We start from the raw sequence: 288,358 nt of genomic DNA, 5'->3' as shown, positions 1-288,358 counted from the left end.
TCCTCTCTCTATCGTTCCGTTCCTGCTCCCAGCTGTTCCTCATTCTCCTACTCACTCATTTAGTCTTTCCACACCTGTTCCCTATCTTGCCCTCTGATTAGAGTCCCTATTTCTCCCCTTGTCTTCCGTTTCTGTCCTGTCGGATCCTTGTATATTGTTCGCCGTGCTGTGTCTTTGTCTCGCCCTGTCGTGTCTTGTTTCCCTCAGATGCTGCGTGTGAGCAGGTGTCTGAGTCTGCTACGGTCGGTGCCTTCCCGAGGCAACCTACAGTTTATGGTCGAGTCTCCAGTCTGTCCTCGTCACTACGAGTGGAATTAGTTTTTTATGTTTTGTTTTCTGCTCCGATTTGTCTAGGAGTATTGCCTATTTCCTTTACTGGAATAAAGACTCTGTTTTCGCCAAGTCGCTTTTGGGTCCTCATTCACCTGCATAACAGATGAGGCATTGACCTCACCAAATGGTTACCTGGTAGGCTTTCCTCATGCAGGTTTGTGTCCAAACAAAGGCATGGGTCTGAAAGCCTGCTTACAGAAAACACTGGAGCAGACTATTCCTACGTGCAGAGCGACCTAAATCTACTCCTCTGTTGTTGTTCTCTCCTCAGGGTTTACTAAGGTACCTTTATTATGATGGCTGATAAAGACTTGTTTTTGTCCTGAGAGGCCGGGGAAGAATGTGGGTTGTGCCGTATCATGTGTAATAATACAATCGGAGTACAGGTCACATACAAGCACAAACACAATCACAGTCCGGGGGGGGGGGGGCAGATAGCTGAGCAGTGGTAGATATTCAGCAGCCTAATGGTCTGGGGGTAGAAGTTATTGGATAGTTTTAGCCATGATCCTCCTGCACTGCCCACATCTGAGTGATGGAAGCAGGGAGAACAGGCCATAGTTTGGGTGACTGAGGTCCGTGATGATCTTCTTGGCCTTCCTGCGACACCTGGCGTTGTAGGTGTCTTGAAGGACGGCAGTGAGCCCCCAATGGTGCATTCGGCTGAGTGTACCACCCTCTGTATTGCTTTACGGTCAGAGGCGGTGGAGTTGCCATACCAGGTTGTGATGTAGCCCAACAGTATGCTCTTGATAGTGCTCCTGTAGAACACTACGAGGGCCCTCGGGGACAGGCTTCACTGTTGTGCCTTTTTCACCACGGTGTCCCTGTGGTTTGACCATTTCAGCTCCTCTGAGATGTGTACGCCGAGGAACTTCAAGTTTTTCACCTTCTCCACGGCGACCCCGTTGATGAGGATAGGGGTGTGTCCGGCCTGGTTCCTCCTGAAGTCTATAAACAGCTTCTTTGTTTTGCTGACATTGAGGGAAAGGTTGTTTACCCGGCACCACACCGTCAGAGTGCCTACCTCTCTGTAGGCCGTCTCGCTGTTGTAGGTAATCAGGCCTACTACTGTCATGTCGTCAGCGAACTTGATGATGGAGTTTGATCTGTGTGAGGCCACACAGTCGTAGGTATACAGGGAATACAGGAGGGGACTGAGGATGCACTCTTGGTCCCCAGTGTTGTCATAGTTATGAGGGATGATGAGACATTGACCTCACCAAATGGTTACCTGGTAGGCATTCCTCATGCAGGTTTGTGTCCAAACAAAGGCATGGGTCTGAAAGCCTGCTTACAGAAAACACTGGAGCAGACTATTCCTACGTGCAGAGCGACCTAAACCTACTCCTCTGTTGTTGTTCTCTCCTCAGGGTTTACTAAGGTACCTTTATTATGATGGCTGATAAAGACTTGTTTTTTGTCCTGAGAGGCCGGGGGAAAATGTGGGTTGTGCCGTAGTCTATACATGGCAGGAAACACAAAGACATACACCATGCCTAAGGGTCAGAGGAGAACGAGGGCCAGCCCAATAAACTCAGCACTTCCTCTGGGTTACAGGCAGCAAGAGACTTATAAATACAACCATTTATACACACGCACGCCCACGCACACACACAGACACACACACAGGCAGGTGACTTTATAGAACTGGCCAAGTGCACTCCCAAAATTATTGACACATTTGCTATGCAACCAATAGAACACCTCTCCAGTCTCTAAGAGGCTGACCCACATTCTGCAACATGTATAATGCATACATTAACATTGGCCATACAGTGGAGCAAAAAAGTATTTAGTCAGCCACCAATTGTGCAAGTTCTCCCACTTAAAATGATGACAGACAAAATTAGAAAAAAAATCCAGAAAATCACATTGTAGGATTTTTTATGAATTTATTTGCAAATTATGGTGGAAAATAAGTATTTGGTCAATAACAAAAGTTTACCTCAATACTTTGTTATATACCCTTTGTTGGCAATGACAGAGGTCAAATGTTTTCTGTAAGCCTTCACAAGGTTTTCTCACACATTGTTGCTGGTATTTTGGCCCATTCCTCCATGCAGATCTCCTTTAGCCTTTTTGTTAAAAATCGCGCAACATTTCAAACGTCCTGCTACTCATGCCAGGAATATAGTATATGCATATGATAAGTATGTGTGTATAGACAACACTCTGAAGTCTCTAAAACTGGTTAAATCATGTCTGTGGTTATAACAGAACGTGTTTAGGAGTAAAAATCCCAAGGAAAACTGTTCACCAAAAACACAAACAAATATTCATCCGCCAGTCTATGTATTGTCTATGGCGATAGAAAATATATGAAGTCCCGTTTAAAATGCCTACAGCTTCCACACGATGTCGCCAGTACTGGCATTTCATTGCATGTTTATCCTTGGTGGGATGACGTATAGGCACTTCCTGTCTTGGGGTACACCCCGGGACCACCCATACGTAGAATGTTTGCACACATGACTGTAAGTGAAAAAATGGAGAAAGTGAAAAAATGGAGGATGATTTCAAGACTTGCTGCTATCGAATACAGATCGCCCCGTGATCAATTTTATCGATTATTAACGTTTATTAATACTTAACGTTGGTTTACAAAAGTAGTTTGAAGTGATTTGTAAAAGTTTATAGGCAACTTTTTTAATTTTAATTTTAATTTTTAATTTTAAAAAGTGACGTTGCATCTTGTAAAGGTGAATTTTCCTGGATCAGACGGCCTTCATAAATGGACATTTTGGGTATACAATGACGGATTTAATCGGGAAAAATACCCAATTGTGATGTTTATGGGACATATAGGAGTGCCAACAAAGAAGCTTGCTACCGCTAATTCTTTTTTATTAGGTCTCGTTCAAGTATTTTGGGGGGTGCATGCTTTCAGATAATAGCTTCTCATTATTTCGCCGAGAAGCATTTTACAAATCTGACATGTTGGCTAGATTCACAACGAGTGTAGCTTTAATTGAGTACCTTGCATGTGTGTTTTAATGGAAGTTTGAGTTTTATCGAGTACTACAGTTGGCGCTCTGAAATTTCCGCTGATTTTGGTCCCTGTACAGGGACCAAAATCCAGGACTGTTGCTGGGCAACACAGACTTTCAACTCCCCAAAGATTTTCTATGAGGTTGAGATCTTGAGACGGGCCCACTCCTTCGTTGCCCGGGCGGTGTGTTTGAGATCATTGTCATGCTGAAAGACCCAGCCACGTTTCATCTTCAATGCCCTTGCTGATGGAAGCAGGTTTTCACTCAAAATCTCACGATACATGGCCCCATTCATTCTTTCCTTTACACAGACCAGTCGTCCTGGTCCCTTTGCAGAAAAACAGCCCCAAAGCATGTTGTTTCCACCCCCATGCTTCACAGTAGGTATGGTGTTCTTTGGATGCAACTCAGCATTCTTTGTCCTCCAAACACAACAAGTTGAGTTTTTACCAAAAAGTTATATTTTGGTTTCATCTGACCATATGACATTCTCCCAATCTTTCTTCTGGATCATCCAAATGCTCTCTAGCAAACTTCAGATGGGCCTGGATATGTACTGGCTTAAGCAGGGGGACACGTCTGGCACTGCAGGATTTGAGTCCCTGGCGGCGTAGTGTGTTACTGATGGTAGGATTGTTACTGATTGTTACTTTGGTCCCAGCTTTCTGCAGGTCATTCACTAGGTCCCCCCGTGTGGTTCTGGGATTTTTGCTCACCGTTCTTGTAATCATTTTGACCCTACGGGGTGAGATCTTGCGTGGAGCCCTAGAGGGAGATTATCAGTGGTCTTGTATGTCTTCCATTTCCTAATAATTGCTCCCACAGTTGATTTCTTCAAACCAAGCTGCTTACCTATTGCAGATTCAGTCTTCCCAGCCTGGTGTTTGGAGTTTGGAGTGTGACTGAGGTTGTGGACAGGTGTCTTTTATACTGATAACAAGTTCAAACAGGTGCCATTAATACAGGTAACGAGTGGAGGACAGAGGAGCCTCTTAAATAAGACGTTACAGGTCTGTGAGAGCCAGAAATCTTGCTTGTTTGTAGGTGACCAAATACTTATTTTCCACCATAATTTGCAAATAAATTCATTAAAATCCTACAATGTGATTTTCTGGATTTTCTTTCAAATTTTGTCTGTCATAGTTGAAGTGTACCTATGATGAAAATTACAGGCCTCTCTCATCTTTTTTAAGTGGGAGAACATGCACAATTGGTGGCTGACTAAATACTTTTTTGCCTCACTGTATATGCAGCACATGCATGGGAGTGAAAGTTGAGAGCAGACAAAGAATGTACAACTACATCTACTGACACACAGTTGGTAAACATAACCCATGCCTTAGCAAGAAAACAGATGTTAGGAACACCCAGACCCCTAGTGTGTTTACACACACGAGCATGCACACAGCTCCAGCTCTTTCAGATCAGCCTTACCACTACCACCTCCATCACCACAACCACCACTAGGCCAACTGGTCAGCCTGAGGCCTGACCTGAACCGTTTTAAGTAGGGTGTCTGTGTGTAATTCTCTGGACCTGCATGGGAGTGCGTATGGGAGGAAGGATTCATATAAACGTGAAAGGAATGTCACATAAGTCAAATATACAATACAACACAATACATACAGTGCATTCGGAAAGAATTCAGAACCCTTGACTTTTTCTACATTTTTTTACGTTACAGCCTTATTCTAAAATGGATTCAATTGTTTTTCCCCTCGGCAATCTATAAACGATAACCCATAATGTCAAATCAAAAACAGTTTTTACTTAATGTTTGCACATTTCTATATAAAAAAACCCAGAAATATCACATTTACATAAGTATTCAGACCCTTTACTCAGTACTTGTTGAAGCATCTTTGGCAGTGATTACATCCTCGAGTCTCCTTGGTATGAAGCTACAAGCTTGACACGCCTGTATTTGGGGAGTTTCTCACATTCTTCTTTGCAGATCCTCTCAAGCTCTGTCAGGTTGGATGGGGAGCGTCACTGCACAGCTATTTTCATGTCTCTCTAGAGATGTTAGATCGGGTTCAAGTCCGGGCTCTGACTGGGCCACTCAAGGACCATGTTGTCTTGGCTGTGGGCTTATCATCGTTGTCCTGTTGGAAGGTGAACCTTTGTCCTTCAAAGATCCTCTGTACTTTGCGCAGTTCATCTTTCCTTCAACCCTGATCACTCTACCATAAAGGCCTGATTGGTGGAGTGCTGCAGAGATGGAAGGTACTCCAATCTTCATAGAGGAACTCTGGAGATCTGTCAGAGTGACCATCGGGTTCTTGGTCACCTCCCTGACCAAGGCCCTTCTCCGTGGATTGTTCAGTTATGCCCGGTGGCCAGCTTTTGGTGGTTACAAACGTCTTCCATTTAAGAATGATGGAGGCCACTGTATTCTTGGGGACCTTGAATGCTGCAGACATTTTTCAGTACCCTTCCCCAGATCTGTGCCTCAACACAATCCTGTCTCTGAGCTCTACAGACAATTCCTTTAACCTCATTGCTTGATTTTCGCTCTGACATGCACTGTCAACTGTGGGATGTTATATAGACAGGTGTGTGCCTATCCAAATCATGTCCAATCAATTGAATTTACCACAAGTGGACTCCAATCAAGTTGTAGAAACATCTCAAGGATTATCAATGGAAACAGGATGCATCTGAGCACAATTTCGAGTCTCATATCAAAGGGTCTGAATAATTATGTAAATACGTTTTTTTCAAAAACAAATATATATAATTTTGCAAAAATTAATAAAAACCTGTTTTTGCTTTGTTATTATGGGGTATTGGATGTATATTGATGAGGAAAAACATGTTTTTATACTTAAAATGAGGCTGTAACACAACAAAATGTGGAAAAAGTCAAGGGTCTGAATACTTTCTGAATACACTAAGTGTTTGAAATATGAAAGAAATATGCCATTTAGCGGACGCTTTTATCCAAAGCGACTTACAGTCATGTGTGCATACATTCTACGTATGGGTGGTCCCGGGAATCGAACCCACTACCCTGGCGTTACAAGCGCCATGCTCTACCAACTGAGCTACAGAAGGACCATGTTTGCCATTGAGTGTGTGTTGGTCACACACAAACTCAATGTGTGTATTGGTTGTATGCGTGACTCACAAACGCTCACGTGTTTATATAGTAGTAGTAGTATTTGTATGTGTGACTCACCAACGCTCACGTGTTTATATAGTAGTAGTAGTATTTGTATGTGTGACTCACCAACGCTCACGTGTTTATATTGTAGTAGTGGTATTTGTATGCGTGACTCAGAAACGCTCACTTGTTTATATTGTAGAGTAGTGGTATATGTATGTGTGACTCACAATCACTCATGTGTTTATATTGTAGTAGTGGTACTGTAACGGCGTTCGTCTGTTGAAAGAAGAGAGTCGGACCGAAATGCAGCGTGTAGGTTACTCATGACTTTAATGAAAGAACGCGGTACATGAAATAACTGATACTAAATACAAAAACAACAGAACGGAACGTGAAACTAATTACAGCCTATCTGGTGACTACAACACAAAGACAGGAACAAACACCCACGAAATACAAAGTGAACTCAGGCTGCCTAAATACGGTTCCCAATCAGAAACAACGATAAGCACCTGACTCTAATTGAGAATCGCCTCAGGCAGCCAAGCCTATACCACACCCCTAATCAGCCGCGATCCCAAATAATACAAACCCCAATACGAAACACAACATATAAACCCATGTCACACCCTGGCCTACCCAAACATATAACAAAAACACAAAATACAATGACCAAGGCGTGACAGGTATGTGACAGGTATGTGACAGGTATGTGTGACTCAGAAACGCTCACGTGTTTATATTGTAGTAGTGGTATATGTATGTGTGACTCACAAACGCTCACATGTTTATATTGTAGTAGTAGTATTTGTAGATGCTGCCACCACCATGCTTCACTGTGGGGATGATATTCTCAGGGTGATGAGAGGTGTTGGGTTTGTGCTAATCTGACCAGAGTACCTTCTTCCATATGTTTGGGGAGTCTCCCACATGCCTTTTGGCGAACATCAAATGTGTTTGCTTATTTATTTTCTTTAAGCAATGGCTTTTTTTCTGGCCACTATTCCGTAAAGCTCAGCTCTGGAGTGTACGGCTTAAAGTGGTCCTATGGACAGATACTCCAATCTTTGCTGTGGAGCTTTGCAGCTCCTTCAGGGTTATCTTTGGTCTCTTTGTTGCCTCTTTGATTAATGCCCTCCTTGCTTGGTATTGGTGGGCGGCCCTCTCTTGGCAGGTTTGCAGTGGTGCCATATTCTTTCCATTTTTCTAATCATGGATTTAATGGTGATCTGTGTGATGTTCAAAGTTTCGGATATTTTTTTATAACCCAACCCTGATCTGTACTTCCCCACAACTTTGTCCCTGACCTGTTTGGAGAGCTCCTTGGTCTTCATAGTGCCACTTGCTTGGTGGTGCCCCTTGCTTAGTGGTGTTGCAGACTCTGGGACCTTTCAGAACAGGTGTATATATACTGAGATCATGTGAATGATCATGTGACAGATCATGTGACAGATCATTGCACACAAGTGGACTTTATTCAGCTAATTATGTGACTTCTGAAGGTAATTCATTTCACCAGATCTTATTTAGGGGCTCCATAGCAAAGGGGATGAATACATATGCACGCACCACTTTTCCGTTTGAATTTGTTTTTAAACAAGTTATTTTTTTTCATTTAACTTCACCAATTTGGACTATTTTGTGTATGTCCATTACATGAAATCCAGATAAAAATCAATTTAATCACAAGTTGCAATGCAACAACATAAGAAAAATGCCAAGGGGGTGAATAGTTTTGCAAGGTACTGTATGTCATAATTGAAATAATTCATTAGGTACGTCTTTCAAATATGCATTATTATGCATTACAAGCTCAAAAAAATGTTTAACAAAAATGACAATTATGATAACTGTGTCCATTTGTATGACAATCCATTGTTACCCAAAATTCCATAATCGTCACAGCCCTAGTTCGGAGTTACATTTTCTAGCTAATAGGCTATGTTAGTTTACACCACACAGTTGGACTGGGTAGAAACTGTGTGGGGTGAGAGCCGCAGACATGCCTCCCAGCCTACACACAGTCCAACTAGCGCTCAACACCTCCACTACTTAGCCTTCTCACACACACAGATGCAGACAGACACACAGATGCACAGAAAGTGTTGCGAACAATAAAAAACAGACACATTCTCTACACAAACAGGTAAAGACAGATGGAATTCTAATAAGGTACTACACTCAGAGTTCACAGACAGACAGACAGACAGACAGACAGACAGACAGACAGACAGACAGACAGACAGACAGACAGACAGACAGACAGACAGACAGACAGACAGACAGACAGACAGACAGACAGACAGTCAGACAGACAGACAGACAGAGATGGATCCAAAGCGTGTCTCCTCGCTCATTGCTATGCAGACCCATTGGTGGACCTAGTTGTAAATGAACTGGACATTCTGTTCCCTCACTCATACTGGGCCCAGTCGGAACCACGCAGTCTTTCTCTCCTCTTTCATTCTGCAAGTAAGGACAGAACACTCAACACATTGAGTTAGGGGTGGTGTGACGTGCATTGTTGTACCCTGTCAATCAACCGATTTACTTTCTAAATTACATTATTGTAATGGAGACACAGGAGTCAGGAAGCAGCTGCAGTCATAGTAATATTAATAACAACAAACATGGAGTGATGCAAAAGTGCCTGGACATGAAAACATAACCAATAATGGCTGATGAGGGAGACTACAGAGTGCTAAATAAAGGGGAAGTAACCAAGGTGGTGATGAAGTCCAGGTGTGTATGATAATGGGGCACAGGTGTGCGTAATGATGGTTGCCCGGACAGGTGGTTAGTAAACTGGCGACGTCGAGCACCGGAGCAGGAGAGCGGGAGAAGACGTGACAGTACACAGGGCCAATGAAATGGGAGGAAGGAATAGTGGGCTGGAGGGCACTCTCAACATACTGGAACCACAAGATAAGGGAAAGCAGGTCTTCCGACATCCGGGTGCCCATGCAGTGATTTTCATCCTCGACCAGGAGATGGTGGGGTCATGACATTGGAGCCACGGGAGGCCAAGGATGACTTTGTGTACAGGAGCCCAGGTGATGAGGAAGGGACAACACCTGAGGGACAGCCAACCAGTGAAATGGAAACCAGGAAGGGTTTGACGGAAAACGATGATGAAGGGAATACTCATGCCTACCCTGGGAGACAGAGGATCACGGGGCAGACCCTCTACTCCAGTGGACTTTGGGTTGGGATGCACCGGACACCGCTGAAGCCGGTGCCCCGCCTGGCCGCGATAGAGACACAATTATTTATTGTCAGGATTTGGCCAGGGTTGTTCCGGTTTTTGGTCACTAGATGCCCCCATTGTGCCTTTTGACCTTTTGTTTTCCCTTGATCCCCATTATTATTTGCACCTGTGCCTCGTTTCCCCTGATTGTATTTAAACCCTTTGTTTTACTCAGTTCTTTGCTCTGTGTTTGTATGTTAGCACCCAGCCCTAGTACTCTGTGAACTCTTGTTGATCCCGGTGGACTCTCTTGTGGAATTCTGTTTTTTGTTCTTGTTTGTTTGTTTTTGAGTATCTTTTGAGGCTTTTTGTGCTTTACCTTCCACCTTGTGGATTTACCTTTTTTGTCTTGGAGGATTACCTTTGTTCTTGTAGATTCCTTTTGAGGTTGTGGAGTTACATGTTTTCCTGAAGAACTTCACTTTTTACTTCATTAAATACACCGTCTCAAGTACTGCTGTGTCTGCCTCATCTTCTGGGTTCTGCCGACTATTCGTGGCTCAGTTGGTTAAGTGACTGTTTCTCACTCCGGAGACCCGGGTTTGTAACCGGGTCCTGACAATTTATATTGTGGTTGTTGTTGTGGATTTAATGAACAGTAATGAGAAGAATGCACCAAAATGTCTTCCCACAGCACAACACTCTTTCTTTTCACTTTTAATTCTAAGCAATGCAACAGTCACCCCGCTCCTCCGCTCTCTCCACTGGCTTCCAGTTGAAGCTCGCATCCGCTACAAGACCATGGTGCTTGCCTACGGAGCTGTGAGGGGAACGGCACCTCAGTACCTCCAGGCTCTGATCAGGCCCTACACCCAAACAAGGGCACTGCGTTCATCCACCTCTGGCCTGCTCGCCTCCCTACCACTGAGAAGTACAGTTCCCGCTCAGCCCAGTCAAAACTGTTCGCTGCTCTGGCCCCCCAATGGTGGAACAAACCCCCTCACGACGCCAGGACAGCGGAGTCAATCACCACCTTCCGGAGACACCTGAAACCCCACCTCTTTAAGGAATACCTAGGATAGGATAAAGTAATCCTTCTCACCCCCCCCCTTAAAATATTTAGATGCACTATTGTAAAGTGGCTGTTCCACTGGATGTCATAAGGTGAATGCACCAATTTGTAAGTCGCTCTGGATAAGAGCGTCTGCTAAATGACTTAAATGTAAATGTAAATGAGTTGGACAATGGATAAAGATACTCCAAACTTTTCAAATTTTTATTATCCATCAGCTTTTGACTGAATTATAGCACATAAAACATTTCAAGGATTTTTGTAGTAATTCAGATATTGAATTTGTCAAATTTTACTTTGTCTTTTCCTTAGAACGCACTCATATATACATTTTCTTATTGTAGCAGGTATTTTTGTTAAAATAAAGAACATGATACATGCCTGATTAGCTTAAATACACTGGGTGAATTTGCATATCCAGTATGCAGGTCTAGCCGCTATATTTGTATATATCGTAGCTCACAGTAGCAGCCCCACTAATAACCTCCATATGACCCAGTGCGCCAGAGAGAGAGTTATGAAAACAATACAGTTCCTACACGGCACGTGTATTACAGAATGTCACATGGAGGTCATAAATTTTTGGCTACTACTGCCAAAAACCAAAGACCCTACAGTATTAGAAAACATTCAAACTTGAATACATACAGTAACACACACACACACACACACACACACACACACACACACACACACACACACACACACACACACACACACACACACACACACACACACACACACACACACACACACACACACACACACACACACACTTGACCCAGAGGCACACAAAACCCGCAGAACCGGTCCAAAGAAAACAAGGGGGAGATAGAGAAACACTAGACAGAGAAATGAGGGAGTTCTATGATCCAGAGGCAAGTCAGTTCACACGGAAATACTCAACTGCAGTACTCTTAGGCTGAGGCTTAATCCATTAACACACACAGCCAGATCCAGGACATATATAGTCAGCATCACAGCCCTAGGAACCTCCTGACCCTATAAAATGTTCACATTAGCATGATGTGTATATGTGACTACCATACACTGTTTGATGTGTTATATTTCTTTACTGGATTCCCTGGAAATGGGGATTGCGAGCTAGGCTGAAAAGATGGGCTATACTGCCTCTTCCTAGAATCCTAATGCCTATTGCCCAATCGCAGATTGTGAACTCAGAGCAAAGCTTCAATCACAGAGGGACATCAGGGAATGCTGTGTCTGTGTTTTCAGGACATGGCTTACAGACAATTCCCTCGACTGCTATTCAACCAGACAGCTTTTCCATTTTCCGTATGTATCGAACAGTGGCTTCCGGGAAAGAGTATGTGGAAGGTGCATATTTCTTCATCTTCAATTCCTAATGTACCAAAGTTGAAAACATCTTGAGCTTCTGTTCACCAGAGTGGAGTTGCTGATGCTAAAAGGCAGACCCCACTATATGCCTAGGGAATTCATACGAGCTCTACAAATCCATTCAGATGTAAAAAATACAATAAAAACTCAAACTTCAATCGATGTTCGACAACTCAGACTCGCCACGCATGTGGCAAGGACTACAGGCTATCACAGACTACAAAGGCAAATCCAGCTGTGTGGTGCCCACGAAGCCTCCCTTCCAGATGAGCTTAACATATCCTATGGTCGCTTCAAGGCAGACAATGCCGAGCCAACAAGGAAGGCTCTCGCTACTCCAGACGACCAGATATGGTCGCTCTCCAAGGCTGATGTGAGGAAAACTCTCAAAAGAGTGAATAATCACAAAGCCGCTGGCCCAGATGGCATCCCTGGGCGTGTCGTCAGAGTGTGCGTTGACCAGCTGGCGGGCGTCTTCTCTGACATCTTCAACCTGTCCCAAGCTGCAGTCTCCAAGGTTCAAGGAGACCACCATCATCGTGGTGCCTAAGAAAGCCAAGGTGACATGCCCAAATTAGAAGTATGTGGATACCTGTCACGTAGATTAGGCCAGAAGGCTAAACTGGAAAACCTAACCCCTATCAAAATAAAAAGATGGTGGAGCCGCAAAAGTACTTCTGTGCTTCAGGGTGTTTATATACAAAGTGAATCCGGAAGGAAAACAACAGTACTGCCATCCAAAGTATACATTATGGGGACAGCTTAAGAACAATGCTGCCCCATCAACAGCCCAATCCAAAATGGTCCCCCCCCCCCCTGAACTGAAAGAGAGGCTCCTTTTGTAGGGTAAGCCCCTCCCAGCAGAACATACACAGCACTAATTAATTAAGCAATTATCTTCATCAAAGCCTACATTTTCCACTCAGCTTAACATAATGAATTATATACATTGCAACACGTTTCTCATGATACAATATACCATTAGAACTCATTTACAAAATCCCATCCCTACTGACATGGAGTCTCCCAATATGCCCATTCACATGAACGAGCCATTCAGGACAGGCACTACAAAGCCAGCCCGATTACCATAGCTCTGATCCTTATCCCAGCATACCCGGAAGCTATAGAGATGGAGAGAGAGGAACAGAATCAAACAAACAGCGTGCTCATCCATAACATTGATAAGTACAATAAATGTTGCTTAAATTAAACATGAACGCTTGTCTGTATATTCTTTATACCATAAACTGTTACTGACGGGAGGTAAGAATAAAGTGTGAAATGTATGTACTAAGATAGAGAAATTAACTTGTGTGTCGACCCACATTGTTAACGTAGCTGTTAACGGAGCAGAGAGGCGTGATGAATGTGTGTGTGTTAGTGTACCAAATACTGCCTGCGGCCAGTGATGGACTTCTCCGTCACAACACCCCTTCAAATTAGTGGATTTGGCTATTCCAGCCATACCCGTTGCTGACAGGTGAACAACATCAAGCACACAGCCATGCAATCTCCATAGACAAACATTGGCAGTAGAATGGCCTGAACTGAAGAGCTCAGTGACTTTCAATGTGGCACCGTCATAGGATGCCACCTTTCCAACAAATTACTGCCCTGCTAGAGCTGCCCCTGTCAACTGTAAGTGCTGTTATTGTGAAGTGAAACATCTAGGAACACCAACAGCTCAGCCGAAAAGTGGTAGGCCATACAAGCTCACAAAATGAGACCGCCAAATGCGTAAAAATTGTCTGTCCTCAGTTGCAAGACTCACTGACGAGTTCCAAACTGCCTCTGGAATCAATGTCAGCACAATAACTGTTCGTCTAGAGCTTCATGAAATGAGTTTCCATGGCCAAACATCCTCACACAAGCCTAAGATCACCATACGCAATGCCAAGTGATGGCTGGAGTGGTGTTAAGCTCGTTGCCATTGGACTCTGGAGCAGTGGAAACGCATTCTCTGGAGTGATGAATCACGCTTCACCATCTAGCAGTCCAACGGACAAATCTGGGTTTGGTGGATGCCAGGAGAAGACTACCAGCCTGAATGTATAAAGTTTGGTGGAGGAGGAATAATGGACTGGGGCTGTTTTTCATCATTCGTGCTTGGTCCCTCAGTTCCAGTGAAGCTAAATCTTAATGCTACAGCGTGCAATGACATTCTAGACGATTCTGTGCTTCCAACTTTGTGGCAACAGTTTGGGGAAGGCCCTTTATTGTTTCAGCATGACAATGCCCCCGTGCACAAAGCGAGGTCCATACAGAAATGGTTTGTTGAGATTGATGTGGAAGAACTTGGCAGGCCTGCGAAGAGCCCTGACCTCAACCCCATCGAACACCTTTGTGATGAATTAGAACGCTGACTGCGAGCGAGGCTTAGTCACCCAACATACAGTGTATTCAGACCCCTTGATATTTCCACATTTTGTTACGTTACAGCCTTGTTTTAAAATGGATTAAATAAATAAAAAATCCTCATCAATCTACACACAATACCGCATAATGAAAACGTGAGAACAGGTTTTTAGATATTTTGCAAATGTATTAAAAATTAAAAACAGAAATACCTTATTTACATAACTATTCAAACCCTTTGCTATGAGACTCGAAATTGAGCTCAGGTGCCTCCTGTTTCCATGATGATCCTTGAGATGTTTCTACAACTTGATCAAGGCTAGCATGACAGAGACACTGGACCCACTCAAATTTGCCTTCCAATAGATCCATGCCATTTCCATCGCTATTCACACGACCCTAACACATCTGGACAAGAGGAACACCATATGTGAGAATGCTGTTCATTGACTACAAATCAGCATTCAGCACTATTGTTCCCTCCAAGCTTGCTACCAAGCTCAGAGCCCTGGGTCTGGACTTTACCCTAAGCATCTGGATCCTGGACTTCCTGACAGGCAGACCACATGCTGTGAGGATTGGCAACAACACTTCCTCCACACTGACTCTTAACATAGGGGCTCCCCAGGGGTGTTTCCTCAACCCTCTGCTGTACTCTCTTAGGGCCCCCCCAGGGGTCTCAGCCCTCTGCTGTACTCCCTGTTCAGCCACGATTGCGTGGCTTTGCACGACACCAACTCCATCATCAAGTTTGCTGACAACCCCACGGTTGTACGCTTGATAACTAACAATGACGAGTCAGCCTATAGGGAGAAGTTAAGTGAACTGGCATTGTGGTGCGAGGACAACAACCTCTCCCTCAACATCAGCAAAATAAATTACTTGATTGACTTCAGGAAGCAAAGGAGGGAACACGGCCCAATCCACATCAAGAGGACTGCAGTAGAGTGTGTCAGCAGTGTCCACAGACGACTTGACATGGCCCAAAAACACCACTCTTGTCAAGATGGCTCAACAGCGCCTCTACTTCCTGATGCGGCTGATAAAATTCAGCATGCCATCCTGGGACCTCTCCAAATGCTACTGCTACACCATCGAGAGCGTCCTGACCGGTTGCATCAAGCCTGGTACAGGAAAAGGTCCATCCACAACCGCAAGGCCCTCCAGCGGGTGGTGAAGATGGCCCAGTACATCACTGGGGCTATGTTCCCACCCATCCAGGACATCTATTTGAAACAGTGCCCGAGGAAGTCCCGCTGCATCATCAAGGACCACACACACTCCAGCCACGAGCTGTTCACTCCCTTGCATGAGGTCTGACACCAACAGGCTCAGAGAGAATTTCTATCTACAAGCCATCATACTGCTGAACACTTGAACTTGACAGACCACCTGTACTGGATCGCCACACCTTAGCTCACACACACACACACACACACACACACACACACACACACACACACACACACACACACACACACACACACACACACACACACACACACACACACACACACACACACACACACACACACACACACACACACACACACACACACACACACACACACACACACACACACCCCTACCCTATCCATAACCTTAACCTTATCCCAAAAACCTAACCTTAACCCTAAACCTAACCCTAGCTCCTAACCTTGAAACTAACCCTAGCTCCTAACTCTAACCCTAAACCTAATTCTAACCTTAACTCTACACTCCCTAGAAGTAGCATTTGACCTTGTGGGTACCAACAAAATGTCCCCAGTTGGTCAAATGTAGTTTGTTTACTATTCTTGTGGGGACTTCATGCTACACACTGCTGCATACCAGATTCTGATTTACTATTGCTAAATTTGCACAATTTAAACACTTGCAGTAGAGTCCCCCTTTCCTCAAAACACGTGTAAATATTGGACTATATATTGTGCCTTTCTGTATTGTACTTTAATAAAATGTTTATTCTATTCTACTGAGCCATCTACTTTATGTTCGTAATCTTATCTTTTATTATTGTTGTTGCATTGCCAAGAATGAACCTGCAAGTAATAATTTTGTTGGATGGTGTATGTCATATGTATCCTGTGCATGTTACTCATAAAAATGTCAACTTTGTCACTGGTGAAGAGTGCAAGTCAGTTTCAGTTTGGGTGCAAAGGTCAAGAGCACAGAATGTCCTGATTCTGTATTCTGAGCTTTCGATTCCACAGTCATTCTTTGACTTTCTCTTCCTCTTACAACCACACACTCTTCTGTTCTGCCTCCAGGAAAATGGAGTAAACATGTGTCAGAGTCACAGTCAATGCTAGAGCTCCTCCCTGTAGTTGGCTGGAGAGAAGCATATGGAGCATGCTGTTGTGTTTAGCTGTTCTTCGAGTTCCCTCGCATATTAGTGTGTATGTGTGTGTGCTCCTGAATTATGCAATATTCCAATGAAGCCAATCGTCCCCTGAACCCCATGACATTGAGTGAGTTAGTCGGTTCACATAAAGTAAACTTAAACCAGAGAAAGCATGCAGCGACACACGCACACACCTATATAGTCTACAGCTGCTTGCATTGCCACCAAAACACACTATATATCTTGTGATACACATGCAAATTCACAGCGCCAACCCGTCCAAGTAGGAGAGGAAAGGCTGCCAGATTTGATCAAATGTTGATAATTTATTGTTCAGAATATATCTAATTCTTTCTAAGTGTACAGTGTTTGCCAATTCGCTGAGCCATAATTTGGTAGAGGGCGCTTTTCCAAAACAACAAGATTAATTTTTTTGACGAAATGAGACCGTAAGAGATTAGTTGTTTTTGGGGGTTGGTTAATCCGTTTAGGGACTCAGACACTAGGATTATCAGAAGCGGGTCTGGGTCTATTGAAGTCTGCAAAACGTCAGAGAGGATCTCAAAAATTCCACACCAATAACCATGCAAGCTAGAGCATAGGGCAAAGCAGAGGAGTAGTGTAACCTGCACAGCCTGACATTTATCACACATAGGGGATGTATCAGGAAATATCCTATGTAGTTTGGTTTTGGAATAGTGTAATCTGTGTAATACCTTGAATTGTATGAGACGATGTCTGGAATTAATGGAGCATGTGTGGATATACTCCAAGCTCTCTTCCCAGTCTGCCACCGAGATGTCAGTCCCTAGTTCTTCCTCCCATTTTGCCTTAATGGCATCTGTAGAAGGTGTGCTAACAGATTGAAAAGCATCATATAGACACGATATCAGTTTGTCTGAGGTGGGGCATATTTTTATGCATCCGTCAGACATGGAAGGTTTAGCATTCCCAAATTTTGGGATGCCTTCTTTTTTTGCCGTGGTATCGTTTTATTATTGTTTTGTTATCGTGATGATATTGAGTATTGTGATACTAAACCTGGTATCGAAGTTAAAATGCTGGTATTGTGATAACACTAATTCTATTCCCCTACACCTCCAAACCAATTAGCTAATTCTTTAATAAATCCTGTTGTAGCGAGGATTCCCTCAGGGAACGCCACTTCCCCCCGTTCAGCTGGAACGGTGGCGCATGGAATGCAAAAATATTCTTAGAAATATTTAACCTCCACACATTAACAAGTCCAATAGCTCAAATGAAAGATAAACACCTTGTTCATCGAGCCAGCGTATCAGATTTCTAAAATGTTTTACAGGGAAAACATAGCACATATTTATGTCAAACCACCACCAAAGACACAGCCGATATACAGCCATTTTGTCGAACAAAAGATGCAATCACAAACGCAGGATTAAAATGGAAATAATTCACTAACCTTTTGAAAATCTTCATCAGATGACAGTAATCGGACATGTTACACAGTACATTTATGTTTTTTTTTCAATAATATGCCATTTATATCCATAAATCTCGGTTTACATTGACGCCATGTTCAGAAAATGCTAAAAAATGTCCGGAGAAATTATAGATAACTCAGCCAGATAACGGCAGATACAGCAATACACATCATAAACTTTGACTAAATATACATGTTCTACATATAGTTAGAAAGATACACTGCTTCTTAATGCAATTGCTTTGTCACATTTCTTTTTAACGTTACAGAAATCGTTCATTTTTCAATAATCTGAGACGGCGCTCAGACATAAGCAATATTTCTCCGCTATGTTGGAGTGGTCTTCGATCAGAATGTAGTGGAAGTAGTCATACTTACCCAATACATCGTTTGGTTTCAAGTCGTGTGTCTTTGAATTAGCATATGCTACAAGTTCCAGCTGAAATGCTTCCAAAATTACTTCTGGCCCCGAACAGTTGCGCATCAAAACTTCAAAATGACATATTATATGCCGACTAAACTGGTCAAACTAAGTGCAGAATCAAGCTTTAGGATGTTCTAAACGTACAAAACCATTATCTAATCTCTCGGACGAACGTGTCTCTTCGCAGGCGATCTGGAACAAAGGGACGTCTCTTCAAAAAGCGCGCTCTCGTAACCTTGTATTTTCTTGCGACACTCAGTCTTTTGCCTATTTAAGGGTCAAAACTTGCGGGATTTGCACAATTAAACGCTGTACTGAATGAGGACATCTAGTGGAAGACATAGAAAGTGTCTCCAGATTCATAGCTGGTTGGGAAGGGTGGGGGCGATGATGTCAAAGTTGCCCCAACTTTCAGTACTCCAAAAATAGTTTGGGAGATTGCCTGCCCTGTGAGTTCTGCTATACTTACGGTTTTAGAAGCTTTAGAGTGTTTTCTATCCAATAATTATTATTATATGCATATATTAGCAATTTTGGACATTTTTTTTTCAGTTTACTATGGGCACGCAATTCCTCCAAAGCGGGCAGTATTCTGCTGAGCCCTAACACGTTTTAACATGTCATCCCTATAGGATCCTTGTTACATGGCTTGTTCCACTAATTCATTCTCTCACACTCAGTCACACACACAACGCTCTGGGCTTCTCACAAGAGGCCTTATTACCATCCTCCACTCTCCAGGCATGAAACAGTAACTATTGTGACCTGGCCAGAACATAAGAGGATGGATCATGAAAAATATCAGCTATGGTCAACTGTGGTTGCTACATACTGTAAGTCAAATCCTGCTCAGATAGCAATGTGTAATGTTATTCACCTCTAGTCCTTGGGCGCGTTCGAGTGCACACACTACTTGTAGGCACATGTCAGCACAACCTTTCAAAGTGTGTCGCATTATGGGATAAAAAATGTCTGACTTGTACCTACAAGTGACTGCATTAACCTTACAAAAATCATGTGATCTAACGTCATGAAGTGTTGACTGCAGTCGACTGCCAGTTTCTGCAGTTGCTCCTCACCAACTTCATCCTGCAGCCATCATCTGCATTGTGGGAGGCACTATTGTCAACCAATCACAAGGCTTTATTTGTTTGACTCACGCAAACGTGACCAAAGACATGACTGAAACAGGAACCAACTTTGCTGTGATTCATGTATACAGTGGATGATATATACAAATTCATGTAATGATTGAGGCTCTCTCTCACTAATTGTTGTACAATGTTTGTGAGTGTGTGATATGGGGGTTGGAGACATTATAAAGAAAATATTTTATAAACAATGGCAACACTGCTATGTTGATATGCGCCTTGTTGATGGAAAAACAAATTAGTGTCCGACTTTCAGCTGTTTCAGATGCACCTTTTTCTGGTGGTCTGCCCCGTTGACATTGGCTCTGCATTGTGATTTTTTCAATCTTTGGTGACCCAGGCAGATAAGGCCCATGTGTAGCTTGGCCTAGCCCTGGCCTGAACTCAATCCCGTCCCACTATGGGTCAACCAGAGTGCATCTGCTTTCTCTAATGTTTCACACTCACTCCAACCCGCATTGGAATTTTGCGTCACAAAAGTAAATCCATATGCAGAGTGTGAAAAGCACAAAATAGGACAACATTGAGTTTAGTGTCCAGCCAATATGGATACCAGAGTGGACACTCACTGGATCCTCACTTATAGACCTGGACGGTATACCGTATTTGACTGTATACCAGTTTGGGTTTTTACGTTACCTTCTATAACGGTATTTCAAAGTTTGGTTTGTGAAATGTGATACGTTTTTATAGTTTACTCCGTTTGCTACTTGCAAGTCTCTCTCTCTCCCCATCCTCCTGCATGCCCCTTCCCACACCAGGCCAAGCCCCATGTCACTCAAGAGAGCATGCTTTTGCTCAACCAAGGAGACAAGAGTACTTCACTTGTCGTTCACTCTACAGTCTGCCTGGTCAGATGCAACAAGATGTTGATGACACTGATGCGTATTTCATAGCATTCTATAATTACACTATTAGTTTGTGTAGCTATCTTAATGTTAGTTTGTAGTTTCTTAGCAAGTGTGGCTAAAATAACATTGTGTTAGCTAGCTAGCTAAATTCAATCAGAGTCAAAGCAAATGTAGCTAGCTTACAGCCTGATACCAGTGCTAGTAGGCCTAGATCAGCATGTTGTTTGTGCAACAGTATTTTCTAAATCAGAGAGGAATACATTTACATTTACATTTAAGTCATTTAGCAGACGCTCTTATCCAGAGCGACTTACAAATTGGTGCATTCACCTTATGACATCCAGTGGAACAGCCACTTTACAATAGTGCATCTAAATATTTTAAGGGGGGAGGGGGTGAGAAGGATTACTTTATCCTATCCTAGGTATTCCTTAAAGAGGTGGGGTTTCAGGTGTCTCCGGAAGGTGGTGATTGACTCCGCTGTCCTGGCGTCGTGAGGGAGTTTGTTCCACCATTGGGGAGCCAGAGCAGCGAACAGTTTTGACTGGGCTGAGCGGGAACTGTACTTCCTCAGTGGTAGGGAGGCGAGCAGGCCAGAGGTGGATGAACGCAGTGCCCTTATTTGGGTGTAGGGCCTGATCAGAGCCTGGAGGTACTGAGGTGCCGTTCCCCTCACAGCTCCGTAGGCAAGCACCATGGTCTTGTAGCGGATGCGAGCTTCAACTGGAAGCCAGTGGAGAGAGCGGAGGAGCGGGGTGACGTGAGAGAACTTGGGAAGGTTGAACACTAGACGGGCTGCGGCGTTCTGGATGAGTTGTAGGGGTTTAATGGCAAAGCTATAGGCAAAGCATGAATATGTTAGCTAGAGAGTTAGCTAGCTAGCCTACTACCCCATACTGAAAAATAATATATATATAAACAAATTGAATTATATTAAAATATATTGGGAAAATGTATTTTTAAAATATATAAATAAGTAGAAAATATATACAGTACCAGTCAAGTTTGGACACACCTTCTCATTCAATGGTTTTCCTTTATTTTACGATTTTCTACATTGTAGAATAATAGTGAAGACATCAACACTATGAAATAACACACATGGAATCTTGTAGTAATCAAAAAAGTGTTAAACAAATCAAAATATATTTGAGATTTGAGATTCTTCAAGTAGCCACCCTTTGCCTTGATGACAGCTTTGCACACTCTTGGACTTCTACAAACCAGCTTCACGAGGTAGTCACCTGGAATGTATTTCAATTAACAGGTGTGCCTTGTTAAAAGTTAAATAGGGGAATTTCTTTCCTTCTTAATGCATTTGAGCCGATCAGTTGGTTTGTGACAAGGTATGGGTGGGATACAGAAGATAGTCCTATTTAGTAGAAGACCAAGTCCATTTTATGGTAAAAACAGCTAAAATATGCAGAGAAATGACAGTCCATCATTACTTTAAGACATGAAGGCCAGTCAATGCAGAAACTTTCAAGAATTTTGAAAGTTTCTTCAAGTGCAGTCGCAAAACTATCAAAACTATCAACATACAGCTGGCTGGTTATCAAATCAAATCAAAGTATTTATATAGCCCTTCGTACATCAGCTGATATCTCAAAGTGCTGTACAGAAACCCAGCCTAAAACCCCAAACAGCAAGCAATGCAGGTGTAGAAGCACGGTGGCTAGGAAAAACTCCCTAGAAAGGCCAAAACCTAGGAAGAAACCTAGAGAGCAACCAGGCTATGTGGGGTGGCCAGTCCTCTTCTGGCTGTGCCGAGTGGAGATTATAACAGAACATGGCCAAGATGTTCAAATGTTCATAAATGACCAGCATGGTCCAATAATAATAAGGCAGAACAGTTGAAACTGGAGCAGCAACATGGCCAGGTGGACTGGGGACAGCAAGGAGTCATCATGTCAGGTAGTCCTGAGGCATGGCTCAGGTCCTCCAAGAGAGAGATAGAAAGAGAGAATTAGAGAGAGCACACTTAAATTCACACAGGACACCGAATAGGACAGGAGAAGTACTCCAGATATAACAAACTGACCCTAGCCCCCCGACACATAAACTACTGCAGCATAAATACTGGAGGCTGAGACAGGAGGGGTCAGGAGACACTGTGGCTCCATCCGAGTACACCCCCAGACAGGGCCAAACAGGAAGGATATAACTCCACCCACTTTGCCAAAGCACAGCCCCCACACCACTAGAGGGATATCTTCAACCACCAACTTACCATCCTGAGACAAGGCTGAGTATAGCCCACAAGATCTCCGCCACGGCATAACTCAAGGGGGGGGGGGGTGCCAACCCAGACAGGATGATCACATCAGTGACTCAACCCACTCAGGTGACGCACCCCTCCCAGGGATGGTATGAGAGAGCCCCAGTAAGCCAGTGACTCAGCCCCTGTAATAGGGTTAGAGGCAGAGAATCCCAGTGGAAAGAGGGGAACCGGTCAGGCAGAGACAGCAAGGGCGGTTCGTTGCTCCAGAGGCTTTCCGTTCACCTTCCCACTCTGGGCCAGACTACACTCAATCATATGACCCACTGAAGAGATGAGTCTTCAGTAAAGACTTAAAGGTTGAGACCGAGTTTGCGTCTCTGACATGGGTAGGCAGACCGTTTCATAAAAATGGAGCTCTATAGGAGAAAGCCCTGCCTCAGCTGTTTGCTTAGAAATTCTAGGGACAATTAGGAGGTCTGCGTCTTGTGAACGTAGCGTACGTGTAGGTATGTATGGCAGGACCAAATCAGAGAGATAGGTAGGTTCATGCTCTACAACATCCGCAGAGTACGACCCTGCCTCACACAGGAAGCGGCGCAGGTCCTAATCCAGGCACTTGTCATCTCCCGTCTGGATTACTGCAACTCGCTGTTGGCTGGGCTCCCTGCCTGTGCCATTAAACCCCTTCAACTCATCCAGAACGCCGCAGCCCGTCTGGTGTTCAACCTTCCCAAGTTCTCTCACGTCACCCCGCTCCTCCGTTCTTTCCACTGGCTTCCAGTTGAAGCTCGCATCCGCTACAAGACCATGGTGCTTGCCTACGGAGCTGTGAGGGGAACGGCACCTCAGTACCTCCAGGCTCTGATCAGGCCCTACACCCAAACAAGGGCACTGCGTTCATCCACCTCTGCCTGCTCGCCTCCCTACCACTGAGGAAGTACAGCTCCCGCTCAGCCCAGTCAAAACTGTTCGCTGCTCTGGCTCCCCAATGGTGGAACAAACTCCCTCACAACGCCAGGACAGCGGAGTCAATCACCACCTTCCGGAGACACCTGAAACCCCACCTCTTTAAGGAATACCTAGGATAGGATAAGTATACCCTCTCACCCCCCCCCCCTTTAAGATTTAGATGCACTATTGTAAAGTGACTGTTCCACTGGATGTCATAAGGTGAATGCACCAATTTGTAAGTCGCTCTGGATAAGAGCGTCTACTAAATGACTTAAATGTAATGTAAATGTAGGTAGGAGCAAGCCCATGTAATGCTTTGTAGGTTAGCAGTAAAACCTTGAAATCAGCCCTTGCTGTTATGCAGGTGAATGAGGACCCAAAAGCGACTTAACAGAAACAGAGTTTATTCCAGTCTTTAACAAAAACGATAATCCTGGATACTCTCACAGGTAAAGTCAAAACAGGAAAACTGAAACCCTCTAGTCAGTAGAGGGGAACAACTGGAGATGCGACCACAGACTGCAGGTCGCTTCGGGAAGGCGCAGGCCGTAGCTGATATAGACACCTGCTCACACGCAGCATCTGAAGAAGGCAAAAACACGACAGGACGGAACAAGGACACAGAACAGCAAACAAGGATCCGACAAGGACAGAAGCGAAAACAGAGAGAGAAATAGGGACTTAATCAGAGGGCAAAATAGGGAACAGGTGTGAAAGAGTAAATGAGGTAGTTAGGAGAATGAGGAACAGCTGGGAGCAGGAACGGAACGATAGAGAGAGAGAGAGAGAGAGAGAGAGAGAGAGAGAGAGGGAGGGGGAGAGAGAGGGATAGAAAGAGGGAAAGAACCTAATAAGACCAGCAGGGGGGAAACGAATAGAAGAGGAAGCACAAGGACAAGACATGACAATCTATGACAAAACATGACACTTGCTTTGACAGGAAGCCAGTCTAGGGAGGCTAGCACTGGAGTAATATGATCACATTTTTTGGTTCTAGTCAGGATTATAGCAGCCGTATTTAGCACTAACTGAAGTTTATTTAGTGCTTTATCCAGGGAGACGGAAAGTAGAGCATTGCAGTAGTCTAACCTAGAAGTGACAAAAACATGGATACATTTTTTCTGCATCATTTTTGGACAGAAAGTTTCTGATTTTTGCAATGTTATGTAGATGGAAAAAAGCTGTCCTTGAAATGGTCTTGATAAGTTCTTCAAAAGAGAGATCAGGGTCCAGAGTAACGCCGAGGTCCTTCACAGTTTTATTTGAGACGACTGTACAACCATTAAGATTAATTGTCAGATTCAACAGAAGCATCTCTGTTTTGTCCGAGTTTAAAAGTAGAAAGTTTGCAGCCATCCACTTTCTTATGTCTGAAACACCTGCTTCTAGCGAGGGCAATTTTGGGGCTTCACCATGTTTCATTGAAATGTACAGCTGTGTGTCATCCACATAGCAGTAAAAGTTAACATTATGTTTTCAAATGACATCCCCAAGAGGTAAAATATATAGTGAAAACAATAGTGGTCCTATAACAGAACCTTGAGGAACACCGACATTTACAGTTGATCAACCCCAGGGGGGGATGCCCAGGGGGGGATGCCAACCCAGACAGGAAGTTCACATCAGTGACTCAACCCACTCAAGTGACGCACCCCTCCTAGGGACGGTATGAAAGAGCCCTAGTAAGCCAGTGACTCAGCCCCTGTAATAGGGTTAGAGGCAGAGAATCCCAATTATACGCTGCACCGGCAGGATAGAACAGCAGCGTCTGGTAAGACAAGGGGCGGCGGACTATGTATTTTTGTAAATAACAGCTGGTGCACGATATCAAACAAAGGCTCGAGCTATTGCTCACCTGAGGTAGAGTATCTCATGATAAACTGTAGACCACATTACCTACCTAGAAAGTTTTCATCTGTATTTTTTGTAGCTGTTTACATACAACCACAGTCAGAGGCTGGCACTAAGACCGTATTGAATTAGCTATTTTCCGCCATAAGCAAACAAGAAAACCTTCCCCCAAAGGCGGCGCTCTTAGTAGCCGGGGACTTTACTACAGAGAAACGTAAATCTGTTTTACCAAATTTCTATCAGCATGTTAAATGTGCAACCAGAGGAAAATAAATTCTGGACCAACTTTACAAACAGAGAAGCATACAAAGTTCTCCCTCGCCCTCCATTTGTCAAATCTGACCATGATTCCATCCTCCTGATTCCTGCTTACAAGCACAAATTAAAGCAGGAAGCACCAGTGACTAGATCAATAAAAAAGTGGTCAGATGAAGCAGATGCTAAGCTACAGAACTGTTTTGCTAGCACAGACTGGAATATGTTCCGCGATTCCTCCGATCGCTTTGAGGAGTACACCATATCAGTCATTGGCTTCATCAATAAGTGCATCAATGACGTCGTCCCCACAGTGACTGTACGTACATACCCAAAGCAGAAGCCATGGATTACAGGCAACATCCGCACTGTGCTAAAGGCTAGAGCTGCCGCTTTCAAGGAGCGAGACCCTAACACAGAAGCTTATAAGAAATTCCGATATGCCCTCCGACGAATCATCAAACAGGCAAGGCGTCAATACAGGACTAATATCGAATCATACTATACTGGCTCTGACGCTTGTCGGATGTGGCAGTGCTTGCAAACCATTACAGACTACAAAGGGAAGCACAGCCAAGAGCTGCCCAGTGACACGAGCCTACCAGACAAGCTAAACTACTCCTATGCTCACTTTGAGGCAAATAACACTGAAACATGCATGAGAGCACCAGCTGTTTTAGAAGACTGTGTGCTCACGCTCTCCGCAGCTAATGTAAGTAAGACCTTAAAACAGGTCAACATTCAGACAGATTCAGACAGATTACCATTACGTGTACTGCGAGCATGTTCTGACCAACTGGCAAGTGTCTTCACTGACATATTTAACCTCACCCTGTCTGATTCTGTAATACTAACAAGTTTTAAGCAGACCACCATAGTGCCTGTGCCCATGAACACTAAGGTAACCTGCCTAAATGATTATCGACCCGTAGCACTCATGTCTATAGCCATGAAGTGCTTCGAAAGGCTGGTCATGGCTCACATCAACATCATGATCCCAGAAACACTAGACCCATTCCAATTTGCATACCGCCCCAACAGATCCACAGATGATGCAATCTCTATTGCACTCCATTTCCCACCTGGAAAAAAGGAACACCTATGTGAGAATGCTATTTATTGACTACAACTCAGTGTTCAACACCATAGTGCCCTCAAAGCTCATCAATAAGCTAAGGACTCTGGGACTAAACACCTCCCTCTGCAACTGGGTCCTGGACTTCCTGACGGGCAGCCCCCAGGTGTTAAGGGTAGGTAACAACACTTCCACCATGCTGATCCGCAACACAGGGACCCCTCAGGGGTGTGTGCTCAGTCCCCTCTTGTACTCCCTGTTCACTCATGACTGCACGGCCAGGCACGACTCCAACGCCATCATTAAGTTTGCCGATGACACAACAGTGGTAGGCCTGATAACCGACAATGACGAGACAGCCTATAGGGAGGAGGTCAAAGACCTGGCCGTGTGGTGCCAGGACAACAACCTCTCCCTCAACGTGATCAAGACAAACGAGATGATTGTGTGGACTATAGGAAAAAGAGGACCAAGCACACCCCCATTCTCATTTATAGGGCTGCAGTGGAGCAGGTTGAGAGTTTCAAGTTCCTTGGTGTCCACATCACCAACAAACTAACATGGTCCAAGCACACCAAGCCAGTCGTGAATAGGGCACGACAAAACTTATTCCCCCTCAGGAGACTGAAAAGATTTGGCATAGATCCTCAGATCCTCAAAATGTTCTAGAGCTGCACCATCGAGAGCATCCTGACTGGTGTGGCAACTGCTCAGCCTCTGACCACATGGCACTACAGAGGGTAGTGCGAACGGCCCAGTACATCATTGGGGCCAGGCTTCCTGACATCCAGGACCTCTATACAAGGCAGTGTCAGAAGAAGAAAATTGCAAAATACTCCAGCCACCTTGGTCATAGACCGCACAGCACGTGGTATCGGAGCGCCAAGTCTAGGTCCAAGAGGCTTCTGAACAACTCCAAGCCAAAAGACTCCTGAACACCTAATCAAATGGTTACCCAGACTATTTGCAATGCCAGCCCCCCCCCCCCTTTTACACCACTGCTACTCTCTGTTGTTATCATCTATGCATAGTTACTTTAATAACTCTACCTACATGTACATAGTACCTCAACTAACTGGTGCCCCCGCACATTGACTCTATATTCTTGCTATTTTATTTCTGCTCTTTCGTTACTTGTTACTTTTATTTCTTATTCTTATCCAGATTCTTTTTAACTGCCTTTTTGGATTGTTCGTTAGGGGCTCGTAAGTAAGCATTTCACCGTAAGGTTGTATGTGCCTAATAAAATTTGATTTGAATTGAAAAACCATCAAGCGATGTGATGAAACTGCCTCTCATGAGGACCACCACAGGAAAGGAAGACCCAGAGCTGCAGAGGATAAGTTCGTTAGAGTTACCAGCCTCAGAAATTGCAGCCCAAATAAATGCTTCACAGAGTTCAAGTAACACATCTCAACATCAACTGTTTAGAGGAGACTGCATGAATCAGGCCATTGTGGTCAAATTGCTGCAAAGAAACCACTACTAAAGGACACCAATAATAAGAAGAGACTTGCTTGAGCCAAGAAATACGAGCAATGAATGAGTCAAAATTTCAGATTTTTGGTTCCAAACACTGTGTTTTTGTGAAACGCAGAGTAGGTGAAGGGATGTTCTCGGTATGTGTGGTTCCCACCCTGAAGCATGGAGGAGGAGGTGTGATGGTGTGGGTGTGCTTTTCTGGTGACACTGTCATTGATTTATTTAGAATTCAAGGCACACTTAACCAGCATGGCTACCACAGCATTGTGCAGCGATACGCCATCCCATCTGGTCTATGCTTAGTGGGACTATCATTTGTTTTTCAAAGGGACAATGACCGAACACACCTCCAGGCGGTGTAAGGGCTATTTGACCAAGAAGGAGAGTGATGGAATGCTGCATCAGATGACCTGATGACATAAAAATAAATTAGGTGTTTATTTTGAAAAAGACACTTGAATGTAGAACATATCTTTAAATATATAAAATAATATATATAAAAATATATTTTTACAGAGCTGTCAATCACAATTTTAAATGTTCACAAGCGCTGACCCCAACCCTGCCTCCAAATGACAGAGCAGTCGTTACAATTTAAGGTAAGAATTGTTATGAAAATTAAAGTTGAGTAGAGTTCAGTTGAGTTTATGTTATGTATGTATTAGATATAATTGTATTTCCAAACCTATTGTAAAATGTTCTTGGCTAGCCAAGCAATGTGTTGCTTGCTTGCTAATGATTACTGCGAGTTGGGTGTCTCTGATAGAACTGGCTAGCTAGCTAGCTAGATAATTTATAGCAAATGTATTTAAATGTATTGTATTTTTCCCTCCTGATGCTCCTTCTGGTCTGGAGCCTCAGCTGCCTATAGACAGACCCCAGTCAATAGAAGTAGTATTTTGTAATATTTAGCTAGCTAGCTCCCAATTACATTTAAATGTGTCATGAACGTTAACCCCTTATTTATTCTTAATCTTGTGTGGAATTGTTTCACTATCTCTCTTTCTCTACATTATCCGCAGGGTAACTGTCAAATTGTGAGTCTGAAAATGGACACTGGGAGGTGATGAAATCTGCATCAATTTGATGTTCAAAGACATTATTTTCAAATACAGATGTTAAGTGCACAGAGGTAATTTGTACATTAGATTTTGTGTTTCAGTTGTAAATATCCTTCCAGTGACTCCCCTGCCACAAAGCTATCTGAGCAAAAATAACACTCTTTAAGTTCAGTCATGAGTCATTCCTTCAAACTTCTCAAAGTATACCATAGCATGCTATTGTGATTTAGAGCTGAACTTTGTGTTTGTGTGAGAGAGAGAGAGAGAGAGAGAGAGAGAGAGGAGTCCTATGCAGGGAAGCCAGTAAACAACATCAATAATATTGCTTTATTTTATTTGGCAAACAAAGTGAGTGAATTCTCTATCCAATCAATGACTCCAGTTGACTGATAAAGTGGTGAGCATGTGTAGTGAAAGTTTATATCAGCAGACAGACACTGCAGTCAATACAGAGTGAGATAAGTGAAGCACCATGCCTCCCAGGGTATGGAAGGAGAGGGGAAGCAGGGGGAAGACAAGGGATTTGTGAGACTTCTCAAGAAGTTTTTGTCAGCTTTTCTCAGACCTCCCAACTTGTTCCTCAGACCAATGTCACAATCCTGACATTCCCCTGCTCTGAATAATGTCATCGCCAAGGCAAACCTTTGGCGGACAGGAAGGCATGCAAGTATATGAGTAAACAGGAGGGTAAAAATATCTGTGCAACTAAATATAGCTAGCTGGCCCTTTACGCAGCACTTGACATAAATCTGAATGGAAGAGAGCACTGAAGTGCTGGTGTGTGGCAATGTGTGCTACAGGCCAAGGCTAGGTCAACAAGACAACGTTCAGTAACTTCTGCCCTAACAACCTGAGCAAGACAAGTCTGCAATTCACATGTTAGATTCTCTCCTCCAAAAGAGAGAGATTGTGTGTGTGTGTGTGTGTGTGTGTGTGTGTGTGTGTGTGTGTGTGTGTGTGTGTGTGTGTGTGTGTGTGTGTGTGTGTGTGTGTGTGTGTGTGTGTGTGTGTGTGTGTGTGTGTGTGTGTGTGTGTGTGTGTGTGTGTGTGTGTGTGTGTGTAATCGCTCGTGTATGGCCTGCAGATGAATGTCATTGCAATGTGCATCTCTGTCCCACTTGTCCGGAGTGTATCGATGTGACTGGTGATGAGTTTAGTCTGTATGCTGGTGTCCACCCCTCACTGATAGGGTACTTGTGTGAGTGGTTGATTGTTATAGGGGCAATTGATTTGGTGTAATATTGCTTTATTGTGTTTGTATTACTGTCTACTAATGTCAGTGACACGTGTTGTGCACAGTGGGCATATGCAGAGGGTGGTAGTTTGTATGTGTCAGTGTTGTTCTGTCTATAGGTGAGTCTACCTGCTTAGATACTCACCTGCTGAGGTCTCAGATACATGAGATTTCAACGACATAACACAGTGTTTGTATGTGTTTATGGGTGTTTTCGAAGAATGTGTGTCTGTGTTTGTGTGTGTCAGTGAACCACTTTGTAAATATGCATGATGGTGCTTTGTGAGTGGGTGCAGGGATGTGTGGTGTGGTCCCATGCAGTGGTAGTGGGGTACTGCAGTGTTTCGCTGGCCCGCTGGCCCTGCACAGGAAGAGGTGTGCACGTGTTTCTGCAGAGATCAGTGAGAGAAAACAGCACCCTGCCTGCAGCCCCAAAACTACGCTCCTCCCTTTCTCTCTTTCTTTCTATCCCTCCCCGGTTCTCTATCAAACATCCACTCTTTTTCTCCCTCTGCTTGCTCTTCCTCCTTGTATCCATCTGATTCTCTCTCATTCTCACACAGACTTCATGTCTCATCTGTCATCCATCCAGATCCAGCAGTCATTCTCTCCTCTTCTCCATCCATCCTTTTCTCTTTATAGTATTATGTGACACATTCAGCTGCTCATCTTCTATATTACTATTCCTTTTGTTTTCTTTATTTGTTGAGTTTCTTTTTAGTTTCCCCTTACACACACACGCACACACACGCACACACACACACACACACACACACACACACACACACACACACACACACACACACACACACACACACACACACACACACACACACACACACACACACACACACACACACACACACACACACACACACACACACACACACACACACACACACACACACACACACACCTTGCACTCACACACACCAAACCCCATCAGCATTCAATATATCATTGCTCTGCGTCACTAAAGGTCAATATGTTCCTCTCAAAGTGGTGACTAAGTCAAGCCTCATCACTTACTTCTTTCACACATACATTCTCTCATCCCTTCTCTTCCCTCCCCTGCTCTCTTTCTCTCCAACACTCTCTCCATCATCACAAGCACCCTCCTCCTCTCTGACTCTCTCTGCTGCAGTGTGGAAATTTCCAAGCAGAGCGCTGCAGTGTCTGGGCAGGGAACAAGGGAGGGAGGGAGGGAGGGAGAGGAGGAGAGTGAGAGAGAGAGAGAGAGAGAGAGAGAGTGGGTGAAGGATGAGGCTGCTACCTGACACAGAGCATGGCTAACCTATGCTTCTCTAGTGAAGGACGTAGTCACGCAGCCAATGTCTCAGCTTCTCTAGCACAACAGTGGAAAAATACAGACACAGAGAGAAAGAGAAAGGGTACAGAAAGTCACCCTGTAGTAAACACACACACACACACACCAGATATGTCCTCAGAACTCGATAACCACCATTTCTATAAACAGACATAAACAGATATAGCATGCGCACACAGTGAAATGATACAATCTGAATTTACAACCAGAAATTAAAATGGTAGCCTGAACTGAGCCACTAGAACAGGGGGATCTCAATCATGTAAATACCAAGGTCATGTATTCTAGGCTATCGTTCCCATTCACATCCTTTACATTCTCTGACCCCTTATAATGCTTTGATAAGCCTGTGTAATAAAAGCTTTTCCCTATACAGATGTAGGATCTTAATTTGAGCCAATTTGCTACAACATGGAAATAATCCTGCAAGAACATTAAATGTAAATTATTATGTGGATTATATATAATTAGACACTTTTGAAGGGGTTGATAGAGTTTTTGTTAGGGCAAATTAAGTCTGCCTTTTCAAAGTGAAAATTACAAACTTTAGAAGCCTTTTTACAACTAAAATATACTACAAGTTTGCTGTGCAGGAAAATTCTCAGCAACAAAAGAGTGATTAAATGAAAATCCTACATCTGTATTGACACACCGAGTGAGGGACTCGTCTCTAGAAATTCCTGGGAGCCAGAATAGAATGGAGAAGAATTTCTGCCCACATAACAGGGCTCTCCTCCCAACCCACAGCCCCAGCCTCAGTCCCAAGCTCAGCCCCATGCCTAGCCTTACCCTCAGCCCCAGCCTTCAGATCAATAACATTACAACATAGGAGGGTGACTGGCTAGTTTTGCTGCACCCCGTAAGGACAGAGCAGTAGTTGTATAAGGACGTATAAGGAAGTGTGTGTGAGGGAGAGAGCTGTGGTTCGATGGCCTGAGACAGTAGTGGAGTAGGACACTGCAGAGGCTCCTGTGGCGCAGGATGAGTCTGACACACACTCCCTCCGCTAGATACGTCACACACTCATCATGCACACTCACGCACACACACACGCATGCGCACACACAAGCCGTTTGATGACACTCAAACTTTCATACAGTTGCCCACACACAGTTTGACATTAGAATATAATCTACAGATTTAGAATCTTAAAACGATCACTCTTTTGCTGCTGAGAGTTTTCCTGCACAGCAGGAAATGCAAACTTGTAGTGTATTCAATGTTTAAAAAGGCTTCTAAAGTTTGTAATTTCCACTTAAAAAATGTCAACTCCTACAAAACAAATGTCCATTCATTATAGTCCACATAGCAAACGGACTTATATTAAGATCATACAGTACAATCCCATATGCATTCCCTGGTCTCTTGTTAGGTCTTGGTTAGGTCCCTGGTCTTGTACAAAAACGGTTGAACAACACGTGCAAACACCATTGTGTGTGTGTGTGTGTGTGTGTGTGTGTGTGTGTGTGTGTGTGTGTGTGTGTGTGTGTGTGTGTGTGTGTGTGTGTGTGTGTGTGTGTGTGTGTGTGTGTGTGTGTGTGTGTGTGTGTGTGTGTGTGTGTGTGTGTGTGTGTGTGTGTGTGTGTGTGTGTGTGTGTGTGTGTGTGTGTGTGGAGCGAGGGAGAAGGAGCGAGGGAGAGAGAATGAGTGTTAGAGAGAAGGAGTGAGACAGAGATAGGGTAAGACAGGGGTAAACACTCGTCCTTGACCACACCTGATCGATATTGTGTACCCGTCACTATCAACACATTTCTATTTCCTGCAGCAATCTGGGTGTGTTTGTATGTGTGTGTATCTGGGCTCTCTTTCTCCTTGACCTGGGCTAACACACTCACGTTCCCCTCTCTCTCTCTCTGTATTTTTGTGTGTGTGTGACTGTCTGTCTTCCTCTGCCCACCAATGTCTGTTATGTAAGGGTGACCATTGAGTCCCCACCAGACCATAAAGGCTGAGAACTAGTCAAACACAAGGCCTATTTGAATAAACTATTCCGTATCTGCATACCCTCTATAGCTTTAGCCTGTCTGACTCTAAATGGCTGTTGGATTATGGCCAGGTTACATAACTGTGACCTCTTAGGCTTTGCCCGCCACCACCACTACCATCACAGCTTAATCCCTCAGATTAAGAGAGGGAGCAAACAAAAGGAGGACAGAGAGAAAAATAGAGATAGATGTGTAGGGAGAGGTTGTTTGGCTGCCAAGGAGTAGCAGGCATTTGGCCCAGTCACTCTCTCAGAGAACACAGACTGGCTGAGAACAAAAGAGGACAGCAGACTGGGGGCATGCCATCCACAGAGGAGAGAGAAGGGTTTAGCTTCTTAACACATGCACACCTTTCTCAATGAGTGTTAAACTACAGAGTTTGGCTCAGACAGTGCAACTGTGCAATGCCATAACGGTGGTGATGAGTCAAGTATTCAACTAACAAGTAGCTTTTGCAACAAAGTGAGATAAAACGCTCTGCCATCCTCCACACTGGGCCTCTCCACATCCCCATACGTACACTCTGGAGGGTCCTAGACAGCACAAGAACTGGAACAGCCCTCTACAGACACAGGGGAAAGGAACTGAGGATTAATGAGAATAGAAAGGAGCAACCCTGAAACTTTGAGAGACATGAGAGCCAGAGGGAAGGAGAGAGGGAAGGAAGGAAGGAGGGGGGGGGACTGTAACCTTCAGTTGGAGTGCTAAAAGTAGCTTGAGTGTTTAATAGGAGAGAAAGAGAGGTAAATTAGAGGCAGTGCTAGATAATGAGAGGACATGCTGACTTGGAGAGGGTGGCTGAAATATAGCCATGGCACTACCTTCACAGAGGGAGAGAGAGAGGGAGCGGGAAAGGAGAGCACAGACTTACTGCTGAAAGAGTAAATATCATTATTTTAGTGTCTGTATGTCATCCTCTGAACATCATCAGTGACAACCGCTCCTCCTTTCCAGTTACCACTCTCCAACAACAACATCTTCTGGCCAGCCAACTTTCCCCTCCATCTCTCTCTGTATATATGTAAAATCAAATCAAATGTATTTATTTAAAGACATCAGCTGATATATCAAAGTGCTGTACAGAAACCCAGCCTAAAACCCCAAACAGCAAGCAATGCAGGTGTAGAAGCATGGTGGCTAGGAAAAAAAACCTAGAAAGGCAATAACCTAAGAAGAAACCTAGAGATGAACCAGGCTATGAGGGGTGGCCAGTCTTCTTCTGGCTGTGCCGGGTGGAGATTATAACAGAACATGGCCAAGATGTTCAAATGTTCATAAATGACCTGCATGGTCAAATAATAGTAATCACAGTGAACAGGTCAGGGTTCCTTAGCCGCTGGCAGAACAGTTGAAACTGGAGCAGCAGCACGGCCAGGTGGACTGGGACAACAAGGAGTCATCATGCCAGGTAGTCCTGAGGCATGGTCCTAGGACTCAGGTCCTCCGAGAGAGAAAGAAAGAGAGAATTAGAGAGAGCATACATACATTTACATAGGACACCAGATAAGACAGGAGAAATACTCCAGATATAACAGACTGATCCTAGGAGGCTGAGACAGGAGGGGTCGGGAGACACTGTGGCCCCATCCGACGATACCCCCGGACAGGGCCAAACAGGCAGGATATAACCCCACCCACTTTGCCAAAGTACAGCCCCAACACCACTAGAGGGATATCTTCAACCACCAACTTACCATCTTAAGACAAGGCCTATAATAGCCCACAAAGATCTCTGCCACGGCACAACCCAAGGGGGAAGGGCGCCAACCCAGACAGGAAGACCACGTCAGTGACTCAACCCACTCAAGTGACGCACCCCTCCAAGGGATGGCATGGAAGAGCACCAGTAAGCCAGTGACTCAGCCCCTGTAATAGCTCTATAGGAGAAAGCCCTGCCTCCAGCTGTTTGCTTAGAAAATCTAGGGACAATTAGGAGGCCTGCGTCTTGTGACCGTGGTGTATGTGTAGGTATGTATGGCAGTACCAAATTGGAAAAGATAGGTAGGAGAAAGCCCATGTAATGCTTTGTAGGTTAGCAGTAAAACCTTAATCAGCCCTTGCCTTAACAGGAAGCCAGTGTAGGGAGGCTAACACTGGAGTAATATGATCAAATGTTTTGGTTCTAGTCAGGATTCTAGCAGCCGTATTTAGCACTAACTGAAGTTTATTTAGTGCTTTAGCCGGAAAGTAGAGCATTGCAGTAGTCTAACCTAGAAGTAACAAAAGCATGGATTAATTTCTCTGCATCATTTTTGGACAGAAAATTTCTGATTTTTGCAATGTTACGTAAATGGAAAAAAGCTGTCCTTGAAACAGATTTGATATGTTCGTCAAAAGAGAGAACAAGGTCCAGAGTAACGCCGAGGTCCTTCACAGTTTTATTTGAGACAACTGTACAGCCATCAAGATTAATTGTCAGATTCAACAGAAGATCTCGTTGTTTCTTGGGACCTAGAACAAGCATCCCTGTTTTGTCCGAGTTTAAAATTTAAAAGTAGAAAGTTTGCAGCCATCCACTTCCTTATGTCTGAAACACAGGCTTCCAGCGAGGGCAATTTTGGGGCTTCACCCTGTTTCATTGAAATGTACAGCTGTGTGTCATCCGCATAGCAGTGAAAGCTAACATTATGTTTTCGAATTACATTCCCCAAATATTTTGTGAAAACAATAGTGGTCCTAATGCGGAACCTTGAGGAACACCAAAATTTACAGTTGATTTGTCAGACGAAACAGACAAAACATTTACAGGGACAAACTGATATCTTTCCGACAGATAAGATCTAAACCAGGCCATAACTTTTCCGTGTAGACCAATTTGGGTTTCCAATCTCTCCAAAAGAATGTGGTGATCGATGGTATCAAAAGCAGCACTAAGGTCTAGGAGCACGAGGACAGATGCCTGACAGTCTCAGTGCTATGATGGGGTCTAAAAAAAAGACTGAAGCATTTTGTATACATTGTTTGTCTTCAGGAAGGCAGTGAGTAGCTGCGCAACAGCCTTTTCTAACATTTTTGAGAGGAATGTGAGATTCGATACAGGCTGATAGTTTTTTATATTTTCTGGGTCAAGGTTTGTCTTTTTCAAGACATGCTTTATTTCTGCCAATTTTTATGAGTTTGGTACACTATACGGTGGATAGAGAGATGTTTATTATGTTCAACATAGGAGGGCGAAGCACAGGAAGCAACTCTTTCAGTAGTTTAGTTGGAATAGGGTCCAGTATGCAGCTTGAAGGTTTAGAGGCCATGATTATTTTCATAATTGTGTCAAGAGATATAGTACTAAAACACTTGCGTGTCACCCTTGATCCTACGTCCTGGCAGAGTTGTGCAGACTCCGGACAACTGAGCTTTGGAGGAATACACAGATTTAAAGAGGAGCCATCCTCTCTTGCTTTTTAGTTAGCTTTGCGACAGTATCAAAAATACATTTCGGATTGTTCTTATTTTCCTCAATTAAGTTGGAAAAATAGGATGATCGAGCAGCAGTGAGAGCTCTTCGATACTGCACGGTACTGTCTTTCCAAGATAGTCGGAAGACTTCCAGTTTGGTGTGGCGCCATTTCCGTTCCAATTTTCTGGAAGCTTGCTTCAGAGCTCAGGTATTTTCTGTATACCAGGAAGCTAGTTTCTTATGACAAATGTTTTTAGTTTTTAGGGGTGCAACTGCATCTAGGGTATTGCGCAGGTTAAATTGAGTTCCTCAGTTAGGTGGTTAGGAATTTGTCTGAGAATTTATAGCTCCTTGGTTGGGGTCTGAGCAGATTATTTGTTGCGATTGCAAACGTAATAAAATGGTGGTTCGATAGTCCAGGATTATGAGGAAAAACATTAAGATCCACAACATTTATTCCATGGGACAAAACTAGATCCAGAGTATGACTGTGGCAGTGAGTAGGTCCGGAGTCATGTTGGACAAAACCCACTGAGTCGATAATGGCTCCAAAAGCCTTTTGGAGTGGGTCTGTTGACTTTTCCATGTCAATATTAAAGTCACCAAAAATGTGAATATTATCTGCTATGACTACAACGTCCGATAGGAATTCAGGGAACTCAGTGAGGAACGCTGTATATGGCCCAGGAGGTCTGTAAACAGTAGCTATAAAAGTGATTGAGTAGGCTGCATAGATTTCATGACTAGAAGCTCAAAAGATGAAAACGTTTTAGTTTTTTTTGTAAATTGAAATTTGCTATCGTAAATGTTAGCAACACCTCCGCCTTTGCGGGATGTGCGGGGGATATGGTCACTAGTGTAACCATGTGGTGAGGCCTCATTTAACACAGTTAATTCATCAGGCTTAAGCCATGTTTCAGTCAGGCCAATCACATCAAGATTATGATCAGTGATTAGTTCATTGACTATAACTGCCTTGGAAGTGAGGGATCTAACATTAAGTAGCCCTATTTTGAGATGTGAGGTATCACGATCTCTTTCAATAATGGCAGGAATGGAGGAAGTCTTTATTCTAGTGAGATTGCTAAGGCGTACACCGCCATGTTTAGTTTTGCCTAACCTAGGTCGAGGCACAGACACGGTCTCAATGGGGATAGCTTAGCTGACTAGACTGACTGTGCTAGTGGCAGACTCCACTAAGCTGGCAGGCTGGCTAACAGCTTGCTGCCTGGCCTGCACCCTATTTCATTGTGGAGCTAGGGGAGCTAGAGCCCTGTCTATGTTCGTAGATAAGATGAGAGCACCCCTCCAGCGAGGATGGAGTCCGTCACTCCTCAACAGGCCATGGTCTTGTTTGTGAGTGAGTCCCAGAAAGAGGGCCAATTATCTACAAATTCTATATTTTGGGAGGGTCAGAAAACAGTTTTCAACCAGCGATTGAGTTGTGAGACTCTGCTGTAGAGCTCATCACTCCCCCTAACTGGGAGGGGGAGTGATTTACATGCTGAAGCTATGTTGCGCTTGGTGACCTCTGACTGTTTCATCCTAACATCGTTGGTGCCGACGTGGATAACAATATCTCTATACTCTCTACACTCGCCAGTTTTAGCTTTACCCAGCACCATCTTCAGATTAGCCTTAACGTCGGTAGCCCTGCCCCCTGGTAAACAGTGTATGATCACTGGATGATTCGTTGTAAGTCTAATACTGCAGGTAATGGAGTCGCCAATGACTAGGGCTTTCAATTTGTCAGAGCTAATGTTGGGAGGCTTCGGCGTCTCAGACCCGGTAACGCGAGGAGTAAAGACCAGAGAAGGCTCGGCCTCTGACTCTGACTCGCTGCTTAATGGGGAGAACCGGTTGAAAGTTTCTGTCTGCTGAATGAGCCACGCCGTTTGAACATTCCTACAGCATTTCCCTCCAGAAGCCATGAGAAAGTTGTCCGGCTGCAGGGGACCATGCGAGGGGATTTATACTAACGTTACTATTTGTACTTATTGGTGGCACAGATGCTGTTTCATCCTTTCCTACACTGAAATTACCCTTGCCTAAAGATTGCGTCCGCAGCACAGCTGCAGCACAGCTATCCTCGCCGTAAGGTGATCATTCTCCTGTATATTATGAGTACAGCGACTGCAATTAGAAGGCATCATGTTAATGTTACTACTTAGCTTTGGCTGTTGGAGGTCCTGACGAACCATGTCCGGAGTGAAAAAGTTGAATGAAAAAAAGTTGAGTGAGGGAAAAACTAAAAATGTAAACGGTAATTAAAAATTTAAAAACGTAAATTTGTCAGGTAGCAAAGTAAGGTTAGCAACAAAACGCACAGCAGCACGTAAACACGTCTGCAAGTTCTCCCCCTCTTCTCTCAACTAATAATAGTCTGGACAGCATAAATGAGTCATGGCAGTGAGATTTCTCTAATCCTCTCTTCTTTCCCCTATGCTGCTCATCTAGTTCCCTCTCAGTTCCCGCTCCCTCTATCACCCTACAGCCTATGTACAGTTGTGGTGGCACCACGAGGAAAGTGTGTGTTTGTGTGTGTTTGTGTGTGTCTATGTCTGTTCACAGGACGAAGGTAAATATAGGATTGACAGCCAAGTGAGGTCTCCTGACACAGTATCGAATAGAGATGAAGAGGAATCAACAAGCCGTGGGCTGGATCACTGAAAAGCTCAGATCTGATGTAACTGGCAGGACTCATGACTCTCTCCCCTTCTCCCCCCTCTTTCCCTCGTTCTCGTGCTCTCTAATGGCCATGCTTGGAGCTCCTGAGGCTCTGGTTGCTAAATTCCCTTAACCCTCTCTTGCATAAAATGGAAGCGAGACTCAAGTGAGACATCTCACGTTCTGTCATCACCCCCGAGATTCGTTAACACACATCGATGAACACATCACACTCAGGAATTGATACTTTAACTACACACAAACAATGATATAAACAGCTGTAGGTAAACATGCGCACATTGGATGGGTGTGGGTGTAGAGTGAATGTGTGCAGTATGTGTCTCTGTGTCTATGTGTGTGTAGTGTGTGTATCAGAGTGTTTGTGTGATGGACATTAGTCTCCCTCTCTGGGCCGGTGTGTCAGCGGATCAGGTGGGTGACCCGGGACCCTGTGGAGTCTTGGGCAGGGCCCCAAATGACACCTTATTCCCTATGTAGTGCACTACTTTTGATCAGGGCCCAAAGGCCTCTGGTCAGCCCTGGTCAAAATGAGAGCACTATAAATGGAATAGCGGGACATTTGGGACACAGCCTCATCACGGTGAGGAGCAAACATCAGCATAACTCCTCTCACTCAGGGTCACAGTACTATGGTTCCCTCTTCCCATGTATAGTAATAGTAGATAGTGGCCTGACTGGCCCAGCCTATCATAAGAGCCAGGGGAAAGATATCTGTTTGAGCTATACTGAGCAAAAATATAAACGGAACATGTTGGTCCCGTGTTTCATGAGCTGAAATAAAAGATCACACAAATGTTCCATATACACAAAAAGCTTATTTCTCTCAAACTGTGAGCCAAATTTGTTTACATCCCTATTAGTGAACATTTCTCCTTTACCATTATAATCCATCCACACCAGCCCAGGACCTCCACATCTGGATTCTTAACCTGCGGGATGGTCTGAGATGAGCCACCCGGACAGCAGATGAAACTGTGGGTGTCTGCACAACCGAAAAAGGTTCTTTACCTGACTGAAGTTTGGCATCATAACCGACTTCACTGGGAAAATGCTCACCTTCAATGGCCACTGGCATGCTGGAGAAGTGTGCTCTTCACTGTATCAACTGTACTGGGGAGATGGCAGACAGCATGTATTCCGTCATGTGGGTCAGCTGTTTTCTGATGACAACGTTGTGAAAAGAGTGCCCCATGGTGGCGGTGGGGTTATGGTATGGGCAGGCATAAGCTACGGACAACAAACACAATTGCATTTTAAGGATGGCAATTTGAATGTACAGAGATACCGTGGCGAGATTGCCATTCACCTGCTGCCATCACCTCATTTTTCAGCATGATAATGCACGGCCCCATGTCGCAAGGGTCTGTACACAATTCCTGGAAGCTGAAAATGTTCTTCCATGGCCTGCATACTCACCAGACATGTCACCCATTGAGCATGTTTGGAATGCTCTGGATCGACATGTACGGCAGGGTGTTCCAGTTCCAGCCAATATCCAGCAACTTCCCACAGCCATTGAAGAGGAATCGAACAACATTCCACAGGCCACAATCAACAGCCTGATCAACTCTATGTGAAGGAGACGTGTCATGCTGCATGAGGCAAATGGTGATCACACCAGATACTGACTGGTTTTATGATCAACTCCTCTACTTTTTTTAGATCCATTCCTCCATACCATGCATGGTTATTATGGATAGGGCCAGGAGGTGTTCCTGACCAGTGAGCTCTAGCTATATTCTAGCCTAGACCTCACATAGACTAGCCGATACCTCCTATAGACTAGCCGATACCTCCCATAGCTAACCTAAACTCTTAGAAAAAAAGTCCCAAATGGGTTCTTCAGCTGTCCACATAGGGGAACCCCTTTTGGTTACAGGTAGAACCCATTTGAGTTCCATGTAGAACACTCTGTGGAAGGTTATTCTCCTATGGTGACAGCCAAAGAACCCTTTAATGTTCTAGATAACACCTTTTTTTCTGAGCGTATGTGAGGGATGCCATGGAATGGTATAAGTGATTGTATGTGCTCTATTCATTCTATCTTCTACATGCAGTTACAGATACAGCCTTACCATTATTTGATACAGTAGCAGCCAATCCAATGGAAAAAACAGTTACTTTCCACATAGCATAGTTAAAACTATATTTATCCCAGGTCCGCAACACAGACTAGCAATAACTGATAGCAGAAAACTGAGAGGGTCGACCCAACCTTAACATGAGGCACAGAGAGGGGGGTCTGAATCCCTCTGTCCCCTCTCAGGGTGACACTGTCTGTCTACGCCACAGCTGAGTGTGTCAGAGCTCTCCCTATCCCCTTCCTTTCCCTATCCTACACACCATCCATGGCATGGGTCATTGGTATCAAGATACTGCCTTATGGTCACTCTATACCTACTGGTGAATCTAGACTCTCAGCAGAGTCAATGTCCATTAGTGTCATATATATATATATACAGTGGGGCAAAAAGGTATTTAGTCAGCCACCAATTGTGCAAGTTCTCCCACTTAAAAAGATGAGAAAGGCCTGTAATTTTCATCATAGGTACACTTCAACTATGACAGACAAAATGAGAAGAAAAAAAATCCAGAAAATCACATTGTAGGATTTTTTATGAATTTATTTGCAAATTATGGTGGAAAATAAGTATTTGGTCACTTACAAACAAGCAAGATCTCTGGCTCTCACAGACTTGTAAACTTCTTCTTTAAGAGTCTCCTCTGTCCTCCACTCGTTACCTGTATTAATGGCACCTGTTTGAACTTGTTATCAGTATAAAAGACACCTGTCCACAACCTCAAACTGTCACACTCCAAACTCCACTATGGCCAAAACCAAAGAGCTGTCAAAGGACACCAGAAACAAAATTGCAGACCCGCACCAGGCTGGGAAGACTGAATCTGCAATAGGTAAGCAGCTTGGTTTGAAGAAATCAACCCCATAGAAAATCTTTGGAGGGAGTTGAAAGTCTGTGTTGCCCAGCAACAGCCCCCAAAAAATCACTGCTCTAGAGGAGATCTGCATGGAGGAATGGGCAGAGGTCAAAACGTTTGACCTCTGTCATTGCCAACAAAGGGTATATAACAAAGTATTGAGATACACTTTTGTTATTGACCAAATACTTATTTTCCACCATAATTTGCAAATAAATTCATAAAAATCCTACAATGTGATTTTCTGGATTTTTTTTCCCCCTCATTTTGTCTGTCATAGTTGAAGTGTACCTATGATGAAAATTACAGGCCTCTCTCATCTTTTTAAGTGGGAGAACTTGCACAATTGGTGGCTGACTAAATACTTTTTTGCCCCACTGTATGTGAGTATTATTAGCAACAGTTGAACTTCAAATGTGAACTTTTTCTAAAATCCATCTACAGAGGAAAGTCTAAAGTTTTATCCAAAACTATCTAGTGCGTTGAGTTGGCTAATTTGGGCAAGACAGCAGCACAAACTTTGGCCTTTGTATGGGAAATGCGGTGGTTAAATTGTAACAGTAATTCATTTACAAATATTACATTAGACAGATTGCTACATTTGATACAGATAATGTTACGATTCACATACCACTTTTTATGCCGAACATCTCCCATGTGTGTGTCATGGGGAGTAACAAATTTATATATCAGTGGCGGTTTTTCATAAGCATGGCCTTGTTTCTATTACAGCATATTAGATCACTGTCATTCATATTCCATTCATCCAGTTCAATGTAACAGAGATACGTTTAGGCCACTACATGATAGTCGGATTTTCCATATACCTGTAATGAGGTTGCTACAAGCCTATGAATTACATTACCAATGTAGGTGCACACAGTTCGAGAGACACATTTGAGGTGACAGACAGTGACACATGGACAGACTGTGACATTCAATACTGCCTTGCACACTCTTGCCTGCATCTAGCTGATATAGGTTGTAAAATGAGTTGCAAACAAAAGTTTCTATTGGACAAATTCAAGTATGTTTATCCCCGTTTTGTTCCGTTTGCTTCCGTTAAGAAATGTTTTTCAACAGACTCAGGGGAATGAATAGTCCCCTGATCACGCGTAAACACAGTTCACTTTCATAGCAGCCACGTTGTATTCCTTCTCGCATCTATTCACTCTCCTCTTTTCACCTCTTCCCTACGCTTGTGGACTTCAGTGCACAACACGTCAGCTGTATGTGACCAGGTGAAAAAACCTTTCCAAGTGAAACCACTACACACAGCCTACATCGTTATCACCATATTAGCTAAAGTAACATAGCTAAAATAACTAAGGCATTAGTAAACCTGCTACAATCATTCAGTAACGTTACAGTGTACAGTCAGTAAGCAGTTACACCGACAGGCCCCGGTGACAATAAATGAATAAAACCAAAAGCTTACCTTGACTTGGAAGACTTCCAGTGTTCTGTTGGATAGTCATAGCCAGCTTGCTAACCTAGCATCCCTCTGTTTGAACAGGGTATTTCAGTAGGCTAAACTAGGTAGCAGCATTTGCTAGTTAAATCAGTGAAGCTGAAAGTAAAACAAAAATGACACTCTCTCTATTTCTCTCTTGCTTTTCCTTGATTTGGATTTGTTCAAAATTGTAAACTAGTCAACTACTCACTATATTTCATGCACTGCAGTGCTAGTAAGATGTAGATTATGCTTTCAGTACTAGATTAATTATCTGATCCTTTGATTGGGTGTACAACATGTCAGTTCATGCTGGTAGGTTGGAGGACATCCTCTGGAATTTATCATAATTACTGCGTAGGTCTATGGAAGGGAGTGAGAACCATGAGCCTCAGGTTTTGTATTGAAGTCAATGTACCCCGAGGAAGACGGAAGCTAGCTGTCCTCTGGTTATACCATGGTGCTACCCTACAGAGTGCTGTTGAGGCTACTGTTGGCCTTCTTTGAAAAATAGTGTGTTTTAATCAGTTATTTGGTGACATGTGATTATATTTATTATAGTGTTACGTTAAAAAAGGATAACTTTTTAAATGTAAACAAAAAAAATTGAATGAAATTTACTGGGGGCATGGTTCTCCCCTACCTCCTCTGAGGAGCCTGCACTGTTATATATGCATATATGGGAGTAACCAATGGCCTTCCCAGTCGAAACAGTTTGCGCATATGTTAAGACATTTTTTTGACATTTTTGTTTGTTATGGTGTTCGTGCACAAAAAATGTTTTCTTTAGGCAGGTCGAAGTTCGGTAGCAGAAGCCTATGCCCCTTCGTTGGTGATTGGTCAAAAGTACAACGCCGAGTAGGACTGGAAACTATGGGTGGGATTCTTCAATTAAATGTTTGTTGTCATTCAACGAGAGCCTATTCGTTTTCATGTACATTTTTCCACTTCAGAAAAACTGCACCAAACATACTAGATAGTTGTGAAATTGCATGACTAAGACACCCTTGGCAAATCAGCTGTGTTATGACAAGGCAGGGGTGGTATGCAGAAGATAGGCCTATTTGGTAAAAGACCAAGTCCAAATTATGGCAAGAACAGCTAAAATAAGCAAAGAGAAACGACAGTCCATTACTTTAAGACAAGAAGGTCAGACAATACGGAAAATTTCAAGAACTTCGAAAGTTTCTTCAAGTCAGTTGCAAAAACCATCAGGCGCTATGATGAAACTGGCTCGAATGAGGACCGCCACAGGAAAGGAAGACCCAGAGTTGCCTCTGCTGCAGAGCATAAGTTTATTAGTGTTACCAGCCTCAGAAATCGAGAATGTAACAATGGATCCTGATAATTAGGACAGCAGCACTGGTAATTAGTGCCTTTAGCAGAGGACTCATCTGTCCGAGGGCTATCATCGTGGTCCAATGCCACCAGCACGACACACATGGATCCACAAACCACCCACACAGCACACAGTCTCACACGCCCTCTCTCCCTCTCCCTTTCTTTTTCCCTGTTCATATTTCTGTTTCTCCTTCCCTGTCTCCTGTGTGTTCCTGGCGGAAGGAGCTGCTGTCTCTGTGTAAACACAGCCCTGAGCCACTGAGTACACAGCATTAGGCCTACATAAACATCCCATGGGACCAGGACAATGAGCAGGTCTCACCAGTCCTGGTTGCCTAGCTCACCTCAACTGCTATTTACCAAACCTCTCATCTGTAGCCGATAGACGCATTATCACACACGCACTAAATGTCACCTCACAAAGTCACTGTGACACATTCACACGCTCTAATCCTTCCGGCCTTCTCAAAAATGGCACCTCATCCTTGTGTCTGTGAGGTGTGGTGTGGTTGACGGTGGGATAGTTGTTTAAAGATGGTCTAGCTGCCGTATTCTCTATATTCTCTACCTCACTTACTGTCTGGCCTTGGCATACCAGTTATTATCTGTCATCAGAGGACTTACTGGAGTAGTCACTATGGTCATATGTCCTCCTCACAGACCTTTAGGGGGAAGGGGGGGGGGGTAATAAGAGTTAGGGTTTCTGCTGATGTACACATACATACACACACACACACACACATGCACACGCACGCGCACACACAAACACATACACACACACTCATGTATGAATGAACATACTTCACACACTTCCCTCTCCACGCCCTGTTCTGTGCCGTCTTCATTTCCCAGCCGACCAGGACACAGCTGCAGGAGGAATGATATAAACCAGAGGTCACAGCAACATTAACAACAGACAACATCCAGGAATAGCCTCTTGTGCCTGTGCACACTGAAGATGTTAGAAAAACATGCAGGTTCCAACACAAGAGCCAATGGACAGACATACCACATTCTTGGCCTGACCCTTAGTATTGGGAGTCCCTCTGAAGGAAAATTACAACCACCAAGTCATGCCACATAGCATCTCACATTACACCTCCCTACATCAACAGCGCAAAGCCCTTATAACATTAAAGGAAGGGTGATAAAGCAATCAGTGTCATATTTATTTGAGAAAAAAGGCCAATCAAAATAACCCTGCTTGGGTAGCTAAAACAGATGTGTGATAGAGGGTTTGGCATTTTCCTAAATATCTCTAAAACCATATAAATTGCCACATCAAAATATTATCAAATCAGACTATGCTGTGGTGATGGGGTAATTTAGGAATCCTTTGAACCTTTCAATATGTATACCCTCTCCCCTGTTTTGGAACAAAACAATGATAAGAGCGACTTTCTCTGAACATTGCACTAACTTCCAACCATTGCAATGAGCAGGTCCTCCTATAGCTCCTCCCAGCAGCCTCTTCTGGTCCATTGTTTCAAATATGTGCCAGATGGGTTTGGGCACTTCAATGCTGATTTAATGCAGAATACAAAACTGTATGGAAAACAGGATTGAAATGAGTTGCACATCACTGATACGCCACTGATGATGAGTGGATGGATTACAAAATGAAACAATGCACCTCTGTTGCCCGCTGGGAGTGTGTGGGAGTGTGTGTGGGTCAGATATGTTTCTCACGGAGCAGATCCATTACACAATGGGATGATTTTTCTCAGTTGAAGAGAGATAAGACATAACTCGCATTCTGTTCTTTCTGCTGGTGGAAGGTTGTCTTGCTGCAGTGTGTGGAGGGAGAAAGCACATGGATCCCCAAGGCACTGTCTAAAGGTACAGATTAACACACTGATTAACTGAAGAAAGGTTGACTCCAAGTTCAATGCACTGACTGATACACAGCAAACAGCACAAAACAGAATATGCCGTCACTCTACGTTGGGCTAGTAACCGAAAGGTTTCTGGTTCGAATCCCAAAAATCTGTCAATGTGCCCTTGAGCGAGAAACTTCACCTTAATAACTCCTGCATGTTGCTATGGATAAAGTGTCTGTTAAAATGTAAGTGAAATGATGATGATGGAGGTGATCTCAGATTTACATGTAGTGGTGAACTGAATTAACACTCCTTGTGCCACAGGCTTGCCCAGAGACACTGAATTAATGAAACCAACAAGCAACAATTCTCTACTTATCTTTAAGATCATACTGTTTCAGTGCTAAAGCTGAATTCACTATTGAATACACATTTGGTCTACAGATGTAGGATCTTAATTTGATCACCCATTTTTTACTGAAAATGTTCCTGGACAGCAGGAAATGCTAACTTGTTGTGTATTCAAGGTTTAAATAGGCTTCAAAAGTAAATAATTTACACTTTAAAATGTCAGACTTCATTTGTCCTAACGGAAAATGTATCAACCCCATTTTTCCCCAAATAATTATAATAATTGACATTTCCTGTTGCTGCAGGAGTATTTTCCTGCTGTAGTAAACTGTCTCAAATTAAGATGTTACATCTGTATGTTGCATTACAAAGTCAATTTCCATTGAGCGTGAAGTCTCAAAGATGTCAGTGTTGGAATATTTGGCTTGGTACCATTCTACCCTCCAACCCCCCCTCTCTTTATCTCTCTCCCTCAACCCACCCCTGCCAAAACAACATATGGAGAGAACTTCCAGGAATCTATTATTTTGGTCGCTCTGTAAAAGAACATGTTGTACATCTGGCGTGTGATTGGCTAGGGACAGTTCAACTTTCACAGAGTTCACAGTCAGTGCACATACCTGTGTTTGGGTGAGGGGAATTTCTGTTGTGGCTAGAAAACTTAACCCAATCATTGCTTGATGTAAACTAAGTTAATTTTTTACTGACTAGCTTTGCAGCATGTTGACATAAACCTCCATTAGATTTTGTTGTTGTGTGTGTTTGTGTATTATGTGTTTTGTTATGGTACCAGAAAATGTCACCTCTGTAGTTCCTGGAAGCAAAGTCAGTCTGTTGTGGTGTGGGTGTCTAGACCTGGTTCTGAGCAGCAGTCCTGATGTCACCAGGGAGCCTTTGTGTGTTTGTCATCAGGGAGTCAGTGAACAAACTGTTTATAGGCTGCTGAGTGCTCTTGCTGCCAGTTCAGGGAAAAAAAAAACATTTGTGGTGTGTTTGCATGTTAGCATGCACTTTTGTATGTCTGTGCATGTGAGTGGGTGTGTGCGCATATGTGAGTGTGTTTTTATGTGTGGGCTGTTGTATGAGAGTATTACCCCCTGGGCACGCCACGTAATTTCAACATGGAAAATTGGGTAAAATTTGGTTGAGACATTGAGCAATGAGAATACAACCTATATTCACCCACTTAAAATGACATACAAAAGTTTGTAGAATTCCCAACATGTTATCACTATGCTTTCAACCATGCAAAAACCCCACAACATTTCAGCGGAAAAACATTGCTTGATTTTTGGTTTAGTTCTCACCTAAATGTGTTATCATGGCTAAATGTGCTTATTTATACAACTTTATTATTATTTTTAATATTTTTTATTGAATATCCAAAACATACAATATACTTGAAGTGAAGCCGCTTAACAACTACATCATACCAGTCATCACACCAGTCATCACACCAGTCATCATACCAGTCATCATACCAGTCATCATACCAGTCATCCAACAGATTCCCATTCAGAGTGACACACAGAAGCATCCAGGGTCAATGCCCTGCTCAAGGGCACGCTGACAGATCTACCACCAGGCTAAAAATGTGAACCCGAACCCTCCAATATCCCCCCCCCCCACAGTTCCCCAATAGCTGTCTCTCAACCATTTGAGACTCCTCCCACAGCCCCCCAAGAGGAAAAATGAAAATAAAAAATACAATTCATTCCATTCCCCACCCCCCAAGAACCTCTCCAATGCACCAACAACCAAGAGAATGAACCAAAGAGAAAAAAGAGAAAGACAGAAGAAAACAGCAAACAATGCTAAAAAATATATTAAAAAACAATGCTAAAAAATATATTAAAAAATAATTCAAAAAAAATGTATAGAATGTATTTATAAATAAAAACCAAAGGACTGTGATATATGCACAATTAAAATCATAACAGCAATGCCAGCTGTATATGTTTGTGTGCATGTCTGGCACTTACATGTATGTGTGTGTTTTTGTATGCGTTTACTTGAATGAGAGTGTGTGTATATGCATGTGTACAAACACCTGCACGGCATCAGCCTCAGGCAAACCGGCATTAGTTGTAAAAACACTGCCCCTCAGTGTCATTCAAACATTCTAATTTTTATGTAGCCTTTGACCATCATTTATGTAGCCTTTGACCATCAGTCTATCTACCGCACAACAACTCCACTCACACTTGTCTCCAATTCCACATGATGTGATGTTTAACACAATTTTTATCTATCTAATCGAATAGTTTCCACAGATTGCGAGATGAATATAAATACTTTTACTAAGAGTACTAGTATATTAGTAATTGACTGACCCGGTCTCTCCAGATATCCTAACAGTACTATTTCTAGGGTCAATTTTAGATCAATGCTGAGTCCAGAAACAGGCTACCTGGGGGCAATACCAAAATAAATGGTATATTGATTCTGTATCCTCACAACAAAATCTGCAGAGCTTCGATGATTTTTTATGCCCCAAATATTCAACATTTTGTTGGTGGCAAGAATTCTATATAATAATTTTAGCTGAAAAGCACAAAGTCTTGAATCTTGCGTTGTTTTATATATCAACTCAGACACCCTGTACCATGGAATCGGTACATCAAAAATCTCTTCCCAACTATTTTACAATCTGTATGGCACAGTTGTCAACATCCTGGTCCTCAAATGAAACTGGTATACTTTCCTATTTTTATTTCATAGGCAGTTTTAATCCTTTATATTGGGCAGACAGACCAGTTTCCTACCTCCTCCCACTGCCTCCTCCAGACTACCAATTCTATAGGAGTAGTTAAAATAATCTAACAATGGAGCTTTTAGAATGTAAAAAAAGGCTTGATATACAGATGAAGTCGGAAGTTTACATACACTTAGGTTGGAGTCATTAAAACTCATTTTTCACAAATTTCTTGTTAACAAACTATAGTTTTGGCAAGTCAGTTAAGACATCTACTTTGTGCATGACACAATACAGTTTTCCAACAATTGTTTACAGACAGATTATTTCACTGTATCACAATTCCAGTGGGTCAGAAGTGTACATACACTAAGTTGACTGTGCCTTTAACTTCTTTGGGGTAGGGGGCAGTATTTTCACGTCTGGATGAAAAGCGTGCCCAGAGTAAACTGCCAGCTACTCAGGCCCAGATCCTAGGATATGCATATTATTAGTAGATTTGGATAGTTTCTATATCTGAAGTTTCTAAAACTGTTGAATGATGTCTGTGAGTATAACAGAACTCATATGGCAGGCAAAAACCTGAGAAAAAAAATCAGGAAATCTGAGGTTTGTAGGTTTTCAACTCTTATCCTTGCTTATCCAAGATACAGTGGAAATGAGGTCATGTTGCACATCCTAAGGCTTCCACTAGATGTCAACAGTATTTAGAACCTTGTTTCAGAAGTCTGCCAGCAGCCACGAGCTAAGTTTCGCACGTTCACGTGAAAGTTACCTCGCGTTCCAGTGCTTTTCTACAGACAAAGGAATTCTCCGGTTAGAACATTATTGAAGATTTATGTTAAAAACATCCTAAAGATTGATTCTATACACTGTTTGACATGTTTCTACGGACTGTAACGGAACTTTTTGGACTTTTCGTCCGTACTTTACGCTGGACTTGAGTTTAGATTGTGTACTGAACGTGCGAACAACAAAGAGGAATTTCAACATAAATGATGGACATTATTGAACAAAACAAACATTTATTGTGGAACTGGGATTCCTGGTAGTGCATTCTGATGAAGATCATCAAAGGTAAGTGAATATTTGTAATGCTTTTTTGACTTCTGTTGACTCCAACATGGCGGATATCTCTTTGGGTTGATTTGTTGTCTGAGCGCCGTACTTAGATTATTGCATGGTTTGCTTTTTCCGTGAAGTTATTTTGAAATCTGACACAGGGGTTGCATTAAGGAGAAGTGGACCTAAAAATCCATGTATAACACTTGTATTTTCATCAACATTTAGTATTTATGGAAATTGATGTGGCTCTCTGCAAAATCACCGGGTGATTTGGAACTACTGAACATAACGCGCCAATGTAAACTCAGATTTTTGGATATAAATATGAACTTTACCGAACAAAACATAGGGGTACCTGTATTGTGAAACACATCCTATGAGTGTCATCTTATGAAGATCATCAACGGTTAGTGATTAATTCCATCTCTATTTCTGCTTTTTGTGACTCCTCTATTTGGCTGGAAAAAAATGGCTGTGTTTTTCTGTGACTTGGCTCTGACCTAACATAATTGTTTGGTTTGCTTTCGTCACAAAGCCTTTTTGAAACAGACACTGTGGCTCGATTTACAAGTGTATCTTTAAAATGGTGTAAAATACATGTATGTTTGAGGAATTTTAATTATGGGATTTCTGTTGTTTTGAATTTGGCGCCCTGCAGTTTCACTGGCTGTTGACGAGGTGAGACGCTACCGTCCCACATACCCTAGAGAGGTTAAACAGCTTGGAAAATTCCAGAAAATTATGTCATGGCTTTAGAAGCTTCTGATAGGCTAATTGACATAATTTGAGTCAATTGGAGGTGTACCTGTGGATGTATTTCAAGGCCTACCTTCAAACTCAGTGCCTCTTTGCTTGACATCATGGGAAAATCAAAGGAAATCAGCCAAGACCTCAGAAAATAAATTGTAGACCTCCACAAGTCCTGTTCCTTCTTGGGAACAATTTCCAAACACCTGAAGGTACCACATTAATCTCTTTAAGCAATAGTACGCAAGTATAAACACTATTGGACAACGCAGCCGTCATACAAGTCAGGAAGGAGACGCAGTCTGTCTCCTAGAGGTGAACGTACTTTGGTGTGAAAAGTGAAAATCAATCCCAGAACAACAACAAAGGGCCTTGTGAAGATGCTGGAGGAAACAGGTACAAAAGTATCTATATCCACAGTAAAACAAGTCCTATATCGACATAACCTGAAAGGCCGCTCAGCAAGGATGAAGACACTGCTCCAAAACCGCCATAAAAAAGCCAGACTACGGTTTGCAACTGCACATGGGGACAAAGATCGTACTTTTTGGAGAAATGTCCTCTGGTCTGATGAAACAAAAATAGAACTGTTTGGCCATAATGACCGTCGTTATGTTTGGAGGAAAAAGGGGGAGGCTTGCAAGCCGAAGAACACCATCCCAACCGTGAAGCACAGGGGTGGCAGCACCATGTTGTGGGGCTGCTTTGCTACAGGAGAGACTGGTGCACTTCACAAAATAGATGGCATCATAAGGAAATAAAAGTATGTGGATATAATGAAGCAACATCTCAAGACATCAGCTTAAAGCTTGGTCGCAAATGAGTCTTCCACATGGACAATTACCCCAAGCATACTTTCAAAGTTGTTAGAAAAAGGTTTAAGGACAACAAAGTCAAGGTATTGGAGTGGCCATCACAAAGTCCTGACCTCAAGCTTACAGAAAATTTGTGGGCAGAACTGAAAAAGCGTGTGTGAGCAAGGAGGCCTACAAACCTGAGTCAGTTACACCAGCTCTGTCAGGAGGAATGGGCCAAAATTTACGCAACAACTGTGGGAAGCTTGTGGAAGGCTACCAGAAACATTTGACCCAAGCTAAACAATTTAAGGCAATGCTACCAAATACTAATTCAGTTAAACTTCTGATCCACTGGGAATGTGATGAAAGAAATAAAAGCTGAAATAAATCATTCTCTCTACTATTATTCGGACATTTCACATTCATAAAATAAAGTGGTGAACTTAACTGACCTAAGACAGGTAATCTTCCCAACTGTCCCGATATCTGTTATATCTGTCCCGTTATCTTGTTTTATGCCGTGGAATTGTTGATGACTTTTTGCAAATCCAGTGTATTTTACACATAGATTCCACGTTACAATACCTTGGCAAATTGCATTGAAAACGTTAATTCAACCAGTTTGTGCCCTGTGGGTAAGGCTCTAGTTTGAAAGTAAAGAGGTGGAATGTCTAGAGTACAGGATAGGAGACACATCACAGAGGTTTCGTGTGCATGGCTGTGTGTGCCTATCTCTTCCTCTCTCTCCTGTCTAGGAACCATTTGACCTCCAGAAACCACTCCAACAGCGAACCATTAGTTGCCTCAAACCCTTTTAGGCGACAGCCATCCTGTTTCCTCTCCTACTCAAGTACAAGGGTGATTTACAGCACGTGGCTTGTTTAGCCTCGCTAGTAGAATAGGGTCTACGCAAGTTCATTTGACCAGATCTATGATAGAGGAAGTGTATTAAGATATAGCAGGGGTTTATGAGGAAGTGGGCCTATTTGGGGCTTCTCCTGAAGGAAATGAGAGGTTCATCCGGTCCCCCTACTCGCTTTGCTGGCTCAGCCACTCAGACCATTGTGTGACATTTAAATCTACTAGACTAGACATCTCCAGACTGACATTTAACAAGTGGCTCTGTGGGCATACAAATACAGGGAGATTCTGAGAGTACATGATTCAACAGAAGACAATATCTCTGATCAATCCACCACGGAGCAATACAAAGGGCAGGCCAGGCCAGCTGTGTGTGAGCTATTATCCTTGCTCACCAGGCTTATTATAAGACCCACAGGACAGGCTAGAAAAGCCATTCCTACTGTTAGTGCTAAGTGACTGTGGATAAGTGTAAATGTAAGTTTTTATATCCAAAAACCTCCATTTGGTTGGCGCATTTTGTTCAGAAATCCTAAGGCTTGCGCAGGTCATGATGGGCAGACAAAAATTCCAAATAGTATCCATAAAGTTCGTAGAAACATGTCAAATATTTTTATAATCAATAATCAGGTTGTTTTTACAATAAGTAATCGATAATATTTCAACCGGACCGTAGCCTTTTCAATAGGAGATAGAGGGAAAATGTCTGCTCCAAGCTGTTGCGCATGCAAAACTGGGACACACAGCCATCCACTGACGCGATGTGTTCGTTCTCGCTATTTTTTCAGAATAAAAGGCTGAAACAATGTCTAAAGACTGTTCACACCGTGTGGAAGCCATAGGGAAAGGAATCTGGTTGATATTCTTTAAATGGAGGGAAGGCATGCAATGGAACAGGGAGCTTTCAAAATAAGAGGCAGTTCCTGGTTGGATTTTCCTCAGGTTTTCGCCTGCAATATCAGTTTTGTTATACTCACAGACAATATTTTGACCGTTTTGGAAACTTTAGAGTGTTTTCTATCCTAATCTGACAATTTATGCATATTCTAGCTTCTGGGCCTGAGAAATAGACCGTTTCATTTGGGTAGGTTTTTCATCCAAACATCAAAATACTGCCCCCTACACTCAACAAGTTAAACACTGGAGTTGTACAGTACAGTCTAGCCACTGTAAACACCACCTCTATAGGAGGAGTGATTGGCCAAACAAATGTTACATAAAGTGCTTTGGGAATCAAAACAACTGTAGATGAAGGACCCCCAGCTGAGTTATCATGCTACTGTACCTCTCCTAGAGGTCTTCACATCATCAACTGGGTCCTTCAATAGTACAGTATAATACATAGGGCATGTACACTAGCAATAAATTCAAGAGAAAGTCTGTGCGTGAGAAACAGAAGACCAGTACTTTATCCTTCCAGCACAAACAAACCCTACCCAAATCAAATTGTATTAGTCACATACACATGGTTATGTGTAAGTGCCCAAACCCTACCCTGCAATAAAGATTAAACGGACAGATATGACTGGTCAGTGTTTGTGTTTGTGCCTTGGGAAATCACTCAATAACCAGGAGGGATGCAGGATCTGGTCTTAAATGCCCAGTGCAGTCAACATTATGTTTTACCTGTGTTTTATTTCATATTGTTGTTTCTATGTCAAACAGTTGTATTATATTTCAGTCTTCTGTGATGTATATAAAGTGTAATATTGGGATGAAATATAAAAATGTAATATATCTGACATGGTACAGGTGTCTTCTTTTTTTAAAGCCCATAACCATGTGTGTGAGATTGTTCAAAGTAGATTTGTTTCAACGTAGATTTGTTTAAGACTACCGATAATCACTCTGTGTGACCCTGATTTAGCCCACTGCAGTAAAAGGTTCAAACATGTGATCAGTGTTATTTCCTGATAGCGCACACTATGAGAAACAGCCAACCTACAATCGTAAATTATTCATAAGTTAACCTGTTGTAAGTAGACGTAATATGAGTATCTTTAAACGTGTGCATAATATAAAGTCGGTTTGCTGTATTTGATGGGGTGCATATGGTACACTCAGAGTTGAATCTCAGAGGAGAGGTCTGTGGAAGATATTGCAACTGGGCTGGGTTGTCCATTCATAACCTATTATAAATATTTTTGGGGAATATTCCTGCCCATGTTACAATGGTGCTTCAAATAGCCATGCAAATAAAACCCATATTAAACTGTCATCATCTGGGTTTAGTAATAAGAACCCAAGAGAAAAGGGGTCAAGCTACTTTACTTTGTTCTGTTTCTTCCAAGCTGCTTTAATCTGTTTAACTCCAACCTCCTTGGATCTATTTTGTCGAATTAAAACAATATTTTACTGTATTTGTGAGTACCGTCCGCTCTGTTTTATTGTAAAGCATGAATATCCGACAGCTGTATTACACAGGCCACAGTCAAAGAGCAGCCTGAGTGGAAACGAAGAGTACAGTAAATTAATAGGTCAACATCGCCCCCTGCTGAAATTCTGTAACATCATTATTGAGGCTGCTTTATTGACAGTAGCCTACAGAAATTACAAGCGTATTTTTGCTGGATTACAATACATCATAGAACGGCAACGTTATTACATCATGGATTCAGGTACTAGGGTTGATCGAAAGTCCTACTGTCGCCGTTTCCGAGTAATAAGGACATTTAAGAAAGCAAGGCAAAAAAGGGCACTCCCACCAGCTGCCGAAACCCGGGATCGAACCAGGGACATTTAGATCTTCAGTCTAACGCTCTCCCAACTGAGCTATTTCGGCGCTTAGAGTTTGTAGTTCATTGTATATATTTGACTATACAATATGTTTAACGAAGAATGCCGTAGGATAGCCATTGGGTGTTGCTTAAACTCCAACAAAAACATGGTTGTTCAGGGCAAAGAAGGACACTAGTATATAATACAACTGCTATTGGCCTGGAAACGGTGAATCTAGAACAATTCTGCCGTGCGCTAACAAGACGCTACCAAGATTTGCCATTTCCAGCCAACCAGAGACGGCACTGGAAGCAAGCAACGACCACCAAGAAGTGTCCAATGACAGCAGAGCTGTGGAATTGGCCAATGGAGATAGAGCAAAGGCGGGACCTAGAAGAGGAGTATCTTTAAGATAATTCGTCACTCATCTCTCTCACCCATGAAAAATAATGAATCAGGAAAGTTTTAAAACGAAAGTATTTTTTAGCACACTGTTGTAGGTATCTTGCAGGTCGTTGCACTCATGTTTGTAGTGTAAAGAGGAGAGAAACAAATCAACACGATAAAATCCTGCAGAATGATCTACATTTACATTTTAGTCAGACACTTATCCAGAACACCTTACAGTTAGTGCATTTATCTTAAGATAGCTAGGTGGGATATCCACATATCACAGTCATAGTAAGTACATTTTTTTCCTCAATAAAGTTGCTATCCGCAAAGTCAGAGCTAGTAAGGGAGTAAATATATTTTATAATGGAAGAAATAATCTGCAGATGCTCACAGCTCCACACATCCATGTGTGTGTGATGTCAGTCGAGATGAAGTGCAGGCCCAACCAGAGCCATGTATTTAGAGAGTTGGGCCAACACGGTTTCTGCATTATGATGCAGTTAAATGACACTTCAAAATTCTATGGCTGCACTGTTCGCTCCCCATTAACATTACATGGGGAATATAAAAACAATATTATAAAACTGAATCTTTACAGTGAGCGTTATGATGCATTTACATGACACTACGTAAGGGATAATCAACGAGGTGCTATGCATTCTATGGAAAATAATGAACAACATGGAGGGTTCCATGACACGCTAGAGGAGTGGAACTGACCTTCCATGGAGTTGCATTATTTTCCAGAGAACACGCAGAGCCCTACGTTGATGATCCTTTTATACCATGGCCATAATTGAACACATTTGCCACTAGAAATGTGTTCATTTTTTTGGTAGAAATGTGTTCAACATCCACTGAAGTAGCTAGCAAGTTTACTAGATAGTAGTTGCCTTGGTAATCAAACAAACAGACTTGCTAGTTTAGCTAACCATTTACATTTACATTTAAGTCATTTAGCAGACGCTCTTATCCAGAGCGACTTACAGGTGTCTCCGGAAGGTGGTGATTGACTCCGCTGTCCTGGCGTCGTGAGGGAGTTTGTTCCACCATTGGGGGGCCAGAGCAGCGAACAGTTTTGACTGGGCTGAGCGGGAGCTGTACTTCCTCAGTGGTAGGGAGGCGAGCAGGCCAGAGGTCGATGAACGCAGTGCCCTTGTTTGGGTGTAGGGCCCGATCAGAGCCTGGAGGTACTGAGGTGCCGTTCCCCTCACAGCTCCATAGGCAAGCACCATGGTCTTGTAGCGGATGTATTATTTGTATTATAAAATGAATTATAAACCTGCTCTCCACGTCAGCATCTGACGGGAAAACAGAGTCGAAGTGCGAGCTTCAACTGGAAGCCAGTGGAGAGAACGGAGGAGCGGGGTGATCTTCAGTCCTAGTTTTCAATACTGTTTTCAATTGGACTTTTGCGTTCAAAAGTAGCTCAAACAAAACATGCAAAAATTCTACCATGCAAATATTCCATGCATTATAGGGTAATAATGCACGCTCTAGAATGTATTATTTGTATTATAAAATGAATTATAAACTGGGTGATTCGAGCCCTGAATGCTGGCTGGCTGACAGCCATGGTATATCAGACTGTATACCATGGGTATGACAAAGCATGTATTTTTACTGCTCTAATTAAGTTGGTAACCAGTTTATAATACCAATAAGACACTTCAGGGGTTTGTGATGTATGGTCACATACACGTGTTTAGCAGATGTTATTGCGGGTGTAGCGAAATGCTTCTACCTCCGACAGTGCAGTAATATCTAACAAGTAATATCTAGCAATTTCACAACGTATACCCAATACATACAAATCTAAGTAGGAATGGAATTAAGAATATATACATACTGTATATGGACGAGCGATGTCAGAGCAGCATGGACTAAGATATAGTAGAATAATATGGAATCAAGTATATACATATGAGATGAGTAATGCAAGATGTGTAAACATGATTAAAGTGACTAATGTGACAATACAGAGGCGGATGCAAGATGCAAGCAACGATGGTTTAATGAATACAATTTATATCAGCAACAGGACAGACAGACTGTACTCAGACGGAATCCGACCCAGGGACTAGGGCGCATCTTCCGGTGATAGCGTGCTGAGAAATCCAGGGGAGTGTGTCCGGATGGGAAGGAAGGAGCACAGCAGATAATCCACACAAGGGCGGCGAGAGATGAGCACTGACACACGACACAACCTCAGGGAAGTAACAACACAACCTCAGGGAAGTAACAACGATCTGACAACAAGAAACACTGGTTACAGAACATATAAAGGGAAGATAAGTGGTTCCAGCTGGCACAGACAATCAGGCCGAGATTGGGAACCACGCCCACACAAACACGGGAGAGAGAGAGAGAGAGAGGGAGGCAGTGGATTCATGAACCGTGACAATACCCCCCCCCCCCTAGGAACGCCTCTTGGCGTTCCCAGGCGAATTTACCTGTCGATTGAAATCATCGATAAGGGAGTGATCCAGAATGTCGCTAGCAGGTACCCAACTTCTCTCCTCCGGGCCGTAACCCTCCCAGTCCACCAGGTACTGGAATCCGCGTCCCCTCCTTCTAGAGTCCAAAATACGATTGACAGAAAAGGTGGGTTCCCCATCAACAAGTCGTGGCGGCGGGGGAACCGGGACCGGCGGGTTAATGCGTGCCTGAAACACAGGTTTTATTTTAGACACATGAAAGGTAGGATGAATTCTCCTATATGCCGGAGGAAGCTTGAGCCGGACCGCCACCGGACTAATGATCCTGGTGACTCTGAACGGGCTGATAAATTTGGGGGCAAGCTTGTTCGAAATGGATCGGAGTGGAATGTTCTTAGTAGAAAGCCACACTCTTTGGCCAGCGACGTATACCGGAGGCTTCGACCGGTGGCGATCGGCCTTAGCCTTGGTGCGCGCCCCCACCCGGAGAAGAGTCTCACGGGCTCTGCTCCATGCGTGACGGCACCTCTGGATGAAAGCGTGAGCGGAGGGAACCCTGAAGACAGGCTGACACTCGCTCCCAGTAACCTACAAAACTCTTGCCAAAACTTGGACACAAATTGGGGCCCCCTGTCAGAAACTACGTCCATCGGCAGGCCATGTAAGCGAAAGACGTGATCCACGACAGTTACCGCTGTCTCCTTGGCAGATGGTAATTTAGGCAAGGGAATAAAATGAGCCGCCTTCGAGAACCGGTCCACCACGGTCAAAACAACTGTCTTGCCCTGGGAGGGTGGAAGGCCGGTAACAAAATCTAGCGCGATGTGGGACCAGGGTCTCGAAGGGACCGACAGCGGTTGGAGTAACCCATCTGGGGGTCGATTAGAAGTCTTCCCAGTGGCACAAACCGAGCAAGCCAAGACGAAACTGAATGTCACGAGCCATCAGTGGCCACCAAAAGCGTTGCTTAACCAAAAAGCTAGTGCGGCTGACTCCTGGATGACACGCTACGTTGGAGCAATGCCCCCACCGAATAACATCGGGCCGACACCCCTCCGACACAAACAACCGATTAGGCGGGCAACCGGGCGGAGGCGTTACCCCTTCTAAGGCCGTTTTGACCCTCGATTCAACCTCCCATGTGAGTGTGGAGACCACTAGGGTCCCGGGTAGGATGCACTCGGGAGTGGATGGGCGTTCGGAATGGTCAAAAATGCGAGAAAGGGAATCGGGTTTGACATTCTTGGAACCCGGGCGATACGAGAGAGAGAAGTCAAAACGTCCGAAAAAGAGTGCCCACCGCGCCTGCCTGGAGTTGAGTCGCTTGGCGGTTCTGATATATTCCAAATTCTTGTGATCGGTCCAAACTATAAAAGGTACCCCCGACCCCTCTAACCAATGGCGCCACTCCTCCAGTGCTAACTTCACTGCCAACAACTCTCTGTTGCCAATGTCGTAGTTGCGTTCCGCAGGTGATAACTGATGGGAAAGGAACGCGCAAGGGTGCATCTTGTCGTCAGAAGAGGAACGTTGGGAAAGTACCGCACCTACCCCCACCTCTGAAGCGTCCACCTCCACCACGAACTGACGCGAGGGATCGGGAGCTATGAGGATGGGAGCCGAAACAAAGCGGCTCTTGAGTTTGGCGAATGCAGCCTCGGCTGTATCGGACCACCTGAACGTCACTCTGGGAGGTTAAGGCGGTAAGAGGAGCGACTATCTGACTAAAGTTGCGAACGAAACGCAGGTAGAAATTGGCGAATCCCAGAAACCTCTGTAGGGCCTTACGGGAATCTGGGCTAGGCCAATCCACTACAGCCTTAACCTTGTCAGGATCCATGCGAATACCTTCAGTCGAGACGATGTAACCTAGGAATGGAACGGATTGTGCATGAAAAATGCATTTCTCCGCCTTGACAAAAAGTCCATTCTCCAACAACCTCTGAAGCACTCGTCTGACATGCTGAACGTGTTCCTGGAGAGAAGAAGAAAAAAATCAGTATGTCATCCAGGTAAACATATATGAACTGATCAATCACATCTCTCAGCACGTCATTGACGAGTGCCTGGAAAACCGCTGGGGAGTTGGATAGCCCAAAAGGCATGACCAAATATTCGAAGTGCCCTCTGGGGGTGTTAAACGCGGTCTTCCATTCGTCCCCCCCCCTTATGCGAACCAAATGATATGCATTACGTAAATCCAACTTAGTGAATACGGATGCTCCCTGTAACCTTTCAAAGGCTGAGGACATCAACGGTAAGGGATAGGTATTCTTCACTGTGATGTTATTCAACCCACGGTAATCAACGCAAGGACGCAGAGATCCGTCCTTCTTCCCCACAAAGAAGAACCCCGCCCCCGCTGGAGAAGAGGAAGGACGAATGAATCCAGATGCCAGAGAATCAGAGATGTATCTCTCCATAGCCTCCCTCTCCGGAACAGAGAGTGAATATAACTTGCCTTTAGGCGGAGACTCACCTGGCAATAATTCTATTGCACAGTCATAGGGACGATGCGGAGGAAGAGAAGCAGCACGGGACTCACTGAACACCTCCTTCAGGTCAAGGTATTCAACGGGCACGTTAGATAACTCCACTGCCTCCTCTAGAAACACAGAATCAGACACAGACGAACAAGCAGACACTAAACAGGACTCCAGACACTTGTTACTCCACATGGATATAGATTTATGAACCCAGTCAACTCTGGGGTTGTGTTGGGTGAGCCAAGGGTGGCCGAGAACTAATGGTGCAAGGGGTGAGTCCATGAGTAGAAATGATAGTGTCTCAGTGTGATTGCCAGAAGTGATGATTGTGATAGGTTCAGTGGTGTGAGAAATGTTGGGGAGTTCTTGACCATTGAGAGTGTTGACGGATATCTTGTGCGTGAGTGAGTTGATAGGAATCTGGAGTTTGTGAGCGAGCTTGGTGTCCATGAAATTACCCTCTGCTCCTGAGTCCAGTAAGGCTTGGGTGTCGTGCGTGTGGGTGGCCCATCTTAGTCTTACCGGGAGGAGAGTAGATGATGAGGTCTTCTCTGTGGTGACACCACCCGATAGTAGCCTCATGCTTACTACCGGGCCTGATCTTTTACCGGGCAGGAGTGGATAAAATGGCCCGCTCTACCACAGTAGAGACAGAGTCCTTGGGATCTCCGCCTCTCCCTCTCTTCCCGAGAGAGGCGAGCTCTCCCCAGCTGCATGGGTTCGTGAGCGGAGGCTGAACTGGCCGTGTTCCCGCCGCTGGCATGCCAGCCCTCCGTGTCGTTATACGGTCTGTTAGGGCATGCTCGGCGGCCAATACGACTCAGACGAGCGTCGACCCTCAAGGCTAGTTCCACTAGTCCATTTAAACTCCTGGGAAGGTCCAGAACATAAATCTCCTTCTGGATCCGGTCCTCCAGCCCATGCAGGAACATGTCCCACTGCGCCTCCTCGTTCCACTGACACTCTGCGGCCAGAGTGCGGAATTGGATGGAGTATTCCGATACGGAACGGTCTCCTTGGCGAAGGTCAGCGAGTAGTCTGGCCGCCTCTCTACCCGCCACGGCCCGATCGAAAACCCTTCTCATCTCCTCGGAGAGTGTCTGGAAAGAGGTGCAGCATGGGTCCTGGTTCGCCCACACCGCCGTTCCCCAAAGAGCCGCTTTGCCTGATAGCAGTGTGAGTACGAATGCTACCTTAGACTGTTCACGGTTGAAGGTCCGTGGCTGCAACGAGAAATGCATGGAACATCTCGTAAGAAAAGCTCTGCAATAGTCAGGATCACCCGAATAACCCTCTGGTGTCGGTAGCCGTGGCTCTAGCTGGGAATCCGGCTCTGGCGGGGCGGGTTGAACTGCCGGTGTAGGTGGCGCAGCGGAACCCCTCAGATGTTGTAATTGTTGGGTCAGCTGGGATACCTGCGTCGCAATGGCTTGTACTGCCCGACCTGTGCTGGAGACGTTCTCCTCTTGTTGATCCATTCTCGTGATACTGCGGGAAATGAATTTGGTCAGACTTGTTGAACTCGCTGCATCCATGGTCTGGTCAGATCGTTCTGTGACAATACAGAGGCGGATGCAAGATGCAAGCAACGATGGTTTAATGAATACAATTTATATCAGCAACAGGACAGACAGACTGTACTCAGACGGAATCCGACCCAGGGACTAGGGCGCATCTTCCGGTGATAGCGTGCTGAGAAATCCAGGGGAGTGTGTCCGGATGGGAAGGAAGGAGCACAGCAGATAATCCACACAAGGGCGGCAAGAGATGAGCACTGACACACGACAACCTCAGGGAAGTAACACGACAACCTCAGGGAAGTAACAACACAACCTCAGGGAAGTAACAACGATCTGACAACAAGAAACACTGGTTACAGAACATATAAAGGGAAGATAAGTGGTTCCAGCTGGCGCAGACAATCAGGCCGAGATTGGGAACCACGCCCACACAAACACGGGAGAGAGAGAGAGAGAGAGAGAGAGAGAGAGAGAGAGAGAGAGAGAGAGAGAGAGAGAGAGAGAGAGAGAGAGAGAAAGAGAGAGGGAGGCAGTGGATTCATGAACCGTGACAACTAAGATACAGTAGAATAGTATAGAAAACAGTATATACATACAGTTGATATTGGAAGTTTACATACACCTTAGCCAAATACATTTAAACTAAGTTTTTCACAATTCCTGACATTTAGTCCAAGTAAAAATTCCCTGTCTTAGGTCTGTTTCCCTGTCTTAGGTCTGTTTCACTTTCTTAAAATAAAGTGGTGATCCTAACAGACCTACTGTTAGGATCACTACTTTATTTTAAGAAAGTGAAATGTCAGAATAATAGTAGAGAGAATGTTTTATTTCAGCTTTTATTTCTTTCATCACATTCCCAGTGGGTCAGAAGTTTACCTACACTCAATTAATATTTGGTAATATTGCCTTTAAATTGTTTAACTTTGGTCAAATGTTTCGGGTAGCCTTCCACAAGCTTCCCACAATAAGTTGGGTGAATTTTGGCTCATTCCTCCTGACAGAGCTGGTGTAACTGAGTCAGGTTTGTAGGCCTCCTTGCTCGCACACACTTTTTTAGTTCTGCCCACATATTTTCTATTGGTTTGAGGTCAGGGCTTTGTGATGGTCACTCCAATACCTTGACTTTGTTGGCCTTTTTGTAACAACTTTGGAGGTATGCTTGGTGTCATTGTCCATTTGGAAGACCCATTTGCGACCAAGCTTGAACTTTCTGACTGATGTCTTGAGATGTCGCTTCAAAATATCCACATACTTTTCTTTCATCATGATATCATCTATTTTGTGAAGTACACCAGTCCCTCCTGCAGCAAAGCAGCCCTGCAACATGATGCTGACATCCGTTGTGCTTCACGGTTGGGATGGTGTTCTTCGGCTTGCAAACCTCCCCCTTTTCCCTCCAAACTTAACGATGGTCATTATGGCCAAACAGTTCTATTTTTGTTTCATCAGACCAGAGGACATTTTTCCAAAAAGTACGATCTTTGTCCCCATGTGCAGTTGCAAACCGTTGTCTTGCTTTTTTATGTGTCACGCCCTGGTTAGGTCAGGGTGTGATTTGGGGTGGGCATTCCATGTTGTCTATTTCTTTGTTTTGGCTGAGTTTGGTTCCCAATCAGAGGCAGCTGTCTATCGTTGTCTCCCACCTGTGTTTTGTTGGGTAGTTATTTTCTGTTTTGATCTTTGTTTACTGACAGAACTGTTCGCTTTTGTTTCGTTACTTTGTTTGAGTGTGTTTTGATAATAAAATAATCATGAACACTTTTCATGCTGCGCTTTGGTCCACTCCTGACGACAGGCGTTACATTACGGCAGTTTTTGAGCAGTGGCTTCTTTCTTGCTGAGCGGCCTTTCAGGTTATGTCGATATAGGACTCGTTTTACTGTGGATATTGGTACTTCTGTACCTTTTTCCTCCAGCATCTTCACAAGGTCCTTTGCTGTTGTTCTGGGATTGATTTTCACTTTTCGCACCAAAGTATGTTCATCTCTAGGAGACAGAACGCGTCTCCTTCCTGAGCGGTATGACGGCTGCGTGGTCCCATGGTGTTAATACTTGCGTACTACTGTTTGTACAGATGAACGTGGTACCTTCAGGTGTTTGGAAATTTCTTCCAAGGATGAACCAGACTTGTGGAGGTCCACAATTATTTTTTCTGAGGTCTTGGCTGATTTCTTTTGATTTTCCCCATGATGTCAAGCAAAGAGGCACTGAGTTTGAAGGTAGGCCTTGAAATACATCCACAGGTACACCTCCAATTGACTCAAATGATGTCAATTAGCCTATCAGAAGCTTCTAAAGCTATGACATAATTTTCTGGAATTTTGTAAACTTCTGACCCACTGGATTTGTGATGCAGTGAATTTTAAGTGCAATAATCTTTCTGTAAACAATTGTTGGAAAAATTACTTGTCATGCACAAAGTAGATGTCCTAACCAACTTGCCAAAACTATAGTTTGTTAACAAGAATTTTGTGGAGTGGTTGAACAAGATTTAATTACTCCAACCTAAGTGTATGTTAACTTCCGACTTCAACTGTATGAGATGAGTAATGTAAGATATATAAACATTATCAAAGTGACTAATGTTCCATTGCCTAAGGTGGCCAGTGATTTCTAGTCTATGTCTATAGAAAGCAGCCTCTAATCTGCTAGTGATGGCTTTTTAACAGTCTAATTGCGCACAATGTGTTTATTGTGGATAGTCTTATTAATGTAATAGTTTGTTTAAAACCTTTTCATGCTTTGCAAGAAAAGTGATTTCTCTAATAATCCTGTTTACATGGATACATCAGAAATCAGACTACCCGATGACGCTGATAAATGCGCAGCGTGATATGAATACATGTTCCTTTAATGACGAAGAAACACAAACAAACTACAAAAACAACAAAACGAACGTGAAGCTAAATATATATATATATATTTTTTAAATAATTTATTACATTCAATACCATTCATACTTTACAAAATCATAATTCTCATTCATTCTTATATCATGCCATTTTTAAATTCCAAAATAAACCACCAAACAAAAACAAACCTCAGGGGAGCATCGTCCCTCCCCGTCATACCTAACCAATACCTTTCCCTATCTCCCGTCCCTAATCTATCCCCTTATAAATCTAAATATATCACTCCCAGCCCTAATCCCCCCCTTCCACCTCTCCCGTGCCGTACGCTGCCCCAACTTCCTCTCCTCCCTCTTCATCCTCCCACTTAAATCTCCTTCCACCCTCCTCACTATCGCTTCCACCCCCCCAATCTCTCCCTGTCTTGACCAATTTCTGCCTGGCCTCCCACAGCCCCCGTTTAAAGAGACTCATGAGAAGCCAGAGCAGAAACCTATCCCTATCCGTTCCCCTCGCTCTCCCTACACCTCTCTCTAACCTAGCCCACGTCAACACAAAAGCACCTCTTACCAAACCTAACAACACCCGTGCCCTAGCCCATACTACACCGGGAAAGGCACAGTCCCAAAAGGCATGGCGCACAGTCTCCTCCCTGCCACAAGCAGATCTTGGACAGGTGGGGGATCGCGCCAAACTATGCCGGTACAAGCACTTGTGGAGGCTCAACCAATTCAGATCCTTGAGCCTGTTGTCCAGGCCCCGCGCCTACACTCCCTCCCATACCACTGCCAAGATGCCCACTACAGGCGCCGGACTCCCTGCCTGTCTGACCTCCTCGTACAGGTGCCTGTGGTCTAAACCTACTCGGGCAACTTCAACCTCGGGGTACGCACGCAGCCACTTGGCCGCATGGCCAAAGTGCCACGGCAGCTGAACAAGCCTTCCACCCCTGTGTCTGCCCTAATATCAGCCCCCAGAGGCTCCATGTACAGAACGAAGAGAAGAGCCGAAAGTGGGCATCCCTGCCTGACCCCAGACGAGAGGTAAAAAATGTCACCTAAGTGACTATTTACACTAACTCGGCACCCCGCTCCGACATATAATGTACGGATCCATCCTATGAACTTCTCCCCAAATCCTAATCTACCTAACACCCCGAATAGAAAAGATCTATTCACGCGATCAAAGGCTTTCGCCTGATCTAGCGCTGCTACCATTAAAGGCAGCCCTCTATCTTCAACCCAAGCGATGGAGTCCCTGATCAACTGTAGGTTCCATCTAATAGAGCGGCCCTCTACCCCGCATGTCTGATCCTCGTGGACGACGTAGGGAAGGGCTGTGCGCAACCGGTCTGCTAAAACCTTTGCAAGTATCTTGTAATCTACGCACAGCATGGTCAACGGCCGCCAATTGCCAAGGTCAGTTGCTACCCCCTTCTTATAAAGAAGTGACAGAACACAAACAGCCATTGATCCCCCCGGGACACCCGTTTCAAGGATGGCCTTCAAGACTTCGAGGACCACTGGTCCAAGTATACCCCAAAACTTGAGGTAAAACTCAACCGGCAGCCCATCCATCCCAGGCACCTTCCCTTTTCCCATCCTCCTTAGAGCGCTCTCAACCTCTTCTAGTGAGATCTGGGCCTCCATCATGTCTCTAATGTTCTCCGGCAACCGCCGGGACACATTTCCCTGCTCTACATCTATTTCCCTTTCCTTAAATAAACCTCTGAAATTATCAGTTGTCACCCTGACCATTTCCTCTGGTTTTCTAACTATACTACCATCTTCTTCTCTAACGCCATGCATTACCTTCCTACTCTTCAACATTCTATGACAGCCATGCTACTGTAGCTCCCATTAACATTACATGGGGATTATTTAAACAATACGGTAAAACTGAATATCTATGAGCATTGTGATGCATTTACATAACACTGCAACATTTTATGGTAGCCATGTTATGTCCCTATTAACATTAAATGGGGATTATTTCAACAATGCTATGTAAAAAAAAAAAAATGTTACGTAACTGAACGTCTATACGTTCAAAAAGTTGTCCTAACTCTCTATGGCTTTGATGTTGTTCAGTGCTGTGTCATAATCAGTGTAATTACCAGATACATTCTATTCCATAAAAGGAAAATCCTGTAACCTGGTGATGTCATAAGTGGTCTACAAAACAATTTGAAGCTATGGCAATTTGAACTATGCAGTTATGTATTTATTGTTTCTTTAAAGGTAAGACTAGGGGAAATCTATGAATTGATAGTACAGATTTTTGTTTATATAATTATGGCTAGAATCAATGCAATGTCCATCATGATTTCTTAGAAGTAGTTTATGCACTGTTAAAATGGTATTTATACACATCGTTGAAGGCAGCTCTGTCAGGAGCCTACTGTATATGAGCCATGCTGAAGATCTGAGACTGGGGGCTGGAGGTCGGGCGAGGAAAGAATCACCACATCTGTCATTGTGATGGTTTTTTGCTTTAAAAAATATATTTTACTGTCTAATGCACCCCTCGCAAAAAATTATATTCACTCCACTCTCTTTACCTGCACTCTATCACGCCTGCATCCCTACCACTGGCCCTTTTAACTGGATTAGAGCAAGGGGACAATGTTGGGCCTGCCCCCCTCAGCCAGCCATGGCACCTCTGACGCCTCTCACATCAGCATAGATCGGGCATGGGCTGTGGCAGAGGTGGGAGCTGTGGCCAGAGGGGCTGAAGAGTCAGTGGTTGTCGAGGCCCAACGGACACACACTGCTCTGGAGCAGCTGCAGCAGAAGATCTTGAAGATCACTGAGCAGATTCGCATAGAACAGGAGGCACGAGATGACAACGTGGCTGAGTACTTCAAACTGGCCCACAATGCCAATAGGCATCAGGCTTTCCGTATCAGACAGGTGTTTGAAAAGAAGAACCAGAAGTCTGCACAGACCATCACCCACCTGCACAAGAAGCTAGAGCATTATCACAAGAAGCTGAAGGAGCTACAGCAGGTGTGTGTGTGTGTGTGTGTGTGTGTGTGTGTGTGTGTGTGTGTGTGTGTGTGTGTGTGTGTGTGTGTGTGTGTGTGTGTGTGTGTGTGTGTGTGTGTGTGTGTGTGTGTGTGTGTGTGTGTGTGTGTGTGTGTGTGTGTGTGTGTGTGTGTGTGTGTGTGTGTGTGTGTGTGTGTGTGTGTGTGTGTGTGTGTGTGTGTGTGTGTGATGGGTCCTCCATGTCTCAGTGGTCTTCTTTTGAGTTGACACTGTTTCCCTCTTTCACCTTACCTCCTTCTCCTTATAGCATGGTCTAGGCCAGCAGCATAACGATGTGCTGGTGGACATGCAGCAGGGGCTGAAGGATGTAGGGGCCAACATACGAGCAGGGATCAGTGGCTTTGGTGGAGGTGTGGTGGAGGGGGTCAAAGGAGGGGTGTCTGAACTCACCCATACTGCTGTGGTATCTAAACCAACAGAGTTTACCAGCTTGATCTGCAACAAATTTGACAGCACAGACACCATAGAGGACGCTGTAGAGGGGCATTCAGACGACGCACCCCTGAGTGGCAGCTTCACCTTGGCCTCCAGCCCCAAGTACGGCAGTAATGACGAGTGCTCCAGTGACGGTAGTGATGACGAGTGCTCCGGGGCTGGGGGACAAGAGGGGATGTTAGGGCTGGGGCCAGCCAGGCTGGATGGGCACCACCGTCACAGTTCCTGGGACGCCCAGCTGGTAGACCTGCAGGAGATCAAAGCCAGCCAGGCCCACATGGAGGACGCCATCGAGGACATGAAGAGTCAGCTGCAGAGTGACTACTCCTACATGAACCAGTGCCTGCAGGAGGAGAGATACAGGTATGAGCGACTGGAAGAGCAGCTGAATGACCTGACAGAGCTGCACCAGAAGGAGATGTCCAACCTGAAACATGAGCTGGCCAGCATGGAGGAGAAAGTGGCCTACCAGTCTGATGAGATAACCCGAGACTCTCAGGTAAAGAGGCAGACACGGTGTATAAGCAGCTGTGTAGTGGAGGGTAAATGCATTTTATTCAGCGTTTTTATTTGGAATATTTACCCACCTTTTACATAAAAATGCAATGAAAGTTTAGGGAGCATTACTTTACTCACTGCGAACTACCAACCAATTTATTTTTACCACTACAGCACTGTGTATAAGATGTACTGAAACACACTGACGTACCACACACCCCCGCAGCTCCCGCAAGGAAATATTTTGGAGATTGGGCCCCTCCTGTCCAGATAGCAAATGAACATGTCATCCATTTTTAGAATGACAGGAAATTAGATATAAAACTGCAAAATGTTCTCTCAGCCTCGTGGCAAAATATGTAGAATAGCAGGAAATTAGCTTTTAAAATTCTAAATTTTCAGCCTTATTGCAAAATATGTAGAATAGCGTGAGATTAGCTATAAAACTGCTCATCTTTCTCACAGCCTCATGGCAAAATGGGCTCCTCAAGTATGAGTGCAGAAACAGAGCCTATACTGTAGTACCCCTGAAGCTGTTGGAACTTTATGTTTGCTGTGTTTGTATTTGTACATAATGTACACATGTTATATGTGTGTGTTTGTACAGGAAGCATTGGAGTCGTGCCTGACCCGCATCACTAAGTTGGAGCTCCAGCAGCAGCAGCAGCAGGTGGTGCAGTTGGAGGGCGTGGAGAACGCCAACGCCAACGCCCGCGCCCTGCTGGGCAAATTCATCAATATCATCCTGGCACTCATGGCCGTAGTGCTGGTGTTCATCTCCACCCCAGCCAACTTCATCACTCCGCTCATAAAGACCCAAGATCGGGGGGCCGCCACCATCCTACTGGCCTTTTTTCTGTTCGTCCTTTGGAAGCACTGGGACTTCCTAGTGCTCTGGCTACTGCCAGGCTGAACCCTCCACAGGCCAACACCTACACACATTGTTTAAACTTGACCTACCACCTATAAGATATAAATAAATCTTGATACACATGTGGCTGAGAAGATAAGCTTTAAAAAAATACATATTTTTCAACACAAATTGTACCTGCAATTAATCCAAATATTTTTAAACAATATACAGAATATAAAATGTTTTTTTTCATCTCATTAAATTGGGAAAATTACCTCCCCAGTAACAAATGTAGGCCAAGGAAAGCCTACACTGCTGCCTGCAACATTGAATCATTCCAGAATGCCTGACTTATTATTCTGATTTTGAAGGCAGCTAATAATTTTTTGTAATCAATTTAATTCAGCACTTAATCAGATCCACGAGGAGCCTTATGAATAATTCAGTGTCGTCCTCTGAGAACCTCCTGGGGTCAGAGATGAACGCTTTTCTGACAGGCAGCTAGCGAGCTGCGTCACACAACCAGCACACTGCTGCACACCTCGGCAAGAATAGAATCTGAACTTAATAGTTGCCTGCCCTACAATAGCTTGCTTGAATTTGGAAACTGAGCAACTAGACTATAGGCCAGGGGTGTCAAACTCATTTCGCATCGTGGGCCACATACGGCCTAGGGAGATGTCAAGTGGGCCGGACCATTAAAATTATACCATACTCTGCTATAAATAACCAAAATATCATGTCTTTCCTTTGTTTTGGTGTAAAGAAGCACAAGAGCATTAGGAAAATATTGAAATTTAATGAACTATCCTTTTACAAAACATTTCATGAAACACCTCATATTTCCTTAGACAAATGTGCAATTTACTTTTATCATTCACAAATATGCATTGCAACTGATCCCACTGATTGTACAAAGGCACAAAACTTTAATTGGTACTGAAAAATATAGTAATGCACTTTAAGATTAAATGAGACTTTTAAAGAAAGGAATTTTTAAACCACTTACACATACGCATATAAAATCTAAATGTAATCCCTGCGTACACCTTACAAACTAAGGAGAGTGATTTTAAATGTGTAATGCATCGTTTAACAAAGTCACCGTCGGAATACGGCTTTGATGCTAATGCTATTTCGCTAGCAATTAGGTAGCTGGCTTTTACAGCTGCTTCACTGACTTCTCGGCTCTGGATGAAAGTTGACTGCTGTTTCCTCAGACCCGCCAGCAATTCGTTAATCTTATCTCTTCTCAGTTGTCCTTGCAAGCCGTCATATTTTTCGCTGTGATGAGTCTCGTAGTGGCGTTGAATATTATATTCCTTCAATACCGAAACTTGTTGCAAACACACCAAGCACAAAGGTTTTCCGTGCATCTCTGTAAATAAATAGGACGTGGTCCATTTTTCTTTGAAAATTCTACACTCCTTATCTACTTTTCTCCGTTTGGATAACGACATTTTGGCTAATGAGGGTGTAGCGGAGAGGTAGAGACCAAGGTATTAACAACGTCGTAACAAGCAGCAGATGGCGCATTGATACCGTCTGCTGTTTTCAGTCTGTCTCAGTGATGCGGCTTGTCTTCTACTCTGATGGAAAGAGTGCGCCCCTTAGCGGATAATCCATGAATTGCAGCGAATTAAAAATATTAATTCCATGTCTTTTATGCATTTTTTCCACTTTCAAATTATCCTGCGGGCCTGATCGAACCTCCTTGGGGGCCGGTTCCGGCCCGCGGGCCGTATGTTTGACACCCCTGCTATAGGCTGCCACAGTGCAATATACTGTATATGATATCTAGAGGTGGTTGTGGTTTCAACACTATGGTCTAGTGTGGAACACAGTTGTGTAAATATGTTCTTTGATTGTGGGTGTAAGTTGAGTGTAAATAAAACATCAATAGGTGTCATACCCTGGTCTTAGTATTCTGTGTTTTCTTTATTATTTTGGTCAGGCCAGGGTGTGACATGGGTTTATTTATGTGGTGTGTTTTGTCTTTGGGTTTTCGTAGGTATTGGGATTGTGGCTTAGTGGGGTGTTCTAGCATAGTCTATGGCTGTCTGGAGTGGTTCTCAATCAGAGGCAGGTGTTTATCGTTGTCTCTGATTGGGAACCATATTTAGGCAGCCATATTCTTTGAGTGTTTCGTGGGTGATTGTTCTTGTCTCTGTGTTAGTTTGCACCAGTATAGGCTGTTTCGGGTTTCATGTTACGTTTTTGTATTGTTCGTTATTAAACGTATCAAAATTACGACGCTGCATTTTGGTCTGACTCTCCTTCACCGCAAGAAAACCGTAACAATAGGTCTACAAAGCAAGCCTAGGTGGAATTGCCCTGTCTGACCTACATTTCTAGGCTACATGCTCTCCACAGGCAAATTCTGATGAAAATGGCCTTTTCTGACAGTCTACCTTTCTAGTTTTTCCCACAGCCTGTGATTGGTGCGTGCGTAGGAGCATTGCCATGGCTAGGCTATACGCTGTTACAGGCGAGAGCTGCGGTAGTTGTGGGGGTGGTGGTTTAGCTCACAGATGCATCACTATGCATCTACAGTCTCATCTAGTGTTGACTCTAACCATAAGTGTTTATTCTATCTCTAAATTCATTAAAGGCCCAGTGCACTCAACATGATTTTTCTGTGTTTTATATACACCGATGTTGAGTTGCACTCTACAAGGTGTGGAAAGCGTTCCACAGGAATGCTGGCCTACGTTGACTCCAAATGCTTCCCACAGTTGTGTCAAATTGCCTGGACGTCCTTTGAGTGGCGGAACATTCTTAATACACACAGGAAACTGTTGAGCGTGAAAACCCCAGCAGCGGTGCACTTCTTAACACAAACCGCCTGGCACCTACTACCATACCCCGTTTAAAGGCACTTACATTTTTTGTCTGGCTCATTCACACTCTGAAAGGCACACATATGCAATCCATGTCTCAATTGTCTCAAGGCTTAAAAATCCTTTAACCTGTCTCCCCTCTTCATCTACACTGATTGAAATGGAATTAACAAGTGACATCAATAAGGGATCATTGCTTCCGCCTGGATTCACCTGGTCAGTCTATGTCATGGAAAGAGTGTTCTTAATGTTTTGTATACTTAGTGTGTTTCGACAGTATGAGTTTGGAATAATACTGTGAAATTGTGAACATTATGATAATGCCCTTTTGGTATAAGAGCGGTCTGAAAATACATTTCAATCTGTTTAGGTTGGATGGAGTTTTGGCCTGCCTGCTGACATAATCAAGTAGTAAATTAGTTAATAGACCAATAAGAAAGATAGTTCCAGACCTCTGCCAATAACAGCTAGTTTTTCACTTTTCCACTCCCCACTCAGACCACTCCCAGACAGTCCTAGCAAAAATCTTGCTTGAGAAATTGCTCTTTGCTAAGATGCGATTTTTGTATATTTTTGACCATTTTAATTGAAAACATTCACAGTAAGGTACTTAATTGTTACCCAGAAATTATTTGATATTGAGATGAAAATGTCTGCATTAGACCTTTAAATCAGAGACTTGCTTTTCTATTGGAGGGGGCTATGCAGTGCTTTCTCTCTGTTACTCACTGTGTCCTGTTCCTCTCTCTCCCTCTATCCTCCTCTCTTCCTTCCTTTCCCACTAATCCCACTTTCCCCTCCTATTTTCTCTTTCTTTGCATCCGTGCTCCCCAGTCCCCCCCCCCTCTCTCATACTCTCTCCTGCTTCTATTCTTGCCAGTCTTCCTTTTTCTTTCTCTCTCTCACTCTAACACACACTCTGCTGTTTTTCTCCCTCTCTTTCTACCTCTCCCATTTCTCTCTCCCCCAAGGTGACTTTCATTCCTATACAGGCACTGCAGAGGTTTTCCCTTTGTTCTGGAAGGCATAAGAGATGAGAGAGATGAGGAACAAAGACTAGGGGGGTGGAGAAGGAAAGGGATGAGATGAAGGACATAGTTAGGTGTAGAGAAGGGAACTAATAGGATTAACAGAGGGGTAAAAATCTGTATTGTTATTTGTCGGCGTAACCATATCAGTATGGTGCACACACATGCACACCCACACACATACAAAACAACAACATACTGGACGTTAACAATCTGGCTTAATAAGGTAAGGAGAGTGTTAAAGAGGTGAGGTGAGTTAGAGTGTATCGTAGTGGAAGGTGTCAGTAAGAGGACAAGTTTACCTGAACACACCAGCATTCATTTGCATTAGTTTCCTATTGTCACAGCATTGTAGAGAGGGAGGAAGGGATAACATATTTTTATTAAAGAAGAGCAGTGGCTGCAGTCAGCAGTAAATACTGTAAGAATCTGGGACAGAGATGCTAAATTTAGGGATCAGAGAAAGAAGAGGGAGTGGTGTAGCCGGGGGTGAAGAATGGAGTAGGGGTTTTGTAGGATAACCTTTATGCCATCTATATGGATGTATGATCTCTGTGGTAACTTGTTTCTGCACAAAGTGAACTTTAAATTACTCTATGGAAAGGAATTGAATTGTCCTCTCAGGAATTCTGTCTTATTTACATTGGTCTCATCCCCCACACCAGCCATTAGATGCTGTCACACCCTGTGGAGATTGGGCCTGGGTGGTTTTTAAGGGAATTTTAATCAATAATGACTAACTATGTATACATTTCAATCAGGACTGACTAATCAGAATACTATTATGTTACTGTATATGTACTAATCAGAATACTATTATGTTACTGTATATGTACTAATCAGAATACTATTATGTTACTGTATATGTACTAATCAGAATACTATTATGTCACTGTATATGTATGAATTTTCTTTTTAATCCTAGTACTGAATATAATGTGTGTAAAATATAATCAAGAATTAGAACAATGACTGTCTGTTCCTTGGTAGAAATGAATGAACTATATCGCCAGTCTGGCTAGAAGGCTTATCTACACAAGCATGACCTTGGCTCGGTCATATATTATCTTAAATAGGGAGAGACATGTGAGAACCATACAGCCACTGTACTACAGCGGAGATGACATGAGCTGGTACAGAAACTAATGACGTCATTTTAAGTTTATAACCTGTGGTAAAATGTGTAAGGAGCAGTACTCTCGTGAATAAAGGCTGCTGTTTGACTTTAAGACTGGGCTCTGTCCATTTTTATACTAATAAGGGTCATACATATCCCTATGAATTGACAGAGAGTTTCATTTTAATTGGGTATTAAAACAGAGGAATTTAATTCCTGCAACAATTGATCCTTCGAACCGGGATCTAAAATATCCGTCCCTGCCATCTGAAGGACGTATGCCGAAAAATCGTGCACGAGCGGGTCTGTCCCGTTATTTAAGACCTGGCCTCTGAATTGAGGGTGAAAAGACTAGGCCGGTGTACAACCCAGACAGACAGGGACGGTGACTAGATCCAACGAACAATGCTTTTCCCAGTCGGCGGCAAGGTTATTAGCCTATATTCCCGATTCTGGGGGGAATTGAGTTCTTTGATTGATGTTCTAAAAAAAATTGAATTCATCAATAATGGGAGCTTTGCTATTCCCACAGGGTTTTGTATGACCAACATACACTGGGTTTTGTATAACCGATATACACTGGCAGGTTTGAAAATAACCTGTGGTAATGTGCACTACTGCAAATATACTCAACTTAATCATGATAGGTATATTCGCCCGAGATTAAGATGGGATATTAAATAGGTGCTGGGGGATAGGACGGTGATCTTGTACAAATACTAGGCGTGGGGAGACAGTAAGGAATGCTATGCGGACAAGATAACTGGAATGGTCATTTGAATTGTGGGAGTATTGATCATCGTTCCGATTCAACAAATAATACTGAAATATCCAAATGAGGAGGAGAGGGAAAACCAAAATCTAGAGAAATGGGATAAAAGCCAAATCTATAGACAAGAGGTTCCATGCGAGAGGGAAGCCTAAGAAATAGTGGCGTGAGATAACGATTATTAGCGTTCTTTAAAAGCCCTCTGACACAACCGGAAAATAAGATATTAACTAGGGATTTACGACCCCTGGGCTTATAGTTGTATAGGTAAGACCTAATATCTGATTCAACAGTCAAAGCTATTAATAATGTTTCCATAAAACACTGAAAATATTTTTTCCCCAAAATTGCTAATATATGCATATAATAATTATTATTGAATAGAAAACACTCTAAAGTTTCTAAACCCGTTTAAATTATGTCTGTATGTAAAGCAGAACTCTCAGGGCAGCCTTTCTCCCAAACTCTCTCTTGTCAAGAGAAAAGTTGGGTCAACTTTGACGTCATCGCCCCCACTCTTCCCAGGCAGCTACCGATCTGGGAACAGTATGTATTTGTTCAGCGCGATGTCTGCTTTCAAATGGCGCGTTCATTGTGAGAATCTCGCAAGCCCTCGTCGTTTGGTGGGCTAAAATGTTCGGGTCACTCTCAAATACATGCACTCTATTGCGCGCGGCCGATTTGGGGCACATTCTTTTCCAAGAAACACCAATTGAAGGCGGTTTGTCTGTTCGCGCTGATCATTGTTTTACATGTTAAAAACATCATAAAGCTCTATTCTGCACATAGTTTGACCAGATTAGTCGACATATAATATGTAATTTTGAAGTTTTGATGCGCAAGAGTGCGGGACCAGAAGTCATTTTGGATGCATTTCAGCTGAAGCTGTTAGCATATGCTAATACAGAGACACACAACGTGAAACCAAACGATGTATTGGGTAAGTATGACTCCTTCCACGTCTTCTGATCGAAGAACATCAAAGGTAAGGGAATATTTATGTGGTTATTTTGGGTTTCTGTGGACTCCAAACGTAGAGGAGACATACTGCTAATATCTGAGCGCCGACTCATAGTATAGCCTAGTGAACGAATTCTGTAACGTTAAAAATAAATGTAATACAGCGGTTGCATTTAGAAGAAGTGTATCTTTGTAACTATTTGTAGAACATGTATATTTAGTCATGTTTATTGCTTGTTATCTGACGTTATCTGTCGGAGCTATCATCATTTCTCCGGACATTTGAGTAGCATTTTTTGAAAATGTCATCATTGTAAACAGAGATTTATGGATATAAATGGCATATTATTGAAAAAAATGTATTGTGTAACATGTACTATTACTGTCATCTGATGAAGATTTTCAAAAGGTTAGTGAATGATTTATTTTTTAATCCTGCTTTTATAATTTTATATTTTCTGGGACAAAATGGCTGCCTCTCGTCTTTTGTTTCGGTGGTGGTCTAATATAAATATGTGCTATGTTTTCGCCGTAAAACATTTTAGAAATCTGACTTGCTGGGTAGATGAACAAGGTGTTTATATTTCATTTGAGCTATTGGACTTGTTAATGTGTGGAGGTTAAATATTTCTAAGAATATTTTTTTGCATTTTTGCGTTATGGTAATGAGCTTGAGCCGTAGTCACGATCCCGGATCCGGGATGGGTCGCCGCAAGAAGTTAAATAATACTTGCTTTGATATTCACTTCCTTGATATTAGTCAGCCATACCCATAATACATGATTGAACATGGTTTTACTAAGTCAAACTCTCCAAAAGGAGGGGATAAACCAACGTGTTGACCATTGTACAAGGTTGATTTTGAAGCTAGACAGCAGGACTCCCTCATCACGAGACTGTGAACCTGACTCACGTCTGCTACGTTAGCCTGCACAAAACATTGGTGAAAAACCTAGCAAAACTTGGGGCCTTAATCTGACACATCATTTATACTTTCACAGCACAATCTGATTTGACTAAATGTTATGCTGTTTGTTCTCAAATGAAACAAAATACCTTGCTCTTGTTAAAGCTTTTAGAATGGATTTGTTTGTTTGTGCATGTAGAGTGGCGTTACATTGGTAATCAATTACGTTTTTCTTTGTGTGTCAAACTCATTGCAATATTAATAGAAATTGCATGTCAAAAAGTTCATGATTATTTTTTTGCCCCATGTCGTCAAATTGGAAGAACCACTTTTCACAGAGTGCTGTCATAAATTTTAATCAACTAGATGAAAATTGTAACTGAGATTGGTCTTAAAGGAAATAACATCAACAGTCAATTAAATATTTTCAAACTGACTGCCTTTAGGGCCTATAAGAGCTTCACACTAACCATCAAACAACACCAATCCTGAACGCTCAGAGCCCCAGTCGACACTAACTGGGATTCATTTAAGATACTCTTTGAAGAGGTAGGATTTCAGACATTTTCAGAAGATGGGCAGGGACTCTGCTGTCCTAGCTTCAGGGGAAGCTGGTTCCACAATTGGGGTGCCAGGACACAGAAGAGCTTTGACTGGGCTGAGCGGGTTGACACCCCGTAGGGGTGAGATGGCCAAGAGACCAGAAGTGGTCTCGGGTTGAAATGTAGAGTTTGAGCATAGCTTGAAGGTAGGAAGGGGCAGTTCCTCTTGCTGTTCCGTAGATAACCACCAGTGGGTGCGAGCCTCGACTGGAAGCCAGTGGTGTGCGTATGAGTGTGGTGACATGGGAGGACTTGGGAAGGTTGAACACCAGGTGGGCTGTGGCATTCTGGATAGGTTGCAGGGGTTTGATGGTAGTCTCGACAGGAGATTACAATTGCTGTGCAGAGTTGATTGACAGGAAGACAGGTGCATGATTGGACTGGATGTGCTCTTTCACACACACACACTCAAGCTCCTCCCTCTATCTCTCTGTAAGCTACTCACTATGTCAATGAGAAAGCATGCGTGCATGTTGGCATGTGCACGTGGCAGCTCATGAGCAGTGATGAGTGAGAGTGTGTGCTACAGGGACAACCTAATAACTCTTTATCAACCCTTTTTTCTAATAGTGTGCGGTTAAAAATATCAACTGTTCTATCGGATAGGAGACAGTTGTTGAGAGTGTGTGAACATAGTCCAATGTGTATATTTGTAAGGAATATATTCAGGGAATTTAAGTTAGAAGAATTGACTCTTAAACACTTACATGGTCCCTTCAAACAAATGATTGGCACAAAAGCATACAGTAAATAGTCAATTTCTTTAATACAGACTTTGTTCTTTTCTAATAAGAAATACAATACAATAACACAATATAAATTATATACAATACTATCATATCTCTATATACATGACCATGTACAGTACACATATACAGAAACACAATACATTTAGATGTTTGATCTCTTCCACGTGTCTTCTCGCCCTCTCACTTGCCACAGCTGATATTATGGCCAACAGATGACTGCTGCAACCCAAAACACTCCAACCACTCAAACCCCTAAGAGCTAGATATTAGAGTATTTACATCCCTGATCATGTACATATATATATAAATACACAGGAATCAATTCCTTCCGTCTGGCTCCAAAGTGAAGAAAGAGGGGAGAGAAAAATGACCTATATTATAGTACCCAACAAACAAGCCTGAAAAAACTCCTTCACATTTGAGAGCCATACATAGTCTACCCAAACTGTTGATCATATGTAGCCTACCCGCATGGCAAGAACTAAGCTAATACCTATCAGAATAAGTGAATGAGGGCTGGTGCAAGGGTGTAACTGATGTTCAACATGCTTCAGAGGGAGATTGATATAAATCCCTGAGGAGGAGGGAGACACAGAGAGAAAACAACCCTCAAGAGCTGCTCCAGGACCGGTTTATCTTTGGGGCCTGGGGTGGTTCACAGCGGTGTTCCACTCTGTTGACTTGTCCCATTGATAAACAGTTGTGAGGGTTACCAAATATTGCCCTTTGATTCCTAAAAGTCCTCTATAAAATTGATGTTTCACTAGTAAATGAACACCATGTTCTAATCACATGGTTACAGTTCTACATGGTTTGGAGGTTATCTTCGCAGGTATCATGTCAGGTGCTCCACCCATATCGCCATGGCAACAGGGTATTGCAGTCAATCAACAGATGAAGTCCTTCCCTCTTCTGTAGTCTAGCCCATGAGAACAAGCATGAGAACAATCCCACAATGCTTTGTTCACATCCTCAGGGAGGTCGAAGATGATCTATTATATTGATAAGATAGTCGAGTAACTGCTCTCACGTGTCAAGATGCCACGTGCGTCCACTTATATCAGTGAATTCTTAACAACCTAACCACTACGAAACTTTAATACGATCAAATAAGCCTCATGTAGCAAATTAGCAAAAAAAAAATTTGTTGACCAAATTTGACACTCATTGCCCTCAATACAAAAATTCCTCACTTCGTAGTCTTATTTTCGTGAACAGATTTTTCTCGCTTTGCCTTTTCCTCTCTGGGGAGGCTCAGCCACTGTTGAAGCTTTATTGCACATGATCACACACACACACACACACACACACACACACACACACACACACACACACACACACACACACACACACACACACACACACACACACACACACACACACACACACACACACACACACACACACACACACACACACACACACACACACACACACACACACACACACACACACACACACACACCATTCTTGTAAACACAATACACATACAGTAAAACATTCAGAACCATGGGAATCAATTAGGAACTGAATTAAGGCATGACTAATCAAATTATAAAATGTCACTAGATATTGACTCTCACTGAGTTCTGTGTGCAGGCAGATATTGTGTGCTTACTTGCTCCATGAACGACTACAGGTTGATCAATGTGCCTGCATGTGTGGATTGTTGCTGTTTACCTGTACTGGAATGTATCTAAAGTAACTAAGGTTGTGGCGGAGCAGGTGATGTCACATATTGCTTGGTAGCTTGGTGTTGCCATGGAGACGGAGCAGGCATCTTGCCTGGGGGACTAATGAGGAGCTGTGTATATCACAGAGCAGTTCTGACATTAATTAGAACTCTGGGCTCACCTGCCATCATCACACCTGGATGGAGGGAGGAGCAAATGATGTCTCCTGACCTTTGTCAACTATCACATGTACGCATACACACACACAGACACACACACAAACAGACACACACACAAACACAGACAAACACACACACATACACATAGACACACACCCTATCATTCTCTCACAGCCACTGTCAGACAGTTACTGGTGGCATCACTGCCCTCCAGTCGAGGCTTGCGTCCCTTCCTCTGTCCTCCCCCCTCCACCCAGGAGTTGTGAATAACAGTTCCCCCGCTGGGTGCTGGGTCCACCTGCAGCAGGGACACCACCCTCTTCTTGACACGGGTCTTCAGCGCTTTACGCAGCTTCTGTCTGGTGAAGGCATAGAGCAGTGGGTGGAAGATAGTGGTGCCATATGCCATGGCCAGGAAGCAGAGCCTCACACGTACCAGGCTGTCACTGGGGCCCATGCACAGGATCAACACGTTGACCATGGACAGAGGAGCCCAGCAGCCCAGGAAGGTGGAGATTATGATAAGGGACATCTTGAAGACTCTCCTCTGGCGTTCCCGCCGGTCTCGGTGACGCCTCACGGCCCGCCTCAAGGCGATGATGGCTGACACAGAGGCCTGGACACCTGGGCGGTCTGCTGCCACCGGAGGGGGGGAGGTGGCGTCAGCGGAGGTTGGGGCCTGGGGGGCAGGGGTCGCTGGTGTGGTGGCAATGGGGGTGGTGGCGGCGGTGTTGGTGACCCCCATGGCCCCACTGTCAGAGATGACCAGGGGCATAGAGGAGAAGGGTGGGGGGGAGGTCGGGGTGGGGGTGGGAGATGGAATGAGGGGCGGGTGGGTGAGGTGCTGGTTCTGGCTGGAGGAACCTCCCCCCTCTGTGGCCAGACTCAGCCCCTTCCTCCTTCGTCTCCGCCTGCGGATCCTACAGCCTGAGTCCTTATTGGAGGCCCGTGGGCCCCTCTTGATGTGGGTGCCGATGCGGATGTTGAGGGCCTGCAGGATGCGGTAGTATGTGAACAGCATGACAATGACCGCGATGAAGAAGCAGGGCACTTGCAGCAGAAGGTGGTAGTACATGGCCAGCCCCGTGTGGTAGCCCTGCCCCCCTACACACAGCAGTGTCCGGTTCTGCCACACTGGCGGCAGGTGGTGAGTATAGTAGGGAGTAGAGGGGGAGGAGGGGGTGAGGGTCAGCCCAGTATGGTTTAGCCGAGTGGGGCTCAGCCCAGTAGGGGTCTCAGGGTCAGATTCTGGGCCAGAGATTAGATCCCCCATGTCCATCTCCCCCCCTCCTCTTCCTCCCTCGCTGTCTTCCACCTCCACCCCTGAGAAGAAGAAATCCCCCTCCAGGAAGGGCAGGAAGAAGACGGCCAATGACATGGCCCAGACAGCGGCCAGGAGGAGTGCAGCTCGCCGCGGGGTCAACAGCCGTGTGGCTGGCCGGACGGAGATGTCGTAGCGGTCCAGGCTGATGACCAGCACATTAATGGCCGTGGCGACACTGGTGAAGGTGACGCAGGCCTCATGGAAGCAGCACAGTGTAGCCAGGCTGCCCCCGCCACTACCGTCTGCTGGGAGCAGGATGACTGCCACAGTCAGCGGCAGACACAGCAAACACACCAGGATGTCCAGCACGTGCAGGCTGACCGTGACCATGTTGCTGACCGAGTCGACCAGGTTGGACTGGGCGCAGTAGAGCACCAGCACGGTCAGGTTGCTGCTGAATCCCAGCACCAACTCCAGCATCAGCACACTGGTGAGGGACACCTGAAAGCCCAGGGGTAAGGGGGGGCTCCAACCCTCCTCATCCCCCGGCGAGTCTCCACCCTCCAGAAGCCCCGTCCCCTGCCCATCGCTAGTCTCCAGAAGGTTGCTGTAGCCCTTGGTCTCCATGGACACCACGGCACTCGCTCACGCATAGCAATGGCCACGCCAGCCCATTTCCCGCCCTCTTCCTTTCTCTTGGCTGTGACGGGACCCCGGTGAGGGTGATTGAGTGGTGTGCAGTTCACGAAGATTCTGTGGCGAGAGAGAGAGAGGGAATAGCTCAGTTTAGCTTGTATCACCACATTCAAATATAGCAAATATAACAAATGTGTGACAAACATGTTATTTTTCATGAAATAGGGTGCAGTTATGAGAAGAAACAACAGTAACAGTGTGATCAGTTTTCTTGGCAGCTGACTGTATAGACGAGGCTAGAGGTATGATGTATGTTGAGAGCTAAGACAACAACATGTGTCATGAAGGCAGTGGAAATAGTTCTGGGGGTGGGAGTACTTTCCTCTCTCCGAGGGTGGCACGGAGTTAATAGGTGTGTGTGTGTGTGTGTGTGTGTGTGTGTGTGTGTGTGTGTGTGTGTGTGTGTGTGTGTGTGTGTGTGTGTGTGTGTGTGTGTGTGTGTGTGTGTGTGTGTGTGTGTGTGTGTGTGTGTGTGTGTGTGTGTGTGTGTGTGTGTGTGTGTGTGTGCTGTGTGCTGTGCAATGAGAGGTGAACAGATGGAGGTAAAACAAACAGCCCACAGCTTTTAAACAAGCCATCAGGGAGATATTGGCCTAAAGAACTCCCTACCTTCTGTATTGTTCTGCCTGGCTGTATCCCTGCACCAGTAAGGAGGCATATCTCACTGCTCACACTCTGAGTGAGTGGGTGGGCGGTTCATCCCTACACAACGTACATCCTCCATTAACTAGGTCAGATAACATACATACATTATGAAAAAGCCTGCTTTTAGCAAAGAAATACTCACAAATATATGTCCAGAAACAAGACAAGCACTTTTCCAATGATATCGGTGATGATTACAGTCTTTCTCTGCCCACAGATGATTGTGATGCACACCCATGAGAAAGTGAAACGCAATTTAAAACTGTGGATAGCTAACGAGAGGAGAGGTTTGCCATGACAATGAGCAGGTTTCAGTGTTCCTCGTTGCGTGGGATAGCTCGCGGAGCTTGTCCACCTAGCCCAGGCCCAACCGAGTGTGGCAGTCAATAGTTTTCAGAGAGACACGTAATGAAGACGAATGATCCACAGACAGTGGCACATAAACAAGGCTAACAGGGATGGAGGACCCAACAGCAGCACTCGCCCATCTCTTCCCTCCATCTCCTTTCGCTCTTCTGTCTTCTTTCTTCGGGAGCCTTGCCCTGCCTCCCTCCATCTTATGTTGTCCTAGTTGGCACATATTGACTTTCAAGTTAGATTCACTCACTGACATACGGTTCTGCATTATGCTCAGAACCTTATGCAACCCAGTTGAATTGGTTAAACTAACTCCTTAGCTTGAAATATCCCCACCCACACACACCATCCAATTGCTAGCTTTTAAGTGGCTGCTGTAGCTTGCTAAAGGTGTTTCAAAAAGGCTGTCACATGTTTACGAGACAAAGGACCAGAGATCTAGGGCTCTATTTTCGTCTGGCGCTAAGGAGTCGCAAGAATCAAAGCAGTTTAGTTTGCAATTTCGGCATGTAAAAACGGGCACACTGGGATTTCCCACCCCTTACGCCAGGTTCTGCAATTTATCTGTCTAACATCAGCTCGCTTGAGCTGAGGTGGGAAGGGTTGAAATACACTATATATACAAACTTTTGTGGACACCCCTTCAAACTAGTGGATTCGGCTATTTCAGCCACACCCGTTGCTGACAGCCATGCAATAACAATAGACAAATATTGGCAGTAGAATGGCCTTACTGAAGAGCTCAGTGACTTTCAACGCGGCACCATCATAGGATGCCGTCTTTCCAACAAGTCAGTTCGTAAAATGTCTGCCCTACTAGAGCTGCCCCGGTCAACTGTAAGTGCTGTTATTGTGAAGTGGAAACGTCTCCTCTCCTCTCCTCTCTCCTCTGCTCTCCACTCTCCTTTCCGCTCTCTTCTCCTCTCCTCTCCTCTCTGCTCTCCTCTCCTCTCTGCTCTGCTCTCCGCTCTCCTCTCCGCTCTCTTCTGCTATCCTCTACTTGCCTCTCCTCTGCTCTCTGCTCTGCTCTCTGCTCTGCTCTCCTCTCCTCTCCTCTCCTCTCCTCTCCTCTCCGCTCTCCTCTGCTCTGCTCTCTGCTCTCTGCTCTGCTCTCTGCTCTGCTCTCCGCTCTCCTCTCCGCTCTCTTCTGCTATCCTCTACTTGCCTCTGCTCTGCCCTGCTCTGCTCTGCTCTGCTCTGCTCTGCTCACCTCTCCTCTCCTCTCTCCTCTCCTCTACTCTGCTCTCTCCTCTCCTCTCCTCTCCGCTCTCTTCTCCTCTCCTCTCCTCTCTCCTCTCCTCTCCTCTCTGCTCTGCTCTCCGCTCTCTTCTGCTATCCTCTACTTGCCTCTCCTCTGCTCTCTGCTCTGCTCTGCTCCTCTCCTCTCCTCTCCGCTCTCTTTCTGCTATCCTCTCCGCTCTGCTCCGCTCCGCTCCGCTCCGCTCCGCTCTGCTCTCCGCTCTGCTCTCCGCTCTCCTCTCCTCTCTCCTCTCCTCTCTCCTCTCCTCTCTCCTCTCCTCTCTCCTCTCCTCTCCTCTCCTCTCCTCTCCTCTCCTCTCCTCTCCTCTCCTCTCCTCTCTCTCCTCTCCGCTCTCTTCTGCTATCCTCTACTTGCCTCTCCTCTGCTCTCTTCTCCCATCATGTCTCCAGTTTAAAGCCGCAGCCAGACAAAGTACAAAAAGTCATTATGTTGAACCTTGTTCCTCGTAATCCAGTAATGGGATCCGTGGTGTTTGAGGTGTGGCTGGAACATCAATATAAGGCATCATCGATCTGCCAATTTAACGGGCCTGAGACAAGAGAGAACACACACACTCACTCCCCAGAACACCTGGAATGAAGTCGCACTGTTGTGATACATCCTGTCACTGTGTAAGTTGTTGTAACCTTTAAAAGTTGCCTGCAACTTGGGCTTAGTATTTATGTAGACACATTCTCTTTGAAGAGTTGTGACCATGGAACAAGGGAAGGGAGATGTAATGAAAAAGAAGATAAGTTTTGTATGGATGGTAAGATGATGAAAATGTATGATGTTTGAAAAGGACTTTGACATTCATAATAGACACATACTGTATATTCTGAGTCCTAAATGGCACCCTATTCCCAATATGGGCTCTGGTCAAAAGTAGTGCACTACACTCTTAGAAAAAAGGGTTCCAAAAGGGTTCTTCGTTTGTCCCCTTTTTGGTTCCAAGTTGAACTCTTTTTGGTTCCATCTCCCTGGAACCTAAAAATATTTTTCAAAATATTTTTTGTTCTAGATAGCAAAAGAATGCCTAAGAGTGTATGTAGGTAATATGGTGCCATTTGGGACGCACACAAAGGCTGTAACAGTATAGTATGCTAACGATGATGACACATATTGCTGTAACATTTTTAAAGGTTGGCCTATAGTACAGTGCTGAATGGATGGCCAGTGTTTCCCAACTCCAGGTCTTGATTATCCCCAACAGCACACATTTCTGTTGGAGCCCTGACAAACTCACCTGATTCAACTCATTGAGGGCTTGATGATAATATATATAATATCTATTTGAATCAGGTGTGCTTGTTGGGGCACTCGAGGACTAGAGTTGGGAAACACTGGGTTAGACCACTATGTGAGCGGATGAGATATTGATTTGGTCGCAGAGGGACAATAAAAACATGACAAGAACAATTGTTTTCACACCCTATCACAGAGACAAAGATATCTCAACGGTGGTTAAACACAACAACATTTACCATGAAGTCCTTCAAACTTCAATATCAATACTCACCTCGAAGAATAACCGAAAACTACATTGGTCAATTATCTCAGAAACTATTTTCTTCAGAGATAGTTAAGGTGATATGGAAAAATACATTTTGTTGATAAACAAAATCCAATGACAAAAATAGATGTCATTTGTGATACTAAAGAAATAGCCTAAAATATATTTTAATCCTTATCCTTTCAAGTGACATTTAAATTACTTTTAACAATCCTCACATTAAGCTAATCAATACACAAATCTGTCTGACGCATAACGTTACGGACAAAGGTCAAGAACGGAATGTTCCATGATCCAAGGGGAGGTATAAAGGGTCAAGGGTCATGTGTGAAATATCATAAAGGTTGTAGATATATAAAACGGCCTCCATTGGAAACTTAGATACGATATAGATGCATTGAAGGCAATCAACAAATCATTAAATCGTTAATATAATCTGTGTGATCAATCGTTAAATTAGGCTGGGGATGGACATAAGCATGTTGATCAATAATTGAAAGATTGATCACACAGAAATGGATTATACATACAAGAAGCACACTTTTTACTATGCCATTTATTGAACAGGCTTCTTGCGAAAGCTCTGTAGTGAGAGACACACTAAGTATTAGAGTTTTTTCCAATGTTCTTCAATCCTGGTCCTTGGGAACCACAGTGTGTGCAGGCTTTTGTTCCAGCCATGTACTAACACACCTGATTCAACTATTCAAAGGCTTGATGATTAGTAAATTTGTTGAATCATGTGTTAGCAGTAGTAGTAGTACTGGGCTAGAACAAAATGTCCCCAGGACCAGGAATGAACAATGCTGTTTTTGACTATCTAATGTAAACAATGAAGGCAGAAAGACACTGTATGTTTAGGAATAGAATGAGTGTGTCATGCTGACATGTATTAACTGCAGTTACTACACTACAACAAAGCTAATAGCCTGAGGGGAGCATACACGAGTGAACTGACAGCAAGGTCAAACATTCTAATTGAAACAATTGAGTGCATCGACAGGCTAATGTTCAGACAAAGTGATGAGTCAATGATTGTTGATCAGAATCACCTTTATTCACCGAGTACATTTACGCATAGTCAGAATTTTACTTGGTGATATGGTGCTGCTTGTGACAGACAACATTTAGAGACAGAATACAGACAAAGTTTAAACATAGTTTACATACATTATTTACAGCTAGGTAGAGTTAGCATAAAGTTATAAGGGAATGAGCAGATATACAAATATACAGTGGGTTTACGGTTTATATACAGTGGATTTCCACATTTACAGTATCAGTATGAATATATCTAAATGCAGAGAGACAAACAGAGTGTAAATGCTGTATAGTGCAGTTATTTTGTGTGTAGTTCAGAGATGGCTTGATACGGTGTGCAGCATAGAGTGCATAATTCTTTAGTCTCTATGGGCCAGATGGCAGGTTGATGAGGACCACAGCATAATTCTTTAGTCTCTATGGGCCAGATGGATGGTTGATGAGGACCACAGCATAGTCATTTAGTCTCTATGGGCCAGATGGCAGGTTGATGAGGGCCACAGCATAGTCATTTAGTCTCTATGGGCCAGATGGCTGGTTAATGAGGGCCACAGCATAATTATTTAGTCTCTATGGGCCAGATGGCTGGTTGATGAGGACCACAGCATAGTCCTTTAGTCTCTATGGGCCAGATGACAGGTTGATGAGGGCCACAGCATAATTATTTATTCTCTATGGGCCAGATGGCTGGTTGATGAGGACCACAGCATAGTCATTTAGTCTCTATGGGCCAGATGGCAGGTTGATGAGGGCCACAGCATAGTCATTTAGTCTCTATGGGCCAGATGGCTGGTTGATGAGGGCCACAGCATAGTCCTTTAGTCTCTATGGACCAGATGGCTGGTTGATGAGGACCACAGCATAGTCCTTTAGTCTCTATGGGCCAGATGACAGGTTGATGAGGACCACAGCATAGTCCTTTAGTCTCTATGGGTCAGATGGCTGGTTGATGAGGACCACAGCATAGTCCTTTAGTCTCTATGGGCCAGATGACAGGTTGATGAGGACCACAGCATAGACCTTTAGTCTCTATGGGTCAGATGGCTGGTTGATGAGGACCACAGCATAGTCCTTTAGTCTCTATGGGCCAGATGACTGGTTGATGAGGACCACAGCATAATTCTTTAGTCTCTATGGGCCAGATGGCTGGTTGATGAGGACCACAGCATAGTCCTTTAGTTTCTATGGGCCAGATGGCTGGTTGATGAGGGCCACAGCCCGGGGGAAGAAACTTTTCAGGTGGTGGGAGGTTTTGGCCATAAGTGACCTGAACCGCCTGGCAGAAGGGAATTTTTGGAGGTGGTGGTGACCGGGGTTGGAGGGATCGACGATGACCTTTCCTGCAGGCGCAGACCCAAACCAGGTGGTGATGGACTCAACAATTGATTCATAAAACTGAACCAGGATTGACTCTGAGATTTTTTTTTCAGCTGCAGGAATTAGTACATACACTGGTGTACTTTCTTGGTGACCACTGTGATATTGTCCTCCCACTTGAGGTTGTGGGCGATGATGGTCCCAAGGAATTTGAAAGAGTTTTCTGAAGCCAACCAACATCTCCTTGTTTTTTTCTGTGTTGAATTCCAGGTTTATTGTGACTGCACCAGGCCACCTGCCAGTCGACCTCTCTATGGTACATGGACTTGCTGTCGATGATGAGACCAACCAGTCTGACTCAAGAGACTCGAGTCTGACTCAAGTCACAAATTTGATGACTTGCGACTCGGTTTGGTAGATAATAAAATAACTTGAGACTTGACTTGGACTTGGATCCTCAAGACTCAACTTTGACTTGAGACTGATGACCTGAAATTATCTGGCCAGGTTTTGTAATGTTTTGTCGCTCATTTTGAGACAGTCTCCAAGGATTACTCTTCACGCATTCAGTAGCCGCAGCATCGACCTTGCAACAACAAAAACTGCAACAGATTAGCTAGTGAAATGCACACTCAACCCTTTAATTGGATCAGCAAACTGTCAATCAACACTGGTCAGCAGTTTGCTGATTTACTGTACAGTTATAGGATCAGGTGCAGCGCAAATGTCAAATTGTAGGGAGAGAGAATTGACATAATAAATAAATATGCAGCTCCAAAAATTGTTTGGCAAATCAAGAATATTAAGTGTTTAGTTTGCAAGCTTACGAGCAATTGGGCATCAATCAACAATTGCTAGCATAGGCCTACTAGCATGTCATAATCCTTCCCAGTACTGTTTATTGCAACACTTGTTTAATGTGTGATAAGATACATTTGAATTTAGCCTACTATTTCTTACCCTCTGAGTGGGCGCAATGTTTATTGTGCACTTCGATGCTTGCAAGACTCATGGAGGTAGAAGTTCTGTTTATTAAATTCAATGTATGGTATCCTTTGTTCATATTTTCAGGGCTATGTCAGAGCTCTGTGTGTTTGTGTCCTATGTCTCAGTCATTCTGTTTGTACAGTGGTTTGTGAAAGTATTCACCCCCTTGGCATTTTTCCTATTTTGTTGCCTTACAACCTGGAATTAAAATAGATTTTGGTGGGGTTTGTATCATTTGATTTACACAACATGCCTACTACTTTGAAGATACAAAATATTGTTTTATTGTGAAACAAACAAGAAATAACACAAAACAACTGAACATTTTGCATGTATAACTATTCACTCCCCAAAGTCAATACTTTGTAGAGCCACCTTTTGCAAGGCTATTGGGGTATGTCTCTATAAGCTTGGCACATCTAGCCACTGGGATTTTTAGCCATTCTTCTTAGCCATTCTTCAACTGCTCCAGCTCCTTCAAGTCGGATGTGTTCCGGTGGTGTACAGCAATCCTTAAGTCATACCACAGATTCTCAATTGGATTGAGGTCTGGGCTTTGACTAGGCCAATTCCAAGACATTAAAATGTTTCCCCTGAAACCACTCGGGTGTTGCTTTAGCAGTATGCTTAGGGTCATTGTCCTGCTGGAAGGTGAACCTCAGTCCTTGTCTCCATTCTCTGAAAGACAAACAGGTTTCCCTCAAGAATTTCCCTGTATTTAGCGGCATCCATCATTGCTTCAATTCTGACCAGTTTCCCAGTCCCTGCCAATGAAAAACATCCCCAGGGTGACGAGAGGTGTTGGGTTTGTGCCACACATAGCGTTTTCCTCGATGTCCAAAAAACTCAATTTTAGTCTCATCTGACCAGAGTACCTTCTTCCATATGTTTGGGGAGTCTCCCTCATGCCTTTTGGCGAACATCAAATGTGTTTGCTTATTTGTTTCTTTAAGCAATGTCCTTTAACTGGCCACTCTTCCGTAAAGCCCATCTCTGTGGAGTGTATGGGTTAAAGTGGTCCTGTGGACAGATACTCCAATCTCCGCTGTGGATTTGCAGTTCCTTCAGGGTTATCTTTGGTCTCTTTGTTGCCTCTCTGATTAATGCCCTCCTTGCCTGGTCCGTGAGTATTGGTGGGCAGAATCTCTTGGCAGGTTTGTTCTTGTGCCATATTGTTTCCATTTTTTAATAATGGATGTAATGCTGCTCAGAGGGATGCTCAAAGTTTCTGCTATTTTTTTATAACCCAACCCTGATCTGTATTTCTCCACAAATTTGTCCCTGACCTGTTTGGAGAGCTCCATGGTCTTCATGGTGCCACTTACTTGGTGGTGCCACTTGTTTAGTGGTGTTGCAGACTCTGGGGACTTTCAGAACAGGTGTATATACATTTACATTTACATTTAAGTCATTTAGCAGACGCTCTTATCCAGAGCGACTTACAAATTGGTGCATTCACCTTATGACATCCAGTGGGACAGTCACTTAACAATAGTGCATCTAAAACTTAGGGGGGGTGGGGTGAGAGGGATTACTTATCCTATCCTAGGTATTCCTTAAAGAGGTGGGGTTTCAGGTGTCTCCGGAAGGTGGTGATTGACTCCGCTGTCCTGGCGTCGTGAGGGAGTTTGTTCCACCATTGGGGGGCCAGGGCAGCGAACAGTTTTGACTGGGCTGAGCGGGAGCTGTACTTCCTCAGTGGTAGGGAGGCGAGCAGGCCAGAGGTGGATGAACGCAGTGCCCTTGTTTGGGTGTAGGGCCTGATCAGAGCCTGGAGGTACTGAGGTGCCGTTCCCCTCACAGCTCCGTAGGCAAGCACCATGGTCTTGTAGCGGATGCGAGCTTCAACTGGAAGCCAGTGGAGAGAACGGAGGAGCGGGGTGACGTGAGAGAACTTGGGAAGGTTGAACACCAGACGGGCTGCGGCGTTCTGGATGAGTTGAAGGGGGTTTAATGGCACAGGCAGGGAGCCCAGCCAACAGCGAGTTGCAGTAATCCAGATGGGAGATGACAAGTGCCTGGATTAGGACCTGCGCCGCTTCCTGTGTGAGGCAGGGTCGTACTCTGCGGATGTTGTAGAGCATGAACCTACAGGAACGGGCCACCGCCTTGATGTTGGTTGAGAACGACAGGGTGTTGTCCAGGATCACGCCAAGGTTCATGGCGCTCTGGGAGGAGGACACAATGGAGTTGTCAACCGTGATGGCGAGATCATGGAACGGGCAGTCTTTCCCCGTTGGGAAGAGCAGCTCCGTCTTGCCGAGGTTCAGCTTGAGGTGGTGATCCGTCATCGACACTGATATGTCTGCCAGACATGCAGAGATGCGATTCGCCACCTGGTCATCAGAAGGGGGAAAGGAGAAGATTAATTGTGTGTCATCTGCATAGCAATGATAAGAGAGACCATGTGAGGTTATGACAGAGCCAAGTGACTTGGTGTATAGCGAGAATAGGAGAGGGCCAAGAACAGAGCCCTGGGGGACACCAGTGGTGAGAGCGCGTGGTGAGGAGACAGATTCTCGCCACGCCACCTGGTAGGAGCGACCTGTCAGGTAGGACGCAATCCAAGCGTGGGCCGCGCCGGAGATGCCCAACTCGGAGAGGGTGGAGAGGAGGATCTGATGGTTCACAGTATCGAAGGCAGCCGATAGATCTAGAAGGATGAGAGCAGAGGAGAGAGAGTTAGCTTTAGCAGTGCGGAGCGCCTCCGTGATACAGAGGAGAGCAGTCTCAGTTGAATGACTAGTCTTGAAACCTGACTGATTTGGATCAAGAAGGTCATTCAGAGAGAGATAGCGGGAGAGCTGGCCAAGGACGGCACGTTCAAGAGTTTTGGAGAGAAAAGAAAGAAGGGATACTGGTCTGTAATTGTTGACATCGGAGGGATCGAGTGTAGGTTTTTTCAGAAGGGGTGCAACTCTCGCTCTCTTGAAGACGGAAGGGACGTAGCCAGCGGTCAGGGATGAGTTGATGAGCGAGGTGAGGTAAGGGAGAAGGTCTCCGGAAATGGTCTGGAGAAGAGAGGAGGGGATAGGGTCAAGCGGGCAGGTTGTTGGGCGGCCGGCCGTCACAAGACGCGAGATTTCATCTGGAGAGAGAGGGGAGAAAGAGGTCAGAGCACAGGGTAGGGCAGTGTGAGCAGAACCAGCGGTGTCGTTTGACTTAGCAAACGAGGATCGGATGTCGTCGACCTTCTTTTCAAGATGGTTGACGAAGTCATCTGCAGAGAGGGAGGAGGGGGGGGGGGGGCGGAGGATTCAGGAGGGAGGAGAAGGTGGCAAAGAGCTTCCTAGGGTTAGAGGCAGATGCTTGGAATTTAGCGTGGTAGAAAGTGGCTTTAGCAGCAGAGACAGAGGAGGAAAATGTAGAGAGGAGGGAGTGAAAGGATGCCAGGTCCGCAGGGAGGCGAGTTTTCCTCCATTTCCGCTCGGCTGCGATCATGTGACACTTAAATAAATTCCACCTGTGTGCAATGTAACTAATTATGTGACTTCTGAAGATAATTGGTTGCACCAGATCTTATTTAGGAGCTTCATAGCAAAGGGGGTAGATACATTTGCACGCACCACTTTTCCGCATTTTGTTTTTTTCATTTCACATCACCAATTTGGACTATTTTGTGTATGTCCATCACATGAAATCCAAATAAAAAGCTATTTAAATTACAGGTTGTAATGCAACAAAATAGGAAAAACGCCAAGGGGGGGGTGAATACTTTTGCAAGGCACTGTATGCAATAGGAGGGCGCACCCCAGTGCTCAAGCTACGTAGCCTGCGCGCCACGCAGGAGTCAGTACGTTGAATAAGAGAAATGTATTGCCTAAATATTATTAAGTCTGATTAAGACGTATATACCAATGTAACAATGGTTGTGAAAATTGCCTTTCTTTCATTGTAGAACCAGTTTATTGTTTAATTGCCAATTGGTTAATTGTATGGTCCTGGGAGGGGCCAAGTACTTTTATTTTGGCTAGTACATTATGATTATGTATTTGTAAAATATGGATTTATAGCAGTCATAAGGGCATGACATCAGCAGAAGGTCGAGGCAGGTTGAAGTGCTCATTTATTTACAGGTCTTGGTGATCCAATTTTGAATGTGCCATGTATTACAAAATACACAAGTAGATTTACAAAATATACACATGCAATACTCGTTGTCAATTGACTCAAATTATGTAAATTAGCCTATCAGAACCTTCTAAAGCCATAACATAATTTTCAGGAATTTTCCAAGCTGTCTAAAGGCACATTCAACTTAGTGTATGCAAACTTCTGACCCACTGGAATTGTGATACAGTGAATTAAAAGTGAAATAATCTTTCTGTAAACAATTGTTAGAAAAATTACTTGTCATGCACAAAGTAGATGTCCTAACCGACTTGCCAAAACTATAGTTTGTTAACAAGGAATTTGTGGAGTGGTTGAAAAACAAGTTTTAATGACTCCAACCTAAGTGTATGTAAACTTCCGACTTCAACTGTATATACAGTGGGGAGAACAAGTATTTGATACACTGACGATTTTGCAGGTTCTCCCACTTACAAAGCATGTAGAGGTCTGTAATTTTTTCTCATATGTACACTTCAACTGTGAGAGACGAAATCTAAAAATAAAATCCAGAAAATCACACTGTATGATTTTTAAGCAATTAATTTTTATTGTATTGCATGACATACAGTAAGTATTTGATCACCTACCAACCAGTAAGAATTATGGCTCTCACAGACCTGTTTGTTTTTCTTTAAGAAGCCCCCCTGTTCTCCACTCATTACCTGTATTAACTGCACCCGTTTGAACTCGTTACCTGTATAAAAAGACACCTGTCCACACACTCAATCAAACAGACTCCAATCTCTCCGCAATGGCCAAGACCAGAGAGCTGTGTAAGGACATCAGGGATAAAATTGTAGACCTGCACAAGGCTGGGATGGGCTACAGGACAATAGGCAAGTAGCTTGGTGAGAAGGCAACAACTGTTGGTGCAATTATTAGAAAATGGAAGAAGTTCAAGATGACGGTCAACCACCCTCGGTCTGGGGTTCCATGCAAGATCTCTCCTCGTGGGGCATCAATGATCATGAGGAAGGTGAGGGATCAGCCCAGAACTACATGGCAGGATCTGGTCAATGACCTGAAGAGAGCTGGGACCACAGTCTCAAAGAAAACCATTAGTAAAGCACTACGCCGTCATGGATTACAATCATGCAGCGCACGCAATGTCCCCCTGCTCAAGCCAGCGCATGTCCAGGCCCGTCTGAAGTTTGCCAATGACCATCTGGATGATCCAGAGGAGGAATGGGAGAATGTCATGACAAAAATAGAGCTTTATGCTCTAAAGTCCACTTGCCGTGTTTGGAGGAAGAAGAAGGATGAGTACAACCTCAAGAACACCATCCCAAACGTGTGGCATGGAGGTGGAAACATCATTCTTTGGGGATGCTTTTCTGCAAAGGGGACAGGACGACTGCACCGTATTGAGGGGATGATGGGTGAGGTCATGTATCGCGAGATCTTGGCCAACAACCTCCTTCCCTCAGTAAGAGCATTGAAGATGGGTCGTGGCTGGGTCTTCCAGCACGACAACGACCCGGAACACATAGCCAGGGCAACTAAGGAGTGGCTCCGTAAGAAGCATCTCAAGGTCCTGGAGTGGCCTAGCCATTCTCCAAACCTGAACCCAATAGAAAATCTTTGGAGGGAGCTGAAAGTCCGTATTGCCCAGCGACAGCCCCGAAACCTGAAGGATATGGAGAAGGTCTGTATGGAGGAGTGGGCCAAAATCCCTGCCGCAGTGTGTGTAAACCTGGTCAAGAACTACAGGAAACGTATGATCTCTGTAATTGCAAACAAAGGTTTCTGTACCAAATATTAACTTCTGCTTTTCTGATGTATCAAATACTTATGTCATGCAATAAAATGCAAATTAATTACTTAAAAATCATACAATGTGATTTTCTGGATTTTTGTTTTAGATTCCATATCTCACAGTTGAAGTGTACCTATGATAAAAAAAAAATACAGATGTCTACATGCTTTGTAAGTAGGAAAACCCGCAGTGTATCAAATACTTGTTCTCCCCACTGTATATGTATTTTGTACTTGACTTGACAAAAACCTGACTTTACTTGTTCTTAGAATGCATGACATGGACGTGACTGGAGACTCGACCTGTTCTGCTTGTGACTCGACTTGAGACTTGGTCCTTGTGACTTGCGACTTGGACCATGTGACTTGAGACTTGTTTGAGACTCGAAAAAAGTGTTATTTGGTCCCACCTCTGGTGGTGTCATCTGCAAACTTGGGTAGTTTGACTGATGCATTATTGGAGGTGCAATCATTAGTGTAGTCTAGAGTAGAGGTGAGAGCAAGCATCCATGCGGTGCTCTGTGCTGAGGGATAAAAGGTCGAAAGGTGATTTCCCAGCTTGGTCAGGAAGTCAGTGATCCACTGACAGGTGGAGCTGGACACATTCACCTGGGAGAGTTTGTTTTGCAGAAATTCTGGGATGATGGTATTGAATGCAGAGCTAAAGTCCACACACATTATCCTTGCATATGTCTTTGGGTTATCGAGGTGTTTGAGGATGTCTTGTAGGCCCATGTTGACAGCGTCGTCCACAGACCTGTTAGCGCTGTAGGCAAACTGCAGTGGGTCGAGGGAGGCGTCAGTGATGGATTTTAGATTGGGCAGTACCAGGCACGAAAGGTTTTCATGATGACTGACTGAGGTGAGCACTACAGGTCTGTAGTCGTGAATATTTAATTGAAAACAGGGGAGAGCTGGTCAGCGCAGTGCTTAAAGCTGCAATATGTAACTTTTTGGGCAACCTGACCAAATTCACATAGAAATGTGAGTTATAGATCTGTCAATCTTCATCGAAAGCACGTCTAAGAAGTGGAAGATCTGTTCTATGTGACCTATTTCTATGCTTGCCATTCTTAAGTTTTGTAATTGGGCTCCTGAGTGGCGCAGCGGTCTAAGACACTGCTTCTCAGTGCTTGAGGCGTCACTACAGACACCCTGGTTTGATTATAGGCTGTGATTGGGAGTCCCATAGGGTGGCACACAATTGGCCCAGTGTTGTCCAGGTTTGGCCGTTGTAGGCCGTCATTGTAAATAAGAATTTGTTCTTAACGAACTTGCCTAGTTAAAAAAAATATTAATAATTTAAAGTTGGTTTTGTACACCAGCTTCAAACAGCTGAAAATACAATATTTTTGGTCATTGAAAATATAGCGGTTTAGATAAAGCGGTTTTTCACAGTGGGTTAGATAAACTGAAATTGGGCAAACTATTAGCATTTTAGCAACAGGAAATGGCAGAGCGATTTCTGCATATTGCACCTTTAAGTGTGGCTGGCAGCATTCCTGCTGTTCTGTTTCCTAAAGAGTCTGTTGATCTCATGCTGTGTGATGACCAATGGTGGGGGAAGAGGAGGGCAGCCTGGGACAGGATGGCGGGGACCTGGGATGGCAGAGGGGTAGAGTAGAGAGGAGCCTGAAGAGGTATGGGGAAGGGAGGGGTGGGATTGAGTAGATGGGTAGATGGGTGAGAGGCGGAAGTGGCAAGGAGGGGGAGGTGGGGGTGGGGGGGTATTGTCCTGGTGATTGATGATCAATTAGCCTTTTAAATGATCAACTTGGATTATTGGAATTGGAACACAGGACTGATGATTGCTGATAATGGGCCTCTCTGTACACCTATGGAGATATTCCATTAAAATCAGCCGTTTCCAGCTACCATTGTCATTTACAACATTAACAACATCTACACTGTATTTCTGATCAATTGATGTTATTTTAATTAACAAAAAAAATGGTATTTTCTTTCAAAAACAAGGACATTTCTAAGTGACCCCAAACCTTTGAGTGTATGTAGCCTGAGAAACAAGGTTCATGAAATTGACATCTTACTAACATCAGAAAACATTCATATTCTGACCATCTCTGAAACACACATAAATAATTTCTTTGATGATGCAGTAGCAGCTATACATGGTTATAGCATATACAGAAAAGATAGGAATGCAAATGGAGGAGGTGTATATGCTATACATGTTCAGAGTAATATTCCTGTTAGGCTGAGAGACGATCTCATGTCAGATGATGTGGAAGTAATATAGCTACAGGTTCATCTGCCTTACCTAAAGCCTATTCTCATAGGAAGTTAGTATAGACCACCGAGTGCTAAAAGTGTCACACCCTGATCTTTTTCACATGTATTTGTGATTGTCTCCACCCCCATCCAGGTGTCAACAATCTTGCCCATTATTCCCAGTGTATTTATTCCTGTGTTCTCTGTTTGTCTGTTGCCAGTTCGTCTTGTCTTGTCAAGCGTACCAGTGTTTTTCCGAGCTCCTGGTTTTTCCTAGTCTCCGTTTTACTAGTCCTCCCGTTTCTGACCTCTTGCCTACCCTAACACTAAGCCCGCCTGTCTGACCACTCAGCCTGCCCTGATCTCGAGCCTGCCTGCCACCTTGTACCGTTTGAACTCTGGTTTATTAACTTTTGCCTGTCCTCGACCTGCCTCTTGCCTGCCCCTTGTTGTTAAATATATTTCAGAGACTCGAACCATCTGCATCCTGTGTCTGCATCTGGGTCTCACCCTGTGCCGTTATAAAAGTCATAATTTGGACTATACAGTATGTGTTAAATGCTCAATAATGTATGTGATATCACCAGAGAGATGTATTATATTTGTTGTGTTTTGTTTCCTTTTTAGACCACAGAAAGAGTAGCCGCTGCCTTGGCAGCAGCTGATTGGGGATCCTAATAAAATACTAATACACTCGCCTGTGTGTGTTATTTGGCCAGCCAAGTATGCAGTAAACAGTGAACAGTATAGCTGGAAGCAAGGTGACACACCACAGACACAAAGCCTAGCAGGCATGTGATTGACAGGCCAGACAGAGATGGGGGGGATGGGGGAAGAGATGAAGACAACCAGCCTCATGTTCTATTTAACAACAACCCAAATAGAGGAGAAACGAGGGGAAAATGCTAGTCCCTGAGGTCATTAAAGTTTGATGGCAGATCCAGCACATCTCCCCAACCAGGAGCAAAAACTCCTAACAAAAAACAAGCAATCAATCAACTGATTTGGCCAAAGTCAAAGGAACCAATAAGATCCCAGGCCTCTCATTACCCATTCAGAAGCTTCATTTGGACTCAGGGGGTGACATGAGAGCCTTGTGTGTTCCTCTGTGCCCTCTTCATTAGTTTGACTCTGTTCAGATTGATTTGTGACTGGAACAAACTTTGCACCAGTCCCACATCATTGTTCTCAGAAAGACAGCAAGTTCTACCACCTCACCTAGCAGGCAACCAATAGACCTTGCTTATGGCTATCAAGCTCATTCAATTTGATCTAACTACTAGCCTCAACCAGCAGATAGAAACATTGTTTTAGAACCTATAATATAATTAAGTGCACACTGTCTTGTTGACAGATTTAACAAATAAACACAAAACACAGTATTTATTAGTCCTAAGTAGAGTTGTGTCACTCTAACCAGAACTCTGCTCCATCTACTACAGTTATGGGGCTCTGTTGCTATGGTATAGGTGAGAGTTGACTGACAGCTAGTCAAGCTCCTATAGTTCCACTGTCACAGGAGGCACATCTATAAACAGATCCGGCTGTCAATGTGACAGGTTCTCATTAAGACACACACACACACACACACACACACACACACACACACACACACACACACACACACACACACACACACACACACACACACACACACACACACACACACACACACACACACACACACACACACACACACACACACACACACACACACACACACACACACACACACAGAGCAATGGCCTTGGGAGACAAAATGGTGTGACATCTGCAAAAGGACAGAGACCACCACTAAATCGAGAGTGAAAATATAGTGATAAAGTGTATTGATAGATGGGTACTGACAGACAGAGGGAGCAAGGGGGAGGGACAGAGAAAGAGAGAGGGGGGTTGGAGAAAGAGAGAGAGTGATAGCGAGAGAGAGAGAAAGAGAATAGCAGGGCTAGAGAGAGAGAGATGGGAAGAGAGTGAAGAGACTGCTGACTCATGGCTGTCTTAGGTGTTTCTAATGTCCGCAGTGAGACAATCGATCAAAGGCTTAATTTTCCCACTCAATTCATCCCGCAGTGCTAACCGCTAGCAGCCACCAGCTGGGCCAGCAGCCTCCCTGGAAGCCAACCAACACCTAGCAGAAAAAGCAGCCTGTCCAAGCCCAACACAGAGCATGCTACTGCCAGCTCAATGCAAAGAAGCCAAATGAGAAAAGAAATGTAGCTGCCTAGTTCACTCTATTTTCTCTGGACAGTCATCAATAGTAAATAGAAATATTCATACTACAGCTAGCGCTACTGGGATATGCTATTTAAATCTGACAGTAAAATAATAGAATACGCTCCACCTGTCATTTTCACTTCTGCTCAGTTTGCTTAATGCAGACCCCCACCACCCAACCATACACTGATATACACACTCACATGTACACACACTGCCTACTGCGTCCCGCCTCAGAGATGGCTACGTCACACACGAGCACACACACGCCATATTGTGCCACCAATACACACAGGCTATCCCACCATCCACTGCTTCAAACCCCCACACAGGAACGTATCCTCTATCCCACATCACCACCAACAAACCACACAAACCTACTCCCCTTTGAATATTTATAACCATCTGTGGTAACTTACATCTTGTGTGTTTAAAAGACTGCTGGATCCCATCCACCTGTTTGAGAGTGAGAGTGAGACAGAAAGAGAGAAAAAGAAAGGGGGGATGTAGGGAAAGAGTGATGAATGGGAGGGAGTTATAGAGTTGCAGATGGATGTTGAGTCGTGTAATCGCTCGAGGGGAATGTTTGAGCCCTATTCACTCCCTCTTTCCAGCTCTCATTTGACCACTCCCAAACCCTCCTCCTCTTCTCTCCTCTTTCCCATCCATCATGCCTCCACCTTCTCTTGCTCGTTTTCTCTCTCCATATTTTCAGTATCTCATCAATGTATTGAGATCTTTAAAGCTCTTTCTGTATCAGCTATAATATCAATTAAAAACAGATTTCCAATGGAAATCTCTGTAATCACAATTCTACTAATTTCTATCACCAACATGTTGTATTTCCTTATAAACACTAATACTTGCTCTTTAAAAGAGCCTTTGATTCCCACTATCTCTCTCTGCCTTACTCACACAAAAGGACACAGATGGCCTAACACCTACACAAAACAGCCCACCCAGCAACACATTCACATGCCTGAGGTGAACCCAAATCCTGTCCAAAATGGCCCTGGTACAGTAAGGCAGAGGAACCCCTAAGGATAGCTATAGATGAAGAGGACCTTGATCTCTAGGTAAGCCTTGGGTCCTGGGGAAGTGTCATCATTATCATGTGTCGGCTTATCAGATTGTTGTCAATGGAAGTTGCTTTAGCATCCGTTATAAAACCTTCTCACATCACATAACTATCCCCAGCCCGAGAGACCAAGTCTGTCATTTAGCCATTACAAGTACCAGCCCATCAATAAGGCCAATCAAGACCGCAATGCAATCAAGCCTCTTTAAAAAGGAGAATGAATCCAAATCAGGCGCCACTGAGTCACTGTATAATCAAGCTATGACGGAGAGGGTTTAAGCATAGCAGGCCGCATGGAGAGAAATTATGATGCTGGTAGGTTGTGTATTCTAGCACAATGTGATATGTAGTGCTGTTGAACAATAACTTAGTGGATTATAATTACATTCATTAGGATACATTTTTTTCTCCCATAATTACTCCCACATTACTTGAGGGGTTTCAAGTGCTAAGCGGTGCTAAGCAACGGTGGTGTCACAAACCTTTCTGTCATGAGGCGTGAATGAGTTCCGTCTGGGGCACAAATGGCCATTTTAGGTGAAAAGAACATGACAATCTCATAAATTTTGAGGACCAGCTTCACAGAAATTGCACTGTTTACCAAGAAAAGCATTCAAATCCTGTGTATTTTTCTGACCTGGCCTGGGTTTCAAATACTTAAAAAATGTATTCAAATACATTGAGCTTGGCTTGAGTCTACCTGGCGTGCCAGATGGGGCAGGTTTGCAATTTTAGTAGGCTACTCTTTCCTGTTGGTTTATTAAACCAGACAGGCTCAAACAAGTATTTGAATCAAATTCACATGTATTTGAAACTCAGGTGTGGTATTTTCCCCATCCCCCCCCCCCCCCCCCCCGACATGAAAACTAAAGTTTTCGCAGACAGTATGCCACTTTTAGGAAGTGTTTATGTATGAATTCGTCCCAGATAAGCAGGCTGCTGGTGTTGGGACGGAGGTGTAGTTTTGTTTTTGTTTCACCATACGCCAGAGTCCCATTGTAACATTACAGTTCAACATCTGCCTGAACAAGCCAAGGGAGAGAGAGAGGGGGGGAGAGGGAGAAGGAGAGAAAAACAGGAACAGAGAGATGGGTAGATCAAGAGAGGTTACATTTTTAGAGCAAAGGGAAAGAAAGAGAAAAGGACAGAGGATAGACACAGTAGCAGAAAGGCAAGACAGACAGACAGACATGACAGATATGAGAGGCCTAAGTAGGGTTAAAGTGATGAAGTTAAATCTCTCCAGAAGGCAATTAGAGCTCAATGAATCCCATCTATCTCCTGCAGACAGGGCGTCATTTGGGCAGGAGGGGAGGGCCACTACTGTCATCTCCCTCACTCCCTCCGCTAGGCTATCACACTGCAGTGACAGACCTCAACAACAGAAGGAAAGGGAAACCAGCACCATACCGTCCTGCATGTGGCCTTGTCATACTACACATGTACACACACATACAGACACACACACACTCTCACACCCATGAACGGATGCACACGGGCACACATAACACGGACACACCCACATGCACACGTTCACACACACGTGGACACACACAGCAAGCACACACACGAATGCACTCACACAGACACATGAATGGATAAAAAAGCACACACATTTGTGTTTTATCTCCCCACTTTCACAGCGATCTCCCCCTCCTTGATGGCATATCTCTCCTTAGTGCCTCCCTCAACCTCACTGGCGATTTATCTTTCCATCTTTCCATTTTGTCTGCTTTTCATGTGTCCCTCCCTCCCACCCCCTCTCCTTACTTTTATCCTATCTAGCTTTGGATCACACACATCTCTCTCACTTTCTCGATGTATTTATTGTGTGGTGGAGAAATCTCTTCTCGTCACTCATTATCTTGGATCAGTGAATTAATTGCAATGTGCTTCTAATTTCACATAGCCACCTCACTGCTTTACACAGGGGAAAAGTCTGCACAGTAGAACTGTGTAAAACTGAACCCTCTTCATATTCATTTGCATTCATCCAACCCTGTTCAAACCTTCTGAGTCAGAGAGAGAAAAGATTAGAGATGGTTTTGGATGACTTTAAATATCCGGCCATGAAGAATAAGCCGAGGCTGCGGATCCGTACGTAACCGTCCTGCCCCCCTGGATCTTTTTTTCCCCAGAGCTGAAGGTCCGATTCAAGTTCTGCACATGTTATTTTACGTATCTGCTGCTCTACCTCCCCTTCACGTTTCTCTCTTTATTCACCTTCTTCTGAACCCTCAACCAATTTGATCGACATGATGATGTAGCCTGTCTCGGCCTTGTATTACTAAGGGTAATTTTGGACGAAGGCTGCCACTTTCTCCGTCTGTTGTAACTAAGGATATTGCAGCAGCATAAGCAGGGCGCAGACTACACCTTGCATTTGGGGAAAAACAATCTGATTTTTAAACAGACACATACATTTGCGATGATGTAATCTTTATAGTTATGCTGCCATATTGTATCCTGAAAAAGAACACTTATACTTTGACTGCTTTTCTGCTCCCTACCATGCCAATGTTGCAATGATGATGAAAAAATGTAATTAAATCATTATTTAGACTGCATGTCTGTGTCTTGCTTGTGTTTGATATGCTGCCTAAATAGCTGCATGTACTCCCTTCTGAAAAAAGAACATGACATTGCTAATTAGACTGCCTGTTTGTGTCATGCTTATGTTTGCAATAGCCTAGCCTACTGTTCCAACAGTCAAAGAAGTTTGTTAAACAACATATGGATCATGTGCAACATGTCGAAGTTGGTAGACTACAACAGGACAAGACGTCCGATCATTAAAGCGGCAGCAGAGTGAGCAGCAGCTATGCAAAAATATATATATACGTACTGTAGAGACCTCTCGGATGTTTAGTTGGCAGGAAGAAAGGTCCAGGAAAAGTTGGATCTGCAACCACTCTGTTAAGAATAATAGTCTCCAGCAGTCTTAGAAAATAGCTGGAACCAGTGAGTCTGTGTACTGTAGGCCCTCAGATTCACAACACAAAAGCCCATCAGATATATCAACACAGATGAAAACATACTGTATGAACACATTCAAAACCACAAATGACTTAACCGTAGACAACTGCCTTAAACAACAACCTTTCTTAGCCTTTCTTATTTCTGATGTCCCTAGACTTCCAGGCAAATTGTGACTCTCATGATGTTATGAACATCAGAACATTCAGTGCATTACAGAACAACTGTAGGAGAGAGCAAATATTTTACTCATTGTACAGGAATCAAATATGACAGCTTCACTCAATTACTGCAGCAGCTAGCTGTAGAGTGACACATTTGTAAAAATATATTCCCCCACCACATCCACCATCAAATCCTCTATGAATACACACACGTGCACCACATCATGCACAGAAAGACAAACACCAAACAAACACTCTAGTGTGCAAAATTGTAAATAGTATGCACACACACGTTCTTTCTCTCGCTCGCACTCTCTCTCTCTCTCACACACACACACACACACACACACACACACACACACACACACACACACACACACACACACACACACACACACACACACACACACACACACACACACACACACACACACACACACACACACACACACACACACACACACACACACACACACACACACACACACACACACACACACACAGGGCCGGCTCCAGGCATAAGAGTCATAAGTGTTTTTTAAATGTATTTTTATAGTCAGCGGGGGTCTCAACTTACTTTTGAGAGTTAGAATAGTAGAAGTATAGTAGAATAGTAGAATAGAATAGTAGAAGACTCAAGGTGCAAGTTCGAAATTTGGGTGTGCATCAGTAGTTCTCTTGTTTTGTCAGTAACTGACAGTCACTCAATTAGCCATGTCAGCTAACAATTTTTACATTGGTAAGTTAGTCTAGATAGTTATCTAAACTTTTAGTAATCATGGCTGAATACCAACCAGGCACACTGGGCGTGTGCCCAGGGGCCCTGACCTCCAGGGGGCCCCCATTGATTTTGCTAGTCACTCCCACTCAGATATCATTCCATGACATAAGTCATGACAAAATGTGTAGAATAGCGGGAAATTAGCTTTAAAACATTATCGCTGCCCCATGAAAACATGTGTAGAACTGCAGAAAACCTGCAACATATTCTCTATGCCTGCCCCATGGCTAAATGTGTAGAATTGCAGAAAATTAACATTAAAACTCACGTTTTTCTCTCTGACGTCAAGAGGGGGGAGCCACAAAAGGAATGTGAGTGGAATGGGAATAGTTTTTTTGAGACAATCCCTTTGGGTTTCACAACAGGGACTCCCCAAGCAACAATACAAATGAGGAGAAAAGCAGCTCCTATAACACACAACTGATTGCATACAAATACACAGGCAATGTAAAATACTGTGTGACTACACAGCCTCTTTGATAACAGTAGGCCTATCGGTTATAGAGATACTTTAAATTAGTAATCCATAGGCTAGTTCTGAAACAAAACACTCAGATGCTAAAGAAGTTTATATAGTAGCTTAGGCCTATATAAACACATACATACAGTGCTAGTCCAAAGTTTGGACACACCTACTCCTTCAAGAGGTTTTCTTTATTTTGAATATTTTCTACATTGCAGCTTAATAGTGACGACATCAAAAACTATGAAATAACACATATGGAATCATGTAGTAACCAAAAAGGTATTAAACAAATCCAAATATATTTTAGATTTTAAAAGTATGCACCCTTTGCTTTGAGGACAGCTTTGCACACTCCCATCATTCTCTCAATCAGCTTCGCCTGGAATGCTTTTCCAACAGTTGAAATAGTTCCCACATATGCTGAGCACTTGTTGGATGCTTGTCCTTCACTCTGCCGGCCAACTTATCCCAAACAATCTCAATTGGATTGAGGTTGGGTGATTGTGGAAGCCCAGTCATCTGATGCAGCAGTCCATCACCCTCCTTGGTCAAATAGCGTGTAATTTTTCTGTTGAAAAACAAATCATAGTCCCACTAAGCGCAAACCAAATGGGATGGCTAGCCATGCTGGTTAATTGTGCCTTGAATTCTAAATAAATCACAGACAGTGTCACCAGCAAAGCACCCCCACACCATCACACCTCCTCCTCCTCCATGCTTCACAGTGGGAACCACACATGCTGAGATCATCCGTTCACCTACTCTGCGTCTCACAAAGACATGGCAGTTGGAACCAAAAATCTCAGATTTGGACTCACCAGATCAAAGTACATATTTCCACGGTCCAGTCCATTGCTCGTGTTTTTTGGCCCAAGCAAGTCTCTTCTTCTTATTGGTGTATTTAAAAGCGGTTTCTTTGCAGCAATTAGACCATGAAGGACTTATTCACGCAGTCCCCTCTGAACAGTTGATGTTGAGATATGTCTGCTATTTGAACTCTGTGAAGCATTTATTTGGGCTGCATTCTGAGGTGCAGTTAATGAACTTATCCTCTGCAACAGAGGTAACTCTGGGTCTTCCTTTCCTGTGGAGGTCCTCATGAGAGCCAGTTTCATCATAGCGCTTGATGGCTTTTGCGACTGCACTTGAAGAAACTTTCAAAGTTCTTGACATTTTCCAGATTGACTGACCTTCATGTCTTAAAGTAATGATGGACTGTCATTTCTCTTTGCTTATTTGAGCTGTTCTTGCCATAATATGGACTTGGTCTTTTACCAAATAGGGCTATCTTCTGTATAACACCCTTAACTTGTCACAACACAACCGATTGGCTCAAACGCATTAAGAAGGAAAGAAATTCAATAAATTAACTTTGAACAAGGCACAACTGTTAACTTCTTGGCGCACCCATCCCGTTAGCGGGATCATTTTCGTCAACATCCTCTGAATTGCAGAGCGCCAAATTCAAATTAAACTACTAAAAATATTTAATTTTCATGAAATCAGAAGTGCAATATAGCAAAACACAGCTTAGCTTGTTGTTAATCCACCTCGTGTGTCAGATTTCAAAAAAGCTTTACAGCAAAAGCTATCCAAGCGTTTATGTTAGGACATCGCTCTCAGCAGACAAAACATCACAAACAGCTAGCAGCAAAGTAGATTGGTCACGAAAGTCAGAAAGGCAATAAAATTAATCACTTACCTTTGATGATCTTCGGATGTTTGCACTCACAAGACTCCCAGTTACAAAATAAATGTTCCTTTTGTTTCATAAAGACTATTTTTATATCCAAAATACCTCCATTTGGTTGGCGCATTTTGTTCAGAAATCCACAGGCTCGAGCGGTCACGACGTGGCAGACGAAAATTCCAAATAGTATCCATAAAGTTCGTAGAAACATGTCAAACGTTTTTTATAATCAATCCTCACGTTGTTTTTACATTAAATAATCAATAATATTTCAACCGGACCGTAGCTTTTTCATTAGGAGAGAGAGAGAAATTGTCTGCTCCAAGCTGTTGCACATGCAAAACTCTGCTGGCACCCAGCAATCCACTGACGTAATGTGACCGTTCTCGCTCATTTTTCAGAATAAAAGCCTGAAACTATGTCTAAAGAAAGTTCACACCATATGGAAGCCATAGAGAAAGGAATCTAGTTGATATCCCTTTAAATGGGGGGAAGGCATGCAATGGAACAGGGAGATTTGTTTCTCTTAGGCATTTCCTTGTTGGATTTCCCTCAGGTTATTGCCTGCAATATCAGTTCTGTTATACTCACAGACAATATTTTGACAGTTTTGGAAAGTTTAGTGTGTTTTCTATCCTCATCTGACAATTTTATGCATATTCTACATTCTGGGCCTGAGAAATAGGCAGTTTCATCTGGGTACGTTTTTCATTCAAACATCAAAATAACGGCCCCTACACTCAACAGATTAATTGAAATGCATGAAGCTGGTTGAGAGAATGCCAAGAGTGTGCAAAGCTGTCATCATGCAAAGGGTGGCTACTTTGAAGACTTTCAAATATAAAATATATATAAAATATATTTTGATTTGTTTAACACTTTCTGTTTTCCACATGATTCCATGTGTTATGTGTTTTGTATTCACTATTATTCAATAATTTAGAAAAAAAGAAAAATACCCCCCCCCACCCCAAAAAAAACTAACCTTGGATTGTGTAGGTGTGTCTAAACTTTTGATTAGGGCTGTATAGTAGGCAGCCTATAGGGCAGGGATATAATATGGACGTGTGATTGTCTGATAGTACTCTATACATTTAGGTGATAAATGGATGCAGAATGCATGAAAACAAAGCTGTTTTACAACAGTAGCGCAACTGACTACCTAAAGGACTCTTTAGACTGAGTGCTACTAGTCCATCTAGTCTATGCTGTAACATGGCTCTTCTCTCATCTTCCTTAATTTTGCCTTTGTGGGACAAACTTAAACAAAATGCATTCATGGAATGAATTACGATTTTCTTTTTTAAATACCCCTGCTATGTGACAATCAGTGGTGTTTGCAATGACAATATGCCTCTATAGTAGTCTAACATTTAGCCTACTTGCCACAATGAAGCATACAAAAAAAACTAGACCATGTACTATTACAGCATACACAGTAACAACTATGCACTTGGCGACTTATGTTTATTTGTCGTTCCAAAGCATCCATAAAAACAACCATTCGACAGAGACACTCCTCGGCAGGACAGGCTTTGGTAAGCATCCCATTACTGCCATGGCTACGTTAGGTTACTGAGCTGGTAATGACGCTCTATGGACGTCTCTTCCCGACCCTCTGGGCTGATCGCACACTTCTACCGACTCTGCGTCCTTGCCATGTGGCCTGAACTGCAACATGTGTGTTAATGTTGCATAATTCAACATTTTTCAATTCAACAATTTCTTCCAACTTCTCTTGTATCAATGTCTAAAACAAACAAATTATCCTTCAATAGATAAATGAACTCTCAAGATGCAGTATATATATATATATGTAGAGGATAACATGGCGGAAGGCTAACGGCAACCTATAACCTATATAGAATTATAAACATAATGTAAATGGTTTAGCACTTTTTTTTACTTACCTCCTTTCGCCGGTTTAGGAGGGGAATTCCCGCTACATTCTACTGCAGGTGTCCGCGCGCTGCGCTATCTCTCGCGTGCACAGAGCACCAAAGCTCCAGGACAGCCCGCTTTCAGCGCGCGACGTGACCGGAATAATTTCGCGCCTTTAGCGCGGGATTGGTACGAAATCCTCCACGGGACAAGAAAGAGAGGTTAGTACCGACCTTTTTCTGCTCATAAATCAATTAATTTCTCAACCTTTTAGCGTTTTCCCTCTCTAGACGAAATCAGCTCATTGTCTCTACACAGTATGAAGCATCCCACACATGGATCAATCAACGAAACGCATAGATTACACATGCACTGCAGCTGGTTGCCGCTCATAGAAGCGCAGCCAATCCAACCCTTCTCCAATATGGTCACTATCTGCAGGCATAAAGGAAGGCATGTAGGAAGGGGAGGCGGGTGGAGAAGGGGGGATTGAGCGCTATAGTTGGAGGGGGAATGGAATATGAGGGAGGGGGTGTGATGGGTATTGTTACAAGGACAACCTGAGATTCCTCAAGGGTGAATGCTCCCCAATAGTGATTCCTGAAACATTTCTGCTCCCTCTCACACACAATACAACACTATATTACACCACCTCCACCTTCTCTATCTCTCAGGGTGGGTATGTGAGGACAAGATGAAAGAATGGCAGGTCCGCTTGAGAAAAAATGGCCACGGTTTTCCTCTCTATTCAACAGATATTGTATTCAGACAATGTTCCGTTTCATTTGGTTATTTTCCTCTATTTCCCCCTGTATTTTCTAGAGGTGAGAGCTCCCCACAAGCAATCACACTGCCTTGAATATGAACGGGTGTCAGTGACGAGTGCAAAACTGAATTACTTTACACATTGTCTGATGTCAGACCCTGGCACAAAAATGTCAGTCATTGTCTATCCATATCAGACGTCTCAATCTCAATCTGTGAGAGGGTGAGAAGTTAAACCAAATAAATGATAAGATGACTCTGTCAACATGTCAGAGGGATGAATAGGATGAAGAATAAAATAGGTGGCATATAAAAGGGAGAAAGCTGGAGGTTTTTATGTAAACCTGTCAAAAATATGAATTTATGTCCAGTAAATTGTCACACTGACTTCATGATGAGATGCCATATAAATGAAGCTCAATGTTTATACATTTACATTTACAATTCAAACACTTCTTCCCTGTAAAACAAGGTAGTGTTTAGTGGATAATATCCAGTGGCGACCCATCATTCAGGGCAGATGGGGCAGAGCCCACATTTTTTGATTTTTTGGGGGGAGGGGCCTGCCTGTTTTGCATGTTATTTTGGCATTAATATGTGTCGCATATCAGTTTAGCAAACAATGTAAAAAAATATATAGATATATCATTGAGTTAAAAAAGTTGCATACAAACATGGTCTCGTCTTTGTTTTCTTGGGTAAGGCAACTCCAAAATGCAGGTGTTTCAGCCTAGCTCAGTACTTTCCGTGGTGGTGGGGCAAGCCAGTAGAAAATACGGAGCATTGAGCGGTGTTCTGTCATTCATGGGGATACTACTTCACCACCAAGTCTAAGGATAGAGCTCTAAAATTCCTGCCCCTTGTGTGCTGCTATAGAGTTACATTAGTAGTGCCCATCCAAGAAGGCTCAAGGTGATTGGCCCCAGATAAAATGACATCTAATCACGTTATATCTACAGTAGCTTTGATTGGACAACATCATACTTCCATACTTTTTAGCTAGCAGTCATCATGATGAATCAATCTGACAATCTACTGGCAAATCCTTTTTAATCCTTGTCATATGAAGAGAATTAATGAAGAGAAATTATAGATCAAACGTATCTGTGCACATCGGCCATTGGACATAAACATTACATAGCAAGTTGGAAATCACAAATTCAACAATGAGTGGTTTGGAAGGAATCAGTGGCTAACGGCAAACATTACAAAGCAATCATTAGCCTGTTATTCAGTGGAGTGGCTGTGTGGTCCCAAGTCTAAGATTAAGGGTCTCTTTTCCTAGTTTAAAATTATAAACATCAAAACAACTGTTAATTCAGAACTGCAAAATATGACTTTAGTGAGTTCAAGACAACTGGCAACTCTGGAGAAACGAGCTACGACTGAGAAAATACGTTTTAAACTTTCATCCAACTTGTAATTGTAAATTTGGACCTCGGGCATCTTTCTAAAGCTACGACCTGAAAATCACTGACGTCATCATGATTCAACCCTTTTTTCCAGAGTTCCCAGTTGTCTTGAAAGCACCATAAATCCAGAGAATGCCAGACTTTGATGACAAAGTCTGATGACAAAATTTGCCCATGAAAGGACCGCCGTGCCACCTTCCTGTTCAAGTGAGCACAGCACAACAAGGTGAGACTAAAAATGTCTTGTATGCTGCTGCATAAATTATGTAATATGCCAGGGAGATGTATACTGCAGCTAAGAAAGTAATAGTAAGTGTATGTTGTGTAGTAAGCTGTTAGTAGCCCATGTGCCTCACCCTAATTATTTGGTCTATTTTCACCTCTTAATTTAGCCTACTTTTCTGACTTGGTGGTGCACATGTAGCCTATAACCTGTTTTTGAGAAATGTAATCATTGAATATTGTAAGAGATTTCATTGTCTGCTTAAATGTGTCACGCATCCTCCTGCTCTCTCTCTCTCTCTCTCTCTCTCTCTCTCTCTCTCTCTCTCTCTCTCTCTCTCTCTCTCTCTCTCTCTCTCTCTCTCTCTCTCTCTCTCTCTAGCCAGGCTGCTCATCATTACACACACCTGTCACCATCATTGGGCGCAGCTGCGCAATATTGGACTCACCTGGACTCCATTATTTTGTTGATTACCCCCCTATATCTGTCTGCTCCCTGTGTCAGCATTGATGTGGTTATTTTTCCCGACGCTGTTCCTGTTCTATTTCATGCCCGTTGTTTATTAAATGTACTTGCTTCTCGTCTCCAACGTCGATCCTCACAGAAGGCTGACACCACGAAAGGAAGAATCAGAGAGTTTTTTTTGTTTTGGTTGGTGTTGGGTCCGGGTGCCGTCGAAACGGGGGTGCCTCAGGTCGCTCATCGGTCTTCCATGCTTTAGCTGGCTCAAGAGGTCTTCTTGCCTCGGGTGGCTCGGCAGGCGCCCACCTCACGTCATGTTTCAGCCGGCCCGTCAGGCTCCCATGACTGAGTGGGATCGTCAGGCTCTCACACCTCAGTGGGATCGTCAGGCTCTCACGCCTCAGCTGGATCGTCAGGCTCCCACGTCTCAGCCGGCTCGTCAGGTGTCTACGCCTCAGCCAGCTTGTCCAGTGCCCATGCCTCAGCAGTCCCACTTCCCCTCTCTGGCGCTCGATGGTGCCAGGCTTCCCTTCATTACGCACACCTATCACCATCATTACGTGTTACCTGTCACTATCATTTCCCCCTTTATTTTTCCCTACGGTTCTGACTTGAACACTGTAAAAATGGCCCATGTTCTGAATTCTCTTGCTGTACATTTCAAAAGAACTGATCAAATAGTTATGTTGTGTACGTCTGTCCTAGCTCGCTCATTAATGTCTTAATCAAAATTACGGATTGCCTCTTATCCGCTTGTCGTCCCCATATGCCATAGTTTGTACATCTCAATTGTCAGTAGAAACCACATTTGTTTAAGCAAGTCAGCAATATCAGCCATGTTTTTATAAAAGGCAGTAAATGAGGCTGAATGATCTGTTTCGCTGCCAGACAAGGCTCCGCTGATAGCCATTTGTAGTATAGTGCAAATAATGTGTTGTTTAGTGTTGTGTCTTTGCTGGCATGCATCCCACATTTACATTTTTTTGCCCCACCAAGATTTACATGCTACAACTGATAATATCACAGGGAGAAATTAAATATCAATGTGGATAGGGGGCCATGTCTACCAGAGATAGTCTGTGTCCTATGGTGTACTTTTACATTCTCTCTCTCTCTCTCTCTCTCTCTCTCTCTCTCTCTCTCTCTCTCTCTCTCTCTCTCTCTCTCTCTCTCTCTCTCTCTCTCTCTCTCTCTCTCTCTCTCTCTCTCTCTCTCTCTCTCATGGACACACACACACACATGTTTACGTTTTAGTATTCAAAGACGTTCTCTACCAAATCAAAATCAAATCAAATCAAATCAAATCAAATTTTATTTGTCACATACACATGGTTAGCAGATGTTAATGCGAGTGTAGCGAAATGCTTGTGCTTCTAGTTCCGACAATGCAGTGATAACCAACAAGTAATCTAACTAGCAATTCCAAAACTACTGTCTTATACACAGTGTAAGGGGATAAGGAACATGTACATAAGGATATATGAATGAGTGATGGTACAGAGCAGCATACAGTAGATGGTATCGAGTACAGATGGTATCGAGTACAGATGTCTATCGATCAAGTACCGATCGAGTACCTGTCTAACGATCAAACCCATGCCATTGCCAAACGTGCACTAAACCTCACACAGCAAGGGAAAATACAGCAGTGTATTCAGGGAACAGCGGGAAATACAGACCAAGGGAAATGAGGGCAGATAAACAGAGGCCGGAGGGTGCTGCTAGGGAAAATTATGGAGTGAGTTCGGAGGCTCATGTTAGATTAGAACACAGTGATTTGACTGACATCTCTCTCTCTCTCTTTCTGCCTCTTTCTAAAACACACAATCTGGCCTTGTTAACCATCAGTATTGCTGATGACCTCAGTTGTATTAAAATGCAGAATGAGCCAGCGATCATAAGGGCCAGTCAAACGCCCATATACCAGACGCTACACTTGTGTCCTTGAAACAGGGTGCAAAGACACACATGTATACATGCATACACACACGCGCGTGCACGCACACACACACTTGTATAATTGTATCAACCACTTACCTGACCAGGTAAAACTCTGAGCCCTTGCTCTGGGCTAGGGGCATCTTTTAGAGCACAGTTTTTCCTGGTCAGATTACACTGTCAGGAAAACTCTTGACCCTGTATATAGTGTCACATCATAAAGACCTACTAGTGTCCTGTCTGACAGCAGGCCTGACTGCGCCCACATACTAGGTTCAACATGTGGGCGGTGTGCCTTGCATACCCCCTTAAAATATATTTAGTTGAAAAACGAGAAAAAAGCATCAATATTACTGTTTGTCCCTTTTGAGACACCATAGCAACAACATAGACATCCAATTTGTAAGTCGCTCTGGATAAGAGCGTCTGCTAAATGACTTAAATGTAAATGTAAATATACACTTCCTCAAAATAGTCGCAATTAATCGAAGATAAACCAAGATATTTTGTAATACATTTTGACGTTTTTGCAGATGAGGTCTTAGTTGCCAAAGTTGAAAAAAATCTAACTTAGATGTTTGCAAAAAATGTGGCATCTAACAACAATTTGCATGAAAACTACATAATGTTCCAAAATGCATACTTGTGTTCTATCTAGAGCATATTATAGCGAGTATGTACCGGAAGTTCTATAAGCATACTTGGCAGGTCTGGAAAACAAAGCGCACATGGGTGCATACTTTTCCATTCTCTTCACCGGGGAGGGTATCCCATAACAAATTGCAACACAGAGAAAATTCCCACTTCAGAGAAAATGTTCCAGGGGATTAAGGAATAACTTTGTCAAATGTAAGTATTATGTTTATTTATTCACCAAATGATGTTAAAATGTTCAACTCATTTCTTTCATATGAATTCAAATGTTGAGTCATTGCTCTTTACCCGGACAGTTCCTTAATCCTGAATTGGTAAACTTGCTCGCCAGCTAATGATGATTGTAGCAAATCTTTTTTTTCTATTTGTTTTCAGGGGCAGATGGCAACTGATGCCTTCATTTCACTCTATGGCATTGGCCTGGCAGGACAAAATAGTCATTCCTGACTGGTTTAGAGGTAAGTCATTTTAACAACATCTGATTAAAAATGTAGAAAAGGCAGCTAGCTGTGTTCTGTTTAATCTAGGTGCGCTAGCAAACCAAGTTACTTGTGTATTCTTACATGATCAGTCAATAAATGCATGCATTGTCTATTTACCTAATGTTAGCTAACATCTGTCACTTCCCCTCCCCTCGTGTTTCACCATTACATATAAAGAAAACATTTTGAATAATGAAATGATCAATTAAATGTAAATCGGTGACAACTTGATCAAGCCTATGAATATGCAAAGCTGTTTACAAAACCATTGCACATGAACAAAAACATATTTTTTTGCAGTGAAGTAAATGTCTCCTCCCATGGTGTTAGGTTTCTTCTCTGTTCTCCTCAGGTTTAAGCACATCCTACCCCATCACCTAGACAGAATTTTGGATCCTCCCGCCCACAAGGTAAATCACCCTATCCCAGGAGTTTATTCAGCAGTGTGCAACATCACTATGTTAGAAGTAGATCCACACATTATTCTTTATTATGCAGAATTGTCAGCTCATTGTAAGATATGAAGCTCATTCTAAAATACAGATGTGGGCATTTTCTGCCCCAGGGAACTGCACTCTGCATGTTTTTATTCCTGCTCAGCAAAGACCACAATTAGTTGAATGAGGCGTTAGTGAAAGACTGGAAAAAAAAACTGCAAACTCCTGTGTAGAAACAACCCATGGCCTTCGTGACAAAATTTGCCCTCGTATTGAACGTTAATCTCCTCGATGTTGCTCACTTGGGGATGCTCAAAGGTGTATTCTACAGAGCCATTTACTTTATGTTCGTATTCTTATCTTCTATTATTTCTTATTTTTGTTGCATTGTCGAGAAGGAACCTGCAAGTAAGCATTTGGTTGGACCATGTGTATCCGGTACATACAACCAATAAAACTTGAAACTTGACTTGTTTTGTACAAGGGGCTGTGTTCTAAGGATTCATCCATAGATACAGGAAAGCAAATAAAAGGGTTAATACTTATCAAAAATGACAAGTGTTGATGTCTCGGCACTGTTCTGGTTTTGAGGCTCGGGCATCTGGGGGCTGCAGTTACATTTACATTACATTTAAGTCATTTAGCAGACGCTCTTATCCAGAGCGACTTACAAATTGGTGCATTCACCTTATGACATCCAGTGGAACAGTCAGTTCATCTGTCTAATCCCCTGTAAGGAGAGAAAGGCATTAATACTATTACAATGGTGTATTAATTTAATGTAATATATATTCCCGTTTGAAATGCATGCATATCATTAAATTGGACATGTTCTCCTCCATGTTCTCCTATAATGTGCCAGTGTTTGTTTTGTATCCAGTGCATTTATCTTACGTTAGGATGAAGTAGTCTAGGTCTTCTAATCTAATTGTATTGCATCATATCACTTATCAATTAGCTATCAATGCGTAACGTGAATATAAAACCAAACTATCTTGAACATCAGTGTCATTTAATAATATGCATGGATGTAATACATTATATATACAAAAGTATGTGGACACCCCTTCAAATTAGTGGATTCGGCTATTTCAGCCACACCCGTTGCTGACTGGTGTGTAAAATCGAGCACACAGCAATCTCCAATGAAGAGCTCACACAAGCTCACAGAATGGGACTGCCGAGTGCTGAAGCACATAGCTTTTTTGATGCTGACTACGTGATGATGCAGGCTACGTGATGATGCAGTTTCCTGTTCATGTTAGAGGTCATGTCAAAGTATTTAGGTGCTCTGCGGTCTCCCATACTAGACGGTTTTCTCTCTCAGGAGTTCTTGGAAGATCGCCCTTGAAGAACGGGAGAACGCAAGTGCGGATTTTGGAACACAGCTTTCTCAAATCAAATCAAAGTTTATTTGTCACGTGCGCAGAATACAACAGGTGTAGACCTTACAGTGAAATGCTTACATGCTCTAACCAATAGTGCAAAAAAGGTATTAGGTGAACAATAGGTAGGTAAAGAAATAAAACAACAGTAAAAAGACTGGCGATATACAGTAGCGAGGTTCTCTAATTGAATGATAACACTTCATTGAAGAATCCCGTCCATAGTTCCCAGTCCTACTAGGAGTAGTACTGTTGACCAATCACAGATGAAGGGGCGTAGACTTTGGCTACTGAACTTCGACTTGCCTCAAGAAAAAAATGTGTTTGCATGAACAGCCAGAAAAAAACCTGCCGAACACCAAGACGAACGAAAGCGTAAACAAATGGCATCATAATATGTGTGGCAACCTTTTCAACTGGGAAGCATGCAAAAGGCTTTAGGAGATGTGGGCCTCCACCTGCCCAAGCAGCGGAGCATCAAAGAGCCCCAGCACCCCCACTTGTGACCCTGGCACAGTATCAACACAGGAACCCTCACATGGCTCGAGCTCTGGCAACACCTCAGTCAAGAGGACAAGCCTAGCCAGCACCACAGTCACTAGTGGGCGCGCACACACACATGCACGCACGCACGCACGCACGCACGCACGCACGCACGCACGCACGCACACACACACACACACACACACACACACACACACACACACACACACACACACACAGAAACACATAGGCCTATATAAACAGGGATGTACAGACAAGCACGTACATATCCACGCATACACCTACTCGCTCAAACACACAAACATACGCAAGCATGCACAAAAACACACTTGTGTAACACCCCCATGCACGTTCTAGACAGGCTCTTGATCTATGAAACAGCTGTGACCAAAGACCTCAGAAGCTGAGCATCTGTTAGGGACGTGCTGGAATGCACACACACACACTTGACTTGACAAATAAAAGGAGCTAAATGAGTTATCCCACAAAGACAATAGCAAATCATTATTGTCATGATACTTTTAAAACAATCTACTCAAATAAATGACATTCAGGAGGAGTAGTAGTGTTTTTGAAGACAACTGATCTTTCTTTACTTTATTGACTTTTTCACAAAGAACTTAAAGATGAATCCCAGGCACCTGGTCAATAATGGATTTGAGAATTAAATTAGGATGTGCTTTAAGCTGATTTACATTCAGACACAGCTTGCATCGCCTTTGAAGGCCGAGACGCAGTGACAGGAACCTCACGGCTGACCTTATTAGAGCCTCTGAGTGAAGACCAGCTGGAGTGGATAACGAAACTGAGACTGTGCAGTTTAAAATGTCACAACGCTGGTACAGGTGTCAGATCTTAACTTGATGATTATTTTTTTCACAAATCATTTTCCTGCTGTATTAGGAAACTGAAATGAGCTCCGAGATTCTTAGAAAATGAGCAGTTCTCTTTCTCTCCATGCGGGTGCAGTCGAGTCATTGAGATCAGGCCTGCTATCAAAATAATTATTTTCTCTCTTGTTTGCTCATAACGCTAGGCCAAGGTCCTATTACTGCAACATTCAAATGTACAAAAATGTATCTGAAATATAGGCATACACATCAACAACCGTCGTTTTATATACACTGATCAAAAATATAAATGTAAAGTGTTGGTCACATATTTCATGAGCGTGTATGGCGAGTGGTTTGCTGATGTCAGTGTTGTGAACAGAGTGCCCCATGGTGGGGTTGGGTTATGGTGTGGGAAGGCATAAGCTACAGACATCGAACACAATTGCATTTTTATCGATGGCAATTTGAATGCACAGAGATACCGTGATGAGATATTGAGGCATATTGTCGTGCCATTCATCCGCTGCCATCACCTCATGTTTCAGCATGACAATTCACAGCCCCATGTCGTAAGGATCTGTACACAATTCCTGGAAGATGAAAATGTCCCAGTTCTTCCATGGCTTGAATACTCAGCAGACATGTCACCCATTGAGCATGTATGGGATGCTCTGGATCGAATTGTACGACAGCATCAGTGGTGGTCAGTGCTGTTTAAGATGAGGGAGGACGATTCATTTTTTATGAGCATGGCCTTATTTCTATTACAGCATATTGGATGACACTCATTCATATTCCATTAACCCAGGACAATGTAACAGCATTAGGTTTAGGCTACTACATGTTGCTAAAGTTTTTTTGTGTCCTAAAAAACTCTCCAGTCCCTAATGATTACAAGCATAACCACTATGCTTGAAAATATAAAAAGTGGTACTCAGTAATGTGTTGTATTGGATTTGCCCAAAACATAACAGTTTTTATTCAGGGAAAAAAGTTAATTGCTTGCCACATTTAATTGCAGCATTATTTTGTTGCATTCAGGATGCATGTTTTGGAATAATTGTATTCTGTACAGGCTTCCTTCTTTTCACTCTGTCAATTAAGTTAGTATTTTGGAGTAACTACAATGTTGTTGATCCATCCTCAGTTTTGTCCTATCACAGGCATTAAAATGCAATGCTCAACTGAGGGATCTTACAAATAACTGTATGTGTGGCATACAGAGATGAGCTAGTCATTCAAAAATCATGTTAAACACTATTATTGCACACAGAGGAAGTCCATGAAACTTATTATGTGACTTGTTAAGCACATTTTTACTCCAGAACGTATTTAGGCTTGCCATGGTAAAGGGGTTGAATACTTATTGACTCAAGACATTTCAACTATAATGTTGTATTAATTTGTAAACAATTTCGAAAATCATAATTACATTTGACATTATGGGGTATTGTGTGAAAGCCAGTGACAAAACATCTCAGTTTAACCTGGTGTCCTAGTTTCAGGCTGTAACTGTCACAGTTATGAGTGAAGAGGTGTGGAGTCAGGCGCAGAGAGCAAAGATGTGGGAAAAACAACACGCTTTAATGTCCCGAAACACAACATGTACAAAGTGAAAACACAAAATGAACAGAAATATAACCGGACAGCGTGTAACCCAAAATACAACAAAATACAACAAAATACACTCAACCAACAAAACAGACGAACAAGCCCGCACGAAACAGAAGCGGGCTAAACAGACTATATATACCCTATCCTAACAATCAAACTAGAAACAGGTGCTACCAATTAGACAAAACTAAACGAACACAGAACAACGGATCGGCGATAGCTAGTAGACCGGCGACGACGACCGCCGAGCGCCACCCGAACAAGAAGGGGAGTCACCTTCGGTAATATTCGTGACAGTACCCCCCTCCTGACGCGCAGCTCCCGCAGCGCGCCGACGTCGGCCTCGGGGACGTCCCGGAGGCCGAGGCGCTGGGCGATCCGGGCGGAGGCGATGAAATTCACTCAACATGGATGGGTCTAGAATATCCCTCGCCGGAACCCAGCACCTCTCCTCCGGACCGTACCCCTCCCAGTCGACGAGGTACTGCAAGCCTCTCACCCGGCGTCTCGAGTCCAGAATAGCTCGTATCTTGTACGCCGGGGACCCCTCGATGTCCAGAGGGGGTGGAGGAACCTCCGGTACCTCATTCTCCTGCATGGGACCAGCTACCACCGGCCTGAGAAGAGACACATGAAATGAGGGGTTAATACGATAATACGAAGGAAGTGATAATCGATAACAAACCTCATTTATTGTCCTCAGGACTTTAAATGGCCCTATACACTGCGGACCCAGCTTCCGGCAGGGCAAGTGGAGAGGCAGGTTACGGGTCGAGAGCCAGACCCTGTCCCCTGGTGCAAACACGGGGGCCTCACTGCGGTGACGGTCAGCGCTCTTCTTCTGCCTTATACTAGCTTGGCGTAATGACTCCTGGACTGCCCTCCAGGTCTCCTTAGAGCGCTGTACCCACTCCTCCACCGCAGGAGCCTCAGTCTGGCTCTGATGCCACGGTGCCAAGACCGGCTGGTACCCCAACACGCACTCAAATGGTGACATGTTGGTAGAAGAGTGGCTTAGTGAATTCTGGGCTATTTCTGCCCAGGGAATATATCTTGCCCACTCGCCTGGCCGGTCCTGGCAATACGACCGCAGAAACCTACCCACCTCCTGGTTGACTCTCTCCACCTGACCATTACTCTCCGGGTGATACCCTGAGGTAAGGCTGACCGAGACCCCCAGACGTTCCATAAATGCTCTCCAAACACGGGAGATAAATTGGGGGCCCCGATCAGAAACTATATCCTCGGGCACCCCGTAGTGCCGGAAGACATGGGTGAAAAGAGCTTCCGCAGTCTGTAGGGCCGTAGGGAGACCGGGCAATGGGATAAGACGGCAGGACTTAGAGAACCGATCCACAACGACCAGGATAGTAGTGTTACCCTGAGAGGGGGGAAGGTCAGTAAGAAAATCCACCGAAAGATGGGTCCACGGCCGTTGTGGAATGGGAAGAGGTTGTAATTTACCTCTTGGCAGGTGTCTAGGAGCCTTACTCTGGGCGCACACCGAACAGGAGGAAACATAGAATCGCACATCCCTCCTCAAAGTGGGCCACCAGTACTTCCTCTCAAGACCTCTCACGGTCCTATAAACACCTGGGTGACCCGACGAGGGTAGACAATGAGCCCATCGAATCAATTGATCACGAACAGCCAGCGGCACGTACCTACGACCCTCCGGACACTGTGGAGGCGTAGGTTCCCCCTTAGTGCCCGCTCGATGTCCGCGTCCACATCCCATACTACCGGTGCCACCAGCTTAGCTGCCGGAATGATGGGAGTAGGATCGATGGACCTGTCCTCAGTGTCGTAAAGTCTTGACAGCGCGTCAGCCTTAGTGTTGAGGGAACCTGGTCTATATGAGACAGTGAAATTAAATCTGGTGAAAAACATGACCCACCTTGCCTGACGAGGATTCATTCTCCTAGCTGATCGGATATACTCCAGGTTACGATGGTCAGTCCAGATAAGGAAAGGGTGCTTAGCCCCCTCAAGCCAGTGTCTCCACACCTTCAGGGCCTTAACCATAGCCAACAACTCCCTATCCCCCACATCATAATTCCGCTCCGCTGGCCCGAGTTTCTTAGAAAAAAAAAGCACAGGGGCGGAGCTTCGGTGGCACACCCGAACGCTGTGAGAGCACAGCTCCAACCCCAGCCTCGGATGCGTCCACCTCTACTATAAACGCCAAAGAAGGGTCCGGATGTGCCAACACCGGCGCTTTAGTAAACATCGCCTTCAACTTATGAAAAGCTCCGTTCGCTTCTGCTGACCACTGTAAACGCACCGGTCCCCCCTTCAGCAGTGAGGTAATAGGGGCAGCTATCTGACCAAAACCCCGGATAAACCTCCGGTAGTAATTGGCAAATCCCAAGAACCGCTGCACCTCCTTTACCGTGGTCGGAGTCGGCCAATTACGCACGGCCTTAACGTGATCACCCTCCATTACCAAACCAGAGCTAGAAATACGATAACCCAGGAAGGAAACTGATTGTTTGAAAAACTCACATTTCTCCGCCTTCACATACAGGTCATGCTCCAGCAGTCGTCTAAGAACTTTACGCACAAGAGATACATGCGCAGTGCGTGTAGCGGAGTAGATCAAAATATCGTCAATATAAACCACTACACCCTGTCCGTGCAGGTCTCTGAGTATTTCATCCACGAAGGATTGAAATATAGCTGGAGCATTCTTTAAACCGTATGGCATGACGCGATACTCATAATGGCCCGACGTAGTACTAAATGCAGTTTTCCACTCATCTCCCTTCCGAATACGCACCAAATTATAAGCACTCCTGAGATCCAGTTTAGTGAAGAACTGCGCTCCGTGAAATGATTCCACTACCGTAGCAATGAGAGATAGTGGGTAACTAAAACCCACTGTGATGGAATTTAGACCTCTATAATCAATACACGGACGCAAACCACCATCTTTTTTTCTTCACAAAAAAGAAACTCGAAGAGACAGGTGACATGGAGGGCCGAATGTACCCCTGTCCCAGAGCCTCGGTGATATAATTTTCCATAGCCACCTTCTCCTCCTGAGACAAAGGATACACATGACTCCTGGGAAGTGCAGCGTTAACCTGGAGATTTATCACGCAATCCCCCTGCCTATGGGGTGGTAATTGGGTCGCTTTCTTTTTTACTGAAAACGATAGCCAAATCCTCATACTCAGCTGGAATGCGCACGGTGGAAACCTGGTCTGGACTCTCCACCGTTGTAGCACCGATGGAAACCCCTACACACCTGCCTGAACACTCATCAGACCACCCCTGTAGAGTTCCCTGTTTCCACGAAATCGTAGGATTATGAATAGCCAACCAGGGAATCCCCAGAATAACTGGAAACGCAGGTGAATCGATAAGGAACAAACTAATTCGCTCCTTGTGATTCCCCTGCGTAATCATCTCCAATGAAATTGTGGCTTTCTTCACCAGCCCTGACCCTAATGGTCGACTATCTAAAGAGTGCACGGGAAAAGGGGGGTTTACTTTAACTAACGGAATCCTCAACCTCTGAGCGAGTCCGCGATCTATAAAGTTTCCAGCTGCGCCTGAATCTACCAATGCCTTATGCTGGAGAGAAGGAGAATAATTTAGGAAACAAATTAATAGAAACATGTGACCAACAGGAAACTCTGGGAGAGTGTGGTGCTTACTCACCTGGGGTGACCGATGAGTATTCTGCCTGCCCTCATGATTCCCAGATGAATTCCTCCAGCACCGACCAGACGTGTGCCCTCTCCGGCCACAACTGGTACAGGAGGAGCTTCCTCCTCCGATCTCCCTTGATGCGGTACCTCCTAACTCCATCGGAATAGGGGCAGGAGGATCAGGAGGTAGAACTGACAAGACCCTTTCAGAACGTCCACGAGCAGCTAGCAGATGGTCCAACCGGATCGACAGGTCTATCAGTCCATCCAGGCCAAGTGTAATATCCCGACAGGCCAGCTCGCTACGGACGTCCTCTCTCAGGCTACACCTGTAATGGTCTATCAGGGCCCTGTCGTTCCACCCTGCTCCCGCAGCCAAGGTCCGGAACTCCAGCGCGAAGTCCTGCGCGCTCCTCTTCCCCTGTCTCAGATGGAACAATCTCTCACCTGCCGCACGACCCTCTGGAGGGTGATCGAACACGGCCCTGAAACGGCGGATGAACTCTGAGTAGTTGTCTCTTGCCGAGTCGGGCCCGTTCCAGACCGCATTAGCCCACTCGAGGGCTCTACCAGACAGGCAGGTGATGAGGACCCCTACTCTCTCCTCCTCTGAGGGGGCCGGTCGAACGGTGGACAGGTAGAGGTCTAATTGCAGCAGGAATCCCTGGCACCCTGTCGCTGTTCCATCGTATTTCCTCGGAGGCGTCATGAGCAGAGCGCTGGAACCGGATCCAGATGGGGCAGATGGTAGAGTTGCTGGTGGGAGGGTCGGTGGAGTAGTAGGGAAACCATTCCTCTCCCAACGATCCATCCTCTCCATCATCCGTTCCATCGCTGATCCTAGGCGATGGAGGATGGATGTGTGATGTTGGACTCTCTCCTCCATAGTGGGAAGAGGAGTGGTCGCTGCTCCTGCTGACTCCATATCGTGGTGCGGGCTTCTGTCACAGTTATGAGTGAAGAGGTGTGGAGTCAGGTGCAGAGAGCAAAGATGTGGGAAAAACAACACGCTTTAATGTCCCGAAACACAACATGTACAAAGTGAAAACACAAAATGAACAGAAATATAACCGGACAGCGTGTAACCCAAAATACAACAAAATACAACAAAATACACTCAACCAACAAAACAGACGAACAAGCCCGCACGAAACAGAAGCGGGCTAAACAGACTATATATACCCTATCCTAACAATCAAACTAGAAACAGGTGCTACCAATTAGACAAAACTAAACGAACACAGAACAACGGATCGGCGATAGCTAGTAGACCGGCGACGACGACCGCCGAGCGCCACCCGAACAAGAAGGGGAGTCACCTTCGGTAATATTCGTGACAGTAACACAACAAAATATGGATATGAATACTGTAATTTTCTCTTGTCACTCTCCCTTCCCCTATTGTGTTTCACCATTGGGTTTGGTGTTACTAGTTCAAATTAGTGGCTAAATTATTCTACTCTTACTGTAAACAACTGGACCAATACAAAAAAATATGCAAAACAGTTAACAAAATGATTGCACATTAATAAAGGTAGCTAGCTTATTCTAAAATACAGATGTGATTTCTGTACCAGGGGATTGTATTGTGTGCAAGCCTTCAATGTAGACCACAATTTGTTGAATGAGGTGTTAGTGAATGGCTGGAACAAAAACCTTAAAACAGGTCTATAAAAAGAACTATGGCTGTCATGACTAAATTTGCCCTCATGTACTGAACAAGCTTATGAATGTTGGAGGTTAATCTCCTTGATGTTCCTCACTTCGGAGTGACTTTTTTTGTACAATGGGCTGTGTTTTAAGGACCCATGCACAGACACAAGAAAATCAATAAATGTTAACGTTTATTCAAAACGACAACTGTTGATGTCTCCACATGTTTCTGGTTTTGAGGCTTGGGCATCTGGTGACCCCTGCAAGGAGAGAGAATGGCATCAATAATATTACAATGCTTTATTAAGGCTCCCGAGTGGCGCAGTGGTCTAAGGCAATGCATCTCAGTGCAAGAGACGTCACTGCAGTCCCTGGTTTGAATCCAGGCTGCATCACATCTGGCTGTGATTGGGAGTCCTATAGGGCGGCGCACAATTGGCCCAGTTAAAAAAGAACATGAGTGAAAATACACAGGAATCGCCCCATCAACATTTGTGACCCTGAAGAGAGATAGAGATTAAGATAAAAGAGAGAGACATTTGAGTGAACAGAAGAGGAGAATGAAACGTGTGACATTGAGCCTATGAGCCCTTTGAGCCATTGTGGCTCTGACCTTGAGTTACTGTCTGGGGTTAGTCAACAAAAGGACCACGACAGACAGCGAGGATTATGCAACAGTTGGTGGAGTGGATAAGACGGACAATAAAAGAGAGGAAGAGTTAGAGAGCAAGAGAGAGAGAGAGGGGATGTGTGATGGAAGGGAAGGAGTGAAGCAGCTGTTTGATCAGAGCTAATTAGGACATTGAATCATTGATGAGACCTACATTTACCTTACGAACATTAAAAGGATAGAAAATTAGGGACAGAGAGGAAGCTCTTTAAATACCACCCCTGAAGTGTGTTTATAACATACTTTTCATCATCTTATTACCAAACCCAGCTAGCAAATTTGGTTCCTTAGAAGTTGTGGGAACTAATGTTTTTGGTTTCACATTGGTTGTGGGAATGAAGCTTCCTAAGTTTCCTGACCAATAAAACAGAAATGCAAATTTCACCTGTTCTGGGAATTTCAGGTTGCAGGGAGGTTCTGAGAATATTTTACTCTGTTTCATTTAAACTTTTCCTGGTAGGTTTTATTAACGCTCCGAGGAAGTAAATTCTAGATTATTTATAGTTTTTTTATAACTTTGGGTAAACTTTTTTATTAAACTCCAAGCACAGATAGGACAAGTGACAATTCATTTCCTTAGCCATTAATCATGCATACTCATGTCTTTTTTCTTGTGACACGGCATCAGTGCAATTCAAACCTATTATTTTGTGTTCTCTATCCATGGAATTAGTCCATTGTGTCACCATGACTGAGGGAGAATGCCATGTTTTTTACACATACAAAGCTGTTCATTTTAGTTTATTGAAACAGACCTAATTTCAAAGGAAACAAGCATTCATTAAGATGAGGTGTGACCAATTAGCGAGCACGGCCAACACACATGAACAGGTAGAGGATAGAGAGAGAGTTTCGTTGATACTGAGAACAGAATTTGTTGGTCCCATGTTTTCTGAGCTGAAATAAAAGATCCCAGAAATGTTACATACACACAAAAAGCTTAATTCTCTCAATTATTGTGCACAAATTTGTTTACATCCTTGTTAGTGAGAATTTCTCCTTTACCAAGATAATCTATCCACCTGACATGTGGCATATCAAGAAGCAAAACTTTAGAAACAGGAAACGCTGGAACAACCTGACAAGACAAGACGAACTGGCACAGACAAACAGAAAACGCAGGTATAAATATAGAGGTGATAATGGTGACAAATTGGAGACACCTGGTGGGGGTTGGAGACACGCACAAGACAGGTGAATCATATCAGGGTGTGACAGTCCCACCCCCCTTCCCCCCCTAGGGGCACCACCTGGCGTCCTACACAGTACATACCCGGCGGCAGAACATAGCGCTGAGGGCTGGGTCCAGGATGTTTCTAGCAGGGACCCAGCACCTCTCTTCCGGGCCATAACCCTCCCAGTCAACCAGGTACTAGAATCCTCTGCCCTGAGGTTGAACATTCAGGATTCAGGAGATGTCTCACCGTGTACGCCAGATGGCCGTCGATAAGATGGAAGAGAGGAGTGGACCTTGAAACAGAAGACAAAGGTCTATGAGACAGAGGTTTAATCCTAGACACATGAAAAGTGGGATGTATACGGAGGGTGCGGGGAAACAGAAGACGAACAGAAGAGGGGCTAAAGATTTTAGAGATGGGGAAAGGGCTGATAAAATGGGGGGGAAGCTTATGGGACTCCACCCAGAGGGGCAGATCCCGAGTGGAAAGCCATACACTCTGTCCAAGACATAGCGTGGACCAGGGGTCCGGTGGAGGTTCACCTGTCGCCGATATCTGGAGGTGGTCTTGAGAAGAGCGGACCGGGCTCTCTTCCAGTCACGACAACAGCAGCGGACGAACATCTGGGCAGAGGGTATGCTGACTTCTTCCTCTTGCTCAGGGAAGAGCTGATATGCCAAGGAACACTCAAAGGGCGAGAGACCAGTGGCCGAGCAGGGAAGGGTGTTGCAGGCGTATTCCACCCACACGAGTTGCTGGCTCCAGGTGGTGGGATTGGCAGAGACGAGGAAACGAAGAGCCGTCTCGAGGTCCTGATTGGTTCGCTCCGACTGTCCATTAGACTGGGGATGAAACCCAGAGGACAGGCTGGCCGACGGCCCAATTAGGGTGCAGAACGCTTTCCAGAACCGGGATGAAAACTGAGGACCGCAATCGGAGACCATGTCGACTAGAAGTCCATGGATCAGGAAGACGTGCTGCATCATGAGCTGGGCTGTCTCCTCGGCTGAGGGCAACTTGGGAAGGGGGATAAAATGGGCGGCTTTGGAAAACCTATCCACCACCGTTAGACATCTGGTGGGGGGTGGAGACAAGCATCAGACAGGTGAAACAGATCAGGGTGTGACAGGGGGAGTGGGACAACATTCCACATGCTACAATCAATAGCCTGATCAACTCTATGAGGCAAATGGTGGTCACACCAGATACGGACTGGTTTTCTGATCCCCTCCCCTACTTTTTCTTAAGGTGTCTGTGACCAACAGATGCATATTTGTATTCCCAGTCATGTGAAATCCATAGATTAGGGCCTAATTAATGTATATATGTATATGAACTCAGTAAAATCTTTTAAATTGTTACATGTTGCGTTTATATTTTTGTTCATTATACACACCTACTCATTCATTAGTTTTTAATTTTTGTATTTTCTATATTGTAGAATAATAGTGAAGACATCAAAGCTATGAAATAACACACATGGAATCATGTAGTAACCAAAAAAGTGTTAAACAAATCTAAATATGTTTTATATTTGAGATTCTTCAAAGTAGCCACCCTTTGTCTTGACGACAGCTTTGCACACTCTGAACAATTTGAGAACATGATTTTAAATAGAACCACGAAACACTTTGATGAAGTACTGAATTTCTGACAGAAGAACAATGTTTCTTAATGTTCTCAGAACTATTGAGAACATTCCCAATGTCAAACAATTTGTAGAACTTTCCTATGGCGCAATTTTATTTAGATTTTTATTTACGGATAGTCATGGTCACACTCCAGCACTCAGATTTAATTGAAAAACAAAGTGTTTGTCTTTAGTGAGTCTGCCAGATCAGAGGCAGTAGGAATGACCAGGGATGTTTTCTTAATAAGTGTGTGAATTGGACCATTTTCTGTCCTGCTAAGCATTCAAAATATAACGAGTACTTTTGGGTGTCTGGGAAAATGTATGGAGTAAAAAGTACATCGTTTCATTAAAGAATGTAGTTAAGTAAATGTAAAAGTTGCCAGAAATATAAATAGTAAAGTACAGATACCCCCAAAAAACGACTTCAGTATTTTTACTTTAGTACTTTACACCACTGATGGGAAGTCACACTCTGAAGACTTCGGTTGAAGGATCTACAATCAAGCCTGACAGGCAAATGAAATTCTAGCCTCACTGGAATCCCAATTTCCACAGGTGATAAGTGTGAGGCTCGGATTCATTCCTTCAATTATTCCGCTCTTCAACTTGGTGTGAACAGGAACGATTCATACTACTAAAACAAATCATTGGAACACGAGAACATGTCTTACCGTGCCGCATGCGGTCAGAGGCTAGCTAGCATAGTTTAGGCTAAAGAGCCTCCTGGCTAAGGTCGGCTAGCATGCATATCTTCCGGTGAATGAAGCTTACTAGCATTCCCCCGGCACTATGGCAACCCCATTCCTATTTTAAATTCCTGGAGATTGGATGGAGTAAGGAGAGTGGGCCTTGCACTCTCCTCCAATGAGGAAGTAGTCCTGAGCAGCTGCGCCACTCCGTAAAAAAAAATGGCTATGATGCCAGTGCTCCTACATTTTGTTACGGTAAACAGGGACCTACGTCAGCCATTGCTGGAGCCCTCTGTGACCATAAGGGGGCCGGGCTTTATGCAGGCTATACAATCTCACGGAAGCACAACGTGTGTTGAAAGCTTGTCCAAGTTGAATCCCCTCTGGTACCTTGCGTTACATGGTGTTAACAGGGTTCAAGGGGTATATTAATCTCCCCAGGGCAGGGAGTAATAAATTGGGTGATTCACTCTCTGTCCGCAAATTTCTGCCTGTAGCTCACTAGTCCCTATGAGGTGTCATGTGATACAGGTTATGGGCCCTGTAGGTGATTGGTGGTTGGTAGCGGAGTCGAGGGAACAAGCAAGGTTGGACACGACCAAGCTATTATCTCACACAGTCTCTGTGGTTCATATGTATGCCGAAATGAACTGTCTTACTCCAGCTCAGCACTTTTCATTCCTGGGAAATAGATTTGATTACCAATCGCCCCTGTCTGTTACCACAGAAGGCGCCAGTTTTTCAGAGCTGTCTGTCCCAGCTGGGTTACAAGGCGCTTTGTCGCCAGTAACTATAGCTGGTTGGTAGGTTAACCTCCATGATAAAGTGTTTGTGTGCGGTGCAGATATATGTTTTATTGTCAGATACACCAGATTGGTGCAGTAAAATGTGTTGTTTTACAGGGTCAGCCATGGGAGAAAATTAGGGTTAAGTGCCTTGTTCAAGGACACCTGTCGCCAGATGGCACTGCCAATCGTGGTACGTCACGGATTGCAGGATACTTTTATGCAAAACTTGGGACATAAAATATTTTTTCAACCTCAAATGCCACAGTGTTCACAGGTGCCAAAAGTGTTGTTTCCCGCATGTTAGTTAGATGAAAAGCGTCCCTTCTCCAGTGGTGGAAAAAGGACCCAATTGTCATACTTGAGTAAAAGTAAAGATACCTTAATAGAAAATGGCTCAAGTAAAAATATAAGTAGGTATAAAAAGTAAATGTAATTCCAAAAATATACTTAAGGATCTTAAGGATCAATCAGGGGTCTGGCAGCGTTTTAGGCGTTGTTTAAACTGTTGACTGTAGGAGATATTTGTGCTGCAGCGATTTGGCCATCACCACACACTTTTGTGAGGTTTTATCACTTGGATGTCACTGTTCCCAGTGTAGCCCACAGGGTGCTTATGGCTGGGACAGGGGAAATCACTAGGCAGCACGCCGTGTGCACAATACCTAGACTGACACATCTGGCAGGGTCAGGTCTGGGTGGTTTGCCATGGGCCGTTTTCATTTAGTATCCGTTGGAGTCGGCTTGGGGCGTGATTATATTTCCCCATATTATGTTGTACCAAAGTTGACTGACTGAAATGTAACGTAACATTATGACTATAACTAATATTCCCCGAAGGAGGGAAAAGAGGTCCAACATGAGGTACAGCCTGTTACTGGGCTGGGTGAAGAGCGTAATTAAATTGAAGGAATTAATCTGAGCCTCACGCTTATCACCTGTGGAAGGTGGGGCTTCCAGCGCGGCGCGGATTTCATTGGTCTTGTCAGGTGTGATTGTAGATCCTTCAACCAAAGTTGCGAGAGTGCAACTCCCCAAAGTACCTTGTATCTTGTATTGCTCCTTCAGGGAACAGTAGTTAATAGGCATAGCGTTACATTTTCACATTTCACGGATGAGACATTTGAAATTAGTCTCATCTGTGAAGACAGTGATGCTTAGAAACCAACTCTGGGTCTAAGGCAGCCCAGACCAAATGATGGAAGCATCAACTGAAAGATATAACCACTGGCCAAACCATTTCACAGAGGTATGATAATCTATTCCATTATTGTTGGCCTAACTACAGAATCGGTACAAATGTATGTGTCAGTGTATATAAGCGTCTACACAATGGTGCCTAAATGTACACATTGTGTACATGTGCCTGTGTGTGTGTACATGTCTGTGTGTGTGTGTATAAGGGAGGCTTCCTGTCCAGTCTAGAAATATTTCAATCCACAGCATCCAGTGACAGATAGAGGATGAGAAGCGCATTTCTGTACAGCACTTTGTGACATCAGCTGATGTAAGAAGGGCTTTATAAATACATTTGATTGATTGATTGACCTGTCACTGCAACCCCGAACACCCTTTCTCCTCATTCCCCTTTTCCTCCACCTCCACTCTCTCCAGTCTGTTCTCCCAGGATGCCAGTGACCCATGTACCTATCCGTCAGCTCACCCCCTCTCCCCCTCACCACCTTCTGTCAACCCCTCCTACCCTCTCCTCTCCCTCATTCCCTGCCATCTGTTCTCTCAATAACCTCAGCATCCCATCTTTAATAAATCTTCACCATATTCCACCTGTATGGCTGATGGCGTCACAACGGTTCACAATGGCATAAGCCTCCACTCTAGAGAGCATCCTTCACCTTCACAAGATGACCAGTGAAGACTGGCTCCAATTGGGACCCCAGCTAAAGCTCTCTGAGACGAGAGCAGAGGAGAGCTGTGTCCAATGAAAGAGAAGCAAGTCTGGAGTCCAGTAATCTAAGATGACACATCATTATAGAGTGCAGCTCCACTCGTGATGCAGAACGCCAATAACAATACAGACAAATCTTTCTGCATTGAATGACCCCAGTCAATGGCAGATCTAATACCTAACCTGCTAATATATCCATCTCTTCCTCTGGAGAGCTGACAGCTGTGTGTGTGTATGTGTGTACTCAAGGTAAAGCTTGTTAAGTGTTTTCAAAAGAAAACTTTTAACGCACTGAATCAATAATTAATTACCTAAAGGAGTCATTTGACTGGCCCAGATGTAGTTAACAATTGCACAGGAAAACAGAGGAGCTAATCCCAGTAATGATCCCATGGTTCAGGAGTCTAGACAGAGTGGTTCATGGAGATCATTGTGGAATTGACTGTTGGTTGACTGGTGCAACTGGGTGGTCCACGCTGACCATTTTGTGCCAAAAAACTCTAACTCTAGCTAGACTATCAGTTATCACTGAGAAATTAAGAATCATTTAAGACACATTTGTCAAACCAGAGAGGAAATGGAAGAGATAGGCCCAACTCAGCTAAAAATCTGTCTCCATCCAGCAGGTGGTGTTTTTTTTGTCGTTTCCCTACCAAGCAAGGATTCTTTGAATGGAGGTCAATGAGAGTGTCGAATTATGTAAAAACATGTTTTATTTGCTATGTGAGATTTATTTGAGATTTATTTGATCTAATAAAAGTTTTGTAATGCTTAAGTTCTCTCGAGATGGCTGTATATATTCATGGAATGAGGCTAGTAGCATAGCATCTCTCTCCATTAAATACAGGCGGTTGACATGAACAACCCTCATTGAATATTCAAAAAAGGATTAGAATAATGAGATGTATCCACCAATCCAAAGAAAGGATAGTCTTCAGTTAGACAACCCGCTGTGCAGCTTTGTGGACAAGGACTCCCATTGTTAATGCGGAGAGAGACATGTATCGTGTCAGTATACCCATAATCATTGGTCAAACTCATTCCACAGAGGGCCGAGTGTCTGCGGGTTGTTAGCGCCTCTGTCACGACTTCTACCGAAGTCGTTGCCTCTCCTTGTTCGGGCGGTGCTCGGCGGTCGACGTCACTGGTCTTCTCGCCATCATTGATCCATTTTTCATTGGTTTTGTTTTCGTCTTCGTACACACCTTGTTTTAATCCCATTCATTACCTGTTGTGTATTTAACCCTCTGTTTCCCCTCATGTCTTTGTCAGAGATTGTTTATTGTTTTGTTTTGTTTGTATTGGTGTGCGATCAGGTCCTCGTACCAATTTTGTTGTGTTATTATTCATAGTTTTGGAGTTCTGTTTTATTTACAATCATTAAACAACTCCATTTCATTCAGTTTGATTCTCCTGCGCCTGACTTCCCTGCCACCTATACACACACGACTCTGACAGCCTCCCTTGTACTTGATTGATTAATTAAGGTAACTGATTAGTAAGGAACGCCCCTCACCTGATTGTCTAGGTCTTACTTGAAAGGAAAAAACTAAAACCAGTAGATAATAGGCCATCCATGGAATGAGTTTGACACAACTGGCTTAGGTGATTAAAATGAGCATCACCTGATTCAACTACTCAAGGGCTTGATGAGTTGATGAATCAAGTGTGTTAGTGTAGGCATGGAAGAAGAATGGAAGAAGAAAAAAAATGTGTCCGCTGAGGAGGCCCCAGGACTGGAATAGAACCCCCCCTGGATTAAATCCCCAAAAGATCAAGAGGGTCAATTAACTTGATAGAAAAGGCAGGGTGACATTGTCCAGGGGTGGGGGTGGAGGTAAAAGCAGGGCAGGGGGAACTCATCTGGTCTCAAGTGGCCAGATAGTTCGTTCTCTCTCTCTCAATGATGGCTCATTTCCACCACTTTCCACTTCCTGCTCAGCTGCACAATTATCCTAATTTCAGCCGAGAGATAAAGATAGGAGAGAGGGAGGAGGAAGAGATGCTCTTACAGATTCTCTCATGTTGCTAAAGCCAAAGTATACTTGAGAACAGTCCAGCACTGCACTGGTCAGGGGAGAAGGTAAGTTGAGCCACCTCTCAAAGTCAATGGCTGTTCTCTGTCCTGATAGAGTTGAGAGGGAGCCAGACGTAGAGAGAGAGAGAGAGAGAGAGAGAGAGAGAGGGGAGAGAGTGTGTGTGTATGTGCATTGTTGTATGTGCACATGTGTGTGTGTGTGAGGAGTGGGGGAGAGCAATGCAACAAAACAACCTAATAAAGACTGGGGGCATCAATAGTTTTAGCATAAATTGGAATGGGGAATGAAATAGTGAATGACAGCTGGCGGGAATGAGGAATGGCGTATGTTAATGGGGGTTTATGAGCCTGAGACGGCCCCAGAGACTTTTAATAACGCTCAGCTAGTCTGGCACAGCCATTCAGGTGGCCCATAATCTGCACTGTCATAATGAAGAAAATATGCTAATGTGAAACCCATCAAACGAAACAACTTGTTTGTGCGTGTTCATGTGTGAGAGAGAGAGAGAGAGAGAGAGAGAGAGAGAGAGAGAGGGAAAAGGGGATAGAAAAGGAGAAAGGTTATTGCTTTTCATACTGTGACTCTGCACACACTGTCACTCTAGAACACATATGTCAGAGTCAAGGCCCGCGGGCCACATCCGGCCCGCGAGAAGGTTTTTTACGGCTCCTGGGATGATCTTGATTTATTATTAGAACCGGCCCGCAAGCCGGCAGCCCGCAGATCTTTTACACGCACCAATACTACATTTCCCACAATGCAACGGTGACGCACCGAGCAGTAGGCTGCTTCATTTCAATATTTATTGGCACAGCAGTTGTCAGCATCACAGTAAAATTAACTTTCAGATACCCATCAAAAATGGCAAAACGGAAGGTGGACACTGAGAACCGGGGGTTTCAAACAAGGTGGGAGTCGGAGTATTTGTTCACGGAGGTAGCTGGAAAACCTGTGTGTCTTCTGTGTGGAGAAAGTGTGGCGGTACTGAAAGAGTATAATCTGAGACGACATTATGAAACGAAACAGGCGGACAACAACAAGAATATGGACATGGAACAAAGGCTACAAAAGGCAGAGGAATTAAAACGAGGCCTCAAATCTCGACAGGCTCTGTTCAAAAAAGCCAAATCACAAGGCCAGGCTGCTGTCAAGGCCAGTTTTATTTTGGCAGAAGAGATCGCTAAATCAGCCCGGCCATTTACGGAGGGGGATTTCATCAAAAACTGCATGATTAAAGTTTGTGACGAAGTTTGCCCAGAAAAAAGGCAACTCTTTTTAAATGTGAGTCTGAGCAGAAACACCATTGCCGAGAGAGTAGACCAGTTGTCCATCAATCTAAAAGAGCAGCTTGTGAAAAAGGGAAAAGATTTCATTGCATATTCCTTGGCTGTGGATGAGAGCACCGACATTTCTGACATTGCCCAGTTGTCAATTTTCATCCGCGGAGTGGACTCCAGCCTAAGCGTGACAGAGGAGTTTTTGGCTTTACGTCCTATGCATGGCACAACTACGGGGCATGATTTGTATGAAGAGGTGTCAAGATGTGTAAATGAGATGGAGCTGCCTTGGGAAAAACTCGTGGGTTTGACAACCGACGGAGCACCTGCGATGTGTGGACACAGGAGCGGACTGGTGGCGAAGATACGGGAAAAGATGCAAGAGGAAAACGCGACAGGTGAGCTGACAGCTTATCATTGTATCATACACCAGGAAGCGTTGTGCGGTAAAGCCTTGAAAATGGAGCATGTAATGAGCATCATCACGCGCACAGTTAACTTTATCAGAGCCAAAGGTTTGAATCACCGCCAGTTCAAGGCATTTCTGACGGAGTTAGAAACGGAGCATGGTGATTTGCCTTATCACACAGAGGTGCGATGGCTAAGCCAGGGAAAGGTGCTTCAAAGATGTTTCGAGCTTCGTGAGGAGATTTGTCTGTTCTTGGACAGCAAAGGGAAAGACACAACACAACTCCGAGACGAAATGTTTCTGTGTGAAATGGCTTTTCTGTGTGACATTACGAGTCATCTGAATGCAATGAACTTGCAGCTGCAGGGTCGGGATCGTGTCATCTCTGATATGTACAGTACAGTGAAGGCATTTAAAACCAAACTGACTCTGTGGGAGACGCAGATGCGGAAAGAAAATTTGAGCCACTTTCCCAGCTGCCAGACCATGAAAGAGAAGCTCTCTACCAGTGCGTTCCCGAGCGCACAGTTGGCTGATAAAATAGGTATGCTTGCCTCTGACTTTCGACGCCGATTTGCTGACTTTGAAGCACAAAAAAGCAGGTTGGAACTGCTCGGTAACCCATTTGCTGTTGACGTGGAAAGCTCACCACCAAACCTCCAAATGGAGTTGATTGACCTCCAATGCAATGATGCACTGAGGGCAAAATATGCGGCAGTGGGTGCTGCGGAGTTCGCCCGTTTCCTCCCCGACACAATGCCCCAGCTGCGCATCCAGGCTGCTCAAACGTTGTCTATGTTTGGCAGCACATACCTGTGTGAACAACTGTTTTCTTTGATGAACTTGAACAAAACATCACACAGAAGTCGACTTACTGCTGAACACCTCCACTCAATTCTGAGGATTTCCTCAGCTCAGAGCCTTACCCCGAACATTGATGAACTTGTGGAAAAGATGGGACACCACCAAGTATCACCCTCAACCTCAAACAAGTGAACATTACTGTGCAATCACATATTTAGAGTTTTTACTCAGTTCAAGTTTAAAAGTTAAAGTTTAATATTTGTTTTCACTGCATGTTACTTCTCCTTAAACAAAGTGTTGTTTTTGATTAATAGATTTTTGCACTTTATTTTATTGTATTTCAATCCAATTATATTTTTAAAATATTTCAGTTGAGTGGATGATAGAAAATTGCTATTATTGTTTTTTTCTTTGAAGTAAATTTAGCCCACTTTTGCTAAAATAGAAAATATAGGCTACTGATGGTGCCTTGAATACCGGTTTCTTTCATTTAATGTTCATGTTATGGGGATTTTTATATAAAGGAAATTTGTCTTTTGTGTCTGTTGAAAATTAAAGATTACTGACAGAGCCATAAGAAAATATTGCTTTATTTATCTGATCATATTGGAATATATTTGTTAGGTTTTCAGTAGGTTCAATTAGGTTCACTAGACTATATGCGTCATTTAAAAAATTTTCAATGAACATTCGAACAGTCCGGCCCTCGGCTTGTAGCTAAATTTTTTATTTGGCCCTCCGTCCATTTGACTTTGACACCCCTGCTCTAGAACTTCTCAACTATGTCATGAATATTGCAAGTATGATGTTCTCAATTTTGCACTTTTCTCTTCAATTTGTGCTTCTTAAATACCTTCATAAGCATTTAATCATATCCCTGAATATACAGTACCAGTCAGTTTTTACACACCTAGTCATTCAAGGGTTTTTCTTTTTGTACTATTTTCTAAATGGTAGAATAATAGGTAAGACATCAAAACTATGAAATAACACATGGAATCATGTAGTAACCAAAACAAATGTTATATTTTAGATTCTTCAAAGTAACCACCCTTTGCACAATCTCTCAACCAGCTTCACCTGGAATGCTTTCCAACTGTCTTGAAGGAGTTCTCACATATGCTGAGCACTTGTCCACTTGCTTGTCCTTCACTCTGCGGTCCAACTCATCCCAAACCATCTCAATATGGTTGAGGTCGGGTGATTGTGGAGGCCAGGTCATCTGATGCAGCACCCAATCACTCTCCTATGTCAAATGGCCCTTACATAGTCTGGAAGTGTGTTTTGGGTCATTGTCCTGTTGAAAAACAGATGATAGTCCCACTAAGCGCAAACCAGATGGGATAGCGTATCACTGCAGATGCTGTGGTAGCCATGCTGGTTAAGTGTGCCTTGAATTCTATATAAATCACAGACAGTATCAGCAGCATCTCCTCCTCCTTGCTTCACGGTGGGAACCACACATGCAGAGATCATCCATTCATTCACCAAATCTGCGTATCATAAAGACACATTGGTTGGAACCAAAAATCTCAAATTTGGACTCATCAGATCGAATGACAGATTTCCACCGGTCTAATGTCCATTGCTCGTGCAAGTATCTTCTTATTGGTGTCCTTTAGTAGTAGTTTCTTTGCAGCAATTAGACTATGAAGGTCTGATTCACACAGTCTCCTCTGAACAGCTGATGTTTAGATGTATCTGTTACTTGAACTCTGTGAAGCATTTATTTGCGCTGCAATTTCTGAGGCTGGTAACTCTAATGAACTTATCCTCTGCAGCAGAGGTGACTCTGGGTCTTCCTTTCCTGTGGCGGTCCTCAGAGCCAGTTTCATCATAGCGCTTGATGGTTTTTGCAATTGCACTTTAAGAAACTTTTAAAATACTTAATGTTCCAGATTGACTGACCTTCATGTTTTAAAGTAATGGACTGTCATTTCTCTTTGCCTATTTGAGCTGTTCTTGCCATAATATGGACTTGGTCTTTTACCAAATAGGGATATCTTCTGTATACCACCCCTACCATGTCACAACACAACGGATTGTCTCAAACAAATTAACTTTAAGGCAGACTTGTTTACTGAAATGCTTTCCAGGTGACTACCTCATGAAGCTGGTTGAGAGAATGCCAAGAGTGTGCAAAGCTGTCATCAAGGCAAAAGGTGGCTACTTTGAAGAATGTCAAATGTATTTTGATTTGTTTAACACTTTTTTTTGGTTACTACATGATTCCATGTTTGTTATTTCATAGTGTTGATGTCTTCACTATTATTCTACAACGTAGAAAATAGTAAAAATAAAGAAACCCTGGAATGAGTAGGTGTGTCCAAACTTTTGACTGGTACTGTATATCTGCCATGCATTATAGTCCTTCCGCTAATAGTTATTGAGAGGGGTAGATAGGGAATGTATAAAGAGGCAGATAATATATATCATATCAATTTGTAATTCTAATTCGTTTCCAGTAAAACTGCTTACTGGCAAAAGAGAGAGCAGCCAAAAGTCCTGCAGGGCGCCACCAAGGTCCGGATCAATAGGCCAAATAAATGCTTACAGTGTCACTACTCTGATTTAAAGTCTTACAGAACAGGGAACTTTGAATGCCCTCACTATCACGCTCCTTGGATGATAGATAAGACCCGAGGTCAAAGCCTGAATGAAGCTGATGGGTAAAGGGGACACACACACACACAGATGCAAACACACACACAGCGCATGGTTCGTCATCACCACACAGATGTACTGTATGTGCTTAAGATAAGATATACCATTGTTACCTGAGGGTTGCACAATAGTGTCAAAGTTATAAGGTAAACGGCAATGGAAGCAAAACATACATGGCAGTAGATTTTTATTTCTGTGACAACAGCCCTCGGAGTACTTGGACAGGGAATATGTCAGGAGACAGTGTGATAGGGAAAGAGGGAGGGAGTGAGGGGAGGAGAGAATGAGAGAGGGAGAAAGGGTGACTTCTTGGCATGTGCCATCCATCCTCTTAGCTTATTCCTACTACTCTAGCACTGCCAACCACAGACCCTGCAGACAAGGTCACTCGACTTCAGAACGTGCCTCTGCATCCTTCTAACTGAAAGGTGTTAGATGGATGATAACTACTTTATTGAGGTAAAATGTACTTGCTATGACTGTGATGTTTTTTTTTCAACTTGGATATCTTAAGGTGAATGCACAAACTGTGAGTCGCTCTGGATAAGAACGTCTGCTAAATGACAAACCTAAACCTGGTCCTTCTGTTCAGTTGGTAGAGCATGGCGCTTGTAACGCCAGGGTAGTGGGTTCGATCCCCGGGACCACCCATACGTAGAATGTATGCACACATGACTGTAAGTCGCTTTGGATAAAAGCGTCTGCTAAATGGCATATATTATTATTATTATTATTATTATTATTATTAAAAAATAAAAAAGTTAGGGCAGTACTCACACAGAGACAGACTGAGCCCCCTCTGCACTGATACACAGGGCTGTGATTCAAGATTCACTGGGGTATTGAAGTGACCTTGAAGGGATCACTCACCACAATCACCCATGAAAAGCTCCAGGTATATCATCTTATATGTGTATGCCATAAACAAGGATCAGCAGGTTAGAGTGGTAAACAGGTTAGAGTGGCACTCAAATTAAATAATGTAAATACAATGCAAACATTGTACATGTGCACAAACAATCCTTAGCCCATGAAGGGCAAACCACATGCAACATAATTACTAACATTCATGGAAAATGGGAAAAACACAGAGTACAAATGTGCTCCAATACGCACGCACTCGCACGCACACACACACACACACACACACACACACACACACACACACACACACACACACACACACACACACACACACACACACACACACACACACACACACACACACACACACACACACACACACACACACACACACACACACACACACACACACACACAGGGGTCTGGTATGAACCACCTGGGGTGTCTGAATCTCAATTAAGTTAGTGGATTAAATCAGAAATGTGATCAAACTCAGAGGTACCACCCCCCCCCCCGCCCCTCAGAGGTACCACAGCCTCCCTCTCATCTCTCAGAGGTACCACAGCCCCCTCTCCTCTGAGGTGTCACAGCCCCCTCTCCGAGGTACCACAGCCCCCAGCCCCTCACTCCTCTGTCAGTAGGTACAGTACCAAAGAGGAAAGCAGGAAAGAAGTCTCCCAGGCAGAGGCTCATGGGAAGGATAACCCCCCCCCTCCTCTCGTGTCCCTCTCTAGAGCTATGGTTTTGATCGGTGACATGTTGCTTTATGTACCACTGACTGGTAAAAGTTGTATGACTCAATGACAGATGTTCTTGATCAGATATAAGGAGGGGAAAATATATTACTCTACCATACACACACACACACAAATCCTGACTGACAGTAATAGACAGAGGGACTGAGTAGATTGAGAGCCAGGCTGGGTGCAGAGAAGTGTGACGAATGCTAAAACACATCCAGGTCTTAAGCCTCCTATTCTGGGGCTCAACCAACCCCCCTCACCCACACAAGCACAACTTTCATGAACATGATCACACCTGTAATAACCATGTAATGGTGTGTATGCCCAAGGTGTGTATTCCCAGGGGATATATATATACGTACATACACATACCTACAAATATATATATATATATATATATATATATATACACAGTACTCGTCAAAGGTTTGGACACACTCATTCAAGGGTATTTCTTTATTTTTTAAAACTATTTTCTACATTGTAGAATAATAGTGAAGAAGTCAACACTATGAAATTACACACATGGAATCATGTAGTATCCAAAAAAGTGTTAAACAAATCTAAATATTTTAGATTGTTCAAAGTAGCCACCCTTTGCCTTGTTGACAGCTTTGCACACTCTTGGCATTCTCTCAACCAGTTTCACCTGGAATGCTACACTCTTGAAGGAGTTCCCATATGCTGAGCACTTGTTGGCTACTTGTCCCTCACTTGTCCCTCACTTTGCGGTCCAACTCATCCCAAACCATCTCAATTGGGAGGTTGGGTGATTGTGGAGGCCAGGTCATCTGATGCAGCACTCCATCACACTCCTTCTTGGTCGAGCCCTTACACAAGCTGGAGGTGTGTTGGGTCATTTTCCTGTTGAAGAACAAATTATAGTGGGAATAAGCGCAAAACAGATGGGATGGCATATGGCTGCAGAATGCTGTGGTAGCCATGCTGGTTAAGTGTGCCTTGAATTCTAAATAAATCACAGACAGTGTCACCAGCAAAGCACCCCAACACACCATCACACCATCTCCTACATGCTTCATGGTGGGAACCACACATGCAGAGATCATCCATTCACCTACTCGGCATCTCACAAACACACAGTGGTTGGAACCCAAAATCTCAAACCTTAGACCGGATTTCCACCGGTCTAATGTCCATTGCTTGTGTTTCTTGGCCCAAGCAAGTCTCTTCTTATTATTGGTGTCCTTTAGTAGGTGAATGCACCAATTTGTAAGTCGCTCTGGATAAGAGCGTCTGCTAAATGACTTAAATGTAAATGTAAATGTTAGTAGTGGTTTCTTTGCAGCAATTCGACCATGAAGGCCTGGAACACACAGTCTTCTCTGAATTCACGTCTGTTTTTTGAACTCTGTGAAGCATTTATTTGGGCTGCAACTTCTGAGGCTGGTAACTCTAATGAACTTATCCTGCAGCAGAGGTAATTCTGGGTCTTCCTTTCCTGAGGTGGTCCTCATGAGAACCAGTTTCGTCATAGAGCTTGATGGTTTTTGCGACTACACTTTGTGGCAATTTACCAGATTGACTGACCTTCATGTTTTAACGTAATGATGGACTGTCATTTATTTTTGCCTATTTAAGCTATTCTTGCCATAATATGGACTTAGCCCTATTTTGTAAAAGACCATATTCTGTATACCACCCCTAACTTGTCAAAACACACATGATTGTCTCAAACGCATTAAGGAAAGAAATTCCACAAATTAACTTCTAACAAGGCACACCCGTTAATTGAAATGCATTCCAGATGACTACCTCATGAAGCTGGTTGAGAGAATGCCAAGAGTGTGCAAAGCTGTCATCAAGGCAAAGGGTGGCTACTTTGAAGAATCTCAAATATAACTTGCATTTTTATTTGTTTAGCACTTTTTTGGTTACTACATAATTCCATGTGTTTTCTTCATAGTTTTGATGTCTTCACTATTATTCTACAATGTTGAAAATAGTAAAAATAAATAAAAACCCTGGAATGAGTAGGTGTCCAAACATTTGACTGGTACTACAGTACATACATACATACATAAATAACAAAACTATTTGTAAAAAACATTTTTTTTTTTACTGATATACAGTTCATAAAAGGAAATCCATCAATTTAATTAAATTAATTAGGCCCGAATCTATGAATTTCACAAAGTAGGGATGTGGATCAGAAAACCAGTCAGTATCTGATGTGACCACCATTTTCCTCATGCTGCTATGACACACCTCCTTCGCATAGAGTTGATCAGGCTGTTAATAGTGGCCTGTGGAATGTTGTCCCACACCTATTCAATAGCTGTGTGAGGTTGCTGGATATGAATGGGAACTGAAACACGCTGTTGTACATGTCGATCCAGAGCTTCTCAAACATGCTCAATTGTTGACATGTCTGGTGAGTATTCTGGCCATGGAGGAACTGTGACATTTTCAGTTTCCAGGAATTTGTACAGATACTTGTGACATGGTGCCGTTCATTAACATGCTGAAACATGAGGTGATGGCGGCGGATGAATGGCACAACAATTGGCCACAGGATCTTGTCATGGTATTTCTGTGCATTCATATTGCCATCAATAAAATGCAATTGTGTTCGTTGTCTGTAGCTTATGCCTGCCCATACACCATAACCCCACCGCTACCATGGGACCCTCTGTTCACAACGTTGACATCAGCAAACCGCTCTCCCACACAACGCAATACACGTGGCCTTCAGTTGTGAGGCTGGTTGGACATACTGCTAAATTGTCAAAAACAATGTTAGAGGCAGCTTATGGTAGAGAAATTAAAATTAAATGATCTGGCAACAGATCAGTCAATTGCACGCTCTCTCAAAACTTGAGACATCTGTGGCATTGTGTTGGGTGACAAAAGTGCACATTTTAGAGTGGCCTTTTATTGTCTCCAGCACAAGGTGCACCTTTGTAATGATCATGCTGTTTAATAAGCTTCTTGATATGCCACACCTGTCAGGTGGATGGATTTTCTTGACAATGGAGAAATGCTCACTAACAGGGATGTTAAGCTTTTTGTGCCTATAGAGCATTTCTGGGATAATTTATTTCAGCTCATGAAACCAGCAGTTGACATGTTGCATTTATATTTTTGTTCAGTATATATATATGAAAGGGGGGGGGACCAGGGGAGGATGAGTCATACCCAACAGGCAGAGCATCCTCTCATTAATAAAACATTGTACAGCTGAATTAGAACATTCACCAATATGAACACACACGCAGGAGTCGTGAAGCAAGGGAGTGTAAACTGATCAAAGTATCACCCTCAACCGTGTGACTTGACCAGTAAACACCCATGGCCCTACTACAGTGGCTTGCGAAAGTATTCACATCCTTGGCATTTTTTCTATTTCTTTGCCTTACAACCTGGAATTAAAATAGGTTTTTTGTGGGGGTTATATCATTTGATTTACACAACATGCCTACCAGTTTGAAGTTGCAAAATATTTTATTGTGAAACAAACAAGACAAGAAAAACGGAACTTAAGCGTGCATAACTATTCCCCCCCCAAAGTCAATACTTTGTAGGGCCACCTTTTTCAGCAACTACAGCCGCAAGTCTCTTGGGGTATGTCTCTATAAGCTTGGCACATCTAGCCACTGGGATTTTTGCCCATTCTTCAAGGAAAAACTGCTCCAGCTCCTGGATGGTGTTCTCAGGGTGATGAGAGGTGTTGTGTTTGTGCCAGACATTTTATTTTATTTTACCTTTATTTAACCAGGCAAGTCAGTTAAGAACATATTCTTATTTTCAATGACAGCCTGGGAACAGTGGGTTAACTGCCTGTTCAGGGGCAGAACGACAGATTTGTACCTTGTCAGCTCGGGGGTTTGAACTCGCAACCTTCCGGTTACTAGTCCAACGCTCTAACCACTAGGCTACGCTGCTGCCCCACATTGCGTTTTCCTTGATGACCAAACATTTCAATCATCTGACCAGAGTACCTTCTTGCATATGTTTGGGGAGTCTCCCACATGTCGTTTGGGGAACACCAAACATGTTTGCTTATTTGTTCTTATTTTTGTCTGGCCACTCTTCTGTAAAGCCCAACTCTGTTAAAGTGGTCCTGTGGACAGATACTCCAATCTCCGCTGTGGATTTGCAGCTCCTTCAGGGTTATCTTTGGTCTCTTTGTTGCCTCTCTGATTAATGCCCTCCTTGCCTGGTCCGTGAGTTTTGGTGGGCGGCCCTCTCTTGTCAGGTTTGTTGTGGGGCTCTATTCTTTCTTAATAATAGATTTAATGGTGCTCCATGGATGTTCAAAGATTCTGATATTTTTTATAGCCCAACCCTGATCTGTACTTCTCCACAACTGTGTCCCTGACCTGTTTGGAGAGCTCCTTGGTCTTCATAGTACTGCTTGCTTAGTGGTGTTGCAGACTCTGGCCTTGCAGAACAGGTGTATATACACACAGATCATGTGACACTTAGATTACACACAGGTGGACTTTATTTGACTTATTATGTGACTTCTGAAGGTAATTGGTTGCACCAGATCTTATTTATGGGCTTCACCACTTTTCCGTTTCTATTTTTTTATAATTTTTTGAAACAAGTTATTTTTTTCATTTCACTTAAGCAATTTGGACTATTTTGTTTATGTCCATTACATGAAATCCAAATAAAAATCCATTTAAATTACAGGTTGTAATGCAACAAAATAGGAAAAACGCCAAGGTGGTTGAATACTTTTGCACGGCACTGTATACACCTCTAAAATTGTTTTATATATATAACAAAAATGTTGTAGAAATGCTATTATTCATTCTCTGGTTTATTCACATATTTCATAAAACAATGAGTAATGTTTCCGAGCCATCATGAATGAGTGTGCTTTTTGCAATTTGAACATCAAACATGGCGAAAATACAAACAATTTTTTCTTTGAAAACAACAAATGAAATGTGCAATATAAAAATATATTTTAAAATAGCACCTTTTCTCTGTCAGGTTAAAACATGCAGAGTTTAACATGAATCATTAGGACACACAAAACATTATTTCCCAGGTAATACAAATATACCATTATATGTACATTACATTGGCAAAATATGATAACATGTATTGTGAGTGCCTCTTTATACATACAGAACAGCTATTTAGTGGACAGATTTGGAACTCATTACCTGTACATCCACCAAAGACAGATTCTGCATTCTGTGGTATGGTTGCATCAATGTTTGGACAACATTGTCTTCCTGTAATACGGTGCTGCTGTAATCGCTAGTCGTAATTCCGAGGGGGATTTAAAAGTTTGGCTGCAGAGTTAACGTAATATAAATGTACTTGAAATAAATAATAAAATCATCAACCATGAGAAAAGATCCATCAATGGTGTATGTACTGTATACTCAAAACCTTGCCAATGTTTATAGCTTTAAATATGAATGAAACAACCATTTGTTGCCATTTGTTCTTTAGGGTGGAGAGGAGGTAGTCATGACATGCCCTTCATCATCGCCCCTTTTTCAAAGGAACAGCATCTGCAACAAAACAAGAATCCGTTTTGGGGATACATTTTCTTGTGTGTACATGTGTGTATGTGCAGCATGAATGTGTGTGTATTCAGCATGATATACACTACCGTTCCAAAGTTTGGGGTCACTTAGAAATGTCATTTTTTAAAGGAACACATTTTTTGGCCATTAAAACATCAAATTGATCAGAAATACAGTGTAGACATCGTTAATGTTGTAAATTACTATTGTAGCTGGAAATGGCTGATTTTAATGGAATATCTACATAGGCGTACAGAGGCCCATTATCAGCAACTACCACTCCTGTGTTCCAATGGCACGTTGTGTTAGCTAATCCAAATGTCTCATTTTAAAAGGCTAATTGATCATTAGAAAACCCTTTTGCAATTATGTTAGCACAGCTGAAAACTGTTGCTCTGATTAAAGCAATAAAACTGACCATCTTTATGACTGGTTGAGTATCTGGAACATCAGCATTTGTGGGCTTGATTACAGGCTCAAAATATCCAGAAACAAATAACTTTCTTCTGAAACTGGTCAGTCTATTCTTGTTCTGAGAAATGAAGAATATTCCATGCGAGAAATTGCCAAGAAACTGAAGATCTCGTACAACGCTGTGTACAACTCCCTTCACAGAGCAGCACAATCTGGCTCTAAACAGAATAGAAAGAGGAGTGGGAGGCCCCGGTGCACAACTGAGCAAGAAGACAAGTACATTAGACTGTCTAGTTTGAGAAACAGACGCATCACAAGTCCTCAACTGGCAGCTTCATTAAATTGTACCCGCAAACCACCAGTCTCAGCAGCAAACAGACCCAGTTTGCGCTGTGAAACACAGGAGTGATGGTTGCTGATAGGGCCTCTGTACTCCTAGATATTAGATATTCCATAAAAGATCTGCCGTTTCCAGCTACAATAGTCATTTACAACATTAACAATGTCTACACTGTATTTCTGATCAATTTGATGGTATTTTTACTGGACAAAAAATATGCTTTTATTTCAAAAATATGCTTTTATTTCAAAAACAAGGACATTTCTAAGTGTCAATGTTTTAAGCCTCCTATTGTGGGTCTCAGCCAACACCCACACAGAGACACACAGAGAACTTTAATAAACATGATTAAACCTGTAATAACCATGTAATGAGACACAAGGTGTCTCCCCAGGGGAAATCAAGATTAGACTACTGCAATACTATGCTCTCGGGCTACCCGGATAAAGCACTAAGTACATTTCAGCTAGTTAAATACAGCCGCTAGAATCTTGACTAGATCCAAAAAATGTGATCATGTTACACCAGTGCTACCGGCGTCCTGTTAAGGCTAAGGTGGGTGTCAAGGTTTTACTACCAACCTACAAAACCTATCTCGCTGATTTGATCCTGCCGTACATACCTACACGTATGCTACGGTCACTAGACACAGGCCTCCTTATTGTTCCTAGAATTTCTAAGCAAACAGCTGGAGGATTCCTCCTATAGAGTTTCATTTTTATGGAATGATCTGGCGATCCATGTGAAACACACAGACTCGGTCTCAACCTTTAAGTCCTTACTGAAGACTCATCTCTTCAGTAGGTCCTATGATTGAGTGTAGTCTGGCCCAGGGGTGTGAAGGTGAACGGCAAGGCACTGGAGTGACAAACCACCCTTGCAGTCTTTGTCTGGCCAGCTATCCTCTCTCCACTGGGATTCTCTGACGCTGACCCTATGAGTCACCGGCTTGCTCGCACTCTCCCATGCCGTCCCTAAGAGGGGTGTATCACATCTTGACAGGCTTGTTTCGCTATACTTGACTTGAGTGGGTTGAGTCACTGGCATGATCTTCCTGCCTGGTTTTGTGCCCCCTCGGAGCTTGGTTCTTCTCTAAGTTTATTCATTGGTTCCTGCCTTTCTTTTCCTAGCCACCATGCTTCTACATCTGCATTGCTTGCTCTTTGGGGTTTTAGGCTGGGTTTTATAAATATATTTGATTGATTGATATGCATGTGTGCACAGTAAGCTACTATGTGTGCTTGCTTGTGTGTGTGTGTGTACCTGTGTCCTCCGGGAGGCAGCGCTCCTCACAGGTCTCCTGATGGAGGAAGCGGTTGGCGTTGCCCTCACAGCCGCTGTAGATGAAGGGTCTACAGGCCTGCACCTGGCTGTTAAAGTACCAGCGCAGAGTAAACCTCCCACAGCTGCCCTCCTCCAGGGGCAACACACAAAGGTCCACTGGAGCTTGAATACATCACACATACACACAGTGAGGAAAATCACAGTGAGAGAGACAGAGAGCTCCAACAGTAAGCTAGGTGAATGTGATGTTAGTATTAATGTTAATGAACAGTAACTTAACATTCTGTGATGAACATTAAGTGACCATACAATTAACACAGTCTTTAAGGGATAGAAAATCTAAATTATGTCTGGGATTAAAGCTGAAGATGGCTTGTAAGGTCAAATCCATTCAGGTTTTATTAAAAAAAAAATGTTTCAGTATAATTCTTCGTATATCATCTATAGTAACTTTTTTCAATTTGCCACACAAAAACAATTCAGTGCCCAAATTCAGATATGCTTGGGTGTTTTGATTAGTTAACAACAGCAATCCAAGAAAATAAAACCATCATGCTAGAGAGGCCAGAGGCATGCAGAGATGGAGGCGGAGTTAACCGTTAACACCCCAGCAGTGGAGGAGAAAGTGGGAGGGGTTTACCTTCCCCTTTGACCTCTCTCCTGGACCTTTTTGCTTTCAGAGGGTCAACAGTGACTGTCTCACCTGTCGACATGCAATCATTCAACAAACATCAACATCTATCAACAGACAGCCTGTAATAAGCAAACTAACACGAAACAGACACACTGAATCGACAACACAATAAAACGCACAAATACAGTCCTAACTTGATAAACATGCACATAATTTAACGTTTCACGTAAATCCCATATTGTTGGAAATTAGAGATTTGCAAGACTGCTATATACACCCATATATCTTAAGTTAAGAACAGACCACTGTAAAACAACACATACAAAAACACTATGAACACAATAAAGACACACAGAAAGCTGTTGATGTTGATGGCAGTGTGTGAAGGGGATCCAGGGTTGGTTTGTGTGTTAGCCTGGGTTCAGTGTGTGGGGATGGATTAAGGGTTGGTTTGTGTGTTAGCCTAGGTTCAGTGTGTGAGGATGGATTAAGGGTTAAATGGATACGTCAGGATTTTGGTAATGAAAACTTTTATCTACTTCCTCAGAGTCAGATGAACTCGTGGATGCCATTTTTAAGTTTCTAACTAGTGTTAAACTAGCACAATGACTGGAAGTCTATGGGAGCCGTTCCTGTAGACTTTCATTCAGTGGGCTAATGCTGATTTGCGTTGGCTCGAAAACTACCTCTAACCTCCTACATACTGGATGCAGAGACATAGAAATGGTATCCACTAATTTATCTGACTCTGGGGAAGTGTATTGCTATCCCTTTAAGGGTGTGCGTTGGTGTGTGAGTAGTACCGTCGTTATGATTCGCAGCAGGGGTTAGGTGGATGCTCTGCTCCATAGCCATGGAATCATCGTAACTCTCTATAGAGTAGATATCTTCGTAGTTAGGGTCATTGGTGTTCACCACCACACGCAGCTCACGCCCTGCAACACAGCACAGGGCAGGGGGCACCACAGCGGTCACAACCCTAACCCCGACCACCCCACGGCCAGAGGGGAGACACCCCCCAACTCCTACAGCACAACACTGGACTTTCACCAAGGGCTCAGTCCACCCGTGAATGGGCCTTTATTCAGCTGGAATACCCCACTTACAAACCCTCTAACTTTAAAAAGCAGACAAAACAGAGTTAGAGAGAGTAAAACTGATGGACAGACAGAGATATCCTTTATAATGTTCAGAGAATACTGATGAGAAAACAGGGCCCATTGTTTAGAACCAGACACAGCATCACTCTGGGCTGTTTGTTAAGACATACTGATGGACAGACAGACAGGTAGTGATGAAGGACAGTTGGACAGACACACTCACCATCCTTACCATCCTTGCCCTGCCGGGCCAGCTGTTGCTCTGGAACAGGACGCGCCCTGGGGCGGGACATGGTTTCTGTCACAACAACACCTGAGAGCAGACCAAGATGTGGGGGACAGGGGAAGGAAGAGGGGCCAGGAACATAAAAACAACCAGGATGGGGGACAGGGGGGAAGGAAGAGGGGCCAGGAACATAAAAACAACCAGGATGGGGGACAGGGGGAAGGAAGAGGGGCCAGGAACATAAAAACAACCAGGATGGGGGACAGGGGGAAGGAAGAGGGGCCAGGAACATAAAAACAACCAGGATGGGGGACAGGGGGAAGGAAGAGGGGCCAGGAACATAAAAACAACCAGGATGGGGGACAGGGGGAAGGAAGAGGGGCCAGGAACATAAAAACAACCAGGATGGGGGACAGGGGGAAGGAAGAGGGGCCAGGCACATAAAAACAACCAGGATGGGGGACAGGGGGAAGGAAGAGGGGCCAGGAACATAAAAACAACCAGGATGGGGGACAGGGGGAAGGAAGAGGGGCCAGGAACATAAAAACAACCAGGATGGGGGACAGGGGGAAGGAAGAGGGGCCAGGCACATAAAAACAACCAGGATGGGGGACAGGGGGAAGGAAGAGGGGCCAGGAACATAAAAACAACCAGGATGGGGGACAGGGGGAAGGAAGAGGGGCCAGGAACATAAAAACAACCAGGATGGGGGACAGGGGGAAGGAAGAGGGGCCAGGAACATAAAAACAACCAGGATGGGGGACAGGGGGGAAGGAAGAGGGGCCAGGAACATAAAAACAACCAGGATGGGGGACAGGGGGGAAGGAAGAGGGGCCAGGAACATAAAAACAACAACAGGACATCCACACTGGTCAGTAACACACATAGACATCGCCACCAGACACCACCGAAACCCAACATATACACCCATGAGAACATACAGTAGAAACAGTGGTTGAAGTGGACTGAAATAGATACCAGTACTCATTTTGGGTGCCGGTAGTATTTATATTTAGTTGCCAGTACTCATCATATTTTAGAGCCAATATTCTAAGCAGGTCAGCACTGGCCCTCTTTAAGCACTGAGTAGAACAGATAACCACCTACATGGACCACCACATAACAGAACCAAAACTACATAGTACAGACACATGTCAGAACCAAAAACACAGTGACTACATAAACTAATAATAAAGCTAAAAAGTTAATGCCAAAGCTAGCTACTGCCCTCATACCATCGGGTCCACGTGTCAGACTGATACCCACTCACCTCCACAAGCTGAAAGACAAAGAGAAAAGGGAGGAGAGGAAAAGAGAATGTTACTTTCTCTTTCATTACAGGGAAAGTCAATAGCAGTGAGAAGTTCTACATGGACAGAGGGTCTGAATCAGACTCTGTGGAGCATTACGTTCAATACAGATGTGTTAGCACCATTACTTGTTTCACTTGATGATGAGGAAGTGAAGTTTAACTGAGGACACCAGCATGTTGGATTGGGACATTGGGGTTTTGGCAGGTGACTAAGACTTACCACAGTGTTGGCTCATTTCTGTGCGGACGTATGTCCGAATCTCATCCTCCTTCACAGAGAGCCAGAGGGGAAGAGGAGGAGTGTAAGAGACAGGCAGAGAGACGTGACAGCATTATAATAAGTGTGTGTGTGTGGTTGCATGTGTGTGTATGTGTAGGCAGGTTGGTGGTAGAGTCAGCAGATTTGGGCCCTGAGGCCCAGGTGAAGCACTGACCGTCAAGCCTGGTTCTCCTCTGTCTCCCTTGGCTCCATCTGGACCCAACTCCCCCTGCAGCAGAGACAGGTATTAGAACACACAGCTGACAAATAAACTGTTCTCAGAGTAGTTGAACAAACTAATAGCTCTATGATCCCAAGGTCAGATGTACTAAGTACATATCCACCACGAAGAATCAGAAATATAAACTGGAAAGGAACAACACCTGTGTTTTCAGTAATTAAATGTATTATGTCTGTTCAAAACCCTTTTATTTGACCCTTTTCTACATTTTCTGTTTAAGTCTCCAAACTTTCCATACAGTGCATACGGTTTAGAAAAAGGTCCCCAGCTTCACTGCTGTGTCTGTGCTGTGGCCAGTATGAGGGAGTTATTGGGGGACAGTTGCAGTTAGATACTTTATGAGCAGACATACTGCACAGTAGAGAGGAGACACTCACCTCCTTGCCCCTGTCTCCTGGTTTACCTGGGATACCGCGTGGACCTATCATGGCAGGACCAAGAGGCCCCCGCTCCCCCTGACAATGACAACAACCATGTTGAACCATGTTTAATTTACCCCACAACTAGATGGCATAAACAACCAAAGCAAGTGAATACCTTCTGTCCTTGGAGGCCTTCGGGGCCCTTAGCTCCAGTTGGTCCCTGAGACCCTGTCAGTCCAGAGGACCCGTCTACTCCTCTGGGGCCTGGGGGGCCGGGGATACCTGAGGGGCCCTGTAGAGAGGAAGAGGGAGATACCACAGACAGATACCATTTACAAAAAACCTCTTCCTCTTCTTCCCTGCCTATTAAAGTTGTGTCAGGCACTGGCATCATTGAGAAAAATTAGATAAGTGATGATTTTAATCAGCATTTTATCTCGGCAGGCTTTTTATTTTAAATAAATGGTAGATGAATTGATCCTGGTCTGTCATTCGACTGCTCTTCCCTCTCCCAGCCTCCAGTTGGCTCGATGGAAGATCAGTCGACTTCTAGTGAATATCTTTTTCATTTCAACAACTTTCTACTTGTGATGTGCTAGACACCTCGATTAAGATGAATGTAAAAATCAACTGGGGCTGATTTACATGATCCTTTCTTGCTGCAGCTTTCTGCTACCAATATGTTTTATCAGACGATTATCTTGGGTGCTATCCCCAGGGTTTGGAAGGTGGCCTATGTGCTCCCTCTCCACAAAGGTGATGACCCCTCCAACCTAAATAATTATCGCAATCTCGAAATTGTCTTGCCTAGATTAAAAATAAATAGAACCAATAATAAACAGTCATCTTAGAACCTTCCTAGCTACAAGTGTTCACTGGTCTGGTTTCAGGCCAGGTTATAGCACCATCTCTGCTGCAACCTTGGTGTTAAATGATGTTGTAAAGTGTATGGATCGGAGGAAGCACTGTGCTGCTCTCTTTATTGAATTATTGACAGCTTTCGATAGTGTGGACCACTCTTTATTGATTCAAAGATGGTCTGAAATCGATATGGATCAGGAGTCATGTAATTGGTTCAGGACACTCCAGCGCAGCCGGAGTCTCCAGTCTGCCCAGCGCCGCCTGAGCTGGCCGTCTGCCAAGCTGCCCCTCAGTCCCGAGCTGGCCCTCAGTCCAGTGGGGCCATTTAGCAGGGTCGCCGTGTTTAGGAGGCTACGGAGGCGGACAATGAGGCGGAGAAAGACTGTGGTGATGTGGGGTACACGTCCCGCGCCAGAGCCGCCACCCAGACCCTCCCCTATAGGTTAAGGTTTTGCGGCCGGAGTCCGCACCTTTGGGGGGGGGATACTGTCACGTTCTGACCTTTATTTCTGTTTTGTCATTATTTAGTATGGTCAGGGCGTGAGTTGGGGTGGGAAGTCTGTTTGTTTTTCTATGATTTTGGGATTTCTATGTTTCGGCCTAGTATGGTTCTCAATCAGAGGCAGGTGTCATCAGTTGTCTCTGATTGAGAATCATACTTAGGTAGCTTGGGTTTCACTGTTTGTTTGTGGGTGATTATCCATGTTAGTTGCTTGTGTCAGTTCAGTTCTTATGACAGCTTCACGGACGTTATTTGTTTATTGTTTTTGGTCATCTATTAAATGATGCATTCACACCACGCTGCGCTTTGGTCCGCTTCTTACGACGATCGTGACACTAGCACCAGGGTCAGCACACTCTCAAATGTTGTTGTAAGCCTGTAAGCCTGCCACACACACTATACGATACATTTATTAAACATAAGAATGAGTGTGAGTTTGTGTCACAACCCGGCTTGTGGGAAGTGACAAAGAGCTCTTATAGGACCAGGGCACAAATAATAATCAATCATTTTGCTCTTTATTTAGTCATCTTACATATAAATCCTTATTTGTTCATCAAAAATTGTGAATAATTCACCACAGGTTAATGAGAAGGGGGTGCTTAAAAGGATGCACATTCCTCTGCAATGTTGGGTTGTATTGGAGAGAGTCTGTCTTACATCATTTCACACACAGTCGGTGCCTGTATTTAGTTTTCATGCTAGTGAGGGCCGAGAATCCATTCTCACATAGGTACGTGATTGCAAAAGAGCATCAGTGTCTTAACAGCGCGATTTTCAAAGGCAAACTCTGAGCGCAGCCCTATCCAGAAATCTAGCAGTGGCTTCTGATTAAATTCCATTTTCACAGAACCACTTGTTGCAATTTCAATGAGGCTCTCTTGTTCAGATATTGGTAAGTGGACTGGAGGCAGGGAATGAACGGGATAACGAATCCAGTTGTTTGTGTCATCCAATTTGCTAAAGTACCTGCGTAATTGCGCACCCAGCTCACCGAGGATGCTTCGCTTTATCACATTTGATTTGGTCTGTAAGCTTGAGTTCATTAGCACACAAAAAATCATACAACGATGGAAAGACCTGAGTGTGGTCCTTGTTAATACAGACAGAAAAGAGCTCCAAATTCTTAATCATAGCCTCAATTTTGTCCCACACATTGAATATAGTTGCGGAGAGTCCCTGTAATCCTAGATTCAGACCATTCAGGCGAGAAAAAACATCACTCAGATAAGCCAGTCGTGTGAGAAACTCGTCATCATGCAAGCGGTCAGACAAGTGAATATTATGGTCAGTAAAGAAAACTTTAAGCTCGTCTCTCAATTAATTGTTTTTTTGTCAATACTTTGCCCCTTGATAACCAGCGCACTTCTGTATGTTGTAAAAGCATTACATGGTCGCTGCCCATATCATTGCATAATGCAGAAAATACACGTTCAGGGGCCTTGCTTTAACAAAGTTAACCATTTTCACTGCAGTGTCCAAAACGTTTTCAAGCTGTCAGGCATTCCCTTGGCAGCAAGAGCCTCTCGGTGGACGCTGCAGTGTACCCACATGGCGTTGGGAGCAACTGCTTGCACGAGCGTTACCATTCCGCTATGTCTCCCTGTCATGGCTTTTTCGCCATCAGTACAGATACGAACACATCTTGACCACAAGTCCATTTACAGTTACATTTACATTTAAGTCTTTTAGCAGACGCTCTTATCCAGAGCGACATACAAATTGGTGCATTCACCTTATGACATCCAGTGGAACAGCCACTTTACAATAGTGCATCTAAATCTTTTAAGGGGGGGGGTGAGAAGGATTACTTTATCCTATCCTAGGTATTCCTTAAAGAGGTGGGGTTTCAGGTGTCTCCGGAAGGTGGTGATTGACTCCGCTGTCCTGGCGTCGTGAGGGAGTTTGTTCCACCATTGGGGGGCCAGAGTAGCGAACAGTTTTGACTGGGCTGAGCGGGAACTGTACTTCCTCAGTGGTAGGGAGGCGAGCAGGCCAGAGATGGATGAACGCAGTGCCCTTGTTTGGGTGTAGGGCCTGATCAGAGCCTGGAGGTACTGAGGTGCCGTTCCCCTCACAGCTCCGTAGGCAAGCACCATGGTCTTGTAGCGGATGCGAGCTTCAACTGGAAGCCAGTGGAGAGAGCGGAGGAGCGGGGTGACGTGAGAGAACTTGGGAAGGTTGAACACCAGACGGGCTGCGGCGTTCTGGATGAGTTGTAGGGGTTTAATGGCACAGGCAGGGAGCCCAGCCAACAGTGAGTTGCAGTAATCCAGACGGGATATGACAAGTGCCTGGATTAGGACCTGCGCCGCTTCCTGTTTGAGGCAGGGTCGTACTCTGCGGATGTTGTAGAGCATGAACCTACAGGAACGGGCCACCGCCTTGATGTTAGTTGAGAACGACAGGGTGTTGTCCAGGATCACGCCAAGGTTCTTAGCGCTCTGGGAGGAGGACACAATGGAGTTGTCAACCGTGATGGTGAGATCATGGAACGGGCAGTCCTTCCCCGGGAGGAAGAGCAGCTCCGTCTTGCCGAGGTTCAGCTTGAGGTGGTGATCCGTCATCCACACTGATATGTCTGCCAGACATGCAGAGATGCGATTCGCCACCTGGTCATCAGAAGGGGGAAAGGAGAAGATTAATTGTGTGTCGTCTGCATAGCAATGATAGGAGAGACCATGTGAGGTTATGACAGAGCAAAGTGACTTGGTGAATAGCGAGAATAGGAGAGGGCCTAGAACAGAGCCCTGGGGGACACCAGTGGTGAGAGCGCGTGGTGAGGAGACAGATTCTCGCCACACCACCTGGTAGGAGCGACCTGTCAGGTAGGACGCAATCCAAGCGTGGGCCGCGCCGGAGATGCCCAACTCAGAGAGGGTGGAGAGGAGGATCTGATGGTTCACAGTATCGAAGGCAGCCGATAGGTCTAGAAGGATAGCTTTAGCAGTGCGGAGCGCCTCCGTGATACAGAGAAGAGCAGTCTCAGTTGAATGACTAGTCTTGAAACCTAACTGATTTGGATCAAGAAGGTCATTCTGAGAGAGATAGCGGGAGAGCTGGCCAAGGACGGCACGTTCAAGAGTTTTGGAGAGAAAAGAAAGAAGGGATACTGGTCTGTAGTTGTTGACATCGGAGGGATCGAGTGTAGGTTTTTTCAGAAGGGGTGCAACTCTCGCTCATTTGATGTGACAAAGCTGTCCAGTACTTAACAAATATCCTCTCATGTTGTCCAGGTTTCCAGTGGTTTATAGAAGAGGATGCCTTCCTTAATTGACACCCATAAACGTAACGGACATATACTAGGAGCTGTGCCAGGATCGCCATGTCTGTTGACTCATCCAGCTGAAACGCATATAATTCACTGGCTTGTATGCGAAGCAGTAATTGTTTCAATCTCCTGCCATGTCAATGATGCGTAGTGCAACAGTATTGTTTGATTAAGGCATTGTTGGTATAGTTGTTCTGGGCTTTTCTCCCAGCATTGTCCCTGCCATATAAGCGGCAGCAGGAAGAATTAAGTCCTCCACAATAGTATGGGGTTAGCCTGTCCTAGCCACTCGGTAGCTCACCATATAAGATGCTTCTAGCCCCTTCTTATTAATGGTATCTGTTGCTTTAATACATGTCTTACTACTCAAAAGTCATCTTTATTCTCACTCAAAAATCTCCCATGGCTTATTTTTCAAATTGTCATGTTTCGTTTCTAAATGTCTGCTCAAGAGTGAAGGTTAATGTGATTAGATGTTAATTATTTGACTAGGCTAACTTTATTTGACATTTTGTTATTATTACGCTGAACACTAGATGGTTTAATTTTATTTTGGGCAGTGAAACGAGGCTACTTAGGCGAGAGAAAAACCTCACCCAAATGTATAGCCCAGTTGGGAAATATAAATGTACTTTTTGAAAATGTGAATCACATTTTTATTTGGTGTACCCCCGACAGCATTGCCGTACCCCAGTTTGGGAATACCTGTAATAACCAATTGGGTAATTGTATGGTCCTGGGAGAGGCAAAGTGCTAATGTACAATGCACTTGGAAAGTATTCAGACCCCTTGACTGTTTCCACATTTGATTACATTAAAACCAAATTGAATCTGTCTAACAAGGTGCTCAAACAAAATGGGTTAAATTGTTTTGAATACTTTTAGAATGCACTGTATCTGTTTGAGCTCCTGTTAGATTCAATTTGGTTTCTCAATGGGAGGCTCCAACTATGGGTTACTGCATACTTGGAAATGGGCATTGCAAAATAAGTTAGTGAATCAACAGTGATGAGTGCAACATCAGTGGGTAGCTCAACAGTGATGGGTGTAACATCAGCGCGTGGATCAACAGCGATTGGTGCAACATCAACGCGTGGATCAACAGCGATTGGTGCAACATCAGTGGGTAGCTCAACAGTGATGGGTGTAACATCAGCGCGTGGATCAACAGCGATTGGTGCAACATCAGCGCGTGGATCAACAGCGATTGGTGCAACATCAGTGGGTAGCTCAACAGTGATGGGTGTAACATCAGCGCGTGGATCAACAGCGATTGGTGTAACATCAGTGAGTAGCTCAACAGCGATGGGTGTAACATCAGTGGGTAGCTCAACAGTGATGGGTGTAACATCAGCGCGTGGATCAACAGCGATTGGTGTAACATCAGTAGGTAGCTCAACAGTGATGGGTGTAACATCAGTGGGTAGCTCAACAGTGATGGGTGTAACATCAGTGGGTAGCTCAACAGCGATGGGTGTAACATCAGTGGGTAGCTCAACAGCGATGGGTGTAACATCAGCTGGTGGATCAACAGCAATGGGCTTAACATCAGCTGGTGGATCAACAGCAATGGTTGTAACATCAGCTGGGGGATCAACAGCAATGGGCTTAACATCAGCTGGTGCATCAACAGCAATGGGTGTAACATCAGCTGGTGGATCAACAGCAATGGGCTTAACATCAGCTGGTGGATAAACAGCAATGGGTGTAACATCAGCTGGTGGATAAACAGCAATGGGTGTAACATCAGGTGGTAGATCAACAGCAATGGGTGTAGCATCAGCTGGTAGATAAACAGCAATGGGTGTAACATCAGCTGGTAGATCAACAGCAATGGGTGGAGCATCAGCTGGTAGATCAACAGCAATGGGTGTAGCATCAGCTGGTAGATCAACAGCAATGGATGTAACATCAGCTAGTGGATCAACAGCGATGGGCTTAACATCAGCTGGTGGATCAACAGCAATGGGCTTAACATCAGCTGGTGGATCAACAGCGATGGGCTTAACATCAGCTGGTGGATCAACAGCGATGGGAGTAACATCAGCTGGTAGATTAACAACAATGGGTTTAACATCAGCGGGTAGATTAACAACAATGGGGGTAACATCAGCTGGTAGATTAACAACAATGGGTGTAACATCAGCTGGTAGATCAACAGTGATGGGGGTAACATCAGATGGGGGATCAACAGCGATGGGCTTAACATCAGCTGGTGGATCAACAGCGATGGGCTTAACATCAGCTGGTGGATAAACAGCAATGGGTGTAACATCAGCTGGTGGATAAACAGCAATGGGTGTAACATCAGCTGGTAGATCAACAGCAATGGGTGGAGCATCAGCTGGTAGATCAACAGCAATGGGTGTAGCATCAGCTGGTAGATCAACAGCAATGGATGTAACATCAGCTAGTGGATCAACAGCGATGGGCTTAACATCAGCTGGTGGATCAACAGCAATGGGCTTAACATCAGCTGGTGGATAAACAGCAATGGGTGTAACATCAGCTGGTGGATAAACAGCAATGGGTGTAACATCAGCTGGTAGATCAACAGCAATGGGTGGAGCATCAGCTGGTAGATCAACAGCAATGGGTGTAGCATCAGCTGGTAGATCAACAGCAATGGATGTAACATCAGCTAGTGGATCAACAGCGATGGGCTTAACATCAGCTGGTGGATCAACAGCAATGGGCTTAACATCAGCTGGTGGATTAACAGCGATGGGTTTAACATCAGCTGGTGGACAAACAGCGATGGGTGTAACATCAGCTGGTGGATCAACAGCGATGGGAGTAACATCAGCTGGTGGATCAACAGCGATGGGGGTAACATCAGCTGGTAGATTAACAACAATGGGTTTAACATCAGGGGTAGATTAACAACAATGGGGGTAACATCAGCTGGTAGATTAACAACAATGGGTTTAACATCAGCGGGTAGATTAACAACAATGGGGGTAACATCAGCTGGTAGATTAACAACAATGGGTGTAACATCAGCGGGTAGATCAACAGCAATGGGTGGCTGGTAGATCAACAGTGATGGGTGTAACATCAGTGGGTAGCTCAACAGTGATGGGTGTAACATCAGTGGGTAGCTCAACAGTGATGGGTGTAACATCAGCGCGTGGATCAACAGCGATGGGTGCAACATCAATCAACAGCGATCAACAGTGATGGGTGTAACATCAGCGGGATCAACAGCGATTGGTGTAACATCAGTGAGTAGCTCAACAGCGATGGGTGTAACATCAGTGGGTAGCTCAACAGTGATGGGTGTAACATCAGCGCGTGGATCAACAGCGATTGGTGTAACATCAGTAGGTAGCTCAACAGTGATGGGTGTAACATCAGTGGGTAGCTCAACAGTGATGGGTGTAACATCAGTGGGTAGCTCAACAGCGATGGGTGTAACATCAGTGGGTGGTAGCTTAACAGCGATGGGTGTAACAGCGATGGGTGTAACATCAGCTGGTGGATCAACAGCAATGGGCTTAACATCAGCTGGTGGATCAACAGCAATGGTTGTAACATCAGCTGGGGGATCAACAGCAATGGGCTTAACATCAGCTGGTGCATCAACAGCAATGGGTGTAACATCAGCTGGTGGATCAACAGCAATGGGCTTAACATCAGCTGGTGGATAAACAGCAATGGGTGTAACATCAGCTGGTGGATAAACAGCAATGGGTGTAACATCAGGTGGTAGATCAACAGCAATGGGTGTAGCATCAGCTGGTAGATAAACAGCAATGGGTGTAACATCAGCTGGTAGATCAACAGCAATGGGTGGAGCGTCAGCTGGTAGATCAACAGCAATGGGTGTAGCATCAGCTGGTAGATCAACAGCAATGGATGTAACATCAGCTAGTGGATCAACAGCGATGGGCTTAACATCAGCTGGTGGATCAACAGCAATGGGCTTAACATCAGCTGGTGGATCAACAGCGATGGGCTTAACATCAGCTGGTGGATCAACAGCGATGGGAGTAACATCAGCTGGTAGATTAACAACAATGGGTTTAACATCAGCGGGTAGATTAACAACAATGGGGGTAACATCAGCTGGTAGATTAACAACAATGGGTGTAACATCAGCTGGTAGATCAACAGTGATGGGGGTAACATCAGATGGGGGATCAACAGCGATGGGCTTAACATCAGCTGGTGGATCAACAGCGATGGGCTTAACATCAGCTGGTGGATAAACAGCAATGGGTGTAACATCAGCTGGTGGATAAACAGCAATGGGTGTAACATCAGCTGGTAGATCAACAGCAATGGGTGGAGCATCAGCTGGTAGATCAACAGCAATGGGTGTAGCATCAGCTGGTAGATCAACAGCAATGGATGTAACATCAGCTAGTGGATCAACAGCGATGGGCTTAACATCAGCTGGTGGATCAACAGCAATGGGCTTAACATCAGCTGGTGGATAAACAGCAATGGGTGTAACATCAGCTGGTGGATAAACAGCAATGGGTGTAACATCAGCTGGTAGATCAACAGCAATGGGTGGAGCATCAGCTGGTAGATCAACAGCAATGGGTGTAGCATCAGCTGGTAGATCAACAGCAATGGATGTAACATCAGCTAGTGGATCAACAGCGATGGGCTTAACATCAGCTGGTGGATCAACAGCAATGGGCTTAACATCAGCTGGTGGATTAACAGCGATGGGTTTAACATCAGCTGGTGGACAAACAGCGATGGGTGTAACATCAGCTGGTGGATCAACAGCGATGGGAGTAACATCAGCTGGTGGATCAACAGCGATGGGGGTAACATCAGCTGGTAGATTAACAACAATGGGTTTAACATCAGCGGGTAGATTAACAACAATGGGGGTAACATCAGCTGGTAGATTAACAACAATGGGTTTAACATCAGCGGGTAGATTAACAACAATGGGGGTAACATCAGCTGGTAGATTAACAACAATGGGTGTAACATCAGCGGGTAGATCAACAGCAATGGGTGTAACACCAGCTGGTAGATCAACAGTGATGGGTGTAACATCAGTGGGTAGCTCAACAGTGATGGGTGTAACATCAGTGGGTAGCTCAACAGCGATGGGTGTAACATCAGTGGGTAGCTCAACAGCAATGGGTGTAACATCAGCTGGTGGATCAACAGCAATGGGCTTAACATCAGCTGGTGGATCAACAGCAATGGTTGTAACATCAGCTGGGGGATCAACAGCAATGGGCTTAACATCAGCTGGTGCATCAACAGCAATGGGTGTAACATCAGCTGGTGGATCAACAGCAATGGGCTTAACATCAGCTGGTGGATAAACAGCAATGGGTGTAACATCAGCTGGTGGATAAACAGCAATGGGTGTAACATCAGGTGGTAGATCAACAGCAATGGGTGTAGCATCAGCTGGTAGATAAACAGCAATGGGTGTAGCATCAGCTGGTAGATCAACAGCAATGGGTGGAGCGTCAGCTGGTAGATCAACAGCAATGGATGTAACATCAGCTAGTGGATCAACAGCGATGGGCTTAACATCAGCTGGTGGATCAACAGCAATGGGCTTAACATCAGCTGGTGGATCAACAGCGATGGGCTTAACATCAGCTGGTGGATCAACAGCGATGGGAGTAACATCAGCTGGTAGATTAACAACAATGGGTTTAACATCAGCGGGTAGATTAACAACAATGGGGGTAACATCAGCTGGTAGATTAACAACAATGGGTGTAACATCAGCTGGTAGATCAACAGTGATGGGGGTAACATCAGATGGGGGATCAACAGCGATGGGTTTAACATCAGCTGGTGGATCAACAGCGATGGGCATAACATCAGCTGGTGGATAAACAGCAATGGGTGTAACATCAGCTGGTGGATAAACAGCAATGGGTGTAACATCAGCTGGTAGATCAACAGCAATGGGTGGAGCATCAGCTGGTAGATCAACAGCAATGGGTGTAGCATCAGCTGGTAGATCAACAGCAATGGATGTAACATCAGCTAGTGGATCAACAGCGATGGGCTTAACATCAGCTGGTGGATCAACAGCAATGGGCTTAACATCAGCTGGTGGATAAACAGCAATGGGTGTAACATCAGCTGGTGGATAAACAGCAATGGGTGTAACATCAGCTGGTAGATCAACAGCAATGGGTGGAGCATCAGCTGGTAGATCAACAGCAATGGGTGTAGCATCAGCTGGTAGATCAACAGCAATGGATGTAACATCAGCTAGTGGATCAACAGCGATGGGCTTAACATCAACTGGTGGATCAACAGCAATGGGCTTAACATCAGCTGGTGGATTAACAGCGATGGGCTTAACATCAGCAGGTGGACAAACAGCGATGGGTGTAACATCAGCTGGTGGATCAACAGCGATGGGAGTAACATCAGCTGGTGGATCAACAGCGATGGGGGTAACATCAGCTGGTAGATTAACAACAATGGGTTTAACATCAGCGGGTAGATTAACAACAATGGGGGTAACATCAGCTGGTAGATTAACAACAATGGGTGTAACATCAGCGGGTAGATCAACAGCAATGGGTGTAACATCAGCGGGTAGATCAACAGCAATGGGTGTAACATCAGCTGGTAGATTAACAACAATGGGTGTAACATCAGCTGGTGGACAAACAGCGATGGGTGTAACATCAGCTGGTTGATCAACAGCGATGGGGGTAACATCAGATGGTAGATTAACAACAATGGGTTTAACATCAGCGGGTAGATCAACAGCAATGGGTGTAACATCAGCGGGTAGATCAACAGCAATGGGGGTAACATCAGCTGGTAGATCAACAGCAATGGGTGTAACATCAGCCGGTGGATCAACAGCAATGGGCTTAACATCAGCTGGTGGATCAACAGCAATGGGTGTAACATCAGCTGGTGGATCAACAGCAATGGTTGTAACATCAGCTGGGGGATCAACAGCAATGGGCTTAACATCAGCTGGTGCATCAACAGCAATGGGTGTAACATCAGCTGGTGGATCAACAGCAATGGGCTTAACATCAGCTGGTGGATAAACAGCAATGGGTGTAACATCAGCTGGTGGATAAACAGCAATGGGTGTAACATCAGGTGGTAGATCAACAGCAATGGGTGTAGCATCAGCTGGTAGATAAACAGCAATGGGTGTAACATCAGCTGGTAGATCAACAGCAATGGGTGGAGCGTCAGCTGGTAGATCAACAGCAATGGGTGTAGCATCAGCTGGTAGATCAACAGCAATGGATGTAACATCAGCTAGTGGATCAACAGCGATGGGCTTAACATCAGCTGGTGGATCAACAGCAATGGGCTTAACATCAGCTGGTGGATCAACAGCGATGGGCTTAACATCAGCTGGTGGATCAACAGCGATGGGAGTAACATCAGCTGGTAGATTAACAACAATGGGTTTAACATCAGCGGGTAGATTAACAACAATGGGGGTAACATCAGCTGGTAGATTAACAACAATGGGTGTAACATCAGCTGGTAGATCAACAGTGATGGGGGTAACATCAGATGGGGGATCAACAGCGATGGGCTTAACATCAGCTGGTGGATCAACAGCGATGGGCTTAACATCAGCTGGTGGATAAACAGCAATGGGTGTAACATCAGCTGGTGGATAAACAGCAATGGGTGTAACATCAGCTGGTAGATCAACAGCAATGGGTGGAGCATCAGCTGGTAGATCAACAGCAATGGGTGTAGCATCAGCTGGTAGATCAACAGCAATGGATGTAACATCAGCTAGTGGATCAACAGCGATGGGCTTAACATCAGCTGGTGGATCAACAGCAATGGGCTTAACATCAGCTGGTGGATAAACAGCAATGGGTGTAACATCAGCTGGTGGATAAACAGCAATGGGTGTAACATCAGCTGGTAGATCAACAGCAATGGGTGGAGCATCAGCTGGTAGATCAACAGCAATGGGTGTAGCATCAGCTGGTAGATCAACAGCAATGGATGTAACATCAGCTAGTGGATCAACAGCGATGGGCTTAACATCAGCTGGTGGATCAACAGCAATGGGCTTAACATCAGCTGGTGGATTAACAGCGATGGGTTTAACATCAGCTGGTGGACAAACAGCGATGGGTGTAACATCAGCTGGTGGATCAACAGCGATGGGAGTAACATCAGCTGGTGGATCAACAGCGATGGGGGTAACATCAGCTGGTAGATTAACAACAATGGGTTTAACATCAGCTAGATTAACAACAATGGGGGTAACATCAGCTGGTAGATTAACAACAATGGGTTTAACATCAGCGGGTAGATTAACAACAATGGGGGTAACATCAGCTGGTAGATTAACAACAATGGGTGTAACATCAGCTGGTAGATCAACAGCAATGGGTGTAACACCAGCTGGTAGATCAACAGTGATGGGTGTAACATCAGTGGGTAGCTCAACAGTGATGGGTGTAACATCAGTGGGTAGCTCAACAGCGATGGGTGTAACATCAGTGGGTAGCTCAACAGCAATGGGTGTAACATCAGCTGGTGGATCAACAGCAATGGGCTTAACATCAGCTGGTGGATCAACAGCAATGGTTGTAACATCAGCTGGGGGATCAACAGCAATGGGCTTAACATCAGCTGGTGCATCAACAGCAATGGGTGTAACATCAGCTGGTGGATCAACAGCAATGGGCTTAACATCAGCTGGTGGATAAACAGCAATGGGTGTAACATCAGCTGGTGGATAAACAGCAATGGGTGTAACATCAGGTGGTAGATCAACAGCAATGGGTGTAGCATCAGCTGGTAGATAAACAGCAATGGGTGTAGCATCAGCTGGTAGATCAACAGCAATGGGTGGAGCGTCAGCTGGTAGATCAACAGCAATGGATGTAACATCAGCTGGTGGATCAACAGCGATGGGCTTAACATCAGCTGGTGGATCAACAGCAATGGGCTTAACATCAGCTGGTGGATCAACAGCGATGGGCTTAACATCAGCTGGTGGATCAACATCGATGGGAGTAACATCAGCTGGTAGATTAACAACAATGGGTTTAACATCAGCGGGTAGATTAACAACAATGGGGGTAACATCAGCTGGTAGATTAACAACAATGGGTGTAACATCAGCTGGTAGATCAACAGTGATGGGGGTAACATCAGATGGGGGATCAACAGCGATGGGTTTAACATCAGCTGGTGGATCAACAGATGGGCATAACATCAGCTGGTGGATAAACAGCAATGGGTGTAACATCAGCTGGTGGATAAACAGCAATGGGTGTAACATCAGCTGGTAGATCAACAGCAATGGGTGGAGCATCAGCTGGTAGATCAACAGCAATGGGTGTAGCATCAGCTGGTAGATCAACAGCAATGGATGTAACATCAGCTAGTGGATCAACAGCGATGGGCTTAACATCAGCTGGTGGATCAACAGCAATGGGCTTAACATCAGCTGGTGGATAAACAGCAATGGGTGTAACATCAGCTGGTGGATAAACAGCAATGGGTGTAACATCAGCTGGTAGATCAACAGCAATGGGTGGAGCATCAGCTGGTAGATCAACAGCAATGGGTGTAGCATCAGCTGGTAGATCAACAGCAATGGATGTAACATCAGCTAGTGGATCAACAGCGATGGGCTTAACATCAGCTGGTGGATCAACAGCAATGGGCTTAACATCAGCTGGTGGATTAACAGCGATGGGCTTAACATCAGCAGGTGGACAAACAGCGATGGGTGTAACATCAGCTGGTGGATCAACAGCGATGGGAGTAACATCAGCTGGTGGATCAACAGCGATGGGGGTAACATCAGCTGGTAGATTAACAACAATGGGTTTAACATCAGCGGGTAGATTAACAACAATGGGGGTAACATCAGCTGGTAGATTAACAACAATGGGTGTAACATCAGCGGGTAGATCAACAGCAATGGGTGTAACATCAGCTGGTAGATCAACAGCAATGGGTGTAACATCAGCTGGTAGATTAACAACAATGGGTGTAACATCAGCTGGTGGACAAACAGCGATGGGTGTAACATCAGCTGGTTGATCAACAGCGATGGGGGTAACATCAGATGGTAGATTAACAACAATGGGTTTAACATCAGCGGGTAGATCAACAGCAATGGGTGTAACATCAGCGGGTAGATCAACAGCAATGGGGGTAACATCAGCTGGTAGATCAACAGCAATGGGTGTAACATCAGCCGGTGGATCAACAGCAATGGGCTTAACATCAGCTGGTGGATCAACAGCAATGGGTGTAACATCAGCTGGTGGATCAACAGCGATGGGGGTAACATCAGCTGGTAGATCAACAGCGATGGGGGTACCATCAGCTGGTAGATCAACAGCGATGGGTGTAACATCAGCTGGTAGATCAACAGCGATGGGGGTAACATCAGCTGGTAGATCAACAGCGATGGGGGTAACATCAGCTGGTGGATCAACAGCGATGGGGGTAACATCAGCTGGTGGGCAAACAGCGATGGGTGTAACATCAGCTGGTGGATCAACAGCGATGGGGGTAACATCAGCTGGTAGATGAACAACAATGGGTTTAACATCAGCGGGTAGATATTTACATTTACATTTAAGTCATTTAGCAGACGCTCTTATCCAGAGCGACTTACATCAACAGCAATGGGGGTAACATCAGCTGGTAGATCAACAGCAATGGGTGTAACATCAGCTGGTGGATCAACAGCAATGGGCTTAACATCAGCTGGTAGATCAACAGCGATTGGTGTAACATCAGCTGGTAGATCAACAGCGATTGGTGTAACATCAGCTGGTAGATCAACAGCGATGGGCTTAACATCAGCTGGTGGATCAACAGCAATGGGCTTAACATCAGCTGGTGGATCAACAGCGATGGGCTTAACATCAGCTGGTAGATCAACAGCAATGGGTGTAACATCAGCTGGTGGATCAACAGCAATGGGTGTAACATCAGCTGGTGGATCAACAGCGATGGGGGTAACATCAGCTGGTAGATCAACAGCGATGGGGGTAACATCAGCTGGTAGATCAACAGCGATGGGGGTAACATCAGCTGGTAGATCAACAGCGATGGGGGTAACATCAGCTGGTGGATCAACAGCGATGGGGGTAACATCAGCTGGTGGACAAACAGCGATGGGTGTAACATCAGCTGGTGGATCAACAGCGATGGGGGTAACATCAGCTGGTAGATTAACAACAATGGGTTTAACATCAGCGGGTAGATCAACAGCAATGGGGGTAACATCAGCTGGTAGATCAACAGCAATGGGTGTAACATCAGCTGGTGTATCAACAGCAATGGGCTTACCATCAGCTGGTGGATCAACAGCAATGGGTGTAACATCAGCTGGTGGATCAACAGCGATGGGGGTAACATCAGCTGGTAGATCAACAGCGATGGGGGTAACATCAGCTGGTAGATCAACAGCGATGGGTGTAACATCAGCTGGTAGATCAACAGCGATGGGGGTAACACCAGCTGGTAGATCAACAGCGATGGGGGTAACATCAGCTGGTGGATCAACAGCGATGGGGGTAACATCAGCTGGTAGATCAACAGCAATGGGGGTAACATCAGCTGGTAGATCAACAGCGATGGGGGTAACATCAGCTGGTAGATCAACAGCAATGGGGGTAACATCAGCTGGTAGATCAACAGCGATGGGGGTAACATCAGCTGGTGGATCAACAGCAATGGGGGTAACATCAGCTGGTAGATCAACAGTGATTGGTGTAACATCAGCTGGTAGATCAACAGCGATTGGTGTAACATCAGCTGGTAGATCAACAGCGATTGGTGTAACATCAGCTGGTAGATCAACAGCAATGGGTGTAACATCAGCTGGTGGATCAACAGCAATGGGCTTAACATCAGCTGGTGGATCAACAGCGATGGGCTTAACATCAGCTGGTGGATCAACAGCAATGGGCTTAACATCAGCTGGTGGATCAACAGCGATGGGGGTAACATCAGCTGGTAGATCAACAGCGATGGGGGTAACATCAGCTGGTAGATCAACAGCAATGGGTGTAACATCAGCTGGTAGATCAACAGCGATGGGGGTAACATCAGCTGGTAGATCAACAGCGATGGGGGTAACATCAGCTGGTAGATCAACAGCGATGGGGGTAACATCAGCTGGTGGATCAACAGCGATGGGGGTAACATCAGCTGGTAGATCAACAGCGATTGGTGTAACATCAGCTGGTAGATCAACAGCGATTGGTGTAACATCAGCTGGTAGATCAACAGCAATGGGTGTAACATCAGCTGGTGGATGAACAGCAATGGGCTTAACAGCGATGGGCTTAACATCAGCTGGTGGATCAACAGCAATGGGCTTAACATCAGCTGGTGGATCAACAGCGATGGGCTTAACATCAGCTGGTAGATCAACAGCAATGGGTGTAGCATCAGCTGGTAGATCAACAGCAATGGGTGTAGCATCAGCTGGTAGATCAACAGCAATGGATGTAACATCAGCTGGTGGATCAACAGCGATGGGCTTAACATCAGCTGGTGGATCAACAGCAATGGGTGTAACATCAGCTGGTGGATCAACAGCAATGGGGGTAACATCAGCTGGTGGACAAACAGCGATGGGTGTAACATCAGCTGGTAGATCAACAGCGATTGGTGTAACACCAGCTGGTAGATCAACAGCGATTGGTGTAACATCAGCTGGTAGATCAACAGCAATGGGTGTAACATCAGCTGGTGGATCAACAGCGATGGGCTTAACATCAGCGTGTGGATCAACAGCAATGGGCTTAACATCAGCTGGTGGATCAACAGCGATGGGCTTAACATCAGCTGGTAGATCAACAGCAATGGGTGTAACATCAGCTGGTGGATCAACAGCAATGGGCATAACATCAGCTGGTGGATCAACAGCAATGGGTGTAACATCAGCTGGTGGATCAACAGCGATGGGGGTAACATCAGCTGGTAGATCAACAGCGATGGGGGTAACATCAGCTGGTAGATCAACAGCAATGGGTGTAACATCAGCTGGTAGATCAACAGCGATGGGGGTAACATCAGCTGGTAGATCAACAGCGATGGGGGTAACATCAGCTGGTAGATCAACAGCGATGGGGGTAACATCAGCTGGTGGATCAACAGCGATGGGGGTAACATCAGCTGGTAGATCAACAGCAATGGGGGTAACATCAGCTGGTAGATCAACAGCGATGGGGGTAACATCAGCTGGTGGATCAACAGCAATGTGGGTAACATCAGCTGGTAGATCAACAGCGATTGATGTAACATCAGCTGGTAGATCAACAGCGATTGGTGTAACATCAGCTGGTAGATCAACAGCGATTGGTGTAACATCAGCTGGTAGATCAACAGCAATGGGTGTAACATCAGCTGGTGGATGAACAGCAATGGGCTTAACATCAGCTGGTGGATCAACAGCGATGGGCTTAACATCAGCTGGTGGATCAACAGCAATGGGCTTAACATCAGCTGGTGGATCAACAGCGATGGGCTTAACATCAGCTGGTAGATCAACAGCAATGGGTGTAGCATCAGCTGGTAGATCAACAGCAATGGATGTAACATCAGCTGGTGGATCAACAGCGATGGGCTTAACATCAGCTGGTGGATCAACAGCAATGGGTGTAACATCAGCTGGTGGATCAACAGCGATGGGGGTAACATCAGCTGGTGGACAAACAGCGATGGGTGTAACATCAGCTGGTGGACAAGCAGCGATGGGTGTAACATCAGCTGGTGGATCAACAGCGATGGGGGTAACATCAGCTGGTAGATTAACAACAATGGGCTTAACATCAGCGGGTAGATTAACAACAATGGGGGTAACATCAGATGGTAGATTAACAACAATGGGTGTAACATCAGCGGGTAGATCAACAGCAATGGGTGTAACATCAGCGGGTACTTTTGGTAAATGTATGTGAATATTGATGTGTATAGTGTGTATCGATGTGTATAAAAGGGCTCATCTGAGCACAGCGGAGGCTGCTAAGGGGACAGCTCATAATAGCTGAAAAGGAGCTAATGGAATGGCATCAAACACATGGAACCCATGCGTTTGATGTATTTGATACCATTCCACTGATTCCACTCCAGCCATTACCACGAGCCTGTCCTCCCCAATTAAGGTGCCACCAACCTCCTGTGTCTCAGCATGACTCCCTGTCAAAATGAAGGTTAAATAAAACAAAATCAGTTTTCATCAGACCTTATATACAGTACAGCTACAGTCAGTGGTCAGCTAGCGGTTTTGCTGTGGTCACATTCATAGTATTAGAGGTGCACTTTGAGTGGATTCAGTTGTGGTTAAAGACTCACTCTTTCACCCTTCTCTCCCTGAGTTCCTTTGGGCCCCAAGACTCCATCCAAGCCTCGGTCACCCTACAAAACACACAGGCATGTAGTTACACACCGACACACAGTACCCCTGATACATTTGGAAAGATATATATCACACATAATCAAGTGCGCACACGCGCACACACACAAACCATACATAGACTAATACCTTGGGTCCGATCAATCCCTCCTTGCCTGCGGTTCCAGTGGCCCCTGGAGAACCCAATTCTCCCTGAAACACAGATACAACAACACCTGATAACATGTCCACACTTGGCTGATACAGTTTTAATACTAAATTCCAGATATTAGTCTCAATGGTGCACTGTTCAGAGCCCTCTAAACTTGTACTTCATGGGATGTTTCTTACCTGCTCACCTTTCCTTCCAGGCAACCCTGACCGCCCATGGATCCCTGAATCTCCCTGATTACAGAAAGAGAAAGAAAGGGTAAAAACATTCAACAACATTAAAAAGTCCAATAGTATTCTGTTCTGTATGTAGTCCACGTCCACTATAGCCAGGTCATTAGAAAGACACACCATGGTGCATCCACACTGTTTTCCCCCTACTGTTAATCTTATACAATTTCCTTATTAACATGTAAAGGGAAAGAGGTCATAGTTACAGTGGCTATGAAACGCTTTCATCACAAAACTCACCATGCAACTCCCATAAAGACCCCTCAGGGATAAATAAAGTGAATTAAATTGAACTTCCTGTCATACATTTCTTCCCCTCATCTCTCTCTCTCTCTCTCTCTCTCTCTCTCTCTCTCTCTCTCTCTCTCTCTCTCTCTCTCTCTCTCTCTCTCTCTCTCTCTCTCTCTCTCTCTCTCTCTCTCTCTCTCTCTCTCTCTCTCTCTCTCTCTCTCTCTCTCTCTCTCTCTCTCTCTCTCTCTCTCTCTCTCTCTCTCTCTCTCTCTCTCTCTCTCTCTCTCTCTCTCTCTCTCTCTCTCTCTCTCTCTCTCTCTCCCTCCCTCCCTCCCTCCTCCCTCCCTCTCCCTCCCTCCCATTGTACCTTTTCTCCTTTCGGGCCGTCCGATCCACACGCCCCCTTTGATCCTCGGTCGCCCTGGAAATGATCAGTTAGTTAGTCAGTTAGAGAGGCAGATGAGGGGCCCTGTCAGTCACAGTGGGACAAACTACTCCAAACTGCCAATTCAGACAGAGAGTTTATACTGTACACACATTGACAGTCCTTTCAAACCAAGCCTAACGAAAATAACCCCTCATTTACAAGGTGACTCATCAACAACTGTCACTTACTTCAACGGTTGCCAATACCAACCAGCTAGTGTAAGTCGCTCTGGATAAGAGCGTCTGCTAAATGACTTAAATGTAAATGTAAAACCGGTGTGTGTTGTGTGAAGGTCAGAATTTTTTTTTAGGGGGTAGATCAGCTTTAATATTGAGCATAGATTGTAGCTTCCATCAAGGTACTTGTATGCATAATCTCCAATCCCCCAGACATTTGAGGTTAATTTTTACTTTATTTTTTAAATGAAATATACACACACACACACACACACACACACACACACACACACACACACACACACACACACACACACACACACACACACACACACACACACACACACACACACACACACACACACACACACACACACACACACACACACACACACACACACACACGTTCCAAAGTTTGGGGTCATTTAGAAATGTCCTTGTTTTTGAAAGAAAATACAATTTTTTTGTCCATTAAAATAACATCAGATTAACAATGTCTACACTGTATTTCTGATCAATGTTGTAAATGACTATTGTAATGGAAATGGCTGATTTGTTTTATGGAATATCTACATAGGCATACAGAGGCCCATTATCAGCAACCATCACTCCTGTGTTCCTATGGCACGTTGTGTTAGCTAATCCAAGTTTATCGTTTTAAAAGGCTAATTGATCATTAGGCTAATTGATCATTAGCAATTATATTAGCACAGCTGAAAACTGTTGTTCTGATAAAATAATAAATAAAACTGGCTTTCTTTAGACTAGTTGAGTATCTGGAGCATCAACATTTGTGGGTTCGATTACAGGCTCAAAATGGCCAGAAACAAAGAACTTTCTTCTGAAACTCGTCAGTCTATTCTTGTTCTGAGAAATGAAGGCTATTCCATGCGAGAAATTGCCAAGAAACTGAAGATCTCGTACAACGCGGTGTACTACTCCCTTCCCAGAGCAGCGCAAACTGGCTCTAACCATAATAGAAACAGAAGCGGGAGGCCTAGAAGGCCAGCATCCTGGAGTCGCCTCATGGGGTCACTTAGAAATGTCTTTGTTTTTGAAAGAAAAGCACAAAGAAAGACAAATCACACACAGAACGAGCTGTTTCTCAAACTGGGGCCTCCCACTCCTCTTTCTATTCTGGTGAGAGCTGTGAGATGTTACCACTCTTCCACCAAGGCACCTGCAAGTTCCCAGACATTTCTGGGGCGAATGGCCCTAGCCCTCACCCTCCGATACAACAGGTCCCAGATGTGCTCAATGTTATTGAGATCCGGACTCTTCGCTGGCCATGGCAGAACACTGACATTGCTGTCTTGCAGGAAATCACGCACAGAACGTGCAGTATGTCTGGTGGCATTGTCATGCTGGAGGGTCATGTCAGGATGAGCCTGCAGGAAGGGTACCACATGAGGGAGGAGGATGTCTTCCCCTGTAACGCACAGCGTTGAGATTGCCTGCAATGACAACAAGCTCAGTCCGATGATGCTGTGACACACCGCCCCAGACCATGACGGACCCTCCACCTCCGAATCCCACTCCAGAGTACATGCCTCGGTGTGATGCTCATTCCTTCGACGATAAACGCAAATCACCCCTGGTGAGACAAAACCGCGACTCGTCAGTGAAGAGCACTTTTTGCCAGTCCCGTCTGGTCCAGCGACGGTGTTTTTTTTTGCCCATAGCCAATGTTGTTGCCGGTGATGTCTGGTGAGGACCTGCCTTACAACAGGCCTACAAGCCCTCAGTCCAGCCTCTCTCAGCCTATTGCATACAGTCTGAGCACTGATGGAGGGATTGGTGCATTCCTGGTGTAACTCGGACAGTTGTTGTTGCCATCCTGTACCTGTCCCCCCCTTGATGAAGACCTGCGCAGGACCTCAGACTGGGGGCGAAGGTTCACCTTCCAACAGGACAATGACTCTAAGCACACACCCAATACAATGCAGGAGTGGCTTTGGGACAAGTCTGTGACTGTCCTTGATTGGCCCAGCCAGAGCCCGGACTTGAACTCGATCGAACATCTCTGGAGAGACCTGAATGTAGCTGTGCAGCAACATGCAGCCGTGATTGGGAGTCCCATAGGGCACCGCACAATTGCTCCAGCGCCATTCCGGGTTTGGCTGGGGTAGGCAGTCATTGTAAATAAGAATTTGTTCTTAACTGACTTGCCGAGTTAAATAAAGTTTTTATTTATTTTTTATTTAAAACGCTCCCCATCCAACCTAACAGAGCTTGAGAGGATCTGCAGAGAAGAATGGGAGAAACTCCCCAAATACAGGTATGCCAAGCTTGTAGCGTCGTACTGTAATCGCTGCCAAAGGTTCTTTAACAAAGTACTGAGTAAAGGGTCTGAATATTTATGTAAATGTGATACTTCAGTATTTAACTTTTTTATAAATGTGCAAAATTTCCCCAAATCAATTTTAGAATAAGGTTGTAACATAACAACATGTGGAAAAAGTCAAGGGGTCAGAATACTTTCACGAATGCACTGTAAAGGATGAGTAACTGGGTGATTTGTTGAGCATAATTGCTAGTGACAGATAAGGGGAAGTTGAAGGGGTTCTGATAGTATTGTGAGACTGAATGAGCTGTCTGATATTGTGCCGTCTGGATTAGTAATTTCTAAACCCAGATTATCATGCTGTGATTGTACTGCCGTTAGAGTGGCAAGGTCATGTGAAGGAAACACTGAACACATCTCAAAGTGTCCCTCAGACACACTTTGTTGTTACTTTAGAAGAGGACAGCGATTCACACAGTATACAGTAAGAAGGTTAGGGGTACTGAAAGCCTATTAGTCTGGCAGAATGCCACAAACACACAAATTATACTTCTAACCGTCATTAAAGGTATTTATAGACCATATGAGAATGAACGCATACTCTATCCTGGGCTATATCCAGCTGAATTTATACTAATCCTCCATTACGTAATGTCAATTTGGAGCCATTGAAGAGTTATGGCTGGCGGCATGATCTGGGAGGCTGGCACTGGAGCTTAGAGGACGTATCAAGTTTGGCACCAAACTTCTTCCAGTGGGGATGAACTCAAAGACTGTTCAAATACAATGACAGACACAAGTACCAGACACGTACACATACAGATGCATCACGCTGCACACACACAGACGTACAAACCTTAATTCCACGCATTCCAGTTATTCCCATGTCTCCCTTCTCTCCTCTAAAGCCTGGCATTCCATCTTTTCCTGGTGTACCCTGGGAGAAAAACACAATCAACCAGTCTTTTATCGATCAATAGGAGAGTGAATGGGGAGTTAGTCATAGGACCTGGAGTTTTTCCTGACCATGTGACCTGACCAGGAAGAACTTTAGATCCTAGTGATAGGCTATAATTAGGGCCCAGAGTTTTTCATGTCAGTTCATGTGGTCAAGAAAAAGTATATATTGTTTTCATAACTGAGGGTGACATGGGAGACTCACAGATTCTCCAGGTACACCAGGCAGGCCCGCCTCTCCCTACAGACACAAAGACAAACCCATTAGAACACTGCATCTGTACAACAGTCCCCTACAGCATCCAGTCTGAGCAATACAGTGTTCCTTTTCACAGAACATATTGTTGGGTGATGATCCATTATCACATGACGGGTGGGAGAATTGTGCAATGCAACCATTATACACACAAGGACATTCTGATAGTGATTTTGATATTGACTGACTATCGATGATATTGGTTCTGACATATATGACACAGTGATGATGAAAGCTTTGATAAAGATCAGGTGATGTCGTCACCTTCTGTCCTCCTGGACCTCTGGCCCCCTGGAACCCTGTAGAGCCCCTGTCTCCTGGCTCACCTCTCAGACCCTGTGGAGACACACAGTTATACTCCTGTTATTAATAGCCTCCTCCCAGAGCTGTTTGTGTTTTTGCCAACTCCAAGAATTGTTCATTGTCAAGCCCAACCTCACCTGCTCCCCAGCTGGGCCGTCACTGCCTTTCAAGCCTTTCTCCCCCTGCCCCCCTTTTGGCCCTCTGTCACCCTGATAAAGAAGAGAACAACAGTTGTAAATTACCACTACCCACACACACACAGATTAGCAGTGTGATAGTCAATACTTGGTGCTCTGAAGTATTTTTGTGATCAATTGTTTTATTAGATCAATAAATCGGTGCTGTGAGGTTGAGGGTTGAGAGGGTCACACACCGTCTCTCCTTTGTTACCCTTCTCTCCCGTAGGTCCTCCCACCAGGAGAGTATCGCCCTGCAAGGGAACAACATCATGGTCAGATAACTAGGTTTAAAAAAATTGTTTTAGAACTTTTATATTTTCACATTTTTATTTTCGTTGTCTCCCCTTTGCTCTTTTTCTGCACTTCTCTGTATTATTATACCACGTACACACACAATATTACTACTCATTCATTACAATTCATACCTTTTCTCCTTTGTCACCTTGAGGCCCCAATTCACCCTGAAATATATTGAGAGTAGGACTCACTAGGTAGGCATGTTAATTTGATTGACTATTTTACATGAGCAGAATGCTCAGGGGACAGAGAATGTTGGAAAATAAAGCTGTGGGGAATAATAGTCACAATATTCACCTTCTCTCCACTGCCTCCTTTGCCACCCGGAGAGCCCTAGTGAACACACACACACACACACACACACACACACACACACACACACACACACACACACACACACACACACACACACACACACACACACACACACACACACACACACACACACACACACACACACACACACACACACACACACACACACACACACACACACACACACACACACACTTAATCAAACAGAACACACAAAGGAAGAAAAACAATTATACTCCCACATGCACATCCTCACCAGCAATTGTCACCATTATGGTGTAAATCATCCAAAACTACAACCAATAGCTCTCTATACCCACCACAACTAGCATTCTCCTCTTGTATGAGAAATGAGTGTACTGAAATAGGTGAGTTCCTGTCTGTGTGTATGTCTCACCTGAGTTTAAAGTGCAATGCCATGGACACTCTACAGTACCAGGCCCCCTTCTGGAAGTTACCAGGCAACTAATGTGAGTCTGTCAGTATGGCCTTGATGAGAGCTAAGGTGAACAGGTTTAGTGGCCCTTGCCTTGGAGAACAGCCCTACTCTCAGTAACACTAATGCACAGGTAGCGACAGAGGACCAGGGGCCTGCTGGCAGCTTTTAAAGGAGCTATAGTCAATACAGAGACCTATCATTAGATCAAAGTGGAGGGTAGAACACACTTTAGGGAGCAATCTACTGCACTACTGTGCTCAGAGAAACAGGATATGTATACTCTATGCATGGTGGGATAATGAGCTTGACAGTAATGGATAAAGGTATAGTCGTGATGGAAACGATTTAAAGGTTTATGCATCATGCTGATGAAGATGATGAAGTCTTTTGCTTTCAGAACTTTTTCTTTCGTTTGGGCCCTTTCTATTTACTGAAGTACACTGCCCAAGCCACACAAACGTTTGAGCTCTATCTATGTTCACTTCAGCCTTCCCCCTTCTGTCATTTTCTCTCTCACTCTATTACGATGCATCAATATTGAGGGTTGGGGTAATCAATGACATCAGTAATAAACAGACAGAAACAAACATCATAGAACTCTGAGGCAATTATCAAGCACAAGACAGGTGGTAGAGTCACCCAATTAAGGTGCCACCAGCCTCCTGTGGTAGAGATACATGAGAGACAGACAGTGATGAAAGAAGAGAAGACAGACGTACCACTAGTCCTCTCTCCCCGTCCAAACCAGCTCGACCCTCCTCCCCCTGCAAACATCAGGCACACAAATCTGTAAATCCCCCAACACACACAACTCTACAATACAACACTGTCAAATATAGATACAATTCAAACTCAAATGGTGATGTGGTTTTACCCGGGGCCCTGGGTCTCCTCTCTCGCCTCTCAATCCAGGTACTCCTGCTCCAATCGCTCCCTAAAGAGGAAGATTAATGAGCAATCTCATCCTATTTGATAAGATATTATACAGTATGGAAGACATGTTTATCTCTTTGTTAACTCACCTTGTCCCCTTTGCCTCCAGCAGTTCCCGGTGTACCCTGGTAAGGAAAAACAGGTATCTGTTAGTGTTCATGTTCAGTATAACACAAACACACAAAGTCTTGCTCTCTCCTTGGTCCTCTGTAGCTCAGTTGGAAGAGCATGGCTCATGCAACACCAGGATAGTGGGTTCGATTCCCTGGGCCACCTATACAGAATAAGTATATGCATGCATGACTATAAGTCACTTTGGATAACAGCATCTGCTAAATCAAATGTCAAACATGGGGGCTTTACATTTGTCCTGCTTCAAACATGTACTGTACAAGTGTGTAACCTGTACTGGTGTGAAAAGGAAATGTGTTTTTGACCCTGGAGCAATTAGGGTTAAATGCCTTGCTAAGGGGCAGATCGACAGATTTCACCTAGCGGGCTCAGAGATTCAAACTAGCAACCTTGCGGTTACTGGCACAATGCTCTAACCGCTAGGCTACCTATAAGAAACTATCAGACCGTATACCATGGGTATGACAGAACATGTATTTCTACTGCTCTAATTACATTGGTAACAGTTTATAATAGCAATAAGGAACCTCGGGGGTTTGTGGTATATGGCCAATATACCACAGCTAAGGGCTGTATCCAGGAACTCTGCGTTGTGTCATGCTTAAGAACAGCCCTTAACCGTGATATATTGGCCATATACCACACCCCATCGGGCTTTATTGCTTAAATATATTATATATTTATTTGTCTTTCTCGCTCACACACACTCAATTAAGTCATCATGATGCAATGTAAAGGATACTTACAACTAGGCCGGTGGGTCCAGGGGGCCCAGGACCTCCAGGGGTCCCTGCCTGACCAGGAAAGCCTTGGAGACCCTGGAGATGAGACAACATAATCATACAACACAGAGTAGGGCTAACAAGACAAGACCACACCAGTCACCCAACAACCGTGGCGGTATAGGCCCTCTCACCCTGGGTCCTAGAGGTCCTGGGGGTCCTGGGGTTCCGTTCTCTCCTCTCAGGCCAGCCAGACCAGGGGTCCCTGCTATGCCACGGGCTCCTGGAGGACCTGCTGGGCCCGGGAGTCCTGTGTCTCCCTAAAACACAAACACACAGGGGTTCACATTCACTGTAGAAGAGCAGAAACGGATAAGTTTGCATATGTCCTCGACTAACCGGTGCCCCCGCACATCGACTCTGTACCGGTACCCCCTGTATATAGCCTCACTACTGTTATTTTACTGCTGCTCTTTAATTATTTGTTACTTATCTATTTTTTACTTAACACTTATTTTTTCTCTTAAAACTGCATTGTTGGTAAAGGGCCTATAAGTAAGCGTTTCACTGTAAGGTGTTGTATTCAGCTCATGTGATAAATAACATTTGATTTGATGAACATAGCTACATATGTGATTTGTGTTTATGAGAACGTTCAGTATGATAGTAACCTTTAACCCTTGAGGTCCCAGCTGACCAGGAGGCCCTGCCAGTCCGATGCCTCTCTCTCCCTGCAACACAAATCCTGTTAGTACTGTCACATGGTTAGCAGCCAGGGAAACACAGACACAAGGAATCAGCTGGTGATTTGCATTACCTTGTCTCCTTTAGGCCCTGCATGTCCTCTGCCCCCCTAAAAGAGACAACGTGGATAGAGAAGTAAGTAAGACTGACATCTGTTAGACATTAAATATTTGATATTACAAAATGTCAAAAGGTGACTCACATCTTCTCCAGGCTCGCCATTTTCACCAGCAGGGCCCTATTTCAACAAGACACAGAAACAGACAGACACACACACAATAATTTCCCTTATCACTGTCATAATGTAGTGTCTGTGAATGTCGACTAATGTTGTATTATGTGACATTACTCACCCTGTCCCCTTTGATGCCTCCAGGACCCTTGTCCCCCCTCTCACCCTAAAGGACAAACATTTTAGAAAAATACAACTTTAGAAACACGTGGTAACCCAGAAATCCCTAAACATTCGTATTCATGTTTGGTAATCTGTATAGTAAATGCCTGAATAATAGCTGATGTAAATAACTGGTTCAACCAAGCAGACCTACCCGTAGCCCTGGCAGCCCTCTCTCTCCCATTGTCCCAGATAAGGTCACACCAGCAGGTCCCTGAACCAATCACAACCAACAGACAGCCCATTACATTAAACTCTGTTCCATCCTATTCCATTGCACCTAGTTCCTCACGAATCACAGCCTACTTAGAGGGAGACAGGAAAGATGAGAGACAGTGTGCCGGATTTGAACCCACGCCAACATGGCATATGTGATTGTGCTCAGCGGCCCTAACCGCTAAACCACCCCGTACCATTCTGCTCTAGTCAAAGCCGTCTACAATATCGTCTGTTTGTTGGCCTATGATTCAGTATGGTGATTTACTGGTTCTGAGTTGTGTCTATTGTGCCTTCATACACTGGTTCAACAGGGCGAGGTTGTAGTCAACACTAACTGGATGTTACCACGACCGAATAGTAACCATGACAACCACTCACCTGTGCTCCTTTCACACCAGGGGGTCCTGCTACAGCCTGTAAAGGGGATGGATGGAGGGAGAAGTTGACGTGAAACTCAAACATCTGGATAAGGTTGTTTGAAAATTCACTGAAGATGGACAGCAATAGTAAAAAATTGAGAACTCCCACCCACTATGCTCTCAAAATAAATAAAAAATATTATGCTACTGTTTTGGCCTTTTGACCTTCATTAGAGCATCCCATGAACGGGAGTGTCATTTGGTTAGTACAGTACATCTCGTCCTTTCAAAAGCTCATATTTCTCCTGAACCGGCGAATGATGTGAATGCGTGTGTGTGGGTTTGTATTACTATCCTCATGGGTACCGGAAACCCCCAAAAGTCCATGCAAGGATTGTAAAACAAAGAACATTCCCCTTGTGAGGACATTTCCCAGGTCCCCATAAGGATAAAGCCTATTTTAGGCTTAGGGGTTATGTTTGGGTTTATGGGTCAGGTTTAGGAGTTGGGGTTAGATTTAGGGTTAGGTAAACAGGATATTGAATGGAAATAAATGTTTGGTTTCAACAAGGATACTAAACATATGCTGTGTGTGTGCGTGCATGCATGCATGTGTAGCACATGGGGATGTGTGAAACTTACTCCCTCAGCCTGAAATGTCGCCACTTTCGCAGCAGAATTGCTAGCTTTTCGCATGGCACTGACTGATAAGACACTTGAGGGGGAGGTCACTTGTGCTAGCAAAGTAAAGGTCCTGGATTTGATCCTTGGTAAGAGCAGCGTGACATCCTTTACAAGTGCACATACAGAATATGCTTGAGCATTGGTGTGTCATTGTATGCGTATGTTTACATGTGTCTCCGCCCTCCTATTCATGCCAATGATTACCTCTTCTTTGATTTGGAGAGACATTGTAAAAAGAGGATATGAGTCATGGCCATTTACAGTAAAGAAAAGAGGGATAAATGTGCAGCTGGAGCTTCTGAATGTATTACTTATCAGAGTCCACAATATGTACAGTCCACACAGCAGTGTTGTAGAATACTGGACCATTGGTTTTCATACTTTTAGATTTCTCAGGACAGGTAAAACAATTTCTCCAACCATCACCATATTCAAATGAATAGGGCTCCCCAGTGGCGCAGCGGTCTAAGGTAGAGGTCGACCAATTAAACGCCATGGTTGATTAATTAGGGCCGATTTAAAGATTTCATAACAAATCGGTAATCAGCCTTTTTGGATGCCGGTTATGGCCGATTACATTGCAATCCCTGAGGAAACTGCGTGGCAGGCTGACCACCTGTTATGCGGCTGCAAGGAGCCAAGGTAAGTTGCTAGATAGCATTAAACTTATCTTGTAAAAAACAATCAATCTTCACAATCACTAGTTAACTACACATGGTTGATGATATTACTAGGTTAATTAGCTTATCCTGCGTTGCATATAATCAATGCGGTGCCTGCTAATTTATCATCAAATCACAGCGTAATCAAACTTCGCCAAATGGATGATGATTTAACAAAAACGCATTCCCTACACAAATGTACCTAACCATAAACATCATTTAAAAAAAACAAATCTGCATATTTAGTTAAAATAAATCAATGTTAGCAGGCAATATTAACTAGGGAAATAGTGTCACTTCTCTTGCGCTCTGTGCAAGCAGAGTCAGGGTATATACAACAGTTTGGGCCGCCTGGCTCGTTGCGAACTGTATGACCATAATTCATTTGCCAGATTTGTACATAATTATGACATAACATTGAAAGTTGTGCAATGTAACAGCAATATTTAGACATAGGGTTGCCACCCATTTGATAAAATACGGAACGGTTCTGTATTTCACTGAAAGAATAAACATTTTGTTTTCTAAATTATAGTTTACGGATTTGACCATATTAATGACCAAAGGCTCGTATTTCTGTGTTGATTATATTATAATTAAGTCCATGATTTGATATTTGATAGAGCAGTCTGACTGAGCGGTGGTAGGCAGCAGCAGGCTCGTAAGCATTCATTCAAACAGCACTTTACTGCGTTTGCCAGCAGCTCTTAGCAATGCTTCAAGCATTGAGCTGTTTATGACTTCAAGCCTATCAACTCCCGAGATTAGGCTGGCAATACTAAAGTGCCTATAAGAACATCCAATAGTCAAAGGTATATGGTATAGAGAGAAATAGTTGACGCGTCATAATTTCTTTAATAATATCTACAACCTAAAACTACTTAACTGGGAATATTGAAGAACTGGGAATATTGAACCACCAGCTTTCATATGTTCTCATGTTCTGAGCAAGGAACTTAAACGTTAGCTTTTTTACATGGCACATATTGCACTTTTACTTTCTTCTCCAACACTGTGTTTTTGCATTATTTAAACCAAATTGAACATGTTTCATTATTTATTTGAGACTAAATAGATGTTATTTATGTATTATATTAAGTTAAGTCATTATTTATTCAGTATTATTGTAATTGTCATTATTACAAATATATATATAAAATATCGGCCGATTAATCTGTATTTTCTTTTTTTTGGTTCTCCAATAATCAGTATCGGCGTTGAAAAATCATAACAGGTCGACCTCTAGTCTAAGGCACTGCATCTCAGTGCTAGAGGCATCACTACAGACCCTGGTTCGAGTCCAGGCTGTATCACAACCGGCCGTGATTGGGATTCCCATAGGGTGGCACACAATTGGCCCAGCGTCGTCCGGGTTAGGCCGTCATTGCAAATAAGAATTTGTTTTGAACTGACTTGCCTAATTAAATAAAGGGTCAAAAATAAAATGAAAATAGGAACTGGAGCTGCGTTGGTTGGGAATTTTGGGGGAGGTGCGCGGTCGGGCTGTGTGTCCCAGTGGACGGTGGTCTCACAATGGACAATTGCGGCTCTGCGGCTGTGGACTCTGAATTAGCCTGAAGGAGAACTCAATCCAAACTCACATCCCCTACCTGATCCTCTCACTCACCTTTCCTGGGGGGCCACTGTCCCCCTGCTCCCCTTTCAACCCTGTGGAGCCCATTGGTCCAGCGATACCCTGAAGGCGGGAAGAGGGGAGGACGTTTGATAAAGAACAAAAGCAGCAGTCTGAAAATCATCATCAAAGACAAATCCACACTGAAGCTGATGCCATCATAAGACATACTATAAACATGAAGAGAGTCAGATACCATACAGTAGATACCTGTTTGCCTGGCAACCCTGGTATTCCCTCTTTTCCAGGTATTCCATCTCTTCCTGGGACCCCTGGCTTGCCCCCCTCGCCCTATGGAGAGACACACACTGCATGTCACCACCAGAACTGATGTGCGTAAATTGATTGGTGTGTGTTAACTATGGTGGTGATGGAGGTGTGTGTGTGTTTGCTCTACAGTATGTGAGCTGTGAATCCCATGGAGCTGCTGTACTCACCGTCTGCCCCGGCAGACCTGGAGGTCCTGACGGACCCTGGGAAGAAAGAGTATCATTACAATACATCATAAAATATTAAACACACATTACTGTGTCAATGGCCTGTTGAATTACAGTAGGCCTAAATGGCAAGTGTGAGCATACAAGGGATCCCCAGTCCAATGGGAATATACTAGAGCAGCAGTTTAGCCTGCAAAAATCTCCAGTATGAGAGTTGGTTTATAGATGTTTTGACGTACCACAGCTCCGGGAGTCCCTGCAGGTCCCGGCAATCCCATGCTGCCTTGGGGACCAGACAGTCCCTATGGAACAGGAGATTCAATTCAAGTAGATTATTATAAAGCTCTGTGTCTTTGACTGTGACTGGGTGAGTAGTGGCCTAAACACTGAGGCAATAAACAACAGGAATATATACAACTCATAAAACGTAGTAGAAGACAAAATATATAATATAACACATAAAACAAGTTTCACCTGAACGCCAACCCCAGGCACTCCTTGATTACCCTGTCAGAGATAAAAACACACTCTCAGAAGAAAAAGGTACAGTATACACTTAAAATGATCATATCATTCCAGTGGAGTAATACTAAGCTACAATAGCCTAAGCCATATCTACACTAAACAATATATCAGAGCTGGCACAGAGAATAAATAGGTAGGTATTCATTATGGAAGACAGGATACAAAATACTTTATTGTCCATTTACATGGAAATGACATGGAAGATGAACTTACCTTGACCCCTGGTGGACCTGGAGGCCCGTTGGTACCGATCGGACCCTATAATTACAAACCGATAGTATCAGTATACTTAGAGCGCTGTGTGTGTGTGTGTGTGTGTGTGTGTGTGTGTGTGTGTGTGTGTGTGTGTGTGTGTGTGTGTGTGTGTGTGTGTGTCAGAGAGGAGAGTATCATACTTACAGTTGATCCTCTAATTCCAGGTTCTCCAGGGTTCCCCTGCAAACAAGAGCATGCTGGATTCACATGACCAAGACATAGCACACACACATACACACATAAACAAGTGCATACACAGTACATACATGCACAACCCCCAAAAAATGTTTACAAACACAAACAAATACACAACTGCATACACACACAACTCACAACTGCATAGACACATTCCACAACTCCAAACTACATAGACACAATACACAACCGCATACACACTTACAATACAAAGAAACACACATGTTATACAATGTGCAAACAGTGCTTTGGGAGAGCTGAGAAGCAGACAACAGAGCAGGTGAAGCCACATGCACAAAAAGCCAGCAGACTTAAGCCTCTCAAATGCAAAATACATCTGTTAAATATCTGACGAGCATTTATTATTTTTCAGTATTCACTATATACCCAATTATGTCCATTTGATCTTTGCTATGGTATACTAGTGTTTGTCATCTATTCTCTTATCTCAGGTAAAGATGTGTGGTTTTTAATACAGAAACAGTGGCGATGCGCAGAGTCCCACCTGTTTTGAGCCACACATTTCTTTGTAACAAAAAAAAGGGGGGGGGGGTTTGCCTGTTTTCAACAAAGAATTATATTATTTCTAATACACTTGAATAAATTATAATAGTTTCGTAACAAAGATTTACATAACTGTAAATGTTTTCTCCTTTCTCACTTTTGAAGAAAGTGGGTTTAAATTGTAATTTCTATTCATCATTAATACGTGTCACATATCAGTTTGCAGAATAAAAAATATGAGTTGGCGCTGACTAATGGCAAATAAACTATTAACTATCAAAATAAAGTTGCACACTTCATATATAAACTCCCAGAAATGTATTGGGTATGTATCAACGTTTTGGCATCACTGTGCCTTCTTCAGGGTGATATCAGTTTGCTTAAGGCAGCTCCAAAACGCAGGTGTTTCAGCCTAGCTCAGTGTCACACCCTGATCTGTTTCACCTGTCTTTGTGCTTGTCTCCACCCCCCTCCAGGTGCCACCAATCTTCCCCGGTGCATTTATACATGCGTTGTCTGTTGCCAGTTTGTCTTGTCAGGTCTTACCAGCGTGCATTCCAGTCTTCCTGTTTCTCAAGTTCTGTTTCCTAGTTTCCCCGGTTCTGACTATTCTGCATGCCCTGACCCCGAGCCTGCCTGCCGTCCTGTACCTGCCTGACTCTGACCTGATTACGAACCTCTGCCTTCCCTGACTCTTAGCCTGCCTGCCATCCTGTACCTGCCTGACTCTGACCTGATCATAAACCCCGGCCTGTCCTCGGCCTGTCCTCGACCTGCCCTTTGCCTGCCCCATGTTTACAATAAATAATCTGAGAACTGTACTATCCGCCTCCTGTATCTCCATGGGGGTCATATCCTGAGTCGTGATACAGTGTTTTCTGTGGTGGAAAATAGAGAGTGTAGGGGTTGGTAATGTTCTCTAGTTGCGCTGTTATTGGCTCCGTGTTCTGTCACTCATGGGGACACTCCGACACTGCCAAATCTATGGGTAGAGCTCGAAAATTCAGGCCCTTGAGTGCTGCTATAGAGTCAAAAGTGCCTATCCAATAAGGCTCAAGGTCATTGGCCACAGATAAAATGACATCAAATGACTTTATATCTACAGTTGCTTTGATTAGAATTGATCATGTCAACATCATCCTTTTAAAATCTTAGCTAGCAGTCATTATCATGAATTAAGTTGACAATCTACTGGGATAATCATTTTTAATCCTTGTCATATGAAAATAAATAATGAAGCGAAATTATAGACAAAAAAGTATCGGTGCTCATTGGCCATTGGACATAAACATTACACAATAAGTGGTTGGAAGCAATTTGTGGCTAACTGCAAGCATTGGTCTCAGTTCTAGGTGTACGGGTCTCTTTTCCAAGCTTAAAATTATAAACATTCAACATTGGCCATGCTGTCGATCCAGCATGATTTCTGCCGCGCTTAGAACATCTATTCACTCGGAACTGTTCAAGACAACCGGGAACTCTGGAAAAAACTAGCTCTGACTGGGAAAATACGTTTTGAACGGTCACCCAACTCGGAATTGTAAGTCGGGAACTCGGGCCTCTTTGTAGAGCTACGACCTGAAGATCATTGACATCACCATGATTTGACCTAGTTTTTTTCCCCAAGATCCCAGTTGTCTTGAAAGCACCATGAATCCAGAGAATGCCAGACTTTGATGACAAAGGACCGCCGCACCACCTTCCTGTTCATGTGAGCACAGCACAACAAGGTGAGTCCAAAAATATATTGTATGCTACTGAGAAAACGATGGAATATGCCAGGGAGATATGTATACCGTAGCTAAGAAAGTAATACTAAGTATATGTTGTGTCGTAAGCTGTTAGTAGCCCATGTGCTTCACCTGAATAATTTAGTCTATTTCCACCTCTACTGTTCTGACTTGGTGGTGCACATGTAGCCTATAACCTGTTTTAGAGAAATGTAATCATTGAATATTGTAAGAGCTTTCATTGTCTGCTTATATGCCCCCTTTATTTGTCCTACGGTTCTGACTTGGTGTACAGGGAGAACACTGTAAGAACAGACCATGTTCTGAATTCTGTCGCTGTACATTTCAAAAGTGCTGGACAAATAGTTATATTGACAACGTCCGTCCTAGCTTGCTCATTAATGTCTTAATCAAAATTATGGATTGCTGCTTGTCGTCCCCTTATGCCATAGTTTGTACATCTCAATTGTCACCGTTGTAGTGCAATTCATGTTCATGTTGTGTTGTGTCGTGGCTTTGCTGGTATGCATCCCCCAAGTGTTCATTTTTTGCCCCATCAAAGATTTACATGTTGAAATCGCCACTGTACATAAAACATTCCAGACATCTTGGGTATGACAGGGGTGCTCTGAGAACAAGTGGTCCAGATTAATATGTCACAAGTCTCCTATCAAGACCCAACTCTCGTTTCAGTCCCCTGGGAAATGGGTCACAAGCATGCCAGCCAGCAGCACAGAAAAAAGAAAAAACCTACCGGTCTGCCCAGCACTCCAGGGAACCCAGGCAGGCCCTAGAGTCAGAGAGGGAGGAGAGGAAGAAGGATGGGGAGAGGAAGAAGGGTAATAGTAGGTAGTTTGAAGTGTTGAAAAGAGAGGGAGGTACAGAAAGGGAGTAACATAGATCAAAAGGAGACATATTGAAAGGGGGAGGTAAAAAGAAAGAGGGAGGGGTAGTTAGAAGCCGAGCTGCAAAAGGTTACTGTCTAAAGGTTATATGTAGCCTCAGCCCAAAGAAAACAGATACAGTAGCTCCATCAGCTTCATCGGCAGCCTAGCGCTCGCAGCCTTTCATATGCAGGACCAGCCCAAAAGGAGAATGCCTGGCTGGGTTATTGTTACTCACTGAGCGGCCTTGAGGACCAACTGGCCCTTGTGGACCCTGCTCCGAAACATTATGGGATGAAATAAGAAGCGTGAGTTATCTTCTCTCTAACTCTCCACACCTTCAGTTCTCTTTCTCCTTCTACCCATCTTTCTCCTCTTCCTGCACATGTTATGACTACTAGGGCCCTGAGTTCTTCCAGACCAGGGACACTCTGGGCCCTAGTTAGTCATGGCTGATTACACATCATCATTGATTGTTATACTCACCTACTGTATGGTTGGACATTTTATGATCACTGTGTCTGAAACACAACATTATCGGCTTAACTACAGTACAACCAAGCTATTGAAGAACTAACAACGGTGTTTTCTTATGATGTCTGGGATCGGTCTCCTGGAAGCTGTCTCTTAAAACACAGATTAGTCTACAGTATGCACCCCCCCCCCCCTCTCACCGGCTTCCCATCCTGTCCCGGTTTTCCAGGTTCTCCCGCTGTCCCCTGAAATGACGAAAAAACAACCTGGTTACTACTAGCTACCACTACAACAATGTCTTGACAACCTTATGCAGAACCATAATCACACAATGAAGAGGGTAATACAACCTGGCATCAGGGAGTGCCAACACTTTGGTCAGGGCAGCACAAACTCACCTGAAAGCCATTGCGTCCCTGCTCTCCAGATGGACCTCGGTCGCCTTTATCTCCACGGGGACCTGCAATACCCTGTTACACACACACACACACAGCAGGTTAAACACAGCAACACTATGAAGCCTGCCTGATGAAGTACTATAATATATTGAGTTAGGTGTTCTCACCCCGTCTCCTTTGGATCCCTGTGGTCCTAAAGCACCAGGCTCTCCTTTCGGTCCTGTGACCCCAGGGGGCCCCCTTGCTCCGGGGAGTCCAGCCTGACCCTCTTCTGCAGAAGCACCCTAAAACACACACACGCACACACCCCACTAAACACACTCCAAACAGTAGCCTCTGGATAAACAATGATATGTCTACTGTCATGATGACTAGAAATTAGTAGTGTCTTCAAGTCAGGGACATACCTTTGGTCCAGGTGGGCCCACTAATCCAGCTAGCCCGTTTTTCCCCTGATGAGAACAGTCAAGCGCATGTCAACATTCATATATACAGTACATTGAATGATGATTATCACGGTGACGAATATACTCACATCCTCTCCTTTGTCACCTTTCTCTCCTCTCTCCCCCTGAATTCAAAGTGGAATCACATGAAACATCTCTCATTCACATGCTCTTCCTCTTCTTTTTTTATTTTCATATTCCTCCTCTCTTCTCCCTCTCCTTGAACCCCACCTTCCTCCCTTCCTTCTCTTTCTCACCTTATCTCCAGGTCGTCCAGCCTCTCCCAGTTCTCCGGCTCTCCCTGGTACTCCAGGTATTCCAGGTTTTCCTGGCTCTCCAGCCTGTCCCGGGGGCCCCATTGGGCCCTTCTCTCCGATGGCTCTCCCTATGGGTCCTGTGGCCCCTACAGGCCCCTGTTCCCCCTGCCCTCCCTTCACACCTCTCTCCCCAGCTAGCCCGCGAGCACCCTGAGATGCAAACAAGTAAAGACATTAATTACACATACTCTCCACATATGTTCTTGATATGAGCTCTATTCAACACAACGGCCCCAAATAGCTCCACTCACGTCTATCCCTGCTGGTCCTCTCTGTCCGGCCTCTCCCTTGTCTCCTCTCTGGCCCTTCTCAGCTTGCTCCACCACAGGCTTGACCAGAACATTCCTCCTCTCCACAACCAACTTCAAGTCCTGCACCTACAGACAGGCAGTACAGGGACAGAAATGTCAAGGTTTTATTCAACAGGCATCAAACTGAAGAAAACGGATTGAAACAGAGGGGTCTACCTGGACGTGTCCAATGAGAACTGATTGTTTTCATTTCCAGTTGTAACCATTTTTAAAACACTTTGCTACGGCTAATGAATACGACCTAGGCTTGGTCAAGATGAGGGGAACTCATCTACACAACACAGCTATGACTTAATGTCACATCACATTACAAAGATTTAGTATTCACTTACCTCAATCCCAAGGTTAGAGAGGGCCTTCTGCACATCCTGATAGGAGAGTAGCACAAACAGCGTCAAGGAGGAGAGACTATAGCACACAGTCATACTTGTTGGGCTTATACCTATTACTGAACATGATTTGGCTAACACTTGTGTAACGGAAGCTAATCTGCATGCCAAAACAGCTGTAAATCGTAGCATCCTTAGCATAATGTAAAAGCTCCGGAACACACGTGGTGTGTCTGTGGCTCTTCTTGTACAGTATGTCAGTCAGACGGGCCTCTGGGTTGTGCAGGTCAGGTTGTCTTACCACTGCTGTTCCAGGCCTGCCCGGTTTCCCGTCCTCTCCAGGGTCACCCTGTCAATAACATCTCAGTATTATCGACCCACATCCCACCTAAACCTTGATCGAAGATTCACAAACCCATACACACAGATCATCAGAAAAGAGCATGTATGCTCATTAATATGCAAGATGTAATCATACACACACACACACACACACACACACACACACACACACACACACACACACACACACACACACACACACACACACACACACACACACACACACACACACACACACACACACACACACACACACAAAAACTTACACTTTCACCTTTACCACCCACTGCTCCTTTCTCCCCCTGAAATACAAGAGTGAGAGGGTGAGTGTGAGGTCAGAGATCAGACTAAAGGACAGATGGATGGATGGATGGAGAGACCTGGACCATGTATATGAATAAAGATTTAGACGATGACAAACTTACTCTGGCTCCTACAGCCCCTGGGATTCCAGGCTCACCCTGAGAGACACAGATATATGGGAATCACTATCAGTGATTCAGGGTGCAAGAGTAACATACTAGAGACAAGTACTGCTACACCGGGCTATGCTATGATGCACAGCTCATATTCAACATAGTAACTCACTGGGGTTCCTGTATGCCCCTGAGGGCCAGGAATAGATGGTGCTGGCGCTCCCTTCACATAGACCATCTGAGAGGGAGAAGAGAGGGGAGAGAGATTACTGTATAACCAGAGCACCATAGACAAGTGACACAAACACATATTTGAAGAAGCAGAACCATATGGCTGTACTGTACCTGTCCTGGAGGTCCGATGGTGCCAGGAACCCCTGGGGGCCCAGATAGACCAGTTGGCCCTGTAGGCCCTGCAAGGCCCCGGTCTCCCTTCAGCCCGTCACGGCCCTGGAACAAATGCACAAGCACACAAATGCATACACACACACTTCAGACCAGCACGGACATTACTCCATTCCTAAGGGGCCTGAACTAGAAAGGAGGAAATCAAAGCAGGTGAGCCATATCCCCTTATCCACCTCATCATCTTCTCTGATTTCCTAGAGATGATTAATATCAATTTGCACATGAAACTACAGCCTTGGCATTTTGTGCCCCTGTGGATCCCCTCTCAGAAATGGCTGGTGCTCAAAGGCAGGGCTTGATCATCAGACAATGTTGCATTTATAAGGCTGACGCTTAGAGTGCTATTGATTCCACCGAGAAGGCATGTTGTGATGGTAATATCAATGTCAGAGTAAAGTACGCTAAATAGACAAAAACTCTGACTGGAATTGAAGACAAGAAAATAATAGAAGAGGGATAATGAGAGACACTAAGGAGCCAATGAGAGCAGGATTGATGAAGACGGAAGGAAATATGGATGGAGAGGAAGAGAGAGACAACAAGGGAGGAATTAAGGATATTTTTCAGACAGAGAGAGCGAGAGTGGAGAGATTAAGATACAAGGTAACAAGTTACTAACGTCTCTTCCAGCAGCCCCAGCCTCTCCTTTGTCACCCTGTAAGGTAGAGAAACATCATTCATATCACACTCACATTAACTACAACTAGTAACTATTTATTTCACCTTTATTTAACCAAGTAAGCTAGTTGAGAACAAGTTCTCATTTGCAACTGAGACCTGGCCAAGATAAAGCAAAGCAGTTTGACACATACAACAACACAGAGTTACACATGGAATGAACAAAAGATACAGTCAATAATACTGTTGGAAAAAAAAGAGTTTACAGAAAAGTCCTGAGTGCCGTGACCAACACTGACCTTCCTGCCATCTTCCCCCGGTTCGCCATCCTCACCCTGCAAAACACAACACAATAACAAACTTACCATACTAACAACGCTGACATGCGCATTTATCAAAGCTCAGCATGCTGTTGTATCAAGCAGAGCCTCTCAGTCAGATAGATAATGTATTGCCGGTGCTTTGTCTGGTCATCCCATTACCTCTTCGCTTAACACTAAAAAACAGACAGACATCCCAAATGGCTCCCTATTCCCTACATAGTGCACTACTTTTGACCAGAGCCCTATGGGACACAATCATAATCATTATGCAGCACAGCCACTCAGGTGGAATAAAAGCCTCACATTCCTATCTGATCAGTGCACTTTCACCAGAGGATGTGATAAACACGTCTAATGGTAATTACACACAGATAGACAGAGACACATAGGACTCACTGGTGATAAAGCTCATAATGAATAGCACTGAATAGCATCCAATTTCATTTGTAATTAAACAAACAGAGGTATGATTGCCTGTAGTGTGTGTGTAGTATAAAAATGCCCTGCTATGTTAGAGGTCTGACTGATCCCTTACCATTTTCCCAGCAGTCCCTGGTTTTCCATCTTCTCCTGCTTTGCCCTAAAACACACCAATTAGGGTGATGAGACAAGTGCTTAGCTGTTTTTGTGTGTGTGTGTGTGTGTGTGTGTGTGTGTGTGTGTGTGTGTGTGTGTGTGTGTGTGTGTGTGTGTGTGTGTGTGTGTGTGTGTGTGTGTGTGTGTGTGTGTGTGTGTGTGTGTGTGTGTGTGTGTGTGTGTGTGGTTGAGAGTTTTTGCAAACTCACAGGTGTGCCTGGATTTCCTGCAGGCCCAATAGGGCCTGGGAGGCCCTGTACACCTCTCAGTCCTGGCAGCCCCTGGTGACAGAGAGACAGAGAGACAGAGAGACAGAGAGACAGACAGACAGAGAGACAGACAGACAGACAGACAGACAGACAGACAGACAGACAGACAGACAGACAGACAGACAGACAGACAGACAGACAGACAGACAGACAGACAGACAGACAGACAGACAGACAGACAGACAGACAGACAGACAGACAGATAGACAGAGTGGAGGGGTGAGGGCTGAAACCACACAGCATCCTCTAGTCTTCAAACACACTAAGTGCACAGAGATAGATAGATATCAAATCTAAATCATAGCAAATCAAATGTTATTTGTCACATGCTTAGTAAACAACAGGTGTAGACTAACAGTGGAATGCTTACTTACGGCCCTTCCCAACAATGCAGAGAGAAAGAAAAGAAAAGAAATAATAGAAAACACGTAATAATAAAAGTAATAATAGATACAGAATGAGTAACAATAACTTGGCTATATACAAGGGGTACCAGTACCGAGTCCATGTGCAGGGGTGAAGGTAATTGAGGCTCCAGCGATGTACTAGGCTGTCCACATTACCCTCTGTAGCACCTTGCGGTCGGATGCCAAGCAGTTGCCATACCAAACGGTGATGCAGCCAGTCAAGATGCTCTCAAGGGTGCAGCTGTAGAACGTTGAGGATCTGAGGGCCCATGCCAAATCTTTTCAGCCAAGGGGGAAAAGGCATTGTTGTGCCCTCTTCATGACTGTGTTGGTATATTTGGACTATGATAGATCCTAAGTGATGTGGACACCGAGGAAATTGAAGCTCTCGACCCGCTCCACTAAAGCATGTGAATGGGAGAATGTTTGACCCTCTTTTTCCTGTAGTCCACAATCAGCTCCTTTGTCTTGCTGACGTTAAGGGAGAGGTTGATGTCCTGGCACCACACTGTCAGGTCTCTGACCTCCTCCTTATAGGATGCCTCATCGTTGTCGGTGATCAGGCCACTGTTGTGTCTTCTGCAAACTTAATGATGGTGTTGGAGTCTTGTGATGCCACGCAGTCGTGAGTGAACAGGGAGTACAGGAGGGGACTAAGCATGCACCTATGACGGGCCCTGTGTCAGGGGTCAGCGTGGTGGATGTTGTTGCTTACCCTCACCACCTGGGGCATCCAGTCAGGATGTTCAGGATCCAGTTGCAGAGGAAAGTGTTCAGTCCCAGGGTCCTTAGCTTATTGATGAGCTTGGAGGGCACTATGGTGTTGAACGCTGAGCTGAAGTCAATGAACAGCATTCTCACGTAGGGGTTCCTTTTGTCCAAGTGGGAGATGGCAGTGTGGATAGTTATAGAGATAGTGTCATCTGTGGATCTGTTGGGGCTGTGGGTCCAGGGTGTCTGGGATGATGGTGCTGATGTGAGCCAAGACAAGTCATTCAAAGCATGGCTACAGATGTGAGTGGTACAGGGCGATAGTCATTTAGACAGGTTACCTTGGCGTTCTTGGGCACAGGGACTATGTTGGTCTGCTTGAAACATGTAGGTATTACAGACTGGATCAGGGAGAGGTTGAAAATGCCAGTGAAGACACTGTCCAGCTGGTCAGTGCATGCTCTGAGTATGCATCCTGGTAATTAATCTGTCTGGCCCTGTGACCTGGTGAATGTTAACCTGTTTAAAGGTCTTACTCACATCGGCTACAGAAAGTGTGATCACGCAGTCGTCCGGAACAGCTGGTGCTCTCACGCATGGTTCAGTGTTGCCTTATCCATGTTCAGTCAAGTTTGCGAGAAACATAGGATACTACAGCTCTTCAGGTTTTGTTGATAGGATAGTCTCAAACCGAGCCTGTCCAGTTTGTTCTCCAGTGATTGTACATTCGCCAATAGAAGAGAGGGAGGGCAGAGGTGGTTTATTTACTCGCAGCCGTAGTTTCATCAGGATGCCTGCACGTCTCTTTCTCTTCTGAGTGTCGGGGATTAGGGCCTGGCCTGGGGTGAGCAGTATGTCCTGTGTCGCCGACTCATTCATCCAAATCGAGGTAAGTGATCGCTGTTCTGATGTCCAGAAGCTATTTTCGGTCATAGGAAATGATGGCGGAAACATTATGTACAAAAAAAGTTAAGATCAGGGCAAAAATAGCAGAATTGGTCAGGAGCCCGTAAAACAGCCGCTATACATTCCAGCGCCATTCTCCAGACAGATAGAGAAAACTCCACTAGCCTGAAGTCCTTTCTCACTTCTTAATGGGACCTCTCCAAGGATCAGATTCGGCAAATGGTAACATTCTCAACTTGCTCCACTCATTGACTTTAACAGACTAATGAAAGTGCCAGAGAAACACACAAACCATCAAGAGTGCAGCCCTCTGGGACTGGGGTTGTGCACCCCGAGGGATGAATGGTACTCACATCTCTTCCTGGATCCCCTAGTTTCCCTGCATCTCCCTGTAACATCAAAGGGAAATTATTGAGAGACATCTAGACACAGTAATGCTTATGTAATGCTCAGAGTATTTTACAGCTGAAGTAATGACAGAGACAGAGGTACTGACCCTCAGGCCGGCTGGTCCTGGTGCACCTGGTTTTCCATCCAAACCGTTGCGTCCATCCAGTCCAGACGCACCTCTCTCACCCTACAGAGAGGAACGCACATGATGTATACAGTATGATCAGAATAAGAGCAGCACTGGGTTTGTATTGGACTTGAATACTATTTACAAAGGATACTAGTCTACTGTACTGTGTCAGACTTTCAGTGCTCCAGCATCATTACTCAGAGTTAGTTCATTGTTTGGAAATTCTGATGGTAAGGTATTCTTTAGGATGTACAGTATGCGTGTATACAGCAGTATGTTGTGTCTTTCATTCAGTGCTTCTGTAGGCTGTGATGATGCTGTGAGCTGGCCCCACTGCGCTTCATCCCACTGGGAATCTGCAGACTGGGAAACAGGATCCGGTGGAATGAAGGACAGTGTAACCTGCCAATCACCAGCCAGTTTTGAGTCCCATATCCTATCATGATGGGTCCAATTGAAAATCAGCCTGTGTGAGAAGTCACTGTAGTGTGTTGTTCAAACCTTCTCTCCTGGGCCTCCTCTCTCTCCTGTGTCACCCTGGAGAAATAGAAAGAAAGTGCAATGAGTGAGATAGAGGGGGAGAGAGAGGGAAAGAGTGATTAGACAGAAACAGGCAGACAGACTGTGACTTACCCTTGCCCCTGAAGGTCCACGTTGTCCCTCAAGACCCTACACACACAAACAACAGATCAGGTGAGACAGAGAGAAGACACAAGGTAAGAATTACACACACCACAGCACACAAACAGACCGACATCGCGGGTCAGTATACTAGCCAGGAAGCTCAAGCTTCTCAACGATACTAGATTTGGAAGCATGGTCTTACTCACACGCAGCCCAGTGGCCCCTGAGGGTCCTGTCTCGCCCTTCTGACCTTTGCTTCCGTGCTCTCCCGGATCGCCAGCATCCCCCTAGGCACAGGAAGTGACGTCAGACACTGGGCGGTTAGGTGGACTGGGAGAGAGAGCTGTGCTGTATATACAGTGGGGCCTAAAAGTATTTAGTCAGCCACCAATTGTGCAAGTTCTCCCACATAAAAATATGATTTTCATCATAGGTACACTTCAACTATGACAGACAAAATGAGAAGAAAAAAATCCAGAAAATCACATTGTAGGATTCTTTATGAATTTATTTGCAAATTATGGTGAAAAATAAGTATTTGGTCAATAACAAAAATGTATCTCAATACTTTGTTATATACCCTTTGTTGGCAATGACAAAGGTCAAACGTTTTCTGTAAGTCTTCACAAGGTTTTCACACACTGTTGCTGGTAATTTGGCCTATTCCTCCATGCAGAGCTCCTCTAGAGCAGTGATGTTTTGGGGCTGTTGCTGGGCAACACAGACTTTCAACTCCCTCCAAAGATTTTCTATGGGGTTGAGATCTGGAGACTGGCTAGGCCACTCCAGGACCTTGAAATGCTTCTTACGAAGCCACTCCTTCATTGCCCGGGCGGTGTGTTTGGGATCATTGACATGCTGAAAGACCCAGCCACATTTCATCTTCAATGCCCTTGCTGATGGTAGGCTTTGTTACTTTGGTCCCAGCTCTCTGCAGGTCATTCACTAGGTCCCCCCGTGTGGTTCTGGGATTTTTGCTCACCGTTCTTGTGATCATTTTGACCCCACGGGAAGAGATCTTGCGTGGAGCCCCAGATTGAGGGAGATTATCAGTGGTCTTGTATGTCTTCCATTTCCTAATAATTGCTCACACAGTTGATTTCTTCAAACCAAGCTGCTTACCTATTGCAGATTCAGTCTTCCCAGCCTGGTGCAGGTCTACAATTTTGTTTCTGGTGTCCTTTGACAGCTCTTTGGTCTTGGCCATGGTGGAGTTTGGAGTGTGACTGTTTGAGGTCGTGGACAGGTATCTTTTATACTGATAACAAGTTCAAACAGGTTCCATTAATACAGGTAACGAGTGGAGGACAGAGGAGCCTCTTAAGGAAGAAGTTACAGGTCTGTGAGCCAGAAATCTTGCTTGTTTGTAGGTGACCAAATACTTATTTTCCACCATAATTTGCAAATAAATTCATTAAAAATCCTACAATGTTTTTTATTTTATTTTTTTTCTTCTCATTTTGTCTATCATAGTTGAAGTATAACTATGATAAAAATTGCAGGCCTCTCTCATCTGTTTAAGTGGGAGAACTTGCACAATTGGTGGCTGACTAAATACTTTTTTGCTCCACTGTATACAAAAATGTGTTTTTACAGTGTTACATACCTTTTCTCCTCTTTCTCCTTTAAGCTTTTGCTCTATATCGCGCTGTAGAAGTTAGAGATAGACAAACAGAGAGATAGAGCGGGTGTTAGATAACCAACTAGCTACGGTATGTGGTTCTGATGGCTTATTCAGTTGGAGTTTGGTGCTCGTAACACCATTTGTTTGGTATGATTCCCACAGAGGCTATATGTGTTGACTGAGTGTCGCATTTAGCCTCTGATAAATTACCATATTATTATTATTTTTTTAAAGTTAGAATCTTATCAGGACTCACCATGTTCCCTGGAGGTCCTGGGAGGCCTTGAGCTCCCTATTGTGCCAACAAACAAGTGTTGTTAATCGGTGTAGATTGGAACTATTATGTCAGATGAGATAAGACAACAAACAGATTAACCTCTGACCTCAACTCCTTTCTCTCCTCTTGGTCCAATAGATCCTGGGCTGCCCTGTGGGAGACACACACCACACACACAGGATCACATAGACACCAACTGACTCACTGCTACTGTATTACACACAGAAACTAGCACAAATACTGACACAGACAGTATCAGATCAATCTGGCAGAAGAGTATCATGTGAATTACTGACAAACAGGTGTCACAAACATGCATCCCACATGTCATACTCTCTCTCTCGATAACTATTACACAGGAGACACAGACAGTATATCAGATCAAACTGTCAGAGGGGTGTCACGTTGTCACATAAACATGCGTCTCACGTTGCGTCCGTGCGCTCCAGAGTCTCCCAGGTCTCCCTTCTCCCCTGCTCGCCCAGGCTGACCCGACAGACCCTAAGGATGGGGGGAAAGAAACACACAGATTATGTGCTTAGTTACTATGGCAGTCCTCAAAACATCTTAGAAAATAAACAATTAAAAGCTGCACACCCATGCAAATGGATTTAACCAACGTTTCGACAGCTAAGCTGTCTTCGCCAGGGTTTCATCTGTCCTCAAAACATTCACTTCAGATCACATAAGAAAGGTTTCCTGTGGTTCATCATGTCCTACATTAGTGACCAATCACCATATACAGTACATCGAGACCATTCTGAAAAGAGGGCATAAAAGGGAATATTTTTATGTTTCAATAGTTCTATGTGACACATTCGTGACTACTCACCCGTACTCCTCTCTCCCCTGCCTTCCCTGGTAGACCAGACTCCCCCTGGTGGAAGGAGAGAGAACAGAGAAGATGAGAGAGACCAATTGGGGAGAGGAAGAGGGAGAAGGAGGAGGGAGGAAAACATAGAAACAGACAAATGCGATGCACCTGCTCTTGTCTCTAGTCTCCATAAATCCCCTGTCAGATGAAAAGAGGGGCTGAAGCGTGACTAAATCATATGACGATACACATCTCTCACTCACCAATTCAGTTAATGCATGCTTCATCTAATACAGAGAATGGGAGCCAGAGAGGGAGAAGTGGCATTCAAACATGAAAAACTTTGAATGAAACTAGATAAGAGTGAGAGCGAGAGCGAGAGCGAGAGCGAGAGCGAGAGAGAGAGAGAGAGAGAGAGAGAGAGAGAGAGAGAGAGAGAGAGAGAGAGAGATAGATAGATAGATAGATAGATAGATAGATAGATAGATAGATAGATAGATAGATAGATAGAGAGAGAGAGATGTAGAGAGATGGATGGAGAGATTGTGACTTACGGGAGTGCCTTCGTCGCCTTTGTCTCCTTTGGCTCCCTGTAAAACACAGTCATCCATAATTCAGGCCCATGACAGGGGGAGAAGACAACGCTGACCACAATGACACAGTCAAAACACAAACCTTTAAACAAGAACCCCACAACATCACATAGGGCACTGGTAAAAGTAGTGCTATATATACAGACGTGAAGTAGACTTAGTTGGTAGTAGTAGTAGTATTGTTTTAGTATTAGTGCAAAAAGTAGTTGCAGTAAGTCATTAGTGGTGTACCTCTAGTGGCATCAGGGTATGAGGGGCGGGGGTGAGAGATAGAAAGGACTGGTTAGGTCATCGTAAAAACACTTACACAACAAAGAGGTCAGAATAGACCAACTGTATTAGTACAGTAATTAGTTGCACTGGAATGGCAATATTACATCCATTCCATTCAGTGGTACAGTATTGTATAACATACTGAACGTTGACTGAACTGTAGAAATAACACGGTAATGGCCCAGTAGTGAAGAGAAAATCCAATAGCTATAAGATAATAGTTGCAGAGTTATAACAGAGTAGCAGTAATAGTGATAACAGGACGTTGTGCAGTGAGTGACCAGTATTGAAACAGGTCACAGCAGTTATTGTAGTGGGTGAGTGTTTGTATAACATGCAGGGGTTTGGCAGAGGTGAAAAGCTAGTGTCTCCGGGGTAGTGTCTCAGACCTCTTTCCCTGGGAGGCCATTCTTTCCTGCTGGTCCAGCTCGTCCTGTCTCCCCTCTCTCTCCTGGGTCACCTGGGTCTCCCTACAACACCAAGAGGAACACATTGAGATCAGCTAGAATCACATGACACAAGACCTTTACTGTTACAAGTAAAGTACTTACAATATACTTCATGAAACAACAACACTGTTGCAACATAAACACTACATAGAAGTTAAAATAAAGGAACAAAAGCCAATCAAGGCACGTGTCTCACCTTGGTCCCCAGTCTTCCAGCTAAGCCAGGGACTCCCTAGAGGGAAAAGGACATGTCAGTGTGTAGGACATGGCCTACATGCTGAGCATCTGTAATTATCTACACAGAGAAGCTCATTGAATAAAACATATATACTTTACAATATATACTGTACCTCTGAGGCTTTCTGCACATCTATCAAAGAGATTTGGTTTGTAGCTTAGATAAAAAGATTGATACATGATCACAGCTTCATCTGAACTCACCCGATCCCCCTGCTCTCCTTTAGGTCCAGCCTGGCCAGGAGTGCCAGCACCTGGGGGACCCTGGAAGAATGCAAGAAAGAGAGAAATAAGAGAATGAGAAACAGTGAGGAGCATAAAGAGAGATGAACAGCAGAAAACATCTATACCCACTTGCATAGAGAGCATCATTAAATTACCTGTACACACACACCACCCAATGGCAAGCAGTGCCAGTTTCATGCAGCTCTCTATCATGTAACCTGTGGGTACCTACTCACTTTTTCACCTTTCTGGGCTGGCTCGCCTTTCTGGCCCCTAGGCCCCTCCAGACCTGGCAGACCCGGCTCACCCTGAGGGAGAAGAGGAGGAAGAGAGAATGAGTCTATGGAGAAAGCATTGTTACTGTGTACAGTACATCAACATATCAATCATTGCAGTATGAGGAAGTCAAAGTGGGCAACTTGCCTGTTCACCTTTCTTCCCAACTAAGCCTGGCCCCTGGATGTGTTGAATGATACAGAGGATGAGATATCATTACATTAACCAATACTGACCAATCTTGATCTCTTCCTTCCAAAATGTATAGTGAATTGCTTCCATCAAAATCCATGTAATATAAATCATATCGGTCTATCTAACCATGAGACATCAAAATAAATCATGTAGCTATGAGGTATCTCACACTCCGGCCAGGTTCTCCCTTAGCGCCCTCGTTGCCCTGGAAACAGAGAAGTTAGGATGTTTTTATCTAATGTTCATCTATGTTAAGTTGATGTCGTTGTTGTGATTACATTACACTGTTCAGTCATGTTAATTTTGTGGAGATTCACTTCGATTGATCAAAGAGTCAGTCAGACTACGTTAGCCTCACCTTCTCCCCTGGTAATCCACTGGTGCCAGGCAAACCCTGAAAGCAAATCAACACAGACTCACATGTACACACATGACTCGCACATGCTGATAAAATATCACAATTCTCTAAAGCTGTAGCTTGTATAATCAAATCCTATAACTAAATGACATGAATCAATAGTGTGAAGATGACCCAAATATGTCATGAAGAGAGAGACCAATAGAAGTACAGTAAGATATAGTTACTCACCCTCAGGCCTGGAGCCCCTGTAGAGCCTGGCTGTCCACTTTCCCCCTGAAACACACAGCGCCAGTGTGGTCAGGACAACACACTGCATGACACGGCTCTCAGCAGGCTTTTCCAATACCTGTGACCTTCATGCTAATACTAATGGATTTGGTTCAGTGTAGGAGTAGAAGTGAGTGAGTGAGGATGAATACTAGTGAACACATGAACATGTAAAACACATGTGATATTCCTACAATGTAGCTGTACAATATCAAGTTTAATGGTCATGAACAAGGTCACAGTGAAAAGAGGCATAACCAAATGCATGGAACTATACTCACCCTCTCCCCTAGCAAGCCAGCTAGTCCTCTTTCCCCCTGGAAAGACAACACAGTCAGTTACAACCCACAGCAGACACACCAGTTTAACAGCAGGAGTCAAAATGAGTTAAAGGGTCTCTATCCTTACTCACCCTGTCACCTTGTGATCCAGGCTCACCTGGCTGGCCACGGTCCCCCTGAGAAGACAGAGAGAGAGCAGGGTCATCCATCCACCCAAATATCAATTGTTTCATCAATTCTAGACCCAAATATGGAGATTGTATCTTATGTTTTGTATTGTCTTACCTTGACTCCAAGGCCTCCAGCAGGCCCACGGAGACCCTAAATCACACAAATACTACACTGTTGGAATATACTGCACATGATATGTAACAGATATGTATGCATGTGAATGTGTGTCCTACCCGATCACCAGGCTCTCCTGTCTTCCCAGACGGTCCTGGCAACCCCTCTGCACTCTCTCCCTGAAACATCAAAAACACTCAGTACACACTTTCACACAATCTCTCTTTCACACACACACACACACACACACACACACACACACACACACACACACACACACACACACACACACACACACACACACACACACACACACACACACACACACACACACACACACACACACACACACACACACACACACACACACACACACACACACACACACACACAACCTTGTCTCCTTTGGCTCCCTGTTGTCCTGTAAGTCCTCTGGGACCTTGAGCTCCAGGGTATCCATCAGAACCCTGAAACCAACAAGATACATCAATTATGGTAACACACACATCAAACCATAGACATGAATAGGGCTGTGGCGGTCATGGGATGTCAGCAATGCAGTAATGCAAATAACTGCCGTTCTCACAGTAATTGACCGTTAATTAACGTCAACGTTTAGCATCTCGGGGCCTCCACGCAGAAACTACAAGCTGCTGATGCGGACCTTTGGAATTTTAAAAAGTCTAATACATGGATTTAATATAGCCTACACCATCACAATAAATCCACTATTTACTTTAGGCAGGTCTTAAGAAACATGTAGCCTATTTCAGAAGAACAGATGAGTATGAGTTGTCCTTATGTTAGGTCCTGATCTGGCTATGTCATTTAGCTGTGAGCTACACTAGTTCATTTAGCCGGACAAGATTTGCTTACAAGTCCAGTAGCATTATTTTATAGTAAGAGGAAGACAATTGAACATAGCTGAATAAAATAGAAAAGCCTCAATTTGTCGGGGCATGGACTGTACAAGGTGTCGAAAGCATTCCACAGGGATGCTGGCCCATGTTGAAAACAGTGCTTAGTTGTGTCAAGTTGGCTGGATGTCGTTTGGGTGGTGGACCATTCTTGATACACACAGGAAACTGTTGAACGTGAAAAACCCAGCAGCATTGCAGTTCTTGATACACAAACCGGAGTGCCTGGCACCTACTACCATACCCAGTTCAAAGGCACTTAAATCTTTTGTCTTGCCCATTCACTCTGAATGGCACACATACACAATCCATGTCTCAATTGTCTTAAGGCTTAAAATCCTTCTTTAACCTGTCTCCTCGCCTTCAACTACACTGATTGAAGTGGATTTAACAAGTGACATCTATAAGGGATCATAGCTTTCACCTGCATTCACCTGGTCAGTCAATCTCATGGAAAGAGCAGGTGTTCTTAATGTTTGGTACACTCAGTGTGTGTGGAATTATTTTTTATTTAGAATGGCCCACCAAAAAAACAAACATGTCATCTGTAGCCTGCACTCGAATAGCGAATGGAGGAAGTGCAGCACATTTCAATATGCCAGGTGGGCTACACCGATTTTAAAGTGGAATAATGTGCTTAAATTTAAGCAAGAAATATAGCAGCACGAAAAAGCTGGGATCCTCTTTGAAATAGTGGCCAGTCAAAACTGTTTTCACAAGTGATGACTGGGCTTAAAAGAACACGTTTCACTAGGCTCTGTAGGCTATGGGCTCTCCAACCTGGTTCCAGGGGCCCTAGGCCTATAGCAGGGTTCCCCAACTGGCGACCTGCAGGCCAAAGAATTGCAAAAGCTGTCATCAAGGCAAAGGGTGGCTACTTTGAAGAATCTGAAATATAAAATAGATTTAGACTTGTTTAACACTTGTTTTGGTTACTACATGTTTCCATGTGTTATTTCATAGTGTTGATGTCTTCACTATTCTACAATGTAGAAAATAGTACAAATAAAGAAAAATCCTGGAATGAGTTGGTGTGTCCAAACTTTTGACTGGTACTGTATGTGTGAAATGAGTTTAGAATGGGCCATTATCATGCACCTGTTGGAACAGGGGCAGGGAGAAAAAAGACATGTCATCCGTATGCACTTGAATAGCAAATTGAGGTCGCTTTTCCCACAGTTCACTTTCCAGCCAGCCAGGTAGGCTACTAGGGTTGTGTGGCAAAGTAAAGCAATGTGCTTAATATTAGAAAAGTTGAAGAATAAATATAGTAGGCCTAGCCTATAGAAAGCTGATGAGATCCTCCTTTTTTAAAGTAAACTATTTTCTCTTGCAATTTCATTGTCTATATACATTTTGCACAACATGGGCTTCTAGGAACAATTATTTCATTCCATGCATCAACCAGCTTATGAGGAGTTGGCTCTCGCTGTGCAACAGGTGAAGTGTTCGATGTGATTTTCAATTGCATTTGCGTTGATGTCAGAGTGGTTAGACTAGAGGGACAGGAGAGCGCTGAGTTCCAGGCCATTAGCAACTGGCCGTCAGCAAGGCTTCTACCAACCATCAGCGGCATCAGAGCACCGTTTTGGAGAAGCCTAGTTAATATGACAACTGTCATGTCACATGGAATTTGACTACGATCATGACCCGTGACTGCCGGTGTTGCGGTAATACGGTCACCGTAGCAGCCCTAGACAGTATAATTAACACCTCAAGAGATCTGCACGATGCAAATGCAGACACATACACAAAGACACATGTCCAGTGATTGACAAATCTTACCGGTGATCCCTTCTCCCCCTTTACAGCCGAGCCACTGCCCACTCCTGGAGGTCCCTGTAAGCAAGACAAACACACAGACAGACACAGACAGAGAGAAATAAAATAGATGTGACAATCATTATCCTCTTGTCATTCCAGGAGAGATATGTGCAATGAATCTACAAGACAAGCTGGGGACAGCACTGGATGACTCACCCTCTCTCCTGTGCTGCCCTTATCTCCCTAAAAGGAGAGAGAGGGTGGGGGGTGGAGAGAGAGAGAGAGAGAGAGAGAGAAAGAATGGAATGATTAGTGATAGAGTTTTGTTGTTCCGCAGACGCTATATCATACTTCCCAGTATAGGAATACATTGGACTCCCAGACATGCACACAATCACACTGCCCGTCTACTGTACTATGACGAAACATCAACGCCTTTAAGTCTGAAGAGTATCTTGTTGTCAAGGAAACTGATGGAAGGGTACGATCAGGTGGAAAATTACAAGATACAGAGGACGACAGAGATATTAAAAGAGAGAGAAAGGTTCCTAAGGTCACTCTTATACATCTCAACAGAACCAACCATTTTTAAATGACACATGAAAAGAACCTAGAAATCTAATCATGTTTTTGTTTTCCATACTATCATATCACAGCCAGACTGTTGGGGGTTATTCTCAAGGTTAGGATACATTTTCCAGTGCCTCACAGCACTTCCATCACCCGAAGTTTGAACCATCTAAGCACTTTTGAAAAGGGACATGTTTTTGGGAGCAACTTCAATTGAACCTGAACTGATAAGGTCTGCGCTCATTAGACTCCGCCGAATTCTATTACTTGTGTTATTGCCTTCCCTATATCTGTCTGTTCCCTAGCTCTGTTCCCTGCTTCGGATTGATGTTTGTCATATGTCCTTGTTTACCCATGTGCTGACGCTGTTTCTGTCGTGTTCTATGTCCGTTCCCTATTAAATGTTTGACTCCCTGTACCTGCTTCTCCTGTCCAGCGTCGGGCCTTACACATACAGGTTACAGGCTACTTCAATGAGTGTCTTTCTTCCCCATGTGGCCACTTGATATCCACAGTATACATACGCCTGCATTGCTTGCTGTTTGGGGTTTTAGGCTGGGTTTCTGTACAGAACTTTGTGACATCAGCTGACGTAAGAAGGGCTTTATAAATACATTTGATTGATTGCTTTAAGGAATACCTAGGATAGGATAAGTAATCCCTCTCACCCCACCCCCCCTAAGTTTTAGATGCACTATTGTTAAGTGACTGTCCCACTGGATGTCATAAGGTGAATGCACCAATTTGTAAGTCGCTCTGGATAAGAGCGTCTGCTAAATGACTTAAATGTAAATGTAAATGTAATGCTTGACACACAGGTTACAGGCTACTTGAATTAGTGTCTTTCTCCCACATGTGGTCACTCGTGATATTCACAGTATACATACAGGTTACATGCTACTTGAATTAGTGTCTTTCATCCCATGTGGTCTGTTCAAGGACCAGACCAGGGTAACTGACCTTGATGGAGAGGCCAAGGGCGCCTGGTATCCCGGGGCGACCGTCCTGTCCTGGGATCCCTGCAGGTCCCACAAAGCCCTTGGCCCCTTCAGTTCCTGGACGCCCTGTGGTACCCTAGGTAATAAAGAAATATCATTAATCATCACGAAGAATTTGACCTACAGTCACACGTGCATGTGTGTGTCTGACTGTGTGGGTGTGTGTGTCTCACTGGTAATCCTGGAATCCCTGGTTCTCCTTTCCTGCCAGGCAGACCTCCTCCTGAAACAGCCGACCCTGGTTCACCCTGAAACACCAGTAGAGAACAAGCTTAGTGATCATCGAATATACATATAACAGATGGGATGACATACTGTCACAGATTCCCCCGGTACTGCTGCTAATTCTGTGCACCAGTTCTGGAGGTCTACGTCACCAGAGTCTAGGCGTCACTGAACTGTCTCATTACGCACACCTGATTCCAATTCCCCTGATTAGTAATTGTATATATGTGCCCTCTGTTCACCATTGTCTTGTCAGTTATTGTTCCCATGTCCGTTGGTCTGTGAGTACCTGTGCTTTCGGATTTTGTGCTGCGTGTATTTTGCACTTGTTATTATGGGTTTCGTCCCGTGTATTGTTGTGCACTTGTTATTACGGGTCTCGCGTAGTGTATTGCAGGTCTCGTCTCGTGTATTTATTAGAGGTTTAACCCTGCTCTTTTGTTTGGGTTACATCCCTGTGTCTTTGTATACGTGTTTGTTTTGGGCTTCATCCCTGTGTCTTTTCATGGCATGTTGTATATTTTGGGTGGAGTATTAAATCCCCCCTATTACGAATTCCTGCACCTGTCTCCAATCACAACATATAGTTTACTGAGGGAAAAGAGGTGTGCTGTACTCACCCTGTCGCCCCGGTCACCCTTTGTCCCTGATGCTCCTTTAACCCCAGGATCACCCTGCCACAGAGAAAACATAAAAAATCTGACTTCATAATACAACACACATAAGTGCTAGATATATAAACAGATCAAATAGGTATTGCTGAGGGATACTCACAGGATCTCCTCTGATACCTGATAGCCCCTGTGAACCCTGAAAAAGACAAAATAGCAAAACATCTATTAAACAACGTCTAAAGCAGGTTGGACCAACTCCAGCGTCATTGTGGTTAGATTGTCTGCCCTGAGATTGAAAGGTAAGGGGTTCGATCCCTGGTCGAGTCATACCAAAAATGCTGAGTGCTTGGCACTCATAGCCTGTTTTGAGACCCACATTATTTGGCCTTTCCTGATTTGCATGTTATTTTGGCATTAACACATGTCAAAAATAAGTTTTCAAACAATGTAAAAAATATATTACATTTACATTTAAGTCATTTAGACATATATCATTGAGATAATAAAGCTGCATACAAACATGGTCTCATTTTTGTTTTCTTGAGTAAGGATGCTCCAAAATGCAGGTGATTCAGCCTAGCTAAGTGCTTTCTGTGGTGGTGGGGAAAACCAACAGAAAATACGGAGCGTTGCGCCTTGATTGGCTCAATGTTCTGTCACTCATGGGGAAACTAAGTCCCAGTCAAGTCTAAGGGAAGAGCTAGAGAATTCAAGCCCCTTGTGTGCTGCCATAGAGTTACATTAGAAGTGCCCATCCAAGAAGGCTCAAGGTCATTGGCCACAGATAAAATGATGTTAAATCACATATCTACAGTAGCTTTGATTGGACTGATACTTTCAAAATCTTAGCTAGCAGTCATCATCATGAATCAAGTTGACAATCTACTGGCAAATCATTTTTAATACTTGTCATATGAAGATAAATAATTAAGAGAAATTATAGATACGTATCGGTGCTCGTTGGCCATTGGACATAAACATTACACAACAAGTTGGAAATCGCAAATTCAACAATGTTTGGTTTGGAAGGAATCAGTGGCTAACTGCAAGCATTGCAAAGCAATCATTAGCCTGTTATTCAGTGGAGTGGCTGTGTGGTCTAAGATTAAGGGACTCTTATCCTAGTTTAAAATGATAAACATTCAACATTGGCCATGCTGTCAATGAAGCATGACTTGTGCCACGCTCCAAACAACGTAACTCGGAACTGCAAAATCTGAATTAAATTTTGCCTACTGTTCTGACTTGGTGGTGCACATGTAGCCTACAACCTGTTTTTGAGAAATGTAATCATAGAAATATTGTAAGAGCTTTCATTGTCTGCTTATACGACCCTTTATTTGGGTGTACAGTGAAAACACTGCAAGAATGGCCCATGTTCTGAATTCTGTTGCAGTACATTTCAAAAGTGCTGAACAATTGCTGCCCTATCCCATCTGGACAAAAATAATACCTATGTAAGAATGCTGCTCATTGACTACAGCTCAGCATTCAACACTATAGTACCCTCCAAGCTCATCATCAAGCTGAAGGCTCCCTGTGCAACTGGGTCCTGGACTTTCTGATGGGCCACCCCAAGGTGGTGAAGGTAGGAAACAACATCTCCACCTCACTGACCCTCAACACTGGAGCCCCACAAGAGTGTGTGCTCAGTCCTCCCCTGTACTCCCTGTTCACCCACGACTGCGTGGCCATGCATGCTTCCAACTCAATCATCAAGTTTGCAGACAACACAACAGTAGTGGGCTTGATCACCAACAATGACGAGACAGCCTACAGGGAGGAGGAGAGGGCACTAGGAGTATGGTGTCAGGAAAACAACCTCTCACTCAACGTCAACAAAACAAAGGAGATGATCGTGGACTTCAGGAAACTGCAGAGGGAGCAGCCCCCTATCCACAAGGGTCAGCAGTGGAGGTCTCCAAATGTGGAGAAGCAGTGGTGAAATGGTCCACCCACACAGACAGCGTGGTGAAGAAGGTGCAACAGCGCCTCTTCAACATCAGGAGGCTGAAGAAATTTGGCTTGTCACACAAACCCTGATAAACTTTCACAGATGCACAGTCGAGAGCATCCTGTCAGGCTTTATCACAGCCTGGTACGGCAACTGCACCGCCATCAACCACACGGCTCTCTAGAGGGTGGTGAAGGGGGAGATGGAAAGTACATGACATCTACAGCACCCGATGTCACAGGAAGGCCAAAAAGATCATCAAGGACAACAACCAACTGAGCCACTGCCTGTTCACACCACTATCATCCAGAAGGCACGGTCAGTACAGGTGCATCAAAGCTGGGACCGAGAGACTGAAAAACAGCTTCTACCTATCTAAGGCCATCAGACTACTAAACAGCAGTCACTAACTCAGAGAGGCTGCTTCCCACATTGAGACCCAATCACTGGACACTTTAATAAATTGATCACTAGTCACTTTAAACAATGACACTTTAATAATGTCTACATATCTTACATTACTCATATCACACGTATATACTGTATTGAGACCCAATCACTGGACACTTTAATAAATTGATCACTAGTCACTTTAAACAATGCCACTTTAAATAATGCCACTTTAATAATGTTTATATATCTTACATTACTCCTATCATATGTATATACTGTATGTTATACCATCTATTGCACCTTGCTTATGCCGCTCGACCATCGCTTATTCATATATTTATATATACATATTCTTATTCACCCCTTTAGATTTATGTGTAGGTAGGTAGTTGTTGGGGAATTGTTAGATTATTTGTTAGATATTACTGCACTGTTGGAACTAGAAGCACATGCATTTTGCTACACAACATCTGCTAACCATGTGTATGTGTTTGATTTTATTTAAATTTGAATAGTTATATTGACTACGTCTGTCCTAGCTCGCTCATTAATGTCTTAATCAAATTTATGGATTGCCTCTTATCTGCTTGTCGTCCCCTTATGCTATAGCTTGTACATCTCAATTGTCAGTAGAAACCACACTTGTTTAAACAAATCAGCCATATCAGCTATGTTTTTTTAAAAGGTAGTAAATGAGGCTGAATTAACTGTTTCACTGCCAGATAGGCTCCGCTGCTAGCCAGGTGTAGCAGTGGTAAGGTGTTGGGACTCTGCTGTTGGGACAGCTTTATATAGGCCCTAACAGGTGATAGGCACTGTTTGTCACCGTTATAGTGCAATTCATGTATTGTTTAGTGTTGTTTAGTGTCTTTGCTGGCATGCATCCCACTCTTTATTTGATTTTTTCCCCAACAAGATTTACATGCTAAAATCGCCACTGCTCAGCATTAAGGAGATGGATTGGGGCTTAGGCCCTGCGATAGACTAGTGCCTTGTCCAGGGGATGTGCATCAAGCTGCCTCACCCTACATAAACTGGAGAAAGGCTCCTGCTCCTATGAACCGTTGGCCATTTACTACTTATAAGAACATCAGGATAACAACATGTGTTATTGGGTTTTAGATGAACACACTGGGACTGGCCCTGACTGTGATTGCAGTCCCTGACTACTCACCGGTACTCCTCCAGGGCCCGGGGTCCCTGGTCGCCCTGGCAATCCTGGACCCCCATCCAGACCAGGAAAACCCTGAAGAGGGAACAACAGTAAATACAGCAGAACAGTACAACAGTACTAGTGTTGAGTATACGTGTTTATGTGTATGTACTTACCCTCTCCCCCTTCTCCCCTCTAACACCAACTGAGGGGGCCTCACTCCCGCCAGGCAGGCCCTGTCGCCCTTCAGGCCCTCTGGGGCCGTCCCGGCCAGGCAAACCATCACGACCCTAGAACACACACACACAATTAAATATCTCAGTGAATGATAAGTAGACGCTAATGTTTGAGCTACCAGTAACAGATCAATATTCAGTGGTGAATGACTCACAGGCTCTCCTTTGCGTCCGTCAGTACCGTCTCGTCCTATCTCTCCCTGTAGCAGAGAGTCAGTAACTTTTCAGGATAACTGATACAACTACTGACCATAGAGCTTCCAAGACAACATTACAGAGTATGGTATTAAAACAATTCAATTGTTACCTTTTCTCCTCGCTCCCCTCGATCACCCTAGAGAGAGTAAAATGAACAGATAAGAGCGAGAGCAGGGCAAAGAGGGAAAGAGGGATGAAAAAGAGAGCACACACAAATTGAAAGGTATGGTGATAGTGTTATGATGGCTACAGTATTTGGATGGATGAGGGACAGTAAAGTAACTCACCCGAGGACACTGTATGGTACACGGCTCTGCCACTGGGCCCTGATAGGAAACAACATACACACTGAGACCCAGAGCACTCCACCATATTGTTGTCACTGAGTCCTTGGCAATGATTCACTGACTGACTGGGAGAGCATACATTGACAGCAATATCATGGGATCTACAGGATCTCTCTCTCTCTCACCTCCCCAACACCTTTTCGTCTCTTAACTCACCCCTCCCTCTGGTATCCTGGCGACGCCACACAGTAGGTCAGCCAGGTCGGCGTGCAGGGTGCCAAGCTGGGAGGTATCACGAGCATATAGGAGGTTCTGGGTGCTGCCATCTGTCACCGCCTGGCGCAGTTCCTCAGAGTCCGCCCGACCTATACCCACCGCCAGTACTGTGACACCTGATAGACACACACACATGGTCATGTAAATGTTGGAATTGTATTTATTTACTATACAACCTTTTTGTTTTAAAACAGTCAGTGACAAGGGACTGTGGGGATAAAAACTATTGTAGCAGATTCTATTAGTAGAGATGTGCAGGTGCTGTATATCTGCTTGTGTGTTAGTACTTTCTATACAGTCTGTGTGAGGCTACCTGAGGCTTTGATAGCACTGGCTGGGACAGTGATGTTGTCGGATGATTTTTTGTCTGCAATGATCACCACTATGCCAGGAACTCTTGCTCTACGACCAGCTGTCGGGCTGAGAAGGAACTGTCTAGTGAACGTCACCGCCTGGCCTGCAGGGAAAGATACACAGTTACATATCCTCGCATACACGTATGCACACACACCAGGTTATCCATTAGCCGGTAATTGGCGGATTTTGGACGATAAAATACATGAAAAGCCGATAAATAAAATTATAGCGACAGAGGAGCCTTGGCAAAGGCTACTGTTGATTGCGAAGATGGAACGAAGTTAGACCGTATGCCTATAGTGAAAAGCCTACAAGGCAGGGCTCCATTTAGTTGCATTTTGCAACCCGTTGATTTGGCTGTGCGAGTAAAAAACATTATTGGTCGTATCGGTGTGGGCTGCATATTCATTCACCTCAATCAAAACATCCTATTTTTTAGGAGGCTAAAAACATGATTTGAAAGTGTCTTCCTGCATGTACCCGTTTCCTGCTGTTGTGTTGACCAAGCCACTCTCTCTCTTCTTTCCCGGGGGAAAAAATGCTCCAGGAGAAAGAAAAGTGTTCTGATTGGATCACATTTTAAAATCCAATTGCTGGGAAAACACAGCTATCCTGTTGTCACAGACGGAGAGAGGATGTTCTCAGCTTTCTGTAGGTATACTTCAGTGGAGGCTGTTGAGGGGAGGACGACTTATAATAATGTCCGTAACGGAGTAAATGGAATGGCATCACATGGAAACCATGGAAACCATGTGTTTGGTACCATTCCACTGATTCCGATCCAGCCATTACCACAAGCCTGTCCTGCCCAAACACCAAGCTCCTGTGGTATACATTTTATTGTTCAACCCCCATTTTGAGCTCAATAGCAAGTATTTTACAAACAAGATATTTGATATGGCTTTGAGATACAAAGTGTGAAATGCACATTGGCCATTGCTAGTGCATAGGCCTCATTCGGCGATACTGCAACGTTTTGGGGGAAATTATGTTAATATTGTAGTGGACAAAGATAAGAAGAATGTTGGTGCAGCCAAATGCAGGCAACTGTGCAACTTATTAAGTAGGATGCAATTTTGGAACATTAAAATGTTTTTATTTATAATACCTTTTGTTTTATCATTATTATTATTGTATATCATTATTATTATTGTAGACCTATTTATTAATCTAAACCAGTTCTTTAAACATGCAAAACATGTTTTGTTTCATTCTGTTGAGACATTTTCGTTGGCTAAATTTATTTAAATTAAGTATTTTTAAGTGTGTGCTCCGTACTAGCTGTAAAATCAGTTATAAGTAATCCTGTTGTAAAATAAATATAATCAGCCTATTGCTGTCATTTGTTGGGTAACTGCTGCAATATAGCCTGTTCAAAACTTTTGTGAAGGTTAAAACCAGTTCGCAAGTGTTTTGCTTGATTCTGTTGAGCCATTTTCTTTTTCCGAATGAAGTTGCAACTGTAATGTTGTGTTTGCGGCAATATAATATCCTGCTCGTGCTTTCCCTAATGGCTTGACTTACTTTTGATATTACCTTAATAAAGTGTATACATTTTTGTGAAGGTTTGCTGTGGTGTGGCTATTAGCCTATTATACTGCAGGCCTATGATATGCTCACCGCTGCTCCAACTGACTCCGACAGTTAAGAAGAACGTTTTAGGCATACCAAAGTTACGACTATAATCGAACAATATAACGCTTATCTATATAAAAAAAAGTCTTATACAAAATGAACGAATTAGGCTCCTTCTGTACACCTATAGTATAGCCTATCTGACAAGTATAAATACATTCATGTCGGTATCGCATGCTGCCGTCATATCTGTGGGGCTCTGCCTAGGCTTCTTCTCCTTAATATATAGATTTTAATATTACTATAATACAGTGGACACCTAAGCCTATAGGCCTATGCATGCAATTCCCTGCTGCATTTAGTGCTCAAATTTGGGACAGCTTGAATCTTGAGGTGAACAGTTATTCTTTACAATCATTTCACTAAATATGTGTGTGCGACCAATTACATTTTATTTGATTTATTGTTTTAGGAAAGACAAAAAACTATAAAACAATAGGATATAAAGTTGTGTATACGCTACTCATCAGAACACAGGGAATAGTATTTTTGTAATTAGTAAGGCCTATAGGTTAGTAAGGCCTATAAATGTGGCTCATTTAGCCAATATGGGTGGACGGCCTAATGGGTTATGCACCCATGTCCGATAAATTAAATCTTTCCAAATTTTCCTCATGCAAAACCCTGACACACACACACACACACACACACACACACACACACACACACACACACACACACACACACACACACACACACACACACACACACACACACACACACACACACACACACACACACACACACACACACACACACGTATGTATAAAACACACACACACACCTATAGCATTCCCTGGGCCGTCTTCAAAAGGCGTGGACAGGATCTCCTGAAGCAGCGTCTCACTGTTGCTATGGCGATTGAGCAGGAACCAGATCTTGGGCCGGGCGCTGTACACTACAATCCCCATCTGGAGGAGGCAGGAACCACAGAATATAACACCACACCACAGAATCACATCACAAAAGTACACCAAAGCCAATATACAGATGTCTGGGCCTTCACAAAGTGTCTCAGAGTAGGAGCCCTCATCTAGGATCAGGTTCCTAACCGTCTTATTTATTATGATCTAAAAGGCTAAACTGATCCTAGACCACTCCAGTACCTGTGAGTCCAGGGTTCCGATGCTGGTGAGGGAGCCGGCAGCGCTGGTCAGGAGAGAGAGTAGGGGCTCAACCAGGCTGGTCCGATCCCTGGAAGCTGGAACCAGGAACACCACGTCCAGACGACCACCTACACACACTGAAGACAGAGACACAGAGACAGAGAGAGGAATATTGAGTTGGGCTGGTTCATCTTAGACTGGCAAAGAAACATTTGGTGAAGAAATGTCACAGTGCAGAAATGTTTAGAAAGTAGTAGTTTAAGGGATTCAGGGGCCGGTATGAGAATTGTCAGTCTTACCAGTACGTTCGTCCAGTGAGGTCTCAGGGCCAACCTCCCTCTGGAAGCTAGGCTGCAGGGTGAAGCGGTACCTCAGTCCCAGACGCAGCCCAGTCACCCTGTAGGAGCTGGATGTCCCAGGCAGAGGGATGGACTGACCCGGACCAGTGTCTGTTTAGAGAACACACACACGGATGCAAGCAAGCAAGCACACACACACAAACCCACACGCACACACAGACAAAGATTAGAGATCAACCTTTCAATGTGTAACTTTGTCAATAAAATAATAAATTGAACCACATTATCCAGTGTCTGTCTCACCCCTTTCCTCTCTCCAGCGCAGGACGTATCCTGTAGCACCCGTTAATGGAACCCAGTCCAACAACACAGAATTCTGGGTAACCTCCATAGCACGCAGACCCCTTATAGGCTGTAAGGGAGCTGAGGGGAGGAGAGAAGCAAGGGATCAGTAATGGAAAGAGATACTGTGACTACAGTGAGTGACTAGTTATAGCCTATTACTAGGGCCAAGAGTTTTTCTTGGTCAGGTCACATGGTCAGGAAACTCCTGTCCCTAACTATAGTGAATGAAAGGAGATGGTGTTGACAGAGAAGTATACCTGTGGAGGCAGTGATAGTGACAGCTTGACTCTCTCTGTCCCTGAAGATGGCAGCCAGCCTCACAGTGTAGCTCACCCCAGGCCGCAGACCATCCAGGTCAAACGAGGTTGCATCTCTACCTATCAGACGGCTCGATTCAGCCTCACCTACATGGAACCAATAGAGAATATAATGAAACAGTAAAAAAAATATTACATGCAACAACAAAAAATTCACAAAAAAACATTTGGATGCACATTTTATGTATGCATATATATCTGTGTATAAATCTGTGTGTGTATCTGTATATTTATCTTTGTGTGTATCTGTGTATGTTTCTTTGTGTGCATCTGAGTGTGTATCTGTGCGTTTACCCAGGGCTGATCTCCAGTAGATGCGGTACCCTGTAACCCCGGCCATCCCTCTCCAGACCAGACGCAGCACCCCTGGGGTAGCCTCCAGCACCCTGACCCCTTCCACCCGGGCTACAGCAGCAGGTTCCCCTGCTACACACACACACACACACACACACACACACACACACACACACACACACACACACACACACACACACACACACACACACACACACACACACACACACACACACACACACACACACACACACACACACACACACACACAATGAGAATACTGGGAGAGGAAATACAGTACTAAGCAGTAGCCATCAAAACACCACATACAGTATAATACTACAGGAAAGTAACAGTATTATGGGACATAATGCTAGATAGCAGGGTTGGGTTCAAATCCATTTAAAGTACACTGAAATTCAAATTCAACCATTTGGAATTGGAATTTAGATTACTTTCTGAATTGACATAGTACTACAGGAAAGTTACACCTTCCAATGTTTTCATATCCATTCTAATCAAACAGAGGAACATGTTACCGCACAGTCTCTATTCTTTAAGGCTGTGACGTAGTGGTGACTCACGTGTAGTGACTCTGACAGAGACCGGGGTTCCCTGTTTGTTCTGGACCAGGGCCATGACCTGCACCTCATACTGAGCCCCTGGGTCCAGCTGCTCCAGATCCACCGCTGTCAGGTCACCACCCACCAGCTGGCTCCTCTCCTCCCCACCTACACCAAGACAGAAGGGGCAGTGGTGAGTGGTCTGGCACAAAATGGCTGCCATGTTTCATTAATATTATGTTAAAGCCCTTAGGGGTTTGTGGTATATACCACAACTAAGGGCTGTATCCAGGAACTCCATTTTGCATCATGCATAAGAACAGCCCTTAGCTGTGGTATATTGGCCATACCACACCCTCTCATGCCTTATTGCTTAAATAGACCAGAGATGGGAAACTGGAGGGCTGCATGCGGGCTTTTGTAGTCCCGTGGACCAATTTCGTAGGCCTATGGCCCCCATCCCCATCAAAGTTGCCCAACCCTATAACTGACCAATAAGAAAGAGAGTTCCAAACCTCTCTGCCAATAACAGCAAATGTTCAGTTTTCCCCTCCCCACAGACCACTCCCAGGCAGTCCTATCAAAATTCTTGCTTGAGAATTTGGCCATTGCTAAGAAGCTATTTCTGTTCATTTTTTAACTATTTTAATTCAAAACAATCACAGTAGGGTACTTAATTGTTAGCCAGAAATTATTTGATATTGAGATAAAAACATCTGCATTGGACCTTTCAGTGTGAAAGGTGTAAATAGAGGTTCATATGTTAAAGATAAGCTATGGATACTATGCTATTGAATCATGAACTATCAGGGAATATCATTCAGATTTCAAAAATTTTCAAAGCAGAAAAACTGATCAAATCTCTTACCATCAATTCGCTTCCAAGACACACGATAGGCTGTTGCTCCCTGCACGCCCACCCATGTTACCCTGACGACCTCACCGCGGGACTCCTGGACTTGGAGTGAGGTCACTGTTCCCACAACACCCTGGTCTGATGCTGAGGACAGAGAGGTGGAAGAGTTCAGTCACCCATTTACAAGCACTGTTTATATGATAGTGTAACACTCATTTAATTCAATCAATCCTTAAATTAACTAAGGGCAAAGTAAAGCTGTTATCATATTGTTGACAGCTAACCAGCTAACCAAGGCTATCAAGAAGAGAATGGATAGAGGTTAGTGGTCAATTTGGAAATTGAGCGATTGAGTACCTGTTCTGGTGTTCAGGGAGGCGGGGCGTCCTTCTCGAGAGCCAATCAGTGAGGAGACTGACACCCGGTAGGAGGAATCTTCCTGAAGGCTGTCAATGGTGAAGGAAGTGACATCAGCGGCCACTGTGCGGGAGGACTCCACTCCTGTAGAGAGATAGGATCAGGCAGAGAGGAGAATGCTACTGGGGATTGCTACTACTGTACTATTAGACTACAGAAAACACAAGACAATCCCTATAAAATGTGTTATTTGAGCCGAAATGTGCTTTGAGACCTAAGGTAAGGATCAATAAGAATGTAATTTATTCATCAAATGACATCCAAATAATTTATTGTAACCGCGCCTACCATCTTCACTGCGCCAGGTAATCTTGTAGCCAGTTGCCCTGGAAACAGGTGACCATGTGATGCGTATCCTCTGAGAGGTGACATCAACGATTCGCAGGCCGCTAACTGTGCTTGAGTTTGAGCCGGTGTTCCCATTGGTCCTGGCTGAGAGAGTGACCACTTCCCCGATGCGTTGACCAATCACAGCCGCCAAACCCAGGACCACAGCCTCGTCTGGCTGTAACCCCTCCAACGTGTAGGTTGAGGCCTCTGGTCCCAGATCATGGGACTGCTCAGCATCTAGAAGTGAAACACACTGTTATAGACACAAACACTGGGACTGCTCAGCATCTAAATAGAGGGTAAGAAAGACAGTAACACATACATACATAAATAGGGACTGCTGCTTTAATTATGTTTCTCATAACATGTCAAATAATTGTATTTCGGAGGACTTGTTTAGCACAAAATCATTCCAATTAGAAATCATCTGACACTTACTGTTGCCTTGTCTCCACGTGACCCTGTACCCTGTCGCCCCCAAAACACCTGCCCAGGCGATTCGGAGTCGCCGACCATTGATATTTGTCACGCGTAGGTTGGTCACTTTCTCCAATGTTTGTTCTGCAATCATATATCAATAAGAACACTGTAGTTCAGTGGACAACCAAACATTTCCAATGTTCAATATCAAACTTTTATTTCCCATTTTAAAACATTTTTCCATTTCATGCCAACTAAACACGGCCCAGGTGCCCTGTCCTGTATCTCCACACTAGCCCACAGGCCCTCTTCTGTCATCTCTGCCTGGGCTTGCTTCAGCTCACCTCTCCTCAGTATCTCTATTCACCACCCATCGACATGGATATTCAGCTGGCAGCCATTCATCACACAGCAGACCATTGTTTACCAGACTGGCAAACACACTGCAGCCCTGAGCCAAGATCTGCACCCATTCAATCTGTTCACATCCTCTCTCAAGACAAGCTGGAGCAAGCAGTAGCATACAATGTGTGTGTCACCTGCTTTGATGTAAACAGTGACCGGGTCCCCCTCGTTGTCTCCCACCACAGCGGTCACGCTGACCCCATAAGACACGCCCTCCGTCAGATCCCTAAGGTCAAGGGTCGTCTGGCTTCCAGGGACACTGCGTATTTCCTCTGTTTGCGCTATAAATACACAGTGTTAACACCTATGTGGCCTCTGATCTAAAAATAGTGCACTATATAAGGAGGGAAAAAGGTGTCATTTGAGACATGCCCTTACCTTCAGTATTGACCATGAGGATACGGTACTGTGTTGCCCCGGCAACCCCTGTCCATCCTAGTCGCACAGTGCTGCCCAGGGACTCTACCACTCGCAGGTTGGACACACTCCCCACCTGCTGTTCCACTATACAGGGACGAGGGACAGGAGGGGGTCAGTAAAATAGTAGTGAAACTGGTCAAATATACAAAGAATTTATTGGGGGGAGGGGTGCGCCTGCCACTATCCCTGACCTGTTGGAGAGGTGGAGACGGGGGTGGCCTCCTCTCGTCCATCATACAGGGTGAACAGGGTGATGACATACTCAGTGCTAGGCTGCAGCCCTGTCAGATCAAAACTAGTGGTGCTCCGGGAGAACGACTGACTTTGCACTCTGCCACCTGAGGAATACAGTAAGTCAGTTAGATGTTGACAGTCAGTCAGTGAGGGTACATCAATGTTTGTATGAGTAGATCGGTGTACTGTATGTAATTCATGCTGAGCGGTTTGAAAGTACATTCATATTTTGTATGTGTGTGTGCTTGTGTGCACACTTATGTGGCGCACAAGTGTGTGTGTGCATACACATGTACAGTCCCAGTCAAAAGTTTGGACACCGACTCATTCAAGGTTTTTTTGTTTTTTGTTTTTTTTAAACCATTTTCTACATTGTAGAATAATAGTGAAGACATCAAAACTATGAAATAATACATACGGAATCATGTAGTAACCAAAAAAGTGGAAAACAAATCAAAATATATTTTATATTTGAGATTCTTCAAGGTAGCCACCCTTTGCCTTCATGACAGCTTTGCACACTCTTGGCATTCTCTCAACCAGCTTCACCTAGAATGCTTTTCCAACAGTCTTGAAGGAGTTCCTACATATGCTGAGCACTTGTTGGCTGCTTTTCCTTCACTCTGCGGTCTAACTCATCCCAAACCATCTCAATTGGGTTGAGGTCAGGTGACTGTGGAGACCAGATGCAACACTCCATCACTCTCCTTCTTGGTCAAATAGCCCTTACATAGCCTGGAGGTGTGTTGGGTCATTGTCCTGTGATAGTGATAAATGATAGTCCCACTAAATGCAAACCAGATGGGATGGCGTTTCACTGCAGAATGCTGTGGTAGCCATGCTGGTTAAGTGTGCCTTGAATTCTAAATAAATCACTGACAGTGTCACAAGCAAAGACCCCCACACCATCACACCTCCTCCTACATGATTCACGGTGGAAACTACACATGCGGAGATCATCCATGCACCTAGTCTGCGTCTCACAAAGACACCACGTGATGTTGAGATGAAGCATTTATTTGGGCTGCAATCTGAGGTGCAGTTAGCTCTAATGAACTTATCCTCTGCTGCAGAAGTAACTCTGGGTCTTCCTTTCCTGTGGCGGTCCTCATGAGAGCCAGTTTAATCATAGCGCTTGATGGTGTTTGCGACTGCACTTAAAGAAACTTTTAAAGTTCACAACACAACCGATTGGCTCAAACGCATTAAGAAGGAAAGAAATTCTACAAATTAACTTTTAACAAGGCACACCTGTTACTCGAAATGCATGCCAGATGACTACCTCATGAAGCTGGTTGAGAGAATGCCAAGAATGTGCAAAGCTGTCATCATGCAAAGGGTGGCTACCCTAAGAATTTCAAATATAAAATATATTTGGATTTGTTTAATCCTTTTTTGTTTTCCACATGATTCCATATGTGTTATTTCATAGTTTTGAAGGCTTCACTATTATTCCACAATGTAGAAAAAATGGTAAAAATAAAGAAAAACCCTGGAACGAGTAGGTGTGTCCAAACTTTTGACTGGTACTGTATTGTGAGGATGAGTGTTTGTGTCTGACCTTCCCCCTGCCTCCACTCCAGGCGGTATCCCCTGGCAGACTGGATTAGGTTCCAGGTGAGGCGGATGGAGGAGGGCCCGGTGGTGGCTGCCTTTAGCACCTGCTGCTCCAGACGCTCTGCATGGGGGGAACACACAGACACAACACAACCACTGATACATCATGCTATGTCAGAACCTCTTACAAATCCTTCAGGTGATATTCAGCTCTTTTAGGGGATTTCAATTCATGATGCATTTTCATTAGACTGCCAGTATAGTTGTTTTTAACAAATCTTACACTCTCAAAAATGCTGGGTTAAAAACAACCCATTTTGGGTTCTTTGGTAACCCAGAGCTGGGTAAATATTGTACAGAAAACACGCTGGGTTATTTTGACCCAGCCAATTGGGTTGCTTGAATACCCTAACATGTTGGGTTGTTGGGATTACCCAAACATGGGTTAATTTAATCATCAGTTGGGTATTTCTTACTTTCATGCTGGATTGCCCCAACAGCTGGGTCTTTTTTAATATGACATTTACTCTCACAGGTGGCTAAAAATACATTTCCTGCGTGTCATGTCACTACTAAAACTACGCCTCCAGTTTTCTGATCTGACCGCTGCGTCACATCTCAATAACCCAACACCAATAACCAAGCACCAATAATCCAGCACCAATAACCCAGCATCAACAACCGAACATTGCTCTTTTTTAAGAAAACAACCCAACTAAGTGACCCAACGCATCCAACTCAGCACTTGGGTCAACCCAACAACCCAGCATTTTTTAGAGTGTAGCTAGCTACACAAACATAGTTGTGTTTCCTCTCTCTCCAGATGAAATCTCGCGTCTTGTGACGGCCGGCCGCCCAACAACCTGCCCGCTTGACCCTATCCCCTCCTCTCTTCTCCAGACCATTTCCGGAAACCTTCTCCCTTACCTCACCTCGCTCATCAACTTATCCCTGACCGCTGGCTACGTCCCTTCCGTCTTCAAGAGAGCGAGAGTTGCACCCCTTCTGAAAAAACCTACACTCGATCCCTCCGATGTCAACAACTACAGACCAGTATCCCTTCTTTCTTTTCTCTCCAAAACTCTTGAACGTGCCGTCCTTGGTCAGCTCTCCCGCTATCTCTCTCAGAATGACCTTCTTGATCCAAATCAGTCAGGTTTCAAGACTAGTCATTCAACTGAGACTGCTCTTCTCTGTATCACGGAGGCGCTCCGCACCGCTAAAGCTAACTCTCTCTCCTCTGCTCTCATCCTTCTAGACCAGGGGTGTCAAACATACGGCCCGCGGGCCGGAACCGGCCCCCAAGGAGGTTCGATCAGGCCCGCAGGATAATTTGAAAGTGGAAAAAATGCATAAAAGACATGGAATTAATATTTTTAATTCGCTGCAATTCATGGATTATCCGCTAAGGGGCGCACTCTTTCCATCAGAGTAGAAGACAAGCCGCATCACTGAGACAGACTGAAAACAGCAGACGGTATCAATGCGCCATCTGCTGCTTGTTACGACGTTGTTAATACCTTGGTCTCTACCTCTCCGCTACACCTTCTTTAGCCAAAATGTCGTTATCCAAACGGAGAAAAGTAGATAAGGAGTGTAGAATTTTCAAAGAAAAATGGACCACGTCCTATTTATTTACAGAGATACACGGAAAACCTTTGTGCTTGGTGTGTTTGCAACAAGTTTCGGTATTGAAGGAATATAATATTCGACTCCACTACGAGACTCATCACAGCGAAAAATATGACGGCTTGCAAGGACAACTGAGAAGAGATAAGATTAACGAATTGCTGGCGGGTCTGAGGAAACAGCAGTCAACTTTCATCCAGAGCCGAGAAGTCAGTGAAGCAGCGGTAAAAGCCAGCTACCTAATTGCTAGCGAAATAGCATTAGCATCGAAGCCGTATTCCGACGGTGACTTTGTTAAACGATGCATGATGAAGGCGGTGCGCTGAACTTGTATGTCCCGAGAAGCGACAAGCTTTTGCCAATATTAGCCTGACGAGGAATACTATAGCAGAGAGGATTTCGGAACTATCGGCAGATTTAGACAGTCAATTGAAACAGAGAGTCAAGTCATTTATTGCATTTTCCGTGGCAATTGACGAGAGCACTGACATCACAGACGTGGCCCAACTGGCCATATTTATTCGAGGAGTTGATGAGACATTGACTGTTACTGAAGAGTTTCTTGAGTTGGTGCCAATGATGGACACCACAACAGCCGAGGACATTTTCGGCTCTGTCGTTGCTGCATTGGACAGAGTTGGAGTGGACTGGTCCCGCGCTGTCAGCCTGGCTACAGACGGCGCGCCATCCATGGTCGGAAAGAAAGCAGGTGTCGCGACAAAGTTCAAAGACAAAGTACAAGCCCTTAATGGAGGAGATCATTTCTGGACATGTCACTGTATTTTGCACCAGGAGGCATTGTGTTGCAAGTCGCTGAAAATGGACCACGTCATGGAGGTGGTTGTTCGCACTGTAAATTTCATCCGGTCCAGAGGTCTGAACCATCGTCAGTTTGACAAACTTCTCAGCGACAGCAACATTACCCACAGCCTGCCATACCACACTGAAGTGAGATGGTTAAGCCGAGGCGCTGTGCTGAGGCATTTCTTTGATCTACGAGAGGAAATCGGACAGTTCATGGAGAAAAAAGGAAAACCGGTGTTGGAATTACAATCTCAGGAATGGCTACGGGACCTTGCATTCTTGGTTGATATTACTGAACACTTGAACAATCTGAACAAAATGTTGCAAGGCTGCAAAAAAGTTGTCACACAGTTTTCTGACAACATACATGCATTTAAGTTGAAGCTGACTTTGTGGGAGATGCAACTGGCAAATGGCAACCCTGCTCATTTCCCCTGTCTGAGAGATGTGTGTGTGACCAGACCTGATGCGGACATGAAACGGTACAAAGACAAAATTGCAGGACTACTGCGGGAGTTTGAGAAACGTTTTCAGGTATTTGGTGAACTTGAGACAGAATTTTCAGTTTTTCGCTCACCTTTCACAGTTAAAGCTTCTGATCTGCCGGTCGAAATTCAGCTAGAGATAATTGATTTGCAGTGTGATGCAGATTTGAAGGGCAAATTTGCCTCTGTAGGTCTGGACAGATTTTATCAGTATCTACTACCAGGGTACCCCAAATTAACAGCCCTGGCTGCTAAAATTTTGTGCATGTTTGGGACAACCTACCTTTGTGACCAAATTTTCTCAGTGATGAATATCAATAAAACAAAAATGCGTTCAAGGCTCACAAACAAGCACTTAAATGACATTCTGAAAGTGACAGCTAGTCAGGACATGACACCTGGTGTTGATGCACTTGTACAGGTCAAAAGATGCCAAGTTTCAGGTACAAATACAAGTCCAGACTAGACTAACACCTTTAAAATGCTGCCTTAGATACTGTTTGCATTGAAAGAATACAGCTCTGTGAAGATGAATCCTTACTGTGGTGATTTAAAAAATGTGCACTTTAATGTTAGTCAGCAGCTTCAAAACAAAAGTTGTGTGATGGAATTCTACTGTTCATACAACTCCATAAATTTTCAGTATGTATTGTATGTGTATGTATGTTTCATGTATGAAGTTTACAGATTTACAGGACAGGCAACACTTTCTTCATTACACATTTAAAATCACTCTCCTTAGTTTGTAAGGTGTACGCAGGGATTACATTTAGATTTTATATGCGTATGTGTAAGTGGTTTAAAAATTCCTTTCTTTAAAAGTCTCATTTAATCTTAAAGTGCATTACTATATTTTTCAGTACCAATTAAAGTTTTGTGCCTTTGTACAATCAGTGGGATCAGTTGCAATGCATATTTGTGAATGATAAAAGTAAATTGCACATTTGTCTAAGGAAATATGAGGTGTTTCATGAAATGTTTTGTAAAAGGATAGTTCATTAAATTTCAATATTTTCCTAATGTTCTTGTGCTTCTTTACACCAAAACAAAGGAAAGACATGATATTTTGGTTATTTATAGCAGAGTATGGTATAACTTTAATGGTCCGGCCCACTTGACATCTCCCTAGGCCGTATGTGGCCCACGATGCGAAATGAGTTTGACACCCCTGTTCTAGACCTATCGGCTGCCTTCGATACTGTGAACCATCAGATACTCCTCTCCACCCTCTCCGAGTTGGGCATCTCCGGCGTGGCCCACGCTTGGATTGCGTCCTACCTGACAGGTCGCTCCTACCAGGTGGCGTGGCGAGAATCTGTCTCCTCACCATGCGCTCTCACCACTGGTGTCCCCCAGGGCTCTGTTCTAGGCCCTCTCCTATTCTCGCTATACACCAAGTCACTTGGCTCTGTCATAACCTCACATGGTCTCTCCTATCATTGCTATGCAGACGACACACAATTAATCTTCTCCTTTCCCCCTTCTGATGACCAGGTGGCGAATCGCATCTCTGCATGTCTGGCAGGCATATCAGTGTGGATGACGGATCACCACCTCAAGCTGAACTTCGGCAAGACGGAGCTGCTCTTCCTCCCGGGGAAGGACTGCCCGTTCCATGATCTCGCCATCACGGTTGACAACTCCATTGTGTCCTCCTCCCAGAGCGCTAAGAACCTTGGCGTGATCCTGGACAACACCCTGTCGTTCTCAACTAACATCAAGGCGGTGGCCCGTTCCTGTAGGTTCATGCTCTACAACATCCGCAGAGTACGACCCTGCCTCACACAGGAAGCGGAACAGGTCCTAATCCAGGCACTTGTCATCTCCCGTCTGGATTACTGCAACTCGCTGTTGGCTGGGCTCCCTGCCTGTGCCATTAAACCCTACAACTCATCCAGAACGCCGCAGCCCGTCTGGTGTTCAACCTTCCCAAGTTCTCTCACGTCACCCCGCTCCTCCGCTCTCTCCACTGGCTTCCAGTTGAAGCTCGCATCCGCTACAAGACCATGGTGCTTGCCTACGGAGCTGTGAGGGAACGGCACCTCAGTACCTCCAGGCTCTGATCAGGCCCTACACCCAAACAAGGGCACTGCGTTCATCCACCTCTGGCCTGCTCGCCTCCCTACCACTGAGGAAGTACAGTTCCCGCTCAGCCCAGTCAAAACTGTTCGCTGCTCTGGCTCCCCAATGGTGGAACAAACTCCCTCACGACGCCAGGACAGCGGAGTCAATCACCACCTTCCGGAGACACCTGAAACCCCACCTCTTTAAGGAATACCTAGGATAGGATAAAATAATCCTTCTCACCCCCCTTAAAATATGTAGATGCACTATTGTAAAGTGGCTGTTCCACTGGATGTCATAAGGTGAATGCACCAATTTGTAAGTCGCTCTGGATAAGAGCGTCTGCTAAATGACTTAAATGTAATGTAAATGTTTCCCTTCCCATTTGAGATCTAAGATCCCAGAGAGGAACATTAGGGGGTATTCTGTCCTAAATAGCTACAGCACCCACCTCCCTTATCTCAATCGAGACCAATGATGACTCGGCTTTAACTCAAACACAATCCCCTGCAATATTTTTTGGGCGAACCGACCAAATTCCTATAGAAATGTGTGTTCTAGATCTGTCATATAAGAAGTGTCAGATCTGTTCTATGTGAGCTATTTCTAATGGTTCCCGTTCTTAAGTACATTTTTTGGCGTATTTTACTTTCGGTTTGCACTCCAGCTTCAAACAGCTGAAAATACTATATTTTTAATATGGAAAATATATTTTACAGCGGTTTAGAATGTACAATGATTGTCTACACTATACTTGCTTGTTTTGTCACATAAACTGAAGTTAGGCTAACTATTAGAATTTTAGCAACCAGGAAATGGCAGAGCAATTTCTGCACAGTGCACATTTAAGTAAAGACATCCCTCTAAAATTAGTCATACACAGGGGGTGATTGTATTTGTGTGTGTGTGTGTGTGTGTGTGTGTGTGTGTGTGTGTGTGTGTGTGTGTGTGTGTGTGTGTGTGTGTGTGTGTGTGTGTGTGTGTGTGTGTGTGTGTGTGTGTGTGTGTGTGTGTGTGCTTGTTCTTCTATCCTCGTGAGGGACCAAATTTCCCCCCGTGGGGACATTTCCCACGTCCCAATGAGGACAAAGGCTATTTTAAGCTTAGGGGTTCGGTTTAGGGTTAGGGATTAAGGTTAGACGTTAAGGTTTAGGATTATGGTTAGGGGTGAAGGTTAGGGTTAAGGTTAGGATTTGGTTTAGTTTTAGAGTTAGGGAAAATAGGATTTTGAATGGATATACATTTTAGGTCTCCACGAGGATAGGAATCAAATCAAATCACATTTTATTTGTCACATGCTTCGTAAACAACAGGTGTAGACTAACAGTGAAATGCTTACTTAAGGGCCCTTCCCAACAATGCAGAAAGAAAATATATAAATAATAGAAAAACAATAATACGAGGAATAAAGAAATTCATAAAACTAAACGGTTGTTGTTCTCTCCATAGACATATACCATATATACAGTGTTCTATATCTATCTTTCTAAGGCTCTATTATTGTATTTCTCCTTCTCTTTCTGCCTCTTCACCCCCTATAGTCCCTTACACTAAGTTCTGTTGAATGCAGCAGAAAGTATTTTATAAATGCATTCTTTCACTGGCTAAAATTAACCACAAGTAGAAGTTACTGGGACAGAGGAAAATAGACAGAGGGACAGAAGGAGAGGGAAATGTATGTCTGCAGTGCATACATGCATTTGTGTGTAGCTCTGTACCTATCTTGAACCTGGCGGTAGCAGTAGGTCCCTCTGTGTTGGCTTCGTAGAGGGCGATGACAGTGACAATGTACTCGGTGTCTGGCTGCAGGTTCAACAGGGTGTGAGTCTCAGTGTCGCCAGCCACCTCGACAGACTTCACATCACGTCCTGGGAGAGACACAGGTACAGGGGGAGAGGAGATAGGGGTGAGGGAGAGAAGAGAAGGGCAGGAAAGAGGAGAGCAGAGAGTCGACAGAGGAAAAATGGAAGGTTGAAATGGACAACGACAGTTGTTGTGTACACATTGTGTCACCGACTGCTCACTATATAAAGTATTAACTAACAGCATTGCTGATGCTCTCATAAATTCCATTCTGCATTTCTGCAGAACAACCCTTTTGTGTAAATACAAAAGTCAATACTGATTGGTGCATCTCTCCGCTCCTTACCTGTGAATGGTCCCCAGACCAGTCTGTAGGCCCTGGCTCCACCCACTCCCCTCCACAGCACCCGGACGCTACGCTCTGACACGGTCTCTACTGACAGCTGCTGGGCCGCCTCCAGACGCACTGCAACGCAACACACACACACACACACACACACACACACACACACACACACACACACACACACACACACACACACACACACACACACACACACACACACACACACACACACACACACACACACACACACACACACACACACACACACACACACACACACACACGAAGAATCCGCAAGGCTGTTAATCCTTTATATAGTGAGCAGTCAGTTACATTATGTGTGCACAACAACTGTCCTTGTGTTGTGTGCTTAGTGCGTCTGGGCGCTTAGTGCGCCCTCCTGTACTTCTTGTTCAACCATGACTATGTGGCCACGCACGACTCCAACACCATCATCAAGTTTGCCGACAACACAACGGTGGTAGGCCTGATCACCGGCGACGATGAGACAGCCTACAGGGAGGAAGTCAGTGACCTGTGTTGTCAGGACAACAACCTCTTTGTCAATGTCAGTAAGACCAAGGAGCTGATCGTGGACTACAGGAAACGAGGGGGCGAGGACGCCCCCATCTACATCGTCAGGGCTACAGTGGAGCGGGTCGAGAGCTTGAAGTTCCTCGTTGTCCAAACCACTAAGGATTTAAAATGGTCCACACACACAAACAGACGTGAAGAAGGCGCGACAGGGCTTCTTCCCCCTCAGGACGTTGAAAAGACTTGGTATGGGCCCTCAAATCCTCAAAAAGATAAACAGCAGCACAATTGAGAGCATTTTGACTGGCTGCATCCCTGCTTGGTATGGTTTATGCACCGCCCTCGGTCACATGGCGCTACAGAGGGCAGTGGGGACAGCCCAGTACATCACTGGGGTTGAGCTCCCTGCCATCCAGGACCTCTATTTCAGGCGGTGTGAAAGGATGGTCATAAACTGTTCTCTCTGCTTCTGCATAACAAGCAGTACCGGAGTCTGACACCAACAGGCTCCTGAACAGCTTCTATCCCCAAGCCATAAGACTTCTAAATAGCCAACAAAATGGACACAGGGACTATCTGCATATACACTTTTTATTTGTACTTTTGCACTGACTCTACGCACACTCTACACACACACACACACACACTCACTTAACACACACCCACATTCATACTGACTCTACACACTCATATACAATCATCATATATGGAGCTGCCAATTTGTTTATCAGATATCCTGATGCCTAGTCGCCTAACCCCTATACATACTGTATCGACCCCTACCACTCCAGTATCCCTGCACATTGTAAATATGGTATTAGCACCAACTCTGGTATTATTACAATTGTTTAATTCTACTGATATTGATTATACTGCATTGTTGAGAAAGAGGAAGCAAGAAAGGCATTTCACTGTACTTGTGCATGTGACAATAAAACACACACACACACAGTATGCATCCTGAAATAGGGAAAATATGAACAACAGAGAAGAGCTTCAGACTTTTATTGATTAATGCAGGCAACAGTCACCACCAGGCGGCAGTATGATCATCTAACCATTTAAAAGTTGTCTAAGATAAACGTGCAAACCCACTGGGAGCACACTTGTTGAATCAACGTTGTCCCACGTCTGAAATGATGTGGAACCAACGTGGAATAGATGTTTAATTGACATCTGTGCCCAGTGGGAAGCTACCTATGTGGCGATGAAAACCTTTCTGATTACTGTTACCTTACCACCTATCGTTCACATGAAGTCACAAATGCATGAGTCCAATCTGTATAGTTTAGGGTTGAATATTTTCAGTGAACTGACTTGCCTAGTTAAATAAAGGTTAAATTGATCAATAAAAAAAATAATCCTCAGCAATCTACACACAATACCCCATAAAGAGAAAGCGAAAACAGGTTTTTGAATTTGTAACAGATTTATAAAACATTTAAAACAGAAATACCTTATTTACATAATTATTCAGACTCTTTGCTATGAGACTCAAAATTGAGCTCAGGTGCATCCTGTTTCCCTTGATCATCCTTAACATGTTTCTACAACTTGATTGGAGTCCACCTGTGCTAAATTCTATTGGTTGGACATAATTTGGAAAGGCACAAACCTGTCTATATAAGGTCCCACAGTTGACAGTGCATATCAAAGCAAAAACTAAGCCATTGAAGGAATTGTCCGTAGAGGTTCGAGACAGGATTGTGTCGAGGCACAGATCTGGGGAAGGGTACACAGTGGCCTCCATCATTTTTAAATGGAAGAAGTTTGGAACCACCAACACTGGCCGCCCGACCAAACCGAGTAATCAGAGGAAAACGGCTTTGGTCAGGGAGGTGACCAAGAACCCAAAGGTCACTCTGACAGAGCTCTAAATTTCATCTGTGGAGATGGGAGAACCTTCCAGAAGGACAACCATCTCTGCAGCACTCCACCACCTTTATGGTAGAGTGGCCAGACGGAAGCCACTCCTCAGTAAAACGCAGATGACAGCCTGCTTGGAGTTTTTCAAAAGGCACCTAATGACTCTCAGACCATGAGAAACAAGATTCTCTGGTCTGATGAAGCAAAGATTGAACTCTTCGGCCTAAATGCCAAGTATTGCGTCTGAAGGAAATCTGGCACCATACCTACGATGAAGCATGGTGGTGAAAGCATCATGCTGTGGGGATGTTTTTCAGCGGCAGGGACTGGGAGACTAGTCATGATCGCGGGAAAGATTAATGGAGCAAAGTACAGAGATCCTAGATGAAAACCTGCTCCAGAGTGCTCAGGTCCTCAGACTGGGGCGAAAGTTCACCTTCTAACAGGACAACAAACCTACAGTGCCTTGCGAAAGTATTCGGCCCCCTTGAACTTTGCAACCTTTTGCCACATTTCAGGCTTCAAACATAAAGATATAAAACTGTATTTTTTGTGAAGAATCAACAACAAGTGGGACACAATCATGAAGTGGAACAACATTTATTGGATATTTCAAACTCTTTTAACAATCAAAAACTGAAAAATTGGGCGTGCAAAATTATTCAGCCCCCTTAAGTTAATACTTTGTAGCGCCACCTTTTGCTGCGATTACAGCTGTAAGTCGCTTGGGGTATGTCTCTATCAGTTTTGCACATCGAGAGACTGAAATGTTTTCCCATTCCTCCTTGCAAAACTGTTCGAGCTCAGTGAGGTTGGAAAGAGAGCATTTGTGAACAGCAGTTTTCAGTTCTTTCCACAGATTCTCGATTGTATTCAGGTCTGGACTTTGACTTGGCCATTCTAACACCTGGATATGTTTATTTTTGAACCATTCCATTGTAGATTTTGCTTTATGTTTTGGATCATTGTCTTGTTGGAAGACAAATCTCCGTCCCAGTCTCAGGTCTTTTGCAGACTCCATCAGGTTTTCTTCCAGAATGGTCCTGTATTTGGCTCCATCCATCTTCCCATCAATTTTAACCATCTTCTCTGTCCCTGCTGAAGAAAAGCAGGCCCAAACCATGATGCTGCCACCACCATGTTTGACAGTGGGGATGAGGGGTTCAGGGTGATGAGCTGTGTTGCTTTTACGCCAAACATAACGTTTTGCATTGTTGCCAAAAAGTTCAATTTTGGTTTCATCTGACCAGAGCACCTTTTCCACATGTTTGGTGTGTCTCCCAGGTGGCTTGTGGCAAACTTTAAATGACACTTTTTATGGATATCTTTAAGAAATGGCTTTCTTCTTGCCACTCTTCCATAAAGGCCAGATTTGTACAATATACGACTGATTGTTGTCCTATGGACAGAGTCTCCCACCTCAGCTGTAGATCTCTGCAGTTAATCCAGAGTGATCATGGGCCTCTTGGCTGCATCTCTGATCAGTCTTCTCCTTGTATGAGCTGAAAGTTTAGAGGGACGGCCAGGTCTTGGTAGATTTGCAGTGGTCTGATACTCCTTCCATTTCAATATTATCGCTTGCACAGTGCTCCTTGGGATGTTTAAAGCTTGGGAAATCTTTTTGTATCCAAATCCGGCTTTAAACTTCTTCACAACAGTATCTCGGACCTGCCTGGTGTGTTCCTTGTTCTTCATGATGCTCTCTGCGCTTTTAACGGACATCTGAGACTATCACAGTGCAGGTGCATTTATACAGAGACTTGATTACACACAGGTGGATTGTATTTATCATCATTAGTCATTTAGGTCAACATTGGATCATTCAGAGATCCTCACTGAACTTCTGGAGAGAGTTTGCTGCACTGAAAGTAAAGGGGCTGAATAATTTTGCACGCCCAATTTTTCCGTTTTTCATTTGTTAAAAAAGTAAATGTTGTTCCACTTCATGATTGTGTCCCACTTGTTGCTGAGATTTCAAAAAATACAGTTTTATATCTTTATGTTTGAAGCCTGAAATGTGGCAAAAGGTCGCAAAGTTCAAGGGGGCCGAATACTTTCGCAAGGCACTGTAAGCACACAGCATGAAATCTCCCTCATCCGTACAAAAACAGTTCCACATGATTTCCTCTTAAAGTAATTTTTTTGAGTCATTTCTGAATTATTTAATGTAACATACCTTCCCAAGTTCTCTCATGTCACCCCCCTCGTCTGCACACTCCACTGGCTTCCAGTTGAAACTCGCATCCACTACAAGACCATGGTGCTTACCTACGGAACAGCAAGAGGAACTGCCCTTCCCTACCTTCAGGCTATGCTCAAACCCTACACCCCAGCCCGAACACTCCGTTCTGCCAACTCAGGTCTCTTGGCCCTCCCACCCCAACGTGAGGGCAGCTACCGCTCAGCCTAGTCAAGCTCTTCTCTGTCCTAGGACCCCAATGGTTTAAGCTCTCCTGGCTTCAGGGGGAGAGCCCCATCTTCTGAAAACATCTGAAACCCTACCTCTTCAAACAGTATATTAAATAATCCCCCCCCATATGTGGTGGTCCCACCTAGCTATCTTAAGACGAATGCACTAACTGTAAGGTGTTCTGAATAAGAGCGTCTGCTAAAGGACTAAAATGTAAATGTAAAACTGTTTAACAAATCAAACATTAAACCTCGTAAACAATTAATGGTAATTCCTGGTAACCTCATAAACAATTCATTTAGACCCAGTGTTAATTTGAGATTATATTTGCTGAAATGTGTGCCATTGCGCGGCTATTCGAGACTGCTTTTCATTTAAGTTTTACGGTACTTAATCTACTTTTTTTGGAATGAAAACTCTCTCATCATTTTATTGTAATTAATTATAGCTCATATTTCATAGACATCTGGAAACAATAGATAGTTACTTTCATGCAGCTTTCACATTACTGGAACAAGGCACTGTGCTTGCTGTAACAGCAGGCTCAGGAGCATGGAATGTTCAAGCACATCTCTTTTGCTGTATGCCAACTGTAGAACTTCTGAGCTTTTCCATTGAAAAGCAAAGATTCACACCAATAATGTTAAGTGCACTTAAAACTGAAGATGATATAATGATGCATCATACAGGACTGACTGAGGGTAATGGGAGAGAGTGGGTGAGATGTACTTACATGTGCGTGAGGTGAGGGTGGCGGGGGAGACAGAGTTTCGGGGGAACAGGGGGTATAGGGTGAGGACGTACTCTGTGTCTGGCAGTAGCCTCTCCAGGGTGACAGAGGTGGAGTCTGCAGCCAGAGACTGCTCCAATAGCTGGGCTGCAGGCTGACCTGTCAATCAATCATAGCCAGCCAATCACACAAGGGTTACAGGAGGCAACAGACAAGTAAATAGACAGCACACTATTCACATCTTTAAATGCACTTGCTTATACTCGTAGTACATGTGTATGATATAAGAAAGAGCAAAAACTGTCTGTGTGTGAGTGTATGTGTGTCAGTATTGGGCAGTGGCGGTCACAAAATGTTGTTAGCTGGTGATTGTCAAGCAAATAACTGTTGGTCTCAAGGTAATTGACTGTTAATTAACATAAACACATTTAGCATCTCCTGGCTTCCACACATAGCCTACAAGCCATTTTAAAAGTCTAATAAATCCATGTAATATAGCCTACACCTTCACAATAAATCCATTATTTATTTTAGACAGGTCTAGAGAAGCATGATATGAAGAAAATGTAGTCTATTTCAGAAGAAAAGAATAGCATACTTTGAGTTGTCCTTATGTTAGGTCCTGATGTGGCTATGCCAAATGGCTGTGGGCTACACTAGTTCATTTAGTAGACAAGATTTACTTATAATTCCGTAGCATTATTTTAGATTATTTTAAAGTATGATGAATACAATTGAACAAAGCTAAATGAAATAGAAAGGATATTTTATTCAAACGATTTCAGGGAGTGCGCACATGCGACTATTCTGTGTTGAGCGCTTAATTAAGAAATACGTACTCCTATACGCTTCATTTAGAGTTATTAATGTAACTTTGGTTGTTCTACAAATGTTGGACTGATGAGACTCTGATGATTTGAAAAAAGTCGCTTGATAGTGTCATGTTTGTCATTTATTATCATGTCTTGTCCCTGTGCTCCCCATTCTATTCGTTTCCCTCTGCTGGTCTTATTAGGTTCTTTCCCTCTTTCTATCCCTCTCTCTCCCCCTCCCTCTCTCACTCTCTCGCTCTCTCTTCTCTCTATCGTTCCGTTCCTGCTCCCAGCTGTTCCTATTCCCCTAATCATCATTTAGTCTTCCCACACCTGTTCCCGATCCTTTCCCCTGATTAGAGTCCCTATTTCTTCCTTTGTGTTCCGTTCCTGTCCTGTCGGTTCCTTGTTTAGAATTCACCGTGCTGTGATTGTGTATCGCCCTGTCCTGTCGTGTTTTTGCCTTCATCAGATGCTGCGTGTGAGCAGGTGTCTCTGTCAGCTACGGCCTGCGCCTACCCGAAGCGACCTGCAGTCTGTGGCCGCTTCTCCTGTTATTCCCCTCTACAGACTAGAGGATTTCTGTTATTCCCTGTTTGGACATTTCCTGTTAAGGATTCAGGATTTGTCGTTTTCTGTTTGGACTTGAATAAACTCTGTTTCTGTTAAGTCGCTTTTGGGTCCTCTTTCACCTGCATGACAGAAGGAACCGACCAAGGAATGGACCCAGCGACTTCAGACGCTCGTTACACTGCCGTCGAGATCCAAGGAGCCATGCTCGGCAGACACGAGCAGGAATTGTCTGCTGCTCGCCATGCCGTGGAGAACCTGGCCGCTCAGGTTTCCGACCTCTCTGGACAGTTCCAGAGTCTACGTCTCGTGCCACCTGTTACTTCCTGGCCTGCCGAGCCTCCAGAACCTAGGGTTAATAACCCACCTTGCTACTCCGGGCAGCCCACTGAGTGCCGCTCCTTTCTCACGCAGTGTGAGATTGTGTTCTCTCTCCAAACCAACACATACTCTAGAGAGAGAGCTCGGGTTGCTTACGTCATTTCACTCCTTACTGGCCGGGCTCGAGAATGGGGCACAGCTATCTGGGAGGCAAGGGCTGATTGCTCTAACAAGTTCCAGAACTTTAAAGAGGAGATGATTCGGGTTTTTGACCGTTCAGTTTTTGGTGGGGAGGCTTCTAGGGCCCTGGCTTCCTTATGCCAAGGTGAACGGTCCATAACGGATTATTCTATTGAGTTTCGCACTCTTGCTGCCTCTAGTGAGTGGAACGAGCCGGCGCTGCTCGCTCGTTTTCTGGAGGGACTCCACGCAGTGGTTAAGGATGAGATTCTCTCCCGGGAGGTTCCTTCAGATGTGGACTCTTTGATTGCTCTCGCCATCCGCATAGAACGACGGGTAGATCTTCGTCACCGGGCTCGTGGAAGAGAGCTCGCATCAACGGTGTTTCCCTGCTCCGCATCGCAACCATCTCCCTCCTCTGGCTTTGAGACTGAGCCCATGCAGCTGGGAGGGATTCGCATCTCGACTAAGGAGAGGGAACGGAGGATCACCAACCGCCTGTGCCTCTATTGCGGAGTTGCTGGACATTTTGTTAATTCATGTCCAGTAAAGCCAGAGCTCATCTGTAAGCGGAGGGCTACAGGTGAGCGCAACTACTCAAGTCTCTCCATCAAAATCCTGTACTACTTTGTCGGTCCATCTACGCTGGACCGGTTCGGGTGCTACATGTAGTGCCTTGATAGACTCTGGGGCTGAGGGTTGTTTCATGGACGAAGCATGGGTTCGGAAACATGACATTCCTTTCAGAGAGTTAGAGAAGCCTACGCCCATGTTCGCCTTAGATGGTAGTCATCTTCCCAGTATCAGATTTGAGACACTACCTTTAACCCTCACAGTATCTGGTAACCACAGTGAGACTATTTCTTTTTTGATTTTCCGTTCACCGTTTACACCTGTTGTTTTGGGTCATCCCTGGCTAGTATGTCATAATCCTTCTATTAATTGGTCTAGTAATTCTATCCTATCCTGGAACGTTTCTTGTCATGTGAAGTGTTTAATGTCTGCCATCCCTCCCGTTTCTTCTGTCCCTACTTCTCAGGAGGAACCTGGCGATTTGACAGGAGTGCCGGAGGAATATCATGATCTGCGCACGGTCTTCAGTCGGTCCCGAGCCAACTCCCTTCCTCCTCACCGGTCGTATGATTGTAGTATTGATCTCCTTCCGGGGACCACTCCTCCTCGAGGTAGACTATACTCTCTGTCGGCTCCCGAACGTAAGGCTCTCGAGGATTATTTGTCTGTGTCTCTTGACGCCGGTACCATAGTGCCTTCTTCCTCTCCGGCCGGGGCGGGGTTCTTTTTGTTAAGAAGAAGGACGGTACTCTGCGCCCCTGCGTGGATTATCGAGGGCTGAATGACATAACGGTTAAGAATCGTTATCCGCTTCCCCTTATGTCATCAGCCTTCGAGATTCTGCAGGGAGCCAGGTGCTTTACTAAGTTGGACCTTCGTAACGCTTACCATCTCGTGCGCATCAGAGAGGGGGACGAGTGGAAAACGGCGTTTAACACTCCGTTAGGGCATTTTGAGTACCGGGTTCTGCCGTTCGGTCTCGCCAATGCGCCAGCTGTTTTTCAGGCATTAGTTAATGATGTTCTGAGAGACATGCTGAACATCTTTGTTTTTGTCTATCTTGACGATATCCTGATTTTTTCTCCGTCACTCGAGATTCATGTTCAGCACGTTTGACGTGTTCTACAGCGCCTTTTAGAGAATTGTCTCTACGTAAAGGCTGAGAAGTGCTCTTTTCATGTCTCCTCCGTTACTTTTCTCGGTTCCGTTATTTCCGCTGAAGGCATTCAGATGGATTCCGCTAAGGTCTAAGCTGTCAGTGATTGGCCCGTTCCAAGGTCACGTGTCGAGTTGCAGCGCTTTTTAGGTTTCGCTAATTTCTATCGGCGTTTCATTCGTAATTTCGGTCAAGTTGCTGCCCCTCTCACAGCTCTTACTTCTGTCAAGACGTGTTTTAAGTGGTCCGGTTCCGCCCAGGGAGCTTTTGATCTTCTAAAAGAACGTTTTAAAGTCCGCTCCTATCCTCGTTACTCCTGACGTCACTAGACAATTCATTGTCGAGGTTGACGCTTCAGAGGTAGGCGTGGGAGCCATTCTATCCCAGCGCTTCCAGTCTGACGATAAGGTTCATCCTTGCGCTTATTTTTCTCATCGCCTGTCGCCATCTGAGCGCAACTATGATGTGGGTAACCGTGAACTGCTCGCCATCCGCTTAGCCCTAGGCGAATGGCGACAGTGGTTGGAGGGGGCGACCGTTCCTTTTGTCGTTTGGACAGACCATAAGAACCTTGAGTACATCCGTTCTGCCAAACGACTTAATGCCCGTCAAGCTCGTTGGGCGTTGTTTTTCGCTCGTTTCGAGTTTGTGATTTCTTACCGTCCGGGTAGCAAGAACACCAAGCCTGATGCCTTATCCCGTCTGTTTAGTTCTTCTGTGGCTTCTACTGATCCCGAGGGGATTCTTCCTTATGGGCGTGTTGTCGGGTTAACAGTCTGGAGAATTGAAAGACAGGTTAAGCAAGCACTCACGCACACTGCGTCGCCGCGCGCTTGTCCTAGTAACCTCCTTTTCGTTCCTGTTTCCACTCGTCTGGCTGTTCTTCAGTGGGCTCACTCTGCCAAGTTAGCTGGTCATCCCGGTGTTCGAGGCACTCTTGCGTCTATTCGCCAGCGCTTTTGGTGGCCGACTCAGGAGCGTGACACGCGCCGTTTCGTGGCTGCTTGTTCGGACTGCGCGCAGACTAAGTCGGGTAACTCTCCTCCTGCCGGTCGTCTCAGACCGCTCCCATTCCTTCTCGACCATGGTCTCACATCGCCTTAGACTTCATTACCGGTCTGCCTTTGTCTGCGGGGAAGACTGTGATTCTTACGGTTGTCGATAGGTTCTCTAAGGCGGCACATTTCATTCCCCTCGCTAAACTTCCTTCCGCTAAGGAGACGGCACAAATCATTATTGAGAATGTATTCAGAATTCATGGCCTCCCGTTAGACGCCGTTTCAGACAGAGGCCCGCAATTCACGTCACAGTTTTGGAGGGAGTTCTGTCGTTTAATTGGTGCGTCCGTCAGTCTCTCTTCCGGGTTTCATCCCCAGTCTAACGGTCAAGCAGAGAGGGCCAATCAGACGATTGGTCGCATACTACGCAGCCTTTCTTTCAGAAACCCTGCGTCTTGGGCAGAACAGCTCCCCTGGGCAGAATACGCTCACAATTCGCTTCCTTCGTCTGCTACCGGGTTATCTCCGTTTCAGAGTAGTCTGGGTTACCAGCCTCCTCTGTTCTCATCCCAGCTTGCCGAGTCCAGCGTTCCCTCCGCTCAAGCGTTTGTCCAACGTTGTGAGCGCACCTGGAGGAGGGTGAGGTCTGCACTTTGCCGTTACAGGGCACAGACGGTGAGAGCCGCCAATAAACGCAGGATTAAGAGTCCAAGGTATTGTTGCGGCCAGAGAGTGTGGCTTTCCACTCGCAACCTTCCTCTTACGACAGCTTCTCGTAAGTTGACTCCGCGGTTCATTGGTCCGTTCCGTGTCTCCCAGGTCGTCAATCCTGTCGCTGTGCGACTGCTTCTTCCGCGACATCTTCGTCGCGTCCATCCTGTCTTCCATGTCTCCTGTGTTAAGCCCTTTCTTCGCACCCCGTTCGTCTTCCCTCCCCCTCCCGTCCTTGTCGAGAGCGCACCTATTTACAAGGTACATAAGATCATGGACATGCGTTCTCGGGGACGGGGTCACCAATACTTAGTGGATTGGGAGGGTTACGGTCCTGAGGAGAGGAGTTGGGTTCCGTCTCGGGACGTGCTGGACCGTTCACTCATCGATGATTTCCTCCGTTGCCGCCAGGATTCCTCCTCGAGTGCGCCAGGAGGCGCTCGGTGAGTGGGGGGGTACTGTCATGTTTGTCATTTATTATCATGTCTTGTCCCTGTGCTCCCCATTCTATTCGTTTCCCTCTGCTGGTCTTATTAGGTTCTTTCCCTCTTTCTATCCCTCTCTCTCCCCCTCCCTCTCTCACTCTCTCGCTCTCTCTTCTCTCTATCGTTCCGTTCCTGCTCCCAGCTGTTCCTATTCCCCTAATCATCATTTAGTCTTCCCACACCTGTTCCCGATCCTTTCCCCTGATTAGAGTCCCTATTTCTTCCTTTGTGTTCCGTTCCTGTCCTGTCGGTTCCTTGTTTAGAATTCACCGTGCTGTGATTGTGTATCGCCCTGTCCTGTCGTGTTTTTGCCTTCATCAGATGCTGCGTGTGAGCAGGTGTCTCTGTCAGCTACGGCCTGCGCCTACCCGAAGCGACCTGCAGTCTGTGGCCGCTTCTCCTGTTATTCCCCTCTACAGACTAGAGGATTTCTGTTATTCCCTGTTTGGACATTTCCTGTTAAGGATTCAGGATTTGTCGTTTTCTGTTTGGACTTGAATAAACTCTGTTTCTGTTAAGTCGCTTTTGGGTCCTCTTTCACCTGCATGACAGATAGGCATGAGCTCTGCTTACTTTTTTGCGCAGGCTGTACTCCAATAGTCTCTCATTCACAATTTGACAAGCACTTGATAATGCCTCGAATTTCACTGCGATATCCCCTTTGTGGCCATTATGCACCCCAACAAAATCCATGCATTTTGCAGCCCGGAGTGCTGTGTAATCTGAAACGTTTCTCACTCACTCGGCTCTCCATCAGATCGGGTCTTTCTCACAGGCTTCACATACAAGTGAAGACAGACAAAGGCTACGGTTCAAACTCATAAAAGACACACCCTCGCCTTATGCCCTTGGGGGAATCCCAAGTAAAAACTAATGTAAATAAGTTAGACATTGTGCTACTAATGCACGTAACGGAACAAACACATCTCGTAAAAGTAATTATGTTGTTGTTTGGTTAGCTTCTGGAAATTGTAGAAATAAAAAAATGTTCCTTCTTCAGAAGTTCCAGCTAGGCAGGCTAATGTTATTTCGCTAATTAATTTGCTAGCTATCATACAGCAGGCATATACACTGCTCAAAAAAAATAAAGGGAACACTTAAACAACACAATGTAACACAAGTCAATCACTCTTCTGTGAAATCAAACTGTCCACTTAGGAAGCAACACCGATTGACAATAAATTTCACATGAAGTTGTGCAAATGGAATAGACAACAGGTGGAAATTATAGGCAATTAGCAAGACACCCCCAATAAAGGAGTGGTTCTGCAGGTGGTGACCACAGACCACTTCTCAGTTCCTATGCTTCCTGGCTGATGTTTAAGTCACTTTTGAATGCTGGCGGTGCTTTCACTCTAGTGGTAGCATGAGACGGAGTCTACAACCCACTCAGGTAGTGCAGCTCATCTGCCAGAGCCCTACAAAATAACCTCCAGCAGGCCACAAATGTGCATGTGTCTGCTCAAATGGTCAGAAACAGACTCCTTGAGGGAGGTATGAGGGCCCGACGTCCACAGGTGGGGGTTGTGCTTACAGCCCAACACCGTGCAGAATGTTTGGCATTTGCCAGAGAACACAGAGATTGGCAAATTCGCCACTGGCACCCTATGCTCTTCACAGATGAAAGCAGGTTCACACTGAGCACATATGAACGACGTGACAGGGTCTGGAGACACCGTGGAGAACGTTCTGCTGCCTGCAACATCCTCCAGCATGACCGGTTTGGCAGTGGGTCAGTCATGGTGTGGGGTGGCATTTCTTTGGGGGGCCGCACAGCCCTCCATGTGCTCGCCAGAGGTAGCCTGACTGCCATTAGGTACCGAGATGAGATCCTCAGACCCCTTGTGAGACCATATGCGGGTGCGGTTGGCCCTGGGTTCCTCCTAATGCAAGACAATGCTAGACCTCATGTGGCTGGAGTGTGTCAGCAGTTCCTGCAAGAGGAAGGCATTGATGCTATGGACTGGTCCGTCCGTTCCCCAGAACTGAATCCAATTGAGCACATCTGGGACATCGTGTCTCGCTCCATCCACCAACGCCACGTTGTACCACAGACTGTCATCAGGAGCATGCCCAGGCGTTGTAGGGAAGTCATACAGGCACGTGGAGGCCACACACCTCATTTTGACTTGTTTTAAGGACATTACATCAAAGTTGGATCAGCCTCCACGTGCCTGTATGACCTCCCTACAACGCCTGGGCATGCTCCCTACAACGCCTGGGCATGCTCCCACTGCAAGCAACTGCAAGTCCTAATTCATGCAACCAGTACACCCACACTACCACACACCCTCTGTTTACCTTGCCTGTGGTAGGATGAAGATCTGTGCCTATGGCTCCAGGCAACACATTCCTTTAAGGCTGGCCCGTTGTCTTGGTGACAGCCTGACAGGCTGGGTGGGGCAAGTGTTGCTTCAGTCTGCAGGTCATGGTACTGACTTGGGCTGTTGCAGTGACCGTATTACCACCACACCGGCGGTGACAAGTCATGAAGGCAGTCAAATTCCACATGACCATTTAGTAACAGTAATTAGCTTATCCAAGCTATGATGCTGCTGCTGGTCAATAGCAGCCTACCAAACTTTCTAACTGCCTGGTACTCAGCACTGTATTGTCCCTCTAATGTGTGTGGCCTCCACGTGCCTGTATGACCTCCCTACAACGCCTGGGCATGCTCTTGATTTTCCAGCATAATTTACAAATAAATTAATTTAAAAATCCTACAATGTGATTTTCTGGATTTTTTTTTCTCATTTTGTCTGTCATAGTTGAAGTGTACCTATGATGAAAATTACAGGCCACTCTCATCTTTCTAAGTGGGAGAACTTGCACAATTGGTGGCTGACGAAATACTTTTCTCCCCCACTGAACTTTAGGCTCTCCATGTGAGACTGGTACTCCTGCCATGCCCTGACTCAGGGATGGAGCAGTCGCGCTTAGTTATGGTGTCTGTGTGTGTGTGTATTGGGCTTTTTTCTCACATGTCATGGCACGCACCTCACACTATTTAACATAACACATCCCTTTTTTTGTTCTTCTGAACGCATCTCAAATGTACAGACCTATATCCATCCTGCCCTGCCTATCTAAAGTCTTTGAAAGATAAAACAGATCACTGACCATATCGAATCCCACCATACCTTCTCTGCTGTGCAATCCGGCTCCCGAGCCGGTCACGGGTGCACCTCAGCCACGCTCAAGGTACTAAACGATATCATAACCGCCATCGATAAAAGACAGTACTGTGCAGCCGTCTTCACCGACCTGGCCATGGCTTTCGACTCTGTCAATCACCGTATTCTTATCGGCCTTGGTTTTTCTAATGACTACCTCGCCTGGTTCCCCCAACTACTTTGCAGACAGAGCTCAGTGTGTCAAATCGGAGGGCATGTTGTCCAGACCTCTGGCAGTCTCTATGGGGGTACCACAGGGTTCAATTCTGTGCTAACTAACCTCTAAACGAGATTCAATGCCATACAACACTCCTTCCGTGCCTCCAACTGCTCTTAAACGCTAGTAAAACCAAATGCATGCTTTTCAACAGTTCGCTGCCCGCACCCGCCCGCCCGACTAGCATCACCACCCTGGACGGTTCCGACCTAGAATATGTGGAGAACTATAAATACCTAGTTGTCTGGCTAGACTGTAAACTCTCCTTCCAGACTCATATTAAACATCTCCAATCCAAAATCAAATCCAGAATCGGCTTTCTATTTTGCAATCGGCTTTCTATTTCACTCACGCTGCCAAACTTACCCTAGTAAAACTGACTATCCTACCAATCCTCGACTTTAGCGATGTCATCTACAAAATAGCTTCCAACACTCTACTCAGCAAACTGGATGCAGTCTATCACAGTGCCAGCCGTTTTGTTGTTATCAAATCACCTTACACCACCCACCACTGCGAACTGCATGCTCTAGTCGGCTGGCCCTCGCTACATATTCGTCGCCAGACCCACTGGCTCCAGGTCATCTATAAGTCTATGCTAGGTAAAGCTCCGCCTTATCTCAGTTCACGAAAACAACACCCACCCGTAGCACATGTTCCAGCAGGTTTGTCTCACTGATCAACACTAAAGCCAACACCTCATTTGGCCGCCTTAGCTTCCAGTTCTCTGCTGCCAGTGACTGGAACGAATTGCAAAAATCCCTCAAATTGGAGACTTATTTCCCTCACCAACTTTAAACATCAACTATCTGAGCAGCTAACCGATCACTACAGCTGTACATAGTCCATCTGTAAATAGCCCACCCATACGGTTTTTATTTTATTGACTTTTCTGCTCTTTTGCACACCATCTCTATTTGCACATCATAATCATCTGCTCATGTATCACTCCAGTGCTAATCTGCTAAAATTGTAATTATTTGCTCCTATGGCCTACTTATTGCCTACCTCCTCATGCCTTTTGCACACACTTATAGACTTTCTTTTTTCTACTGTGTCATTTACTTGTTTATTGTGTTATTGGCTTGTTTATTGTTTACTCCATGTGTAACTCTGTGTTGTTGTCACACTGCTTTGCTTTATCTTGGCCAGGTCGCCAAGATAAACCTGTTCTCAACTAGCTTACCTGGTTAAATAGGTGGAATAAAAAAATAAAAAAATTGCAGCCACATTATCTCCTCTTCAGATTAATTCACACACCTGAAGTCTCCCTTAGTCTCTACTGCCCAGGTATGTATTTGTGGTAATGACTGGGTAATAAAACTCTTCTGATAGACAGGGAGAGCCAGGGGAGCGGTATAATGTGAGACAACATCTCATCTCTACCATAGTACTGTCACGCCCTGGTCGAAGTATTTTGTGTTTATCTTCATTTATTTGGTCAGGCCAGGTTGTGACATGGGTTTTTGTATGTGGTGTGTATGTATTGGGATTGTAGCTTAGTGGGGTGTTCTAGTTAAGTCTATGGCTGTCTGAAGTGGTTCTCAATCAGAGGCAGGTGTTTATCGTATTTAGGTAGCCATATTCTTTGTGTGTTTCGTGGGTGATTGTCCTTAGTGTCCTTGTTCCTGTCTCTGTGTTAGTTTACACAAGTATAGGCTGTTTCGGTTTTCGTTACGTTCTTTGTTTTGTAGTGTTTGTATTGATTCGTGTTTTACATTTGTTTATTAAACATGGATCGCAATCTACACGCTGCACTTTGGTCCGACTCTCCTTCACCACAAGAGAACCATTACAAGTACTGCATACTACCCTGACCATAAATCTTCACACAGATTTACTTGTCTCACTTTGCCAACTGCAGGTTCTCTATCTATTATCCTTATCCCTTCTCTCCCTCTCGCTCTCTGTTACACTCTTACCAGCCAAAAAGAGATGTGTGCGGAGTTAAGTATTTTATACTGACAGTTAACAAGATGGCTTGGCATGGCCCACAGAATATTGTGTGGTATTTGTCCTTCATGCGTAAAGAATTTGAGTATGATCAGAGTAAGAAGTAGTCATATTGTGGATGTTCATGAGCTTGTGTGTGTGTCTGTATGTGTGAGAAAATGTTTGTGTATGTGTGCATGCGTTTGTGTGTGTGCGTGTGTCTGACCTCGGGGTCCGTAGGTGAGTCTATAGCCCTGGATCTGTGATGTGGGGGCATCCCAGCCCAGAGAGAGGGAGAAGAAACCAGCCTGGACTAGACGAAGACCAGACACCCCTGGTAGAGACTCTGTGAAACAAGGGATGGAGAATGGAGGGAGAGAGATAAAGGGAAGATGGAGGATAAGGATGATGAGAGGCGTATCCTATGAGGATGATGGTATGGCTTCACATGGAAGAATCACACATTGGGAATAAACGGGGGAGTATTTGAAGTGAGTGACTTAGGAAAGACATGTGGAGAGAGAGGATGATATGGCAAAGAAAGACTGTTGATATGGTTCTTCACTTCATTAGATTCATCCGCTAGATGTAGTTTACCATAGCGCACCTCGTTTTATTACAGGCGACAGGTTCAGTAAACATCACTGCATTCTTTACCAGAAAGTATGCTGGCCCTCTGAAGTCTTGTAGGTCGATTCATTGCTCTATTTTATCTATAAAGCTATCTTAGAAAAACTCCAACCATTCCTAACATAATTAACAACCTTCTGATGTAAAACTAACCATACCCGGTCTCAGGGTTGGCTAACTCTGGAAATCTCTTTCGTCTCTTCAGAGTTTGGTAAATCTGCTTTTAGTTTCTTTGCACCATGGAACAGAGTTCCATACAACTGGATGTACTGGTGCCTCTCAGGCAGTTCCACATGCTGATTGGCAGATGATGGAGGACCTCTTTGCTGAGAAGTGTGATTGTTTTTCTTAAGTTTGTTTGTAATTTTGCATATTTGTATTTTGTAAATTGTGTATATCAAAATCAAATCCAATACAACAGGTGTAGACCTTACCGTGAAATGCTTACTTACAAGCCCTTAACCAACCATGCTGAATATAAAAATTGTAAAAAGTGTTTTAAATAAGCTAAAGCAAGAAAATAAGTTACATTAAAATAACATTAAGAGGCTATATACAGGGGGCACCAGTACCAAGTAAATGTGCGGGGGTACAGGTTAGTTGAGGTATATGTACATGTAGATAGGGGTAAAGTGACTATGCGTAGACAATAAACAGTGAGTAGCAGCAGTGTTAAAAAAGGCTGGGTCAATGCAAATCATCCGGTTAGCCATTTGATGAACTGTTCAGCAGTCTTATGGCTCTGGGGTGTGGGCGGGGTAGAAGCTGTTAAGGAGCCTTTTGGACATGACGCTCCGGTACCGCTTGCCGTGTGGTAGCAGAGAAAACAGTCCATGACTAGGGTGACACCGCCTAGTATAGAGGTCCTGGATGGCAGGAAGCTTGGCCCCAGTGATGTACTGGATGGTACTCACTACCCTCTAGCGCCTTGCAGTTGGATGCTGAGCAGTTGCCATACCAAGTGGTGATGCAACCACTCAGGAGGCTCTCGCTGGTGCAGCTATATAACTTTTTGATGATCTGAGGACCCATGCCAAATTGTGTGATCACGCTGAACATTCACAAGCACGCACGACCAAACGGATTACCAGGACACATACTCAGAGCATGCACTGACCAACTGCCAAGTGTCTTCACTGACATTTTCAACCTCTCCTTGAAGGAGTCTGTAATACCTACATGTTTCAAGCAGACCAACCTAGTCCTTGTGACCAAGAACGCCAAGGTAACCTGGATAAAAGACTACCGCCCCATAGCCTGTAGCCAGGAAGTGCTTTAAAAGGCTGGTCATGGCTCACATCAACACCAACATCCCGGAAACTCTAGACCCACTACAATTTGCATACCACCCCAACAGATCCACAGAGGACGCAATCTCTATTGCACTCCACACTGGCCTTTCACACCTGGACAAAAGTAACACCTATGTGAGAATGCTGTTCTTTGACTACAGCTCAGTGTTCAACACCATACTGCCCTCAAAGCTCATCAATAAGCTAAGGACCATGGGACTAAACACCTACCTCTGCAACTGGATCCTGTACTTTCTGATGGGATGCCCCCAGGTGGTAAGGGTAGGCAACAGCACATCTGCAATGCTAATCCTCAACACGGGGGCCCCTCAGGGGTGCGCACTTAGTCCCCTCCTGTACTCCCTTTTCACCCACGACTGTGTGGCCCCACACGACTCCAACACCATCATCAAGTTTGCCGATCACACAACGGTGGTAGGCCTGATTACAGACAACGAAGAGAGCCTATAGGGAGGAGGTCAGAGACCTGACAGTGTGCTGCCAGGTCATCAACCTATCCCTCAACGTGAGCAAGACAAAAAAGCTGATTGTGGACTACAGGAAAAGGAGGGACGAGCAAGCCTCCATTCACATAGCGGGTAGAGAGCTTCAAATTCCTTGGCGTCCACATCCCTAACAAACTATGATGGTCCAAACACACCAAGACAGTTGTGAAGAGGTCATGACAATGCCTCTGTCCTACTTGACATACAGTTGAAGTTGGAAGTTTACATGCACCTTAGTCAAATACATTTAAACTCAGTTTTCCACAATTCCTGACATTTAATGCTAGTAAAATTTCACTGTCTTAGTTCAGTTAGGATCACCACTTTATTTTAAGAATGTGAAATGTCAGAATAATATAGTAGAGAGAATGTTTTACTTCAGATTTAATTTCTTTCATCACATTCCCAGTGGGTCAGAAGTTTACATACACTCAATTAGTATTTGGTAGCATTGACTTAAAAAATTGTTTAACTTGGGTCAAACGTTTCGGGTGGCCTTCCACAAGCTTCCCACAATAAGTTGGGTGAATTTTGGCCCATTCCTCCTGACAGAGCTGGTGTAACTGAGTCAGGTTTGTAGGCCTCCTTGCTCGCACACACTTTTTCAGTTCTGCCCACAAATGTTCTATTGGATTGAGGTCAGGGCTTTGTGATGGCCACTCCAATACCTTGACTTTGTTGTCCTTAAGCCATTTTGCAACCTCTTCGGAAGTATGCTTGCGGTCATTGTCCATTTGGAAGACCCATTTGTGACCAAGCTTTAACTTCCTGACTGACCTCTTGAGATGTTACATTAATATATCCACATCATTTTCTTTCCTCATGATGCCATTTATTTTGTGAAGTGCACCAGTCTCTCCTGCAGCAAAGTACCCACACAACACGATGCTGCCACCCCTGTGCTTCACGGTTGGGATGATGTTCTTCGGGTTGCAACCCTCCCCCTTTTTCCTCCAAACATAACGATGGTCATTATGCCCAAACAGTTCTATTTTTGTTGCATCAGACCAGAGGACATTTCTCCAAAAAGTACGATCTTTGTCCCCATGTGCAGTTGCAAACCGTAGTCTGGCTTTTTTATGGCGGTTTTGGAGCAGTGGCTTCTTCCTTGCTGAGCGGCCTTCCAGCTTATGTCAATATAGGACTCGTTTTTACTGTGGATATAGATGCTTTTGTACCCGTTTCCTCCAGTACTTCACATTGTCCTTTGCTGTTGTTCTGGGATTGATTTGCACTTTTCGAAACACCAAAATACGTTCATCTCTAGGAGACAGAATGCGTCTGTCGGCTGCGTGGTCCCATGGTGTTTATACTTGCGTACTATTGTTTGTACAGATGAACTTGGTACCTTTTGGCATTTGGAAATTGCCCCAAGGATGAACCAGACTTGTGGAGGTCTACAATTGTTTCTGAGGTCTTGGCTAATTTATTTTGATTTTCCCATGATGTCAAGCAAAGAGGCACTGAATTTGAAGGTAGGTCTTGAAATACATTCACAGACATCATTTGAGTCAATCAGAAGCTTCTAAAGCCATGACATCATTTTCTGGAATTTTTCAAGCTGTTTAAAGGCACAGTCAACTTAGTGTATGTAATCTTCTTTAGTGTATGTGAACAAAGTAGATGTCCTAATCTACTTGTCAAAACTATAGTTTGTTAACAAGAAATGTGTGGACTGATTGAAAAACATAGGTTGAAAAACCTAAGTGTATGTAAACTTCTGACTTCAACTATAGATAGTTTGTGTGTATGTATTGATATGTAGAATATGTGTGACTTAATAAAACATATGTAGTTCTGTCCTTGAGCTGTTCTTGTCTATTAATGTTCTGTATTATATCATGTTTCATGGTTTGTGTGGACCCCAAGAAGAGTAGCTGCTGCTTTTGCAACAGCTATTGTCACTCTCTCCTCTCTTCCCCACTTTCATCACCCCTCTTCCTCCATCTCTCTCTGTGTACTCACTTATTCGTGCTTTGGTTTCTAATTATCTCATCTCATCTCTCCTACCCCTCCCTCCCCTTTTCCCTCTGTCCCACCCTCTCTGTGTACTCACTGGTTCGTGACTTGGCAGAGACAGGCTCTCCCACACTGTTGGGGTATTGGGCGATGATCGTCACCAGGTAGTCTGTCCCTGACTTCAGCTCTCTGGCCACAAAGCTCCTCTGACCTGCAGACACTGTCTCCTGCAGGGGTAGACAGGGTGGGAGAGAGGGGTAAGTACAGAAGACAGGGGTGCATAGTTCTGGTTCACAAGAGGGCTGCAGTGTCAGCTGGTTTTTGACCAGATACTGGTTTATACCTGAGAAACTAGGTGTGTGTGCACTCTCTAGACAAACCTTATCACAAAGACATAAAAACTAGCATGACTAGTATTGCACTTGTGCACCTCTGACAAATGTCAACATTCAAAGCTCCTGCTGTAAATAGGTATTCAATGTCAAAACATAGCAACAAGTTTTGTCAAATCCATTGACCATTGACTAAAATACTTATTTTCCACCATCATTTGCAAATAAATTCATTAAAAAATCCTACAATGTGATTTTCTGGATTTTTTTTCTCATTTTGTCTGTCATAGTTGAAGCGTACCTATGATGAAAATTACAGGCCTCTCTCATCTTTTTATGTGGGAAAACTTGCACAATTGGTGGCTGACTAAATACTTTTTTGCCCCACTGTATGCCATTCATTATTATGGTCATGAATCATGATTACACACAAGCGCACACACAGTCACAGAAGGGGAATTTCACTGTTTTCCAGCCAACGTTTAATCTGCACAGACACAGAAACTCAATCAAACTCTAGATCCACCCATTAAAACATGTTCCTACTCAACCTAATCCCTCTCTGTCTCTCTGTCTGTCTTCCATGTAGCAGGCTCCCAAAACTACAATGTGCTATTAGAATCTGGGTCACATTTATAGTATGAGCTGCTGCCTGCTGCCCATCCCCTGAGTCATGAATGAGCACCACACCCCCCTACCCAACCAGCAGTGCTCACCTGACGCAGCTCCGCTGTAATTGGCTGGCCCAGGCCAGAAAGGGGTGTGTACTGCACCACATAGCCACTCACAGGCCCCCCTGCGGGAGTCCATCGGAACCTGAGCGAATCAGAGGTCTGGCTTGAGAACTGGAGGTTAGAGGGACCGGAGAAAGCCTCTGCCAGAAAAGAGAGAAAGAGATGGAGAGTGAAGACAATGAGGGAAATAAATATAGAGAGGTGATTTTAATTGTGTAATAGACAGTAATGTATTGTACTAAGCTGAATATGAGCTGAATATGTTCCAGTGTAATGTATGGCAGTGTGTCTTTACCATCGCTAGCATAGACTCCCCCTGAGCTGGAACACACACGTGGGCCCACCAGGGACAGCAGTGTGTTGAGCAGCTTAAAGTCCCCCACAAAGAATGTGTAGTCCCTCTGAGGAGGAGTGGCTATCAGAGCCAACTCCGTCTGGTCTGCACTCTTTATACCTGACAGACATAAACAACCAGTCAAATACTGTACACACACTATCAAGATATACCGCCTGAGGCTTGTGGTCGGGATTAATGAGTCAATGTGGCAAGTCAGACGGTATCGGTCTCAACCAACAGGTTCTGAGACAGCTTCTACCTCCAAGCCATAAAACTGCTGAATTAGCTAACCCTAGCTGGCTACCTGCACAGACCTGCTTGCTATTCACCTGCACCTTACGAGACTACTTGCACTGACTCTCAACACACCCAACCCATACACTCACACACACACAAACACACATGCACACTCATGGTCATCATTGCTGTTACTATTTATTTAAGCTGCTCAATCAAGTCACTATTCACTTTACTACTTGTAAATAACTGTCATAATTTACATAGCACATTCCATATTTGTACAACTTTGTGACTTACTTTTTAATATTTAGATTTTGTTATCTGACTGATATTCGACTTTGATTATTGTGATATTGATATTTGTACCTCACTGTTGAGGAGTGCTTGCAAGTAAGCATTTATTCTGTGCATGTGGGGATGCAGGTAGCCTAGTGGCAAGAGCGTGGGGCCAATAACCGAAAGGCTGCTGGATTGAATCCCCGAGCTGACAAGATAAAAATATGTTGTTCTGCCGCTGAACAAAGCAGTTAACCCACTGTTCCCCGGTAGGCTGTCATTGTAAATAAGAATGAGTTATTAACTGACTTGCCTAGTTAAATAAAGGTTCAATAATTTTTTTAACTTTCATTTGATTTGTCCTCCCAAACCTACCCACTGCAAACATCTCCACTCCCAGACTCCGCAGCTTCTGAGCTGGGTCCCTTACATTGTCTTGAGACTTTCCATCTGTGATCAGTATACAGACCTACATCAGAGAGAGAGAGGAATATGTCATGATCTGTCACAGGACAAAATATAGTCTGTCTTTCACTCCATTTTATCCCTCTGTCAGACCTTTGAGACGTTCCGGATGGAGGTGGGGTTGAAAAAGTTGTCAGCGACAAATTTGAGGCCGGCACCTGTGCGAGTGTTGCCACCCTTGTAGTTGAGGTTCTCCACAGCGCTGACCAGCTCAGTGCCATTCAGGTAGGTTGTGAAGGTGAACTCCACCCTGAATGGGACAAAACACACAACAATAAACTACTGCATTGCCTGGGGAAAAACATTCACCATTTTTAAGGGGGTAAAAAACTATTGGTAACAGACAAGAAAGAAAAGTCAAGTGTTAATGCGAAAGTATTGTACAAACATCATTTTTAGAAGAAACAAACATTACAGACAAGACTCTCAGTGTCTGACCTAGAGGTGTCGCTGTACTGCACGGCCCCGAAGCGGATCCCTGATTGGCCCACAGAGCTGGTAAAGGGCTTGACGATGCCAGCCATGAAGCCCTTGACCTGCAGGAAGTTGGCCCTGCCGATACTTGATGAGCCATCTATCAGGAAGACTATGTCTGCTGCTCCAACATTATTACACCTGCCTAAAGAGAGGTGCATTAGTGAGTCTCTGTATCTTAGCTCTGAGAGTTTAAAATGTGGGCTACAGTAGGGCAAGCTACCATGATGAAGCAAGTAGAGAGTTAGTGCAGACATACGTGCAGACATACATGCCAATTTATTCGGTACACCCATTTAGTACCGGGTCAGACCCTCCTTTGCCTTCAGAACAGCCTGAATTCTTCAGGGCATGGAAGCATTGCTCAATTGGTACCAAGGGACCTAACCTGTGCCAGGAAAACATTCCCCACACCATTACATGAGGGCATGGACTCATGCTGCTTACACCAAATCCTGACACTGCCATCAGTATGGCGCAACAGGAACCGGGATTCGTCAGACAAGGCAATGTTTTTCCACTCCTCAATTGTCCAGTCTTGGTGAGCACAAGTCCACTGGAGCCGCTTCTTGTTTTTAGCTGACAGAAGTGGAACCCGGTGTGGTTGTCTGCTGCAATAGCCCATCCGTGATAAGGACGAATGAGTTCTGCGATGCCATTCTGCACACCACTGTTGTATTATACCGTTATTTGCCTGTTTGTCGCTAACTTGCACGATTCTTGACACTCTCCTTCGACCTCTCATCAATGAGCTGTTTTCGGACTGCCGCTATCTGGATGTTTTTTGTTTGTCACAATATTGTCGGTAAACTCTAGACACTGTCGTGCATGAAAAGCCGAGGAGGCAAGACGTTTCTGTGATACTGGAACCGGTACGCCTGACACCGACGATCATACCAGGCTCAAAGTCGCTTAGTTCACTTGTCTTGCCCATTCTAATGTTAAATTGAAAAGTAATGCCTTGATGCATGTCTGTCTGATTTATATAGAATGCCACGGCCACATGGCTCACTGTCTGTAGGAGCGAACAATTTTTGTGAATGGGGTGGTGTACTTAATAAACTGGCCACTGAATGTATTGTGTGGCTTAGAATAGATAAAGTGTCTGAAGAAAGAATGAATACCCCTTGACTTATTCACATTTTGTTGTGTTACAGCCTGAATTCAAAATTGATTAAATCAATAAAAAACATCACACAACACCCCATAATGACAAAGTGAAACATGTTAGAAATGTTTGCAATGTTATCCACACCCCTGAGGTAATACATGTTAGAATCACCTTTGGCAGCAATTACAGATGTGAATCTTTCTGAGTATGTCTCTAAGAGCTTTGCACAACTGGATTGTACAATATTTGCACATTATTACTTAAAACATATTCTTCAAGCTCTGTCAAGTTGGTTGTTGATCATTGCTAGAGCCATTTTCAAGTCTTGGCGTAGATTTTCAAACCGATTTAAATCAAAACTGCAACTAGGCCACTCAGGAACATTCAATGTCGTCTTTGTAAGTAACTCCAGTGTAGATTTGGCCTTGTTTTTTTTCTTATTGTCTTATTTATTGTCCTGCTGAAAGGTGAGTTTGTCTCCCAGTGTCTGTTGGAAAGCAGACTGAACCAGCTTTTCCTCTAGGATTATGCCTGTGCTTAGCTGTATTCCGTTAAATTTTATCCTAAAAGATTCCCTAATGTTTGCCGATGACAAGCATACCCATAACATGATGCAGCCACCACCATGCTTGATAATATGAAGAGTGGTACTCTGATGTGTTGTGTTGGATTTGTATTCAGGACATAAAGTTAATTTCTTTGCCACATTTTTTGCAGTTTTACTTTAGTGCATTATTGCAAACAGGATGCATGTTTTGGAATATTTGCATTCTGTACAGGCTTCCTTCTTTTTGGCAACTGAGTTAGGAATGACACCTGCCACTTTGTAGTGACTGGGTGTATTGATACACCATCCAAAGCATAATTAATTAATTCACCATGTTCAAAGGGATATTCAATGTCTGTTTTTTTACCCATCTACCTTTGTGAGACATTGGAAAACCTCCCTGGTCTTTGTGGTTGAATCTGTATTTAAAATTCACTGATCGACTGAGGGAACTTATAGATAATTGTATGTGTGGGTTACAGAAATTAGGTAGTCATTCAAAATCATTCTAAACACTATTATTGCACACAGAGTGAGTCCATGCAACTTATTATGTGACTTGTTAAGAATATTTTTACTCCTGAAAGTATTTAGGCTTGCCCTAACCAAGTGGTTGAATATTTTTGAAAATTTCATCTTTCCAATTTGATTAATTTACAAATATTTCTAAAATATATAATTCCACTTTGACATCATGGCGTATTGTATAGAGGCCATTGACACTAAATCAAAATTGAATCCATTTTAAATTCAGGCTGTAACAACAAAATGTGGAAAAAGGTCAAAGGGTGTGAAAACTTTCTGAAGGCACTGTAGTTGTTCTACTGTAGGCAGAGGGTTAATTGTTTACCTTGGGCTTCGGCCGCGTGCACCGAGGACAGCAGGACAGCCACAGGGAAAACCCAGCTCCACATCTTCACAACCTGCACACAGACACACACAACTGTTACACTATATACATATCCACATACAAATGTACACTGTAGATACACACACACACACTGAGTTGCGAAATACACACATATACACACACTGAGTGTGGTTAGACGCTGAGCTGGCCCATAGTGTGTCGGTCCTTTAGTCAGTGAGGCCTCTGAGGGTCACAGAGTGTGGAGGGACACATTAGTCTACTGCCTGCCTTATTTCCCCTCACTTCACTACAAGGACCTCATCATGTCACTGAACAATGGGGCTAACTAAATAACATGCTCAGTGAAGAAAGGCCGTTTTCAACTACTCTTGTTAACATCATTGCTCTAAAGCAAGATGGCCCAATGTTCTTTATGGCCTTCTTTCCTTCTCTCCTCTCCTTCACCACCATGACTATCTCATATAGGGGCTGCTTCTTTCCACCACAAGGTTGCTCAAAAAGAGGCAAGGTGCTGCACAACAGAAGAGCTACTTCGAAAACAGATGCTGATCACTAGGGAACAACTCAAACTTGCTAACAAACATAGACATTCTTTCATAACTACTGTAGGCTACCAAAATTAAAATCAAACCATTAAATTACATGTGTTTACATTTATATATAGGCAGTACAGAGTAACAGAGGAAGAGAGGGCAGAGTATATGTATTGGTCTGTATAGTGAATCACCATCCAGCATCTGTAGGTGTTTACAGTAGCATAGTGTGTCACACTACTGAACAAGCTCAACCCATAGAGCAGGCTAAACATCAAGCTCTTCTGAGTCCTGCTACATAAAATAGGTCATGATGGGAATCCCACTTAACACACTCCTAAATACATTAAACTGGAAACCACTTGAAGCTCACACTGAATTACTTTGTGTAGTATAACAAATAACTAAGTCCTTACAAACACACACACACGGGGTTAGGAGTAACTGTTACATGTAATCAGTCACATGTAATCTGATTGCAAAAACACTGTAACTGTAATCAGTTATGTTACAAGCAAAAATATTACAGATTACAGATACTTGTGAAAAACTAGATGATTACTTGTTGGATTATTTTGAAATTCAGAAACGATGTTGCGGAAAAATACATTTATGACACTTTTCTGTTTTCGCATTGACATTTAAAACAGTTGAGCTTGACAGCCGTTTTGCACTTCTTCACTATGGTTTTAGTCAACAATCTAGCAAGAGGGCAATATTTTATTTAGGATAGTGGCATCTTCCCTAGAAAGCTATGACCTTTGGCTTTCACTTGGAATTGTTAATTTATGTCTGTGAAAAAGTACACAATAAAAGTATAATAAAGACATATACAAATATGATTCATACTTTATAATATGTCCATATATAGTTACAATTTGTTTTAGGAACATCTGCCCACAATATTTCGGCATCTTTACCAAATAAATCATGACATAGTGATAGTCACTAATGATCATCTGTTAAATTTTTAAACCAACATTTGGGGCATTTAAACAGTGTGCATCCCTCCTATAAACAAGAAGAGATGGGCTATGTAAAGGGCTCGAGTTTGTCGTTCTGAGCATATGCAATGTGTCTGCCTCCGACGTATAACAAATGTTTGACTTCCACACCTCTTCACTTATTTTAGGTTTAAGGATGTGTGTAGGTCACATTCTTTATCGTAGAGCTATGGAAGTTATGTATTTAGACCTGCCTGCTTGAGACAAATTCAGCGATTGCTTTGCAATGTCTGTGCTGTGAAGCAATCGAGATGGATTTTTTGTAAGGGCCGCCCCTTTGAGCTAATGTTGCAGGGAAGTGAAATAAATGGATGTAATGATGTAGCCAACCACCAGAGGATTTTGGCATGGTCCTAGGAAGGTCTGGGTGGCTGTCTTCTGACTTATAAAATGGTGGGAAATCAATAAAATAAGTAATGTAAACATAAAAAAACATGTTTATGTAATTAACTTAAAATGCAATAAAACACAGACACTGGACAGAAGAACTCTGCCTAGAAGGCCACCATCCCGGAATCGCCTCTTCACTGGTGGTTGAGACATTGAGACTGGTGTTTTGCGGGTACTTTTTAATGAAGCTGCCAGTTGAGGACTTGTGAGGCGTCTGTTTCCCAAACTAGACACTAATGTACTTATCCTCTTGCTCAGTTGTACACCTGGGTCTCCCACTCCTTTTTCTATTCTGGTTAGAGACGGTTTGTACTTGGCAATTTCTTGCATGGAATAGCCTTCATTTCTCAGAACAAGAATAGACTGAGTTTCAGAAGAAAGGTCTTTGTTTCTGGCCATTTTGAGCCTGTAATCAAACCCACAAATGCTGATGCTCCAGATACTCCACTAGTCTAAAGAAGGTCAGTTTTATTGCTACTTTAATTACCACAACAGTTTTCAGCTGTGCTAACACAATTCCAAAATGGTTTTCTAATGATCAATAAGACTTAAAATGATGAACTTGAATTAGCTAACACAACGTTCCATTGGAACACAGGAGTGATGGTTGCTGATAATGGGTCTCTGTACTAAAGGTCGACCGATTAAATCGGAATGGCCGATTAATTAGGGGCGATTTCAAGTTTTCATAACAATCGGATATCGGTATTTTTGGACACCGATTTGGCCGACAAGTCAGTTAAGAACACATTCTTATTTTCAATGACGGCCTAGGATCGGTGGGTTAACTGCCTTGTTCAGGGGCAGAATGACAGATTTTTACCTTGTCAGCTCGGGGATTCAATCTTGCAACCTTACAGTTAACTAGTCCAACACTCTAAGCACCTGATTACATTGCACTCCAGCTAGCATTAAACTTATCATATAAAAATCAATCAATCATAATTACTAGTTAACTAAACATGGTTGATGATATTACTAGTTTATCTAGCGTGTCCTGCGTATTCGTGAAAAAGGACTGTCGTTGCTCCATTGGCGTAACCATAAACATCAATGCCTTTCTTAAAATCAATACAGAGAAGTATATATTTTTAAACCTGCATATTTAGCTAAAATAAATCCAGGTTAGCAGGCAATATTAACCAGGTGAAATTGTGTCACTTCTCTTGCTTTCATTGCACGCAGAGTCAGTGTATATGCAACAGTTTGGGCCGCCTAATTTGCCAGAATTTTACGTAATTATGACATAACATTGAAGGTTGTGCAATGTAACAGGCATATTTAGACTTATGGACAGTCTGATGGCCTTGAGGCCTGTACTGACCTCGCCTTCTGGATGATAGCAGGGTGAACAGGCCGTGGCTCGGGTGGTTGATGTCTTTTTGGCCTTCCTGTGACATCGGGTGCTGTAGATGTCCTGAAGAGCAGGCAGTGTGCCCCTGGTGATGCATTGGTCAGACCGCACCACCCCCTTGAGAGCTCTGCGGCTGTGGGCCGTGCAGTTGCCGTACAAGGCGGTGATACAGCCCGACATGATGCTCACTATTGTGCATCTGTAACAGTTTGTGAGGGCCGTAGGGGCCAGGCTAAATTTCTTCAGCCTTCTTCACCACACTGTCTGTGTGGGTGGACCATTTCAGATTGTCAGTGATGTGTACTGTGAAACTTGAAGCTTTTCACCTTCTCCACTGTGGTCCCGTCGATGTGGATAGGGGCACACTCCCTCTACTGTTTCCTGAAGTCCACGACCAGCTCCTTCGTTTTGTTGACTTTGAGGGAGAGGTTATTTACCTGGCACCACTTCACCAGGGCCCTCAACTCCTCCATGTAGGCTGTCTCGTCATTGTTGTTAATCAGGCCTACTACTGTCGTGCCGTCTGCAAACTTGATGATTGAGTTAGAGGCTTACGTGTCCACGCAGTCACGGGTGAACAGGGAGTACAGGAGGGGGCTAAGCACGCACACTTGTGGTGCCCCTGTGTTGAGTATCAGCGAAGGAGGTGTTGTTTCCTACCTTCACTACCTGAGAGCGGCCCGTCGGGAAGTCCAGGACCCAGTTGCACAGGGTGGGGTTCAGACCCAGGGCCCTGAGCTTAATGATGACCTTGGAGTGTACTATGGTGTTGAATGCTGAGCTATAGTCAATGAACAGCCTTCTTACATAGGTATTCCTCTTGTCCAGTTGGGATAGGGCAGTGTGCAGTGCGATGGCGATTGCATCGTCTGTAGATTTATTGGGAAGTTATGCAAATTGAAGTGGGTCTAGGAAGTCAAGTTAAGGTAGAGGTGATATGATCCTTAACTAGCCTCTCAAAGCACTTCATGATGACAGAGTGAGTGCTACGGGGCAATAGTCATTTAGTTCAGTTACATTTGCTTTCCTGGGTACAGGAACAATGGGGGACATTTTGAATCAAGTGGGGACAGCAGACTGTGATAGAGGGAGATTAAATGTCAGTAAACACTCCAGCCAACTGGTCTGCGCATGCTCTGAGGACGCGGCTAGGAATGCGGTTTGGGCCGGCAGCCTTGCGAGGGTTAACGCGCTTAAATGTCTTACTCATGTTGGCCACAGAGAGCGAGAGCCCACAGTCCTTGGGAGCGGGCAGCAAGTCGGTGGCAATGTGTTTACTTTGTCCGGGAGCAAGATGTCGGTGTCTACGACGTGGCTGGTTTTCCCTTTGTAATCCAAGATTGTCTGTAGTCCCTGCAACATATGTCTCGTGTCTGAGCTGTTGAATTGCGACTCCACTCTGAATAACTACACTGTTTGTATTAAACCATATTCTAAGTCACCTTTCCATGGTTAAATGCGGTGGTTGGTGCTTTCAGTTTTGCGTGAAAGCTGCCATCACTTTTTGGTTTGGGTAGGTTTTAATAGTCACAGTGGAAACAACATCCACTATATACTTCCTGATGAACTCAGTCACCATGTCTGTGTATATGTCAATGTTATTCTCAGAGGCTACCCGGAGCACATCCCAGTCCGAATGATCTAAGCAATCTTGAAGCATTGATTCCGATTGGTCAGACCAGTTGAATAGGCGTTGAATAGGCAATACCTTTACATTAGTTCTACCTGAGTGAGTCTGACCATAAGTCAGAGACCACTATGATGACACACCAAATGCATTTGATGGATAATTTTTGTCTTCTTCTAATGACCCTTAAAGGGAGAGTAATTCAAAAGTAACAGAAAATAATCTGATTATGTTACTGATAATGGGTAATGCAAAAGTTGCGTTACTGATTACAATTTTGGACTGGAACTAGTAACTGTAATGGATTACATTTACAATAGAAAGTAACCTATCCAACCCTGTGCACACACGCACACAGTATCAAGATATACAGCCTGTGGCTTGTGGTCGGGAAGAATGAGTCAATGTCTTACTCATCCTATCGTTCACTATAAATAGACAAGCACACCTGCCCCCGGCAAGGGTGGAATTTACATATTTGAATAAGTTTAGATTAAGTTCAGTTTTCTACATAGAAAACTAGGAAAGAGGAGAAGGAATCTCTCAGTATCTAACACAAAGTCACCCTGTTTCTGTTTGTGAAAGTGCAAATGTTTGTTCTGGTATGTATATACACTGAAGAACTCGGGCTGCTCTTCTTGTATCTCAACAATCGACAGCTGGACAAATTTCGAAACATACAAGATATTACAGCGCATTCAGACCACTTGACTTTTTCCACATTTTGTAACATTACAGCCTTATTCTAAAATGTATTAATTTAATTGTTTTCATCATCAAAAACAAGTTTTTACAAATGTATTAAAAATAAAAAAAACATAAATACCTTATTTACATAAGCATTCAGAAACTTTGCTAGGAGACTCGAAACTGAGCTCAGGTGCATCCTGTTCCCATTGATCATCATTGAGATGCTTCTAAAACTTCATTGGAATCCACCTGTGGTATATTCAATTGATTGGACATGATTTGGAAAGCCACACACCTGTCTATAAGGTCCCACACTTGACAGTGCGTGTCAGAGCAAAAACCAAGCCATGAGGTTGAAGGAATTGTCCGTAGAGCGCAGACACAGGATTGTGTCGAGGCACAGAATGCAACGCCCGGCCAAACTGAGCAATGGGGGGAGAAGGGCCTTGGTCAGGGAGCTCCAGAGTTCCTGTTAGGGAAAACATTCCAGAAGGAAAACCATCTCTGCATCAATCCACCAATCAGGCATTTATGGTAGAGTGGTTAGACAGAAGCCACTCCTCAGTAAAAGGCACATGACAGCCCGCTTGGAGTTTGCCAAAAGTCACCTACAGGACTCTCTGGTCAATTAAACCAAGATTGAACTCTTTGGCCTGAATGCCAAGCGTCTGGAGGAAATCTGGCACCATCCCCACGGTGAAGCATGGTGGTAGCAGCATCATGCTGTGGGGATGTTTTTCAGTGGCAGGGACTGGGAGACTAGTCAGGATTGAGAGGACGATGAACGGAGCAAAGTACAGAGAGATCCTTGATGAAAACTTGCTTCCGAGGGCTCAGGACCTCAGACTGGGGCAAAGGTTCACCTTCCAACAGGACAATGACCCTAAGCACACAGCCAAGACAACACAGGAGTGGCTTCGGGGCAAGTCTCTGAATGTCCTTAAGTGGCCCAGCCAGAGCCCGGACTTGAACCCGATCAAACATCTCTGGAGACCTGAAAATAGCTGTGCAGCGATGCTCCCCATCCAACCTGACAGAGCATGACAGGATCTGCAGAGAAGAATGGGAGAAACTCCCCAAATACAGGTGTGTAAAGCTTGTAGCGTCATAACCAAGAAGACTCAAGGCTGTAATAGCTGCCAAAGGTTCTTGAACAAAGTACTGAGTAAATGGTCTAAATACTTATGTAAATGTGATATCTGTTTTAATTTGTTTATTTATACCTCTTTTTGCTTTGTCATTATGGGCTATTGTGTGTATATTGATGAGGGGGAAAACTATTTAATTCACTGTAGAATAAGGCTGTAACATAACAAAATGTGGAAAACCTGTTTTTGCTTTGTCATTATGGGCTATTGTGTGTATATTGATGAGGAAGTATAAATTGAATCCATTGTGGAATAAGGCTGTAACGTAACAAAATGTTGAAAAAGTCAAGGGGCCTGAATACTTTCCGAATGCACAATAGCTTTAGAGCTAAACCCAAATGGCTACTTATCACTGTTCAGTTCAATAAAAGGTCCATAGCAGATGGAATAATACTAAAATGTGAATACATCAATTAGTCTGTGTTTTTATTTTTCAGAGCAGGGGAGCAGGGAAAAAAACAACCACTTTAGAGAATTGTCTTGAGGGCAGAAACGCATAATGCGTCTTAAATGTTAGTTCCCCTTGTATGATTTAAAAATGACAGAAACAACATTCCTTTAACGTTTTGACTAAAAAAACAGCATCCAACATATTTAATGAATTGAAACCCCAGACAGATTGACTTCATCTATATAGGTTCCTCACCCATAAAATTAAATTGCTCACAATTGCTCAAATACAAACCAAATCCACCCTCATACTATTCATGCTATTCCTTTTATATTCAAAGTAATGGAACTGTCTGACCACAGCCTATTTACAGAAACCGTTATGACAAGACCATTACCATTAACGATAAAGATAAGACATGTCTTTTAGATCTTAATTTACAACGGAAACACTATACGTCAATGACAGTTAAGTAAAATAAAACACCAGCTGGAAAGTACACAGTTGTGCACAAACTGGTTGAATCAATGTTGTTTCATATTAAAATGTCATCAACTATTTTGTGAGGGTGAAATTTCAACCACAGGATTATGTCATCCTTGTAACAAATTTTCAGCTTAGATAAACCTCGTATAAAATAGTTGAATTTGTACCTTTGAAACAATGTCAGATCTTCAATGTTATATCCACTATCAGAAAAACTCTATAGGATGGGCAGCACCTCCTACTGGAGTTGATTGATCTACAGCTACTAATTTGGTCTCCCAATGTGGGTTTTAACCAAGCGCGGAATAGCTTTGATATTTGTCACTGACTACTACCATTGTGTTACCATGACAATGCTTATTGAGAGATCAGTTAATAACTAAATTACTCCTGAGGCGCTGACCTGTTGCACCCTCTATAACCACTGTGATTATTATTTGACCCTGCTGGTCATCTATGAACGTTTGAATATCTTGGCCAAGTACTGTTATAATCTCCACCCGGCACAGCCAGAAGAGGACTGGCCACCCCTCAGAGCCTGGTTCCTTCCTAGGTTTCTTCCTAGGTTCCTGCCTTTCTAGCGAGTTTTTCCTAGCCACCGTGCTTCTACATCTGCATTGCTTGCTGTTTGGGGTTTTAGGCTGGGTTTCTATGTAGCACTTTGTGACTTCGGCTGATGTAAAAAGGGCTTCATAAATATATTTGATTGAATTTGATTGATTATGGCATGCCTAAATAAGTTCAGGAGTAAAAATGTACTTAGGAAGTCACAAAATAAGTGGCATGGACTCACTCTGTTTGCAATAATAGTGTTTAAAATTATTTTTTAATGACTACCTCATCCATTACCTCACACATACAATTATCTGTAAGGTCCTTCGGTCGAGCAGTGAATTTCAAACACAGATTCAACCACAAAGACCAGGGAGGCTTTCCAATGCCTCGCAAAGAAGGGCACATATTAGTAGATGTGTAAAACTTGAGATACAAAGATACAGGGATTCTTAACTCAGTTACCGGAGAGGAAGGAAACTGCTCAGAGATTTCACCATGAGGCCAATGGCAAATTTTAAAACAGGTATAGAGTTTAATGGCTGTGATAAGAGAAAACTGAGGATGGATCAACAACATTGTAATTACTCCACAATACTAACCTAAATGGCAGAGTGAAAAGAAGAAAGCCTGTACACAATAGCAAACATTCCAAAACATGCATCCTGTTTAGGATAAGACACTAAAGTAAAACTGCAAAAAGTGTGGCAAAGAATATTTGAGCTGTTCTTGACATAATATGGACTTGGGTCTTTTACCAAATAAGGCTATCTACTGTATACCACCCCTACCTTGTCACAACACAACTGATTGGCTCAAACATGGATGTCATAAGGTGAATGCACCAATTTGTGAGTCGCTCTGAATAAGAGCGTCTGCTAAATGACTTAAATGTAAATGTAAATGTAATTAAGGAAATAAATTCCACAAATTAACTTTGAACAAGGCACACCTGTTAATTGAAATGCATTCCAGGTGACTACCTCATGAAGCTGGTTGAGAGAATGCCAGGAGTGTGCAAAGCTCTCATCAAGGCAAAGGGTGGCTACTTTGAAGAATGTCAAATATAAAATATATTTTGATTTGTTTTTGGTTACTGCATGAACACATATATGTTAGTTCGTAGTTTTGATGTCTTCACTATTATTCTACAATGTAGAAAATAGTGCAAATAAAGAAAAACCCTGGAATGAGTAAGTGTGTCCAAACTTTTGACTGGTACTGTATAATCCACATTTCCACAGTCAAATGTTGCAGTGTGGTAAATATCCTATAAAGTGCCTTTAAGTGGTCTGTCTCGTGCTTTCTCTCCCCTCTCAGTTGATATTCCAGCTTCTCTCCTTATTTGGCTCGCCACCCTTTCTCTCTCTCTCTGTCTGCCTCTCATTCTCTCATGGTTTCATCTTCTGTGACAGCACCTGTCCTTCTGTGACAGCATCTGTCCTTCTAATGTACATCACATTATTATCATTACCTACAACCAAAATGAGTCAAACCTCTAATTTGGGACATACAGTGCATTTGGAAAGTATTCAGTATTTTTTCCACATTTTGTTACGTTACAGCCTTATTCTAAAATTAAATATTTTTTTCACCTCATCAATCTACACACAATACCCCATAATGACAAAGCGAAAACAGGTTTAGAAATTTGAGCAAATATAGCGGGAAAAAATGAAATATCACAGTTACATAAGTATTCAGACCCTTTGCTCAGTACTTTGTTGAAGCACTTTGGCAGCGATTACATTCTTGAGTCTTCTTGGGTATGACGTTACAAGCTTGGCACACCCTGTATTTGGGGAGTTTCTCCAATTCTTCTCCACAAATCTTCTCAAGCTCTATCAGGTTGGATAGGTAACATCGCTGCACAGCTATTTTCAGGTCTCTCCAGAGGTGTTCGATCGGGTACAAACCGAGCGCGGACTGGGCCACAAGGACATTCAAAGACTTGTCCCGAAGCCACTCTTGTGTTCTCTTGGCTGTGTGCTTAGGGTCAATGTCCTGTTGGAAGGTAAACCTTTGCCCCAATCTGAAGTCCTGAGCCCTCTGGAGCAGGTTTAGCAAGGATCTATCTGTACTTTGCACAGTTCATCTTTCCCTCGATCCTAAATAGTCTCCCAGTCCATGCTGCTGAAAAACATCCCCACAGTATGATGCAGCCACTACCATTCTTCACCGTAGGGATGGTGCCTAGTTTCCTCCAGACGTGACGCTTGGCATTCAGGCCAAAGAGTTCAATCTTAGCTTCATCAGACCAGAGAATCTTGTTTTTCATGGTCTGAGCGTCATTTATGCCACTTTTGGCTAACTCCAAGCGGGCTGTCATGTGCCTTTTACTGAGGAGTGGCTTCTGTCTAGCCACTGTACGATACAAGCCTGATTGGTGGAGTGCTGCAGAGATGGTTTTCCTTCTGGAAGATTCTCCCATCTCCAAAGATTAACTCTGGAGCTCTGTCGGAGTGACCATCGGGTGCTTGGTCACCTCCCTGACCAAGGCCCTTCTCCCCCAATTGCTCAGTTTTGCAGGGCGGCCAGCTCTAGGAAGAATATTGGTGGTTACAAACTTGTTCCATTTAAAAATGATGGAGGCCACTGTGGTTTGGGGACCTTCAATGATGTAGACATTTTTTGGTACTCTTCCCCAGATCTGTGCCTCGACACAATCCTGTCTCGTCGCTCTAAGAACAATTCCTTCGACCTCATGGCTTGGTTTTTGCTCTGCCATGCACTGTCAAGTGTGGGATTTTATATAGACAGGTGTGTGCCATTCCAAATCATGTCCAATCAATTGAATTTCAAGATTGATCAATGGTAAAAGGATGCACCTGAGCTCAAATTTCTAGTCTTTTCTAGTCTCATAGCAAAGGGTCTGGATACTTATGTAAACATTTGCAGAAATGACTAAAAACCTGTTTTCACTTTGTCATTATGGGGTATTGTGTGTAGATTGATGAGGATGTTTTATTTATTTAATCAATTTCAGAGTAAGGCTGTAACGTAACAAAATGTGGAAAAAGTCAAGTGGTCTGAATACATTTAGAATACATTACGATTGCACTGTATGCTGTTTAATAGACAAATGAAACAACTTCTAGACAAATTAAACAACTTCTTTGCTTGCTTTGAGGACAATGTAGTGCCACTGACACGGCCCTCTCCTTCACCGTGGCCAACGTGAGTAAAACGTTTAAACATGTTAACCCTCGCAAGGATGCCTGCCCAGACGGCATCCCTAGCCGTGTCCTCAGAGCATGCGCAGACCATTTGTCTGGAGTGTTTATGGACATATTCAATCAATCCCTATCCCAGTCTGCTGTTCCCACATGCTTCAAGAGGGACACCATTGTTCCTGTACCTAAGAAAGTGAAGGTAAATGAGCTAAACGACTATCGCCCCGTAGCACTCACTTCCGTCATCATGAAGTGCTTTGAGAGACTCGTCAAGGATCATATCACCTCCACCCTACCTGACACTCTAGACCCACTCCAATTTGCTTACCGCCCCAATAGGTCCACAGACGATGCAATCCCAATCACACTGCCCTAACCCATTAGGACAAGAGGCATACATGTGTAAGAATGCTGTTCATCGATTACAGCTCAGCATTTTAACACCATATTACCGTCCAAACTAGTTATTAAGTTTGAGACCCTCGGTCTCGACCCCGCCCTGTGCAACTGGGGTCCTGGACATTCTGACGGGCCGCCCCCACCCCGCTGATCCTCAACACAGGGCCCCTACAAGGGTACGTTCTCAGCCCTCTACTGTACTCCCTGTTCACCCATGGCTGCGTGGCCATGCACGCCTCCAACTCAATCATCAAGTTTGCAGTGGTAGGCTTGATTACCAACAACAACGAGACAGCCTACAGGGAGGAGGTGAGGGCCATCGGAGTGTGGTGTCAGGAAAATAACCTCACACTCAACGTTATCAAAACAAAGGAGATGATTGTGGACTTCAGGAAACAGCAGAGGGAGCAGACCCCTATCCACATAGACGGGACAGTAGTGGACAAGGTGGAAAGTTTTAACCTCAAGAGGCCGAAGAAATTAGGCTTTTCACCGAAAACACTCAAACTTCTACAGATGCACAGTCGAGTGCATCCTGTCGGGCTGTATCACCGCCTAGTACGGCAACTGCTCCGCCCACAACCGCAAGGCTCTCCAAAGGGTAGTGAGGTCTGCACAACGCATCATCGGGGGCAAACTACCTGCCCTCCAGGACACCTACACCACCCGATGTCACGGGAAGGCCAAAAAGATCCTCAAGGACAACAACCACCCAAGCCACTGCCTGTTCACCCCGTTATCATCCAGAAGGCGAGGTCAGTACAGGTGCATCAAAGCTGGGATCGAGAGACTGAAAAACAGCTTCTATCTCAAGGCCATCAGACTGTTAAACAGCCATCACTAACATTGAGTGGCTGCTGCCAACATATGGTCACAATCTCTAGCTACTTTAATAATAATAAAAATTGGATGTAATAAATGTATCACTAGTCACTTTAAACAATGCTACTTTATTGAATGTTAACATACCTTACATTACTCATCTCATATGTATATATTCTACTCTTTACCATCTACTGAATCTTGCCTATGCCGCACGGCCATCGCTCATCCATATATTAATATGTACATATTGTTATTCATTCCTTCACACTTGTAGTTGTTGTGAAATTGTTAAATTACCTGTTAGATATTACTGCACGGTCGGAACTAGAAGCACAAGCATTCTGCTACACTCGCATTAACGTCTGCTAACCATGTGTATGTGACCAATACAATTTGATTTGATTTGATATGAAATGTAGCCTATCTGAAATGAGCGGTTCTTAAATTCACCTTTTCATGTTTATTAAAATACTTGTATTTAAATCATATAGTTTGGTTTCTATACTTCAAAACAAAATGGTAGGTCCAGGTAGTCACAAAAATAGATCAATTGTGATTTTAATGAATGGAGCAAATTCGGAGTGGAAGTCTTATTCCTGTGAGCGAGGAAGATCGTTTTTTAGCGGAGCGGTTGGAAAGTAGGTGGAGCTTCGGAGCACCGCTCATGGAGCAGGATTTCTGACCGCTCAACTCCGCTCACATACTGTAGTCTGCTATGGGCTGACTTAATAGACCACTGACTGACTGAACTGTGCTGCTTGGAGGCAGGGGATGAGAGAGGCCAAGGCAGGGGTGAGAGAGTCCGAGGCTGGGTGAGAGAGAATGAGAGCAACAGAGAGAGACAGAGGCAGAGGGGTATTAGAGTAATGCTGGGACTATACCAATATCACGATACTCGTTAGTAGAGTGGCAAGGAAATAAAACAAAAAAGAAGATTTAACTTCTTAAGAAAACAGCCCTAATGTTGGAAACAAACATCATTATGTTGTCATCCAGAGTCACATTTATTTATTTTCCAAGCTATAGCGCACAATATTTTACATAAAGCAGGTTTTTAAAGGACAAAAGTTCGGTCTGTTTCGTATTTTCATTTATGCCCTTCGGAAAAAATATTGTGATACCGTTATCGTCCCGGTCGGAATAAAGTGAGAGAGTCTGAGTAAAAGATGGAAAGAAATTAACGAGAAAGGGAAAGAGATCGTGGAGAAAAGAAGAGAGTGAGACAAAGTAAGGAGGCAGTGAACACACACTGAACTTTCTCATAAGAGAGCAGCTGAGGCATGGAGGTAGTACAGACAGTGAGAGATGCCATTCTCCTGGGGGGGCCGCAAGCCGTCTCATAGTGACAGAGAGGACTGTTGTGTAACTGCAAGGTTCCCTTGGCGTGACATAAGCACAGGGACAGAGGAGGACAGAGAGGAGGGGGGGGGGGGTGTCATAGTCAATTATACAACTATTTCTCTCACTGGTGAGTTTTTGTGTAGGCCTAAGTGTTCTGTACAGTGTACAGTGGGTGACACAGCATTTGCCCCTATCTGTGACGGGAGCAATGTTATAAAGAGCAGCTCTACTGTCGGCCTATCTGTCTGAGTTCAAGAACTTGACAGGACGACCCAGTCAATGATCTTTAACCTCTAACCCCCAGGGCAAGTGTTGCACCTATCACCTTGGTCTGGAATGCACTAGCCTCAAGCTTGATCATGTCCACACTCTCTTATTAGCCAAGCAAAACAAAGAGACTCCATTTTGATCAATTGTCTTAGAGAAGTTCATAACCCTGCTTGCACAAGCTCCCAACATGCCCCTGGGGAGGAAGATGTAGCAAATGAATAGTGTCAGTGACTTCATGAACCTCAAGCTTGAAGACTTTGTACTTGTAAGACATTTTTAAGTTTCTGCATTTCTTTAAACTCTTTTAAGTTTCCCTGTCTCTAGTGCATCTTTACCTGTCTCACTGCAAGAACATCTGCTCTAATGAGTCACTTTCCCCACATAGACACAGAGAAAGGACCGAGACAAACATACAAAGAGACTCTTTCCTCTACAGATTATGGCCTTTGTCTTGTTCATATTCCATGAGACATTAACAACCACTTAAGATCCAGCCTTTCGATATCAAACCCTAAACCCACATAAAAACATGAGTCACATCAGTTCCATACCACTGTCTAGACCTCCCCAACCTCCATACAGACCTTTTAATAACCTCTGCTTTACCTCATTTTTCTTCTGAAGCTCCCTGAAGACAATAGAGATTCAGCTCCCTGACAAAACCAAGATGGACTCACACATGAAAGACAGTAACCAACAGCAGCCTTCCCTTCCACAGATGGAGCACTTGGTAACAGTCCAGATCTCAACACAATGCAGCCAAGAAGAGCACCATGCCAGAAGCAGCAAATAAACCATGAATGAGGAGAACAAAAAAAGAAGGATAGAGGAAAGAGGGGTGATGGTGAAGGCTGAGAGGATGAGAGAGAGAGAAAAACAACTATTGAGAGAAGGTAAGGAGGAAAACCAGACACTTCGGAGAAGGAGGAGAACTGGGTGTCAATCACTGTGGCGATGGGGAACTGGGTGTCAATCACTGTGGCGATGGGGAACTGGGTGACAATCACTGTGGCGATGGGGAACTGGGTGTCAATCACTGTGGCGATGGGGAACTGGGTGTCAATCACTGTGGCGATGGGGAACTGGGTGACAATCACTGTGGCGATGGGGAACTGGGTGACAATCACTGTGGCGATGGGGGAGGTAGAAAGAAACTGCAAAAAGCAAAACCCACAGTAAATTCACAACAGCTCACAGAGGGATGGAATGAGGGAAAGATAGAGCGAGAGAAAGAAAGAAAGCTCATGGGAGAGAGGAATATATAGAAAGTGAGATGGAGAGAGAGAGGGAGAAAAAATTGAAAGATGAGGGAACAAACAGAGGGAGAGGAAGGGCTTTGCACTGCCAATTAAAGTTCTCATTGGATCTGGCAGACATATAACTACAGGATGTAGTGCTAGTCTCTTTGATGTGCTGGAATTGGAAAGTCCATTCAGCAGCTTAACAAATAATAGTCCAGCACAACAAAGAGACAAGCACAGTATAAATGGTATGAGTCAGAAAGCACCACCCTGCCCTTAGCAAGAGTTTTATTATGTCAGAGGAAGCTTCAGCCACACACATCCCATCCATCCCACACCTGCCTAGCTGGCTGGGCTGAGTCACACTGGCCCACCTGAGAACAAAACTCTGCCAACATATAGCCCTAGGTCTGGCTGTAGTTCCCCCTACTATTACTTAGACAGGGTGGATTGAGCCTGCTGCCTAGCTCCATTACCCCCAGCCGGATATATATCGGCTACAATTGATTTACCTTTGTAAATAAATTTCTTGAAATAAACGCCATTGACACCAGTTCCCAACGTGAAGGCCGTCAATCAGTGTGAAATCTCTTATTTTGAAGACTTTTTACAGAGTGTGAAATGTGTAATATTGCAAGCAGACCACCATAGACCCTGTACCCAAGAACACTAAGGTAACCTGCTTAAATGACTACCGACCCGTAGCACTCACGTCTGCAGCCATGAAATACTTTGAAAGGCTGGTCATGGCTCACATCAACACCATTATCCCAGGAACCCTAGACCCACTCCAATTTGCATACCGCACCGACAGATCCACAGATGATGCAATCTCTATTGCACTCCACACTGCCCTTTCCCACCTGGAAAAAAGGAACTCCTATGTGAGAATGCTCTTCATTGACTACAGGCTCAGCGTTCAACTCCATAGTTCCCTCAAAGCTCATCACTAAGCTAAGGACCATGGGACTAAACACCTCCCTCTGCAACTGGATCCTGGACTTCCTGATGGGCCGCACCCAAGTGGTAAGGGTAGATAACAACACATACACTATGCTGATCCTCAACACAGGGCCCCACAGGGGTGTGTGCTCAGTCCCCTCTTTGTACTCCCTGTTCACTCATGACTCCAACATCATCATTAAATTTGCTGATGACACAACAGTGGTAGTCCTGATCACTGACAACAATAAGCCTATAGGGAAGAGGTCAGAGACCTGACAGTGTGGTGCAAGGACAACAACCTTTCCCTCAATGTGATCGAGACTAAGGAGATGATTGTGGACTACAGTGGAGCAGGTTGAGAGCTTCAAGCTTCCTGCCATCCAGGACCTCTATACCAGGCGGTGTCAGAGATAGGCCCTAAACATTGTCAAAGACTCCAGCCATCCTAGTCATAGACTGTTCTCTCTGTTACCGCATGGCAAGCAGTACCGGTGCGCCACATTTAGGTCAATGAGGCTTCTAAACAGCTTCTTTTTTTGTGCCATTCAGCCCACTGAGGTATTATAAGTATAATAGTATAATTCTGACACAAATTTACATTCAAAGAACAAGTGAGACAGATTCCCACCTTCTTTTTCACAGAAAACACAGATATCATCAATAGCCACACATTTGGATATCATAGAATTACATGGATATATCTTGTATAAAATGTTGAAGTGCACTTCCTTAACCCTGTTTGGTGTACAATATTTGTCAGGCCTTAACCATGCATTTTTCCCGACAATGTCAGGAATAAGCGTGTTCCAGAAAAACTTTCCTCTCGGTGTAAGTTGGTTTTGTGAATGAAGAGTTTGTCTTATATATTTATTACGACAAGATTTCTCAAGTAAGCCCACGCCTTCCAATCTGAGTTCTGGATAAACTTTGTGATCATTATCAAAGCTAAGATGAGTTTTCATTAGTGTAGTTAGACCACTGGGAACGACTTTGATAACAGAAATAAACTCTCTGAAAGGTATTGGAAACTATTTCAATGTTATAAATTGTTCATATGTGAGAATATTACCCTTGTTGTTGAAAACATCAAAAACAAAGTCCATATTCCTCTCATGCCAGCTGGGGTAGAACAATGACTTATTCCTTACAGTTATGTCTTAATTATTCCACAAAAGAGCTTTATGTGGAGAAAAATTGTGCAGGAAACATATTTACCAGGCCATTAAAGCTTGTTGGTGAAACCTAGCCAATTTAGCAGGTAATATTTCAGGAATATAATTACTTTTCAGTCAAATTTGAAGACCTCCTGACTTATTAAACACATTATTGAATCAGTAATGATCAAACATCTTATCTTGAAAGTGTTATTTATATCAACAAAATCCAACACTTCTAGACTGCCTTCAGCTCTTTTGTTAGAAAGTACTGACTTTTTTAGTTTGTGAGACTTATTTTTCCAGATGAAGTCAAGAAAGGTCTTATTGATCTCTTTACAAGTAGAAGGATTTAATGAAGGGTACACAAAACAAGACAGTCCCTCTGCCTTGGACAGAAGTACCCTCCCAAGTATAGAAAGATCTCTTTGTAGCCAATTATTGAATATATTTTTGGTTTTCTTAATTTTAGGAGAGAAATTCAAATGTTGTCTGACTAGGTGGTTTTTTGACAGATGTATTCCTAAATATTTAACACAGTACTTCACATGAATATTTTCTATTTATTTATCATCAGAGTCAAATAAACATAAGATTTCACATTTAGAAACATTCAGCATTAATCCTGATGCAATAGAAAAGGCAGTTATAGCATTAAGGGCAACCTGGTCTTTGTCTCTTAAGAAAAGAGTAGTATCATCAGCCAGTTGGGAAATTTTGATTTCTTTGTTAAAAATGGTTAAGCCATACAAATTTGCATTATTCAGAATACCTAAAGATAGAAGTTCCACAACCAAAATGAATAAAAATGGCAAAATTGGGCATCCCTGTCGTACACTTCTGTTGATATTGAATCTTTTGGAAGTATTAAGGTTTAGTAACACATAACTATTTATATCTTTGTAAAACATCCGAATTACTTCGACAAAATTTTCAACCAAATCCAAAAGATTTAAGAGACCTAAAGAGAAATTAATGTTCAATTGTGTCAAAGGCTTTACAGTAGTCCAAAAATAATACAACCGCATCTGAGTCAATTGCATCTGAATAATCTATAAGGTCCAGACTAAACGAATGTTAGAGCTTATGTGACGGCCCTTCATAAATCCTGTTTGAGTCTCATTTATTATGGTATCTATCCCTTTCTTTAATCTTTTGGTGTAAACCAGAGCAATCAATTTGTAATCAATATTTAATCAAGTCATTTAATCTCCAATTGTCAATGAGACAAGGGTCTTTATCGAGCTTCGGAATCAATTAAATAAGGCCCTGTTTCATAGTAGAGACCATTTCCCCACTTTTAATGCAATCTTGAAACATATTAAAAATCGGGTCTTCTATTAACTCCCAAAACTGTCTATAGAATTCAACTGAGAGGCCATCAGGGCCAGGTGATTTCAACTGACAGGCCATCAGGGCCAGGATATTTCTCTTTTTTCATTGAATTCAGAACCTCTCTAATTTCTTCAATTGACACAGGTGAATCGCAAAATGAGTGGAAATCATCCTAAATTACAGGGACATAATTCTGAATGTGGCAAATGTAGCTTTCACAACCATCTTCCTGAAATTGAGAGCTGTAAAGGTTTTCATAAAAGGAATTGACAAATTATGATATTGTAATGGGATCTTTGCATAAAACATCATTAAATTTGAGTCAGTTATAGATTTTCTTTTATAGTTTCTCTTTTCAAGTGCAAAAAAAGTAACTAGTGTTTCTTTCCCCCTCTTCAATCCATTTAGCTCTTGACCTTGCAAAGGCACCCTTCCCAGATCTGTGTAAAGCTGTTCCAATTCTAGCTGTAAAGACTTGAATACAGACTCCTCTTCTTCAGACAGATTATCTTTCTTTAGAAAACTGTCAAGCTTGCTCATCGTCCCTTTTTCTCTAAGGTTCTTTAATCGCATCAGCTCTTTGGCGTGTTTAATGGCTACCACTCTGGACTTTATATTTGAAAAATTCCCATCTACTTCCATGACCCAAGTCTTTTCTTGCAACAATATCTTTAGCTAACGATTTGATGTTTTCAATGAGAGTAGTATCTTTAAGAAGTGTGTTGTTTAATTTCCAATATCCTCGAGAACCTTTTGATTTTTTAGTAGCTTGTACATTCAGGGAAATCAAGTGTTGATCAGAAAAGGGAGCCAACTGATGATCTACATCTATAACAAATTGTAACAAAAAAGGGGAAATTGGGAATAAATCTATTCTAGATTTACGTGACAAAGTTTTGTTGGTCCAAGTATAACCCTTTGCATCTGGATTGAAATAAGCCAGGCATCCTCAACACAGAGATCCTTGCATAATGTAGTGATAATATTGCTACAATATATATTGAGGGCTTTTACTCGTTCTAGGAGGAAAACGATCAGCAGATGCATCAGGTGTTTCATTAAAATCCCCTGAAATAATTAGAAAAGCCTCTGAGTATTTGCGCTAGCACTCTGTGCACACAGGGAGCAGTGCGAGCAGTGACGTCGTCAGCATGTCATCCAAAAACATGACATACATTGGATGACTGTAAAATGTTAATATCTTCGGCTGTGAGTGCTGGAAAACAAAATCGGCCTCAGCGACAATTATTTGAACAATTTAATGGATGTTTTGTGCATAAAGGTGATGACTAAAGTGTCTTATTAGCAATTTCCAAATCTGATTTATCTATGTGGCCATTTATGGAAATTGTCTTTCTGTTAAAATGCAGTACCAAAACAAAACTGTAGGAGCAGTCAGAACCGTGTTTCTAGATCGGAACCTTGGCCCCTTAATTCAGACACATTCAGCAATATGGCTCGCTTGATGTGCAATCGAGACAGAGTTCCGATTGAGAAACAGACCAAGCAGACCTGGCCATGGTTTGGGGTTAGAGAAGTGAAACATTCTTCCTTGGTTGTTAATTTTCTCAAAATCTAAAAGGCACGACCTAGATAGTAGTTGAATATGTTATTACTCCAACCTTGTGAAAGTGACAAACTGACAAGTTATAATTATAGTCAAAATCAATATTATATTGAAGGTTTGCCTTTGATTTGACGGCCTAAACATGCGCAGTTCGGTGCGAGAAGACTATTGGAGGTGTTTCTGCGCATGAGTTTAGTTAGCCAACATCGCCATGACATCGCCTACAAAGCATGGGATTTCTATTGGATAATCAGTTTCTGCCTATCTTCATACTGTACGGTCATTGATTGGAAGTTTTCTATAGGAATATGTGGATGACATCAACGCTATCACTATCTACTAGTTTTAATATCTATGGGTAACTAGTGACGACAACATTTTAGAGGCTATTAAGGATGCGCTGATGGTCATGTGTGACCAGCTTTAATGTGGTCCTAGGCCGCTAGCTGTCTGGATCCACACTGACAACCCATTTAGCCCAGTTACGATTCAATTAAATCGTCAGAAATCACACTTTATAATCAAATTGATTAATACAAACTATTTGAGCAACTTTTAAAACAAAAATGGATGGTCAAGACTTTCCACAACTTTGCGCCTGAGAGGCACCTTTTGGCAACTACACTAACATTTCGGCAATTCCTCCTTAATTGGATCAATAAATCATCGTTTCCTTTATCAGTGACATGGAGCAAATCCCCGGTGAAGCTGGACGCGTAGACCTAACCGTCTGCACTCTGCAGAGCATCCCAGCTCACAACGGACGGCAACGACCTCACCTGACAACGGTTCAAATCCGAAATCACCTTTCCACTTGTAGCATAATAATCCACCCGTGGCTCCCTGTTCTGTCTCCAAACTACTGGGAGTTATTCAATTAATAAGTAAAACTGTATATTTACTCTGTCACTCCAGTCCCTTGTCAGATAGCCGCCTCTGCTGCATAACGTTTATGAAGAGTATCGTGGCGCATCCCAGGTCCCGCGAAGCGATAATCAAAGTCGTGTTTAATTTAACTGTAACACAGGCAGACTCGTTGGCTCAGGTTGGGCAGTACTGTAAGTCCAGACTTGTTCGTTTGCCTGAAGGAGAGTTCCCTCGTTTTCCTTTTATTTTTTTCAGTCTCATTTTCTCTCTCTCCCTCCCAGTCCCGACCTGGGATTGCAAGCTCTACCCGCCCATGTCAGCAGCAGCCAATGGCGCGAAGACCTCGTGTGTTCATGAAATATTTGCAGCTATACCTTTATCAGGTAAGAACCCGAAGTATAAGCCTCTTATTATAGCTCAACGGTATAGGCTAACCCAGAGATTGTTTTCCTATTGATATTTATGTCTCAGAGTCAGAGTTTTGCACTAGGCATATGGGATGACACTATGCTGAAGGAAGTGAAGATACATTTAAAACAGAAAAGAAGAGATAAGGCCCAGCATAGTTTGTTTGGAAGGGGGAAAAAAAGTTCATATAGATTGGAGGATGGGAGGAAGAAGATGATACAGCATGAGATCACTGCCTGCCTGTCTTATCTGTCAGACACACAGCTAATTGTTTTGATTTGGATGGTTTTTATGACCATGTAGTAAGGATGTGGAAGGTGTACTCTTACAAGTGCTAAGTATGTTTGAGATGGGTTGACATGGGTCAGAGTAGTGCTTGACAGACATGTGCATATTTATGCACATCAGTCAGGGGAGGGGTGTTTGTGGGCATGCATGTGTGTGGGTGCATGTGTGCCAGCAAGAAGGGGGAAACTGTGCTGTGCAGATGTACATGTCTGACTTTCTTGAAGCAGTCAAACGAATTAAAACCATAACCATACCACAGTCATGAAAACACATTCCAGTTCAGGACTGGACTCTGCATGTTCTACTAAGGCTGCTGCTTTAGGTTGTGGTTGGAGGCAGGAGCATAGGCACAGGTGGGTGGTGCGGGTGGGTGGCCCCACCGCACCCACTGGGGAGCTAGGCAGTGTTCCAAACTAGACATTATTTGTCTTTTTATATAACTTCTCTTTTTATATAAATATGCAAACACCATCAGATAGAATGCATAGCGAGCAGTGCACTGGGTTAGTTAGATTTGATTAAATATAACAGAACAGATTAAATAGAATGACATTTTCTCTCATGGGATGGGTTGCCAAAAATAACTGAAAGCCACACCTGCATTAAGCCACGAATATGATTGAATTGAGGCATATGTCACTGTGCTTCTATGGGTATATGCACCATGCCACTGCCTACTTCCTTTGATCATTTAGCAAACAAGACAGCTCATAATCCAGTGCCTTTATCACAGTCAACTAGGGCTGGGCGATATGTACTAAAAATCATATCTAGATTTTTTCAAATTTATGGGCAATTCACGATATATATCTATAAGTTTTCTTTTAATAAGCTTTGTTGCACAATTCAAGTTCAATACACTGCATTTAAAACAGTCATGAATAAAATATAATTAATTCAGGGCTTGTGAAATTATATCCTGGCAAAATATAAGCTTTCCACAACCATAAAACGCATTCATATTTTAGTTATTTTATCAAAATAGTTTAACCTGTTTTTTTGTTGTTGCAATAATCATTGATCTGGCTTTCAATTCTGTCTATGAAATTCCCTTTTTGTAAAAAAAAAAATATTAAAAAAATCAGAACCATGCACAGTAATGGTTTTCTTGCGGTGAAGGAGAGGCGGACCAAAATGCAGCGTGGTGGTTATTCATGGTTCTTTAATAAAGACACTATACATGAATAAACTAACAAAACAAGAAATGTGAAAAACCAAAACAGCCCTATCTGGTGCAAACACAGAGACAGGAACAATCACCCACAAACACACAGTGAAACCCAGGCTACCTAAGTATGATTCTCAATCAGAGACAACTAATGACACCTGCCTCTGATTGAGAACCATACTAGGCCGAAACATAGAAATACCCAAATCATAGAAAAACAAACCCACCCCAACTCACGCCCTGACCATACTAAAGAATGACAAAACAAAGGAAATAAAGGTTAGAACGTGACATGCAAATCCACTAATAATGACCAACTTCTGGTAGTGGGCATTGTAGAAAATGAACACTCTCTCAAGCACAAGCCTACATGCTAGTGAGTAGCCAGCTAATCTTTATACACTGAGTATACCAAACATTAGGAACACATTCTGAATATTGAGTTGCATTTTTCTTTGTATCAACTTTTACCAGATCTATTGTGTTATATTCTCCTACATTCCTTCCACATTTCCACAAACTTCAAAGTGTTTCCTTTCAAATGGTACCAAGAATATGAATATCCTTGCTTCAGGGCCTGAATTACAGGCAGTTAGAGTTGGTTATGACATTTTACGTGAAAATTTTAAAAAATGCCGCAAATCCTTAAGAGGTTAAATCTTTTGTCTTGCCTATTCACCCTCTGAATGGCACACATACACAATCCATGTCTCAATAGTCTCAAGGCTTAAATCCTTCATTAGCCTGTCTCTTCCCCTTCATCTGTTCTACACTGATTGAAGTGGATTTAACAAGTGTCATCAATAAGGGATCATAGCATGCACCTGGATTCAATGTCATGGAAAAAGCAGGTGTTCTTAAAGTGTTGTATACTCAGTGTATATTTGAGTATTAATTAACCTTAAAAATGCTAACATTTCTCTCAGCCACATGACAAAATGTGTAGAAAAGTATGAGATGAGCTATGACACTGTACATGTTTCTCTCTGCTCCATGGCAAAATGTGTAGAATACAGTGGTGCTCGGTGCCATTTAAGATGAGTGAGGATTATTTATTTTTTATGAGCATGGCCTTATTTCTATTACAGCATATTGGATGACTGTCATTCATATTCCGTTCATCTAACTCAATGTAACATCTATAGGTTTAGGCTACTACATGATAGTCACATTTTCCCTGTACCCATCTTGAGGTTGCTATGAAAGTTTATAACGTTGGCGCACAGGTCGAGAGAATTTTGAGTAATCAAGGTGACAGACAGTGACACATTCAATACACATTCTTGCCTGCATCTAGCTTATCTAGGATGTAATCATTAGTTCAACAGTTGCAAATTAGAGTTTCTATTGGTAAAATGCAGGTATAATTATCCCCGTTTGTTCAGTTTGCTTCCGTTTTAGAAACGTTTTTCAACAGAATCAGCGGAATGAATCATACGCAAACACAGTTCACTTTCATAGCACACACATAAAAACAGCATGATCACTTTGCTCATTGTATATATAATTCCTTCTCGCAAATATCTACGCAATCTCCTTCTCTCACTCTTGTGGACAACACGTCAGCTCTGTGTGATCAAGCGAATAAACCTTTCCAAGCTTTAGCTTCAAATCATGGCTGCTAACCGCCTCACACAGCCTACATCTTTGTCACATCATAGTCAGCATAGCTACTAGAACTAACGCGTTAGTAAACCCGCTACAATCATGCAGTAAAGTGTGCAGTCAGAAAGCAGTTTAGCAGATACACATGCTTGCCCTGATGGCAATAAATTAATAAAACCAAAAGCTTAACTTGGAAGAGTTCCAGTATTGGATAGCCATAGCTAGCTAGCTAACTTAACATCCCTCTCTGCACTGCTTCTTGACACAATGCTCGCTTAACCCAGTAGCCAGTTGCACCAATGTGTTGGAGGAAACACCGTACACCTGGCAACTGTGTCAGCGTGCATTGCGCCCAGCCCGCCACAGGAGTTGCAAGTGCGCAATGTGACAAGTATAACCCGGCCGGACAAATCAATCAATCAATCAAATTTTATTTATATAGCCCTTCGTACATCAGCTGATATCTCAAAGTGCTGTACAGAAACCCAGCCCAAAACCGCAAACGGCAAGCAATGCAGGTGTAGAAGCACAGTGGCTAGGAAAAACTCCCTAGAAAGGCCAAAACCTAGGAAGAAACCTAGAGAGGAACCAGGCTATGTGGGGTGGCCAGTCCTCTTCTGGCTGTGCCGGGTGGAGATTATAACAGAACATGGCCAAGATGTTCAAATGTTCATAAATGACCAGCATGGTCGAATAATAATAAGGCAGAACAGTTGAAACTGGAGCAGCAGCACAGTCAGGTGGACTGGGGACAGCAAGGAGTCATCATGTCAGGTAGTCCTGGGGCACGGTCCTAGGGCTCAGGTCCTCCGAGAGAGAGAAAGAAAGAGAGAATTAGAGAGAGCATATTTTAATTTTTTTAAATTTTACCTTTATTTAACCAGGCAAGTCAGTTAAGAACATATTCTTATTTTCAATGACGGCCTGGGAACAGTGGGTTAACTGCCTGTTCAGGGGCAGAACGACAGATTTGTACCTTGTCAGCTCGGGGGTTTGAACTCGCAACCTTCCGGTTACTAGTCCAACGCTCTAACCACTAGGCGGGGTGGCGGCCAAGATGTTCAGATGTTCATAAATGACCAGCATGGTCGAATAATAGTAAGGCAGAACAGTTGAAACTGGAGAAACCATCCCCTAACCCAGACGACCCTGGGCCAATTGTGCGTCGCAACACAGCTTGGGATCGAACCAGGATCTGTAGTGACGCAGCTAGCACGATGCAGTGCCTTAGACCGCTGTGCCACTCGTTAGGCTCATAACATTCCTCTCTGTTTGAGCCGGTAAGCTATACTAGCTAGCTGCATTCGCTACCTAAATGAACGTAAACAAATCTTTCTCTCTCTCTCTCGCTCTTGCTTATCTTTAATTTTGGATTAAATTGATTTGTTCAAAATGGTTCAACTATTGTTTTTCTCTCTCTATGTCAACTACTCACCACTTTTTATGCACTGCAGTGCTAGCTGTAGCTAATGTTTTCAGTTCTAGATTCATTCTATGATCCTTTGATTGGGTGGACAACATGTCAATTCATGCCACAAGAGCAACGATGGGTTGGAGGACATCCTCCCAAAGTTGTCATAATTACTCTGTAAGTCTATGGAAGGGGGTGGGAGCCATGAGCCTCCTAGATTTTCTGTTGAAGTCTTTCTACTCAGATGAGGACAGATGCTAGCTGTCCTCCAGCTACACTATTGTGCTACCCTACAGAGTGCTGCTGAGGCTACTGTAGATCTTCATTGCAAAACAGTGTGTTTTAATCAATAATTTGGTGACGTGACTATATTTAGTTTAGTTTTATCTAACAAGGATGTCTTTTTTAATGTTTGACTATTTAAATGTATAAGAAATTCGCTGAGGAGGATGGTCATCCCCTTCCTCCTCTGAGGAGCCTCCACTGGTAGAATAGCAGGAAATTAGCTATAAAACAGCAACATAATCTCTTAGCCTCATGGAAAAATGTGTAGAATAGCATGAGATTATCTATAAAACTGCACAGTGTTCTCTTTGCCCCTTGGAAAAATGTGTAAAATTGCAGGAAGTTAGTCTGGTTGGAGGAGACAGAAACAAGGGGACTGACTGGGTATGCTGTGGTTGTTATGCCCCTCTGCCTTCCTAAATGCTACTACTCCCTATACCAGTCATACAGTCACTTTCTCATGACCCAAGTCAGGCTTTTAATTGCGTAGTTACTCCCTCCAGTGACTTACAATCAATAAAAGAGATGAATCCATAGTAAAAAACTAGGATTACAAAGAATGACCAACACACACACACTACAGAGTATTATTATTACACGTGTGATAAACAAAGAGGAACCATTTCAACCATGCTGCATTTACACAACCAGGACAGGTTGGGATGCATAAACATTCTATTCTTTTACTTTGATCAGACAATTATTAAGTAATTACCCAAGAGCCAGGCTATCTCCCACTGCCTGATTAGCATAACTGTTGTTGTTATTGTCTGCATGTTCCTCTTCCTCTTTCTTCTTAAATGCCACAGGAAAAGGGCCAGACTGGGGGGGATTGAAGAGAGAGCCGAGTGTAAAAAATGTTATGGAAGATGGGGAAAATGTGTCATAGACCTGTGTATAATACATGGCCTGGCTTAGTGGTTTAGCATTCCTGACCATTTAGTCAATTAAATGTTCTTATCCGATGGTCAACTTGATGTGCCAGTACATTGTGTACTACTAGGGCAAGAATAGAGCAATGCAAGGGGACATATTTTTACCAACATCCTCTCACCTAGGATGTATGAAGACAGGAGGATAGATCAGGCAGGACAAGAAAGAGATTGGCAACAAAATACATAAACTGTGTGTATAAAGGCCACATCACGCTGCTTGCTTAATGAGTACCATTTCCTCACGATTTGGCCAATATCTGACACAAACTTGGGATATCTGCCTTGCTAGCACACAAGACCGCCCTCCTGAAGCGTCTTACCAGTCGGTGCCATGCCAAAAGCTAGTTATTTGTGCAGGTTGAGACACTAGGGTGCATATGAGCTAAATAAATAAATACATAAATACCAGTATGGGGATGAGGTAGGTAGATAGATGGGCTGTTTACAGATGGGCTATGTACAGGTGCAGTGATCTGTGAGCTGCTCTGACAGCTGGTGCTTAAAGCTAGTGAGGGAGATGTGAGTCTCCAGCTTCAGAGATTTTTGCAATTCGTTCCAGTCATGGGCAGCAGAGAACTGGAAGGAAAGATGACCAAAGGAGGAATTGGCTTTGGGGGTGACCAGTGAGATATACCTGCTGGAGCGCGTGCTACGAGTGGGTGCTGCTATGGTGACCAGTGAGCTGAGATAAGGCGGGGCTTTACCTAGCAGAGACTTGTAGATAACCTTTAGCCAGTGGGTTTGGCGACGAGTATGAAGCGAGGGCCAACCAATGAGATCATACAGGTCGCAATGGTGGGTAGTGTATGGGGCTTTGGTGACAAAACGGATGGCACTGTGATAGACTGCATCCAGTTTGTTGAGTAGAATGTTGGAGGCTATTTTACATCACCGAAGTCGAGGATCGGTAGGATGGTCAGTTTTACGAGGGTATGTTTGGCAGCGTGAGTGAAGGATGCTTTGTTGCGATATAGGAAGCCGATTCTAGATTTCATTTTGGATTGGAGATGCTTAATGTGAATCTGGAAGGAGAGTTTACAGTCTAACCAGACACTCAGGTATTTGTAGTTGTCCACGTATTCTAAGTCAGTGCCGTCCAGAGTAGTGATGCTGGACGGGCGAGCAGGTGCGGGCAGTGATCGATTGAATAGCATGCATTTAGTTTTACTTGCGTTTAAGAGCAGTTGGAGGCCACGGAAGGAGAGTTGTAATGGCATTGAAGCTCGTCTGGAGGTTAGTTAACACAGTGTCCAAGGAGGGGCCAGAAGTATACAGAATGGTGTCGTCTGCGTAGAGGTGGATCAGAGAATCACCAGCAGCAAGAGCAACATCATTGATGTATACAGAAAAGAGAGTCGGCCCGAGAATTGAACCCTGTGGCACACCCATAGAGACTGTCAGAGGTCCGGACAACAGGCCCTCCGATTTGACACACTGAACTCTATCAGAGAAGTAGTTGGTAAACCAGGCGAAGCAATCATTTGAGAAACTAAGGCTGTCAAGAATGTTGTGATTGACAGAGTCGAAAGCCTTGGCCAGGTCGATGAATACGGCTGCACAGTAATGCCTCTTATCGATGGCGGTTATGATGTTGTTTAGAACCTTGAGCATGGCTGAGGTACACTCATGACCAGCTCTGAAACCAGATTGCATAGCGGAGAAGGTATGGTGGGATTCGAAATGGTCAGTGATCTGTTTGTTAACTTGGCTTTCGAAGACCTTAGAAAGACAGGGTAGGATAGATATAGGTCTGTAGCAGTTTGGGTCTAGAGTGTCACCCCCTTTGAAGAGGGGGATGACCGCGGCAGCTTTCCAATCTCAGACGATACGAAAGAGAGGTTGAACAGGCTAGTAATAGGGGTTGCAACAATTTCGGCAGATCATTTTAGAAAGACTCCTTACTCCATGGTGGATAGGGGGAAGAGAGGGTGTGTGGTGATCCCAGTTGCATTGCAGATGTTCTGAGCAAGGTGTGTCTTGCTGTAAATCATCCTTCACCAAAGCCATAATCTGGAGGCATGATGTCATCCTCCTCTGTTATTACTTATGGATCCAGGAGGTTTAAGGGCCTGATGCCTGTTCTCCATCCAGAGGGCATTGGTAGGGAGTAGGGCAGGGCTGGAAGAGGGTGCTTAGGACAGGGCTGGGAGAGGGTGCTTAGAGAGAATATAATATATAGAATACAAATGTATTGTCCATCCAGAATGGAAATGTGCCTTTAGCATTAACATACAAAAAAGGATCACATAGAGGAGGATGCCGACTCCCAGGTAATATGGATCTGAAGCACTTCCCAGAACAGAGTACAATGGGAAACAGTCATTGGCCTTTACTCCTTGATCAAAGGCCCAAGAAAGGAAGAAAGGATGTGATGTGGAGTTTGAAGAAGAGTTTGATGTTCCCAGAAAAAGTATTCTTGTGGTTTTGTCACATATAGTCTACATGCCTACCTGCAATTAATTATTTTCATTCTCTATACTGTAGAGGCAGCATTGGAATCAGGTACCTACAAAAACCATAAACAGCTAGTATTGGTACATTTTACTGCTTAATAAAATAGCAACCTTTCTCTCTCTCCATGTCACAAACAAGTAGAACAAGGACATTCTGGATGATCCCTCTGTGCTATTCCAGATGGAGAGAGGAATGCAGAGATGATGTCTCTTTAATTTGTGCTGTCTTGTACTTTCACCTTTCATGTCCTCCCTCTCCTTGAAGGATGTCTCTCTTCTCAGTTGTGAGTACAGCCGCGAAAGGAAGTTGCTTTCGTAGCAGGTTAAGAGAGCATTTGAGCTAACCTTAACCCTTTTCCTAATCTTAACCTAAGTCTCCTAACCTGCCACGTTAATAATCCTAACCTGCTGCGTACATTTTCCTAACCTGCTACAAAAAAGTCCCTTCCGGTCGTAGCTGTACTCCCTCTAGTCAGAACCTCTCTTCTCCCTCGTTCTCTTTTACAGGTTACACATGTGTTATGCTACATACCCACCTAAGGTGGATATTAGATGTAAGAATGTGTATGTACGCATGGGGGGAGAGTGAAGAAAGATTGACAAAACAGGTAGGCCTTTTCCTATGAAAACATTATTACAGACCATTTTGACTTTCCTCTGTTTGCGATTGTGTGTGTTGTGTGTCAATGTCTGTTCCAAGATGGCGTAGCAGTAAGTCGTCCTGTCGTGTCGTGTCCCTTGTATATATCGTTTCTTTTTCGTTTTTACATATTTTTCTTCGCATATCTCTTTAAAAACATTTAGCTAAACCTAAGCTTCCAAATACTCTCCTGCAACCCGCCTCACCCAATGTTGCTATTTTTCCTAAAGTATTTATATTTACTTCGGAACCAGAACCCCTCAACTGAAGCTAGCTATGCTAGCGGTCTTCAGCTAACCGGTCATCA

The 288,358-nt window shown here is 44.0% G+C and overlaps 3 protein-coding genes and 1 non-coding gene across 4 annotated transcripts; 1 reads left to right on the top strand and 3 right to left on the bottom strand.

Annotated features, from left to right (window-relative positions):
- Positions 1-56,937: 56,937 nt before the first annotated feature.
- On the bottom strand, positions 56,938-57,010 carry trnaf-gaa. Its single transcript has one exon. It is a non-coding gene; the product is annotated as a tRNA-Phe (tRNA).
- A 12,246-nt stretch (positions 57,011-69,256) lies between these two features.
- On the top strand, positions 69,257-71,567 carry LOC124016897 (transmembrane and coiled-coil domains protein 2-like). Its single transcript, XM_046332240.1, has 3 exons — positions 69,257-69,640; positions 69,927-70,613; positions 71,220-71,567. The coding sequence occupies exons 1-3, from the start codon at positions 69,257-69,259 to the stop codon at positions 71,523-71,525; spliced, it is 1,377 nt and encodes a 458-aa protein (XP_046188196.1). The 3' UTR covers positions 71,526-71,567.
- Positions 71,568-81,813: 10,246 nt separating this feature from the next.
- LOC124019682 (G-protein coupled receptor 22-like) lies at positions 81,814-111,103 on the bottom strand. The gene is made up of 2 exons (XM_046335095.1): positions 110,726-111,103; positions 81,814-84,306 (listed from the first exon to the last, which is right to left on the bottom strand). The coding sequence occupies exon 2, from the start codon at positions 84,178-84,180 to the stop codon at positions 82,450-82,452; it is 1,731 nt and encodes a 576-aa protein (XP_046191051.1). The 5' UTR covers positions 84,181-84,306; positions 110,726-111,103; the 3' UTR covers positions 81,814-82,449.
- Positions 111,104-147,146: 36,043 nt separating this feature from the next.
- LOC124031255 (collagen alpha-1(VII) chain-like) lies at positions 147,147-278,789 on the bottom strand. The gene is made up of 121 exons (XM_046342308.1): positions 278,771-278,789; positions 257,546-257,618; positions 255,002-255,182; positions 254,657-254,813; positions 254,474-254,567; positions 253,541-253,699; positions 253,228-253,385; positions 252,277-252,406; positions 248,019-248,138; positions 236,668-236,823; positions 231,125-231,244; positions 230,694-230,843; positions 223,998-224,114; positions 222,394-222,540; positions 222,161-222,286; positions 221,917-222,063; positions 221,396-221,518; positions 220,916-221,194; positions 220,568-220,711; positions 220,223-220,354; positions 219,376-219,522; positions 218,792-218,923; positions 218,438-218,584; positions 218,139-218,258; positions 217,836-217,985; positions 217,537-217,673; positions 217,215-217,341; positions 214,752-214,895; positions 214,379-214,554; positions 214,163-214,201; positions 213,985-214,011; positions 213,833-213,877; positions 213,618-213,731; positions 213,463-213,534; positions 210,102-210,137; positions 209,948-210,001; positions 209,276-209,350; positions 209,065-209,178; positions 207,751-207,777; positions 207,556-207,609; positions 205,249-205,320; positions 204,973-205,032; positions 204,854-204,889; positions 204,700-204,744; positions 204,569-204,604; positions 204,249-204,293; positions 204,018-204,053; positions 203,829-203,864; positions 203,612-203,644; positions 203,425-203,496; positions 203,168-203,227; positions 202,923-202,958; positions 202,667-202,747; positions 201,966-202,001; positions 201,430-201,474; positions 201,027-201,098; positions 200,704-200,748; positions 200,577-200,612; positions 200,303-200,344; positions 198,903-198,983; positions 198,706-198,741; positions 198,574-198,609; positions 198,049-198,129; positions 197,906-197,941; positions 195,469-195,540; positions 195,219-195,263; positions 194,660-194,695; positions 194,362-194,397; positions 193,680-193,784; positions 193,507-193,572; positions 193,344-193,379; positions 193,185-193,220; positions 192,878-192,925; positions 192,580-192,615; positions 192,188-192,313; positions 191,877-192,086; positions 191,709-191,744; positions 191,581-191,625; positions 191,341-191,457; positions 191,174-191,245; positions 190,976-191,020; positions 190,172-190,207; positions 187,133-187,168; positions 186,947-186,991; positions 186,683-186,715; positions 186,448-186,510; positions 186,209-186,244; positions 185,982-186,062; positions 185,766-185,834; positions 182,812-182,847; positions 182,369-182,428; positions 182,174-182,218; positions 182,023-182,058; positions 181,894-181,929; positions 181,748-181,807; positions 181,271-181,396; positions 181,101-181,172; positions 180,312-180,347; positions 180,164-180,223; positions 180,009-180,053; positions 178,833-178,868; positions 178,664-178,699; positions 178,433-178,489; positions 178,197-178,268; positions 178,021-178,092; positions 177,706-177,741; positions 177,400-177,480; positions 174,024-174,077; positions 173,375-173,428; positions 173,174-173,236; positions 172,984-173,046; positions 154,236-154,352; positions 154,076-154,153; positions 153,633-153,686; positions 153,419-153,467; positions 153,157-153,165; positions 151,884-151,973; positions 151,364-151,495; positions 150,567-150,629; positions 149,906-150,088; positions 147,147-147,873 (listed from the first exon to the last, which is right to left on the bottom strand). Exons 2-121 carry the CDS (start codon positions 257,607-257,609, stop codon positions 147,845-147,847), a joined length of 9,441 nt encoding a protein of 3,146 aa, XP_046198264.1. The 5' UTR covers positions 257,610-257,618; positions 278,771-278,789; the 3' UTR covers positions 147,147-147,844.
- Positions 278,790-288,358: the final 9,569 nt, after the last annotated feature.

Source organism: Oncorhynchus gorbuscha, linkage group LG03 (genome assembly GCF_021184085.1).
Source record: "Oncorhynchus gorbuscha isolate QuinsamMale2020 ecotype Even-year linkage group LG03, OgorEven_v1.0, whole genome shotgun sequence".
Classification (NCBI taxonomy): Eukaryota; Metazoa; Chordata; class Actinopteri; order Salmoniformes; family Salmonidae; genus Oncorhynchus; species Oncorhynchus gorbuscha.
The sequence above is the reverse complement of the archived record's forward strand: the minus strand, read 5'-3'. Positions and strand labels throughout refer to the sequence as shown.

Excerpts from the sequence above, each read along its gene's own strand:
- LOC124031255 (XM_046342308.1), bottom strand. The coding sequence starts at position 257,609 with ATGTGGAGCTGGGTTTTCCCTGTGGCTGTCCTGCTGTCCTCGGTGCAC. Across the intron at positions 200,345-200,576 it reads CAGGACCTCCAGGGAACATG|CGCGATATAGAGCAAAAGCT; the intron begins GTGAGTCCTGAT and ends TAACTTCTACAG. Across the intron at positions 153,468-153,632 it reads GAGGAGAACCAGGCTTGACG|GAGGATGAGATTCGGACATA; the intron begins GTCAGTGCTTCA and ends CTCTCTGTGAAG.
- LOC124016897 (XM_046332240.1), top strand. The coding sequence starts at position 69,257 with ATGTTGGGCCTGCCCCCCTCAGCCAGCCATGGCACCTCTGACGCCTCT. Across the intron at positions 69,641-69,926 it reads AGCTGAAGGAGCTACAGCAG|CATGGTCTAGGCCAGCAGCA; the intron begins GTGTGTGTGTGT and ends TTCTCCTTATAG. Across the intron at positions 70,614-71,219 it reads AGATAACCCGAGACTCTCAG|GAAGCATTGGAGTCGTGCCT; the intron begins GTAAAGAGGCAG and ends GTGTTTGTACAG.
- LOC124019682 (XM_046335095.1), bottom strand. The coding sequence starts at position 84,180 with ATGGAGACCAAGGGCTACAGCAACCTTCTGGAGACTAGCGATGGGCAG.